The sequence below is a fragment of the Cupressus sempervirens genome, chromosome 2, assembly GCF_028749045.1.
Source record: "Cupressus sempervirens isolate cs-2001-9-10 chromosome 2, ASM2874904v1, whole genome shotgun sequence".
NCBI lineage: Eukaryota > Viridiplantae > Streptophyta > Pinopsida > Cupressales > Cupressaceae > Cupressus > Cupressus sempervirens.
In genome coordinates this window covers 672,313,632-672,601,989 of record NC_143119.1, presented here as the reverse complement: position 1 = coordinate 672,601,989, position 288,358 = coordinate 672,313,632, and the positions used below count along the sequence as shown (strand labels likewise).

Sequence of the window (288,358 nt, the reverse complement as noted above, 5' to 3'; positions counted from 1 at the left end):
TCCATAAAAGCTCTCTAAACACTCTAAATCATAGATAATGAGCTACTTGCAATAATGTGATTGTTGAAGTTGATGAAAGATCAACCCTACATCTCCCAAGAATCACTTGCATGCAAACACCTATCACAGAAAGAGAGAAGCAAAAGCTATGGAGGCTAGAATTCCCAGATCCAAAGATGAGACATTCTTGATGAGAAAAAAAGATATTGCTATTATCAAAAGTGAATGAATAATTAGAAAGACAGATTGTCCTTATAAAGGAGATCAAAACCCTAACATGTGACTAAACTAGCTTGCATGATAATAATTAATTATTATATGCCCAAAGTTTAGCTTAAGTAAACTAGAGAAATAAGTGACTTAATAATTCAATCAATATGATTTCATTAATAAGTAAAAATTTTATTATTATGATAGTGATCATCAAGATATAACACAAGTATCAAAAGATTGTCCCCATGACATTATATGTACACTGAATGATGAAATTACAATGAGTGATATGTAGAGCAAGTAGAAAGGAGCCCATCTTCTCATACCAAGATTGATGAGCCTGTTTGAGACCATCTAATGACCGCTGAAGTTTGAAAATTAGAGATGAGTCCCACATAAAATCTTGAGCTTCTTCACATAGATCTCATGTAGGTCTTCATTTAAGAAGGCACTCTTCACATTTATTTGAAACATTGTCTATCCTTGAGAAGCTACAAGGGAGAGTATATGGTAAATAAATTTCATCTTGGCTACATGAGAAAAGGTCTCAAAGTAATAAATAACCTCCATCTAAGAAAGTCCCTTCACAACAAGAAGTTCCTTATACTTGTCAATTGAACCATCTACAACATACTTGGTATGGTACACCCACTTGTACCAAGCCAACTTTCTTCCTTTTAGAAGAGAACAAAGATTCCAAGATTGATTCTTCATCTAAGAAGAATAGTCCTCATCCATGGCCCTATCCTACTTAAAGTGACCCATTTCCTTTGAAAACTTTTGTAGACAAGGGTGAGGTGGCAGGAAACTGAAAAAGTGGTCCAAAAGAACCACCTCTCAAGGAACCATGATCAAGATGCACAAAAGAGTACATATGTGTGTATTGAGGTGATCAATCTCAAACACGTCATGTGGCTAATGTCACAGAAGGAAAACTCACTGGATAAAGGAAGATGGAAACAAAAGTAAAACATCAAAGCCCCATGGTACTTTAATTAGAGTAGTGCATGTAAAATAAGGCACAAGATATGGTGAATCCCAAGAATACAATAATCTGCATGAGTGTCCTCAGATGACACTACTTGAATCAAAAGGAAAAACAAGAAAAAATAACTAAAATAAAAATACAAATATAATATGGCACTTTATCTCAGTGTATTTGAAAGAATGGATACAAATGATGTCTAACTAGACTAGAAGAGACATACGGTTGATACTGTCATGCCCAAAAATCGGGGCAAATACATAACAACATATTTTTTATAAAGTTAATAAACACTATGTTTAGCACTTACTAAATTTAATTTCTTATGGGAAGTTGAAAAGGATTGAAGTGATTTTTGAGTTCATTTCATAATGATGCAGAGTCAGCATCTCAAACATATTGCACCATTATGAAAATTTAGTTTCCAGTGTTATACAAACACCTAGTTTGGGTTACAGAATTCAGTTTGATAAAACTCTAGTTAAAGTATGACATCATATTTGAGAAAAAATTAGGGTTCCCTAGCTATTAGATTAAAGTTTAATTAATTATGTTTAATTGAGTAAGGTTAGATTCATATAAGTTTTTTTTGTGACATGCACGTGGAATAACACCACAATAATGGCACATTTGGGTTTTCACCCTAATTGATAGTTTAGTCAACCTTACTTGATCATTTTGTGTTTCACATTATTATGTCCATTAAATTTCATAAGTTATATTAGGTTATTATGTCATCTTCTATTCATTTCAGTATGTCGGTTCAAACTCCTAGGTGAACTAATTTTGCATCTTCAACAGTTTATCTAATACCTTAATTCTTGATCTCGTTTAAATCATACTTTAATTTAACTTAATTTAATCATTATTATTCATCAATTAATTACTTTTGACATTCATTTCATTCTTAAAACCATATTCCTAATCACTATCAGGTTTTCTATCTAAGACTCTTTCAATAATCCTCTCATCTTATAACCTTAGAAATTCAAATTAAATGAACCTTTAAGTAAATATATAAAAACATTATAAAAAATTATTTAGACACTTTTCTAATAAAATAATATGGTTTCACATGTTATTTCAACATCTTAAAAAAAACCAAACCTTAACCCTAGTCAACTAGCATAACTTCATACTTCAAGCACTATCTCCATTTAACCCTAATATTACATCTAAGACTAAAACCTTAAAATCATTGCGCATCTTGTTTTAAAAAAAATATTATATTCTAAACATAAATCTCAACTTTCAAATGTCCCATGAATAAGAAATATTTAAAAATCAATAAACAAACTATAACATGAATCTCTCAACTATCTAACTAACCCTTCTAACAAGACTTACTTTATATCCCAACACTTCCATTTTAGTAAAATTTAATATGTAAATAGGAACACAATTATTTTTAATTAAAAAAACTATTTATTACACTAAATACACCTATTATACTTGTTACCGAAATGGCAGAGCACTGGAGATATGGTTCTCAGAGAGGGTTTATAGAGAATAGCAGGAATAGTGAGAGGTTTGAGAGGTTTGGAAAGGGCTCGAAGCCTTTTAGAAGACATGAAGGAATTTTTTACTGGGGGAATAGGAATGGAAGATGGAAAAATAGGAACAAAAACTTCCAAGAAAGATTTCAATGGAAAAAGTGGAATAGAACAATGGGGAAAATGGTAAAATGGAAGAGAGAGGCAGAATGAAAATGGCTGGAGAAGACATTTGATGCAAAGATTCACATCAGTGAATCTTGGTGAGAATGTGGTTTTTGAAAATATAGGAAAAAAATGAGAAAACCATAGGGAGTGGAAAACCAGGAGAAGCAAATGATTGAGGATCAACAGTTGACTCGATGTATAGTTGAGAAAGTAGTGTTGGCAAGTAATTTGATAAAGGAGAGGAGTGACTTTTTTGAGAAAAATGCATTGTTTCTAAAGTGGGGAGGTCTAACACCAGTAATAGGTAAGATTAAAACATGGTGTGATGAGAAATGTGGTGCAGTGAAAGACTTTAAAACATTGGAAAATGGTTTTTTTATGATTATAGTGGATATAGTGGTGAAGATTAGGAGAGGAAGTTGGTGAGTGAGACTATTGAAATAAGGATGGAACAGAGGCCAAGGCAAGTTTGTGAGGATAGGGATGAATATAGAACTCAAGAAGGAAGTGAAAAAAAGGGGTTGTAAGGAAGTAGATGGACCTCAAATACCTCAGGAGGAAGGATGCCAGGTGGCAGTGTTGTTAGAAAGGTCAGAAGAATCACAAATAGAGTGGGAGAAAAATGAAGGGTATATGACTGGGTTGGAAGGAGAAATGAAGGGGGGATTCGAGAGTTTTAAGGATATTGAGATTTCTCCAATAATAAACTTGAAAGGAAGATCAGGGGAATCAAACTCGAAAGAAAGTTTGAATGAGGATGATGAGGAAAAGGATGCTGATGGAGAAGAAGATTTTTTTGGGTGGAGGAAAATATGATCCTTAAATAAAAATGAACTATAGAGAAAATAGAAAGTAAAAAACATAAAGAAAATATGAGGAGAGCCAAAAAAGGGAAAGAAGAACCATTAATGCATTGATCCAAATAGCAGGAAGTGCCAGAGGTCAAAGTAAACTAAAAATGGGAAGGGGAAAGAACCCCTCCTAGAAGGGATGAAGATCCTATCATGGAATGTCAGGGGCTGTAATGCCCTTGACAAAATGCACTTGATTAGGAGAGGCCTTGATCAAGCAAAAATGGATGCGGTGTTAATGCAAGAAACAAAGATAAACTTAGATGATCTAAAGGGGATAAGGAAACAGTTTATTAGATGGAAAAGTGAGTGGGTGGCTGCAGAGGGAGCCTTAGGGGGAATGTGTGTTTTATAGAATAAGGAGATAGTGAATGGAACTGTAATGCAGATGGGCAAAAATTGGCATTGGATAAAAGTTTCTTAAAAACAATTAGGATATGAATTTAATGTTATTAATGTTTATGGCCCAATTCAAAGTAGAGAGAAGAGAGGACTTTGGAAAAAACTAACAGAGGCTTTGGAAATCTTACAAGATGAAATCACTATTTTAGGGGGTGATTTCAATGCTATCCTCTACCCAAAAGAAAAAAAAGAGGAGGTAAAGGTTGGAGGTCAACTACACTAGAGGACTTCTCAACCTTTGTTATGGAAAATGGCCTAATCAATATTCCCTTTAAACAAGGGGATTTTACATGGAACAATAGATGGCAAGGGTTTGTGAATGTTGCTGAAAATTTGGATAGGTTCCTTTTAGGGGGGGATTGGACAAGAGTTGATTGGTATGTTGAAGCTGAAATTCTGCCTATTCGTGGCTCAAATCACTTCCCTATTAGTCTAAGAATTTAGGAAGAACATACTACTTATTGATGCCCTTTCAAATTTGAAGCTATGTGGATGAGAGCAGATGGATTTAAGGAGATGGTAGAAAAATGGTGGATGTAGGTTCCTGAGTGGGAAGGAAACAAGGCTTTTAAATTTTTTAAGAAGCTTCAGTACATAAAGGGAAAGTTGAAAGTGTGGAATAGAGAATCTTTTTAAAACATATTTAAAAGAAAAGGGGTACTAGAAGCAACACTTAAAACTCTGAATGAAAAAAATAATTTAGGAGGGGATGAATGAAGAAGATTACATAGAAGAAAAGAGGCTAAAAAAAGAGTATGATGAAATCTTGTTAAGAGAAGAAGTATTTTGGAGACAGAAATCAAGAGAAACGTGGTTCAAAGAAGGGGATAGAAACACAAAGTTCTTCCATAATTCAGTTAAAATAAGAAGAGCCCATAATTTTAAAAAATTTGTTAAGAATGGAGAGGGTGAGGTGATAAGTGATCCAAAATTGATAAAGAAAGAAGCAATAGATTTTTTCAAAGACAAAGGAAGAGTTGAGAATGGGGTGGAGGCTTTAGATGAGGATGTTTTGGATTGCATTCAAGGATGCATTACAGATGGGCAAAATGCAATGTTAAATGTTGAAGTCTCCAAAGAAGAGGTAAAAAAGGCTTTATGGGGTTTTAGAAAAGATAAGAGTCTAGGGCCAAATGGCTTTACAGGTAGTTTTTTTAGACTCATTTGGAAGTGTATAGAAGAGGAAATTTGGGGGATGGTGGAGGAATCCAAAAGAGAGGGTTTGTTCTAAAAGATTTGAATAATATTGTTATTGCATTAGTTCCAAAAAGGGATGAATGTAAATCTTTTGATGATTTTAGACCAATTTCTCTATGTAATACTGTGTATAAAATCATTTCAAAGGTAGTTTTCAATAGGCTTAAAGGGGTGTTGAAAGATGTAATATCTGAGGAACAAAGTGGATTTGCTCCAGGAAGATCTATCTTTGAAGGGATGATTATTGCCCATGAAATGATCCACTCCACTAGAACAAACAAGCTCAACAAAATGATGGTAAAGTTGGATATTAAACAAGCTTATGATGAGGTAAATAGATATTTTTTGTTCAAAGTTATGAAAAAAATTTGTTTTTAATGAGGGATAGATTAGTTGAGTAAAGGGTTGTTTAACCTTTGTAAGGTTCTCTGTGTTGGTTAATGGCAGTCCCCAAGGTTTTTTTGAGCTAGAAAAAGGGATTAGGCAAGGGGACCCTTTATCTCCTTTCCTATTTATAATCTTGGTTGAAGTATTAGGGAGGCTGATTAAAGAAAAAAGGGTTAGAGGTCTATGGAAAGGGGTAAAGGTGGATTTGCAATTTGTGGATGACACTTTCCTAACGGGTGAAGCTTCGGAACAGGAAGCTAGACTGATGAAAAAAACTCTAGAAATCTATGGAAAAGTGTTAGGACAAAAGATAAATTGGGCAAAGTCTGATATTTTCTTTTTTAACATCCCTCTTTATAGGAGAAGAGCTATTGGAAGAATTATGAATATAAAGCAAGGAAATCTTCCAAGTAGGTATTTGGGTATTCCTTTATTCCAAGGGAAAAATAAAAGTGAAGTATGGAAGGGATTGGCAGGAAAATGTCTGAGGAAGATGGAAGGATGGAAAGGTAAGTGGTTGACTTTTGTAGGAAGGATATTGATGCTAAAATCAATGGTTTCAGCAGTGCCTATCTTCTCAATGATGTATTTAAAATACCGAAGAAGGTGATTAACTTAGTGGAAAGACATATGAGGAAATTCTTTTGGAGTGGGGCGAGGGAGGATAAAAAATGGTCATTACTTAAATCAAAAAAAAATTGCAGACCTAAGAAGTTTGGAGGTGCAAGAATTAGAGACTAGAAGAAAATGAGCATTTCTTTAGGGGCAAAGTTTGTGTGGTATATGGAAAATGATGCAAAGAAAATGTGGATTAGGATTCTCAAAGCCAAATATTTGGATTCTAATGAGAATATAAGGATTTTAACTATTCAAAATCCAATTAGAGGTTCAACAATATGGAACTTTATTCTTTCATGCAAACATGTCATAACATACCATATTTCATAGGTTATTGGTAATGGTAATGAGGGAAAAGTTTTGGGAGGACTCATGGAATGGAAAAAAAATCTTTAGATGAGGAAACAAGGGATCAAGAAATTAAATAAATATTATGTGATTTGTGGGGTAGGAATGTGAGAAATTATATGGTGGAAGTTGAGGGAGTATTTGGGAAAAAATGGATGTGGAAAGATTGGAGAGTGGGAGGCCTATCTAAAGGACAACAACAATCCCTAAGGGAGATCTTTAATAGAAGAAAGGTCTACATAATTAATAGGGAAGATGGAATTAGTTGGTGTGTAACAGCTTCAGGTAAGCTTTCAATCAAGCTTGGATATGAAATCTTAGAAAACAAGGAGGAAGAATGTTTTGAAGTGGGGGATTTGTGTTGGAGTAAAGAAATTCTTCCAAAGGCGGGAACTTTCGCATGACTAGCAATACAAGGAAAAATCCTAACAGGGGATAGGAGAAGTAAATAAGGTTTCTAGGGCCCTAGAAAATATGTTATGTGTAAAAAGGAAGAGGAGAGTGCTTATCACTTATTGTTAAATTGTGACATTACAACACAATGTTGGAGATGTCTTCAAGGGAAACTGGGTTGGTCTGGACCTTGGAGCCCCTCTCTTGAGGCCTTCTTTATTTCATGGCCAAAAGTAGGAAGAAGAAACTTATTTGAATGCATATGGAAAGTGAGTCCCTCAATTGTTATATGGGAGGTCTGGAAGGAAAGGAATAGGAGGATTTTTCAGGATCTATCAGAGACAATTGATCATCTTTTAGAAATGATTGATCATTCTAATTAAGAAATGGTTAAAGTTGTAATCTTTAGGAAAAATATGTCAAAATGTGTGTTTATTAATTATGACAAGGCTATTCAGAAAATGTGGCTAGGGATTAAAATAGGAAAGGTAGGAGCAAAGGAAAAATCAAATTCTAAAACCAATAAAAGGGCAGAATTGAAGTGGGAAGCTCTCGAAGAAGGTTGGTTAAAAGTAAATTTTGATGGGGCATCTAAAGGAAACCCTAGGAAATCAGGACCAGGATGCATTATCAAGGACTATTTAGGGGAGACTATGGCCTATGGAGCGTTAAGGTTACAAGATGGAACAAATAATGAAGCAGGGTTCCAAGTAGCATTGCTAGCATTAAAATGTGCAAAAAGATGGGGGGGTAAAAGCCCAAACCTGTGTCAACTTTTATAAAGGAAACAGATATTAGAACTTAAACTGTTCAAATTTAATGACATAAAAGTGACATTTGTGTTTAGAATTTGAAGATGATGTAAACTAATGAAACGTGTAAAATTGGATGAAGTTTTAGTTTTTAATTTTTTTTTAAAAAATTAAGATTTTTTTTTGCATTTTTTTAATTTTTTAACTCCATTTAAAAAAAAATTTAAAATGCTAAAAATATAGAGTTTTGTTCCCGCCAAACAAATATATGCAAATGATCATATTTTTCTTTGATTTCATAATATGTTATATTTGACATATATATCTAGTGGAAAAAAAAAAAAAATTTGATTTTTGATGTATATTTTTGAAGTTATAAGTGGTCAAAGTCAAACTTATCAGAAATTGATAGTTTTTTTTTTTCCTACCAAACTTTTCTTATCAAATCTACATATTTTTGTAAACAAGATACATATTCTTGAAGAGAACTCTCTCCTCTAGAGGTACATATAATTTTTTAATTTTTTAACATGATTTACTATTTTTTTTTTCTTTTTTGAAGTGACAGCTTCTCGAATCTTAAAATACCTTCTTGTAATATTTTAAAAGTATAACATATTATAACTACTCAAAACACTATAAAATTTATATAAACATAATCTTGACTCCGCGATCTACAAAAAGGTATTTTTGGTTTTTGAATAAACTTAATTTTTAATGGAGAAATTAGCCTTCGGAGTGAATTTTTTTATAAAATCTATTTTTTTCTTATGTGGCTGCCACATAGGATGACACATAGACAATTTCGGCCCAAAGGGTTTCAGCCAAAAGCCATGGTTACTTTTTATACCCACTTACATGACCTCATATAAGAGAAATGTTTTTCTTCATTAATTTTCAAATGATGATTTCGGGTTGAAAGTGTTACGGCTGAAATTGTTTCAGCCATAACCAATTTGCCACATCAACACCACTTGGCACCACATGGGTTCAAACCTAACGCTTTCGGCAGTAACACTTTCGATCGTAACCATTTCAACCATAACCCTCCAAGATATCTCCAAATGGTGACACAAGTTTGTGCTTTTACCTGAGAAGGAAATAAAATTATTTTAGAAGGTGGTTTGATGGTGGTTGTGCAGGTCATAAGCAATAATTCAATCTCTACATGACACTTTGGAAATTTGTTAGTGTCTATTATTGAAGAGTTAAATGAATTTGAGGAATTTCAAATTCATCATGTTTTTAAAGAAGCAAACAAAGATGTGGATGCTCTTTCAAAATGGGCAGTGGGCTTAACGGAGGATGGAAGGCCAATTTTTGAAAATTGTAGTCGTTGGGAAGAAATGGAAGAAGATGTTTCATGCATTTATTAGTTGGTGTTCTTTTTAAGATTGGTTGAGTATTTTCTAGAGATGATGGAAAGATGACTGATGTCATAAAGGACTGTTAGAAAAGTTGATGGGCAGATTTGGAAAATAAAAAATAAAGGGGTTCATCAAGACAAGATGCGATAACAGGGATAGCATGATCTTTAAGGAAGGTTGATGTGACGCTTCCTTTAATGTGGAAGCTATCTAAAGGCATTATATAGTAAAGGTGGAAAGACTATTCTAACAATCAGAATGATGAATTTATAGAAGTGATAGTGAGTAAATTGAAAAGCAAAATGGAAGCGACATCTACCTTTAAAACAAGCAGACAACAAAAGGCTTTGTTTAGACCGGTGTAGGACAAGAGGTTGAAACTGCTGCTCAAATGCCCAACGCCAAGTGCGATAGAAGTTGTTAAGTAGATAGTTGGGGACCTCCCATCATTGGAAGATAAATGTGGATATAGCGGTGATAATAATGGCATAGGGGCTGGAGATAACATGCCTGGTGGAAGAAGTGGAATGGGTTATGAAAAAATTGTTTCCAAATGATTTAATTGTGGGAATGGAATCCTTGTTAAAGTGGGCATGGTTGAGGAAAGGCTTTGATTATAGTGAATATTATGAGAACTATGAAGAGAGCATGAGACTTAGAAGGGTGGGTTTTCTGTGATGGCCAACACGAGTAGACAAGGAAGGTTATAAAGCCAAGATAAAGTTGGCTTGGGCCAAGCTGGTGGCAGAAATAGGAGTTTTCTGGAGAGGAGCAGATGAAAGGTTATGGGCTTTTCCATTGTCCATCCAAGGAAGTAGAGAAGTGGGGAGGGAAGGAGGATTAGGAGGGTGGTCAAGGTCAAATTCCTAATTAGGGTGGAGGAGTGAGGAAGGATGAGGAAAGCAAAATGAGCCATTTTTGTTCGGATTAAGATGGGCGTCGAAGAATGAAATTACTTAAGGAAATTTTGAGGAAGGATAGTTGAAACTATAACAACACCAGCTCAATGCAGTGATAAGAAAAAGTAGTTTTTTGGCAGTTTTTGGAGGGTCCAAGAGGAAGGAGCAAATAGGTACGAGGTTGAAAAGAGGTCGAGTAGGAGCCAAGGCTAAGCGATGGAGTTGAAAATGAAAGATGAGGAAAGAGGACAGTAGGATAGGTGGAGAACACTCTATTCATTTTTTATGTTTTTTTGTTGATGGCCAGTTAAGAAATGCCAAGATGTATATGTGTTTTTTTATTAAGGTTTAGGACTTAGGAGGAAGAAATAATTTTAAAAATGTATAGAAAGATTATTTTTTGAGATGAAACATGTATATGTAAAGGAAAGAGTATAATTTAAAATCCTAGATGTAATATTGTAGTAATGATGTTGTAATAATAATAAAAACTATTACTAAACAAAAAAAAAAACACTAAATACACCTATTACTAAATTCATAAAACAATTACCACAAAAAAAAAAACATTAACTATAACTAACTTAACACTTAACTACTAAACCCTAATACCTTACACCTAACCCTACCCCTTACCCCTCCCATTACCCAAGGCTTGGGTGGTCTCAAAGGTCTTCCTATGCTGCCCAAGGTTGCAGTTCACTGCACAAGACAACCAGTCTTATCTCCCTGTGACTTGAACACATGATCCCATGTAAAAAAAGGATATGGAAGATTTTAAATGTGAGTTTTGAGTTTATAAGTTTATCATTAAATGTTTTTAAAAGTACCTTGCTTCATTTCTCATATGTTGTGTCCAACTTTGGAGAGAGGGAAGGTGAGGTGGAGGGCAAGTGGAGGGTGATGTCATTGCTCTACACACTTGGTCAAGGAGGATTTCTGTTGTAAAGTTTTATAGGTGAGAGTTTAAAAAGGTGATTGAGTATGATAGCTTTTGTTTTTAATTTCTTTCTTTTGCATTTTTTTTGAATAAAGTTTACATGGATTTATGAGGGGATCTAAGGAATATTCCCTATCTTTTTTTTTTTGAATTTAAATGGTTCCCATGTATTTTACAACATCAAGTAGATGCTCATTTAGGATTTTTTTTTTTCAAACTTAGTTTATTTTTGTGAGAACTTTTAAAAGATGGTTTAATGGGTTATGTGGATTCTTAATTTTTTTTAGAGTATATCATTGGAAAAGTCTTTCAGAGTTCTTTCCAATGATGTTGGTTGTTTTTTCTAGATTCTTGCACATTCTATTCAGTCTTTTATATTTTTTCATTCGGGTGGATGTCTTGGTTGTTTCAGGTCCAAGGATCAATTTTTTTGCTTCAAATGATTTGTCATGGGTTGTACTAATTATTGTATCAGCTTTATGTCTCTTCTGGTCTATCTAGACTTCATTTGTATGCATTCTTGCAAATGCACTGAGATAAAGTATCATATTCCATTTGTATTTTCATTTTAGTAGTTTTGCCTTATTTTGCCTTCTGATTCAAGCAGTGTCATCTAAGGACACTCATACAAATTATTGTATTCTTGAGATTCACCATATGCTGTGTCTTATTGCACATGCATTACTTTGATTAAAGTGCCATTTGGTTGATGTTTTGCTTTTGTTTATCATCTTCCTTTATCCTATAAGTTTCCCTTTTGGGACATTAGCCTCATGACATGTCTGAGATTGATCACCTCAGTACACACATATGGATTTTTTTTGTATCTTGATTGTGGTTTCTTGACATGTAATTTTTTTAGCCCACTTTTATAGTTTCCTGTCACCTCACCCTTATCTGCAGGGGGGGGGAGAAGGGGGGGGGAGGTTGTTCTGTTATTTGTCATACTTTTTTAGTTTGATGGAGTGAGTTATGTATTCATTATTTGTTCATATGTATTAGACAGATGCAATGACTGGGTAACTATGCATTTTGATGAGATAAATCATTTACCATATAGACACTCTTCTTTTCATTCCCACTTTGGATGAAGCCTTCCATGTTTGATTGATCAACTCTTCAGGATTTTGTGTTTCATGCCATTTATTTCTTCGAGTTTAGTTGTTTTCCTTTGTGTGCCTCTTGATTTGATGCAAATTATAGTCTTCTCTACCTGGTCAGGTTCTATTTTTGTGGAGGTTCTTCATATCATTAGTTACTTTTGATAAAGCTTTGTAGCTTCTACATGCTTCAGTGGTGTTCTTCATGATCATCTTTTGTTCTTATCTTCTGGGGCATTCCCTTGTTTGGATGCTTCTTTAGTCCTTGATTAGTTCTTTCACCATTTTTTCCATCTCTTTTTGGAGTAGGGTTTTTGGTTTTCTCTATTTTTCCATTTTTCAAAGATTTGGTTGTGTGGGTACCTCATCGTGTTGGGTTCTTCTGTTATTTGTCATGCTTCCTTAGTTCAATGGAGTGAGTTATGTATTCATTATTTTTTCGTATGTATTAGACAAATGCAATGACTGGGTACCTATGCATTTCGATGAGATAAATCATTTACCATATAGACACTCTTCTTTTCATTCCCAGTTTGGATGAAGCCTTCCATGTTTGATTGATCAACTCTTCAGGATTTTGTGTTTCATGCCATCTATATCTTCGAGTTTAGTTGTTTTCCTTTGTATGCCTCCTGATTTGATGCAGATTATAGTCTTCTCTACCTAGTTAGGTTCTATTTTTGTGGAGGTTCTTCATATCATTAGTTACTTTTGATAAAGCTTTGTAGCTTCTACATGCTTCAATGGTGTTCTTCATGATCATCTTTTGTTCTTATCTTCTGGGGCATTCCCTAGTTTGGATGCTTCTTTAGTCCTTGATTAGTTCTTTCACGATTTTTTCCATCTCTTTTTGGAGTAGGGTTTTTCCCATGTGGTTTTCTATATTTTTCTATTTTTCAAAGATTTGGTTGTGTTGGGTACCTCATCGTGCCATGTTGTTTGGACACATTTTTGCTTTTAACATTACAGTTTCCTTGCTTTTTTTTCTTTCTTTGTAGCTGCATTGTTGCTCATTTTAGGGGTTGTTAGCGAAAATGATTAATTTACTTTAATTTATTCTATTACCTTTACTCCCTACTTAAGATTTTACTTTATGCACATGCATTTCTATTTAATAATTAAATATTAATTATTAAATGTTCTTTACCTCTTAGGGTTTCCCTTTTACGATTTTACGATCTCCTTTTTTAGGATTGATCTATTGTATTTTCATTCTTTCTTTCAATCTAATAATATATTTTTGTATATTTTCAGAACCAAACTCTTGTCTTCTCTTGTATTTTTCTTCTCTATGACAGGTTCTTGCATGCATATGTTCTACTAGATCTAAGTTTATCTTGGGGTGGGGGGGGGGGGAGGGGGGGGGGAGGAAGGGTGGGTTGGTGGTGTTAGAGTAATAAAGTGTTTTCTTGTTAATTAAATCATATTTGATTTAATTATTAAGTCACTTATTATCTCTAGTTTACTTAAGCTAAACTTTGGGCATATAATAATTAATTATTATCATGCAACCTAGGTTAATTACCTTTTTAGGGTTTTGATCTCCTTCATAAAGATTGATCACTCTTTGTAATTGATTCACTTTTAATTATAGCAATTTCTCTTTTTGCTCATCAAAAATTCTAGCCTCCATAGCTTTTTCTTCTCTCTTTCCGTGACAGGTGTTTGCATGCAGGTGATTCTTCGAAGTTGTGGGGTTGAACTTTCATCAACTTTAAGATATATTAATTATTAAATGCTTACTTTTTAGGGTTTCTTTTTTTAGGTTGCTAGGTATCCTTTATAAGGATTTATCCATTGTATATTTTATTAATTCATTTGATCTGATAACATAATCGATCATATTTTCAAAGCCCAAACCCTTACTTTATTACTCTATTCTTCCCTATGATTGGTTATCTTTACATGCAGGCGATCTTAGCTCCATGAATTATATATATATAAAGAATGATCTAGCATTACATGAATTTAAAGGTTTCTTCTTCACTAAAAATGGGATGGTTGATTAATGTAATTTAAAATGAAGGAAATAGGATGAACTACAATATAATGAGGGTAATTGTATGTGTATACAAATAACAAACTAATAAACAAAATTTGGGACCAAGTCTAAAGTATTTTAATGGGGTGATTAGGATTATAGGAAACAACTAGACACACTATTAATGATGTGAGGTTTCCTTGATTTTCCAAACTATAATGAAGAGGCAGGGGATGTGTAGCAAACTATTAGACCTTCTTATAGATGAAGTCTTAATTTTATGATCTATCACTTATTACCTACACACAAATTGGAAAAATATTGGGATAAAGGAGTTTGCCACACTTAATCCCTTGTTTAAGAATTAACCTTGAAAATAAATCAGAATTGTATAAAGGAAAAAGTACATTGTTAGTAGTTGAGGTAAGACAAGATGTTATCTCTCCATAATCTTCCATATTTAATGTTTAAATGAATTTGAAATTGACTTCTCCTCGAATTCTTGAGTGCATAAATTGAATTATAATATAATGCATTAGATTTTATATCTCATAGATGGATTGATCTGAAAATGAGGGATGCAATCTATACTTAATTCTCGTTGTAGGGCTCAAAGGTCAAAGGAGGCTAACATAGAATCAAAATCCCTTGTAAAATCAAAATACCACCCTCTAATTCAAATTTGTGTTCCATTTCTTGTGTAAGGGATGAATCCCAATGTAGGGAAAACCTAGATCCACACTCCAAGCCACCCTTTACAAGAAAAAAAGGTTTGATCTAGGCTAAGATTCAATTTTGAGATATTCTAAGAATTCAAAAAAATGTGCACAAAATTGAGGCATGATCAAATATAATGGGTGTTATCCCTAGTTTTTAAGTTGCCATAGTTTTTCATTATCTTATTCTTCTCCCTCCAATTGTTTTTGCCTTTGAATTCATACGTAATTCTCCCTCCAAAGATCTTATTTTACCTTAGTCTTGAAAGTCAAACCTTGTTGTGAGGACATTGTGTAAATTCTACTGAACCACTTTGAGCATTTTTGAACCCTGGTTCAAAGTAGTTCAACCAAAGGTTTAAGACTAACTTTTGGTCTTGCAGTTGGAGCCTATCTAGTGTGTCATTGGTTTTCTTTTGAACCACTTTGAACCTCTTTGAACCCCAGTTCGAAGTAGTTCAAAGTACTTCCAATACTAAAGATCTACATTCAAGAGTGTTGTGGACATTTGAAAATATAGTTATTTCGAAGGTGTCAGAGGTGACGTCTGAATGATGATATAAACATCTTGTCTGAATTATTATCAGCATATGTGAGTGATGAGTTGGTAGCAAGAGTGGAAAGGGGAAAATATTTCATTTGGGAGCTAAATTGTATTGTCAATATAATAGCAATGATTGCAAGGACATTTTCCTTAAAATGAGCATTTAATGTATAAGTATCATGATTCTTTGAAGTGTGTATTGGCCCGCAGTAATTTTTCCATTTAAATACCTTATTATTTGATGGTACTTTCTTTGGCATGGTAGCTTACCTTTTTAATCCCAAGTTTAAAATTCATTTTCCTTATCCTACTCTAAGGTAAGTCGAAGGTCGAGCAACAGGAGAAGAAGGGAAGTGTTCTAGGTTTCAGCAGCTTACAGGTGAGAATGAGAAATTTTTCTCTTTTGTCCTTCTATTTTGTCATTTTTCTTTTGGGAGAAAGATTTGGGAAGTCTATTATTTTTTGTTAAAACGAAGTTCATCGTGCATTTCTTCGAAAATGTTTCCAATCTTGAGTGCAAAAGGCTTGTGATTTCTTATACCAATTTGATGGGAGTTGGGGTTGAGAAATTCCAAGAGAATTTCCTAGACCAAGCTGAAGTTAAGGGGTGTCTAGAGGTCTTGACAAGTGTTATCCTTGAAGTAGTCGCCTTTCCCCCTACATTGTTAAGTCCAAAATTACTTATGCTTTGTACTGATCACTATGACATAAAAAACCAAAGAGTATACTAAATAGTAATGGGGAAATGGTTATGTCTATCACTAGAGAAACTATTTCATCTATTTTCAAATTACTTGAGTGTGCCTTCACTTGTTTCGGTCCCACCCAGTCCTTGGTTAAATACCAGGAGAACCCTTCAAAATATAGCAACCAAATAACTAGAAAGTTGATGGAAATGTTTTACCATGGAGGTTCAAGGTTACCTAAAATAATCACTAAAGATCATATGCAACCCCACATACATGAATTAATGGTTTTATTACATTGAGCTAAGGGTTCAGTAGATGTTTTTCTTTTTGAAGATTGGATGCTTCATTACATAGATATGGTTTTGACTCGGAAACAATTTCTAGACTGGGCAAAATTAATAGCCAGTTCATTAAGGAATCAGCTCAAACACACTTAAGTTTCTATGCTGGAGTTTTATATATCCTCTTGACTTATTGTCTTGCATGTTCTAGTAACCTTACTTCTATTCCCCATGAGCCCTGGAATGAGGATATAACAATATATTAGTATTTCCCCTTGTTAAAAAGAGTCAAAGTGTCAGAAGAATTTAGGAAAGTGCATGATGTTTTTATGGGGAATATACACCTTAGTCTCATAAAAGCTCCTATGTAGAGGATATCTATTGAAGCTCAAAGATTGATTAAAACTTATCAGACTTTTAACATCCAGTTCCTGAGGTTCACTTATTCGAGAGTAGGAGGATTCGAAGAAGAACCTATTAGGTTGCCTCGATATGCCTTGGATTGTCTTGTCATAGCCAATATATGTAGTTAGATGTTTTATGTAATGAAAGATAACATTCTTGAAGAGAGGTGGGAATTTTTTTTCCCTATTAAGCTCAACTCTTTAGCTTGTAATACAATGATCAATGGTGTTGCAATCAGAAGTGATTTGTTGAACTTTAATCTTGGTTTCTATCAAGGGAGAAGAGAATTTGATAATAAAAGGTTTAAGACATTCAAGCGCGACATTAAAGATCATTTTCAATAAGTACCTTTTCTTGAAGATTTGTGGGAAGATTGCAATAGTGAATGTGAGATCATTAAAAGAGACTAGTCAAGGTTAATGATTCCCAATATCACCTCATCGAAACTCAAATTCAAACTAGAAGGAATAACTAAAGATGGTTCAGATGTTGTTGAGCTAGGTTGGGAAGAAGTGAATGAACAAGTTCAACTTGAGATTGATTGGAACCGGGATGAAGAGGATGATATAAAGCTTGAGACTAGGTCTATACTAGCCTACAAAGATAATTGGTTAAGAAGGAGAAATATAAAATTAGTCAGTGAAGAACTAGTTTCAAACATACAAAGGCAGTTTCTTTCTCTAAACCTTTAACCTCTAACATTCCAATTTCATCCAATGTTACAGGTAGTACTTCAACAACTAAGAAGAAGAAAGACGCAGTGTCCCCAAATTGACTGACGACTCCTAGAACTAGGTCTAAAACCAAGTCTGCAACACCTTCTTAGGAGACAATCTGTTGGCTTGATTTTTAGTTTACCAAAAATTGCTAAATATTTGTCAAAATCAAGAAGCATTTGTCTAGAATTGTCTAGGGTTTTAAATTTCTTGCCATTCACATTCAAACTCTAGGGTTGTCCTTGCCTTTTCCCTCATAAAGGGTTTTGATTTTGAATTTTAAATGGGATACATTAAAGATCAAAACTTATATCTTATATCCTATGTTTTTACCCTTTCACTTTTCATGTTTATCCTCATATGTTTTAAGTTGCTACACTACAACAAGCCCTTTGGCACAACTTCACTACCTTTGAACTGTTAACAGTTTATCATGATGTGAAGGTGCGATGGAAAATTATTTTAGTGGTGTGTGGCTTTGCAATAGTTATGGCTTTTTATGTGGTCAATGGCGTGATTGGGCAATCAATGCCTTTATGATGGTCACAGCTTCACAGGTTAAAAGATGAAGTTACATTTTCTACTATGACTCGATGACAATGTTAAATGGTTAAAATTTTAATGTGTCTGCACCGTCACAAGTGATTTAGCTTAACTGTGGTTTGCAGTCACGATAGAGCGAAAGTTTTGTTTGCATGGTCATTGGGGTGAAGAGCTAACCACGGGTTAAGGTTCTAAAGGTGTGAATGGCTACAATGTGGAAGAAAAGGATGATACGGTAGTGTAGTGTCAAAATGATGTGGCATATAGGTAGCTCCTAATTTGTTGAAAGGTAGACAAGGGACATAGGTTTGCAGTTTTGCCTGGGTCATAGATCAAGATTGAGATCAACAAACATTGTTATGTCGCTATCTAAAGTTGCTCGTTCTTTATTCTTAGTGACATAACGACATGAAGGCACGTGTCGATGTGGGTCATTCTTCTTTGTGGCTAGTGGGTTTGTCAAAATGAGTTGACAACTATTTGAGTTCTATTCATGCTTGATGAAGGTTGGCCAATTTCTTAATGTATTTTTATTCGTCGTGGATTTTGAGATGATCAAAGGTTGTTGCTATGTCATTATGTAAAATTGCTCAATCTTTATCCATAGCAAGATAATGACAGCTTGCCACATGGCAGGTGGAGCCATTTTCAGTGGGACTTTTTGTTCGCATGATTGCACAGTATGGTTAAGTATTTAGTTCTTTGACTGTGACCATGCGATGTAGTTAAACTCAAGGTGAAATGTGGTGATTGCCAAGTCACAAAGCAAAGGCTTAAAATGCATAAAAATGTGCAAGGCAGCGAGTTCATGAAGTAAGGGTGATCGTGGGGTTGCTAGTGCTATGTGTAAATGTTAACATGAGGCGACGACTATGCAATTGAAGTTAAATAAATGATTAGAACTTGTAAGCATTGGGTCACATGGTTAGTTGTCAAAAATGAAGGATAGACTGCGAAGTAACAAAAAGAAAGAAATACTATAGTCAACTAAGTTTGACCTCAGGGTGGTGAACGAAATATTGAAATATAATGCAAAAACAAAGCATGGTACAGGTAAGTACCAAATAAATAAATGGGTTGGTGGCTCAAGTAGAACATTCATGATTAGAATCATATTTTTTAGTTGAGTAAAGCTATGGTGAAGATCAAATAAAATAAGGTTTATGGAACAACTACCAAGAGAAGTAAATATTTTGAAGGCAATTGTTGAAGATAAGACTATGCCGACGGAAGCAGTTGAAGTTTTCATGATTGAAGGTAGTAAAGGACAAATTTCATCAAGTTGAGGGCTCTTATTGGGAGTATCACCATGTCGATTGTCTGGATCTAAGTACAAAGAATGGTGAAATACAAATATCTCTGCATGCATTTTCCAATTAGATTTTTGACATGTGCCCTCTCATTTGTAGCTTTTTGCAATCCTTTATAAGGATTTCCAGGATGAGGAGCCAGTTTTATCACTGTGAAAGGGGTTCCAGTCTTTACTAATGTGATCATAAGGATGACTCTAGTTCTATTGTTGTGATACCACCCATTTTCATTATTTCTTTGTTATGAACTGCAATGTTGTAGTTTCCTTGAAGGAAATGGTTTATACAGTCATCTATTGTATCTTATATAAGTGTTGTATACACTTGATGTATTAGTTTCAATGAAATGAATACAAAGAACAACCAATTTCTTAGTTTCATTCTTATTCTTGTCTCCTCTCTCTATAATTTGCAATTTTTATGGTTTAGGGACAAAAAACTTAAACCCTTTTGCATCCCCTTAAGGTTGTATATCTTGTATGTTTTTCTATTGGAACAAAGAGCCAAATTAATGCTTCATATATTTGACAAGGTTGTTGGTTATTTGGGAAGGATATTTCATAAGTATGAGGTCTTTATGAACATGGATGTCTATTTGCAAGGTAGATAGAAAGATCAAATATCTGAGTATATGATTGTATTTGGGTATTCAAGTGTATGTTATCACTTAGTTATTGCCTAATGGATAAGGGATCAATCAGCTTGGGGAATGCATGTTTGTGTTGTTCATACTTTAGTCTTATTTATATTCAACATCATTAATCGAAATATTTTCCCTTTCATGTCAAAGAGCTGAAAAGTGTTGCCCTCACTTAGCTTACCTAGTTCATATGTCATGATTTTATCGATTACATGCCTATGTTGTCTATATAAGCATTAGAAGATTAAGGATATTATCTACTTTGTTATATTTAAGTGTATCCTTAAACACTATTACCATGTAAATATATCTGAGGTACACCCACCTAGGTTTTGCAGAGCTTGAAGTAGAAGAAGGGTCTAACCTTATAGTTGGCCCGGTGTCTGAAAGGGTATGTTGTAGATGGGAAGTAGCTACCCCTAGATGTATTATGTTCTCATTGGGATATTTAAAACATAACATTTTAAAACACCAACAAGTTCAAAGGATTGACACCATGGACCAAGGACAACATAAAGGTGAAGAGCTTACTCTTCACACACTTGAGAGATGCGCACTAAGGTGATAGGCACTCTGAATGTAATTCAGTCCAGCTTTATGACTCCTCCTAGAACTAATCCAGGAGTAACAATGGCTAATGTTATTCCACCCTAGTTGTCTAATTATGTGAGTAAGAAACACAATCTTTAACCAGTATCTACGTTGATTAAAAACATAGTCGTTAAATATGTTTCTCGTGCTCCAAAGAACAAAAAGATAAGGAATGACGTATATCTGACTAAGGACCCTATTACAAGGAAGGTGAAAATGAAAGTAGCCACATATAGACAGAAGGAAGATTCAGGGGAAGTGGAAGGTGAAGACTTTAAAGTCACCACTGTAGACTTGGGAGTTCTTACTAGGGACACTGACAACCATATTTTCAAGTTCTTAGTTGATCATATGTTAACTTAGTCAGAGAAGGTCAACAAGGAAAAGAGGGAACTAAAAAAGTTGATTATCACCATGGTAGAATATATAGTTTCTTTAATGAATGTTGGCACCCTCCCTTTGATATAGGAACCTCAGTCTTTGGACCCCAATTCCTCTGATAGTTAGCAATTAGTTAAGCAGATGCAGAGGGGGAGACTACTTTCAGAGGCAATGAATGAATGGGTACGATTTGTTGTGAAGGAAGGAAGCAAGTTTATTTTGGACTTCACTACCATGTATACAAAAGGGGAAGTGTTATTGGGGGAGGTTCAAACTTTTGTTCCTACATGGGAAATAGACCAAATTCAATGTCAAGCGGTCATTTTCTAGTTGCATGAAGTGGAAAAGTATGATGTAATAAAGTTCCTGAGTGAAAATCCTATAAAGTTCATAGATCCTTGCATGCTCTTCATTTTGAAGAGAATATGAATTGGGAAGAGAACCTTTATAAGGTTTCCATAGAGGAGATGTCGTTGAACGCAAAGTCACTAAGATGCACAAAGAGATACTAAATGACATGCAAATAATAAACCCTACTGGAATATTGTAGTTTGACGACAGAAGCACAGATTTAGAGACTTTAACAAAAAGCTTCCAAGACACCATGTTTAAAATCAGAGATAGTGAGAGCCCTACTTCCCAAGATTTTACAACAGTGGCTAATATTGAATCAATGTTATATCTAAATAGGGAGCTCATGCCTCGCCAAAGTAGAAGGGTCAACGAATTGAGGTGGCAGAAGGATGCATACAACTTGAAGCTTCTCAGATTTAAAAAATCACATTCTCATGCAGTTCAAGAATTTACGAGCACCTTCCAAAGCTAGAAGTTGGTGAAACAAACCATAGCAAATGATGAGAAGAGAAACGATGAAATTTAGTTATGGATAGTTATTTTGTTTCTTGTTTCAAAACTATTTTTAACTATTATGTTCAATAACTGTTTGTAGCCAAAATGATTGGGTTTTGATAGACCTTTTGGGGTTTGAAAAAACTATATATGTTGGGGCATAGAACTTAGGAAGGGTTAGCTTTTAGTGATATAGAAAAAACAATTTTAATAGTATTTTTTTTTTTTGAAAGGCTTTTTAAATAACAATCGATAAAAGTATAGATATATGCAATATTGTTCTTTTCAAGACTTTATGCTTAAAGATTTTACATCAATATATCTGTTATTATCTATCTTGGTTCAAGAATTGGAGTTTGGACTAAGTCACCCATAGTTACTTTGAGAACTATTATGGTGATTATCAATAACATTGATTGTTGTGTCAATAACATTGATTGTTGTCTTAAATTGTTGTCCTAGATCTTTTAGTCTCTTTTCAGTTTCATACTGTTGAAATTTGAACCTTTCTTTAAGTGTTGTTCATCTTTAAGAAGACTATGTGCTTTTTATTTTATTTCATTTCTAAGAATCTTTGTATTACACCTCCATACCCAAGATTACGTGAGAGATCCTTAAGTATTTCCAGGTAAAAGTGTGTCCATACGTTTATTGTTTTGATAAATTAAATTCATTGATGATCTATTAAAAGGGAGTCATACCTTTAAGAATTCAAAGGGAAACGGTTAACAAAAATGTTTACCCAACTATTGTGAGCATAATTGATCTCCTACCTTAGGCATAGACCAAATTATTCATTTTCTAAGGGAAGACAATTTGTTCACCAACTGATTTTTGGCAACTCTACTGGGGGAATCTTGGATAAAGAAGACTAAGCCCTTTAAAATTTGTAATGAACTATCATGGTTCTACCACATAATGATGTTTTTCCTATTTTGCAACCAAATTTAGGTTTCTAGGATACACAAGAAGACATTATCTCTGATTTGATCTTCGTTGCCTGGAGATCGCGACACAACAATCAATAATTCTAGCAAGTCCTTATTGTTCTAGAGAGAGAAGACAAGTATGGTGAAGCTTTAAGAGGTGTGCCAGTAATTCAAGAGGCAATAGTGGTGGATAGACTTGCGTAGGCCCTAGCAAGACCTGAGTTTTCTTTGAAAGAATCAAGTCTGGCTGAGAAAAGGTATACTAGGGGAGAGAGGGATAAAGGGATACTTGATGAAAACTTTGAACCTCTAAAAAACTTAAAATTTCTCCCTAATTTTAATACCCCAGGTAAGAGGAGGACCAAATCTTGTAATAGACCTAGTTCCCCTCCCAAAATTTCTCCTATCTCGCCTCTTGTACAATCCCTACTTCTACCAAGAACTCTAATGTTGTCTTATATTAATATCTAACCATTGCATTTTAGGCTTCCTAACATGGTTGTCAATCAACCTTGGGGACAAAATATAGGGCCCCTGAACCTCATGGTGAACCTTGCTGCGTTGCAGAAAGGTACAACTAATATTTTTCCTAAGTTCAGTTGTGATGGCAAAGTTTCTACGAATGATCACCTAAGTGCTTTTCATACAATATGTGGCGTTATAAGTGTACCTACCCAGGAGATAGCGGTGAGGCTTTTTGTTTAGACACTCACCAACACAGTGTCTGATTAGTTCAATCATCTACCTCAACATTCCATAGAGAATTGGGATGATATGAAAATGGCTTTCAAAACTAGGTTCAAAACTCCTAACAATGCATGCTCCTTACTACTTCAATCAAGTAGTTAAAGAAAGAAATTCATGAACCTATGAGAGGATTTGTAGCCAAATTCAATAGATTGTTATAGAGAATCCCTATTGCCTCAAGACGAAATAGTGAGAATCAAATCTTGATCTTCTTTATGAATGTTGTTTTGCTTGATGTAAGTTTTTATTTGCTGAAAGATGCAATAGCTGATCTAGTTGCTGTTGAGACAAGTCATTTAGCTAGAAGATGCCCTGATCACAACAGGAAAATGAAAAAGAGAAGTACAATCATCTGAGCCTGCCTCTACGTCTTCCCCTATTGATCCTTTCATGCAAAGATTGATGAACAATATGACAATGCTCAAAAGATAGCAAAATAAGATAAGCACTCCTTACTGGTCACCGCATTAGGAGTTTGGTAAGAGACAACATAATCTAGGCCATGAAAAGACTCCTTTCCTTACCACACCTCAAAAAAGACTACAAATTGAGGAGGTTCACAAGGAAACCATGTGTTCCTTTCACTTAACCATGGATCATGATGGAAGGACATGTCTTGATTGGTTGAGATGCATCCAGATTAATGCAATAAGAGATATCATTGTTGGAGAACAATTAGTGGAGAGTGAAGGAGCTGAAGCTGAAAGTTTAGGTTCTTATTTTCTAGAGTATGAGTTTGACATAGAGAGAGGAGGAGATATTTTAGTAACATTACAATACCCTGCATGTAACATTCTCACTTGCAATCAGAGAAATTAGAAATTTAATAAGGATACTAACACTACTAGTGCGAATGATATAGGAAAAGATCTGTTGCATAATGACCCCACCGAAATTTCTAAAGTTGTAAATTTCAAAATTCTATCTAAAATAGAATCAACTAGCAATTTCTCTACCTTTGATATCATTGAATTTGTAAATCCTCCACAATTTCTATTTCTGTAGCTAAATACTTGAGAATGAATCCCAAAGAACTAGATAAATTAGTTCAATATGTCAAAAGTAAACCCCTCTCAAATGCACAATTCATTGAATCTCATACGATTGAAATCTTGATGGCCCTCGGAGAACTCACTTTCATATTAGAAGGCACTCCACAAGAACCCAATTGTGAACCTTGTACACATGCAGTGGAAAGTGAAATAGAATAAAGAAAACCTAATCCTTTTTACATCTCCCTATTGTTGAATGGGTAGAAGCTCAACAATTGTATTATTGATTCAGGAGCGTCTGATAACATTATGCCATCTCTTGTTGCAAAAAAAATTGGACTTCCTCTCACAAAAACTTTTGGGCATTGCTATCCATGGATGGAAAACAAGTACCTCTCATGGGACAAGTTAGAGATGTACAAGTCATTCTTGCTACCTACCCAGACAAGAGGTCTAAATTAACAATTTTAGTGGCAAACATCCCTGCGAGCTATGGAATGTTGTCGATCAAAACATTTTGCAAAGAAATAGGAGGAGAAATTAAAATGGGTTGTTAGAAACATTAATTCTTGTGGGTAAGAAGAAGATAAAACTAGAACTTGAACCAAAAAATAAGCATGTCATGGTACCATCAAATAAACCCAAAGCTCAAATATTTTATAAAGAGTGCCAATTTGGGAACTATGTTATTCATCTTGACATTCCACTTGAGACAAATGCAAGCAATTCTGAGGTAATGGAGCTGTTGACAATGGAATTTGATGGCAGTTGTTCCAATTCAGGATCTAGAGTAGGGGTAGTCCTGGTATCCCCTTCAGGAAAACTTATCCCTTTTTCTCTCAAATTTGACTTCAAAAACACAAATAATACAATATAATATGAAGCCCTTCTACTAGGATTGCAAGAGGCCAAAGCCAAAGGAATATAGAGGCTGATAGCAAAGGGTGATGCTGAGTTGACTGTGAAACATGTAAGAAATCAATTCTCTATTAAAAATGATAGATTGAAGCATTATAGGAACTTGGTTTGGGATGAGTTAGAGTTTTTTGATGCTTTCACAATCGAGTTTGTCCCTTGATCTCAAAATTCTAGAGTTAATTCTTTGGTAGTCTCTACCTCATTGCTTTTGCCACATCCTGATTTTAAAATGGATGCATATATGATATAAATGATTTATAGGCCAAGTGTACCAGATAATGCGAATCAATGAAAAGTCTTTTATAATGACTCACAACTGAAGATTTTATTGGATGTGTTCAAAACTTTGCTAACATGTTTTTTGAAGGTTCAGAGAAAGATGGCAAAATGATTGGTGAAGAACTAAGTGAATCTGGCGAAGTGATTCAATTGAAAGGAAACAAAATCCCAAAGGGATTAGTTTCACTTGAACATATTTTTCAGTGGAAGGATGATTGTACTGTATCACCTAGTTTAGTAGCGCAAATTGAAAACTAACTATTAAATGAAAGCTTTAAAACAACTAAATATGGAAAACACTTGTTATAGGACCAAAGAGAAACATATGGAGGAAAGTAGACCAAGAATAGTAAACTCCTCAAATGCTTCTCATGATGACGAAGCTATGTCCCTGATGGGAGGGGATGTATGCTCACTTTGTGCTCAAGATTCCAATGGATGGGGGTTTTTACCAAAAGTGTATATGGATGAGGGTTTTAACAATGGAGCCATGGAGGTATTTCAGCATTATAATGATATTTTGGTAGTTTATGAGCTCTCAAAATAGCATTATAACTTTGCATGGAAGGTGGATGATCTTGTGAAGGGAGGAGCTTCAATTTATAGGCCAAGGGTTGGAGAAATGGACGGCCAAGATGTCAAGATGATGAGATGGTGAGGGAGGGTCAAGATGCACTCAAAAGGGAGCACAAGGATTGTGCTAGTTTAGCACCAATAGGGAGGTAACACTTGTCACAAGGAGGATGAGTGTGAGAGGATAGGATAAGGGTTGGTCAAAGGCTTGATGAGGGTGGTTGAGTATGTAAGAGTCATGTAAGAGATGTAAATGAGGATGGGAGAGGTGTAAGACATGTTTAAGGGTCATTTCTGTTGGAAGGTGAGGGAGAAGATATTTGTTGACTTTGGTTTGGGTTAGCAAGTCTTAACCCATGTATATGATTGTGCACATGATTAGAAGAGGATTTAGGATTAGCTTAGAAGGGGGGTTAAGGGTGAGTGATTTAGCTTTGATGGGATGGGTTAGTTAGGTGGCTAAGTGAGGTTAGTATGGGTGAATGGGTTGGATTAGGGGTTAGGATAGGGTTTTAGGATTTTAGATATTTTATTAAATTTTGTATTCAATAAAATGGGAGTATGGAATTAAATTGAATAGATTTGATGATTTATCCAATTTAATAGAGGAATAGAGATTTAATTGATAAATTGATTTTGGGTTATCATTTGATTTTATCAATTGGACTATAGTTAATTTAATTAATTAATTAACTAGGGGATGACGATTAATTAATTAAATAGTAAATATTCAATCAATAATGTCTTAGGAAATGACTAAATATGATCACTTATTGATGTAATCAGATTTAGGTGTCTACAATGATTGTACCATTAAAAGGGATGCATCCAGTACTGAAGTTTTGAAAGAATATGATAATATCAACATTGGTGATGAGGGTGATCCTAGATGGATCTCAATTGGGAAAACCTGCTCACAAAAAGAGAAGGAGAGTATGTTGAAGCCATTGATAAAATATAAAGATGTATTTGCTTTGGGGTATGAAATTTAAAAAAAATTAGGAACAAAGAGTTCAGACACCATATACCGTTGAAATTTGAGGCAACTCCTTATCGACAAAAACTCATAAATTACAATCCCAAAGTATCAGAAGTAATATTGAAAGAAATGGAAAATATGCTAAAGGCCAGGATCATCTACTCGATCCATCATTAGACTTGGGTAGTGAAAATTGTTCCTATAATGAAGAATAATGGTGAAATAAGGATTTGTGTGGATTTTAGGAATCTCAATCAGGCTAGCCTAAAGAACAATTACACACTCCCTATAATGGATCATGTTCTGTAGTTCATTGTTCGATTTGAAGTCATGTCCATGCTTGACGGCTACTCGAGGTATAATCAAATTAGTGTATCTCAAGAGGACCAACACAAAACAACCTTTAATACCCTGTGGGGTACCTATGCTTACAACATAATGCCTTTCGGTTTGATCAATGCAGGGGTGACATTTTATAGAGTGATGAACTCTAATTTCAAAGACCTGCAAGATAAAATTATTGTGATATATTTGGATGACTTGACCATCTACTCTAAGAGGAGGAAGCACCATTTGAGAGACCTTGAAGTAGTGTTAAGCAGGTGTAGGCAACATGAGATATCATTAAATCCTAAGAAGTCATTGTTCTTTGTAGAAGAAGGTAAGCTCTTGGGACACAATATTTTGAAGAAGGGTATAAGAATTTATCCTAAAAAGATTAAGGCAATTCAACAATTATCCCTCCCTACTAATAGAAGAGTTTTGAAATCCTTCTTTGGTCAAATAAATTTCTTGAGAAGCTTTGTTCCTAAGTTCTTAGAGAAAGTGAGATACATGCTAAACATGATGAGTGAGAAATGCCCATTCAAGTGGTTAGAGGAAGGAAGAAAGGCCTTTAGGGACATCAAGACAACCATTTCAAATGTTCCTATGTTGGTAAGCCCAGATTTCAAAAAGGATTTTATAATATACTATTATGCCTTGGAACATACTCTATTTGGTATTCTAACTCACAAAAATGATCGGGACAAAGAAGCTTTGATTACCTTCATGAGCACACCTTTGAAAAAGCATAAGTTGAATTACTTCCGAGTGGAGAAACATGCATTTACTATGGTAAAAGAACTAAAACAATTCAAGTATTTTATTTTGCATTCGCATTTGACTATATATGTATTAGAAACTGCAATAAAAAGTGTGTTGATTCAACAAGAGATCACAACGAATAAGAGAGTTGTATGGGTGGTCAGGATCCAAGAATATGATCTCACTATCAAACCCACTAGCTTGGTTAGGGGACAGGGATTGTGCAAATTAATAATAGAAAATAGAGAACCTTTGCAAGAAGACATGCCCATTGAACCCGAAGTCCTACTAGTCAGTTCAATTGATCCTTGGTTCTCTAATGTGGTATACTATTTGACCTACGGTGAATGCCCAAAAAATTTTGAATTACAAAGAAAAATGCAATCTTAGGTTGAAGGCAACCAAGTATGTAGTTTCATAGGGTATATTATACAAGAGAGGTGTTGATGGGACCTTCCTAAGGTGTGTGGATAGTGAGCAACATGAGAAACTATTAAAGTTGTATCATTCAGATGTGTGTGGTGGGCATTTCTCCTCTATGGTAACTGCCTTCAAGATTCTTAGGAATTGGTTTTACTGGCTAGGTATGTTCAAAGATGCATACCTTTGTGTAAATAATTGTGAGAAGTGTAGACTCTTCACAAGCCACCCTCACATCACAACATTACCACTTAAGACTATGGTGGTAGATGAGCCCTTTTGCCACCGATTATTTCACCAAATAGGTGGAGGCAATCCCTATGAAGAAAGCAAATTCTTAAGTGGTGTGCGATTTCCTAATGGATTTTATCTTTGTCCGATTTGGGATTCCTCAGAAGATGGTAGCAGATAACGCCACCTATTTTTCATCTGAAGAAATTTTGATGTTCTGCTACGAACATAATATATCTCTCACTCATTCTTCAGATTATTTCCCCCAAGGTAATGGGAAAGCATAATCTAGCAACAAAAACTTGGTCATAATAATGAAAAAAATGGTGAGTGATAATGCTCGAAACTGACACAAGAAGCTATATGAGGCATTGTGGGCTAACAAAATCACACCAAAGAGAGCCATTGGCATGATCCCTTTTGAATTTCTTTATGGAGTGGGAGCCCAAGTATCCCTACCACTGGAATTATCTACTACAAAGTTGCAATTAGTGATTGAGGATCCATTTTTTTAGGATTCTTTGGAGAAGAGGGTGATGTACTTGAATAAACTTGAAGAGGAAAGAGACAAATAGGTGGATCATATTATTGAACACCAAATGAAGGTCAAGCAAATCTTTGACATGAAGGCTAGAGCTCGCAACTTGATGAGAGATGACAAAGTTCTGTTGTGGGATAAAAGAAGAGAGCCAAAGGACACAGATGGAAAATTTGATTCCTTGTGGAAGGGCCCATTTTTTATTACAGAAGTCATTAGTTCAAATGCATTTCACCTAAGCTAAATTGATGGTACTGATTTTCCCTTACTTATAATGGGCAAGATCTAAAATTACTCAAGTTATAGTTCCTTTGTCTGTCTTTCCCTTGTATATATTCCATTGTTTTCTTGTTTTTGTTTTTTTTTTGCCTTTTTGTTTCCTATTCTTTCCTTTTTAGTCAGTTTTGTTCCCAGTATTCTAAGTTCTCTGTGCACTCCATGTACACAATCCCCAGTCAAAGCCCTTTTTAGCCTAGTTTTTGAGTTGCCATAGCTTTTCATTATCTTGTTCTTCTCCCTCCAATTTTTTTTGCCTTCGAAGTCATACATAATTCTCTCTCCAAATATCTCATTTAATCATAGTCTTGAAAGTCGAACCTTGTTGTGAGAACCTTGTGTAAATTCTTCTGAACCATTTTCAACCTTTTCAAACCCCAATTTGAAGTAGTTCAACCAAAGGTTTAAGACTAACTTTTGATCTTGCAGGTGGAACCTATCTTGTGTGTCATTGATTTTCTTTTGAAGCACTTTGAACCCCTTTGAACCCTAGTTCGAAGTAGTTCAAATTAGTTTCAATACTAAAGATCTACATTCAAGAGTGTTGTGGACATTTGAAAAGATAGTTATTTCGAAGGTGTCAGAGGTGACGTCCAGATAATGATGTAAATGTCTTATCTAAGTTATTATCAACATATGTGAGTAATGAGCTGGCAACACGAGTGGAAAGGGGCAAATCTTTTGTTTGGGAGCTAGATCATATAGACAAGAAAATAGTGATGATCGCAAGGACATTTTCCTTAAAATGAACATTTAGTGTATAAGTATCATGATTCTTTGAAGTGTGCATACTGGGATGTAGTAATTTTCTCACAAATGCCTCATTATTTGACGATAATTTATTCAACATGCTAGCTTCCCCTTTTAACCCCAAGTTTAAAATTCATTTGTTTTATCCTACTCTGAGGTAAGTTGAAGGCCGAGCAATAGGAGAAGGGAAGTGTTCTGGTGTTTCAATGGCTTACAAGTGAGAATGTGAAATTTTTCTCTTTCCTTCTTCTGTGCTATCATTTTTCTCTTGGGAGAAAGATTTGGTAAGTTTGTTGTTTTTTGTTAAAATTAAGTCCAACATGCATTTCTTTGGAAATGTTTCTAGTCTTGAATGTAAAATGCCTGTGATTTATTATACCAATTTGATGGGAGTTGGGGTTGAGAAATTCCAAGAAAATTTCCTATACCAAGATAAAGTTAAGGGGTGTCTAGAGGTCTTGACAAGTGGTATCCTTGAAGCAACTGCCTCCCCCCCTGCATTGTTAAGTCCATAATTACTTTGGCTTTGTATTGATCACAATGGCATAAAAACCAAGAGTGTACTGGATAGTAATGGGGAAACGGTAATGTCTATCACTAGAGAAAGTATTTCATATATTTTCAAACTACCTGAGTGTGCCTTTGCTGGTTTTGGTCCCACACAGTCTTTGGTAAATACCAGGAGAACCCTTCAAAATATCGCAACCAAATGGCTAGAAAGTGGATGGAATTTTTTTATTGTAGAGGTTCAAGGTTACCTAAAATAATCACTAAAGATCATATGCAACCACATACATGACCTGATGGTTTTATTACATGGAGCCAAGGTTTCAGTAGATGTTTTGCTTTTTGAAGAGTAGATGTTTCATTACATAGATATGGTCCTGACTGGAAAATAATTTCTAGACTAGGCAGAATTAATAGCCAGCTCTTTAAGGAATAAGCTCAAACATTGTTAAGTTCTAGGCAAGAGTTTTATATGTCCCCTTACTTGACTTATTGTCTTTTCTAGACATGAGTTTTATATGTCCTCTTACTTGACTTATTGTCTTGCATGTGCCGATGACCTTCCTTCTATTCCCCATGAGCCCTGCATTGAGGATATAACAATATATCAGTATTGACCCTTGTTAAAAAGAGATAGAGTGTTAGAAGAATTTAGAAAAGTGCATGATGTTTTTATGGGGAATGCACACCTTAGTCTTGTAAAAGCTCCTATGTAGAGGATATTTGTTGAAGCTCAAAGATTGATTAAAACTTAAGGGATTTATTACATCCAGTGCCTAAGGTTCACTTATTTGAGAGTAGGAGGATTCGAAGAAGAGCCTGTTAAGTTGCCCCGGTATTCCTTTGATTGTTTTGTCATAGACGAGATATGCAAATAGATGTTTTATGTAATGAAAGAGAACCTTCCTAAAGAGAGGTTGGAATCTGTTTTTCCTATTAAGCTTGACTCTTTAGCCTATAATACAATGACTAATGCTGCTACAATCAGAAGTGATTTGTTGAACTTTAATCTTGGTTTCTATCAAGGGAGAAGAGACTTTGATAATAAAAAGGTTTAAGACATTCAAGCTCGAAAATAAAGATCATTTTCAATCAATACCTTTCCTTGAAGATTTGTGGAAAGATTGTAGCATCGAATGTGAGATCATTAAAAGAGACCACTCAAGGTTAACGATTCCCCATATCACCTCATTGAAACACAAATTCAAACTAGAAGGAATAACTGAAGATGGTTCAGATGTTGTTGAACCAAGTTGGGAAGAAGTGAATGAATAGGTTCAACTTGAGATTGATTGGATCCGGGATGAAGGCGATAATATAAACCTCAGGACTAGGTCTATATTGGCCTGCACAGATAACTGGTTAAGAAGGAGAATATAAAATTAGTCAATGAAGAACAAGTTGCCAAACATACAAAGATAATTTCTTTCTCTAAACCTTTAACCTCTGACATTCCAATTTCATCCAATGTTGTAGGTAGTACTTCAACAACTAAGAAGAAGAAAGAAGCAGTGTCCCCAAATTGACCAACAACTCCCAGAACCAAGTCTAAAACCAAGTTTCCAACGCTTGCTTAGGACATAGTTCAAAGGATTGACACCATGGACCAAGGACAACATAAAGGTGAAGAGCTTATTCTATTAGGCACTTAAGAGATGGACATTATGGTGATAGGCACTTCGAATGTAGTTCAATCTAGCTTATGACTCCTCCTAGAACTAATCCAAGAGTAATGGTGGCTAATGTTATTCTGTCCTGGTTGTCTAATTCCATGAGTATGAGACATAGTCTTCAGCCAGTATCTATGCCAGTTAAAGACATAGTCACCAAATATGTTGCCTTTACTCCAAAGAACAAAAAGATAAGGAATAGTGCACGTTTGACTAAGGACCCTATCACAAGGAAGGTGACAACAGAAGTAGCCACATACAGATAGAAGGAAGATTTAGGAGAAGTGGAAGCTGAAGACTTTAAAGTCACCATTATAGACTTGGGAGTTCTTACTAGGGACATTGAAAACCATTATTTCAAGTTCTCAGCTAATCATATGTTAATGCAATTAGAGGAGGACGACAAGGAAAAGAGGGAACTCAAAAAGTTGATTGTCACCATGACAAAATATATATTCTTTAATGAATGTTGGCACCCTCCCTTTGATACAGGCACCTCAATCTTTCAACCCTAGTTCCTCCAACAAGTACCAATTAGTTAAGTAGATGTAGAGGGGAAGACTACTTTAAGAGGCAATGAATTAATGGGTAGGATCCATTGTGAAGGAAGGAAGGAAGTTTATTTTGGATTTCACTGCCACGTATGCAGGAGGGGAAGTGTTATTGTGGGAGGTTTAGACTCTTGTTTCTGCATGGGAAGCAAACCAAAGTCGATGTCAAGTGGTTGTTTTCTAGGTGCATGAAGTGGAAAAATATGATGTAATAAAGTTCCTTAGTGAAAATCCTATGAAGTCCATAGATCCTTGATTGCCCTTCATTTTGAAGAGAAATATGAGTTGGAAAGAGTCCCTTTATAATGTTGCCATAGAGGAGATGTGTGTAGTTGAACGTGAAGTCATTGAGATGCACACAGAGATACTAAAGGACATGCAAATAATAAACCCTACTAGCATCTTGCAGTTTTATGACAGGAGCACAAGTTTAGAGACTTTAACAAAAAGCTCCCAAGGCACCATGTTTAAAACCAAAGATAGTGGGAGCCCTACTTCCCAAGATTTTACAATGGTGGCTAATATCGAATCAATGCTATATCTAAACAGGGAATTCATGCCTCGCCAAAATGGAAGGATCAAGGAACTAAGGTGGTAGAAGGATGCATGTAGGTCAAAGTTGCTTAGATTAAAGAACCCACATTCTCATGTAAATCAAGAATTCAAGAGCACCTTCCGAAGCTAGTAGTTGATGAAACAAACCATGATGGATGATGAGAAGACCGATGATGAAATTTAGTTATAGATAGTTGTTTTGTTTCTTGTTTCAAAACTTTTCTTTAACTATTATGTTCGAAAACTGTTTGTAACCAAGATGGTTGGGTTTTGATGGAGGCCTTTCGGGTTTTGAAAAAAAACTATATATGTTGGGACATAGAACTTAGGAAGTGTTAGCTTTTAGTGATATAGAAAAACAATCTTAGTAGTAGTTTTTATTTTTGAAAGGCTTTTTAAATAACAGTCAATAAAAGTATAGATATATGCAATGTTGTTCTTTTCAAGACTTTGTGCTTAAATATTTTACATCAATATATCTGTTATTATCTATTTTGGTTCAAGACTTAGAGTTTGGACTAAGTCTCCCATAGTTACTCTGAGAACTATTATGGTGATTGTCAATAACATTGATTGTTGTCTTAAATTGTCATCCTAGATCTTTTAGTCTCTTTTCAGTTTCATATTGTTGAAATTTGAGGCTATTCGGCTTTGAGAAGACTGTGTGCTTTTCATTTTATTTCATTTCTAAGAATCTTCGTATTACACATCTGTACCCAAGAGTACATGAGAGATCCTTAAGCATTTTCAAGTAAATGTGTGTCCATACGTTTACTATTTTGTTAAATTAAATTCATTGATGATCTATTAAAAGGGAGTTGTACCTTTAAGAATTCAAAGGGAAATGATTAACAAAAATGTTTACCCAATTGTTGTGAGCATAATTGATCTCCTACCTTGGGCATAGATCAAATTATTCATTTTTTAAGAGAAGACAATCTATTCACCAACAATGGGCATGGATGCCTTGGACACCAAAATATGACCTAGCTAAGGACCAACATTATAAGTGCTTATAGTTTAAATGTTGTATTATTTTATCAGAATCGAGATCATAATATCTTTTTGAGACTAGTATTGCATAACCTAAGCATCTTTTGATCTTCTTGCATAGTTTCACATAGTTAATTATAAGCCCACAACAATTCCATTTCACCTTGGAGCCAAGTCTAAGTCCAAGTATTCCACTTTATTAGTTAATGCCATTTTATATTATCAAATTATTTGTCAACATTTTCTATTAATTCACAATTGTCGGCGTATTACATATGTTGATAAGTAGGAGATAATTTCCATAGTAAGTCAAATTGTGATATCGCTATCAGGATTTAACTGTGTGATTTTTGAGTAAAACTCATTGACCTCCCGGGAAGTCCTGGTGCTTCACCCCTGTGAGCATCACCTAGATCCAATGAGTGCTAAGTGTTCCATTTATTCTCATGAGAGATGGATTCATGTTAAATCACTACTCATGAAACATGGGTCAATGAGTTTGACTCAAAAATCATATAGTTAAATCCTGATAGCGATATCATAAGTATTACATATGTGTCTAGCTTGGCCTATAAATAATTGTAGGAATCATGTGAACTTCATTAGACATAGATCAAATGGAAAATAATATGATTTAAGAATTATCAAGGAACATAGTAAGGTTTTGTTAATAATAAAACATGAAGACACTTTAATTGAACATTTATTAGAGAAATACTCTAAGCACATTATATTAGATCAATTACATGCTTACTGTCTCCAAATCTTTTTATTTATTTATTGAAAAGATGCGAATTACAAAGTTGTAGTTAGAGACCGCAAGAAAATCAGCTAGATACACAAAATAGAGTATATGACATTGTTGTAGGAAAAGAAATAGCAACAATAGTAAAAAATAGAGAAAATGTCATAGCTGGAGCAATACAAATAGCAACTGTATAACAAATTATAGAAAGCTGCCATATAAATCTTGTAGAAATGCAGCTATGTGACGCCCTATATTGATCTCTTTCTTGCCAAGTAGTTGATTAATCTAAGCCTTAATTCGTTGAATCTAAAAATCTCATCTTAAAATCTTTTTCAGTAGCAACCTATAGCTGAGAGAAAAGAGATATCAGACAATAGAAAATGTCTAAATAAAGCCTTAAAAGTACAAATTCCAAATGATGACTATTGTGATTACTAAAGACCAATGTACATCTTGTTCTCCATATATGGAATAATATAACCTACCGCACGCCATCAACAATAATATATTTATGTTGACCCATCCCCAGAAGAGCCTCTTTCCAACTTAGCCTGTGATAAAAAATAACACTCAAATCATTGAAAACATAATTCCATTGCTTCTTCACAAATATGCAGTCCCAAAAAATATGTCTCATGCTCTTTGATTTATAGCAGAATGGGCAACTGACCAACTGGACCATTATACATTTCAACCTATCCTCAATGGGAAGCTTGCAATGTGAAATCTTCCAAGCGAGCAATTGAGTATCTCCATTGATTTTTGTCTTCCAAATTTGAGTTAACAATTTTAGCCAAAAAGATTCATTAAATCTACATTCCATTTAACATTCAATCGATCTTTCACATGCACCACAGGAAGCAGATGTAAGTAAACCTTCTTTAAAGATAAATGAAAAAAAGGATATGATGATGGAGACACAACCCAAGCACAAAATGGACACAACAGGAAAGGGAAAATTTTACTAGCTATAAGAAAATGCTAATACATTCAGTACAGAGAAAATAGATTTCAAAACTTGCCCTAAGGGCTTACAATAGTATAAATCTGGAGATAATTTCTCCTTTCAGTACCTCCTCTCAAACTCCACCTCGAACTGCTTTTTACAATGCCAAAAATGTTCTTAAATAGACCCCAGAGGGTTAAGGATTAGGAATACATTCTAGAAAGTGCTAGTAGGCATCCACCGACCAAATAGAAGGCTCTAGAAGTCGCATTAGAAGTCAGCACAAAATTAGAAGAATCCAGAAACGGTAACCGAACTTTCAGGAGGCATAACTTTTGAACCGTAGCTCCGATTGACAAACCGTTTACATTTTCAGAAAGCTCTCGAAGTGCTCTATAGCCCTATGGACCAGCTTTGCTCATCCCCCATTTTTTGGCCCTTTTTGAGGTCATTTAATACTCCTAAACTGACTTTGAAGCATTCTTAGGATGTCTCCAGAAATTGAAAAACTGCGATAACTTTCAAACCATAGGGCCTTTTGACCTAATTCTTTTTTTGGAATGCTCTAAATTACAATTACATTCATCTAGCCAATTTACACCTTCTTGTTCACCAAAATAATGGCTCAATTACATACTCCTATTTTTTTGACATTTACACGTATCCCAAGGTGTTCAAGTACTATATCCTAGAACACTGATAGTGGAACTGTAAGAGTTGGAACCTTTATTTGACCCAAATGGGTATCCAAAAATGAAAACACATGAAACAAAAACTAAGTCTAAGTACTTTTTTTGGTTGACACAGGATTACCCTTATACCTCTGGATGCTCCCACATCAAACACCCAGGGTAGATTGAAAAGTGACCCTGTCACTTTATGAATGGTAGAGGAAATCCCAAATGGGAATCCTCAGCTTTTGATATCCAAGTTGAGTCCTCGATCAGCCGTCCTTTCCACTTGACCAAATACTCTTCATACTACCTATGTCTGGTACTCCTACCCACACGATGATCTAAAATGTCTTCTATCTCCTCCTTTTTAGAAGTAGGAATTGGACATGGCTCTAACATCAACTCCTTATCTGCACCATCATCATGATACTTTGTTAAGTCTGCAATGTTGAAAATAGGAGAAATGTGAATTCCATCTAGCAACTCCACCTCATATGCATTTTCTAAGTCATGTTTCTTTAGAATTTTGCAGGGACCAAATTTCTTCATTTTCAGCTTATTGTAAGTACCAGATGGAAATCTTTCTTTCCGTAAGTGTACTATGACTAGATCCCCTACTTGGAATTCCTTATGTCTTCTCCTTTGATCAGCCCTAGTTTTATACTCTTGATTCATCTTGGTAATGTGTGCCTGAACCTCCTCATGTAGATGCTTGATATGTTTAGCAAATTCTTTAGCTTCAGCACTTGTCCTCTCCCCTTGCTCTATCTTCCTCAACTCTAGTGCAGTCCTTGGGCTACTTCCATAGACAATTTCGAATGGTGATCTACCATTACTCCTGTTTATAGAGTTATTGTAAGCAAACTCTGGTTATGGTAGAATCAAATCCCACCCCTTGGGCTTATCCCCAACTAAACATCTCAGCAAATTGCCTAGACTTCTATTTACTACTTCTGTTTGGTCGTTAGTCTACGGGTGATGTGTAGAACTGAATATCAAGTCTGTTCTCAACTTCTTCCACAATGTTCTCCAGAAATACCCTACAAATTTAGTATCTCTGTCAGAAACTATACTCCTTGGAGGACCATGTAGTCTTACCACCTCTCTGAAAAACAAGTCTGCAATATGGACAACATCATGAGTTTTGTGGCATGGAATGAAATGTGCCATTTTGGAGAACCTATCAACCACCACAAATACTGAGTCATTACCCCTTTGTGTCCTTGGCAATCCAAGAACAAAATCCATACTTATGTCCTCCCATGGATTTGATGGAATAGGCAATGGCTGATATAGTCTAGTATTGTGACTAAATCCCTTGGCAACTTGACAAATCTGACAACTTTGTACAAACTTCTTCACATCTTGTGAGATCTGAGGCCAAAAATAATGTTCTCTAAGAATGGCAATGGTCTTATCTCGACCAAAATGTCCTGCCATCCCTCCACCGTGTTTCTCCTTTATCAGATTTTCCCTCATGGAACTCCTTGGAATGCATAATTGACTGCCCTTGAATAACATACCATCCTGAATTAGATAGTCTAACCACTTAGTTCTGTCTACAGCAACAGGCTCCTTACAAGCTTTCCATGCTTCAGCAAAATCAGGATCCTCAGGGTACAAATTCTTGAGTTCATCAAACCCAACTACTTCAACCTGCATTACTGTAAGCAACAACTATCTCCTACTTAGTGCATCTGCAACCCTGTTAGATTTTCCACTTCTATGTTTCAACACAAATGTATAGCTCTGCAAGAACTCTACCCACTTCATATGCCTCTGATTCAATTTACCTTGGCTATTTAGGTACTGTAATGCCTGATGATCAGTATACAAAACAAATTCCTTTGGCAACAAATAATGCCTCCATTTTTTTAAGGCCTAAACTATTGCATAGAACTCTTGATCATAAACAGAATACTTCTTTTTTCGCATCATTCAAATTTTCACTAAAATATGCAATAGGCTTACCTTCTTAGCTTAATACAGCCCCAATAGCGTTGCCACTAGCATCACAATCCACCTGGAACACTTTTCTAAAATCTGGAAGTGCTAACACAGGTTGTTCTATCACCTTCTTCTTCAGCACTTCAAAACTTCTCATAGCTGCTGCAGTCCATTTGAACTCTTTTCTATCCCCTCTTATTGTGTCAGTGAGGGGTGCACATATGCCACTGAAATTCTTAATGAACTTCCTGTAAAAACTAACCAGACCATGAAATGATCTTACCTCAGTAGCAGACCTTGGAGTAGGCCATTCCAAGATGGCTTTTACCTTCTCTGGATCCATTTTGAAACCTTCAGGTGATATAACAAACCCCAAGTAGACTAACTCCCTTTTTGCAAAGATACACTTCTTCAAATTAATTAACAGTTTCTCTTCCCTTAACCTTTCAAGGACACTACGAATATGCAATAAATGTTCTTCCAAAGTCTTGCTGAAAATTAAAATATCATCCAAATAGACAATAACAAATTTTCCCAAGAACTTCTTAAGTACCTCATTCATAAGCCGCATGAAGGTGCTTGGGGCATTCATTAATCCAAAGGGCATGACTAACCACTCATAAAGACCCTCCTTGATCTTGAAGGCTATTTTCCACTCATCTCCTCGAATCTGTATATGGTGATAACCACTCTTGAGATCTATCTTTGTGAAGTACTGAGCTCCACTCAAGCAATCTATAAGATCATCCATTCTTGGCAAAGGAAACCAATACTTGATGGTTATCCTATTTATAGCTCGAGAGTCTATACACATCCTCCACTCTCCATCCTTCTTTGGTGCTAGTACTGCAGGTACTGCACATGGACTCAGGCTCTCCTAAATCAAGCCCTTCCTCAATAGCTCCTGAACCTGTCTATTTAGCTCCTCAGTTTCAGTAGGAGTCATCCTGTGAGAAACCTTGTCAAGCAAACTAGCTCCTGGGATTAAATCTATCTGATGACTGATTTGCCTTACTAGTGGCAATCCTTCTAGAACATTATTAGAGATGATATCTCCAAACTCACCTAGTAAATCTGAAACTTCAAGTGGTATTTCACTACTACCTTCTTTATCTTTCCTAGGAATCAAAGCATAGCACATACACTAATGTTTCATGCCATCTAAAAAATTCCTTCCATCAACAAGACAAATCCTAGCACTGCTACATACTTTTTCACCTTCCTTTTTCATGGGCTTCAGTTTGTGGCGAACTCCATCCTTTGTTAGAGAGTATGTGTTTGCATGACTATCATGTACTGCATGCCTATCAAACTACCACGACCTTTCCAACAATAGATGACAAACATCCATTGGAATAACATCACAGAGAACTTCATCATGGTAACTCCCAATTTTGATTTTCACTAAACATTGTTCACTTACCAGGACCTTATGATCATCCTTCACCCAAGCAATCCGATAGGGCTGGGGGTGTTTCTCCCTCTTGAGCTTCAGCTTAGAGACCATCTCCTCTGATACCAAGTTATCAATGCTACCACCATCAATGATCACATCACAATATTTATCCTCACACTTTCACCTAGTACGAAATAAACTCCTACTTTGTCCAAGTTCAATCTCACCACTTAGTAGGACCCTTTCATTTACCAAAGTCTCTCCTCTTTCTACCTCTTCTGAATGTGATGATTATGCATCCTCATCCACATGAGCAACCCTAGCTTGACCCTCAGCTCTCTTATCTGTCCTTCCTTGTCATTGAGGGCATTCAAAGGCACCATGACCTTCTTCATTGCAATGGAAACATGTAACCACAGAAACCTCCTCTTCCTTGTCCACATCCTCTACCTCTTCCTCTCTAATTTCCCAAGTCTTGATCTCAAGAGCGTTTGAAACCCTCATTCCTCTGGTTCCTGCTAGTACCCACATCTTCATTCTTCTTTTGGGTTTCATTTCAGCCTCAAGATGACCTACCACTACCTCTTCCTCCTTGACCATGCCCTCTTTGTCTTCCTTCAAACCTCTTATTTAGCTTCTCTTCAACTCGTAGGGCAAACTGGTATGCCTCTTCAACGCTGGTCATTCTTACCAGACTTAATTCTTCCTGGATGGTAAGTCACAACCCACTGATATAATGAGGAACCTTCTCCTTATTTGCTTCTGCATGCCCCGTTCTAATAAGAAGTCAATAAAACTCCTCTGCATATTCCTAGACTGATTTTCCTGCTTGCTTTAACCCATGCATCTTCTTAAACAAATCAATCTCATAATCAACAGGAATGAACTGCTTCTTCAATTTGTCCACCATACAATCCCACATTGTGATCTTCTCCTTTCCTCTTTTGTTTCTTTCCAATTGAACCTCTTGCCACCAGATTTTGGCATGTCCTTTCAGTTTGGCCTTTGCAAACTTAACCCTATCTAGGTCCCTGATATCCTCATACTCAAAGTATTCTTCCAGTTCATTGATCCAATCGATCAACTCATCTGGTTTCAAATTTCCTGAAAATACACCCACATCAATTGTAGGTCTTTTTCCAAACTTAGTAATGGGCCTAAAAAGCCTTTCCTTTGCCTGATTCAGAACTTCCCCGTCGAATTCCCCTTCTAGTCCAATTTCTTCTTCTTCATTGTCATCCTCACTTTCGTCACCTGCGACAACATTTGTTCCTCTACGGAGCTCCTCCTGCAATGCTTGTACCTGCCTTTGGAGGGCTCTAACCTCCTCAATATTAATAGCTTCGGCCCTTCCACCATGTTCTCTTCATGGAGGCATCTTCCTAACTCAAATTCACAACCACACAGTCTTGGTGCAAACTGCCTCACAGTCGGCGCTCTATCTACACACTCAGGAAAACTAGCTCTGATACCACTTGATGGAGACACAACCCAAGCACAGAATGGACACAACAGGAAAGGGAAAATTTTATTAGCTATAAGAAAATGCTAATACATTTAGTACAGAGAAAATAGACTTCAAAACCTACCCTAAGGGCTTACAATAGTATAAATCTAGAGATAATTTCTCCTTTCAGTACCTCCTCTCAAACTCCACTTCGAACTGCCTTTTACAATGCCAGAAATGTTCTTAAATAGACCCCGAAGGGTTAAGGATTAGGAATACATTCTAGAAAGTGCTAGTAGGCATCCACTGACCAAATAGAAGGCTCTAGAAGTCGCATTAGAAGTCGGCACAAAATTAGAAGAATCCAGAAACGGTAACCGAACTTTCGGGAGGCATAACTTTTGAATCGTAGCTCCGATTGACAAACCGTTTACATTTTCAGAAAGCTCTCGAAGAGCTCTATAGCCCTATGGGCCAGCTTCACTCATCCCCCATTTTTTTTAATGCTCCTAAACTGACTTTGAAGCATTCTTAGGATGTCTCCAAAAATTGAAAAACTGCGATAACTTTCAAACCGTGGGGCCTTTTGACCTGATTCTTTTTTTGGAATGCTCTAAATTACAATTACATTCATCTGGCCAAGTCACACCTTCTTGTTCACCAAAATGATGGCTCAATTACATACTCCTATTTTTTTGGCATTTACACGTATCCCAAGGTGTTTAAATACTGTATCCTAGAACACTGATAGTGGAATTGTAAGAGTTGGAACCTTTATTTGACCCAAATGGGTATCCAAAAATGAAAACACATGAAATAGAAACTAAGTCTAAGTACATTTTTTTTGGTTGACATAGGATTGCCCTTATACGTTTGGATGCTCCTGCATCATATGAAGACAACCATTGCTAGTCCTTGAAAAAATTATATTGCATTGTAGTGCATAATTTCATAGACAATTCCAAAGGGATAAGAGATTGGAGAAAAATTAGGAATGGTTTATAACCTATCATTTGTTTAAAGGTCTCCAAATCTTTCACTTAGAGTGATTAAGTTTGTTTGCTAGGGGTCATGCCAAAGAGAACATGACCCCTGCACTCTAACACATTTGTTTAAAGTGTATGTGATCACTGTTTATTCTTTACTAAGTAGAAATATCAATTAGGATAAATAAATCACGACAGGGCACATTCCACCAAATCATTCTCACAAGCATCTATTTAGGTCCATACATGTGGATATTCAGTTTTCATATTCACAAGAGAGCCTAAAGGAAGGTCAATCACTTTACGAAATCAACTTTACTAGACCTTAAAAATACACAATGATACTTACTAATAATTTCTAAAAATTTGATGTATCTATTTTCTATCATAATTTTTTGAGTTGACACATTTTCCCTAAAGTGAATCTTACAAGTTTTAAATATTCAACATGTCTCTTTTCTATCATTAATTATCGAGTTATGCATCACATTTAATTTATTCAATTATGGAATGGATTGTAGCAATCTCAATTCTAATCCTATAGTTTAAGTTAATTATTTCTTAACTAAATGCATTTATTATGTTGTGAGATATTTTGTGATGGTAGTAATTTAGGTGTAGTGTAATTGGATAAACATATCAACAAAATCTCTTAGATTTTGCTTTAAATTTTGTAGTCATTTATCAAACTAAATTAATATTTACTAACAAAGAAAAATATATAATACCCACATTTTTTTTTTTTTTTTTCTTGTGTCTTTGTCTTTATAGGGGAAAAGGCCCACTTTTCATTCACATTCTAATATCCATTCTTAGATTTCATTCATTTAAAGCCTATTAAAAAATAATCTAGTAGACCATTCTCTGCTCAGTGGTAATAGTAATTTTTTATAGGAATTGTGCAATTTTACCGATTATAATTATGAAGGACTAATGAGGCTTTTATGTAAAAACGTTGGATCCGTTGTACAAATTTTATGTAGTCAAAGTGAATGGTTAAAGGGTTAATAGAGAATATGTATCTGACATTAGATCAAAATGACCACTTTTTGACCCTTGCATGCATAATGAATATCACTGAATTTGTCGCAGGAACCTAGAAGTTAAAACAATGGGTATACACACTTAAGTTGCATATGAAGAAAAACAAAATGACAAAATAAGAAGCAAATATACTTTTCAAAAAAATTAGGATGCACAAAGTTAACTATTCCACACTCTCAATATAAAGACTAATTAAGCAATTAAATTCAAAATTTCCATATTATGTCTTTTTTGTTAGAGGTTCATTCCACCAAAATCCGTCATGGGTACGATTCCAATGTCATCCCTTATGATGTCAGAGCCTTTCCACTCAACAAAACTTCATCCACGAAACTTCACCAAAACACTAAGGACCCATTGACCTACACTCTGTTTTTATTATTAGCATAAAATAAAAAGTTGAATAAATATATTTAGCTTGGTTTTATATTTAAAAAAGTGCTATAAAATAGAAATAAGATTTGAAATTATTGTATAATAACACTATAGTTAAACTTGATTTATTTATTGTATTTGCTGTAGGCAATATACTATTCCATTCACTTCTCCACAATTAGTATAAAAAGTGCACCATTTTGCACCAATCAACAGTAAGTATTTTTCATAAATTAAATATTTGTAAAGTTTTGATATTTGTTTATTAATTTTTTATAGGAGCCGTTTTCTCAAGGCTCCTCCATATTCATTTTTTCAACCAAATTTTTGGTAAGAATTGTTAATATTAATATGTTTTTAGGATTAAAACTATAAAAACATGTATTATATATATATATATATATATATAGGCAAAAGTGGCAAGCCATTGTAATATTTTATTAATTTGATTCAACGAGGTCAACTGCGAAAGAATCTGTGAAGAAAACCCTGCATCATCCCTAATGTATACATAGTTTTAGATATTTTGAACAAATAATTACAAAGGGTGAATCAAGTACCACCCATCAGTATATCTAGAACTGAATATCACCTTCCTTCAAACTGGTATACGTGAGCACGATCCAACAAACTTATCTTCTTGAATTAATTTTTTGAGGGCAACATGTTTCTCAATTATGGATAAAAGGTGAAGTGATGAAACCAACAACCCATCACAACCCAAATTCGAAAGAAAATCTGCAACATGGTTTCCTTCCCTATAGGTGTGAAATACAAACATCCAAGCACTCATCTAGGAGCCTCCAAATTTGAATAAGAATATATTTTAACTTCCAAGAGAAGATAGTCCTATGAATACATGCATTAATAATGATAGAGGAGTCCCCTTCAATATGTAGCAACTGAAAATTACCTTGTTTTGCTAAAATAAGACCAGCTAACAGAGCTTGTGCCTCTGCCATGTTATTTGTATTATTAGGTAAAGGGGATACTGTAATTGCCACAACATCTCCATTTGAATTTTTGATACATGCACCAAAACTAGAAGGGCCAGGATTACCTCTTGATGCGCCATCAAAATTTAATTTCCAATATCCCTCATCTGGTGGCCTCCATCCTGTTTGTTTATGGGGTAATGAAGAAGTGGAAGAATTACCAATTTTCCAACCATCTGGAATGAATAAATGTTTCCATCTTTGAATAATTTGAGAGTCCCAAGAAGTAACAACAGGATTAAATTTTGTCTTTTTCAAACTTGAATTTGTCACCTCTGAGATAGATCTTTCAATTCCCTCCAAAACAATTTCTAAGGTATGACTCTTTTTTCTAAAAATGCATTTGTTACGTTCCCACCAAATAGCCCAAACAACCAATGTCGGGATACATTTCCAAAGGTTTGCAAATAATGATTTGGGATAAAGGACTGGCCAAGCTTGAAAAAGATCCCACAAATTATTTTGGAGAGAAGTAATATAGTGTAGCTTATTCAAGACAAAACTCCAGCATTGATAAGAAAATGAGCATGAGACAAAGAGATGATCCACTGATTCTTCACACTCATCACAAAAAACACAGTTAAAAGAGGAGGCAATGTGCAATCTAGTCAATCTGTCACTGGTCAAAATCCTATGTTTTAGTGCAAGCCAAGTGAAACAACCTGCCTTTGGAAGTACAATATGATTCCAACAAAATGAAAATGCCCTACAGGTAAATTTATGTGAAACATTTTGCTGCAAAATTTTATAACCCTCTTTTACTGAATAATTGCCATCCTTAGCTAAAGCCCATAAAATCCTATCTTGAGATACAGAAAAGAAGACTTGCCTGGAAGACAAAATATCTTTGAATTGTCTAATTTCCTGAGATGAAAGTGGTAAAATCATTGGATCCTTCCAAAACACTTTCCCTGAAAGTTCACAAACATATGCCACATATTGATAAAGTTAAGTATCCTAGTGTAGTTCTGACACTTTAATAATATTCAGAGAAATCAAATTATTGGAAAGTGGAATTTGACCATTCCAAGAATCTCTCCAAAAGTTAACTTTAGTACCATCATTAACTTCCCAAGAAACATAATTAACCACAATATTACGAGAAGCTGTCATGAAATCCCATATAACTGAACCTTTAGGAGGATCCAAAATAGAGAGAATTCCTGAAGGATCATTATTATCTAGATACTTTTGTTGCATAATTTTGCACCAAGTGGATTGAGGTTTAGTGTACATTTGCCAAACCAATTTCCCACCAAATGCTTCATTTCTTTTAGTAAGGTCATGCACACCTGCCCCTCCTACTGCTGGAATATGTGACATGTCCTGTAATGAGATAAATGGGATCTTACGAGAATCATCCATACTACCTGTCCATAAGAAGCCCTTAATCATTTTCTGAATTTGAACTAGAATTTTGGGGGGAGCTTTAGGAACAACAAAAAAGTAATTTGAAATTGCAACTAATATTGATTTAATCAGTAAGACTTTCCCAGCCAAGGATAACCATCTAACTTTCCAAGCAGTGATTCTACTCTGGATATGTTGAATGACAAAGTCCCAGTACGAAGATTTATTTGAACCCATAAAGAAAGGGATGCCCAAATAAATAGAAGGTAATAAATCTTTTGAGAAACCCAATATTTGTTTAATTTTATCAAAAATCACTTTGTTTGTGTTAAAAAAATAGATTTTTGATTTTTGAGCATTAATGGCTTGACCTGACACTGCTGAATATAGATTGAGAACATGAAGAATATGCCTAGCTTCTTGAACATGTGACAATCCAAATAAAAGTATATCATCTGCAAATAGAGAATGTGTTATAGCAATATTTGTACCCGAAATAAGCGCGCCATGCCAATTACTGAGCTTATGTTGATGTGAAATGGTCCTGCTAAAAGCTTCAACCATAATGATGAAAAGAACTAGGGATAGGGGGTCTCCTTGCCTAATCCTTTGAGTAGAAGAGAAGAAGCCCGCTAGTTTACCATTTATTAATACTGAAAACCAAGCACCCGAAATACATGCCTTAATCCATTTGCACCAATTCTTTGAAAAACCCATTTTGGAAAGCACTTGCAGCAAAAATTTCCAACAAACCCTGTCATAAGCTTTCATCATATCAAGTTTTATTACAAATTTGAGGAATGATTTGAATTTATAGAATGTAGAACCTCATGCGCCACTATAGCCCCTTCCATAGTTTCTCTTCCCAGAACAAATCCACCTTGTTTAGGAGAAATAATGTGTGGGATAAGATGTTGCATTCGAAGATATATGGCTTTAGTTATAATCTTGTATGCCAGATTACATAGTGAAATTGGCCTAAAATATGCAAATGTTTGAGGATCCTTGATCTTTGGAATAATTGAGATATTTGTTGTATTAAAATATTTAATCATGGTTTTGCACCTTCTTGATTCTTCAACAACTGCCAAAAATGAATATGGAGGAACTTCCGAGAAAAGGACTCCTATTACGCAAAACTGTTAGAGCCAATAATATTTGAGATAAATACATTTTATAATATAAAAAATTAATATCAAAACTTTATAAATATTCAATTTATGGAAAATACTTATTGTTGATTGCAAAACAATAGAATTATTACACTAATTAATTTTATTTTAAAACATTAAATTATATTACTATATTGTATTAAAAATCCCATTGCACCTTCTTAAAAATATAAATATATTTTTAATAATTCATATATCACAAAAAAGAAGAAGTAATTATTCATAAATATATTTTTAATACAATATAGTAATATAATTTAATATTTTAAAATAAAATTAATTAGTGTAATAATTCTATTGTTTTGCAATCAACAATAAGTATTTTCCATAAATTGAATATTTATAAAGTTTTGATATTAATTTATTAATTTTTTATATTATAAAATATATTTCTCTCAAATACTATTGGCTCTAACAGTTTTGCGTAATAGGAATTCTTTTCTCGGAAGTTCCTCCATATTCATAGTTCCTCCATATTCATTTTTTTCATCTAAATTTTCGCTAACAAATATTAATTTTGATATATTTCTAAGATGAAACTACAAAATATAATTGTATTAAAGAAACCTATATAGTTATATAAATAAATCTATTACAAATATATCACATGTTACATAAATTTTTATAATATATTATTATATAAATAATTATTATAATTTAAATTATATAAGATATATTACTATATAATCTATATAGAATATAATAATATAATTTAATATTTTGTAATACAATCTTATCATTAATATTTTAAAATATGTCATAGGTATATAATTTTTTTTTTCAAATGTCATGTAATCTTTAAGAAAAAGTATTCTTTATTTAGGATTCTAATTAAAGTTAAATTAAAGTTAAGAATTTTACTTAATAGATTCACACCATTACATTCTATTAATACAATATTTCACCCAAACATTACACAATATTCATTTTCTTTTATTAGTAATTAATTTTTACTAATTATATATATATATATATATATATATATATATATACATACATAAGATTAAAACTAATCCATTATCATCTTTGAATTCAATTGCTTCTACAATATTAATATAGATAAATGAAAAATAATAATTGTAACTAATGTTAAAACATTTTTTGGAACTTTAGTAAAATTAGACGAGCAACCAAATTTTTTCTATTATTATTATTAAAGTTTAACTAATCTATTTTGTTTTCAAAAGATTGACTCTTATAATTTTTTTTTCTAAATTTACTATTTAAATTTTCAATTAAAGTTAGTATAAAATTTATAAGAACAAATACAAGCCACTACGTGACACTTGTTAATTTATTTAATTGAAAATAAATATTTTTGTTTTTTTGGAGGTCTAGAATGGGAAACATATGACTAAAATGACTAAGAAATCCAAGAATACAAGTGTGATAGTCGAGTCGTTGATAGTATGTAGGGAATGGACCAAGGATTGGATAATTTTGACATGCAACTACCTATTTACAAAACGAACATTACCATTTATCATTTACACAAACATGCAATGGTTTAAAAAAAAAAATGAAAAAAAAAAAAAATAAAAAAATTAACATCCAATGGTTTAAAACAGTTTGCAACAAAAAACCACCCACGTCTCTTTAACTATTTGATCGTCTTGGAAAGGAATTATGATTATGATTGTTATAGTAATCTTGAGTTCCAATGGTATTTTAGATCGGAAGTATGCGACTGACTGGTAGAACCGGTGAGTCATAACCCGGGCGCCGGTCAAAACCCCTGTTTCAATTTACAAAGCCAAAAAATTCGAGCTACAGAGCTTCTTCCTGTAGATACTGAACTGCGCGCGGAATAAGATGCCCAGGGATTGAACACGGTGCCCTGACAATTTAAATCGATGTAAGCCTCTATTTTGAGCTCTTGTACTTATTTTCCCATTAATTCATTTTGAATTTGTGTTTGTGCGTCCCGGGCGATCTGCTTTTGGATGAACTCAAATTGCAATGTTCTGATCTGCGAATGTTTCAATTTCAATTCAAATCAGCGTTTATTTCGTTCCCGTTGTTGATAACAGAATGTTTAGCTGTCGTCCTAAATTATGATTACCCTTCTCCCTCGGCGTGTCAATGCCTTTTTCAAATGCATATTTCCTTCCCTACAAATCAGCTTTTTGTGGCATATAATGGCGGGTGTTGTCGTCTGTTCCTTTGTTTAAAGTAATGTGGCCCTGAATTTCTCCAATTCCAATGCCTTATTCTTCGTACTTTGGTTTCTTTGACTGTTAGTGTCATTAACCTAAATTTAAGAGAATGTAAGACGTCCTAGTTGTTTTGGAAGTACAAGTTTGTAGTCCAGCTCAGTTCTGTTCGATAGGTGAGCTTTCAGAAACCATTTTGGACACTGTCTAGTTCTTGATATATCATTTCTGATTTTTGTTTATGTCCAATCTCAAACTTTTTGAAAACTAGCAATAATTCTATCTAATATTCAATCTTTCATATTTAAATGTATTAGCTATCCAATACCAAGCCATTTAGATTTGAACTCACTTTTTGTTTAATTCTATTGCTCGTTGAATGCAAATGCCCGCTCTGCTCAAGTTACATTTCTTCCTTAAAAAATGGCAATTATTTATAAAATTTGCAAAATTTTACCGACGTCCATAAACAAATAAGCATTTAACATATCTGGATAAGTTTAAGGGAATATAATGTCGATAATTTCTTCCCTATTGTTATTCCTTATACTCATTTTGTTTTCTCAGCAACTTCTGATTACGGTTGCCTCAATGTAATTCAAACTTGGTGTTTTGTTCCTTTCAGTTCAAGAGACACACTTATTCAGCTTGGTATGTTTTAACAAGATAAATCATTTTGCAAACAACATTATATTTAATAATTTAATAAATTTAAATACAATCTAAACATCAGTGATTCTTTTCTTTGTGGTTTCCTATAAGAATCCTGCTAGTATTAGTAGTTAGCTACAGAAGTGTTGATCTTTGACTAGAATGACTAAAATTACAGCACAATGCAAAATGGTGAATTCAGCTAGCCTTGATTGGCATAATGCTTTTTGGGTTATTATGATATAATCTTGTCCATTATAATCTGGTCCATCATGGTATGCTTAATCTATATATATTATATATATATATATATATATATTTTCCATGTTTGAAATTTCTTTTAGTGCATAGGCCTTGTTTTCTTTTCAAGTTTTCTGCAGCTGAATTTGGAATTAAATCAGTGGCATGGTTTTGTCAGAAATTCTTGTAGAGTTGTTTTCACAGAGGGAAATACAAGATATTGCCTTTAACAGAAATGTTTCATCATGTGTTTGATTGAGGAGTGACTGCTGTATCGATGGACTTGTTGTTTGTTCAGTGAATTATGATCCTGAAAAGAGGGAACTGTTGAACACAATGGAGAACAAATTGGAATCAGATGATGTCTTGTAAGATTTAATCAGTAATTATCAAGAAATTCCTTGTGAAAGTAGAGGATCATTATCACGGCAGATTCACGCAGTTGACCTTTATGTGGCTTCCATTTCAGGTTAGCTGTCACTGACTGAGAAATATATGCATCTTGACTGAATTGTATGGGCGATGGTTTTTGGTTGTTTGCTCTCTTTTTCTAGAGACTCCAGACCAGGTTTGTAATAACATGATTTCTCATTGTTTATTATTAATGGATGAAAAGATTCGTTGCTATTTTATTAGATTAAGTGCAAGGGAATCATTTGCAGTCTGAATGCTTCTTGTGATATCCAACATCAAACAAGATCTTTTAACATGTATTTCTAATGCCAGGTCATATTCGGAGTCTGAAGAATGATGTTCATTGGGTTTCTTTAGATTTAAATAAGTCTCCTAGTTCTAGAAATCATGGCACAGAATATGGGGAAGAAATTTCCATTAAGTGCATCTGATTACAAAATTTATGAGGAAGTGGGACAAGGTGTCAGTGCAATAGTACATCGAGCACTTTGTATTCCTTTCAATGAGATTGTTGCCATCAAGGTCCTTGACTTGGAGAAATGCAATAGTAATTTGGTATGCTCTCTCTGCCTCTGCCTCTGTCTCTCTCATTTTTAGTATGTTAAAATGGTTACAAAAATTAAGGTAGAGCTCAGATGCAGCTTTTGTATATGCAAAGCTGTTATAATATTAGTTCATATGTAGAAGAATTGACTATCAGGATGCAACCCTACTGTCTTCATATCATATATATAATTCGCAGGTTTAGATTTAAAACTTAGAAAGGACAAGAACTTGGCAGCCAGAATTTTGACTTGGACAATTGGACTTGAGACTCAGCTAAAACCTGGCAAAATTTTGTCAAAAATCTGCAAGTTACAAAAATAGATAAACTTATAAAATAAATATAAAAGATCATGCAAATTATTTTTGAGAAACATAAGAAATTATTAATTCAATAGAAAGGGAAACTGTAATGAAAACTCTGGAAAGAGGAATCCTAAAAATATTGGAAATGGAAATTACTTTTTTTCTTTGGTGCTTGTTCACCATATTCTCAGGGAAAAATGTTAGTGCACAGGACAAACCTGCTTTTAAAATTTGTGGCGAGGTGCTTATTGAGCACTTTTGGCTTACAAGTTGGGCAAATTGCTCACTATGTTTTAAAACTAGCATATAAATTATTTCTGAATGGCAAACATAAAGGGGATAATAAATTATCAATGTTTTATTTTATGTTGGGAACAGGGATGGTAAGAAATTCAAGGATGTGATTTGGGGATAGCAGTGCTAGGAGGCCAATTTTTGGGGATCGCTATATGAAAAATTTAAAACTAAGTAGATTAATTTGTACATAAAAAAATTTGAAATATAGGAATGAATCTGCAGGCTTATAAATGTGCATTGATAGAAATACAATATTACATTATGAATGTGCTAATGAAGATAAATTCCATTCTTTCAGCTGTAACTCTTTGTATTCAACTGATGTAGCTTGTACTTACTGGCATTCCATTTCGACAATTTTGCTTGTTCTGCATCACCATGCACAGATTACAATTTTGTGTCTATTCAACCCCAAAGAATTCCAACTAAGTTACAAATCACATAATGAGTTTTGCACATTTTTATTCATGACCTCATGGGAATAACCAGTATTGATCACGAAATATACAGTTTTTTTCGGAAGCGTACTACATTTTTTTGAAGGACAGTGAAAAGAATCATATTTGACCATGTTTGAACAATCTCTGAAAATCGGTTCTTATGCTCTATTTTTCTTAGTTGTGGGCTGTATCCTTTACGGATAAATTGTTTGTAACTCTTGTTGAGAAGATTTTCACTCCTTTTTTGATATTGAATATCTTGGTAATCATTCTCTATGTCATTACTTTCCTTAATATAAACTTGATCTTCTTAGGGACTTTCACTCTGTAACCTCTTCCTCATGACAAAGCTTTAGGAGCATATAATGCTTTGTAAGTTACCCTTGGCACACAATTCTCATCAAGGTCAGACTAACCCAGTTACCCAAGCACAACCTAAATGATAGGTATGATTTGGCACTTTCAATAATACCATTATAGAGATTTTCAGCAGAGCTATCTGAATTTTTCTGCCTTAGCAGATAATGCACTTCTACTGTTTCTGTGGAAAGACATCTAGATATTAGGACATAAACATTATTCATTGCTCATATACGAATAGAGATATCACAGCGGGATGTTATAGATCTTTATGTTGACCTTTGCCCTTTTTTTATGACATGCCTGTGCAATTGTAGTATAGGATGCTTAGTTCTTTTATTGAGTGGAATGGATATGAAAATTAATATCGTGAAATCACAAGAGTAAATAGTATGCAGTCAGAATGTTAACAACTTTGAATTGTCTGTTTTCTGTTGACAACGTCATTACCAATTTATTTGCTACAATATCATGTGTATTATGGTGACTTTCAAGATACTTTTTTCTGTATTATTGTTCTTCTCTATGATTATTTCCCATCATTGCATGGAGTAAGGATGGTTGCATGTTTTTGAAACTGGAAAGCTGTGATGTTTGTTGATAGGAGACGATATTATATTTTATAGTTCAACTGACAAGGAATGACCCATTTTTTGGTGTCCGTACAGGATGAAATACGTCGTGAAGCACAAACAATGAGCTTGATTAACCACCCCAATGTTTTACGAGCACATTGCTCATTCGTGGCAGATAAAAAGCTTTGGGTTGTAATGCCGTATATGTCTGGGGGTTCTTGTCTCCATATAATGAAATCTGTTTATCCAGATGGATTTGATGAGGCAGTTATTGCAACTATCTTGAAGGAGGTTCTTAAGGCCCTAGAATATCTACATAGCCATGGGCACATACATCGCGATGTCAAGGTATTATTCTAATGACCATGACTAGAAGGCAGTAAGTTTTTATTTATTTAGTGTTACAATTTATTTATAAATTTCTAATTGATTGCTACCTTAAATTCTAATAATCGAAAAATTTCAATCAGCATTTTTTTTTTGCGATTTCTCAGAATTTTAGATTCTTCTCGATCATAATCAGTGTGTTTTAACAACAAGTGATCTGCAGTATCCAGATTCCATTTAGTATTATTGATTGGTCACATTCAAAGATCAAATGATTGCTAGTTTATTGCGAGTTTTATGGTAGAGCAATGTTAAAATCAGTGAATTGCTGAAATGGAGATGTCAGGCCCCTTTATATTTTTCACTTTGGCACTTATGATCTCATTTCAGCAATATCGATGGATGTCATTGGTTTGGGAAAGTCTAAAGTAACTGCTTCAAGAATCACTCCTGGGCTTCTTCAGATCAATGGTTCTAGTTAATTGACAAATTACAAATGTGGAACCTGTTTAAAATGCCTAAATTAACAGTATCATGCAAAATAGCTTAATAAATTAAATGCTGAAATATTGATGGTGACATCATACTTACTCAGACAAGATATTTTCTGGGCTCAAGAGTGGGACAGTATTCCATGGACGTAAACATCATTTTTTTCCTTTGTCAAGGGCAGAAAGGCAGAATGGCTTAGTCAGAGACATGGGAGGGAACGTCATGTACATATCAGATGTCATGATAATAATTTACATCTTCTTTAATAACATTACAAATGATTTGATAATAATCCCATATCAGGAGATATTCTTAATACTTTATGCACAGAAACAAGTTATTCTAAGTTATCTTCATGTATTCAGGAGGAAAATTAACTTCGATTTGACACTAAGACCTTATTAAGATCAAGATAAACCAAATCGTGTTCCTAGGCAAGCATTTTGAGGCTAATGGGGGTGAATATTTAACTTCATCAGTATGTAAAAATAATAAAACAAATTACAATAGGTAATTTGGACTTAAATTGTACATTCAATTGTAATAGAGAAATGTCAGCCAAAAAATACACTAGGTTATGAAGAATATCTAATTAATAAGCTCCAAAAAATTGTAAAATAAATAAATAGTTAAAACAGCTTACATCTAGATGATAAGCACCCTTCTTGTTCATGGATGACTTTTCTGTGTGATCAAGCAGCTGGCGCCTAGGCTACTTGTCCTCTCTTGTAAGCTCTTTACAGCCTTTTAACAGTAATTCCTTGGGTTGCTCCGATTTGGATTCCCTTGAGAAATAATTCCTTTCCTTCACTTTTGAATTTCGAATCTGTTGATGTTGTAGCTTCAGTCGGATTGATTTGATCTAGACTCAATCCCCTATGGTTATTATTTAAACATTATTGCATTTGATTAATCGTCAAATTAGACACACACACACACGCACTCACAAACACACACACACATATAGTTGTTAATTATGTCTAATGACAATTCACTTGAAATAACAAATATTGATTAATGCAGAGACATGTCTCTTCTATTCTTATTTATATACACTTTGATCTGCATTTGAAAAATACATACCACAAAACGGCAGTGCTATCACATTTGCAGTGATCCTAGAAAATCAACATGGTATAAGAGCAAGGTTCCTTCTATAGAGCCTAAACAACTTGAAAGGTCTTGGTTTGAGACAACAAGTGGATGTAATGCGAGGTTCTTTGATAGCTGCCCCAACAAGACTGCTCTCGTTATATATATGCCCCAGGCAATACCCAATATAGAAGTCCTGATGGAAATACCAATGCCCACGACAGAATACATGTAAGGAGATATATGCCCCAACACGTGTGCCCACGAACTTGATTTCTCCATCCGCTTCTAGTCAATTTTACTAAATCGGCTTCAATTTTGGAGCAAATTCGACAAGGGGGTTTGTTGGACACATAGATTGATGTAGAGACCTCTGTATTTACTTTCAAGGAATCTTAGTTCAACTCAAGGGATTCACAATAGGCTGGTACACCCTCAAGGAACCAAGAACATCTCAAAGATTTCAACAAAGAACCTTGACATTATACACCAATAAAGACGACATCTTCATTCACACAATCAGATTTCTATGTCTGATTACATTATTTATAACTTTTAATCCTGAACTTTTTTTGCCAAACCCTTTGATAAAAGTTTTCTAAATTAGGAATACTAAAACATATCCGAAGCTGAGATAAAAATAATAAATCCATTACAAGTTATAGTCTCTGCATGTAGACCCATTTTCTCTGTCATAAATCAGAAGTAAAATCAGTAACCCTGCCTAGGGCATCTAATAACTTCCTCAAAATGACTCCAAATGAAACCAAACCAATTTTAACTCAACCTTATATGAGTCTAGTTTCTGAATCTATAAGCCATTAATTTTTCCAATTTATAAATCGTTCTACAAGCACAAATTTTTTCCCACAACACCATTGAAAGCATTTAAAAACCAGTTTTCATTCAAATCTTCATAACTTTCACAAATCTGCATAAAAATGTCCCAAACAAAAAATGAAATGAAAGGTAATTCAAATATCTTTCCAATGAATACATTTAGACTTCCTGAACCATCCATATGTGTTCATAACAAATGCTGCAACATGACTGTTTGCAAGAGTTTTCAAATCTGAAATAGTAACTTTCACCAAAATGATCATAACTTCCTAAATACTGAATGAAATTACTCCAAACCAAAGAGAGAAGAAAGATAACTCATACCACTATCCAAATATACAGATTATACAGGGCTTCCTGGCCTTACATGGCCATACAAGGCATGGAACCAACATGAGTCTAGAAAAACCAATCAAAATAGCAATAGTAGAAGACACCAAAATTGCTCCAAAATGATTCCTTCTTCTCCTTATTCTCCTTAATTGATTTGGAATGACCATTACAATTCTTTTATAGGATTTTTGATAGTTGAGAACTTCGCGACCAACTTTTGAACCAACTTATTACACTCTTTAACCCTTTTTGCACTTTTTGCAAAGTTTTAAAGTTGCAACATTTAAGCAACTTTTACATTTTAGAAATTTTGACCTCACAACTTTGTTCCAACCTTACAAACATGTCATGATGGAATATTAATCACCATTTATAATATTTTTACTCTTCCTTGGGTTTACAAACACATTTTGACCTCTTGACCAATTCATGACCTTACTAGGACAATTAGGGTAAATTGACAACTTTTACAATTTATGACAAAATGGCTTCATAGCCTTTACATCTTGACTCAAATACAACATAAATGACTCAAATGGATTTAAATATCTCATATAAGGAATATTAACCTTCTCATGTTCTTGTACTTTAGATGCTCCTGCACCATAGATCTAAACACAAATCTCGTGAAGTTTGTTCTCTAAACGACGTTATTAGTAGACGTGAATTTGATTGTAATTTAAAGGTTGAAGAAACTTTTGTGTGAACATCGGCTAAGGAAATAATAGTTATAGATACCAATAAAATACATCGTGATTTGTGATAGAATGGGAACGAATAGAAAAGCGGCGGACATTGAGACACAACAATCTCGATATACAAGGTAGGAAAAGGGAAATAAACAAATCATAATTAGAGAGGGTGATATTTTATTGGTTAGGCTCATAATACATATTATATGCGAATAAAGTCCTCTTATGGTTAAACATATTCCTTTGAATTTCACCACCGAACGGGCTAAGCATAAGTAAAGAGGGACGATGATAAAAAATAGAAGGATTACAATGTATGCCAATAACATAGACAAGATAAATACATCCATAGAGTAATTCCTTGGATTTGACCAACGATTAGAAGACAGTTTGGACGTGCATATTCCTATGTTAAAATAGCCAGTATTTTATGTGGCCTTGACAGATGTAAACAACCCACCTTACCGTATAACTGATCCCTTTTGGAATGCCATCAAATGCAATGTCCTCAGACTAAGTGACACGGTGGAAAATCAACTGCGTCATAAACCTCTAATGTGGAGATGCTCATACCATGGCAATGAATTATGCAGTGTGGAACGTTATGAGCACAAATTGTGCATGACGTAAGGCCTAAGGGCTTAAACGCCACCGACCCAAAGTACCCAAATATTTGTTAAGAATATTAACCAAGATAAACCTACAGGTCTGATAATACAGACCGTACTTCCTCTTAATAGTAATATATCTCTAATGTTGGCACACATATATATATATATAGGTGCCAAGTTAGGAAGGGTTATGTCCCTTGAGGGACATACCCTTTAGAATGGGTATATAAGTAGGTTGTAAATGCAGATTATAGGACACATAGTTACAACAGTTTGCTCCTATAAGCATTTTATATCCTGCAATTTATATCTGAGATTCTCTATCACAATAAAAGGTTAAATATTCAGTATTGTATCTACATTATAATAAGCATTAATTTCATCAATATTCATACTACTTAGAAAATCATTCTCAGTATATAAGACTAGATTAAAAGTCTGATTAAGAGATAAGGATTTAGTAGAAACTTTAAATGGTATCAGAGCTCTGGTAATCAAACCTAGGCTCTGCTAAATTTCAGTAATCAGACTTTGTACACATTAAGCAACAATCTTCTATCTTCCATGGCTTACACAATCAGACCCGAGGACAGGTTTGATGGGAAAGAGCACTTTGAATCCTAGAAGTTCAGAATCATGATGATTCTTGAAGAGAATAATGTAAAACAATTCATTGATAGAGCATCCAAACAACCCCCAGTTGAACTTCACAAATCTATCCGGAGTAGAGGAAATAGAAAAGCTATTCAAATCATCTTGGATGGAGTTAAAAATGATATTGTACGTATGCTTACAAGACATCAAACTGCCTTTGATATGATGAATGCATTACGAAATGCCTATGAAGTAAACAATGTAACCAGGGTTCTTGCACTAAAAAGGCAACTGAATCACATTCAGATAAAGAAAGGAGAATTGATAAGTTCTTACTTAAGAGATGCCGGCATTAGAGATGAACTATCAAGCATAGGAACCATCATCAGTGACACAGAATTAACACTTATGGCTGTAGATGGATTGCCAGAGTCATGGGAGACATTCGCACAAGGAATAAGTGCCAGAGATCAGCTCCCGGACTTTAATAGACTCAAGAATGATTGTCTTCAAGAGGAATCTAGAAAACTAAAGAAAGGAGGGAAACCGAAAGTAGAAGATGAAGAACTTTACGTTCTTAATACAAACTCCTATAAAGGCAAGAAGAAGCATTTCAAGAAGAAAAAGGGAAATCAAAAGAATGGAAAGCCCAAGAAAGATCTATCTAAAATAAAGTGTTTCAAATGTGAAAAATTTGGACACTATAGATCTAATTGTCCTGAAAATTCCAAACAACAGGTAAATTGTACAAATGTCATTAGAGAAGAAGATACTTATGATCTTGAGAATCGTGTTTTGTATTCCTTTCTATCAAATGAAATTTCAAATAAAGCATGGGAAATTGATAGTGGATCTTCTAGACATATAATAGGATACAAAGAAACTCTAGATTCTTTATCAGAGAAGGTTAACGGTGAAGTTACCATTGGTGATAACTCAGCACACTCCGTTGAAGGAATCGGAAATTGTACTTTGAAACTAAAATCAAGAAATACTCTTCTTCTTAAATGTGTACTCTATGTACTAGGCATTAAAAGAAACCTAATCTCAATTACAACACTTGAAGATGATGGACACAATGTTGCATTCGTGGATGGCAAAGTATTAACTTAGGTTAAGAACTCTTCTATCAAGAAAGCAAAGTTAATTGGTCAAAGAAAGGGATATTTGTATGAATTGAATACAGAATCTAGTGGATCCATTCAAGCCCTGGTCCACGAAGCTGAAGATTCAAATGAAATATGGCACAGAAGATTAGGGCATCTAAATTTTAAAACTTTATCAACGATGAAAAAGATGGTTACTGGATTACCCAAATTAAATAAAGACCACCCTACTTTTTGCAAAGGGTGTGCTCTGGGTAAAAGCACCAAAAGTCCCTTTCATGATAGTACTAGGAAAACAAATAATGTACTAGAATTAATTCCTTCAGATTTATGTGGACCTATGTCTGTTCCTTCTCTTGGAGGATTTTGGTATTATATCTTGTTCATAGATGACTTCTCTAGGAAAATATGGATTTACTTTTTAAAATGCAAGGAATCAGAAGAAATCCTACAAAGATTTAAAGAATTCAAAGTATTAAATGAAAACTTTTTAGCACATAAAATTAAAGCCCTTAGAACTGATAACGGAGGAGAATATACCTCAGACTTGTTTAAAAGGTTTTGTAAAGAATCAGGAATTAAGAGGGAGTACACTGTTCCTTATAACCCAGAGCAAAATGGGGTAGCAGAAAGAAAGAATAGGACAATTATAGAAGCTGCTAGGGCTATGATTTTTGACCAAAACTTAGAATATTATCTTTGGGCAGAAGCCTCTTGTACTGTTGTATATATTCAAAATAGAAGTCCTCCCTCCTATCTTAAAGATAAAACACTTGAAGAAGTATTTACTAAAGTAAAACCCAATATAAGTCATCTTAGAATTTTTGGATATCCTGTATATATCCATGTTCCAAAAGAAAAGAGAACCAAGTTAGAACCCTCTGGGAGGAAAGGTATTTTTGTAGGGTATAGTGAAACTTCTAAAGCATATAGGATTTTCATACCTGGATAGAAAACTATTGAACTTAGCAGAGATGTAATCTTTGAAGAAGATCTTGCATTCAAAAGAGCCATAAGTTCTGATGAACCTTCTCCTTTATCTAGTTCTGAAAGAAATAGTGAATCTGGGTCCCAGAAAGAGAAATTAGAAGAAATCGAAGATGAAATTCAAAATATAAACTTGAAGAAAATTCAAAGAAAAGACCACTTTGGGCCATTAAAACAGTTGAAGTAGCTCAAGACTTTGCTGCACCTTCCAGAACAGTCAGAGAAAGCAAAAGACCTAACAGATTCTATGGTTATACAACTAACATAAGTGATTTATCCAAAACAGAGCCAACCAATCCCTCTAATGCTATTAAACATACAACTTGGAAAGAAGCTATGACAGAAGAATACCAATCTATCATGAAAAATGATGTTTGGGAAATTGTTCCAAGACCTAAAGGAAAATCTGTCGTTTCTTCCAAGTGAAATAAAGCATGCTGCTGACTATAGTATTGAGAAGTATAAAGCCATATTTGTAGCTAGAGGATTTTCTCAGAAAGAAGGGATTGATTATGAAGAAACCTTTGCACTTGTTGCCAGATATACCTCCGTAAGAGCAGTCTTAGCAATTGCCGCATCAAAGGGATGGAAGGTACATCAAATGGATGTGAAAACAACATTCCTAAATGGAAATATTTCAGAGGAAGTATATCTGGAGCAACCTGAAGAATTTTTGAAACTCATGATCCTAACGCTTTTGTTTGCAGGCTCAAGAAAGCTCTCTATGGGCTTAAATAGGCTCTTAGGGCTTGGTACGAAAGAGTTGATAAGTATCTCACTAGCTTAGGATTCTCCAAGAATGAAGCTGATCCAAATTTATATTATAAAAGAGATAAAGATGATATGGTAACTCTGATACTGTATGTTGATGATCTACTAATAATAGGTGATGATCATCTCATAGATCAGTGCAAGAAAGATCTAACTAGAGAATTTGAGATGAAAGATTTGGGACTCCTTCATTACTTCCTGGGACTGGAAGTACGGCAAAATTCTGACAGTATCATACTAAATCAAGGGAAGTATACATCAGATATTTTAAAGAAATTTGGAATGTGGAATTGCAAACCTATGTCTTCTCCAATGGAGACTAATCTACATAAACTTAAGGAAGTAGCTGTAGAATCACCATCCATAGATTCTACTCTCTACAAACAAATGATTGAGTCTCTTATGTACTTAGTAAATACAAGACCAGATATTTGCTATGCAGTTAATGCCTTAAGTTAGTTTATGTGTGAACTGAAGAGATTCACCTAGTCGCAGTTAAACACATTATGAGATACTTACAAGGCACTCTTAATCTCGGACTCAAATATGAGAAAGTTGCTTTAGACTTCCATGGATTCACTGATTCAAATTGGGGTGGAAGTGTTAAAGACAAGAAAAGTACTTTAGGATGCTGTTTCAGTTTGGGATCAACAATGATATCTTGGATATGTAGAAAGTAGTCTTCAGTAGCACAGAGTTCCACAAAAGCCGAATAAATTGCAGCAACGATGGCCTCCCGAGAAGCAGTATGGTTGAGGAAGTTACTTGTGGGATTATTTGGGCAAGCTATGAATCCCATGATTATTTATTGTGATAATCAGAGTTCCATCAAGCTCTCAGTGAATCCAGTTTTCCATGACAGGTCCAAGCATATTGAAATTCCTTACCATTATGTAAGAGATATGGTAGACAGGAATTCTGTAAAATTGGAATACATTTGCATTGCAGATTAGATAGCAGACATACTCACCAAACCTTTATCTAGAGTGAAGATAGAACACTTCAAGAGGAGACTTGGTATGGTTGAGTTGTAATCCATTTGTACTCTCTTGATTATTAATAAAATAATTTTATTGTGTTAGGCTATTGACTGTTATGGGCTCCACCATTTGTATTCATTATTTTAAGAGGTGACGATCTCTAAAATAATGAACACTTCTATAAAACATTATGAGAGGTGACGATCTCTTATATAATGTGCTAAACAATAGAGTTCCATTGTCTTGTATAAAACATTATGAGAGGTGACGATCTTTTAGATAATGTGCTAAATAGTATAGTTCTACTGTGAGATCTAGATGAGTTCAAGATCATATTGTGATGTTGACATTGCTATGTTCATTGGTCACAAATTGGATAAAGAAAGAATCTTAGTATTATTCGGGTTTATCTTGTATTCTGGTAGACCTTAAAACTTAGGATCATGTTGTGATATGGAAATACCGGTTTGTATGAAATTATAACTTGGATAAATGAAGAGATTACTCTTCAAATTTATCCTGTATAATATCACTAGTGGCAATGATTTGTCATATCACAGGTTTAGTAATATGACTTTGTATCATGTGTTCTATGATACCACATGCTAAGAAGAGACAAATAGATAGAGTATTAATTCTTGCTTATTCACCTGTATTGGTGTTCTTAGATATAATATCTCTTTGTAGGATTATCAGGTTAAGAGGGAGTGTTAAGAATATTAACCAAGATAAACCTACACGTCTGACAGTACGGACCGTACTTCCTCTTAATAGTAATATATCTCTAATGTTGGCATTTAATGATATATCTCTCTCTCTCCTATAGGTGCCAAGTTAGGAAGGGTTATGTCCCTTGAGGGACATACCCTTTAGAAAGGATACATAAGTAGGTTGTAAATGCAAATTATAGGACACACAGTTACAACAGTCTGCTCCTATAAGCATTTTATATTGTGCAATTTATATTTGAAATTCTCTATCACAATAAAAGGTTAAATATTCAGTATTGTATTTGGATTATAATAAGCACTAATTTCATCAATATTCATACTACTTAGAAGATCATTCTCAGCATATAACACTAGATTAAAAGTGTGATTAAGAGATAAGGATTTAGCAGAAACTTTACAATATTGATTTGCTAAATAACAAGGAACAAGAAAACAAATAAATACAACACCATCGAGCAAGACATGTGCCCCATTATGGTAAAGTGTGCAAGTATATCTTATCATTCTTACTTTTATAAATGTTGTTCTTCATTTAAATGTTATTATTCTTATATATGAATTTACAATAATTCAATAAGAATGACATTTATAAAAATGATTGATACGATGAAGTAGCATAATTTGTTATTGAATAAAATGAAATAAGAAATAAAATTAGTAATGAATAACGAAGTCATGTGGAGAGCATTATACTTTGACTACATGAGATAATTTTTTTTTTGAGTAAAGTTTCCTAGTATATTATTTATATAGTAAATCTCTCTTTTTTGTATTCCAATACGTACTATAAGGGTTATTTGCCTTTATATTTTCCTCCGAGTATGTTCTTGTAGGAAAAGGGAGATTGATATTAGATTCAGAGGGAGTTTGAAAGTTCTTCAAAGGAAACTTTGGACGAGGAGCTTTGAAGATTTATATTTAGAGGAGTCTGGAAGTCCATGTGTGTGAATGCTTGATTTTGATGGGCCTACCCTTGTGTACATCATGAGGAAATGACGACTTCCAAATGATTATCACGTGTATTTGTCGAAGTTATTGAAAGGTGACAATCTTTCAATAACTTAACCTTCTACTGTGATAGACATTCTTTTGATGTCTAAGCAGCTCATGATAGATCATATCTTGCATGGTGGATTAAGTTCCTTAAATAGACCATGGCCTTCTATTGTGATGGACATCTTATGATGTCTAGGCAGATCACAATAGAAGATTACTTGCATGGTGGATTAAGTTCTTTAAATAAACCATGGCCTTCTATTGTGATGGACATGTTATGATGTCTAGGCAAATCAGAATAGGGGCTTACTTGCATGGTGGATTAAGTTCCTTAATCAAACCATGATTGTTCATATGGTAACCATTATGAGAATGCATGTGCACATACCTTATGAACATTTTTGATATGTTATGCAAATTGATATTCTGGAGGCCAATTCTCATGATATCAAATGTGATATCAAAATGTTGAATATATTATGATCAAAGATATTCATATATTACATTGAGGTAATATATGGTCATGTATTTATCCTCCATAGCTAAGAGGGAGTGTTGATGTTGTAGCTTCAGTCGGATTGATTTGATCTAGACTCGATCCCCTATGGTTATTACTTAAACATTATTGCATTTGATTACTCGTCAAATTAGACACACACACACACACACATATTTATATATATAGTTATTAATCATGTCTAATGACAATTAACTTACAATTACAAATATTGATTAACATAGAGACATGTCTCTTCCACCCCTATTTATATACACTTGGATCTGCATTTGAAAAATTCATACCACAAAACGGCAGTGCCATTACATTTGCAGTGATCTCAGGAAATTAACAGAATCCATTGATTGGTAGTTCTGTGAGAACTCTTCCGAAGATTGCAGTCATTATATTCCATGCATTATGTCGGTGTCTCCCAATCCCATGACATAGAAATTCACACATATCTATTGATCTCTGTGAGTAATTTTCAACTGCTGAATTCTTTGTACACACTTAAGCTACAGCTGCATTGAATCACTTGAAATTCTTAGTTGCCGAGGGCCTGAGGCCCTTCTTGCTATTAGTGTCTTGTCTTTAAACTTGCAGTCCGCTACACTGTTGATCAAGCTAGTGATCCTTTGGCCTGCTAGCACTCTGTGAATCTTGAACGGATTGTACCTTTGAGTTCTAGAGAGAGCCACCAAAGTTCCTTCACCTAGGTATTTTTCTTCTTTATTAGATTCTTATTTTGCTTTCCAGTTTCAATATAGTGCACCTCACCTTTGCCAAGGCACTTGCATCCTTACTCCTAGTATTCTTTGCAATTGAAGCATAGTTGCTTCCTCTTGAGTTCGTTTTTATTGCTTTCTTTTATTTTTTAATGGTGGCAGAATTTTATGTGCCTGACTCTCCCTTTTGGAATGTCTATTTTATATGGCGAATTTAGAATCAGATTTACATAGATTCAAATGTACAGGAACTAAAACACACACAAGATGAAAGCAACACAAAATTTTATCCTGGGATACCCTTCAACCTGAGATGAAAAACCCAGCTACACCAAAGTAGTTCCTTTATTGAATAATCAAAACATTTGATACACTGCTTCCAAGTCGAATTAGAGGAATGGCCTTTCTCATGAGGCCGTTATCACATAACAGACATTTACAAGATATGAACTGCTCTACAAACAAATCACACAATGGTCATAGAGAGAGAGATGTGAGCCGCTGAGCCAATCATCCGAGGCTATCACAATAAATTAACACATGATGATTGTACACTTGTTCATTAATCAGAATGTCTGAAGTAAAATCATCAATTAACAGATACAGTGAAGTCCAAGCTAAAATGGTGATTGCAGTTCCAGGGATGATATTGTCTCACAGACTTGTGCTTTTAATCATTGTCACAGGCATATACTTGATCCACTATCTGTAACAGCCCTTTCTAGAGTCAATGTCAAACCTGCGACAGTAGCTCCAACATAGTTTCCAAGGTTTTTCATGTTAGTATTTCATAGGAATGTAATTGCATATACAGGTACTAATGTGCAAAAAAATATCTTCGAAAGCAATTTTAATGCTATGCACCTTCATTCCTAGAACACATACCAAATGTCTATCTGAAAGGTAGACCAAAAGCCAACAAGATAAATAGATAACAGCAGTTACACAATACCGTTTCAAATTTCTGCCATCACGAGTAACCACATGGTCACTATACCGTCAATGCTTTTGGTAAGACCGACAAGATGCATGATAAACTCCTGAGAGATGAAGACCATTCAACTTGAGCGATTCCAGCTAGCTTAGGATACCAAAGAAACTCCGATGATGCTTACTCTTCAAACTTCATTACATGAGAGGCGACGGTTATGAAAGATAGCTGATTTACCTTCAAAATATTCAATGTCATAATTCTGATGACCATGAGATGAACATGAAGGCATATGTGCTGGCAGCGATGGGACAGCTAGGCTCCACACACACACACACGAAGGACATGGTGGGATAATAGTGGCCATAGCATGCCAAGGGATTTGTGTGATGGTATGCCAATGTCACATTATACTGAAGAAATGTAGATCCTCGATCAGCATGTGCTGGGTATCACTTCCTGACATCGTTGGATGCTTATTGGAGCATACATACAAGAGAAATAAACATGTTTCAAATTCAATGAATTTCTCACAAACCCAATGCTGGTGTCTGTCACAGAGAATATAGGAAACATATAACAAAACTTCTGCAGCCATGGAAATAATGAAAGCATGTTTCAGCATAAGAATATCAGATAACATGGAATTGAGAAGCAGTTCATCAAAATGGTCCTGGAAATCACAAACAGAAGAGCATGTATGAAAGATAGTGTTGGAGTTTGCAGCTGCAATAGAAATCTTTATCTTTGGACGTCAATACTGTTATAGTCATCTGCAGCTGAAAAGGACATTTGTGATAATTGTAATGCTAAATATAATGACATGTGTCATTCATCATGCGTTAATGCATGGAAATATGAAGAGTTGTGTTTGTAGTAAAGAGTTATATTGGGAATTTCAAGAAACCTTTTGTTGTAAAGTGAAGAGTCTCTCTTGTGTTATATATATCGCTTCAAGTGAAAGACATTGTACACTTGAATTTTATTATGAATAAAATGATCTTTTGTTGTGTGTGGCTGGGTTTTTCCCTTCATTCTCGAAGGTTTTTTCCAGGATATTTTTGTGTCTCTTGCATCTTTTCTGGTTATTTCTTACTGCAATTCATCTGATTTCTGGGTTAAAACTCAACATGGTATCAAAACCTGGTTGGAAAACAGCAATTAGAGGAGTCTCTCCTTGTTAATTAGTAATCCATCAAATATATATTATTTATTTAGTTTGGAGCTATATGTGACTTCAGTTCTATTCTGAACTTGTCAATTGACATCTGTTGGTTTTAATCCTGTGTGTGCAAGAACGTTGGCTTTGGAGAGAATTGTTTGGGTACAAGTTTCATGACAGTAGTTTTGATTGTGATGAACAAACAGTATGAAGGGTCTAGTCCTTAAAGATTGAGTGGAAGGTTTGGAATTGTGAAAAGGTGTTTGCTATTCCTTTGGAGTCCGATGTTAGCGCAAATCCATCTTGAACTCCTCAGCTGCAAATGGAACTTTGGTGAGAACGTTTTTGAGAGAGTAGCGCTCAAAGTCTATGGCTTTTGATGCCTTCATTTTGACCATTCATGGCAATCTTCCTTTGAAATCAAGAATATTTCAGATACGTGTTTTTCTTTCTTTATCTTTTGATTTTTCTTTTCTTTTCATACTTTAATTGTTTTCTAATTTGATGTTTGGAGTAGAAGTGAGTATGAAGCATTTTGTGTTATCGCGCTTTCTCAAAACCACGCTAAGTTTGAATATCTGCATGTCTTGCTTCTCCTAGGAAGAGACCATGTCTTGTAACTTGTAGAGCTTCATATCTTACAATTGCAGAAGAAAACATCGTAGAATCTATAACCAATGACTTTGATGATATGCCTGTGTATCTAAGTATATTGGAGGGCTGGAATTGTTATTCGTATTTCTCAAGCAATTCCAAATTTTTATCTTTGATAAAAGTTCAAATGATATTCAATGGAGGTGTTGGTGTCACTGTTGTTGACTCTCTTGTAATGCCTGTGCTGGCGTGGCATCCAAGATTTTTGTCTCACCTTGCTAGCATGGCCTTTCATCTCTCCATGTTTATAAGCCTTGTTGATTGCTCTTGTGTTAGGTCAGGATAACTTATGGTCTTTATTATACTGCCATCGACAAGTTATCGTGATTTTTTCCGTGCATGGTCGGGCGATACATACTCAAGACTGTGCATGCTTAGAATTCCTCATCATTGTCCGTGCTTGATTGGGAGTTGAATAATGTCTCTCGAGAAGGAAAATTGGAGCGTGTTCTTGTAGTCACACCATCTATCAACAGAGTTTGATAAAAGGTTCTCATTCATTTATATTGGAGATGTCGTGCATAGTTTCTATTATTCTATCTGTTCATTGATTGTTGTTGAATTAAGCTCATATTTTTTCAGAGTTGTATTTGATCATGGTCGATCAGGCTCTTCGATGAATTTGTTAGTTATTCAGTGTTTCCAGTAAGCATATTGATTAATAAGAGGAATGATACATTGATCACATGAATTTGTATTCGAACACTTCTCTTTTGATAACAAATTTAATGGTATCTACGGCTGCTTGTTTCGGCGTTCATGTGCTCCTGGGACTATAATGGGTTGTGAAATTGGAAATTCCTGATAGTATTGGTAAGTATGTATCTACATCGTTGCCATTTCTTCTCCTCATTTCTGAACCGTGGCATGACTTCTCAATCCCTGCTAGCTGGAGTTGATAACTTTGATGGATATTAGGGGCATAACGATTTCATCCTTTGTTCATTTCATGCTCTTTTATGCTCTTTTATCAATAGTATATGCATTAGTCTCCTTGAAGTAATTTTTGAGGCTCCTAGGTATATCACTGCACAACACATTAGGGAGGATATATTTATTAGCGGTTCAAAGGCGACTTGTATTTATGAAGCATTTCAGCTATGGATGGATTGGGTTAATTATTTTCCTTGTCAAGTGTTGTTTATGGATACTAATTAATCTTGCATATTTTTTGTATATGCAGAAAAGGATTACATTCTAGGACATTTCTTGTGTAAGTCCTAGTTATAGTTCTTGATTATGCAGTATGCTATTGTATTGGTATCTATGACTGATTATCTCTCATCGTTGGAGGATGCATCAAGAAAGGCAATAGGTTGCTTTAATTTAGAGGGAGATATCGAGCTTTAGAGGGAGATTTTAGCTTCAAAGGGAGGCTTCGTAATTAAGAGGGAGTACTTATGGAATCCCCTTCATTCTCATATATGCTTGTAATACTTATGGTATTTGTAAAATTTGAGATTTAAATGGAACTAAGTCTTATTTTTCTTTTGTTTTGCCTATTTCTATTCTTGTGTGAATAAATAAGATTGTAAGAATGAGCTATGATAATTGTTTCGCTCTGGGAGTGATCATCATGAGGAGAGAATCCGTAATGACATCATGTGGAGAAAATCCATGATGGGAGTTGGATGTCATGTTGAGTAATTCCATGACAGTTCACGTGGAGAGAATCTGTGATTAAAGGCTTAGCTGGGATTCTTACAAATCTATCATGTTGAGTGATTCCATGAGTAAATTGTTCTCTTAGTGTCATAAGAGAATCTAGTTTCTTTTCTTGCAAGATTTTCATGTTGAGTGATTCCATGAAATTTAATAGGATCTATGTGATTAGATTTTATCATTGACATTTTGGTTGCAGCCTTGTGTGACTGTTTAGCTAAACATATCTCTCTCACTAAGAGGGAGTGTTGGAGTTTGTAGCTGCGATAGAAATCTTGATATCTGGATGTTAATTCTGTTATAGTTATCTGCAGCTGAAAAGGATGTTTATGATAATTGTAATATGAAATATAATGACATGTGTCATTCATCATGTGTTAAAGCGTGAAAATATGAAGAGTTGTGTTTGTAATAAAGAGTTGTATTGGGAATTTCAAGAGACCTTTAGTTGTAAAGTGAAGATTCTCTCTTGTGTTATATATATCGCTTAAAGCAAAAGACATTGTACACTTGAATTTTATTATCAATAAAATGATCTTTTGGTGTGTGTGGCTGGGTTTTTCTTTTCATTCTCGTAGGGTTTTCTCAGCATATTTCTGCGTCTCTTGCATCTTTTTTGGCTATTTCTTATTGCTGTTCATTTGATTTCTGGGTTAAAACCCAATAGATAGCTCCTGATGCCACCAAAACAGTAACATTATAGGTGGAAACTTAGCATATGATTTACTCTGAGGGAAGGATGGCTCATAGCGAGGATCCTTTTGATTGCCATGTGAAGAGTGGAAGGCTTTAATCCCTTGACCAATCCCTTCAATGGCTCTGCCAATCCTTATATAAACAAAACCATGATCCTTTTCTTAGGTACAACAGGAATTTGTAGAGTTTTGGTTGTGCCAATTATTGAAAGTGAATTTCTGGAACCCTATCATATCTTTCTATTAAGTTATTAACTTTTGGCTGATCTCCTCAACAATAGTGATGAGACTATGCCATTGTGTCACTATGCTTGTAAAACCATTCATTGGCCACTCCTTTTAGATGGAGGAAGGCAAATTTGATGGCTTCTTCTTTCCACATTGGATTTAGAGAATAGTTTCCTGTTGATTTTTGGAATCCAAACACAGGCTGACCACTTTTAAGTTCAGCGAGAATATATACAAGAACATTGCCTAGATGTTGTTGCAATTCCTTATATACTTGATTTTGAACATGTTTCTTTTTGTTTGAGACCATTTCAGAATTTGATGTTGTAAAACGAAGAAAATGATAGATCATTCTGAATTTATTGTTCCAGGACTTTGTCTTTACTGTGCAAGGCTGAGAAGTCAACGATCAACTTAGTTGCTTCTTCTTCCTACTAACCTTCTTTTCTTCGTATGAATTTTATTTGGAAGGGCTTGGGTGAAGAACTGACAGTTTGGTTAACCCTCGATGTACTTACCCTTATGTTTTTGTGATTCTAAAATTCTTAGAGCTTTTTGAGCTTGCATAAATTGCACCAACATTGCCATCGTGTCTTTCAGTGTTTGGGTCATTTCTCTTTGCCTTGCATTCAAAATGTTCATTGCACCAAACATGGCTTGATCCTTTTCCACCTCTATCAAATTGTGTCTATATTTATTTGCCATCTTGTGTAATCGCTTTTTACTAAATTGGGCTGGTCTTGGATTCATATCAACAATCAGGGATATTATTATGGTAAAATAATGAATGTGTTAGTAAACGAAGATCATGAACGATCTATATATGCAAGATACAAGAGAATGTTTCTATAACGAATAGGAGAGAGGAAATATAAACATTCTTGTAGAGTGAAAAAGAAAGTTATACTAACAAACAAAAGTTGTTTATGGAAACATTACAAAAGAGTGACCTTTAGAAAAAGATAGAGGATAGAATAAATAAAAACTATCAAATATCGTAATACCCTCCCTTAATAGCCAATCAATCTTTGAAAGATAGAAATTTGCATGTCCTCAAAAAAGGTAAAAGGCAGCCTCGGGTTGATTAGAGAGCTCTGCATGTTCTTGAATGTTGGCCTATGGCTGGGATCCACCTTGCTTCTGTTGATCAAAAGCAATGCGAATCCAACATTCTTGGATCACATGACCAAATTTGTGGCAATAGTTGCACCGAATTTGCTTCTTCTTGGAGCTATTTTGAAACTGAGCAGATGACTAAGATGAGCCTTTATCCTTGTGAAAGGATTGGGCTGAAAACGGTTGTTCAAGGAGGACGAAGGAGCATTGCTACCAAACTGTTGTTTCCAACGGTCGTGCTGCAGAAGTTTGGTGCACAAATTTGAAAATTTCAGGTCAATATTAGTTGCAGTAATGTTGAGCGTCTCAATAAAGTGCTCATAGGGTGATGGTAGACTTTTTAGAGTAATGACCACCATATCCTCTTCATCCATTGTACGACCAATGGCCTCAAGCTAATCATTGATGTTCTTAATCTTTAGAAGATGTTCTTGTAAGGACATGTGCTAATCCATAATAATAGAGAATAGCAGATTCTTCAAAAAGAAAGCTCTACTTTTGTCTGATGTCTCGTAGAGATCCTTTAGTATTTTCCAGATCTTCGCAGCTATCTTGTCGGGAGGCACTTGAGGTAGCTGATCATCAGTAATTGAAAGCTTAATAAGCATGTTCGCTTCGTGATTATGCTCATCAAACTTCTTTTGAGTAGCACCGACTGTGGTAGGACGAGCCTATTACGAAGTAATTGGTAAAATACTTGCTTGTTATTAATAGAGACCGAAAGGTCATTATATACAAAAGAATAAAATGATGTTTCCTTAGGAAATGATCGTAAAGATTAGAAACATTTTATTCTAACTGAGAAAACTAAAAAAACTAAAGCTAACTAGATATTTAGAATAGATTACCATTAACTAATAATAGACGATTATCTATTATCGTAATACCCTCCCTTAATGGTTACTCTATCTAGAACACCAAGCTATCCTTTGAATTTAACAAACTTGTCAGGAGGAAGAGGCTTGGAGAGAATGTCTACAGTCTGATCTGTGGTAGGAACATACTGCAAGTCTATCGTCCCGTCCTCAACCAGCTGGCATATGTAGTGACAGTGAACATCCACATGCTTGATTCGTTCATGAAAGATTGGATTTCGGGTTAACTTGATAATGCTTTCGTTATCAACAAACAGAGTAGTCAGTCCTGTTGGTGATATCTGCATATCCCCAAGCATCCAATGAAGCCAAACAACTTCACATCCTGCCTTGGCAGTCCCTCTGTATTCAGCCACTGTAGAGGGGAGAGAAATTGCCTGCTACTTCTTATTGGTCCATGTGATTGCACCGGATCTCAAATTGAACACATCCAAAAGTTGACTTTTTATCATCAATAAGGCCAACCCAATCTAAATTTGTGAACCCATTGAGTTTAGGATTAGAACTTAGAGAGTACAAAAGTCCATAATCTGAAGTGCCCTTCACATAGCGAAACACATGCTTTGCTGCCATCCAATGATCAGCCTTAGGAGCCGTCATAAAGCGTGAGATATAGCTGATTGCGAAGTTGATATTAGGCCTAGTAGCAGAGAGGTAGATGAGGCTGTCTACTAGTTGCTTGTATGTAGTATCATCAACGGAAGGAGAATCGAACTTTGTGGATAACTTGAGACCTTTCTCCATAGGTGCGGATGCAGGCTTGCAATCCTGCATATGGAATTTGTCCAACAGAGCCCTGGCATATTTGAACTGAGAGATGAATATACTAGAAGACTGTTGCCAAACCTCAACACCTAGGCAATAATGCATGAGCCTGAGGTCAGTCATATCAAAAGATTGACATAAATTCTGTGTGATTTTCTGAATCAAAGATGCCGAACTGCCAGTGATGATCAAATCATCCACATAAATAACCAGAAGGATGATGTCACGGTCAATAGTCTTGATGTACAGATTTGAGTCTGAAGAACTCCTCTTGAAGCCTTGATCATTGAGGTACTTATCAAATTTTCTGTACCATGCCTGAGGAGCCTGCTTCAAGCCATAGAGAGCTTTTACTAATCTAAGAACCTGATGGTCTTTACCAACAACTTTGAAACCAGGAGGTTGCATCATGTAGACCTCTTCATGGAGATCACCATTCAAAAAAGCACTCTTGACGTGCATCTAATGGTGCTGCCATGGCTACGACTAATCTAATGGTGCTCAGCTTTGCAGTAGGAGCAAAGGTCTTCACATAATCAATGCCCTGACGTTGAGAGAAGCCCTTCGCAACTAAATGAGCTTTGTACTTATCCAAAGTACCATCTGATTTGTATTTGATTTTGTAAACCCATTTGCAGCCAATGGGTTTCTTCCCTGGTGGAAGATCAAAAAGGACCTAGGTGTTGTTCTTCAGCAGGCTCTAGTGTTCAGATGTCATGGCCTATTCCCACTCTAGAATTCCTTTAGCCGCAGAATATGTTTGAGGTTCAAACACACTGTGAATGTTGGCCATGAGAGTAAAGTTAACAGACTCTGTAGGTTTGCTCTTTTTCCAAGCAGTTCTCCCATCAATGAGATCATTGTCACGAAGATCAACAAGTGTCTTAGCCCACCACTTAGGCTAGAGAGGAGAATGACCGACATTAGTATTAGGAGATGCTTGGTGATTAGGTTCCTCATCAGAAGAATTTGGATCAAACTCAGGAGAAGCATCTACAAAGTGAGGTGATCCTACAGGAGAAGCTGGAGGTGTTTGTATAGGGATCACTGGTATAATTGGAGCTTCAGGAGCTATTGTAGCCCTCCCATCAGGTGGACCTAATGGAAGCCTAACTCCCAAATCATGAGCCTTCATAGGCTGGTCTGTTGGTTCAGGAACAAGATAAATAGGCATGAATGGTCCTCGCTGCTCATCAAAGACTACATCACGACTGTAGATGAGGCGAGATGTCTCAACATCGATTAGGCAGTAGGCTTTGTGAAGATTGCTGTATGCAACAATCACGAGTTTCCGAATCTTGGCATCCAACTTGGTACATGATGCATCAGGGATCCAAACAAAAGCAAGGGAGCCAAAAACCTTTAGGTGACTGATTCTGGTCTGGTGACCTGACCAGGCCGTTTTCGGAGTTTTACCTTTGATTGCCACTATGGGTGACCGGTTCAACAGATAAACTGCAGTGTTAACTACTTTTGCCCAAAACTTCTTCGGAACATGTCTTTGTTCGAGCATGGATCGAGCCATCTTGGTGATTGTTCGGTTTTGACGTTCAACTGCATTGTTTTGTTGTGGCGTGTGGGGTGTGGTTAACTAGCATTTTATGCCATGTGTATCTAAGAAGCTAGAAAAAACATTAGAAAAAATTCATTTTCTGATCTAAGAGTAATAATAGATTTCCTAGACTCTTTTTCAACTAAAGGTTTAAACTTCTGAAATACAGGAAATGCATCTAATTTCTTTTTAAGGAAATACATCTACATTTTTCTACTGAAATCATCAACAAACAACAGAAAATACCTGGACCCAAGAACAAAAGGAGTGGCCATAGATATCGGCATGAACAAGCTGAAGTACTTGAGAAGCTCGCCATGAATCGCCACTGGTGAAAGGTGTGCGATGTTGCTTCCTAGCTTGGCATGTATCACAAACTCCAAGATGTTGAGTTTGTATCTTTAGCAATCCAAGAACAAGCTCATCCCAAGCAAGTTGTGAGAGATAATGCACATTTAAGTGCCCATATTGCTGATGCCAAAGTGTGCTAACAGAAGACCGCTGAGCAGCCATGGCTAAATCTCGAGAATCACCAGAATTAGTAAGTTGGAAAAGACCATGATCCTCAAGACCCACTACAACTATAGACCGAGTCGCCCAATCAGTGATGGTGTACTAATGTGAACTGAAGGTGACAACCAAGTGTGGAGAATGTTGCAGCAACTGACTGACTGAGAGTAGATTTAGTTCCATCCCTGGAACGTAGTACACATCGAAGAAAATGAGATTCTTCCCAGCAGATTGAATCTGAATGTTGCCTTTGCCGACAACCGTGTACTCTTCTCCGCCACCAAAAATAACAAAGTTTGAATAAGGCTGGTAGTTAGTAAACCAATCTCTGCGGTGAGTGAAATGACGAGAGGCACCTGAATCAATGTACCAGGCAGACGACTTCACATGATCTGCAGGTCTTTTGCCATGAAGGCGTAAAAGACAGACTCCATCTGCTTAGTGTGCTCTGCACTGTTCGCTTTGGGCTACGAATCTAATTGCTTAGATTGTGTAGCTAAGCGTTTCCGACATTTAATCTTCATGTGTCCAAACTTGTGGCAGTAGTTGCATTGAATGTTCTTCTTTCGGGAACCATTTGATGTTAGAGCAGAAGACTTCTGTTGAGATGGCTGCTGAAACTTGCCTTTGTCCTTTTGAAAGGATTTAGCAACAAAGGCTTGCTTTATGAAAGTGGAGGTGGAGTTGCTATTGAACTGTTGTTTCCACCGATCTTGTTGAAGCAAAAATGTGCAGAGATTAGTGAACTTCAAATCAACACCGAAAGATGTGATGTTGAGAGTCTCGATAAATTGCTCATAGGACTTGGGTAAATTTCGAACAGTGATAACCACAATATCCTCTTCCTCCATCTTGCGACCAATGGTAAGCAATTGATCATAGATTTCCTGAATCCTATTCATGTGTCCTTGGAGTGAGGTTCACTCGTCAATGGCAATAGAAAACAATGTCTTTTAGAAAGAAAGCTCTGCTTTTGTCATAAGTCTCATGAAGACCTTTGAGATGTGTCCATATCTCGACAACTATCTTGTCGGATGGAATATGAGAAACCTGATCATGAGCCACAGATAATTTGAGAAGCATCATCGCCTCTCGATTATTTAGATCCCATGTATCTTGATTAGGACTAGGAGTAGTCGGACACTTCGTAACACCTAGAACAAGTTGATCGGTGTTTTGATATTAAAAAATTGCGATGATCTGCTACTTCCAAGTGCCATAATTTCGACCATTGAATTTGGAGTTGTGTTTGAGCAGAATGTTTGTCACAGATGCCATGGCACATTTTCCAATGAAAAAATGTGAAAATTTGTGAAGACATTCTTCGAGGCAAAAAATGGAAGACCCAAAAAATTTGGAGAGTGACTCAGAAGAGAGCTTGAAAAACCTAGAAGTAATATGTTGCCATTTTCTGGATCCACTGGCTCAAAAATTGAGGCACCCAGAAAAATTTGACAACCTTGTTGAGCTCTTGAAAAACTCACCAAGGTTTTGAAATCAAAATAATTTTTCGAGCCCAAAAATTAGGCTTTCGAAGAAAACCTGGTCGGTAGCAATGGAAGAAGAAAATTGTAGAAAAAATGGCGATTTCTTGGAAAAAATTGCTGATTTTTGTCACAGATTGCGGCTGTAGGCGGAGGTGGCGTGGAAGATCATTGCGTTGACTCCAAACAATGGGGGAATTGTGTAGTCATGGGCGTTTTAAAAAGGGTAGAACCGTCTAAAGAAAAAACGCAAGTTATGCACATAAAACCATGAGTTTGAGGTCACTATTTTGCTAGAAAATATCATCAATGGCAAGCATTTCCAGGTCGAAGCGTTTATGGAAGAAACCCTAGTTTTCAGACTAGACACGACCAAAATGATTTGTGCAGAGGCGATTTGGAGCCATGATTTGCAGTTATGCCTAGCTTGCGATTTGTCTCTTGCTTGGAGAAAGTTGCGCCTTGCAGATCCTCAAACCCTAGACAGTATATAATAAACTCAGAAATAATTTTGAAAATTTTGTAGAAGATAATTTCGAAAGAAATTATAAAATTTTCAATTTTTTTTTAAAGTATTGGCTCTTCTACCATATTACGAAGTAATTGGTAAACTACTTGCTTGTTATTAACAAAGGCCAAAAGGTTATTATATACAAAAGAATAAAATGATGTTTCCTTAGGAAATGATTGTAAAGAATAGAAACATTCTATTCTAACCAAGAAAGTTAAAAAAGCTAAAGCCAATGAGATATTTACAATAGATCACCATTAACTAATAATAGACGATTATCTGTTATCGTAATAGAGCCTCGATACCTAGACCAAGTGCCACAAGGTGATGGTACTTGAAGATCGTCATCATTCTTTGCTTCTAGGTGTTGTAGCTCTTTCCGTTGAAACGCTGATTGCATTCCAACATAAGATTGGTGAGAGATGCCATTGCATGTTTTTCACCGAAAAAGCGTGAAAAAACTAAGATGGCACAAACTTTGAGGTTGATTGACGGAAGACCTAGAAAATTTGAAGAGATACTCAGATAAGAGCTCAAAAACTCTAGATAGATTCTGCTGTCAAATTTTGATTCCTTTGGCTCAAAAATCGAGGCATAGAAAATGATGCACCCAAAGAAAAGCGAGACTAACCCAGTTGAGATTTGCAAAAACCCACCAGGAATATGCAAAAAAATTGTTAATCCAACACAAGAATTAAGTCAGATTAAAAAACTTAAGAAAATTGCAAAACTAATAAAATTGAATGATGAATTCCTAGTCAGGTTTGAAGGGAAAAAAAAGATACAAATTTTTAATGCATTTGGGCAAATATTTCAAAAAAATTTGAACTAATAATTTCAAAAAAGAAATTAAAATTTTTCGAAGATGCCAGGAATTTGCTCTGATACCATATTATGGTAAAATAATGAATGTGTTATCAAACAAAGATCATGAATGATCTATATACACAAGATACAAGAGAATGTTTCTATAACGAACAAGAGAGAGGAAATAGAAACATTCTTGTAGAGTGAAAAAGAAAGTTTTCATAACGAACAAAAGTTGTTTATGGAAACATTACAAAAAGAGCGACCATTAGAAAAAGATGGAAGAGAGTTAAATAGAAACTATCTAATACCTTAATAGATATTGCATGTTTTAAATTGGTTTAACTACGTGGGTTGAAATGTTAAATCTTAATTTGAATTGGATATATTGATTCACATAATATAATTAATAAAATATGCATAAATGAATTCTAAATTCTTGTGAAATAAACAGTCAGCACAACAACTTGCAATAAGTAGTTATTCCTTTTATTGCAATAGAAATTGCACTTAAAGTCAATTCAGTTCATTGGAATTTCGGAAATAACAGAAATGGTATTATTATTAGAGAGCATGATGAGTCTACAACCAATAGTATTATTATTAGAGAGCATGATGAATCTACAACCAATGGTATTATAGAAGCCAAGTTAGAATTAACAATCTCAGGGTTAAGAGAGCCACCTAAAACTTGGACAATCATGTGTTGCAAGAGAAACTTGAACAATAATTCGTTTAAGCTTAATTACAAACTTTTCGTGGAATTGCTAACAACTAGTTCAAGGATTTCCATCCGCTAACAACTACAATGGAATTCAAGTGGTTTCCATCTTCCAACCTCCCACTAAATATGAAAAGGGTGTTCAATCCATTCAAATAAGCACTTACACTTCCATAGGTTACTTCCCATAAGTCCACAGTAAACGAGAAATGGGCTTAAGGGACAATTCAAAACCTTATGGAAAAATGGGACATGACATGATCAACCTTCTAGTTTGTTGGGACTTTTAGGGCACGCCCCCTAGTGGGGTTGAGGTGTGGTGCCCCTAGCGAGGTCTTGATGCATAGCCCTTTTGGTGCCTTTCCTATAGGGAGATAAAGTGAGTTCAAGGGTTAGAGCCCTTGCCACCAAGCCTATTAAAATTGTACAGATCTTCATGATGCACATTATTTTCATATTTTTTGTACATATAAGATGGGTATTTCACAAACTAGACTGATATGGAAAGGTATGTTTAAAAGACTAATTAAAATATCCTTGGATGTTAGGAGATGGTTAGTAATCCTTGGGACAGATGGGGTTGAGGGGTGGCGCCCCTTGTGAGGTCTTGGTGCATAGCTCTTGGTGCCTTTCCTATTGGGAGACAAAATGAGTTTTGAGGGGTGGAGTCCTTGCCGCCAAGCCAATTAGAGCTACACAGATCTAAATGGTGCACATTATTTTCATATTTTTTGTACATATCAGATGGGTATCTCATCAATCAAACTGACATTGAAAGGTAAGTGTTAAAAAACTAATTAAAAATGTCCTTGGATGTTAGGACATGGATAGTATTTCTTGGGAGATGGGGATGTTTGGATGTCCTTTGGCTGTCCCCTAATGGACTCTGCAAATTTTTGATGTCCCAAGGGCATTTATGACATTTTGCCAAAAAGGGGGATAGGGTGGTGATGTTTCTTATATGTCCTTTTGTCCCTAAATTGTCCCCTATAGGAGTGATGTTATTTTGGGCAAGGGATATCTCTTCGGGGAGCATGGATTTCAAGCTATTTACTTTAAGAGTTGTTTTATTATACTTTGAAATATTTTATTTAGTACATTCATGGACTAAAAAATTTAATTGTATATTCTATATAATATCTAGTGATTGACTCATATATTAATAGGTGTAAACTATATAGTCAACAAAACCAAAAATAAAATAACTTTTAGGTATATAAAAATTAATTATAAAGTAGTTCTACTATAAAAGAAAATAATTCCTGAGTAAATAAAATAGAAAAACTCTTATGTAAATAGAATAATTCAAGTCTGATATCTCTTACCAATTTGAATTTTTAAATAGCTGTATTTAAGATATTTATTTTAGTATTTTTGCTCCGTAGGTTCAACAGGCACAGACATGGTGGCGAGATTTATTATGACAGCTTGGATTTTTTAAGAATTTTGTGCTTTCTTTTTTAAAATTCATCTTTTATACATTTACTCACATAAAAATTCTAATGCCCACTTTTACATTTCAATTCACACTTTGCAAAGATTAAGGATCTGGAAGCGAAATCCTTTCACTATTTGTTATATCCATTGCATGAGCATTTGTCCCAATGTTATTGTGAATGTGGAATGGTCCATTGAATTGGGTTACAGTTTGGAGTTTCTGCCAACTTATATCAGCACATTTTGTTTTACGGTTAGACACATGGAAGTCCAATCATGTAAGAAATCGAGCTAAATGAAAACTAATAAAACAATCCAAGAGAGCTTAATGTGAAGAATATTACTATAAACCAAATGAGCTTCACAATAGATCAACAAGAATGGAGTCAAGAGGTTTTGAAAGGGGAAAGCAAAGAAAACCCCTTGTGTAATATTATGAATGGTAGACAAAAACCCTAAGAAAGGAGAGAGAAAGAAGGTGGAGCAAATAGCTCATTACAATAACATCAAGATGATTTGTAGAAGTAATAGTTATAGAAGAATGAGAGAGGCATCTCTTTTATAGAGATGAGAAAGAAGTTGCATGTGTAACTCCCATTTCTATGAATGCCACCATTCATAATAAGTGTGTCCAAAGTGTCAATATCCTCTTAAGGAGGAATAAACTACTTTCCTTAATAAAGAAATTACAAAAAAGAGTTATCCTCACATGTGGACTAGAGGACAAGAAATAATATGTCCTTCACATGTGTATTAAAAGATAAAATACATAAGGGATACCTTGGTTTATCCCATTTAATAAATAAATACAACCAAGGAAAGATTACTACTTCTAACACCCCCCCTTTAATCTTTACTTGGGGAGATTACGTCAAAGGGTATCAAACCCAAGTTCTTACAATGAAATTCAAATTTCTCTCTAGAAAGAGGTTTTGTCAAAATATCAGCAACTTGATCTTCACCCTTGTGATAGATGAGGAACACTTTCTTTTCTTCAATGTGTTCTCTAATGAAGTGGTGGTGGAGAGAAATATGCTTTGACTTTGCATGGTAGATAAAGATTCTTCGAACTGATAATGGTACTGAATATGTTAATAATGCTTTTCATTCTTACTTAAGATCCTTTGGTATTAAACATCAGTTTGCTATTCCTACTTTGTCTACTCAATTAACTTATAGTATTTTTCAAAATTTGTTACGTCAAGAGAAAGCTAAGTTATTGCAATTTGGTACTCTTAGATCTAATGAACATGCATTTGTGTCTAAAAATCAAAATCAAAATCTTAGATCGTCTAATCATGCTCCCAATAATAATCAAAATCAAAATTTTAATACTCACAATTTCAATAATAATCATAACAATCATAACTTTAATAATCGTTACAATAACAACAACCTATTTAATTCTAGACCTTCTTTTAACAACAATAATAATCAAAATACAAATCGTAATAATAACCATCCTAATCAATATAATAGTCCTAATAAGAAACCTCATTGTACTTATTGTGGGAAAGATGGTCATTTGACTAACAATTGTTTTAAAAAGAAAAATGATAAGCAACCTATCAATAACAATAATAAAAAATCTCATGGTAATCAATCTCGTCATGCTTTTACTGTTAGTTACAATGCCTCTAAACAATTAGAATGGATAGTTGATAGTGATGCTTCTCAACATGTTACATCTCATAAAGAAGTGTTTGATTCTTTGCAACCCGATCCTTCGAATACTCCAATTCAATTAGTTGATATCATAGTTGCAAAGTTGAAGGATTTGGTGATGTTAATGTTCCAAATGGAAAGTTACATGATTGTTCCAAGGTTCAAGATGATGAATTTAGTGGAAGTAAGATTGTAGTAGTGGAGGACCAACCTCCTTCTCTAAACCCTGCTCCTCTAAACCCTACTCCTCAAGTATCTTCTTTTATTACTCCTATTTCTTCTAATTCTAGTAATGATGTTGATACTAATGATGCATTTATAGATCATGACTCTTCTTCTAGTGATGAATCCATTACTACTAAGAGAAGACCTAAATGGGTTCAAGGTTTACTTAATGAAAGTGATGATTATCTTACTAGATTTGGTGGACTTAAACCTAGGAGAATTAATTATTGTAATTATAGTTTGATGACTTCTCTCATGAACTCTAATGATCCTCAAACTTTTGAACAAGCTAAGATTCAACCTCATTGGCAAAAAGCTATGCAAGAGGAATATGATACTTTAATCTCTAATGAAACTTGGGATTTAGTCTCTTTGCCTCATGGTAAGAATTTAGTTTCATGCAAGTAGTTATATAAAACCAAACTCAATACAAATAATGAAATTAGTAAGTCTAAAGCTAGACTAGTAGCTAGGGGATTTTCCCAAATTGAAGATTTAGATTACAATGAAACTTTTGCACCAGTTGCTAAAATGCCTACTATAAAAATTGTGCTTTCTTTAGTTTCAAAAATGAATTGGCCTATTCATCAAATGGATGTTAAAAGTGCCTTTTTAAATGGTGATATACATGAAGAAATTTATATGGCTCAACCACCAGGTTTTATCAAAGAAGGAGGTAATGAGCATTTAGTATGTAAACTAAAGAAATCTATTTATGGTTTAAAGCAATCTCCAAGAGAGTGGTATTCCAAAATTAATGCTTTTTTTATTTCTCAAGGTTTTGATAGAAGTAAAAATGATCCTAACTTATACATTAAACATATTCAAGATAATATTATCATTATTATTCTATATGTTGATGATTTAATTCTTACTTCAAGTTCTAACACCTTGATTTCTGATATTAAGTTTCAACTCAATCAAAAATTTCAAATGACTGATTTAGGAATTTTACGTTACTTCTTAGGAATGCAAATATGGCAAACACCTAAGGGCATTTTTCTTTCTCAAAGAAAGTATGCTCAAGATCTTTTGGACAGGTTTCAAATGAACAATTCTAACCATGTTTCTATTCCATGTGAATTAGGAACTAAGTTAATGGTTGATACAAACACTCCTTTTGTTGATGCTACCTCTTATAGACAACTTGTAGGAAGTTAATTTCTGATACCATGTAAGAAATCGAGCAAAATGAAAACTAATAAAACAATCCAAGAGAGCTTAATGTGAAGAATATTACCATAAACCAAATGAGCTTCACAATGTATCAACAAGAATGGAGTCAAGAGGTTTTGAAAGGGGAAAGCAAAGAAAACCCCTTGTATAATATTATGAATGGAAGATGAAAACCCTAAGAAAAGAGAGAGAAAGAAGGTGGAGCAAATAACTCATTACAATAACATCAAGATGATGTGTAGAAGAAGTAGTTATAGAAGAATGAGAGAGGCATCTCTTTTATAGAGATGAGAAAGGAGTTGCATGAGTAACTCTCATTTCGATGAATGCCACCATTCATAATAAGTGTGTGCAAAGTGTCAATATCCTCTTAAGGAGGAATAAACTACTTTCCTTAATAAAGGAATTACAAAAAAGAGTTATCCTCACATGTGGACTAGAGGACAAGAAATAATATGTCCTTCACATGTGTACTAAAGGATACCTTGGTTTATCCCATTTAATAAATAAATACAACCAAGAAAAGATTACTACTTCTAACAAATCACATTCTCAAATTCATAATCCTTTCTAAGTTGATCTGTTTATTTCTTCATGCAATTGCAAGTGAATTTGAATTATTTTTTTCAATGAAGCACACCATAAAATTAACTACATGCCAATGCCGATCACTCATGAGTTTTTCAAACTTCAACTTGTGAGACTGCAAAAACAAGTTTCTGGTGAGGACTTGCAATGTGCAAGCAGGTAAACATTGAAAATATGCAGTTTGGACATCACAAACGTATCATTTTTGTCCTTTTTAATCTTTACATGTCCAAGAGGAATGATCACATCAGCATTTGAGCAAATTGGGGTGAGTTTATAGCAGATTCAAAGAGCAAATTAATGATAATAATTAAATTACATTACTTAGAAATTCATATCAGTAAAAAACTTGGGGTTGTATTTACATGATCATTTAATTTTCTACTCATTTTAAGTTCAAATCTATTAGGAAACACTTTCCCAATGCTGAATGGTAATTTGTAGCTATATTATGCAGTTCTTTTTTTTTGAAATGCAGGTATTTTTTAAAGTTGCTGAGTTGGAAAATTTATGCAAGCTACAATGATACTATCATCTGACACTTTGCAATATAGTTTTCACTACTCTGCACATGGACTATCAGTTCCATTTATAAAAGCGAAAACATTACAAAGAATAAAAATATACTTCTAGGCTCTTGTTTTTGTTGAAACAAGCCACAACAGGACTGAAGATTTGCTGGTCTAGAGGGATCAGTAGCTTGGTAGAGCATTCCAGAAGCAAATGAAAGGTCCTAGGTTCGAGTCCCACCTAGTCCAAAATTAGCAGCAGCTCTAACAGGTGGTAGTAGAGCCATGCTGGGAACCCCAAACACCTGTAGTGTGGCTTAAGATGGTGGGGGTGTTGGAAATATCAAATAAGTCTGCTCTGCACATGAACTATCAGTTACATTTATAAGAGTGAAAACATTATGATGAATAAAATCATACTCTTAGACACTTGGTTTTGTTGGAAACAAGCCACACCAGGACTGAAGATTCGCTGGCCTGGAGGGACCAGTAGCTCGGCAGAGCACTCTAGCAGCAAATGGAAAGACCTCAGTAGTCCAAAATGAGTAGCAGCTCTAACAAGTGGCAATAGAGCCAGGCTAGGAGCCCCAAGCACTTGTATTGTGGTTTAAGGGTGGGGGGTGTTGGAAATATCGAATGACCCCCCGAGTGAAGAAGGGCTGGCCAAGAGGGTCCAGTAGCTCAGTTGGTAGAGTACTCCAGGAGCAAATGAAAAGTTCTTGGTTCATGTCCTAGCTAGTCCAAAATGAGCAGCAACTCTTAACACGAGTGTTTGAGCAGCTTCTGATCATATAGTTGCTGATGGTACAAGGAGCTCATAGTGAAATTTATCCAAAATTTTCTTCAAAATAACTTGTGAAAATTGGTAGGAAAATAGGGCCATGATCAGAAACAATTGCTTTGCAAACCTATATACTTGGAAAATGTAATGCATTGTAGTCTCCACTATGTTTGACATGCAACAATGCCTCTTCATTGTCATAAAATGAGTGCATTGCAAAACAATCACGATGACATAAATTCTATTTTCCCCTTCAAAATAGTATTGGATTAGAAAAATATTAGGAAATCTTTCTCCATTGGGTAGTTATTGACAACTGCAACAATGCTGGATAGAATGTTGATTTTGATTATGTTCATTTACATATACCACATTTTGTGATATACTTATCAATAGTAGTAGGTGTCATGGCATGCATAGATGTGGTGTCACATTGTACAAGGTTATGCAAGAAGTTGACATGGCCTTAAGGATGTTTATCACAATTCTTTTAACACTTGTGTTTGGAATCTTGAGGCTGGGCCCAAGTATGTGTATGTCTTTGAATGCAAATGCATCATTTGTCCAGAACAATTTAGGATTCTTCTCTAGTTCATCAATGTTCTCTTACAACCATTGTTTTTGACAAAATCCTTCCAGATTTTTGCAACACATTTTGAAATAATAAATAAAGTTCAACACACAATAGTTTTTGCCTATGCGAAATGATTCGTAGTCAAATCTTTGGATTTTCTCTATTTGTTTTTGTTGTTTTGTGAAGTTATTATGTTGGCACATATAGTTGAGGCTATAAAGCTTTGTTTTGAAATTTACTACGTAATGATTTCTGCTCCCAGATAGCCAAAGAAAGCGCAATGACAATCATTTCATTATTAGATGTGAACGACAAATTTTCTTTTAGGATGAGTTTTTAGTATTTAAAATGTTGAAGTATTTAATGTTTCTATAATTGTCAATCAGTTGGGATCTTTCCTTTTTGTAGTTAGTTCTTATTTAGAATGTTTCTTTTCTATCTTTCATTTTTGTTTTAGAAACTCTGCATGTAATCTCTATTTAAGGAGTATTCCTCTCCTTTGTTTAATATTGAATATCAATCAATTACCATTTCATGGTTACTGGAGCAGAGATTGGTTTTTGTTGAATTTTTCCAATAAACTTCGTGGTTTCATTACCTAGAAATATAGAGGAAATTTCTAGATTTTTTTGTTTGAAATTTTTGAAACAAAAAATCATGATGTTTTTTTGGTGCAATTTTTATAGAATAAATTTTGTGGCTTTTCCTAAACATTTCATGACAAAGTTTTAGAAGATTTTTTGCCTGCTTTTTAAAAATAAAGCTGAGGGTTTTTATTTTTGGTGATTTTAAAAAATAAGAAATTGTGGTTTCTGCAGATTGCTTTATTGCTTTTCACCAGAAATATGAAGTTCTTTTTTTTGTTCTTTGTGACTGAAAGTGCTGTTTTTTTTTGATCTTGGAGGTTCTTGCACTTTTTCCCCAAAAAATTACGATTTCTCTGATATAAAAAGGGTCTTGTGGGTTTGCTGGTTATAACAAATATCTTTCAAGTGGGGCTTTTTTTTACCCTTTTCCTCAAAATGACAGTTTTTGCAATTACTTTTACAAAGCCATGCCTTTCCCTCTTTGACAAAATGTTTTGACAATTTTTTATAAAATTGTGGTTTCAACAGAGTTTTTGGGTCGCACCTAGGATATCCAGGGTGAATGTTGTTTTTGCAAATGTACTAGAGTTTTTGATGATTTTTTCTCAGAATCTTACGTGACCACAATGTTGCATCGAGGGTTTGATAATTTTTTTCATAAAATCATGGTGTTGTTTTCCAATATTTCCTTTTGCCATTTTTTGGAAAAATCGTGGTTGTTTGCCTTAGTCTCACACCAGAACTCGGTTGTGCATTTGCACCGGCACACTGTGAATTGCCATGCCGATTTTTTAATCAGCAAAAATTGATGATTTTAAGAACCTGATTTCAGTCTTTTGGATAATGACAGTGATGGCTTCATGACCCAACACTATATTGTATGGAAACCAATCCATGCTCATCATTTTTGAGTCTTAGGGTCTTGCATTGGCTGCAAAGTGTTCATTACACAATAATTATTGGCACAAGTTCGTAAATTTCAGGACAAAATTGGTGTAGTTAGTAAAATGACCATTAAGGGAGAGTATTAATTAATTATGTAATGTTTATATAATGTTCATTTAATTAAGATCTTCCCTTTTTGTAGTTAGTTCTTATTTAGAATGTTTCTGTTTGAGAAACTTTACATGTAATCTCTATTTAAGGAGTGTTCCTCTCCTTTGTTTTTGGTGAATTTCTCCAATAAAATTTGCTGTTTAATTGCCTAGAAAATTTCAAGATGTTTTTGCCCGATTTTTTAAAAACAAAAATCTTGACCTTTTTTCGGTGTTTTTTTTATAGAATAATTTTTAGAAGATTTTTTTGCTGAATTTACTTATTTAAATTGAGAGTTTTCAATTTTTGGTGATTTGTTTTTAACAATTGTGTTACCTGCAGATTTCTTGATTGTTTTTTACTAGAAATTAGCATTTCTTTAAAGATCTGCAAGGGTTCTCTTTTCTTGTTACTGAGGGCTACTGATTTATTTATCTCAAAGGGATTTGCAACTTTTTCCCCCGAAATCATGATTTTTCTAATTAAAGTCGTGGTTTTCATTGTCACAGGTTTGCTAGTTATTTGAAGTTTTTTTAAAAGTAGGTTTTTACAATTTTACCTCAAAATAAATGTTTTGTCGATTTTTGTCACAAAATTTGTGTCTTCCCCTCTTCGACAAAATGCTTTGATATTTTTTATGAAATTGTGGTTTCTTGTAGAGTGTTTTGGGCCGCTCCTTGGATTTCTAGGGCGAATGGTGTTCTTGCAAATCTACTACATTTTTTGATGATCTTTTCACAAAATTTTGTGAGTCCTCATCATTGCATCGAGGCTTTGATGATTTTTCCACAAAATCATGATGTTATTTTGGAGTTTCTTTTGACGATTTATGGCAAAATCGCGACTTCAAGGTTTTTGTGCTGATTTTTAATCAACGAAAATTGATGTTTTTTAAGGAGCTGTTCATGGCATTTGGATAATGGGAGGGAATCTTCATTACCCAGCATTATGTTTGAAGGCAACCAACACATGCTTACAATTTTCAAGTCGCAGGATCTTGTATTGTCTGCAAAGAGTTCATAACACAATACTTTTTGGCACAACTCTGTAAAAATTTAGGACAATTGGTGTCATTAGTAGTATGATCATTAAGGGAGGGTGTTAAAATAGTTATGTAATGTTTCTATAATGGTCATTTATTTAGTATCTTTCTGTTTGATAATGAGTTCTTATTTAGAATTTTTCTTTTCCATCTTCCATCTTTATCTTAGAAACTATGCATGTAATCTCTACTTAAGGAGCATTCCTCCTCCTTTGATTTATATTGAATATTAATCGATTATCATTTCATAAAAACTATTAAGTGTATTTTTGTCCTTGTATCTCCAAACTTTGAGTTTGATGAATCTCATCTGATGAAGACCCATCTGAAACAATAGGGTGTGTGGCTCACATACAAGTGGAACATAAGGCGATAGTTTTTGCGATCAAGGATGATCGATTGACATGTGTGGTATAGTGTGATCAATTATTTTGGTTCACATTGAGATTTACTTTGAGTTCTAGTTGACTGATTGTACAGGTTTGATTATTTTGTTAAATGTTCTTGAAGCCGACTTGCAAGCAATATAATCCCTTGTTGCAGATAAATAAGATCAAGAGGTTTGGTCATTTTGAGATGGAACACAAAGGTCAAGATTTTAATGTGAAGGATATATTAAATTCACAGATGGAATGCACAAGATTAAGTTACACAATATAAGTTCATTATAAAAAAATATTTCATCTTATGGACATAGGTTCTGAAAAGGAACTTTCTATTTCACCCCCCTCGGGGTTACATTTATTTGCTGTGATCTTTTCTTATTTATTGAATGACTGTTCTTGTATTTCACATTATTATATATATGATATGGTCAATACATATTTTGGGTGTGTAAGGCATATTGCATGCCAATTTTGACATGAGTTCATTTTTCGTTATATAGATATTGGAACTGAGACCTAATTTCAGGATTAGAAAATATTTTATGTTGTTAAGCTTTTAACTTGTCCTTTCTTAATCCTTCAGGCTGGAAATATTTTGGTTGACAATAGTGGTGCAGTTAAGTTGGGGGATTTTGGTGTCTCTGCTTGCATGTTTGACACTGGTGATAGACAAAGATCCAGGAATACTTTTGTGGGGACCCCTTGCTGGTGCATGTTTCTAAATCTAAACTTTCTGTACTGAAATTCTCAATTATGAGTTTTGTTTTTGTGCGTAGTGTTAAACTTCTAATGTGGAAACTACTAAATATGTTTTATTATTGGATTTATTATTAATACATTATACAGGATGGCACCTGAGATTATGGAGCAAATCCATGGTTATGATTTCAAGTGAACATCTCACTCCTTTTTCTATTTTGTTTCTTCTTAGTGCCTCATTATGATGGTGAATCCTATAATATAACTTTTGTAACTATCCTACCTTGAATTGATTTCATGTAGAGCCGATATATGGTCATTTGGAATCACAGCTTTGGAGCTTGCCCATGGTCATGCTCCATTTTCCAAGTTCCCTCCAATGAAGGTAGAAACTACTTCCATTTTCAAATTTATCAGATTTCGACAATACATTTGAATTTCTAATAAGAGTGAGTAGATTTATACAATCCATAATTATGATCTGAAATGCTGTTTCTGTATTTGATTGTGTATGTATTTTGTCATCAACATTTTGGATCACACTCCGTGATCCATCATCAGGATGTGATTATTGGAGTTATTACTTGTGATTAACGCTATTGTTTGTGCTGTAGGTTCTCCTTATGACATTGCAGAATGCTCCTCCAGGCCTGGACTATGAAAGGGATAAAAGATTTTCAAAAGTATGATGTTAAGTTGGAGTGTTATTCGTGATTTTGTCTATCATACCCAATGTTCATAACTCATGATTTTCTGTGGCCAGCCTTTCAAGCTAGTAATACCTCTTATATTATTGTTGTTCCAGGCTTTCAAGGAAATGATAGCTTCCTGCTTAGTAAAGGATCCAACAAAGCGGCCATCTGCTGAAAAGCTTTCGAAACTCTCTTTCTTCAAACATGCACGATCTAGTGAGTACTTGGCCCGTACTGTACTGGATGGTCTACCTCCACTAGGTGATCGCATTAGGGCATTAAAGGTTAGCTTTAAGCACATATAACTTTGTACATACGGTAATGGTTTTCTGAGTTCATTTCCTCGCTTTTGTTTTATGCATGTTTCCTTGTCAGCTATGGAACATCCCAAATTATTGAAATTGATGCTTTTGCTTCAGGAAAAAGAATTAGATAGACTTGCACAAAAGAAAATGCCTTATGAAGAGAAAGAAGAGATATCACAGGTATGTTTGTGCATAATGGTCCTTTTTGAGTCATTAATTAACCTTCAATTATGCACTTTAGTCACCTAATGTGTTTTCAATATATTGTTTTGGAAAATAGAATGGCTTACTCAACCATTTCTTTCTTCATACTGTTTTTTTCTTATATCTAACATGTTTCATATCTTGGTAGTTTGTCTAATGATTGTAATGCAATACAATGACCAAACTAGTTAATTTTTTTTTAAGTCCCATTTAAATTGACTCATGTCCACTTTAAACTGTTGCACCTAGTATTTCTATAATAGTAATATTCAATTTAGACTTTAGGAATGGTGTCAACCCTTTGGCACAACCTTACATTCTTGCACTAAGCTCTGTAAACTCTCTATATCATGACAAATACCTAGACCCCAACCTATCCCTAGGAGAACCAATTTTATGGCCTTGTCAAACTACCTTATAAAAGAATCAAAGGCTTTATAATTTGTGGCACACTTCAGTATAAGGAATTTATTGTAACGATTTGAAATGGGATTCCCAAACTTGTTCCTCTCAAAATCATGCACTAGTACAAAATTTAAAAAAATAACATCCATCTCTTTTATCTCTTCTCCCTGAAAAAAAAGATGGATTCCATCTTATATTGTACAATACACGAAAGTATCAATTGCCATCATCCAGGCATTATCTATGGCAACGACCATAAACAATGGATTGATCTTTTAACATTAGAGTTCTAACTAAGAGTTAAACCTATGTAAGAATAAATCAGGGTTTAACTTTTATTTGTTTTACTAGTTTCTTCTGCACTCTTTGCCTCTATTTTGAATTGAATATCAATAACAAATTTCTTACTCATACAAATATCGAAATTAGACTAATACAAGTTCTTTATGAGCAAACGAATCATGAATGGACAACAAAGAGTCACTACTTTTAAATCAACTTTTATTTAGAAAACCACCTCTATGTTAGAAGCCAACCGTGGAAAACCAGTAACAACTTAGAATCCCACTTTCTGTCACTACTTTGAAATCCACTTTTATTTAGAAAACCACCTCCATGTTAGAAGCCAACTGTGGAAACCAAGAGTAACAACTTAAAATCCCACTTTAGATGTCACTACGGGGAACTGAACTGAGGTCTGCATAATGAAACCCAATATTCTAACCATTTAATCTAAAAACCTCAGACATTTCTTTGTTATTGTTTTATAGGATCTATATTCTTCGTCTAAAATCATGTAATGCCATTCTAATTTTAGAGATCTTATTCCTGTTAGCTCTATCCTATTATCAAATGATTACTCAATTCTTATCCATTCTTTACAAATTAATTATAAAATCAATTTAGATCATTAAACTTCGTCATAAAATTATTATTTTGAAAATCCAATGGTTAAAAGTACTTAGATATTCTAACTCAAATATCACAGCCAATCCCAATTAATGATTTTCTGGGTCATTCTTTAATAACTTTGGTACTAGCCTTAGTCAAAATCATTTACATGCATAAATCATATATTTTAAGACTCCAATATCCCGATGAGAATATTCTTTTTAAATAGTCTGTATAAAAGAATTGCACTCCCAAGATATAATAAAAAGGTTTCCAATTTCCTTAATACACTTATTGTCTATTTTTTGTTGAAAATATCCACAAAATCGTGTATGTAATTTTTATCTACTTGTCCATTTACATTGATAACCGATAAGTATTACATTATATTAAGTGGATTGTTCTTATTTTACCATAACATAATGAATCTATTTGTAAGCTATTCTTAGTTGATCTTTGTTAGAAATGGAAAAAGAAATATGTAAATAAGCAAGACCAGGAAAGAATCTAAGAGAGTTAATGCATGAAAAGATGTTACCATAAAATAGGAGAGAGAAAGCTTCAAGCTCCAACACCATGAGACAAGATATTTGGAAAGGGGAAAGCAAAGAAAACCCCTTGTGACATTATGAATGAGGCATGAAAAGCCTAAGAAGAAAAAGAGAGAGAGCAAGAGAGCAATGGCTCATACAATAATTGAGAAGAGGAAGAAACCTCATTGTTAAATGAGAGAAGAGGGTCATCTCTTAAATAGAGATGAGAGAGAGGAGTTAGAATGTAACTCCCATGTCTATGAATGCCACCATTCATAAGTGTGTGAGGCCAAGTGTGAGATTCCTCTTAAGGAGGAATAATCTAAAATTAGAAATTACAATATATATTTGTCCTCACATATTCCACTAGATGACAAAATAAGATGTAGTGGAAAAAGGACAAAAAAGAAATATATTAGGATACCTTGGCTTATATCCTAATATATTACAACAATAAAGAAAGGAGTTCTAACCTTGGTTTATAAACACACCAAGGAAAGATTACAACTTCTAACACCCCCCTTTAATCTTTACTTGGGGTAATTACATCAAAGGGTATTAAACCCATAATTTACAAAAATCTGCAACTTAATCTTCAATATGAAGTAATTTGATTGTCTTCAAGCCATATGGTACATTTGCAGATCCAAGAGAAGTACATGAGTCCTTTGAAAGTGGAAGCATAGACACCTCTTCATATGTGGAAAACCAAGAAGGTTCTTTGATGGACCACCTGAAAAACAGAAGAACAACAAGACAAATATCCACAAGTAGAATTTCCTCTTATATTCAAATTAGAAATCCTTTTGAATGAGGATAAGAAAATTTTCATAGAGACATAGAGGAAAATAAAACATGTGACCACAAAACAATGGAGATAACCTGATATCAAGATAAATTATATGCTCAAAAAATTGTCAACAAGGACAAATTGAGTAAAAAGCTTGATCAATGCTCTCATGAAAAGAATATTATACTAATGCACAAATGACCACAGACAAGGCCAACTAATGAAACGTGCATCAACATTGCATCAATCATGTGGATATAGACAGTCCACTTAATGAATCATCCCACTGCAAGTTAATGGGGGCATCCCTCTATAACGTGCATGACTCATGATTTAAGCAATAATGTATGCAGATCATTATCACATTAATATAGGAAAATAACATAAAGGAGAGACATGCTGATCAAATTAGAATTATCATGATATGATAGGATAATCAAAAGAATGGATTATGAGGATATAACAACAGATTGCCTTCAAATTGGATCAAATCATCTGAATTTGGAGAGAAAACTCCAATAATAACATCCTCTTCATTGAGGAACAAAAATGGAACAAGATGGAGGGAAACTCCATAAAAATATTATCCTATCAAAATGGAACAGATAGGATCAAATGGAGGGAAACTCCATATAAAATGAGTGCATACCAATATAGGATGGAGGAATACTCCATGGGCCAGATAAGGAAACTATGTATCAGTTATATTGAGGGGACCTACATAGTTAACCTTGAAAAAATATTAAGCTCCCTATGCAACTCAAAAAAAATATCATATAAATCGTGTATATCAATGGTATAATACCATAAAGTGCCAACATGGGCATAGAACAATGCTATAAAAGCATAAAAGTGCAGCTATGGGCACATCAAAATATCAAAATGAAGGCAAATGTGTAAGATTACTCATAATCCAATCAGAATTAAGTAAAATGATTTAAGGAAGATCAACTAAATATAGATATCAGGTATAAAACGCCATTGAGGGTAAACATGAGTACTCAATTCATTTTGTGAAGGTATAAATGATGGACCCACCATTAAAACAAGAATCCTCCTGAATTATTATAAATGAGGATATTTAAAAAAAACTTAACTTTTTATGTTAAAAATAAAAATAACTTTGATTAGTTTTAATTTTTAATTCTAAGATAACTTCTCAAAAAGAAAAATCCTCCTTAAACTTCTCCCTATTCTTACTTAAAACCATGTATAATAGTAAGAGAGATTTAAAATAAAATATGGCACTGGTGTTTGAGCTGTCTGACTATGAATGATTATATGCCAAAAATAGGTTGACAAAAGGCAATGATAAAAGCAAATGATACCTCTGTCAAGAGCTCAAAAAAGAAAAAGAATCTTGCATGCTAAAAAAAGGTTTTGACAGCTATAACGATATGGACGAGTTTGAAGAAATGATGGCAAAGCGCAATCTTCCTCCTCGTCCACTACAAAGCCTCCAAATTAAAGTATTCGCTTTTTGTGAGTATGCAAAAGCAAAAGCGAGCAAAGTGTAACAGCGGCAAAGAATGAGCATATCACTACAATAACCCCAACTATCTTCAACCGTGATTTTCTATCTTTGCAGAAAATCAAAAAAGATCAGGGTGTATATGATCTCTATGCCGAGACCTATGCCATTTATCGTAGCCACAAGTATACTATTCGGTTTTACAATAGGCAATCCGTACAAGACCCACAGTGCACAATTCAGAATCGTCATAGCATATGGAATCCCTGAAAACCCTCGCGTGTTTTTCCATTTGATTATCTTGTAAAAGGTCGAATCTGGCCGAGAGGAAGAGGAAATGAGAGTTGGATCAGGGGCAGAGTAATAGAGGCGCACTTCTTCCCTGAAACCCAAACTAATACTGCCATTGTCTCCCTCGTTGGCCTCAACGATTGCCTTTGCCACCGCAATGCCTCTCCCGGAGGCAAAAGTGAGCACAGTAGGAAACCCTGAGATGAAGTGCAGGGGACGCATATCGAGTCTCGACGTCTCATCAAAGGGGCCAAGTTGCAGTTGATCTCCCGGGCAGAGGCGCACCTATGTTGGCGAGGGCGGCTCCGGGAACATTGTTAAGATGGTCCACAATGGTATTGAGTATGGGGATATGCAGCTGATTTCCGAGGCTTATGATGTGCTCAAGCATGTTGGGGGTTTGACGAATTAGGAACTTGCAGAGGCTTTTGCAGAGTGGAATCACGGCGAGCTGGAGAGTTTTCTGATTGAGATTATAGCAGATATTTTTACTGTCAAAGATGAGCACGGCATCGGGGAGCTCGTCGATAAGATTTTGGACAAGACTGGCATGAAGGGGACCGGAAAATGGACGGTGCAGCAGGCCGCTGAGTTGTCGATTGCCGCGCCAACTATTGCGGCTTCGCTGGACAGTAGGTATCTGAGCGGGCTCAAGGAGGAGCGCGTGGCTGCAGCTAAAATATTCGAAGAAGCAGGGTTAGGGATACGGCCTTTGAGCTTGATTTCTGGTGTGAACAAGAAGCAATTGGTGGACGATGTGCGTAAAGCTCTGTATGCCTCCAAGATCTGTAGTTACGCCCAGGGAATGAATCTTCTGAGGGTTAAGAGCATCGATGGGGTGGGAAAATCAATTTGTTAGCCCGATGAACGGGCAAATGCAGAAATTTTGTATGTGATTCACACAATTGTAACACTAAAAAATGGCAGCCAAAGAACCTCGGCAAACAGCAATGCAACTCAATAACAAGTCAGCACGAAAAATCTTCAATATACCATTAAAGAGGCTGTCCGATAAGACTGAATCATACTTAAGAAATTTTTAAAAAAAAAATTAATCACAATTTTTAACAAACATTGATATCAAGATAGGAAAACCCTTTGGCGGCAAGCCTTCCAAAGGGGGTTAGATGAAAAATAATAGAAAATAAGAAGTAACCTGCACAAATTAGAGCAAACAGAAGTTAATCGGGTTTGGCGGTAAACCAGCCAAACTCAAAAAAAAATTCAATTTCTTCCATCTTAAGAAGATTAAAGAAGAAATTAGTGAAATCTCTCTCAAGAGTCTCCTTCGAATTGTACCTTCATGCAAACACTCAAAACAAAGATTAAACTGCTCTGATACCATGTTAGAAATGAAAAAAGAAATATGTAAATAAGCAAGACCAGGAAAGAATCTAAGAGAGTTAATGCATGAAAAGATATTACCATAAAATAGGAGAGAGAAAGCTTCAAGCTCCAACACCATGAGACAAGATATTTGGAAAGGGAAAAGCAAAGAAAACCCCTTGTGACATTATGAATGAGGCATGAAAAGCCTAAGAAGAAAAAGAGAGAGAGCAAGAGAGCAATGGCTCATACAATATTTGAGAAGAGGAAGAAACCTCATTGTTAAATGAGAGAAGAGGGTCATCTCTTAAATAGAGATGAGAGAGAGGAGTTAGAATGTAACTCCCATGTCTATGAATGCCACCATTCATAAGTGTGTGAGGCCAAGTGTGAGATTCCTCTTAAGGAGGAATAATCTAAAATTAGAAATTACAATATATATTTGTCCTCACATATTCCACTAGATGACAAAATAAGATGTAGTGGAAAAAGGACAAAAAAGAAATATATTAGGATACTTTGGCTTATATCCTAATATATTACAACAATAAAGAAAGGAGTTCTAACCTTGGTTTATAAACACACCAAGGAAAGATTGTTTCTAACACCCCCCTTTAATCTTTACTTGGGGTAATTACATCAAAGGGTATTAAACCCATAATTTACAAAAATCTGCAACTCAATCTTCAATATGAAGTAATTTGATTGTCTTCAAGCCATATGGTACATTTGCAGATCCAAGAGAAGTACATGAGTCATTTGAATGTGATCAAGTGGAAGCATAGACACATCTTCATATGTGAAAAATGAGAAGGTTCCTTGATGGATCACCTGAAAAAAAAACAACAAGACAACTATCCACAAGTAGAATTACATTGAATGGTGCAGTTAGTAAAAAAAATGAAGTTATAATAATTTAATCAAGGAGGAACTAAGAGAGATGAGAATAAATGAATTAGTTCACCAACATGCAATGGAGTTAACATGATATCTAAAATAAGTCATAGGCTCAAAAATGATCATAATATGGGTCAAAATGACCATTCTTTATGCAATAAATCTCTCATGAAAGAAACATACTAATGCACAAATGACCACAGACAAGGCCAACTAATGAAACCTGCATCAATATTGCGTCAATCACATGGATATAGACAGTCCATTAATGAGTCATCCCACTACAGGTGAATGGGTCATGACTCCAGCACCTATATGACCCACGATCTAGGCAATAAAGTATGCAGGACATTATCACATTGTATATTTATCAAAAAAAGATATAAGAGAGACAATAATAAATAAGTAGAACGTGTGCCTCAAGCACCAAATAATTCAAGTTATAGTTTTTCCAAGAATAATTGCTGAAGTGGACCAAAGGAAGGGTTTATGAGGAGTAACAACATATTGCCTTCAAATAAGAAATCCATCATGGACAAGCAACATCATTGCCATGAGGAAAAACATCAACATGGGTCAAAACAACTTTCTCAAATAGAGTCTCCAGCATAGGAGTGCTCCAAGATATGGTAGCCTTGTCACCTATACACTAAAAAATGAGCAAAGTGTAGGAAGTCATACCATGATTAAATCAAAACTAGGAGCATACACCAAGGAGATAAAGAGATTGAAATGGGAAATCCCCATAAAATATCATCCTCGCATTGAGGAACAACATGGAGAGAAACTCCATAAATATCAACCTTTCAAAGTAGAGCATATAGAATCAAATGGAGGGAAACTCCATGTAAATATTAATCTTTCAAAGTGGAATCAATAGAACCAAATGGAGGGAAACTCCATATAAAATGAGTGCACACCAATATAGGATGAAGGTATACTCCATGGGCCAGATAAGGAAAACTATGTATCAGTTATCCTACATAGTTATCCTTGAAAAGAATGGTTCCCTATGCAACTCAAAATATCATATAAATCAATGGTATAAAACCATAAAGTGCCAACATGGGCATGGAACGATGCTATAAAAGCATAAAACTGCAACCATGTGCAGATAGATCAATTAACTCAAATCATTAAATAATGAAGGCAATAGTGTAAAATTACTCATAAACTTGAATAATTGAAATAAAAAGAAGTATTTGGAAGAGCAATAGCATAAATTATTAGTTAAAATCTCCATGCAAGGTGAACACAAGTGAGAAGAGAAAAAGCATGGGCCCACCATCAAAGACAAGAATCCTCAAAAAGGAATTATAAATGAGGATATTTAAAAAAAACTTAACTTTTTATGTTAAAAATAAAAATAAAACTTTGATTAGTTTTAATTTTTAATTCTAAAAAAAACTTCTCAAAAAAAATCCTTAACTTCTCCTTTTTTACATAAAATCACTTAAAGGAGTAAGAGAGATTTAAAATAGAATATTGCACTTGTCTGACAATGAATGATTTCATGCCAAAAATAGGTTGACAAGAGGCAATAATAAAAATAAATGATACTTCTGTCAAGAGCTAAAAAAAGGAAAAGAATCTTGCATGAACAGACAAGAAAATGTTACAACAGACACTGCAACATCTAAATAAAGGAAGAAGAAAACTGATACCAATTAAAACTGCTCTTGTTCATCATTATTGTTTGTATCACCATGTATTATGTAAACATGGCTTTTCAAACGCAGTCCGGGCCAGCGGGCTCTGAAATCTTTGTTGGCAAAGTGGAAAGAGGGATCCGTATGAGCGATTGCTCTTGTTGCTCAAGCTTACGATGAGACTCTCCATGATCTTCTACAATGCACCTTTGCTGGTCTTTCTAGTTAATTATGCTAGCAAATTTTTGGCATAAGTGTGATCATTTGCCATAAAACCATTGTCCCCTATTTTTTTGTTCGAGTTTTAGCCATTATAGTATGGGGAACCGTTCAAAGCAGAGATCGGGTGGGGGAAAAGGAGATATAGAAAGGTCAAAAGAAGAACCTCATTTGTCTGGTGCATATATACGGAGCCTGGTGAAGCAGCTTTCCTCCCACAGAAACCATACATCAGAAGAAGGTGGTAGTATATGCAGAGCTAAAAAGGGTAGTGATTATCTAATGCAAAAACCCAATGAAGGAGCTAGATCTCTTGTAGTGAATGACAAAGAAGGGTCATCTAAGATTATCAGATTTGAGACACATTTGGAGAGTGGTCAGCAGGATTTTAAGTCTTCCAATGTGCATGAGGAGCAAGACAAAAATACTAAGGGAGCAAAGAAAGCACCTTCCTCCTCCTGTGAGGATGGTAAAGTGAAGAAGAAAGTTAGAAGGAGGCTACACAGTAGCAGACCTTATCAGGAACAACTTCTGGATATGGCAGAAGCAAGGAGAGAAATAGTTACAGCCCTCAAATATCATAGAGCTTCCATGGGTACTGCAATCTCCAAACAAAGCACAAGCAGCCCCTCCAAACAAACAAACACCAAGTACAGAAGGAATACAAAAGGTCATCAAGGAAACAACAGATGCGACGCTTGAATTCTCAAGTCAGATATTTACAAGCCCAACGAGGCCGTAGCCATGGCAGTGTGTAAGCATCAGTTCTCTTGGGTCCTCAAATATCATAGAGCTTCCATGGGTACTGCAATCTCCAAACAAAGCACAAGCAGCCCCTCCAAACAAACAAACACCAAGTACAGAAGGAATACAAAAGGTCATCAAGGAAACAACAGATGCGACGCTTGCATTCTCAAGTCAGATATTTACAAGCCCAACAGAACTGATGCTTACACACTGCCATGGCTACGGCCTCGTTGGTCTTGTAAATATCTGACTTGAGAATGCAAGCGTCGCATCTGTTGTTTCCTTGATGACCTTTTGTATTCCTTCTGTACTTGGTGTTTGTTTGTTTGGAGGGGCTGCTTGTGCTTTGTTTGGAGATTGCAGTACCCATGGAAGCTCTATGATATTTGAGGGCTGTAACTATTTCTCTCCTTGCTTCTGCCATATCCAGAAGTTGTTCCTGATAAGGTCTGCTACTGTGTAGCCTCTTTCTAACTTTCTTCTTCACTTTACCATCCTCACAGGAGGAGGAAGGTGCTTTCTTTGCTCCCTTAGTATTTCTGTCTTGCTCCTCATGCACATTGGAAGACTTAAAATCCTGCTGACCACTCTCCAAATGTGTCTCAAATCTGATAATCTTAGATGACCCTTCTTTGTCATTCACTACAAGAGATCTAGCTCCTTCATTGGGTTTTTGCATTAGATAATCACTACCCTTTTTAGCTCTGCATATACTACCACCTTCTTCTGATGTATGGTTTCTGTGGGAGGAAAGCTGCTTCACCAGGCTCCGTATATATGCACCAGACAAATGAGGTTCTTCTTTTGACCTTTCTATATCTCCTTTTCCCCCACCCGATCTCTGCTTTGAACGGTTCCTCATACTATAATGGCTAAAACTCGAACAAAAAAATAGGGGACAATGGTTTTATGGCAAATGATCACACTTATGCCAAAAATTTGCTAGCATAATTAACTAGAAAGACCAGCAAAGGTGCATTGTAGAAGATCATGGAGAGTCTCATCGTAAGCTTGAGCAACAAGAGCAATCGCTCATACGGATCCCTCTTTCCACTTTGCCAACAAAGATTTCAGAGCCCGCTGGCCCGGACTGCGTTTGAAAAGCCATGTTTACATAATACATGGTGATACAAACAATAATGATGAACAAGAGCAGTTTTAATCGGTATCAGTTTTTTTCTTCCTTTATTTAGATGTTGCAGTGTCTGTTGTAACATTTTCTTGTCTGTTCATGCAAGATTCTTTTCCTTTTTTTAGCTCTTGACAGAAGTATCATTTATTTTTATTATTGCCTCTTGTCAACCTATTTTTGGCATGAAATCATTCATTGTCAGACAAGTGCAATATTCTATTTTAAATCTCTCTTACTCCTTTACGTGATTTTAAGTAAAAAAGGAGAAGTTAAGGATTTTTTTTGAGAAGTTTTTTTTAGAATTAAAAATTAAAACTAATCAAAGTTTTATTTTTATTTTTAACATAAAAAGTTAAGTTTTTTTTAAATATCCTCATTTATAATTCCTTTTTGAGGATTCTTGTCTTTGATGGTGGGCCCATGCTTTTTCTCTTCTCACTTGTGTTCACCTTGCATGGAGATTTTAACTAATAATTTATGCTTATTGCTCTTCCAAATACTTCTTTTTATTTCAATTATTCAAGTTTATGAGTAATTTTACACTATTGCCTTCATTATTTAATGATTTGAGTTAATTGATCTATCTGCACATGGTTGCAGTTTTATGCTTTTATAGCATCGTTCCATGCCCATGTTGGCACTTTATGGTTTTATACCATTGATTTATATGATATTTTGAGTTGCATAGGGAACCATTCTTTTCAAGGATAACTATGTAGGATAACTGATACATAGTTTTCCTTATCTGGCCCATGGAGTATACCTTCATCCTATATTGGTGTGCACTCATTTTATATGGAGTTTCCCTCCATTTGGTTCTATTGATTCCACTTTGAAAGATTAATATTTACATGGAGTTTCCCTCCATTTGATTCTATATGCTCTACTTTGAAAGGTTGATATTTATGGAGTTTCTCTCCATGTTGTTCCTCAATGCGAGGATGATATTTTATGGGGATTTCCCATTTCAATCTCTTTATCTCCTTGGTGTATGCTCCTAGTTTTGATTTAATCATGGTATGACTTCCTACACTTTGCTCATTTTTTAGTGTATAGGTGACAAGGCTACCATATCTTGGAGCACTCCTATGCTGGAGACTCTATTTGAGAAAGTTGTTTTGACCCATGTTGATGTTTTTCCTCATGGCAATGATGTTGCTTGTCCATGATGGATTTCTTATTTGAAGGCAATATGTTGTTACTCCTCATAAACCCTTCCTTTGGTCCACTTCAGCAATTATTCTTGGAAAAACTATAACTTGAATTATTTGGTGCTTGAGGCACACGTTCTACTTATTTATTATTGTCTCTCTTATATCTTTTTTTGATAAATATACAATGTGATAATGTCCTGCATACTTTATTGCCTAGATCGTGGGTCATATAGGTGCTGGAGTCATGACCCATTCACCTGTAGTGGGATGACTCATTAATGGACTGTCTATATCCATGTGATTGACGCAATATTGATGCAGGTTTCATTAGTTGGCCTTGTCTGTGGTCATTTGTGCATTAGTATGTTTCTTTCATGAGAGATTTATTGCATAAAGAATGGTCATTTTGACCCATATTATGATCATTTTTGAGCCTATGACTTATTTTAGATATCATGTTAACTCCATTGCATGTTGGTGAACTAATTCATTTATTCTCATCTCTCTTAGTTCCTCCTTGATTAAATTATTATAACTTCATTTTTTTTACTAACTGCACCATTCAATGTAATTCTACTTGTGGATAGTTGTCTTGTTTTTTTTTTTTCAGGTGATCCATCAAGGAACCTTCTCATTTTTCACATATGAAGATGTGTCTATGCTTCCACTTGATCACGTTCAAATGACTCATGTACTTCTCTTGGATCTGCAAATGTACCATATGGCTTGAAGACAATCAAATTACTTCATATTGAAGATTGAGTTGCAGATTTTTGTAAATTATGGGTTTAATACCCTTTGATGTAATTACCCCAAGTAAAGATTAAAGGGGGGTGTTAGAAACAATCTTTCCTTGGTGTGTTTATAAACCAAGGTTAGAACTCCTTTCTTTATTGTTGTAATATATTAGGATATAAGCCAAGGTATCCTAATATATTTCTTTTTTGTCCTTTTTCCACTACATCTTATTTTGTCATCTAGTGGAATATGTGAGGACAAATATATATTGTAATTTCTAATTTTAGATTATTCCTCCTTAAGAGGAATCTCACACTTGGCCTCACACACTTATGAATGGTGGCATTCATAGACATGGGAGTTACATTCTAACTCCTCTCTCTCATCTCTATTTAAGAGATGACCCTCTTCTCTCATTTAACAATGAGGTTTCTTCCTCTTCTCAAATATTGTATGAGCCATTGCTCTCTTGCTCTCTCTCTTTTTCTTCTTAGGCTTTTCATGCCTCATTCATAATGTCACAAGGGGTTTTCTTTGCTTTCCCCTTTCCAAATATCTTGTCTCATGGTGTTGGAGCTTGAAGCTTTCTCTCTCCTATTTTATGGTAATATCTTTTCATGCATTAACTCTCTTAGATTCTTTCCTGGTCTTGCTTATTTACATATTTCTTTTTTCATTTCTAACATGGTATCAGAGCAGTTTAATCTTTGTTTTGAGTGTTTGCATGAAGGTACAATTCGAAGGAGACTCTTGAGAGAGATTTCACTAATTTCTTCTTTAATCTTCTTAAGATGGAAGAAATTGAATTTTTTTTTGAGTTTGGCTGGTTTACCGCCAAACCCGATTAACTTCTGTTTGCTCTAATTTGTGCAGGTTACTTCTTATTTTCTATTATTTTTCATCTAACCCCCTTTGGAAGGCTTGCCGCCAAAGGGTTTTCCTATCTTGATATCAATGTTTGTTAAAAATTGTGATTAATTTTTTAAAATTTTTTTTCTTAAGTATGATTCAGTCTTATCGGACAACCTCTTTAATGGTATATTGAAGATTTTTTGTGCTGTCTTGTTATTGAGTTGCGTTGCTGTTTGCCGAGGTTCTTTGGCTGCCATTTTTTAGTGTTACAATTGTGTGAATCACATACAAAATTTCTGCATTTGCCCGTTCATCGGGCTAACAAATTGATTTTCCCACCCCATCGATGCTCTTAACCCTCAGAAGATTCATTCCCTGGGCGTAACTACAGATCTTGGAGGCATATAGAGCTTTACGCACATCGTCCACCAATTGCTTCTTGTTCACACCAGAAATCAAGCTCAAAGGCCGTATCCCTAACCCTGCTTCTTCGAATATTTTAGCTGCAGCCACGCGCTCCTCCTTGAGCCCGCTCAGATACCTACTGTCCAGCGAAGCCGCAATAGTTGGCGCGGCAATCGACAACTCAGCGGCCTGCTGCACCGTCCATTTTCCGGTCCCCTTCATGCCAGTCTTGTCCAAAATCTTATCGACGAGCTCCCCGGTGCCGTGCTCATCTTTGACAGTAAAAATATCCGCTATAATCTCAATCAGAAAACTCTCCAGCTCGCCGCGATTCCACTCTGCAAAAGCCTCTGCAAGTTCCTGATTCGTCAAACCCCCAACATGCTTGAGCACATCATAAGCCTCGGAAATCAGCTGCATATCCCCATACTCAATACCATTGTGGACCATCTTAACAATGTTCCCGGAGCTGCCCTCACCAACATAGGTGCGCCTCTGCCCGGGAGATCAACTGCAACTTGGCCCCTTTGATGAGACGTTGGGACTCGATATGCGTCCCCTGCACTTCATCTCAGGGTTTCCTACTGTGCTCACTTTTGCCTCCGGGAGAGGCATTGCGGTGGCAAAGGCAATCGTTGAGGCCAACGAGGGAGACAATGGCAGTATTAGTTTGGGTTTCAGGGAAGAAGTGCGCCTCTATTAGTCTACCCCTGATCCAACCTTCATTTCCTCTTCCTCTCGGCCAGATTCGACCTTTGACAAGATAATCAAATGGAAAAACACGCGAGGGTTTTCAGGTATTCCATATGCTATGACGATTCTGAATTGTGCACTGTGGGTCTTGTACGGATTGCCTATTGTAAAACCGAATAGTATACTTGTGGCTACGATAAATGGCATAGGTCTCGGCATAGAGATCATATACACCCTGATCTTTTTTGATTTTCTGCAAAGATAGAAAATCACGGTTGAAGATAGTTGGGGTTATTGTAGTGATATGCTCATTCTTTGCCGCTGTTACACTTTGCTCGCTTTTTCTTTTGCATACTCACAAAAAGCGAATACTTTAATTTGGAGGCTTTGTAGTGGACGAGGAGGAAGATTGTGCTTTGCCATCATTTCTTCAAACTCGTCCATATCGTTATAGCTGTCAAAACCTTTTTTTAGCATGCAAGATTCTTTTTCTTTTTTGAGCTCTTGACAGAGGTATCATTTGCTTTTATCATTGCCTTTTGTCAACCTATTTTTGGCATGTAATCATTCATAGTCAGACAGCTCAAACACCAGTGCCATATTTTATTTTAAATCTCTCTTACTATTATACATGGTTTTAAGTAAGAATAGGGAGAAGTTTAAGGAGGATTTTTCTTTTTGAGAAGTTATCTTAGAATTAAAAATTAAAACTAATCAAAGTTTTATTTTTATTTTTAACATAAAAAGTTAAGTTTTTTTTAAATATCCTCATTTATAATAATTCAGGAAGATTCTTGTTTTAATGGTGGGTCCATCCTTTATACCTTCACAAAATGAATTGAGTACTCATGTTTACCCTCAATGGCGTTTTATACCTGATATCTATATTTAGTTGATCTTCCTTAAATCATTTTACTTAATTCTGATTGGATTATGAGTAATCTTACACATTTGCCTTCATTTTGATATTTTGATGTGCCCATAGCTGCACTTTTATGCTTTTATAGCATTGTTCTATGCCCATGTTGGCACTTTATGGTATTATACCATTGATATACACGATTTATATGATATTTTTTTTGAGTTGCATAGGGAGCTTAATATTTTTTCAAGGTTAACTATGTAGGTCACCTCAGTATAACTGATACAGAGTTTCCTTATCTGGCCCATGGAGTATTCCTCCATCCTATATTGGTATGCACTCATTTTATATGGAGTTTCCCTCCATTTGATCCTATCTGTTCCATTTTGATAGGATAATATTTTTATGGAGTTTCCCTCCATCTTGTTCCATTTTTGTTCCTCAATGAAGAGGATGTTATTATTGGAGTTTTCTCTCCAAATTCAGATGATTTGATCCAATTTGAAGGCAATCTGTTGTTATATCCTCATAATCCATTCTTTTGATTATCCTATCATATCATGATAATTCTAATTTGATCAGCATGTCTCTCCTTTATGTTATTTTCCTATATTAATGTGATAATGATCTGCATACATTATTGCTTAAATCATGAGTCATGCACGTTATAGAGGGACACCCCCATTAACTTGCAGTGGGATGATTCATTAAGTGGACTGTCTATATCCACATGATTGATGCAATGTTGATGCACGTTTCATTAGTTGGCCTTGTCTGTGGTAATTTGTGCATTAGTATAATATTCTTTTCATGAGAGCATTGATCAAGCTTTTTACTCAATTTGTCCTTGTTGACAATTTTTTGAGCATATAATTTATCTTGATATCAGGTTATCTCCATTGTTTTGTGGTCACATGTTTTATTTTCCTCTATGTCTCTATGAAAATTTTCTTATCCTCATTCAAAAGGATTTCTAATTTGAATATAAGAGGAAATTCTACTTGTGGATATTTGTCTTGTTGTTCTTCTGTTTTTCAGGTGGTCCATCAAAGAACCTTCTTGGTTTTCCACATATGAAGAGGTGTCTATGCTTCCACTTTCAAAGGACTCATGTACTTCTCTTGGATCTGCAAATGTACCATATGGCTTGAAGACAATCAAATTACTTCATATTGAAGATTAAGTTGCAGATTTTTGTAAATTATGGGTTTAATACCCTTTGATGTAATTACCCCAACATCAACGGGTTGTAAACCCAAATTTTTACAATGGAACTGAAATCTCTCTTTAGAAAGTGGTTTGGTTAAAATATCAGCCACTTGATCTTCTCCTTTACAATAAAGAAAAATAATTTTCTTGTCTTCAACTTGTTCTCGAATGAAGTGATGTTGAAGTGAAATATGTTTGGTTCGTGCATGATAAAATGGATTCTTTGCCAAGGCAATAGCACTTTGATTGGCACAATGTATAGGTGTAGATGATTGTTGAGGTAGACCCAAATCATTAAGAAGTCTTCTAATCCACAAAGCTTCCTTAGCTGCATTGGTACAACCTTTGTATTCAGCTTCAGTTGAGCAAAGGGAAATAGAGTGTTCTTTTTTGCTTTTCCAAGAAATTGCACCTGAGCCAACAAAGAAACAATAACCACAAGTGGATTTCCCATCATTGGGATCTCCACCTAGATCGGAATCAGAATAGCCATGTAAAATAAATTCAGAATTTGCATCATAAAATAATCCTATATTAATAGTTTCTTTAATGTACCTTAAGATGTGTTTAGCAACTTTAAAATGAGTTTGTTGAGGTTTAGACATAAATCGAGAAACTAAACCAACACTATAAGCAATATCAGGTCTAGTAAGAGTTAAATAATTTAAACTTCCTACCAACTGTCTATACAAAGTTTCATCAACAAAAGGAGTATTCATATCAGTGATTAATTTAGTTCCTAATGATACCTCCGGGAACATTGTTAAGATGATCCACAATGGTATTGAGTATGGGGATATGCAGCTGATTTCCGAGGCTTATGATGTGCTCAAGCATGTTGGGGGTTTGACGAATTAGGAACTGACAGAGGCTTTTGCAGAGTGGAATCGCGGCGAGTTGGAGAGTTTTCTGATTGAGATTACAGCGGATATTTTCTGACTGAGAGTTTTGAGTTTTCTTTATTGCCTAGATCGTGGGTCATGTATGTGATTCACACAAATGTAACGCTAAAAAATGGCAGCCAAAGAACCTCGGCAAACAACAACGCAACTCAATAACAAGACAACACGAAAAATCTTCAATATACCATTAAAGAGGCTGTCCGATAAGACTGAATCATACTTAAGAAATTAAAAAAAAAAAAATTAATCACAATTTTTAACAAACATTGATATCAAGATAGGAAAACCCTTTGGCGGCAAGCCTTCCAAAGGGGGTTAGATGAAAAATAATAGAAAATAAGAAGTAACCTGCACAAATTAGAGCAAATAGAAGTTAATCGGGTTTGGCGGTAAACTAGCCAAACTCAAAAAAAATTCAATTTCTTCCATTTTAAGAAGATTAAAGAAGAAATTAGTGAAATCTCTCTCAAGAGTCTCCTTCGAATCGTACCTTCATGCAAACACTCAAAACAAAGATTAAACTGCTCTGATACCATGTTAGAAATGGAAAAAGAAATATGTAAATAAGCAAGACCAGGAAAGAATCTAAGAGAGTTAATGCATGAAAAGATATTACCATAAAATAGGAGAGAGAAAGCTTCAAGCTCCAACACCATGAGACAAGATATTTGGAAAGGGGAAAGCAAAGAAAACCCCTTGTGACATTATGAATGAGGCATGAAAAGCCTAAGAAGAAAAAGAGAGAGAGCAAGAGAGCAATGGCTCATACAATATTTGAGAAGAGGAAGAAACCTCATTGTTAAATGAGAGAAGAGGGTCATCTCTTAAATAGAGATGAGAGAGAGGAGTTAGAATGTAACTCCCATGTCTATGAATGCCACCATTCATAAGTGTGTGGGGCCAAGTGTGAGATTCCTCTTAAGGAGGAATAATCTAAAATTAGAAATTACAATATATATTTGTCCTCACATATTCCACTAGATGACAAAATAAGATGTAGTGGAAAAAGGACAAAAAAGAAATATATTAGGATACCTTGGCTTATATCCTAATATATTACAACAATAAAGAAAGGAGTTCTAACCTTGGTTTATAAACACACCAAGGAAAGATTACAACTTCTAACAATCTTTAACACATAAATGCAAATAATATCAGTTTCTTTATCACGAAGCAACTTATTTTGACTAATATCAAAACTATAGGTGTTTAGAAAAACCTATCAAATTTCAACACAGCACATGAGCTAAATTCATGCATATGTCCCTTGGTGGAATCTATAGAAATTCCCTCCTGAATCTAAGTTTTACTCGAAGTACACACCCACTATTGTCGATTGGCCATAAACCCTCCATAGTTGTTGTTGAACCATTGTTTTACACCCTTATGAATGGCAATCTTGGCCTTGAGGGTGAAATTGGGTTCTAGGATTATGAAGCTAGATATTGGGGATTGAACTAAATCCATCATTGTCAGTGACTTAAATTTCATTGGCATACATTGGGAGCTTGCCGAAAAAAAGAAATACCTTCCCACATATAGGACCAATTAGACCTATTTTGATGCCTAGAACTTGAATTGATTTAGTTTATTATTTTGTTATTATTTATCATCTGTATTATATATTTAGTTATTTTTGTTTTTAATCATTAAAATTTATATAATATAATATAATTAAATTGCTAGTGTTTAAGTATACTATTTTTAATTAATAGGGTTTGAGTCATGTCAGGAGAAAAGGGTCATGACAAGAGATAATCCAAATATTATTTGTTGGCTTTAAAGCCCTCCATATTCTGGTGATGAACCTTTGTTACTCTTATGATTGGTGAATCCTTGATTTACTCTTATGAATGAGAACTACAATCCCTGGCCTTGAGGCTTAGTTCTAGGACTATGGAGCAGTGATTTTTGTACCCAACATGTTCTTCACTACCATTTCATTATACCTTGCTCCTTTCTTCTATTTTAATAAATTTGAGCTTCATCTTTATTTGAGTCCTATTATATTGTTTAAGGGTTAATATGTTTTATATATAAGTGGAGTTCAAAAAAAATAGTTCATCTATGGTACTTGTTTCTATGCCTGTTCTTCCAACCCTCATGCATCTGGATCACGGATTTTTTTTTAAGTGTCTCTGATAGTACTTAGTGGTAAATTAGCATTTTAATCAGTTATTCTTGTGGAGATCATTCATTCCTCTTTCACTCTATTCCATTGACAGTTTATCTGCACTCTTCAAGTTTTGTCATGTTCTATCACTATGTTGTAATTGGTTTCATGTGTATTTTACTAATTTTGTCGTGCTTTATAAGCATTCCATCATAGTATATGCATGTTATATATCTATATATATGTGTTTAAGTTTCATATTATCTAATCCAGAGAGTGCATTCCAAAGGATTGCAAATGAGAATTCTGCAGAAAATGGTTTTACTCATTGTACGCTATGTATAAGGATGTTTATTCATTCACAAATGCAAAAATGAGCTTGAAGAGCAACTGGATTAGAGTTAGCATAAAGATATAATAAAACTATGGTTTGCTAAATTGTCATCTCATTTTATGAATTTAGAATGAGTACAAGCGAGGGATCAGTGCCTGGAACTTTGATCTAGAAGACTTAAAAGCTCAAGCTGCTTTGGTATGGAATATATGGTCCTCCTGACAAATAAGTGGAAGTCTGTTGAAATAATTCATGTTTGCATTCATTGTTTGCTTATTACATTTTGTGCCTTTATTATTAATGCCCTTATCTTGGCCTGATTCTATTGTCTTTTACATAGATTAAAGATGATGATGAAATTTCTTCCATAAAATATGAGGCGGATACTCAAATGCCAACAAAGGGAAATAAGGACCAAATTGATAAACCATCATATATTCAATCTCCCGCGTCCCCTCTCACACATAAAGAAGAGACTTCTGAAAAGGTAAGTGGGCTTGTTTACTAAAACAAAAAGGTAATAGTTTTGATATAGAAGGCTACAAGAGAATTTTTACAGGAGTGTTTTTTCTCGATGACATGTGATAATTAGGTAATGAATGTGTAAAGACTATCATTTTTGTTTTACTGAAAATGATTATTGGAGGCCACAAAACATTTTTATAACACAACTGACTTTCCAGGATGGAGACAATCTGATCCAATTTCCGCCAGAGTCTCTGACATCTAGTTTGCCACTTCGCTGTCTAAATGGTCTCAAGTATGGATTATTTTGTTCAAGCTATTGATTTGTCTTTTTATTTTGATAAAGTTATGTGGAAGGCAAACAAGGTAGTAATCTGTATTAATGGTGGGGATTTTAGTTTCTTCTGGGCAAATAGTACGTATATAAGGTTTGATAGTTGATGTCATTACTATTATTATTTATACAATATTCTTTATATTAATTTCTAATTAGCCATTATTTAAAGGCTACATTTTGGATCAGAGGTTATAAGTGAAATTGGATTCAAAATCAGAAATTATAATGTTTCTGAGCTCAAATATAGTAATGACTAGTTTACAAAATACAACTGAAATTGGTTTTTCAATATAAATTTTGCAGAGGGCAATTTGATATCTTTGATGACGATCAGTGTGACAGCCCAACATGGAAAGAATGCCGATATATGAAGCCTGAATCTACTAGAACTCAGGATATGCAAATCCAGAAAGGTAATGCTGAGAAGATTAAGAATGATGATAAGAAGTTGAAGCTTCTTGAGGATGGAAATTCTGCCTCAACACAAGGCCGCAAAGTATTGAGTGGTCCGCTTGTACCAGAGCATGTGCATGCATCTTACAGATTACGAGTTGGAGATGTTAACAGGCAAGATTCAATAATTGCTTTTTTGGAGCAGCTTTTCACTAAAATAGTAATATGTTCTTGGTACTGAAGTGTAGGGGAATGGATCTAAAATTCAAATATTGACTTTCCAGTTTCCACTAACCCATTGAGTGAATTCCTGGTATTTATCAGGCTTTAGAAAGTACTTTTCATTTCTCTTTTTATCAAATTTTTTGTTTATGTCATCCCAATCTCATCAGATCCATTTCATTAAACAGATTTAGGACATTGAATGTAAGAAGAATTGTACAGTATGGATTGTGTTGTGAGGTGCATACAAATTTATAATAAGATATGTTCTATGGACATAGAATACGTGGATTAAATCTTCAAATCAAGGAGATTGATTGCAGCTGTAAAGTTCATTGAACCACTTTTTACTTTGGTGATGTGTGGCTATTAATCTGATTTGTTTTCGCTGTTGTTTTGGGCAACTATGGGGGATTTACAAAGTAGTATAACAAAAAATTTGTCATGGCTAGGAAAAAGAGTGTGTTACATGGGGATGAGTCTCCCGAGTCTGCCCAAATGTGTACTTGGTGATGTTTATGGCACACAGACAGTGTGCGATGTCCTTACCTGGTCATGGAATTTTTGATGCATTGCAATCACTGGACACCTGGCTGTATCTAGGATGACCTGAGACATCCACGATGTTTCTTGACTGTCACAGGGTTGACCTCATGTCTCATTCCTGCCATGCTTCTTTGATTCGAAGAAAACAAATAAACATAGACTTTAGATTAGAGTTAGTGTGGTGTGGTGGGGGGGAGGTAGTGGTGGTGCCCAAGCAACAGGTGGGGATTTCAGTTAGGAAACTTGAAAAGTGGAATAAGAAACTGGATTGGTCTCAAATTTGTCACGTAACTTGCCATGAATTTGAGGAACTGATTTGTTGGTTGTTTGCCATGAATGAGGGAGCCATTGATCAGTTAATTGTCACCAATTCAAGAATTGATTATAGATCACACTAGGTAGTGGCTTATAAGAGGTATGAACACAAACAGGAAACACATGGTTTGGAACTTAAAAATAAACTTTCAATTTAACACTGAAACAGCAGCCTTGGTGCTTAGGAAATCCATCATCACAAAATTAATAATGAAATAATGTAAAATAAGTGCACTTTGTTTCAATAAGCATTAAAATAAGTCTATTGTTGTCTTTCAATCCACCCAGTGAATTGTATGTTATTTCTGTGGGGAAGTGTTCCACAAGAACTTATACCTTTGCAGTTGGTGCCTCAAAGGCCCAATGCCTATACATAGGGCATCAATGCTCCTATTCCACTGTAGAAAGTTAATCTTTGTTATGCCAAAGCTTGAGAAGGATTCTCAAGTTTGGCCAGCAAGAGTATTATATCCATCTAATGACCCTCCTGGCTTTCTACCTCTCTATGTCTGGTAGACAAGCTTCTTCCATATTGGAAAGGATCTGTGTGGAAGCATAAGCATGCACCGCACAAAAAATGTTTGGCAGTTCCTGTTATGTTCTGATTATCCTATTCAACATTCTTTTTCAAGGGTCGGGTTTTTCCATAGACACTGTCTTTGTTGGTTCCTTGTAATGTTTTTCTTTTTGTTTATTGTGAATAGTGATAAAAAATCCTTGTTTTCCATCTGGGCTTTGCTATGGACACGATTTTTCGGGTATGTAGTAAATAGGACACAAAGTATATTCAGACTTTCAGGTATTTTTAAAATCCAAGTAAATTGCAGAAAAGAATCTGAGCAGTATGTGCTGGAGCTGATCGTTTTCACATATTGATCATGTTCATATTTTATGCCGTTCTTTCGTTTTTGCTATTTACAGGAACAAACACCAAAGCCGACCTTGCCGTGAGCGAAATTTGAGTGGGCCATTGGTTTCTAGCACGGCTGGTGATGTGTGTTCCACAGACAGTTCATTAGGACCTAAATCATCAGGCATGTGTAAATGTCCCTATAATTTCATCTGATTTTTGTCTCAGTTCTTTTATGCATATTATGTTTACTAGCATGTGTTTACGATTTTTGGGCTGTATGTTGCATTTGTCATTTGTTTGTGACAGATAACTTGGAAGAAAAGTCAAAAGTACCAATTGTACAACAAAAAGGACGCTTCAAAGTTACGTCTGCAGATGTAGATCTGGAAGTGGTGCGATTCTAAAAGATACATATATGTTCAAGTTTGTTTGACAGTTCTAGTTTGTATATATTACTATATATTACCAACATAGTGCACCATTTGCAGGTTCTCCCATCTTCGAGCCCACAACGAACTCAAAGCTCACAGGTATCTGCTAAGAGTACATCTGGATTCTGTAACATATTTTCTTTGGAATCATGAATATTTTCCACTTCATGTGGATGGCTGTCTAGATATGATGTTTTCAAAACTTGTGCATTTTTACTTGGCTGAGTTGAACTATACATAGATACACAATGTTAAAAGATAGCATCTTTCATGGGCAGAGCTAAACCATGCATGGGTATACAATAAGAAATAGCTGGTCACCAGAAACTGTATATCATTTGAGTTCTATATAAAAGTTATTAAGTGAAATAGGAAATAGAAACTAGCTAAAGTAATTGAAGTATACTAAGTGACCATTCAATAAGAAATATACTAATATTACTCCAATACCCTCCCTTGATGTTCATTCTATCAACTATATCAAGTTGCCCCCTAAATTTTAGAGACTTAGCAAGGATATCTACTGTCTGGTCCTCAAGTGGAACATATTGCCACATCATAGTTCCATCTTCAACAAGCTTTTTGATGAAATGACAATGAAGCTTTCCATGTTTGGTTTGCATGTGGAAGCCTGGATTCTTGTTAAGTTTAGCACCCTTTGATTGTCACATAACAAGTTTGAAGGCTCTCGTTGAGACAATTTCATGTCAGAAAGCATTTTTCGTTGCCATACTGTCTCACATGGTACTTTAGCAATTCCCTAATATTCTGCTTTTGTCAAGGAAGGAGCTAAAATCTGATGCTTCTAACTCGTCCATGTAACTGCACCTGTACTGGGATTGAAGACATACTCAAAAGTAGGCTTCCTGTCATCAACAGAAATTTCCCAATATGAGATTGTAAAACCAATCAGTTAAGGATCTTTGCTTCTATTATAGAAAATGGCCAAAGTTTGGTGTTCCTTTCACATATCATAGTACACACTTTGTGGGAACCCAATCTTCTGCCTTAGAGGCTGTCATGAAATGAGATATAGAGTTCACAACATAACTTAGATCAGGTCTAGTGGCTGTAAGATAGTTTAGGCTGCATGCAGGTTGCCGAAAAGCTGACTCATTCACCACAGGTGAATCTGATTTGGCTGATAGCTTCAGCCTTTTTCCACAGGTGTACATGAAGGCTTGCAATCAGCCATCTGTTCAATGCCATTCCTGAGAATTTACATATGTGGATTAATAATACAAATGGTAGTGCGTATCAGATATAGGAGTAAAATATATCTTTATTAGCTCATGATTCATTAAAGAGAAGAATACCAGGGATGGTTGGCCAAGGATAACAATTTACCTGACAATGCCATACCTTCCAAGGGGACAAAATCGTCAACCAACCAACCTGAGAGTGATACTAAACTTAATATGGACAATTAATACATAGACAGATAACCAATATTATCCAACATAAGAATAGGCACTTTATGCCAACTACATCATCCCCCCAAAAAGAAAAAGTTGTTTTCTAGATGACAAGTATACATTAATTAATAACCAGGAAGACTAATGACAAGAGTTTTGATGATAATTGCCATTATGCAAACTCAAAGTTTTAGTGTACTTCAAAAATAAAATGGGGTTGGGGCCGCAGCCTGCCACCAAGACCAGATTCGCATGTTCAGGACCACACAAAACTCCATGACATGCATCATTTTCCTGACTTTTCAAGATGCCAAGAATAATGTTCAAAGAGCTCCAAATTAGAGATTTTATGTGAAAACTATGTTGTAGAAGTTGCAGAAGCCAAACAAACTTATGATTCTGCAATTGCCACACCCACTTGCCCCTTTTGTCAAGGTGCTGCCTCATTGCCAAGTTACTTCCACAATGTGCCACATGGTTCACCCGTACAGACTTCCTGATGCTATGTTGCCAACTGTACATTAAACTTAGAATGGCTCTTTGCACCTCGTACAACAGAATACATGGACAATGCAGTAATGAATTTATTACACTGTATGACAGGCTTAAGGAGTGGCATGTGAATGGTGTTGGCCATATTTGTGCATTGGATAGAGATTTAACACTGAGCCGTACTCCCTATGGTAGGGGCAGCTTGAAGACCTGTACAGACAGATAATGTGCAGAGGGTTATATTTACAAAAGCACTAAATATCATCATGTTTTCCCTATATGGAAAAATGATTCTGGAATAACTCTGTGGAGTACGACTAATTGGATGATTCATACAACGTATGAAATGAAGATATATAGCTGTTTTGAGGGTCCGTATGGATTGCAAAAATGACCCTGTAATGCTTGAGATATGTGTTGGTCCTACATTATGAGATGGTTGTTCATGATGAACTGTATATTTGTTGTGCCTATATGTGGAGTTGTCCCATCCACACGTGATGGAATTTTATATGTACATGGTAAAATTGTCATACGTTAATGGCTTAGACAAATTATCATAGGGATTGATGTACCCACACGATGGAATTGTTTTCAGTAACATGGAGATGAAAATGTCTTATGGAACACAAAGGCCGTACATGAAGACTCACAAGCTGCCCAACAAAACATAGAACGCCATCATATGTGGGACTAAGAATTACTGTGTATGGTGTTGTACTGTCGTGAGAAAGAAAAGTTGTGGTGTGGGTGCCATTTGGAATGTGGCATATGGCATGTAATTGGCTAAAACCTACTTCAAAGGGAGGAAATTGTTGCCATGGGATCCTCACAAGATGTTTTCTCCAACCTGGGAGTGATGCCAAATCAGTTTTCTTCTTTTCACTCCTCACTAGTGCCAAGTGCTTGCCAAGATAAAAACAACCATACTTAGATCAGGAGTGGGATTTATAAATTTGTGCAAAGTATGAATTAAACAATGGCCTTTGCATAGTCCTCATTTTGTGCTTTCTATTTTCCATCTCTGCACTATCAAGTTTTTTTTCTTTCCATCTTTTGTTTTTGTACTGTTAGATGTATCGTCCATAAATTTACGCACTTTCATTGGTTTCTCTTTACCAAGAGTTGCAGCTTCAAGAAAATTACACGTTGGCGCAAATATCCCATAGTGCTCCATTTGCCAATGGAATAGTCCATTGAGAGGGTTTGTCTCATCCTCCAAGCAACTTCCAAATTCCAACACCCCTTCATCATTGATTCCATTATCCTTCATCCAACCCGAACTCTCCGCCCTCAGACTTCGAGTCTGATGCCAACTGCTGCCTCACTGCTTGAAACCTCAAGTCGGTGGCGTACTTCCTACCATCACTCTCAATAGAGTGTGTTTTTTGAATCGTTGTTTGTATATGCCTTGATCAGTCAACCCTTTTCAAGAAGAGAATTATACACCTTTGCCAATGGAATGACCACAAAATCTAGAAAGAAATGTTGAGTTTGATGTTGTGCTGGTCAACACCTACCAAGTGGAAGGTCGGCAGCCAAACTGTTGGCTTACCCAGGCACTTTTAAGTTTCCTTTGGCAGCACATTGATTCCTAAGCTTTCGTTGACAATGGTATTTGTCAACTTCTGTCTGATTATATCCATCTTGACAACAAAAGGATTCTTGCCAACACTTATAGTCAATAGCAATGGGTTAGTGGCTAGACCCTCTATTTGCTTCTTCATTGATTTGTCATGCTCTTGGCGAATGGCTTGTTAGAATGATTTAGAATAATTGAGAGGGGGGGGGGGGGGGGCGCGGGGGTGAATCAATAATCCTTAGGTCCAAATGTACCAAATTAACTTTTAACAACTTCAAACAATCTCACCAAACAACTCGGTCCATATAGCTATATATCAGCAGTATAACATTCTTTAACTCTCTATTCTATATATATGTGCCAACTAACAATAAAATAAACTATTGTAAAACTAACATGCATAAAGTAACATTCACACAAGTAAATGACTTTTTTGATACTAGGATTTAACGTGGAAACCCAATTTGGGAAAAACCACCATGTAACATGCTACCACTTTTTCACTCTTCTGAAGTGAGCTCAGTTAAGAGCCAACCCTGTTAAAGGGTACAAAACACACTGTTGAATTTGACCATGTTAAAGGATTTAATCATCCTATTAGGAGCGGTCTTGTTAGAGGACTTTGGGTCATTCCATTAGAATGTCATCTTGATTAAAGGATTTACAAAATGATTGTTAGGTCAACCTTGATTAAAGGATTTTGATTGCACAATGGTTAGAATGTAATAGCAGGTTTATCTGTAAAACACAACTCACTTTGCAAATTTAGATCTTCATTCGCTCATCTGCTGGTTCATTGACTGACCTCCATTATCATCTCCATCACTGATCTACTTGGCATCCCTTTAAGCAATCACACTTCACTAATCTCCTCACTTCTTTGCTACTCTGTTCTTCTCCTTAAGATCGCCAATCAACAATGAACCAACCTTAGGATATTATGGATCAAAAAAGAATTTCGAGCCCAAAAATTAGGGTTTGAAACAGTAAAGTCCTGGGCTGAAAAAATCTTGAAATCAATGGTGAATTTGCAGCAAAAAACACAGTTTTTGGGTTTGAATCTGTTACTAAGGGTTTTAAGAAACCCTTGGCATCGCTCCAAACCCTAGATGTGTAGAAAAAATGGATGAAAATGCCCAAAAAAAGTCACGTTTTTTCAAAAACGGCCAGAAAAATAACCATGAATATTGATTGTCAATATTCTCAGACAAACCCTATTTTGAAGCAAATATTTTAGAAAAATAATTTCGAAAATAGGGTCTGATAATTTTAGAAAAGAAATTATGATTTAGGAAAAAATCTAAGGAGTGGCTTTGATACCATATTACGGAAGTAATTGATAAAATACTTGCTTGTTATTAATAGAGACTGAGAGGTCTATATATACAAAATAATAAAGCGATGTTTCCTTAGGAAACGATCGTAAAGAATAGAAATATTCTATTCTAGCTAAAAGAAAAAAGAAAGCTAACATATAACTACAACTAACTAAATATTAGAAACATTCTAATATTTACTATAGATTACAAACAAATAACCATTAATTAATAATAGAAGCTTTTCTATTATCGTAATATAGAAAACATCTCTTATGCCTCCTTAAATAGGTAATTTTGATCTTTTGTCACTTAAACATCACTATAGATCTTAGGGTTAGGTCAGATTCATCGAATCCTTCCATCATTTTTTTCTCCTTCTCCTTTCTTGATACTCCTAGAAACTTCTGATGAAATCCTTGCCTTTGATTGCATAACAAGCTCTCTTTGTGCATTAAATACGCCATCTTATTAATTGTTATCATCCACGCATTTTGACTAATCCAAAAAATCAACTGTGTTGGCCTCAAACTCGATTCTTTCATGAATTGTAACTTTTGTTGTCGCTCGGCAATCGCCAAGTTCTTATGCTCGGTCTTCATTGTGTAGCTTGACATACATTGTTCTGTCTCACTCGACATCTATTGACTTGCTCAACCATTACTACGCTTGATTGATACTACAACTTGGTCGGCCATTACTAGCACTCGGCTAGTATTGTTTGTTTGGCTTCTTCTTAAGTTCCTTAATCTTCTGTTCCAGCTCCTTCATTGACCAACTAATACTGATACTCAATCAAGCTTAGAGTTTAACTCAACTCTTGTCATTTCACTTATACATCAATTCACTTGTCTTCTTTACTTCATGTAATGATTATAGAACACATTATCTTGTCAGTGACTAACTTATCAAGTGCCCATTGTAATTCCATGATACTTAACTTCTCTCTTCGCAACAACTTGACTAGCTCATCTTGCTGTCTCGTTTTTTCAAATCCTCTTCATCAATCAACAGATATGACACTCGACACTGTTAGTAAATGTCTCTACAATAGGTTTGACATCAATGACAACATAACAATTGTTGCAATTCTATTTCCAACATGGGCATGTTACCAACTACGTTGGTTATGACCATCTTTAGTTGTGGCATATTTTGTAGAAGTTTGGATACCTATACTAGTATGGTGGCTTGCAACAAGTGTCTCATGATAGTTCTCTCAAACTTTGACCATAGTGAGTACTAGAACACCATTTAAGGCTCTTCGCTCCTTTGCCATTTCCCATTCAATGTCACCCTTGGCTTCTCAAAGTCTTTTCTTCTCTGTATAGGGGTTGGGATATACTGCCTTCTTAGGTTGGAGTCTAGTGATTACCTATACTTCATCGTACAACTTCTTCATTCAGCATCCTTGTGGTTCCCCAGACCACACTATTTGCACAACAAACTCCTGTTACATGTTCAACACTACATAATAGAGCATCCTTTGGAGTTGTACTGTATTTGATTCTAACGTTGATTTGCATGACAACTTAGCAATACATTTTGGGGTTTTGATGAAGTGAACCTCCATGTGTGAAGAGTACTTGTGTGCTTCTAGTTTACTATATGGACACTCCTTTATTAAATGACCCATCACTTGGAAAATCTCACAAAACATCATTTTAGACAATTACCTTTTGTATGCCATTCATTTTAGACAATTACCTTTTGTAGGGCCTGTGCAATTGCTGATTCATCATCTCTACAACTATCAGTGCTATCATCATCATGCATCTTCCTCTTGCCTCAAGAGGATGTCTTGTTTTCACTTTGAATGTCCATCGCTCCATTGGGGGCATCAACTTACGAGGGTGGAGGCATCACTTTAATTAGTAATTCATATTTTATGAGGGTGGAGGCATCACTTTGGAGAGAAAAGACAGAATTTGACAAATTATCATGAATCGAATTCCAATATTTTTAATTCATAATGAAACCTGATTTTTCTTCCGTAGCATGACCCTTTATGCTGCTAGTTGAGAGGAGACTTTAGAATATATAAGGCGGCTTTAGCACTCACCAATTCCTTCCTCAACGCACCAGTTTGGAAATGATTAATATTGCTCCCAATGCTAATCGCAGGCAATCAGCAAATTGAAACAATATCACCACATCTTAACAGTGGCGTCTATTGCAGATGCTCGACGTGGTAATGATAGCCATAACAGTGAGGAGACTTGGCAGTAATAGCATTAGAACTCTTATGCAAGGATCGTCCAGCTATAATGAATTAATCATGCCCCCGATAGGGTTTAAAATGCTGCCCAATATGTGTTAAAAACAGTAGTAAAATTGCCCTAGTGAAACCACTATACATCAGTTGTGACTTCAAACAATCTTCAGAGACTTAGAGACCCTTATACTTCAAGAAGGGCTCACAATTCAGAATTCAGGAAAAAGCCACAAAGGCAATAAAAACAAATATATATTCAAGTGTGCTTTTCCCAATGAAATGAGCTCTTATTTATAAACTATCGTTGGCAAAAGTTTCCATAAAACTCCACTTCAGAAATCGTGGAAGTTTCTCAAAAGAACTCAACACTAGAAACTTTCCAACTTGTTTTTTTAGAAATATCACGTAAAGTCATTATTATAATAATATAAACATTATTATAATAATGCAACTCAATGAAAAATAACTAAATAAGAGCTCAAACAATTATTAACCCGATCAATTGCAAGTGACGACCAACTGCCAAAGCCACCCACTGCACTACCAAAAATAGCAACTGGCAAAATTAGACTTACTAAAATAGTAAGTTCACAACCGGGACCCCCAAAACACCCTGTCAGCTCACGAGGGTCGCTATGATGAGATAACTCCATCAATTGCATCGACTTGCCAAAAACGGGGACATTACAACTGATGATGTTTCAATAACTTAATCTTCTATTATGAATTATGATGTCTAAGCAGATCATGATAGATTATAACTTGCATGGTGGATTAAGTTCCTTAAACAAACCATGGCCTTCTATTGTGATGGACATCTTATGATGTCTAAGCAGATCATGATAGATGATCACTTGCATGGTGGATTAAGTTACTTAAACAGACCATGGCCTTCTATTGTGATGGACATCTTATGATGTCTGAGATAGAACATGATAGATTATATCTTGCATGGTAAATTCAGTTCCTTAAATAGACCATGAATATTTTTATGGTAAGTATTATTAAGGATACATTATCTATGGACATTTTTTTTGAGCAGTTGGTGAATATTATGTGACTTGATATTCTGAAGCCATTACTCTTGATATCATGAGATGATATCTAAATGGTGGATATCTTTTGATCAAAGATATCCTTAAACTTGTCTTTCCTGATTTTACATTGAGGTAACCTTGAGTTTATCCCTCCTAGCTAAGAGGGAGTGTTGAGATTTGGTAGCTCTAGTTAGATAAACCTATGAGTCAAAACTAGTGAAGATGTGTATATATATTTAGTATATATGAGATTTATATATATACTTAAATATGTATGTATATATTATTGTTATGTAAATATTAGAGAAATTAATATAATAATGACTCAAGAGTATTATGCATTTATATACACATAATTATATCTGTCATTTATGTTAATCACATAATAATGAATAGACATGTCCCTCCATGGGAAATGTCTCTTCTTGACTTATTTTCAATATAAATACAAGAGATTGCTGCCTTTGGAAAACACATACCGTTAAAGAGATTACTTTCTTTGGCATCTCAATGTATAGGTCTAGGTTAAATCATCCTAGGACTTCATAGTGGCTATTTTATTTCCCCTAATAGGTTAAAAGAGGAATGAAAAAAGTTCTATCATTAAGAGCCCAATGCTTACTCAGGAAACTCGGTTGTAATCCTTAAGAGTAATTATGCAGTTCAAGGATCCTGACATGGGCAGGTCATAAGAAAATTCAGATGAAGACTTTGACCTCACAAGTTCATTTATAACAAAGACATGGATACAATCTCAACATATGCTCCAATTCATTAAGGGTCTCACATACTTTGCTTTAAGAAAATGATTACTATTTCTTTGATATGTAAGTGTTACATGAGTTGACACATATGATATGCATGATGAAAAAACAGAAACTCATGTCGTCGTACCGGGACAACATGAGTTTCCGGTATGAGGGAAAAACATGCCTCATTTTTGGGATGACGAGGGGATGGCTAGGGGATGGCGGCCAGGGGAGGATAGAGCGAGGAGGGGTTTTGTATAGTATACATATAGAACATGAAATGCTAGTTATGAAATGATGTTTCATTAGAACATACCAAATAAAAATACTTGAACATAGCAAAATTGCAACATGAACTAGAACCATTGAACATTCAACATAGTAACATATTACATACCCAATAGTAACATTCAAAAATCAAAACTCAAATAGAAATTCAAGCACGCATCCTAGTGGTGGCATGGTTGCAGAATGACGGAGGTGGGGGTACTTGGGTACTCAAGTATCCGATGCGGGAACATCTTGGGGACAAGTACTTCGAGGTGTGGGAGGGGGTGCGAGTCCCCATGTTAGACTGAAATTTCCCCAACTCCACTGCTCACTACAATCAACAATCATAATGATCTCCTCTCTTGCCAACTCCAAGCTTCTTAGCTTGCTCCAGAGCAAGAGTAATTCCTTGACGAGGTGACAAGAGGAGTTACTCTTGCCACTCCCGACAAGAGTAGCCCCTGACACATTGAAAACATACACAAATACCATGCATCGGGTTACAATAAGATTGAAATTAGTTTCCCAATGAATGGAATATGCGGACATAAATATTTAATCATATTATATATACACACATACGTAGACATCAAGATAATAATCGCCAAAAAATGCATAATACATGATCAATTAAAAATGTTTAAATAATATACACACGCACACATATTTGTACATCAAATCAAATAATATCTGTGCATAAATTTAAAATGCTTGAATAATCAAATCAATATGAAATACTTCAGATGAGATTAAGATGCAAAACGTACAAAGTTAAATTAAATTGATTACCAAGGTTGTTTATCAAAATTGAAGAGGGACCTCTATGCCTAGACAGACCAACTAGGCATAAAATTACCCCATCCCCAACCTAAGTAATTGACAACAGTTGAGGTTCTAGCTCAGATGGCATTCCTGACTTTCACCATTTGTTTGTGCGCTCCTATGCTGATGATACACTTTCTCTTCTTGCAGATGTTTTCTCCTCCTGCATCCACTAACATAGAAGGACTAGGTATCCTTGTCATCGTAATAATCTCATGTTATGAAAATCAATATAATTATGCATCAATATTTCAAAGAGTTCCTATTGCAATTCATTTCCAATTTTTCCACATATGAAATATATAATTCCTCCTAGTATTATTTCCATTAACAGAATGAGATATACATATCTGTTCTCAATAGTAAATCTACTTAACCAAAATTAACTAGAAATGATTAAACTGTCATCACACTTCACAGGAAACAGTTATTACAGTTATAAAATCAAACAATCACAAGTAAGGGGTGTAACATGGATGCTGATCGAGGTTATCCTGTGGGAAATCTAGGGGTACAATGTCATGCCTAGGAGATTCCACTTCAAGTGAACCAAATGGAAGCCTAACACTCGAATTTCTTTCTTTCACAGGGCAATCTTTAAGACTTTGGATAGGAGAAGGTGACATAAAGGGCCAACCTTCTTCATCGAGAACCACATCTATACTGAACTTTAGACGATCAGTGTCCACATCAATCAATTTATAGGCTTTATGATTATCACCATTCTCTCCTGTAAGCATCAACTTTTGACTTTTGGAATCTAGTGTGGTCCTCTTTGCATTTGGAATCAAAGCATATGCTGTTGAACCAAAAACCTTTAGCTGACTGATATTTGGCTTCCTCCTACACTGATTGGGGTCTTCTAGATGGCCTGTGTGGGAGACTGATTCAGAAGATACATTGCAGTATATACTGCCTTTGCCTAAAACTTCGTAAGAAAATGTCTGTGCACCAACATAGAACAGGCCATTTTGGTAATAGCATGTTTTCTCCTATCAACAATAGCATTCTTCTAAGGGGTGTAGGGTATTGTCAGTTGACGCTTAATACTGTTTTGAGCACAAAATTCAATAATTCATTGGAACAAAATTCTCCTCCATTATCTGACCTAAGAGTAATGATCTCACATCCATACTGTTTTTCAACTGAAGCTTTAAACTTCTCGAATTCATTAAAGACACCTGATTTTGCTTTTAGGGAAAATACCCACAGTTTCCTACTAAAATCATCTAAACGAAAGAAAATACCTAGCATTGATGATCGTTCCAGTATAAGACTTTGGATGCTCTCCAAGAGTCTTCATCTAAGAAGGGAGTGTGATGCTGCTTCCTTGCCTGGCAAGCTCCACAAGTGCCATGTCTCTGTGACTGAATCTTAGGTAAGCCATTCACTAGATTCTCCTCAGTATCATTAAAAAGAAACAATCCATAATCTTCGAGGCCAAGAACAATTGTAGTTTTTGACACTTTATGTATTGAAGACGATATCCAACTTCAGACATTTGCCCATAATCTGACTCACTTAGAGCATATTGAGCTCCATCCCTGGAACATAATATACTATGAGAAATATGAGATTCGATTAGATGTAATTCGAATGTTGCCCTTGCCTACAATTGTATATTCTTCACCTTCGGCAAAGATTGCAAAATCGGAGCAAGCATTGTACTCCGTGAACCTATCTCGTGTGTGAAAAGTGTTGAGAAGCTCTGGAATCGATGCACCGGGCAGATGTTTTGACACGAGCTATTAGTCTTTTGGCCACAAATGCATAAAAGGCAGACTCCTTTTGCTCAGTTGCTCTGCAACATGCGCCTTCTGCTGAGACCATCACTGGTTGGATTTTCATCAACTAACTGTTTATGACCAAATCTACCATAGTAAAAACATTTGATTACATTCTTGGAACTCTCTTCAGGTTTTCTTTTGTCCTTTATACTGAACATACTTGCCTTTGCCTTTGTCATTGGCTTTGGCAGTAAATGCTTGTTCCACACCAGGTGTCTGGCTGCTCCCAAACTGTTGTTTCCACTTTTCCTACTGTAGGAGCTTATTTCACAATTCATCAAACTTCAGATCAACATTGGTGGACATAATGTTGAGAGTCTCGATGAAGCACTCATAGGATTGTAGTAGGCTTTTCAACATGATAACTAGCATTTCCTCTTCTTCCATCATCCATAAGTTGCTCCTGCAAAGACACTTTATCGTCTATCATAATGGAAAACTGCATGTTCTTGAAAATGAACATTCTGCCCTTGTTTGACTATTCATAGAGATTCTTCAAATAAATCCAAATCTTGCAGCTGTCTTGTCAAACGACACTTTTAGAAACATGTCGTTAGTGACTGACAACTTGGTCTTCATGACCGCTTCTTGATTGCACTCATCATACTTATTCTAATCTTTTCCTATTAACATTGGCCGAGCAGCTTTACCAAGTACAATTTGATACAGGCACTTGTACTCGAATAACATGAGCATGCACATTTTCCATGTATTGAAGCACTATCTGCTTTCCAAAATGATGTTGGTCAACAACACCAACCCTCTTGTTTCCCAATGCACAATGCACAAAAGTACAAGGTAACATAGAAGCACAAACGATGATACCAGAAAAATCTGAATTTTCTGATTAAAATTAGACAAAAAACAGGCAGCACATATCCCAAAGTAACAGAAAATTGAAAAAGTATCTCTGATTCTTTTTTCAAACAAATAATTTTTTTTTGAAGAAAAAATACTTTAGAGTTTTCGAAAGAAACCTTAGCTGTTTTTTGCAAAGCAATATTTTGTTGATAAAAAACTGCGATCTGCATGAAATAACCTAGGAAGTGCTGCAATTCTGAAAAAATGGCACAGAAGAATCATAGAATATCCAAAACGCTAGGCCACAGATCACAGATGTTTTGATAATCACGACAAAGGAAAAAACGCGGTGTTTTTATTCATTGTGCTGAAGATATGATCCATTAAACTGTTCTATAACTTGTAATAGCACTTGTGGATATTTTGTGTTTTTCAAGTTACCATATGAAAGGATATATATATATATGAGAAATAAAGAGGCATGTCTCTTGAAGATACATGTCTCTTTAACATATTAACTTACATTAGTTAATATAGTTATAACACAAGTAATATATCCTTTATATATATATATATATATCACTCTTAATATATGTTAATTATCCCATATATAATATAATATATCTCATATATATAATACAATTTATCCGACAGAATTATAACATTAACACTCCCTCTTAATGAAGAAGGATAAAACACATAGATATTGCACCATAGGTAAAATTTCAAAAATAATACATATAGGAAATCTTTGATCAGAAGATTTCTAGAATATGATATCATGTAAGTATTGGCCTATCAGACTACTAACATATGATATTCACCAATTACTATTTGATATCATATTTGGTAACATGAGCATTGGCCTATTAGAATATCAATCAAATGATATTCAGCAAATACTCTGAGTAATGGCCTATCAGAACATCAACTAAATGATATCCACCAAATACTCAATGTGGTAATGGCCTATCAAAATATCAAGGCAAGATATACACCAAGTACCGAAAATATATCTATACAAGCAACTTGTAAATAATCAAATTAATGATATCAACTGCCTACTTGTTGATTTATAAGATAAAGCCTTTACATGAAACAATTTCGCAAAAATGAATCATGTTACAAGTTATTGTAAGGAGGTCACTTTACAACAACTTCTCCTAATACAAGTGATAATCATTTAGAAGTCGTCACTTCTTTATGATGTACACAAGGGGTAAGCTTGTACACATATGACAAGAAAAGTTAACTTGAAGTCACCACAGATATGTCATGTGGTGTTATAACATCCATCATGAAACATATCAAAGAATAAGGTTTTCACCTCAAACTTATCTCTCATAGATAAGAATGTATTACAAAGAATTGCACTCATGACCTTTGATATCAACTTTTCTTCTCCCTCTCTTTGTCCAAGGCTGCCTTTGAATGAAACATCTCCCCTCTAAAGTAGGTCCAGGTGGGAATAGAACATTTGTTATTATACCCGCCACAATGTAAAATTCCCACTCTTTTATCGGTTGAATAATTTTGCATCTCATCATATATGATAGACTTAATCTTTGACATCGTTAGTATTAGATGGCCATAACATACCACAAGTTATATGAATCATAATCCCCTTGACTTCTACAATTTATTTATCACTGGAGAATCCATCCCAACATGGTTTACTCCTTCTAAATCGATAAGACCGAGATCACTGAAGCTTGACTAAATCGTCTCCTCTATCTGCTCCCTCTCTTTCAAGATTGCTTCTAATGAAATGCTAGGCTCTCTCTAAATCTCAATCTCTCTCTTTTTCCTTTGATACTTGCACTAACCATAGGAAAACTTGAAGTCTTACTCCACCCCTTTGTATTAGTGATGAACATACTATTCTTCATGGGATGAGCATATTTGAAAGATATTCCACATATTTACATTTTGTTCGTTGCCTTTGGTGGTCATGTGATTTGCAATTTCCTCAATGTCCATCTATCTTCCCGCTGTTTGTCCTCTTTCCATTTTGATATGTATTTTATTGTTTTGGTATTTTCCTGTTGGTGGGGTTCGAAATGTTTACATGTTGCAATGGAAAGGAAGTTGTCACCTTGCGTTAGTTATTATAAAATTTCATCTTCCACCTTATTGATGTATGATGCTATCAGTGGATTCGGATGCATATTCTCTCATTAACAAGGGGTCCACCTTCTATTTTATAGATGATGGTAATAAATCCCGATTTCTTCTATGTTAGTTTGTATCGTGGGCCCAATCACCCTTTATAGATATATCTCTGATTTTATCAATCAATCTTCTATAGGCTTTAAGATTACCTCTTAGTATAGAAATCAATCCCAACATTTGCAATATCCCCACTTTGTTCCTCACATAATGTGCTTCCAAATGGCTAATATTTCTACCAGTGATCAACATGCCAAGTTATTATACTAATGGAATAATATGCTTGTCTCAGACTTGCTATTAATTTGAACATCCGACCATACGCTTAAATTGTAATATTGACCTGTTTTAGGGTTTGGGGCTGAAAATAGTAAATGAAATCAGCACCTATTCGAACAGGGGTGATGCTCGAGGTACTGGCCGCTTCTATATCAGAAGTGAAGTTAGGGTCAAAAGAACGTCAAAACAGGTCCTGTGCCCGCCATTGCGATTTGATAACCACAACTGAAGAAGACGAGGAAGTCAAAGCCCCGCTTGCGTTTGAATTCAAATTTCATTCGCAATTGGAAGCGAATTTGCATTTGGATGAATTGAATTGGGACACCATATTATATCGATCTGAAGATGAGAACTTAGGTCGAGTTGAATGTAGTGCATCATTGGTAATAACATTGAGCTCCAATGTAAAACTTGTAGTCTTCCAATTAACGTCTTTGACCAAACCATCTTCATGGTGTTCTCCTTTGAAGGAAGCGATAGAATCCCAAGTAGCAACCATTGCGCTTTATTAAAAATTATTTTGGTTATTGTTATTGTCTCACTACATTGCACTTAATTTACCCGAGAAGAAGGAATGCAAGAACCACCACTATTTTCTTGTGAGTAGAGGATGCAAGAGCCACCATTGCATCAAAAGCATGTGCAATTACAAGAGAAGACATAATCACCAAAGTCGATACCACCTGAGTTAGTGTCCTTGAATGAATAGTCTCTGCCAGCAAGGTGAGGACTAGGGGAAGAGGTGCCATGGCTCCCCGAAGATGTGAAAGCTCTAGCTGTTGTGAGAGAAGGAAGCAAAGCTGCAGTAGACATCACAAATTAGTTTAGTATGTTGATATACATAAACCAAGAAATATGGTGCACAATGGGTTGATCTTAATCTATTTTTAATCAAAGATATTTCTATTTCAATTCATTGAGAGCAACATTGCATGCTCATATTTTGTGAATCACTCTATCTCCACTCTTGCTGTTGGCACCCATGAGTTTGTGAAAATCCAGAAACATTAATGTATCTTTTGAGCCCTTCTGCACAATGATGCTCTGCATGGCAGATGTCTCGGTTACAACCAAAAATACCCAAATGTATCTTGCAAATATAAAAAGCCACGCCTAAAAATGATTCTCCTAGGGGTTCGTTGCTGCTCTGATACCATGTTGAAGATATGATCCATTAAACTATTCTGTAACTTGTAATAGCACTTGTGGATATTTTGTGTTTTTCAAGTTGCTATATGAAAGGATATATATATATATATATGAGAAATAAAGAGGCATGTCTCTTGAAGAGACATGTCTCTTTAACATATTAACTTACATTAGTTATTATAGTTATAACACAAGTAATATATCCTTTATATAGATATATTTCACTCTTAATATATGTTAATTATCCCATATATAATATTATATATCTCATATATATAATACAATTTATCCGACAGAATTATAACATTAACAATTGACACTGAATGGAGAAAAAAATGGGCTGTAGGCTGTAAAAATTTGACCAACCTGAAATTAAATCCTCCCTTCAGATGGAAGAACATATGAAAAAAGGATGTGTTTTTTAGAAAACAAATGGCACTGGATTTGCAGAACCAGCACGAGCTTTAGATGATTTATACAAAAACTTTGAGCTTTGGATGTAGAAGACACAATTGACGAGGTTTACTAGTTTCAGAAACATTTCAAAATTTTTCAGTCACAGAAAAACCGTCTTCCCTACTAAAAACAAAGGCCCACAAGAAATTGCAGATAAGCAGCGATTTCTTTATTAATTGATAAATGAAAATTCAATTTTTTTTGGGAAAAAACATGAGTTTTAATTTAGAAAATTTATGCCTTATGTCTACCATATACCATATCATATGTCTTCCAACATATCATATGTCTTGTCTACGTTTACCCAAAGGTATAAAAAGAAAGAAAGATTCTAAACTGAAGAATATCTTTTGGCAAGGGACTGAAGAAAAGAAAAAATTAGCCTTGATTAAATGGGATATTATCTGTAAACCTAAGGAATTCGGAGGTCTAGGTATAACAAATTTTAGTTGGCAAAATGAAGCTCTAGGGGCTAGATTAATTTGGAGAATGTATAAGAAAAATAATAGCAAATGGGCCAAAATACTTTACCATAAATGTTTAAATAGTGACAATTCAATATCTTTGTTTAGAACAGTCAATCCTCCTAGAGGCTCTAGAATTTGGAACTTTATGTTGCTTCGTCATCCCCTAATTTCCAAATTCTAACCTGGGATATAGGTTTAGGACAAGATGCCTTATTTTGGGAAGATTCATGGGATGGGCAACCCTCTCCAGATAGCACCAATCTTCCAGTAAACATAAAAAATACACTAACAAGAATTTGGGGTAAACATGTTAGTGATTATAAAACTAAAACTAACAATAATCATTTTGGGGAATGGCAATGGAAATCTCTAGACAACATTCCACTATCAAATGTAGAAAAACAAACGTTTTTTTTAATTTCTTAGTAACAGGCAAACTGATCATAAGGATAGGAAGGATAAACTTATATGGGGAGCCTCCAAGGATGGAAACTATAAGGTTAAGTTAGGATATGAGGAAATTATTAATTTGAAACAATGGGACAAAATTGATATACCTCTTAATCTTTGTTGGGATCCAGTCTGTTTACCAAAAGCATGAATCTTCTTATGGGCCGCTATGCAAAATAAAATACTAACATCAAATAAATTCACTAATATGGGTTATGAAGGTCCTTCGAGATGTCCACTATGCGAAAAAGAGTTAGAAATGTTAGAACACTTACTCTTTACATGTTCATTTGCAAAATCTTGTTGGTATTGGTTAAGCAATAAACTAAAATGGTACTCAACTTTCCCTAATAATTCGTCAAAATTCTTAAAAATTTGGCCAAAACATGAGAGCTCAAAAAAGTATACTAATTTATGGAAAATCTCACCATCAATTCTTCTCTGGAGATATGGAAAGGAAGAAATAGATGAATTTTTTGTAACAAAAAATTGGATCTAGGCTCCCTTTTTAACAAAATAGAAGCAAGTATAACTAAAGTTGCCAATACTAATCTTAGAAATACTATTAAAGAGGAAGGATCACTCTCAAAATGGGATGCAAAAATGCGTAAAAATTGGACTAACCTAATCAATCCTCCTTTACTATATTTCAAAGCCAGTAAACTAAAAAGACTACAATGTAAGTGGGAACCTCCACCAACAGGTTGGTATAAGTTAAATTTGATGGGGCCTCTAGAGGTAATCCAGGATTAGTAGGATTAGGTTGTATTATTCATTCAAATCAAGGTAAATGTTTAATAAAAAGAGCCAAAGCATTGGGCATTCTGTCAAACAATTTCGCAAAGCTAGAAGACTTAATTGAGGGATTAGTTTTATGCCAAAACTTAGATATCAAAAAACTAATTATCGAAGGTACTCCCAAATTATCCTTAATGCTTTAAGAAAAAAGGAAACTCCTAATTGGATTTTAAACTCAAAAATTAGAATATGCTTTGTCCTTAGTTGACTCGTTTAGGACATTGCAATTAAACACATCTACAGGGAAGGTAACAAAGTGGCAAACGCTTTAGCTAATTTAGGGGTTGACAGTCTTAACATCTGTGAAGTCTTATATCCAAATTGTTCTAGTCTTAGACCTTAAACCCTCTTTTCCTTTTAGACTTTTAGTCCTAGGTTCTATTTCTCAATTTTCTTCTAGTTTTTGATCCATTACTTCCCTTTTGACTCTAATATTTATTTAGCCTTAGGTTTTAGGAATTATAGTAATCAAGAAATATATTATATCAAATATGAAATGTATTGTTTATAATTCTCAACTTGTAAAGGGATAAAGGATCCTCAACATCTTTTATTGACGTCTCCTAATTATTATTATTAATAGTATTATTATTTAAGATCTATCCATCTTTAGTAGCTTTCCTCTTTATTTTCCTAAATCATCCAAGTCCAAATCTATAAAGTATAATCGCATTTAAACACATTAAGATTCTTTCCTTAAAGGACTTTTCTAACTCATAAATCATTAATCTTACCTCGATGTGATAGAATTTAGTTTCTTACTAACTTTTAATCTTTCATCTATGATCACCCTTTCATTTAACTCTTAAGCCTAAAGTCTTGAAATTAAAAATAGTAACATATAAAAATTAATATAATTAGTTATGATCATTATCGAATCATTGAGAATACCCGTTTCCCTCGGAAATTATTATCGCTTTTTTAGTGGATATCATCTACGCTATTTAATATTAATGTTTGTGTCTTCGATATTCAATCCTGCCATTATTATGTGTGATGGAGTACATTTGCCATCATTATTTGGTAGGCACGTAATTAAGTTCGATTTTTGGTGATTTCAAGGCTCTTAATCTATGACTTTTCTTGTTTTCTGAGTCGTATTCATCTTGCTTCTTGCCTTGAATTATTGGGGTCCTGGGTTTAGTTGTAGATTTTCTCTCGTCTCCCCTAACTTGTAGTTGTTCTCATCCTTTAGTTCTTCTGCAATTATCATGGATACCGGCATTGTTTTGTTTCACAGCCATGAGAATAGAACAATGGCGTTTGTAGGCTCTGTCAAGCCAAAGAGGTGGAATAATATTTTACTCAATAAGGATGACTTGGTATGGTTTGCTATTGGGAGAGCTCTTGGAGAAAAACATTTAATTATAGTAATTCATGGTGAACAAGTAGTGATATTGTGGGATGTTTTATAGCTGTCACTTTGAAAGCTGGTATTACTCAGTCAGATACGGTTAAACTCTGTGAGGCCATATTTCCTCCAACCTGGCTAAAAAGTTTGCATCAAGCGGTTTTCAATGTTAATCACAAAATGGAAATCCCATTCTCGGAAATGTACATGGACTGGCCTATAGGTAGCCTTAAGTAGGCTAAGGTCCCAAAGCGCTTGGTTTTAACTATTAGAGATCAAGTGGCTTTTGATAAAATTTGTACTGAGATGGAGATCAATGTCCTCTTTCTCATCCGTTGGTGCAATATCATTAGAGAAAGGAATAATTTTTGGCTACTTCCCCTCTTCAAGAAAGCTAAATTGGATCCTCCTCCACTATCAATTGATGAGGATCACCCAAAGAAAATCAAGGACTTCATTTCCACTGCTCAAGGTACCGTGGAGGAAGATGGAGACACTGATGAGGAGCTGATAGTTCTCAGACGATATGAGAAGTAAAATAGGATCTTGGTCTGTAGTTTTGGTTTAGTTTTTAATATCTCTGTATATTTTAATGTTTAAGGCTTTAAGTTTAGATCTTCTGTATTATCCTGTATAACGTCTTATTCGCTCGGTTAGATTTTTCGAACAACTCTCTTAAACTCTAAATATTGTAAACAGTATAAATACAATCTTCAAACATATCTATGGAAATTTTAGTTAATAATCTTTGTTTTTCGTATTTTCAGTCTGAGTTGTAATCATACTATATTCATTCAATCTTTAGATCTTGGTATTCTTAAAATCTTACATAGCTCTTTCAAGAAAGTAGATGATGCCAAGTATGTTCTTTTCGTTCTTGGATTTAGATCCTTTTATGGGTATCTTTCCCATGATATCTAGATTCTTTATCTGAACTATTGAATTTGGTTTGCAGCATAGAATTATTTCCTTAAAAGTATCATTTTATCAATAGTTGGAGATTTTATGATCTTAAGCTTATCAAGCTCATACAGAGTCTTAATCTGCATGTTATGAATCTCAAATATCATCAATCGATTAACTTTTAAATTAGCATTCTGTTTAATCAATATTCATCAGTAGTAATAATTTTATAGGATTTGCTTTTTTCCTTGATAATCTTACATATATTTCATTGAACTCATTTAGAAAGAAGACTAGTGTTGTTTTAGTTCCTTTCTATTTAGCCCTAGTTTTTGTTCTTTTTATTTTAAATTTAGAATCATTATAGTTTATTAGATAGTAGTCCAGTTAGTTTCTTTTTCTTATTGGGCTCTAGGTTTAGTCTCTTGTATAACTCTTCTCTTGAGTTTTTGTTGGCTTTTAGCCTTCCCTCTCCTTCGGTTTCCTTAACCTTTTCTTGGTTTTTTGCCTTTTCTATGAGCTTTTGTTTCCTTCCTTTTCCCTGATTTCCTTTATTCTATTCTGTTTCCGTTCTTTGTCAGTCATTTCTGATCTCTTTGATATGATTGGCTTTTAACCTTTTGTTTGTTGTTTTATTCCTAATTTTGCTTTTTGGGTTATTATTCGCTTCCTAATTTATCTCTGACGGTTGTTTTCTTTGCCTTTATGTGTCTCTACGCTTTGCCAGTCTTATTATTTCCTTCTTTTGTCTGTCAGTCTGTAGATTCTCCCCATTGTGCTCTTTCTTCTCTTCCTTATCAGTTAAATTTTTAAGTTTTTATCTTTGTTTTTTTCCTGTTCTCTTGATTGTTTTAGTATAGAACATCTCTGGAGATATAGTATGTTCAAGACACTTTCAAATTACAAGAAAGCAATCCCGAACATTACTATGTTTTCAGTAATGTTCTCTCCTTTTTCCCAGATGTCTTTTGATCTTCTTTTCCGTTTATCTTCTCCTTCCTATTCGGGTTTCTTGGCTTCCTTTCTCTTTATTATCTCCTTTTCTTGTTTTCTTTTCCCTTTATTTTTAAGTCCTTGGTTTGGCTATCTGAATAAGTCTTCCCTAAATATTTACTTAGGTGATTGTTGGAGTCCATATTTTTAAAGTTGGGCGAAAGACCTTTCAGCTTCTATAGATATTAGCCTCGCTTTGGGTCCCTATTTCTCCATCCTATATAAAGGACTAGCTCTTAGTTTCAAACAGGCCCGTTAAGATAACAAATTAAGTATGGAAACTAAGAGGGCCTTCGAATCAAATAGCCTTTGATGGACCAGTTCTGGGTACCATTGTCAAGGACATGTTACTATCTACTCATTTCTTAGTAATGAGTTTAGACTATCGCATTCTTGGAAAAGAATTTATCTTTAATACAGATAGATATAGAGTACCTTCACATATAACATCTATGTTTGTAGCCATGGTGTATACAATGGAAGCAGAAAAATTTGGCATCGATCTTCTTTGTAGAAGACTATTTAAAAGTATGTACTTAGGAGATCTAGCAAAAGTTTTAATCAACATAAATGAAGAACATTTGATACCAAGACCTTGCAATTATGATATAAATATACTGAGAAGAAATAATGTTCCATTATTCCCTATAGTATTCACAGAAGATTGAAGGAGGCTGAATAAATGGAAATCGGTTATCAGAAGAAATGTCGATTTTCTTATGTATTTTCTCCACGTAAGATTTCTACCAGAAGTCGATTGGATAGAAAAGTTTATGCAATAAGATCAAGTAAGCTTATGGGAAGATATTGAGAATATTAGCCTAGAACATATCAAGCCTACTCACCCCTTCGACAAGCTATCCAAATCAGATTCTTCCTCATTAAACTTTATTTTTTAGTGTTCTTGACAGTTGTAAAAAAGGCCTAACAATTTGTTGGGTTCTCCAATATCAATACAAATGCCAAATTTCTATCAACATCAGCTAAAAATAGCCATAATTAATTTAGATATTACTTAAAAAGTAAAAATGAGATATTAATTTAATTACTTTTATTAATTTATCGTTCTAACAAATGATCTTAGTCAAATTAAATTGCAGGTATCACAGAAACTCCAAAATCAAGCTAAATAAAGAAATTGATATTGCCTAGTTAATAAATCAGATTGGTCGAAGCTCATAAATCCTTTATCAAAATTGGGCCTTAAGGCCTTTTATCTATCAAAAAAAAATTAGAAAAAATTAGAATTTTTTTTTAGACAGTTTTGTTATCATGAAATGGTAATTGCTTGATATATTTACTATGGAGAAGAAAATCCCATTTAAAGCAATTACAAAGATGATGTTTCTAAATGAAATAAGTCTGAACTGAAATAGGAAATAGAAGCTAGCTAAAGTAACTTAAGTACACTAAGTGACCATCAAAGAAGAAATATACTAATATTACTCTAATAGGCTCTCAAATAACTTCCCACACTCAAAAAATGGAATATCAAATGCCAACTAGAGAATTTGGAATGCTTAAACCCTTCATAAGTGACATGCTACTGTGACATTTACATTTTCATTACAAATTTACATGTGAAAAATGCAAGCTGGCTATTATAAATTTTCTGGGTCATTTCAATTTTATTAGACTTTTAAAGATATCCCCGACACCCTCCGAACATCATCAGAGGCCCTACTAAAAAAAAACCACTGAAAAGTAAAAAACTTTATGAAGTTAATGTGTCAGATTCTCGAAATACTGATAACAGAAAACAAGACACTGATAGTCCTACATCTTTCTCTAGTTCATAACCAATAATCATGGAATCAGAAAGGAAGTTGTGTCTTGTTGTAAAAGGCTATTGTCAGAAGAGGAGTACAGAAATGGTAGGCATAGTTTGATCTACTTACATGCCAATATTTATAACTATTGTGATAAAATTATAAAAACCTTGTGAATACAGCAGGGGAAGAGTAATTGAGGAAGGCAGTTTTCAATCCCAGCTCAGACAAGGCCTCTTGACTGGATGGTTTACAGGCTGTTTATTTCCACAAAAAATGGCCTATTGTGGCAAATGAAATTGTTGGAACATTGATTATTAAATAGATTGTCTTCAAAAAGTGTAATGCTAGTATTTTTTCATGCTCCAAAAAAGGAGAAGCGAAGTGCTATGTTAGCATCAGTAAATGAATATTTCAGTTTCTCACCAAGGTTGTGGTAGTGAATCAAAAACTTGTTTGGATGATATTACCTCATGTCTAGGTGGTTTCGGGACCGGAAGATAGACTGTAGATTATATTCTAACTACTCATGAGGGTCTGCATTTGAACCATAGGATCATGGAGGCAGGACTGGTGCTGGTACAGAATATGAAAAGTTTATGATTGGGTTAACTGGAGCTTTCTGGATGAAGTTATAGATGGATTTGGCTTTCATGATGGCTACGGAGAAATGACCAGCCTAAACCTTTTATCCTAATCAATGAGACTCTTGTTGAATTCTTCAAATCTTTAAGAGAACCATGGCAGGGTGAGCCCATCTCCTCTCAAACATGACTATAATCATGACTGATATGCTTGAAGAGATGGTGGAAGCTGATATCTCTGTTGCTGAAGGGAATCCATATCACTACAAAGGCAAATCGATTCAAGCATGCAGTTTGTTGATGAGAGGCTTGGGAAGCAACCGGAAATAAATAAACAGAACTAAGGAAGAGACCAAAATAATATATAAAAAACACAAAAGGATATAACTCTTTATTAGGGAGGTAAGTCTTCTTAGCTAATATAATGGCCATCTTCTGTAATTTCTTATTAAATTCAAACATTAAGAATTTAGGAAAACTTAATATAAGTTATTTAAAAAAACTTTAAATATGAAGGTCCTTGTAGTCATCAAACAGTAACCAAGTATGATGTGGCCAAGTCCTCTATGTCAAAATTCAATGGAGGAGATCTAAATGATGTAGTTATTGGGAAAATCAAATACAAGTATACTTTGAACACAATCAGTGTCCCTAAAATAAAAGTTGTAGCATATATTTGAAAACTCGAATGTAAATGTTCTAAATGGTAAAACTGGCTGTGTTTAAAAAAGAGATTGTTTTACTACATCCTAGGATGGAGTAGCATTTTTTGTTGAAAAGGGCCCCGTCTAATGCTATAAATTTGAATTTCAAGCAATTTGTGCCATAAGAAACTCATGAATTCAGAGACTTTGCAGCATCATATAAAAGTTAGCACTTAGATAAACACAATTAAATTCTTGTAATTTGATTTCCATACTAAGGATTTAAAACAAGAAAAAGGTCAAATGATCGATTTTTTTGTTTAAGCAATTCCAATTCTGAAGTTAACTATGAATGTTCAAGTGAATATGCTACCTGTTGGTTCCAAAAACCGCAGATTGGAATTCTATGAGTCTTGCCAACTCGATGCTGGGATATCCAACCGGTTATGACCAACTTGAAGGGACTGATCAATGTGATCCAAATCCCCTGCGCTTCTGGCTCTGCAAAACCAAGGCGGGTGTACCTAATCCTAAACAAAACACTTGAGCCCAGGATGCTTATAGCAGATTTGTTAGAATACAACTGCGTCAAAAGTTTTCCAAATGGAAAGGATTACAGAAAACTTTAAAAACTTGCAAATTATGAACTGAGAATAATAAATGAATGTTTTTAAAATAGGAATAAGTATAGATTAGTGCAACAAATGAATATATTAATTTTTCAAAGGAAAGATATGAAATAATTGCCAGCATATGGATTATGAATCAAGAGTAAAACAAAGACCAGTGCTTAATTAAATGGGCAAATAGAGTCAATATTATAAGTTCAAATGTACAACTTTATAAAGTTCAATGTACTTAAACTATAAACAAATTAATAATCTAGACGCGACGGATCAATTATACGAATGCAATTTTAAACTAGTCTAGGATGCACTTTAACTCCTGTGATATGGAGACAAACTAGACATAAATACAGAAATAATTAAATATTTTACAATATTTATATTTATCAAGTTTAAAATGCAATAATGACTCAGTCCACTTGTCCTAACATTAAAATATTTATAGATTTTAAAAAATAATTATAAAGGACACAACTTAATAATATTTCAACTCCAAAATTTAAAAATAAATAATTATGCTAGAAATAAAATCGCAATAAAGACACTCCTTACAGATGATCCATCTATTGCGAATCTATCCGGACCGCACAAAATTCACCCAATAATTCAAATCCACGAGCTTTGTTCAATCGCTCATTCCTTTACCAATGAAAGAATATATTATATCAAAGTGTGCATAGTATATGCAATTTTTTTAATATGAATATGAATTGTATATATTGTATCCTCGGTTTGTTCTACATCTTATATTTATGAATGAATAAGTAGTTATATGGTTGTCCCCCAACCATCAGAACTCTTCAAACCAAGGAATTGATTCTCTAATTGGTTCCATTACATAATTGTTACTATAATCACAAGTTTTAATTTCCAACGGCCTTAGGAGAGGAGTATGCTATATTTATTATTGAATTTCTAAGTCGTCTCCAATTTTGCAATTATATAGAAGGCATCCACGCGCATTTGGTCGGGGCTATCGATCACTGTTATTGATGAATTTTGATTACACGGTTCCTTGAAGATTGGTAATCACTCAAACACATCCTTCATGGTGATTATTCACTCAAGATGGCTTTAATATGATGTCTTTGCTAACAGGCTCTTTGAATTCTTTAGTCCCTTGTAGTAGAGAACCGGTACGATGATTATGTTCATCTGCAAACGAAGAAAAACCATGATGCTTAAAACACAAATATATGTCGTTATTAGAGAAAAATACAAGATGACAGTAGTTATTGGCATCTTCATATGCGCCTGCAAACAAAGACAAAAGAGGAGTTAGACGTTTTAATAAACAAAGTTAAATGATGTGAACTCAATATGAATGCTTCAGATGTCTTTCGAATTTGACTTGGACATAATAGGGACTTAGCCACTATAATTTCATTAACGGCAATAATAATAATTTCCTCAAAACTGCCCCCTCTGTTTTATCTTATGTTGCCATATAGAGTTATATTTTCATTGCCGGGAGTGTAGAAGCTGATAGACGCAATGTTTAATTAATTGTGCCATCGATAGCATTTGTGATAACCTAGTTAATGCCATAGTGTAATACGTTTGGTGTTCTGGGTATTCCAGACGCACCTCTCTGTCGCTGCCGGCTTGGTATATACAAAATGGCATCGTTTCTTTCCAGGAGTTTATATGAATGAGTGATGTGGAATCATTAATCACCGAAGACTCACAATTACTTGGCAGATAACAAACACATGGCTTCCATTTTTAATCGATATGGTAGGACAACATTATCTTCATATATTCTAAGTGCTTCATCTCGTGCATGGCTGCATATAGAACTTGCAAATTATGTGTGGTCTGATGCTCAATCAGTGTTACGCAGAACAAATAGTCTGATGTTTTTCCCATAAATACGCCAGAAAATATGTTGGTCAGTTCCAGATTTCACATGCTTCACCAAGGCTCATTCCAATTTTTAAAACTGTCCGGTCTTCAAGTCGGGTAAAGGGATGCTGATACTTCCTGCACCAAGTGTAGTATCCCTGTACCAGGAGGATCATATTAAAAATGAGGTTTCTAGAGTTTCCACACTTTCCTATAAAAAAGATTATCATTGCTCTGGATATTTTCATTGCTCCTTTTAAGTATTTGCTCTCTTATCTCTGAATAGGCTCAAGCTATAGTCAATTTGTGGCCTGAATATGCTTCAAGGTTCAACACATTTTCTGAGTAATTATTGAATCTGAATAACTATATGTATGGCAGGAGCATCCTTGATAAACTGAATACACTGCTCATTCATTCCTCACAAATCTGGCATGTATATTGATGAAATAGTTATCAGTGAATTTCCATATATCACCCTGCGGTAATTGCCTGTATGTTTCTGATTGAATCCTTTGTTGTTCATTATACATAGTTGTGATACAAGAACTGCATCTTTTCTAGTTCTTCTTTTCACAGTGATGCTGACATTTGTGATCTCACCCATTAATAGCATTATATAATCACAAGTCTCCAATATTCTCTTGATTAGTATTTTGTTTTCACATAAGTAATGGGTAAGATCTAAAAATTCTCCCTTTGGCATGATATCTGGAACTCTAAAATTTTGCCAAAATTTAGAGTTCCATCACTACCTTTACAAAGTTTAAGAGTACTATATACAATCTTCAGAAAATTTGATATTTAATTAGCCTCAGCTTGGGTATTGGTATCTTTTCCAGTCTATTCCATAGACAAATGGGACTGACAGTTTACATATCTAAAAGAATTGCAAACAGCAGAGAGTGGTTGTTGAAGTTGAATATTAAATTGTAATTGGTGCAATGAATGGGGGATCAGCCTAAGCCTAGTTTCATCTAGAACTAAGATAAGATAATTGTACCTCTTTTTTCATAATTTTCCAATGAATACCTTGTTAGAAAGTAAAGTCCACCTAGATAACTGGGAGGTGAAGGGTGAATCATTTATGCAATTAAAACAACTCTCAATATCCTTATTAATTCTGAAACATGTAAACAGTAGATGTAACAACCATAGAAAAATAACCATATGCAATAACACCATATATGTTAACTAGGGAAACCCTTGATCAAAGGGAAAACCCTGCTGGAGATGGTACCTACAAGATGATGTACTGATATAAATGTTCCATGTGAAAGGATTGCCCTTGTTAGGAGTCAATGAAATACATTCAGTACATATAAGTCCTTGTTAGGAGACTTTGAATCCTTATTAGGAGAATCCAACCCTATTAGGAGTTGAAAGGAAGACAAAAGGACTCATTGTCCAAATATCTTCAGTACTATCCTCACTGAATAATACAAGTGTACATCAACAACTGTCCAACAACAACTTCTCTTGCCAAATACAATTCCTTGTAAGCTCATCATGCCTCATCTGCACCAATCACTTCTCTGATCCAAAAAATACTCACATGTCAGCTCGCACAATACATCAAATAGATATGACTGCATATCACACTAAAATGATCTCATTGATGATTACAACCAAGGAAACATCTTTCCTTTATACCAAGTCTCTTTCCTTTAACTAAAATATTTTATTGAGTTGGCCTTGAGGCTTTCTCAATTTATCATAATAATATAGGACCAATCAAATATAACATTACACATTACAATAAAACATTACATCTTTTTCACAATTACAAGTAGTCTATCAGCTCACAGTTTTCATAACTTCATACTCGCTGAACATCTAAATTTGCGTGATTAACCACAACATCTTCAACATGTCTTCAACCTCTGTTTGAATTTGCTCACCCAAATTACATCTTTGTTAGGAGATACAATCCAAACAACACTTTCCGTTTTCTAGAAACACTGTTTGAGAGCTGCTTTCACTAAATCCATCATAACTCTGTCTAGTCTTCACATTTCCGTACGCGCTCTCAACTGTAGCATCTAGACATACTCTAGAACATCATCCCATGTGTCATATTCAATCCTCAAACCGTGCAAAGCCAAACTCTATCTGTTGCTCTTCGAGTCTTCACAGAATAACCAATATGTTGACATCAATGACAAACTCTGTCATGAATGCAATGCATAACCTTTGAATCATGTCTCCAACACTGCTAAGATACTGCCCCATAGGAATAGCATCGACATTCATGCTAACAATCTCCCCCTTTGGCATTGATGGCAACATACATGAAAAACATCTAAGTTCCATAATACCAAATGTGTCTCTGTTGCAACTGTGCCCCCATTTATGCTGTCCATGGATGCCATCTATACTATAACCATTAAGCATAAGGAAGGTGTTAATCTCCCCCATACATCAACATCTTTTCAAATCATCTTTGTCAATCTTTTCAAATCCTCTTCATTGATCAATCGCTCCTTCAGGAACATCTGTCCCCCAAAGGATAAGCTCCTTTGAATATTCTTCCATCGACATCAATCAATATACAAGGATGTTTTTCATGTGCTACTCTCTCCCTCATTGACATCAATGATAAAAATATTATAATGTCAATTTTCTTAGTATGATCTGCAATAAGCTGAAGTGTCCAAAGACACTGTTAAATACCAGTTACCAAGAGTCATTCATGACTCAACCCAAACACAGATACTCCCCCATAGAGGAAGCATCAAACATCCAGTCCAGAAAAAAGAAATAGTGCTCTGCTACCATTGGATTGGTGCAATCTCTGCATCAACTACTCAAAAGTAGGTTGGGGCATAACCCCAAGCATACCTCTCAAGTACTCAAATGTGTCCTTCGCCAAAGGTTTTGTAAATATGTCTACTATCTGCTCCTTTGTGCTGACATACTCAAATCTGATCTCTTTCTTTGCAACTTTTTTTCTCAAAAAGTGTTAATAGATATATGCTTTGTCTTTGAATGTAACATTGGATTCTTTGACATACTCATTGACTTGTGTTATCTCTGTAAATTCAATTCTAATATCTTTCAGCATTTGTTTCATCCAAATAATTTGATTACAACTTTTTGCTGTTGCTACATATTTTGCTTCTTTTGTACTTTGTGAAATACAGTCCTGTTTCTTGCTTAGCCAAGAAACCAATCTTCCTCCCAATAAGAATGCTCCACCACGGGTGCTTTTTCTATCATCTACACTTCTTGCCCAATCCGCATCAGTGTATGCACATAAAGTAAAATCATTTGATATGTCGTACCATAATCCATAATCAGGTGTGCCTTTCAAATAGCTAAAAATTCTTTTTATTGCTGCATAATGTGTCTCTTTAGGATTTGCCTAAAATCTTGCCGTAAATTCCAACTACGCTAGCTATATCAAGTCTAGTTTGTGTCAAGTATTGCTCCACCAATCATAGATTTGTACTTTTTCTTAACAGTAGTGGATTCATCTTTGCTAGACAATTTGCATCTAGTTATCAATGGTGTTCCAACAAGTTTACAACTTTCCAAACCAAATCTCTTCGATAAGTCTTTAAGATACTTAGCTTGTGATATGAAAATGCCATCTTTGTTTTGTACAATCTGCAATCTCAAGAAGTATTTCAGCTCACCAATCATAGTCATCTCAAATCCTCTCTTCATATCTTCTGAAAATGCCTTGCTTCATCATTACCTCCAAAATAATGCCATCCACAAATACCTCAACAATCAATAAGCCATTGTCATTCTTTCTTAAAAATAAATTACTATCAGTATTACCTAGTACAAATCCCAAACTTGTCAAGTACTTATCCAATCTCTCATACTAGGCTCTAGTGCTTGTTTCAGTCCATAAAATGCCTTTGTCAATCTGCAAACCATATCCTCGTTATTTGCCAAAGGAAAACCATCAGGCTGTTCAATGTATAGCTTTTCTTCTAGTTCGCCATTTAGAAAAGCTGATTTGACATCCATTTGATAAATTAAGAAATTCTTGTTAGTTGCGTATGCCAAAAACATTCTCATTGCTTCTAATCTAGCAACATGTGCAAAAGTTTCTCAAAAGTCAATTCCTTCTTGTTGTGAATAACCTTTACATACCAATCTTGTTTGTTTCTTACAACTTCACCTTGTTCATTCATCTTGTTTCTAAATACTGATTTAGTTTCAACAACATTCTTATTCTTAGGTCTATGAATCAATTCCCATGTTTTGTTCTTCTCAATCTGCTCTAGTTATTCTTTCATAGCTTTCATCTAATGATCATCTTTACAGTCTTCATAGCATTTTCAGGTTCAATTTGAGAAATTAAACATAGTTCTTCTTGTACCTTGTTTCTTGTCATAACTCCTTTGTCTTTGCTTCCAATGATTTGTTCAATAGGGTGATTCTTTATCAAGCTTTTGTTAGGTGTCATCACTTCAACATTGATTTTAGTTCTAGGTTCAGATCTAGATTCTTCTTTCTGTACTTCTCTTTGAATTTCATTATGCAAATCAGTGTCAGTGTCAAAATAATTCATGTTCAACATTTTCTCTATTAAGCTTTGGATTAGTCTCTTCATCCAAATTATAATCAAGTATCCTTTTTTGAATTCTAAACTTTTCATCAACTCTCACATTTGTGCTCTGAACAATAGTCGTATTTCTTTGATTAAAATGTCTGTATACCTTGCTTTTCATTGAATAGCTAAGAAACATACCTTCATTATTCCTTGAATCAAACTTTCCAATATCGTCATCTCTTTTAATGTAACATTCACTTCCAAAGATTCTAAAATACTTCATAGAAGTGTATGTCCAAACCAAAGTTCATAGGATGTCTTACCAGTGACTTGTTTGATTTGTACTCTGTTTATAGTGTATACTGTTGTATTTACTGCTTCTCTTCCAAAGATATTAGATACATTGTTCTCAAACATCATTGCTCTTGTTGCTTCTGTCACTATTTTGTTCCTCCTTTTTGCTATCCCATTCTGTTCAGGTGTTTTAGGGGCTGAAAACTGTCTCTTTAGATGCTTATCTTCACAAAAATTGTTAAACTCATTTGAAGCAAACTCTCCTCCTCCATTAGATTTCAAACATCTAATATTCAAACCAGATTCATTCTCAACTCTACTCTTAAATATCTGGAATTTCTCAAAAGCTTCAGATTTTTCTCTAAGAAATGCTACCCACATCATTCTAGTGAAATCATTAACAAGAATCATAAAATACCTTTCACCCTAGAATGCTCTTGTCTTTGTAGGATCACTCAAATCTGTGTGTACAATCTCCAACTTTGTTAAAGTAGTAAATTTCTTGCTTGGAAATGAACTTTTCTTCTGTTTTGCCATTACACATTCCTTACAGACCATGTTAGTAGGTTTCACAATCTTAGACAAATCTCTAACTGCAAATGTAGTATTGATCTTCACAATGTTATCAAAGTTGATATGACACAACCTCTTATGCCATGACCAAGTGTCATCCACCTTAGCAACTAAACATGTTATCTCAGTAGGATTTAGTTGAAATACATTACCACTTGTCCTTGTACCAGTACCGATCAATGTGTCATCTTTATCTTTGATAATGCAAGTCTTCTATGTAAACTGCAACTGATATCCCTTGTCCACTAGATGTCCAACACTCAAAATTTTATGTTTCAAACTATCCACAAAATAAACATCGTTAGTGTTAGTCTTTCCATCAAGTGTAATAAATCCTTTTCCTTTTATATTGATGTAGGAGCATCCTAGGGAAGTCAACAATCCTGTATGTAGGGGCTTCGAGCTCGGATTTGTGCAGTTATGGTTTGTGCGTTTGGGGTTGTGTTTGGAACATATTGGGCAATCTTGTCCTAAGTGTGCATAGAGTTTGGAGTTAGAGCCATTTTGGTGACTACTGGTTGCGTGTTCCTGATTTACAGGCAAACTTTGAAGATTGTATTGGTGAGCTTCGAGCCGAAGGAGTTAGTGTGTGCACTCTTGTATTTGGATTGTTGGATGGCACATAAACCTATGTCTAAGTGCATAGACACTTATGTGGTCTTTTGAGTCAGTTATGCATTGTAAACTTGGGGCATGTCCTAAGTATTTAATTTATTTCATGTATTTATTAATGTTTGTTGCTTAATGTGCGTATATTTAATTAATGTAACTTGCTAGGCCAACCTGTGGCTTGGTTTAGTATAAGTTGAGGGTCTTGTGGAGCCTAGAGTCATTATCAATCATCATGGATAAGATGAGTAGCTAAGAGGAGTGAAGTTTGAGTAGAACTAGTAGCTAAGTGTGGGCTTGGGAAACAAGGAGGCTGCTTGGTGGTTTGCAAGCATGAGTTTAGATTCTTCTTGGAGTTCTCTACTAGATTACGGATATGGGCTAGGTAGTGATTGAATCTTGCGAAGTCTTGTAGAATTACTATTGTAATTGCTTATGTATTTGGTTGTAACTCGGAAGGCCTTACGATTGGGCATGTTGGATGTAAATCGTATGATTCTATTATGAGAATTGACATTGTTGTGGATCTAAATATCTGTGTTATTGTTTATATTCGACTATGTGGTTATTTGCTGGGAGCTAGGACATCTCCTTTGGGGATTCTCCTGCCTTGCACTGCATCAGGTGGTATTAGAGCGATCTGGTTGATTCATTGGCTAGGGTTTACGAAGATCTTGGAAGTTGCCTTCGAGAAGATTGGGCCCTAGGGCGATTGATGATCTCTGTGATGCTGTGGAGACCAAGATTTTAGAGAAGGTTAGATCAGATTTCATATCTGAGCTAGAGATGATCAAGAATGAGATCATAAGAGCTATTGTTGGTGTACCTAGGAATGTGGGTACTGAAGATGGTTATGAGGAAGCTCTTGAAGACTTTGAAGTTGCTAGATCTAGTGGTGAAGACAGAATTGATCGCATGGAGAAACCTATGGAAAGATAGGGGTGGTCAATTGGGTAGACCTAGAACTTAGTTGAAGTTGAAGCATAAGATGAATGTTTCTAATTTCTCAGGTACTTTGAATCCTGAAGATTTGATTGATTGGATTGGCAAGTTGGGAGACTACTTTGAGCTAGAGGATATTGGTGATCCACTCAGAGTAAGGTTGGCACAAGCTAAGGTGAAAGGGCATGCTTCTTTATGGTGGAAATAATTGCAAAAGGATAGAGAAGAAGGTGAAATGAAGATCACTAGATGGAGAATGATGGATACAAAATTAAAGGCTAAGTTCATTCTTGCTGATTATGAACTTGAATTGTTTAAGAGATTACAAAATCTGAAGCAAAAGGATTTGTTTGTGAAAGATTATACTGAGAAGTTCTATAAGTTGACTATTCGGTCTAGACATAGAGAACTTTCTAAGGAAGAGGTGGCTAGATATATTAATGACTTGATATTCAATATTTAGGATGAGATTGGTATGCTGAATATTGCTTCGGTTGAGGATGCTTATTAATATGCTAAGGGCAGAAGAGAAGTTGAAGAGAAGACATCAAGGTAATTCCCAAGGAAAAGAGAAGAAGGAATATTTTGAGAAGAATAAATAGATTGCTGAAGATGAACCGAAACCTGTTGAATAGAGGAAGAGAATAGACAGAGTTGCACTTAAAGGTACTTGTTACAGAGATGGTGAAGGACATAGATCTTTTGAATGTCCTAAGGCTAGTGACAAAAGAACTGTTGTGGTGCAAGAGGCTGAATACTTGGTGAATGAACCTGAGTAGGATGGGGATAACTTGTTGATTCAGAGAGTGTTGCTTGGTAAGAGGGTACTAGAACCTTGTCAAAGGAGGAATTGGTTCAAGGCTCGTTGAAAGTCTGGAGGTAAGATTTGCAATGTGATTGCGGATGGTGATAGTACTGATAACTTTGTTGCTGAAGAGATGGTTAAGAAACTTGGTTTGAAGAGAATGAGTCATGCTTGTCCTTATAAGGTCAGTTGGTTGCAAGATGAACATGCTTTGGAGGTGAGGAAGCAATGTCTTGTTAATTTTCAGATTGGATAGTATGTTGATCAAGTGTTGTGTGATATTGTGGATATGAGTTCTCGTCACATATTACTTGGTAGACCTTGGCAATATGATTGCAGAGCTGTGCATGATTGTGTCAAGAATGTGTTTACTATTTAGAAGGGTGTTAGGAAGCATTCCTTGATTCCTTTGCAGGATGCAAAGCTCGGTAGAAGGCACCTAAGGTTTGGTAGCCGAGTTGAATTGAGGGATTCCGAAAGGGTTAGAGATTAGTGTGGAAAGCATATCTGTTGCACACCAAAGACAGTTGCAAGAAAATATTTGCAAGTGGAACAAAGGAAAGAGTGTACAAGTTGGTGTGGTGGAGGACATCTATGTGAAGAACCAGTTTGGGGTTTATAACTGAACCTTGAAATATGTTCTTCCAGTTGTTAAGAACATCTTTCTTCGCACCTGGGGTGTTTGATGTAGGAGCATCCTAGGGAAGTCAACAATCTTATATGGAGGGGCTTCGAGCTCAAATTTGTTGAATTATGGTTTGTGCGGTTGGGGTTGTGTTTGGAACATATTGGGCAACCTTGTCCTAAGTGTGCATAGAGTTTGGAGTTATCGTCTTGGAGTTAGAGCCATTTTGGTGATTGCTGGTTGTGTATTTCTGTTTTACTGGTAGACTTTGAAGATTGTATTCGTGAGCTTCGAGCAAAGGGAGTTGGCGTGTGCGCTCTTGGATTTGGATCATTGGATGGCACGTGGACCTATGTCTAAGTGCGCAAACTCTTATGTGGTCTTCTGAGTCAACTATGCATTATAAACTTGGGGCCTATCTTAAGTATTTAATTTATTTTATGTATTTAATGTTTATTTCCAAGCCGACTTTTGGCTTAAGGGCGTATTTAAAATGGATATATTTAATTAATGTATCTTGCTAGGCTGACCTGTGGCTTGGTTTAGTATAAGTTGAGGGTCTTGTGGAGCCTAGAGTCATTATCAACCATCATGGAGAAGATGAGTAGCTGAGAGGAGTGAAGTTTGAGCAGAGCTAGTAGCTAAGTGTGGGTTTGGGAAACAAGGAGGTCGCTTGGTGGCTCTCGAGCACGAGTTTAGATTCTTCTTGGAGTTCTCTACCAGATTATGGATCTGGGCTAGCTAGTGGTTGGATCTTGCGAGGTCTTGCTTAATTACTATTGTAATTGCTTATGTATTTGGCCATAACCTAGAAGGTCTTACAGTCGAGCATGTTGGATGTAAATCTTATGATTCTATTATGAGAATTGACATTGTTGTGGATCTATCTCTGTGTTATTGTTTATATTCCATTGTGTGGTTATTTGCTGGGGGCTAGGACATCTCCTTTGGGGATTCTCCTGCCGTGCATTGCATCATATATGACAGGCTGCATTATTTCCAACTTTAACTATTCCTCTATCATAGCTATTGAATTCAACAAACCTATTCATATCTCCAATCATGTGATGGGAAGAACCACTATCTATAATCCAATCAGATTTCTTCTTTTCAACTTGTGATACTAATGCTTTTTCTTTTCTAACTTCTTCTTTTTCATGGATTTCTTCCTTAATAGGAACAAATCTTATTTCATCATCACTTTCACTCAAGATTTCTTCCACTTTAGCATTTAATTCATCCTCATCAGCAAAAAGACAATCCTTAGGCGTTCTTGATTTATAGGGCTTTCTAGTCTTTCTTACTCTCTTAGGACATTTAGAATGATAATGACCATATCCATTACAAGTGCAACATTTAAAGATTTTGTTACCTTTAAGTTCTATTTTCATAAGCAAGGCAAGTCCTTTCTCATTCTTCTTTTCTTCTTCAACTTTTTTTCGGCTACTACTAGCATAATCTCCACTTACACTAGCACTCTTTGTCAACATAGGTTGAACACTTAATGCGCTGAAAGCAATTTCAAGTCTAGGCAATTCTCCACTCCGTCTCATCCACATCTTTGCTGACTGTAATCTCCCAAGAAGAGTCTCTCTTGTACAATTAGATGTTAAGAGAATAACTTGTTCAATCATTTGTGTTGTTTGTCTATATATACATGCGTCAAAGTCTTCAATATCTTCCATACAACTTTATCTTCAGATTTCTCTCCTCCATAAGTCTTAATTCCTATAACAATCTCTGCCATTATACCAAAGTAACTTATCACAGATTCATCTTCCATCATTTTAGCATCTTGAAATAAGCATATCCAATTTTGTAATCTAACCTTTTGAGTGTAATTACTTCAAATGTACTTTGCTAAGCTTTCCAAATTTCATGAGCAAGTCTTAAAGATTTTACCCGAGCATATTGAACATGAATGTGTTTTTGGGTTTCGTCACAACCTTCAAGCTTGTCTTCTTCAATCACATCCTTTAGATTTTTAGTAATCAACATGTAACCCAGACCCATGCATAGTAGATATGTCTTCATCTTTTCCTTTCAATTGTGATAGTTAGCTCCATTGAACTTCAGACTTTCTTTCCAAAACTGTGCCATTGATCTCCTTAAGTTGTTAAATATGCAATTAAAACAATTCTTAATATCCTTATTAATTTTGAAACATGTAAACAATAGATGCAACAACCATAGCAAGATAACCATACCCAATAACACCAGATATGTTAACTAGGGAAACCCTTGATCAGAGGGAAAACCCTGCTAGGGATGGTAGCCACAAGATGTACTAATATAAATGTTCCTTGTGAAAGGATGGACCCTATTAGGAGTCAATGAAATACATTTAGTACATATGAGTCCCTATTAGGAGACTTTGAATCCTTGTTAGGAGATTCCAACCTTGTTAGGAGTTGAAAGGAAGACAGAAGGACCCACTGTCCAAACAACTTCGGAACTATCCTCACTGAAATATACAGGTGTACATCAACAACTGTCCAACATCGACTTCTCTTGCAAAATACATTCCTTGTAAGCTCATTGTGCCTCAATTGCACCAATCACTTCTTTGATCTAAAAGATGTTCGCATGTAAGCTCGCACAATACATCAAATAGATATGACCGCATATCACACTAAAATGATCTCACTGATGATTACAACCAAGGAAAAGATCTTTCCTTTATACCAAGTCCTAAAACAAATTATTGAGTCGGCTTTGAGGCTTTCCCAATTTACAATAATAATATAGGACCAACTTTAAGATATTATATTACACATTAAATACAACATTATATCTTTTTCGCAATTACAAGTAATATGTTGGCTCACAGCCTTCATAACTTCACAACCGCTAATCATTTGAATGTGTGTGATTAAACACAACATTTTCAGCATGTCTTCAACCTTTGCTTGAGTTCGCTCAGCCAGATTCCATCTCTGTTAGGACATACAATCCACACAACAGTACCCATTTTCCAGAAACACTGTCTGAAAGCTGCCTTCACTAAATCCATCATAACTTTGTCTAGTCTTCATATTTCCGTACACGCTCTCAATTGTAGCATCTAGACATACTCTAGAACATCATCCCACGTGCCAATAAGCTGATCTTCAATCCTTGAATCGCACTAAGTGAAACTCTGTCTACTGCTTTGCTAATCTTCACAGAATAGCTAGTATGTTGATATCAATGACAAACTCTATCATGAATGCATCACATAAGCTTTGAATCATGTCTCCAACACTGTTAGGATACTCCCCCATAGGAATTGTAGGAAACTACAATTCGAACAATTGTTATGTTGTCATTGATGTCAAACCTAATTGGTAAGACAGTTTGCTAACTGATTAGAGTGCCGTATTTAGATGATTGATGAAGAGGATTTGAGAAGGACATAACAAAAACACCTAGAGGAAAGGTTGAGTTATGAGAGAAATTACAATGGGCACTTGATTAGTTAGACTTCGACTAGATAAAGTGATTTATTTAATCATGCTATAAGGTAAGAAGACAGTTGTACTGAAGCCTAGAAGTGATCAAAGAATGACTAAATACATAGGCTTGACCAATCAAGAGAGTAGAAGATTATGAAACTTGAAGTTTATGCTGAGTGATGCTAGTCTTGACCGAGCGCTAGTATAGGCCGAGCAAATATAGTGTCGATCGAGCATCAGTATTGATCGAGCGTTAGTATATGTGCCGAACAGAAAAGTTAGTAGCGACCAAGTAATTCAGTGATGACCGAGTGTCAAAACACAGTGTTGGCCGAGGGACATTTGATAAATTATGAGAAAATTGTAATTTCTAGCCGAAACAGTTGATTTTTTGGAATATGTAAAATGTGTGGAAGATAGGGATGGATGACCTAGAGTATTTAATTCAAGAGAAACCGTGTTTGAGCATTTCTATGCGAGAATTCAAGGTGAAGTTTGGTGAAGTTTTTAGAAGAGAAAAGAGGAGACCAAATGTTGGAAGGATTCGATGAATTTGACCAAACCCTAAGATCTACGTTGATGTTTAAGCGGCAAGAGATCATAATTACCTATTTAAGGAGGTACAAGGGATGAGCCAAAGAGAGGTTGGAGCAGTTGTTGATGCTATTGATTGGCGAACTTAAGCTAGATGCTGAGAAAAATTGTGAATAGTTGAAGTGTGATTGCTTGAAGGAGTGCCAAGCAGATCAGAGACAAAGATGACAATGAAGGCCAGTTAGTGGATCAACATGTGAACCAAACTGTGATTTGTATTTGCAAAGTGAGTTGTATTTGTAAGATCAAACTTTCCATTACTTTCTAACCATTGTATCAGTATTGACATCCTTTAATCAAGGTTGACCTAATAGTCATATGTAAATCCTTTAATCAAGGTGGCATTTTAATGGAATTCTCTTAAGTCCTCTAACAAGGCCACTCTTAACAGGGCGATTAAATCCTTTACCAAGGTCACATTTAACAGTGTGTTTTGTAACTTTTAACAGGGTTGGCTCCTAACAGAGCTCACTTTAGAAGAGTGAAAGATTGGTGACATGTTACTAGTGGTTTTTCCTAAATTGGGTTTCTACGTTAAATCCTAGTGTCATACTTGTGTGGATGTCATTTGAGATGTTTAACTATTAATGTTTTACATTCTGCAAGTTTGATAAATATTAGGACAGTGGATTGCTAGTTGATGTTACTGATAATCTACTGTAGAGGCCGAGTCATTGAATGATTAGATTTGAAGTATTTGAAGTGATTAAAAGTTCAATTGGTGCATTTAGACTTTGGATAACTGATTCACCCCCCCCTCTTAGTTATTCTAAATCATTCTAACAATGAATACCATCAGCATTCATGTTAACATGGCTCTTCCTTGACAATTGCTTTACCAACACAAGACTAGTATCTTATGATAAATAAAAAATATGAATTGGTATGGCCTAACTTGATGAAGAAAATGCAATTATAGAGGTCCTTTACTTATAATTATGAATCCCCCCTTCTTGATGCGTATAATAGTAGTTGCCATTGATTTTTCGCTCAAGTTTTAAGGGTCAAGGATCCCTTATTCTAGCTATCTTTAACCTTCCTCCTCCCTCACTACTTAAAAAAAAAAGATATTAAATGCTTAGTCTTTTGTATTAATGTTTAGGGATGTTGAACTTCTGTTTTATCTATATGATATATCCTTCATTTGTGTAGTAGGGTTCACCAAATTTAGTGCTTCGACTTTGAAACTTGGTGTAGTAATTAAATTTATAAAAATGTTGAAATTGTGTGTAAATTCATATGGGAAGAGCCAATTATGGTTTTTCTAAAATATATTTTTGAAAAGCATATTAGCGTTGATAGGGTTTTCTTGAATTGATAAACCCCTTGTTGGGTTGAAACACAATAGCAGTTTGCAAATGATTTTGTGACAAGGTTGTGGTTGAGCATGGAATTTTCCCAGGCAAATTTTTTTTTTTTACTAGGCTACTTATGGATTTCTTCCAATACGGAATTTTTGTTAGTGAGTGAGGGTGGAGAGAGGCAAGATGACATCAAGTTCGAGTATTTTGATTACATTTTCCTTTTGAATCTGGAATTTTCTTTTTAGCTCTCCACCAAGTATTGGCTTATAGGGCTAAAAACTACATGACTTTGATTGGAAACTCATAACTTGAATTTCATTTTTATTTATTTTTCTTTGATTTGGGTTTTTGTTTTATTAGGATTCTATCTTTTATTTAAATTTTTATAATGTACATTTATAAAGATTATATATATTATTTTTTTCAATTCCAGAAATTAAATTCAATAATATTTTGTTTTGTATTTATTAACATTAACATTAATAATAGTTTTAATTTCATTTTCCTTGGTAAGAAGATTAATTTATTGATAAAGGGAGAGAATTACATAAAGGGAGTCTAGGCTGGAGTCATTTGTAGAATCCTTCAGGAAAACCCCTAATCTCTAATCATCATTGGAGTCTCAATTACATAGAGCTGCCATTGTCATTACTGAGGTTTACCAAATTTACAAAACTTACAGCAAGACCAAAAGAAGTGTTGCAAGAAGCCTTAACACGTCAAGACACTAACAACAGTAAAAACATGAAAGGAGTTTTCCAAAAGCTATTCTTTAACATAATCATAACCTAAACTGGCGACCATTGGTTGGCATCATTTCTGCATTTTCCTTCTTATAATCTCTTCGCCATTACACCTTGCCAAAAAGAGGGGGACCCTAGCTGTTTCTGGGTAGATCTGTTTGACATTCTGTTACCCCTTTATCCATCTGCAAACAAAATTTGGCAGTTGAACACACTGCCCTGAAGAGTGAGTTCAAAAATAACTCAACCAATCTTTACATCCCAATGCTAGAGAAAGTGACAATTTGTGTAAAAGATAGCAAAAACAACAAAGAACTTGAGAAACAAACACCAGCCCACATAAAAATCACCAGAGCACCAATGGAAAGGGGAAGCACAACCTTGCTTCATCTGAGGGCACGTGAGACAAACCCCTGGATTCTTGCTTTGAGCATAGCATTGGTTTTGGCTTCTGGCCAGTCTTCTTCACCATTGTTTGCCTCTTCCCTAGCTTTCCTTAGCTCTTCCAGACATTACTCATGTTTTGCAGTCCACCCTAACCAAGCTTTCATCTGAGCAATGTCCCTGTCAATTATGTTGCATAACCAGAAGTTTTAGGGCACACCAGGCTTTTCTTGCCTCCTTGAACCATTTGTGTTTCAGGTTCTCATCAGATCTCCATATAAATGGAGTGCATTTTGTGCCTCGAATTTTTTCAATGCCAATTTGTTTCTTGGCCAAATTTACACCAATGCCAAGAATTGCATCTAAAATCTCATCTAAACCTAACAAAGCATCCCAAGGAACTAATTGAATCATCATGTACCTAACAACGTAATTACATTCACCTAGTTGTAAAGCTCATGCTGTAATCATTGAGTAAATGTTTGTGCTAGTGCAATCTACTATATTATATATTTTTTAATTAAAATTCACAAATTTAGATATATAAATTCAAATTTTGGAGTAATTAATTTGTTTATTTTAAACATTAATTATTATTTTTTTATTGATAATATGCTATTGCCAATATTTTATTAATTTTGAAAATAAATCACAATCTTGTTTTTCCCCATTTAGAGTGTAGGCATTGAGAGAAAAAGAACTGGGAAGAAAACCCCCAATGTAGCTTGAGACACAAGCATCCTCTTTACTAATGATTACAATTACCTCTTATTGATATATGAGGACTTTGAGAAGGCATTCCTTCCCTTACAAAATCAATCTTATTACATTGATCTTATAACTTTGCCTCTAAATTTTGAGGTCTTTTGAGTTTCTTTTCGTTATTTATATTGAATTTCTAGTTCCTTCTCTGTTATAACCAATGCCCCAGCCTTGTAAAGGATTTGTGAGGGCACTACAACTTTCATTGTAATATCAGCTATGTTCTATAGCATGATATGACTACATCTTTCTGCTTTGATGTTGCCTATTCCTCCCTGCACTCTCCCTTAAGGCTAAGATCATTGTTAAATCATGACATTGATAAGGCAAATAGACAATAATGAATTGTTAGAGAATTATAAGACTTTAATGAAAAGAATTACATATATGTTACATTAGTTTTCTTGACCCTATTTTATGCTTTGAAAGAATTGCTAATTTCCTAAGTTGCACGGGTACCTCCTCTCCCCCTTTGCACTAGGAAAATTTCGAACTGGTTTGTAATTCTGGTCCGGTTCAGACTTGGTTCGACCAAGGTATTGTTTTTGCCTTGCAGGTTCGATCGGGTTCGAACTGGGATCGAACTTGAGTGAACCAACACCAAAGTGTTCGAACACGCAGCAAATTGGGCTCTGCAGACAACTAGAAAGTGTTTGTTAGGCAAAAATTAAATGTTTTTTGGCGTCCACAATCCTAAAAGTTGTTACGAATTTCTTTTGGTGGCCTCTCATTGTCATTTTTTTTTTTAAGATTGAAGATTGAAGAACTTAGAATATTAATAGATTTTCATTCCATTACTTAAACAATGAACGTGAAACAATGATACTTGAACTTGATATTTTAAATGTTTTGAATCTTTGATGTTGAAGTTGATTGAACTATGTAACTATATGATTGTATGACCACTATGATTACAAGTTTAACTGTTTATGGTGTTTTAAAGTTTTTGTTGTTTAAATGTGTTTACACTACTATGCTACATTCTAATTTTAACTCATGCTTCATATATATATATATATATACAATTTTTACATGTTTTTGTACTAACAAACCCAAACCCCTTTCCAAAAATTTGACAAACTTGCAAACCGGTTCTCGAACTTCAAACTTGGAACCGAACCTGAACCGGCAACTTAGCGAATTTCCGTATTCATTCTATCCTGGTAATATTTTTAGTAGGGCTTCATTTTGAATTAAATAAATAGTTTTATAAATTCAATTAGTGGTAGACTGTAAAAATGCCAACATGACCACATAGATGAGTGAGAATCAGTTGGATATCTAATTACCCATGACAGTCATTTATTAAAGCTTTGTCAACGATCCACTCTGCTTGTTTAAGATGATATTTCTAGAGCAGTTGTCCTGTGAATAACCCATTATTGAATCAAATATAAATCAAAACATAATATTACTTTAATATTTGAAAATGATGTATTTTTAAATAAATTCTAGTCTGATATATTACTTGTATTGAAAAATTAAATTGATGAAGGTAAATTTAATCTTGATTTTTTTAGAATTTTTTCCCTTTGTCAAACATCTTTTAATTTTTATTGTTGCCAAACACAAATATGAACTCAAACCTTGTGATTGTTTCTTTTATCATTCAACGCTGGGTAATACTTGTCATTTATAAGCTAAATGCAGCTGAATTCTTATCCCACAGAGTGGATTGGGAGGTTCTTGTGCTTTATGCTTTTGTTTTGTGGAAACATATTAAGTTTAGATTATGATGTTCTCCATATGTATATTTATACCTTTAGATTCCTAAATTTGCTTGTATTTTTATCATTTCATGCAGAATCTATCTCAGACAATGTACACATCTCAACAGTTTACTGTAGCTTCATGTAATGGTACAAGTATACCTGTTTCTTCTGTTCTTCCACAGTTGCAAAGTATTTTGCAACAAAATACCATGCAGAGGGTAATCTATTAATGTAATCCTATGGTCTTGAATTAAGAGATGTACATTTATATGTGACTCTGCTGCTTGATGTATTTTCTCTTTTGCATGTATAGGATCAAATTGCTGCCGTGATGAAGTATATGAGTCAAGTTGAAACAACTGCAGGTACTTTTTCACGTTTTACTTATTGATTCTTTATAAAAACTATTAGTGACAGTTATTATTTTTAGCATGCTAATTTGCAATCAAATCCTCATTTTGTTTTATTTCACAGCACATCGGTCGAGTAATCTTACATCAAAATCTACTACTCACATTGGTGCAGAAAATCTAATGGTAAACTCTTCTTTCAAATGGCATGCACTTGTCTTTTTCGTAACTGTGCATATTACATCATGAAATGTAATGTAGAGATATATGGGGAGATTCAATGTGGAGTAAGGCAAACTTTTAACTGGCCTATCTCTCAACAGCAAGGAGGGTAACTTATGAATTTGGATGCCAACTTTCAAATAAAATGTATGTTTATGGCTACAGTTTGTCTTCTTTCCACATCATGGAAGTTTTTGAGGGCGATTTTGAAGGATAGCCCAAAAAGGCTTCTTTGCATTTACATCATTCCAGAAAAATAGATATCTACTAGACAAATTTATTTCCAAATTTATTTCTCAACATTGATATATCTAGCATAATTATTTCTTTCCTGCAAATGTTTTCCAGTAAAGATAGTCTTCAGTAATGCTAGTTTCAAAATGATATAGATGCCAAACAATATTGGAAAACAGCTCGCCCTTCGTAAAATAGGCATTATTTGGAGTCGACTATCTCAAAATAGCTCATCAGGAATTTGTTATCCTTGCTTTTGAATTTGAAATTTTGCTTAACTTCCATGTTCATTAAATTGACATATGTTGTCAAGTTTATTTATTGAATACTGTGTCAAGTTTCCTGAGTCACATGAGAGAGCTGCTTTCTCATTTTGGCTTAGTCAAATAAAAAACATTAATATTTATGCCAATTAATCCTGGTTGCATGTCTTCAATCATTTTGAAGTGTTGGATTCTTTATCAAGTCAAAATCATCTATTGTGGTTGTAGTCAGAAGTGGTTTCAATTGCACTGATGTGTTGCAACTTTTCTGCCAGCCTGATTTGTGAAGACAATTAAATGGTTGATTAAATTTGAGTGACAGCAATACAGGTGATCTGTTCAGTTTAACAGGTATATTTTTAGCAGTAAAAATTGTTTGCGGAAAAAAAGGGCAAACCAAAAGTATAATATTTGTTGAAAAATTTGGACTTAAAAATAGTTAAAAAGATGAAGAGACAAAGACTACTTGTAAAAAAACTTAAGAGCATTTTCATAGCATAGAGATGTAGAGAGCAAATAAATTAGAGTTTAAGTTTTAACCAATGAATTGTAGAAAATAAAAATTTTCTGTTTATATTCGTATTATTGATTAAACAGGCAAGTATTAAGTGAACTTTCTAAAAGGGCAATCACCAAATACACCAAGTAGTTGTCTAAGTCTGAGATCAAATATTAGCTTAAGTCTATGGGGTAACTGATCAAAATTTATTGGACAGCAATCCAGCTACTGTTATTAATTAACAGTGAAAGCCATTTTTAACTAATTGTTCAAGTAATATTAGATTTCTAGCTCCCCCAATTTGTCTGCAAGGCTTGCCTCTTGTTTCAAGCTTCCATGAAACTATAGTTTAATATTAAGAATCCTATTGGTTAGGGTTTCAATTCAATTAAAATCTCCCAAAAGTATTGAACCCTAACCTTAGTACATATTAAAATTTAAAAAAATTCTAGCCCAAGACTTAAAAAGTTACTTGAATACAAAAGTAATAAATAAACCCTAACCCTAATAAAAATTCTTAAAAGTAGGCTTAAAATAAAAAAATGAAAAAAATCCTTAACCTTGCCTGTTAAGGTAAGATTTTAGAATTTGTAGAAATTGAAAATAAGATAAGTTTAAATGTATCTCTAGATAAAAATAATTTATTATGAGGATTGAGGGCTTGAATTTATGGTACCATTTAAGTTTAATGTTATGTTTTAAAATTTAAATAAGAACAAAAAAAAACCTATGGGCCAACCTTTTCATTGATGAAACTCAGTAAACTGTTGGAGTAGGAAAGTTTGTACGTATTTACTTGCTCAAGCCTGCTTAGGCAATAAATAATTAATGTTTAATTAGATAGTTCTAGTTTTTTAGTTTGGGTAGTTATCTACCTGCTTCTCCATCTTGCCTATATTAGCAAGATCCATTTACATTGTAATATATCAATTCATTATCAATTGAAACAGTCGTACAATCTGTTGTGTGCAAATTCTTGCTCGAGCATTCTCTGGTTGTTCTTCTTCTCCCAGTTTGATCCCTGAAGTTGGCAGTTTCATGATGGCTGCTTGTTCATCCCTACATAAACCGCTAAAGAATAACTTACAAGGTGTGCCATAATTTTTGTTCTCAAGTAATGTTGTTTTATTTGATTTGAAATGCTCTAGAAAAATTGAAATTTGGATGTTCAAATTGAGCCAGTTAATGAATAATGTAATTTAGTTTACAAGGCAGATGGGTGTAAGTTTTTTTGGCACTTATTTGCTACCTCGAAAAATGTGTCCAATTTTAGACACAATCAGCAATCCAATCTGAATCAGATCAGTGAAATCTGCAAGTAATTGCAGTTATTGCTGCTATTGTTCGTGGCACGCACCTGCAAGGGTTCCAATAGATATATTTGTAGTTGGAGTCATCTAATTTAGTAGTTGGTCTGCACATATACACTACATTGCAAGGGTCGGTCTTCTTGATGGCATCTTTTAAAATAGTTATTTTAAAAAAGCTGGAAGGCACTTTTCTTTATAATTTTTGTTAATGTTTGTAGCATATTGCCAAGGTTGCACGGGGATGGGGGTACTTGGGTACTTAGGGTATGGGTATGGGTACCGCTATTTTTCAGAATAGGGGATGGGGGTACGTCAAACTTTTTTTAATTATAATTTAATGTTTGTAGAATATCTGAAATTATGAGTCATGACAATGGCTTTTCAAAACAAGTAAATTGATAAGGTTAGCACATTTGATGTATTCTTTTCAGCTTCAGATTTGCTATATGTTTGTAATAATAATATATGATAAATGTTTAGATGTATAAGAGAGAAGACATACTTTAAACATGAACCAAAAGATCATAAATCATATAACAGTGACATGTTGTAAATGATAAACTTCTGACTCGAACAGGGATAAAGTTTACTATTAATTAACACTGTATCAAAGTTTCAAACTGATTACGTATTGAAATAAGCTTGATAAACAACAAGCTGATACGTAAACAGAAATCTGAAAAAAAAATTCAGAAATCATAATCAAAGTCCTTAGTTATGGTGCTCTCCACTGAGTACCCGGTACCAGGGGTGTGGGCAAGCAACCTGGCATATTGCAAGTTTGAAAATTAATAGTGCTTCTTTTTCATTTTAGGCATGGTAAATGCAAACCAAAATTTAGCCAACTTCTTAGATAATCTAGCACATTTGAAGAGCGAAAAAATGAATGTCTGTAAAACATATTTAGGCAGCGTGTTTAGTTTTAAGAAAGACATTGTAAGCCATTGCAGAAGAATTTATTTGAACTTAACTTCAAGATAGATAATTATAATCACATCTCACAAGGAAGTAGTGAAGCACTCAGTCAAATGAAGTGAAGCAAGGCTTGGATTAAATGAACGCCTTGGCATTTATGCTATGGTATGTCAGAAGACATCACAAAATACTAAAATAGCAACACACTGTAACCCAACAAGCAAAATATTTGGCTTCCTAACACTAAGTGAACCTGGAGCTTTATCTCATCTCTGAAGGATTCAATTGGTTTTGAGGATCGAGTTCTATATATTTAACATTCTGGCTGATACCTATCTTGCTTGTAATATTTGTCATTATTCTTTTTTATTTCTCAGCCTACACATTCTTGAAGGTTTGGTTGAAATAGTAATTACTTATCATGCTTGTGATATGTGATACTATCCGTTGAGGAGAACAAATTCTAAAAGGTTTTACTTATTTATGAGATATTCAGGCTTAAATTGGTGCTTGTAATAGCCTGCTTGTTTCTTCCAATAACTACAATGAATGAGATAAGTTGTAAAAGCTACTGAAATTCACAAAACTTCAATAAAATTGTTCCAATGTTGGGATTAAATCTGACATTGTCATTTTAATTCATTCTTGGTACACAGGCTGAGAGTTCTTCTGACAATGAGCGAGAACACTTACAGCAGATATCAGAGTTGCAAAGCAGGTAGAGGAATCTACTTGTAATAGGAGAACAATATTGCAAGAAAATGATCTTCAAATTCTAGAATCCCAGTGATGATTACTGACAGATTCATTCTTTGTTTTTCAGGGTGGCAAATCTTGTCATCGAGTTACAAAGAGAAAAGCTTAGGAATGCTAAGGTTAATATCTCAGATGCAATTGACTTAGTAGGAGAATATTTAGCTTGATATATTACACATTAGAATCTAATGATTGTCGTTGATGCTGGTTAAACAATTTGCCATTGATGTTGTTTAACAGTTGGAACAGCAATTGAATGCAATCTTCAACAGAGAAGAGGAGGAGAGAATCAGAAGAGAGGAGGTAGTTCGTGACATTGGGTGATGTTCCATATTGCCTGTGCTTGTATTGTATCATCAAATTGAATGAAGTATTTCCCTTTTTGGGGGAGAATATGGCAGAGCCCATTGATTCAATCATAGCTGATTAGTTGAAGTTTGCTCGGAAGTATGGCCAGTCTATATATAAATCAGTCCATTATTCTTTTATTCTGCTTGGTTTTGCAGAATGTACTGTCAGTGTAAGCTATGTACATGGATAGAGATTATAGGGAGTTTTGGTGCCTATTGTTGTAACATTTGTTCCTTGCATTTGTTCAAGGATCATTTTTTTGACAGTTTCTACTGTGTAAAATGGCGAACACCTCTTGTGGTTAAGAATATCTATGTATTCCTTACTCTTTACATCCTTGCCACCTGATACGTGAGAAAATCTATGATTCGACATGCATCAATGGAGTGTCAGTAGGGTTTTCATTCAGAGCCCATTTTTTGAAGGGAACAAGTTGATGTTAGGGCAGGTCCATAAGGCATATTGCTTTATGCCTGTCATTTAATTTTAGTAAGAAATGCTTCCTTTGTGAGGAAGTTAAAGTTGTGTTTAAATTTGGCCGGTTTTGTATGTTTCTCCCTCATTTAGTTTGTCTTATAAGTTACAGCGAAGTATGTATTTGAAACATAAAATAAGGTGCTCTATGCATCTACTATTGTGGAGCAGTTTAATGGATTTTTATTAAACTATGTTCTAGTTTCTTTTGTTTTTTTTTTTAATCATTTGAATCATGTTTTTCCCAATTACAAATGCACAATAGCAGAACCTGCGCCAGAGAGAGTGTCTTAAATTCATGAAGAACTAATATTTATGATATTGATCCATCTCATGATTTAGTTCATCTGTTTTGACAATTTGATATGCTATGTTATGAATTGAGTTTTATAATTCTCCACAGTGCCCTTGCTATTACATATATAGGAAACTTTTTGAGTTTTTTTTTGGTGAAAGGGTTTGAAAACAAGGGGCGCATGCGCCAAAGTTCCTGCATTCATGTTTTTATGGTTGACTAAAGTAGTTTTTGCAATGATCTCTATCTTGTCAACGCCTCTGTTTTACTGATAGAAACTTGTGGCTCAAGATTAGTTTTTTGTGTTTGGTGAGGAACTAATGAAAAATGTTGAAGTGTCTTTTAAAATGGAAACGTTCATAACATTTTTTTATATATATACAACTAAGTTGGTGTTGATATCAAAGATGCCTATGGCCCTTGGGATATAATGTTATACGAATAGAGAGCTAAAAGAGAGAATGATATGTTATTATAAAGACAAGTTAAGGTGGAATAATAGAGAGAATTGAAAAGAATTTGAAAAATATTAATAATTTTATTATTTTAAGAAATATATAAATAACAATCAAAATTATATTATATGAATGAACTACTCATTTTTACCAATTCAATTATAAGTTTAAATATTTAATTTTTTAAAAAATGTTGATTACTTAAATCAAAGTACCAAAATATTTAGTAAGTTTGAGACGTAGTATTAATGGTATTAAAAAAATGAGCAAAATTGTAAAATAGTAGAAAATAATAAATGTGTTTAAAATAAAAAATATATTTAACTCTATATTTGTTTAAAATATTTATATTTGAATAACATTTTATAAATTACAAAAATAAACATTAATGTAAAACTAGTAATAAATATATTTAAAATAAAAAATATAAAACATTGAAGTCTATATTTGAACTTGGTAAGGAAAACAGATAGGAATAATTAATATTGATTAGACATATTTGTGAGGTGGAAAATAAAAATGATTGTTTTTAAAAAAAAATTATCCACTTGTCACAAATGTGGAAAAGATAAAGATGCAATTAATGCATTATTAATAGAGGTGTTAGAAAAATGATTTAAAAAAAAAAGGTTTATCCACTTCTCACAATTGTAGAAAAAATCAAGTTGCAATTAATGCATTCATTAATAGAGGTGTTGGAAAACATACTTGTATTTTTATTGAAGAAAATTGAATTTTTTCATTGCCTTTTTCATCATGAGTCAATACAATTTTAAAAAAATTGTATTTTTCAATTCCAAGAAAACATGTAAATTAATATAGCTTTTGCAAACATTAGTGTATCTTGAGATTTTTAGATTATGTAACTAATATGGAACTTTATGATTCCATCAGTTTCCTGCCTTTGACAGGAACTAACTAGAGGGAGCTGTCGAAGTAGCCTTAGAGTATTTCGGATGTGATTTCAAACTAAACTATTGAGTGATTTTATTCATGAAGAATGTGTATTATCTATATTTGTACTGCATATGGCATCTCAGATTCTCAATTCCATGGATTTTGACTCATTTCAAGAATACCTCTACGCTTACGGGTTGGAAAATTTGACGAGCAATTGTAGATATGTTTGCTCTATGCTCTTAGCACAATGGCATGATAAAAAGTGCTGAATCGAAAGCTGCTTTGTATGCATCTGCATCACTTTTGGAAGTAGATCTTGTGAGGTTTTAAGAATTTCTACCACGTATAATTTTAAGTACTAAATATTATTGCTTTGTATGCATCTGCATGACTTTTGGAAGTAGATCTTGTGAGGTTTTAAGGATGTCTACCACGTATAATTTTAAGTACTAAATATTACGATCTTGGTAATTTGTGTAATTTTTGATGAGTCGATCTTGTGAGGGTTTAACTGTACCACTATGTATGACTTTAAAAAATTTCTATCAACTATGTTGAAAGACATCAATCTAATAAGTTGATTTATCATATTAACTGTCACACTGATTGACATGTGGGATCTACATTGGCACCCACAAAAGAGGATCAAATTGCGACCTCATAAACTTGGTCAATTTTCTCATCCACTATTTGCACTTCGCTTATTTTGGTACTTAAGACTCCGTGTTTTTGAGTCGCTCCCGGTTGCCGATATTTTTTCTACAATGTCATGATGTAAACTTAAATTTATTAAGAAAATAAAACAACAGATTTAAAATAGAGAAAGAAGGAACTTTCAGCTTCATTTTATTGAATATTAGATGCAATAGCTTGATCCACCAACATTCCTAAATAATTATTAATTAGATTGACAGAAAACTAGTTTGTGATTACAACACATAAACTTGACAGCTAATTGAAACTTATGGACACTTAACTCAAACACATTTACAACCAGATATTGGTTCAAACTAAAACTCTGACTTACACCTAAACTGAACTTATGTTGCCAGCAACTCAGACAAAGTTTGTCACATGGGCAACAATTATTTATTTACTACTGTTGGAACATTAACTACAACAAATGGGAGGGGAAAAGTCAGGAGCAAATAATTGATTAAAAGTTTGTTATGTGACACATAAATTTGGAGTTTCCAAATAGTCATGAAAGCTTTTAATAGTAGAATAGATGGTTCCCTCGATTTCTATCGACATTAAATTAATGGTGGAGACTAATGTTTTCAATTCACTTTAGGATATTGTTAGTTTCACTATAGTCCTCTTCAACATTTCTATGATTTTTAATTGGTAGTCTCTTTTTTTTTCCTTCTGAGAAAATTTAGCTAAAAAATTAGGTGTGTGTTTGTGGAAGCCTACAACAATTTGGGATATAAATGCTCCACACATTTGCATCCGAAGACAGATGACATCAACATTCATGCCTCCTAATATTTTGGAATGTAATTAGGGTTTGTTAAAGTTTGTTGACATTTAAACGCTTGGTATTGTGAAAGGGTGAACAAATCGTAGAGGAAAGCGTGTTAAAGGAAGGAGGTGAAAGGACAAGGGCACAGCCCAGAATAAGGTGGGCCTCTTGCAACTGCAGACTACAGCGAAGGTGCATCGTCGCCTCCAAAAATTACATCATCATTTGCAATTATATTTGCAAGAGTCTTCAAGTGCAATCGCCTCATGTGTAACCAATATTGATATCCTCGTATGTGTGTTGGTCTGACATGTCCAACTGGAATCACAGCGTTTGGTATATGGAACATTCATTTCTAAAGGATTACTCCAAGTAAAAATATGATCAGGCCAATTGCTTCTATGTTAATTAGAGTAAAACATGGGGAATAGAAAGATAAAAGACTTGCTATGTTGCTTCTTTAGATCTGTATCATTAACCTTCTCCTCCAATTTCTCTGACTTGTTTGTGCATTGTTGCAGTTATGGCATTCGAGTGGTTTTCTAGTGCAGGTCTTGTAAACAAAGAATGCGAACGTCAGTTTTAGTATTTTTTATTTCAACATTATCAATTTTTCAAATGAAAAATATAATTTTTAATATATAATTGTATTGATAGACTTTAATATCAAAAATATATTGATTATTGTTTACAAATCTGCTAAAGTGTTTTTGAGAGATTAATTATAATACCTATGCTATTATATTTCGTGATAGAAGACTTATGAATATACAAATGACAATAGAGCAATTACAATTGCATAAATACAATCAAGAATATAAATTTATGGAATGTGCCAAGAAATTAAAATATTGATGAAATTGAAGAGGAAGAAACAAGAACAATCATAGTAGATAGATTAATTCTTTAATTTTTGTTCTTTTACAATCACAAGGTAAATTCACAATCAGAAGAAGCTACTTCCACCATCTTAATTCATTCCCAATTTCTATTTCTATCCTACTAATTACTTGAATCCAATCATCACTACTATCTAGTAGAAAATTCCTCATTCATCTATGCCTTATAATAACTCTATTTCTTTACACATGCCAAAACCTGTCAATCTTCCTTTGATAGCATATCCACATAGCCACAATCTACCATACTTTGTTTTAGCAGTCTAACAAGCTTCTATCCCAACTAGTACTAAATATTGTGATAGTGATCATTTTTATTGATTGAGTTCAATACTATTATGATATGAATATATCATATAATGTAACTATCTATCTATATCTAGAGAAGCCTAATACAAATGTAATATTCATAACATTTAATATAATTTGATATTAATAATTTGATAATAATAAGCAATCAATTTTTTCAAATGTGCTAAGATCACTTTATTTATATATCATTCAATTGATTCAATTTGAAATAATTTAAAAAATTTCAAGAATAAAAATTATCGTTAGAATTCATTATTAAAATGCTCTTCAACATATCCATGCTTAATTTCATTTTCAAATTGTTTGCATGAAATTGGAGACTTAGAATTGGCAAAATTGTTATCTCTTATCTTTGCAAATGCAGAGATTATGTTCATAAGTTATTATTGCACATCTTCTGCGCAATTATATGTCGCACACCATCATACCTAACAATAGAATGATTAATGGATTCTCTTTGTTTCTTTTTCTACACTGACTTTAAGATCCAAGTCAAGATGGTTTTTTTGGAGCTCGTAGATCGAGATTTGATATCTAGGAAAACTTAGGCTATAGCTCTATGCTTAGTTAACCTAGAGCAAGAATAGATTCAAAAACAATTTAATTTATTTTTATTTTTGTTTTTCAACTTTATTAATGATTGTTGGAATATATATTACGACAGCGTACGTTTCTCCCTGGAGCCAAACGCTCACCTACCTTCCTGCCGTCCAGAACAGATAGAAACATTATTATGGGTAGGTGAGATTTTTCAAATCATAAAAGAGGGGGAAGATGGAATGTGACAAAAGGAATGTTTATTCATTCATTTGTAGAGTTCAAGCAGATAAGAAATTGCAGAGGAGAGCAAAGCAGAGGAAGGAAGAAGAAAAGAAGTTTGTGCCTGCAGTTGCACGTGTTTCCCTGTTCTCTCTGTAAGTTGTTGTTTGGATTTGTCCTATTGAAGCAGTGATTGCTCCAAGCACCATTGTATGCAGCCATTAGAGTTGCAGGTTTAAAAGTTTATTGAAGTTTGAAGTATTATCAGTTTAGGGTTATTTTAGGGTTTTTCTGGTTGAAGCCGAATGCTCCCAGATTTTGTAATAGTTTAATGAAAGATTGAATAGAAAACAAGCAGGCATACTTGAATCTATCTTCTTCTTCTATTCATTGCATTTGACAAGTTTGTTTGAAAAGTTAAAGCTTTGGCCTTTCTGATTTTTTTAATGGTGAAAGCATTCACGTTGAATTTCTCTAAGTTATAATATTTTAGTTGAAATAGAACACTCAGCACCTACTGCATTTTTTGTGCCGAGCATTTTCTTTGTGAGCCGAGCTCACTCGACATCCATTGGTGTTGAGCTTTCTCCTTTGTGTGCTGAGTTTACTCGACACCTGTTGTCTGTCACTCGGCACATCAAGTGCCGAGCAATCTATCACTCAACACCTTCTTGTGCCAAGCAAGTGCCGAGCAAAACTGGCACTCGGCACCTTCATGTGCCGAGCACTTTTCAAGTGCCGAGTAAAGATTTCAGATTTAGGGTTGTGAGTATTAAGTTTGATTTTTATAATATTTCTCACAATGATAACTTAAGGCAACCTTCTTTGAATAGTAAATTGTACATGCTAATAGGTCCTCTCATGGGCTCTGCAATACTTCCCAACTGTTGCAATCTATGCATGGGTAGAAATTCTAGTCCAAGTGATTACATTTTTTCATTCATTCCTTCAAGATCATTTTCATGATTTCCTCTATAAAAAAGGTTAACTAATTTTCAACTTACGTAATGTTGTAAAGGCTCTTCAATGTATAGAATCAAATCTGGTGTTTCTTATTGCATATCTAGAAATGATTAGGGCCTTGTTTTATTTTTTAATTTGTTATGTCAATTGTAATGTTATTGTTTTCATGAGTTTGGAATGCCCACAAGGAGCCTCCAGCAACGAGGAAACTATGGAAACCATATTTTTAATATCTTGTGTAGAAGTCTACAAAATTTGCATCCCCCTTCTTGAGAAATATATAGTTTTTTTAAAGCACTACTAATGGTATTTATCTAGATAAAATTTCATTAGGCCTTGGGGTTTTGAAAGGGAAACCTTTTGTATCAAACATAGTGAATTTTTAAATTATGGTTAGAAGTATTTAAGTTTTTAATACTTACATTTTGACATTGTTGTTTGTATTGTGGATTTAGTATTTTGATTTAAAATTGTCTATTAAGTCCAACCAAACTAAGAAGAATGAGTATCTAGTGCAAGTGCAAGGATTTATTCATACTAGTTTCTATTGAGTGGAATTGTTGTTTCACAGCTAGATTTTTCTAGGTAACTATAGTATATTTGTGATGATTTGCATTTTGGATGAAATTGAATAAGAAACAACCTTGTCATTTTGGCATTTTCAAGCAATTTTGCTCTTATTTCCTATTCTTTTTGTACGTGGAGCTTATAACTACCTTAGTGAAAAGCTAGAACGGTGATTTTTTGTGCTTCATGTAAGGTTTACTTTTTATTCAAAGTGAGAATAGTTAGCAATGCCATTCTAGGTTGGATGCTTTATTATTTATTTGATTTTTTGGCTATTAATACCCTTAACTATTTTTCTTAAATACAATAGAAATTGAAAATACTTTTGGAGTTTTAGTAATATTTTGCAATTTCCCAATATCAATTTGGATACAATTTTTTTTTAACTCTTTAGTAGGTGTCTCCTAGATTAATTTATAATGGATCCCTCATACATATAGGTAAAGTGCAAGCAAAGCTTAAGCATAATGCTACTAGTAAATATATATTTTGAAACATTATTACTTTCAACACTTTCTATGTGGAAAAAAAAATTTGAGTTATTTTATCAAAATTAATTGATGAATTAAACTAGGGATCTATGCTAGCTAATTAGTAATATGACTAGGCAACATGACCTTGAGAAGAAGGGTAATAGTGTGTGTATATTCATTTGATTAAAGTGAAAGCATCTTACAAATTCAAAACAATATTAAGGAAATAATTTCTAGATCAATGAGTTTCTTAGAATGTGAAAGTGCAAAAAATTATTATAAATAATGAGCAGACTCTGAAGAGAAAACAACCCTTGGGGAAGAATGTGTACAAATAAATGATGTAATGTGATCATGTAAATCCATTTTTGATTTCATTGACAAAATACAAGAAAAAAACTATTATCGTAAGAAATTACAATTTCATAGGTAGAGTTAGTTGACCTTAAATCTAGATTAGACCATATTGATAATGCCATATTATTCTATTTACAAGAAAATCTTGAAATTGAGGTGTCCAAATAGGACACCCAATCTTTCTATAGAAGTATCATATTTTTCATCAACCTTGACAATTTTGTAACTCTTACCATTAAAATATCCAAATACGAATTCTTTAATTAAAGATGGAAGTTAGGTTTGCATTTACACTACATGCTTCAACCATGGCAATAGATCTCCATCAATAGATGACTTTCTATTAGCGTCTAAAGATCTTGCCTCCTACTTTCTTGTTGTTTCTGAAAGAATCTCTGCAAGTAGTCCTTTAAATTGTTTCACACAATACTAAACCTAATGAATACATCCTAATACTTCCCCATCCTTCCTAACACAGGGACTTCAACTATGTGCAACTCTTGTTTCTTAAAGGTTGATATCATAGGATGGAACACATAGCCCTCACACTTAAATGCTCGAGTCAAATATGGCCATTACCATTTGAGTCTTATTTTTGTATCTTATTAAACCCATTGAATCTCCCTAACATATGATGGGTTATATTTACTAGTAGGAGATCAATGGCCCATGGTTGAATTATCTAGACAAAGTGGAATGGTGGTTTCCATTGATCGATTCGAAGGTCAAAGTTACTTTCTAGTTTATATTTGTTGTGAGATATAAGGGAGAGAGAATGGACAAGTTGAAATGACTCTCTATTGACTATTGATAGTTGCACCTCAATTGAGTGGTCTGGCAACAATTATTCTAAGTTAGTGATCACATATCTTCTATTTAATTTTTTAGCACTCATGAGCCTATTTAGAGATTAACTACCAATATTTTCACAAGATTTCAAATTGGTCCTTTTACTTTTCTCTAAGTATACCTTTAGCTATTGGAAGACATTGCTAGCTTATAATAGAAGGACTTGTTAGATGAGTTGCATCGAAAGGTTAATCACTAGATTCATTAATGATAATCTATTATTGCTAGGGTTAACTCTTCTTCAATCAAGGATCTAGGATCTTCCTATTTATCATAGTGGTAATTATCACACTTTTAAGTGGAGCTTAATTAAACTCACTATTTATCAGAGTGGTAACTTGTGCACTTTTAAGTGAAGCTTAGTTAAGTGGGAGTTTACATATAGGCCTAAAATGATGGGGGAGGGGGTCGGTCTATGCTCTATAATTTTGAATGTGCAAGTTCTTATAGCCAAATTATATTGGTATGGTGCACCAATCAAAATTAGGTTTAAGCTCACATCTTCACCCATAAGATTTTGAGAGGAGTTAATTGTTGGGATATTTTAAAATGTCGTTTGGAGGATATAGGCTCTATGATATGGTACAATCTAAAAACTAGGGCTCGTCTTATCTAAGGTGAGTTATTTTAGATCTATAATGTGTGCTTGAAGACTCTTATTTGGAATGAGTCATTGTGATGCAAGAAAGTATGATGGGAAACCAAACTTGTATGGATTTATAAGGGAAAAATAAGAATTAACAAATAGGCCTAATGACACCTAAATGACTTCAAGAGGTTAAAAACCAAACAATGACTTACCCAATGTCCCAATAGACTTATATCACTTGTAAATACCTTAAATGAAGTGTTCCAATATATCTTACACTCACAAACAATGGGTTTGCTTCCAAACTCCAAGTTACTCCTATTAGGCCTAGTTTTGCTCAAATTAGGACAACCCATAATTGTTTATTTATGTTTCTCCAAAGTTTTCTAAATAAACTTGAAACAAAATTACATATTCTAATACCCTTTTGGAATTTCTATAACATATTGAAAAATTAGGTATAGTTGTTTTGAATCAAATGCATACAAATTTGCCAATTTCACTAAATTTAGGCCAAATTAGGCCACTTTTACAAATGAACCTATAGAAAAACTTGTTACCGAATTCTCCCACTTCTCTTAAAGTTGTATTTTGGTCCGAATAAAATGATTTAATGACCCATTTTAACCCAACACTTCATTTCATATGAAAAGTGTAAAACCCTCACCAAAATAGGCCTAAATCTAGGGCCTCTTGGCAATCCAACCTCCCAACACTTTTGAGACCAAATCAATGATCCAAAACCATCTCTAGGACATCATGTAATAACCCCGTTTGGCATAAAATAATCACCTCCATAGGGTAGATCTCTTGTTGCATGCTATAGCCTAGCCTCCATTTCCATGCACCTTTCTCCTTCAACCTCATGGACCTCCAAACCACTTCTCTTGCAAGTTAAAGTGTTATTAACATCAAATATATGTTACATAGGATCCATACCATGAGAAACAACAACTACAAATTCATGGGATGGATCCTCATTCTCCAAAAACCCTCAAATCAATAAAATTAAGAGCCTTGTTTCACACTAGTAAGAAATAAAATGAAAAATCAGATTGGTCAAACCCTAAAAATCCTTTATCATATCACAAAACATGTATTGATAAGTTTTTACTTCATTAATAATGATTGAATAACCAAAATTATGCAAGAATCATTCAAAAATCTCAAGGAAATTGCAAGAAACTAAGCTTTTTATTGAAATTATTGGAGTAGGCCGTACAATTCCATACACTACCATATAATGATTCAAAATGATGTGCCAAGGCTTTTTAAAACTAATTTCCCACCTTCCCAAACTGTTTCCCATTGGTTTTGATGGGATTAAAGTCCTAGTCAACTCAAAATCCAAGTTTTCCTCCTAAAACCAACTAACTGTTACATTTTCAATTTCCAAATTTAAAACCTTGAAAAATGGTACAAATGGACTAAAAAAAATTTATGAAGTCCACAAATTGATTCAATTATATTATTTATTTATTTGTAAAAACTGACTAACCCCTTGTTACCTATAGACCCATTACATCTCATATATTGGTCCTATAGCTCCTTTAGGACCATAAGGATATTTTGACCCTATATTTGTTTTATTATAGTCAAATTCCATAATAGGCTTTAAGAAATCATAGTTGACCTTTATTGATTTTCCAAATCCATTCATAGCCTTGTTGTCTTCATGTCTTCCCCTCTTCTAGGTGCTCCTGCACCATACTCCCCAAGAATGAAATAATTCTTGCCCCAAGAATTGTCCAACATTGTTCCATCACTTTGGCTCTTACTCCTGTATGGTTGTATCTTCAGATAATTGTTTGTATAGTCTCCTAAAGTTATCTTCTTCCTCTTGTACCAACCTGCATTCTCATTACACAAAGTGTTAGAAACATAACATGATTTACTTTGTCCTCTCCTAGGACATAGCTACCGCCTTTGAACTACTGCTTGTACTTGATCTTTGACATCAAATTTATGATCACTTTTTCTTTGGAACAACATAGGACCTCCTTTATTCCTAACAATAATAGGAAATTCAATGCTACCAACTTTTATGTTATCCAAATCCCAAAAACTCTATTTTTTAGGATTGCATTCCTTCTTGTTCTTTGCAACTTATTATTCTCCTTCCAACTAGTATTATGCTAATCCAAACCTTGCACATTTTGTTTATGTATAACATCCGTTGAAGTAATATTAAGTACTTGAAATCATGATTTATATGAGCTCTATTTTACTGGTGAAAATACACACACACACATTGTATATATATATATATATATATATATATATATATATATATATATAAAATTGTTCACAAAATTAACTTCATCAATACCGGGCTCATGTCTTGAAAAGACTATTGTTATCAGGGCTTTGTATTGATCAATTGTGTATAATCATGTAATTCCTCAATTCCTCTTTGGTGGAGTCACTCCAACACTTTCTATGTCCTTACATAATGCTAATCATCATTAGATGTTCTAGCTAGGACCAACCTTGAAATTATGCATATTTTTTTTGAGAATATTTAATGTTAACAAGAATGGTGGAGATGTGACCATGCTGAGTAAAATTTAGGATTTGTATTATTTGTGTCAGCCTGGTGAGCTTCCTTATTAAATTATCTCCTGAACAAACTACTTTGCTCCTTATATTTTAAACATGCTAGCTCACTTATGGAAATAATTTCTTTAATTATCTTCATACCTAGTACAAATTGCAATCTATTTATATAGCCCTTTTAAAGTATATCTAGTATGTAATAAAGAAACATGAGTATGCACATTGAGAACGGGGTTAGTAGACCTAGTTTTCCATGTAGAATGTCAAGTGGTGAAAAAAAAGGTTTTTACTTATTGTGGAAGTATAATGATCATGTTCCAAGGCCAAAGGATACTTGTGAAACAACCATGATCACATGCAAGCTTTGTCGAATGTCATGGTAAAGTACTTACATGAGGGTGAGGACCGATTACATAGGAAACATATTACATTTGTTCTGGTAACTAGTGATTAGTTATGACCACATAAAGGCATGACCCTATGTGGCCTTTGGCCATGTAGAGTCATGTCTCTACCAGGACATGACTCTCCATTCTAATATATATATATATATATATATATATATATATATATATATATATATATGATGCCAAGAAGTTGTTGGGAAATATATCAATAACAAGGCATATATAGTCCCAACGATTGCTCTCCCTATAGGTTAATAAAGTCAAGTTCATCGATCGTCCATTGGTGTTCAAGGTTGAAGATTATATCACACAGATTGCTATTCAAAGTGGAACATCTGCATCATTCAAACACCACCATCAACCTGAGATACGAGCAAGGTAATCTATATTTGTACAATATGCTATAATAGTTTATCTCTATTAGAGATCCTTACATTTAACATGGTATCAGAGCCTTTTTGATAGGAAATTCTAATATTCAGAATTAAAACTAAAACTTTAGATTTATTAATATTAGAATTTTGTCCTCAAATTCAAAATGGTTAATCACGTAAGATTAGAGGATAGACTTAAGGGAGTATCAAACTTTTCATCATGGAAAATTTGAGTCATGATAATACTAAGAGAAATGGAATTAGAAGAGTACATAGAATCAAACAAATCTATTCCTAAAAATGATCTCGATAAAACGACATGGAAAAGACACAACAACAAGGCCATGAAAATTATTATAGACTTCGTGAAGGATCATATTCTCCCTTCTATATCCAATCTTAAAACTGCATTTGAGATGTTCTCTACTATTAAAAACATTTATGAAATCAATAATACTAGTAGATTGCTAACTTTAAAGAAAGATCTTCTATACATAAAAATGAATAATGGGGAGTCAATTATGTCCTATTTTCTAAGAATCTCTAAGTTAAAAGATCAACTTGCAAGAACTGGGAAGTCAAGTTATTGACAAAGAACTCAACATGATAGCCTTAAGAGGACTTCCACTATCTTGGAAAACCTTCATTTGAGCTCTAAGCTCCCGAGCCGAGCTTCCTAAATTTGAATTAATAAAAAATGAATGCACCCAAGAAGAATGAAGATTAGTTTCAACAGGATTAAGCATAAATCGAGAGGGAGACATTCAAGCTCTTGATGCAAATTCAAACAAGAAAGGAAAATTCAAACATAATAAAAAGGAATTTAACAAAACTTATAAGAAATGAGATTGGTCAAAAGTAAAATGCTTCAAATGTGACAAAATTGGTCCCTCTCACAACTTCTTCCTTGAACGAAAAAGAATTCAAGCAACACAAGTAGAAGTTAAAGAAGAGAGAGGAAAAAGAAGAAAACCTTGCATTTTATCTAGCCCTCTCAAGTGAATTAAAATCAAACAAAAATACTTGGATTATAGACAACGGAGCATCTTGGCATATAACATGTTTTAGAGACAAATTTGAAAGCTTCTCAGAATACTCCTCAGAAGAAGTAACCATTAGAGATAATTCTACTCATCCGATTCAAGGTATCGAGTCCTGCTCAATTCATCCAAATTCAGGTATTACACTCCAACTTAAAAAGATTTTATATGCACCTGGTATAAAAATAAATTTGATTTTTATTTCTACTCTTGCTAATCAAGGATTCAAAATCACCTTTCAAGAGGACAAAGTTCTATCTTGGCCAAAGAACTCTAACATCAAGAAAGCTATATCTATTGGATTTAGAGACATAAGTTTATGTAAACTTTGTAATCAACAAAATTTATCCCCAAGTCATGAAACTTCAAATTCTATTGAAATTTGGCATAGGAGACTAGGCCACCTTCATTTTCGTGCATTTTCATCAATAGGGAAAATTGTAAAAGGATCACCTAGTCTCAAAACTAATCACTCATGCATTTGCAAAGGATGTGCCCTAGGAAAAAATACCAAGAAATCCTTTCCTAAAAGCATTCACAAATCAAAATCTGTACTTGAACTTATTCATACTGACCTATGTGGTCCTATGTTTATACCTTCCCTAAATGGGTGCCTCTATTATGTAATTTTTATTGATGACTATTCTAGAGGAACTTGGATCTACTTCCTCAAACAAAATGAATTAATTGAAGTATGATCAAAATTGAAAGAATTCAAAGCTCTAGTTGAAAACCGATCAAGACAAAAAATAAAAATTCTAAGATTAGAAATGGAGTTAAATACATCTATGAAATTTTCAAAGTTTTTTGCATTACTGTTGGGATTAAGAGGGAGTTTTTTGTGCCTTGTAATCCTCAACAGAATGGTGTTGCAGAGGGTAAAAATAGATCAATTATTGAATTAGCCAGAGCAATAATGCATGACCAAAATCTTCATACTTCTTTTTGGGCTGAAGCATCTAATACTACAGTTTACATTCAAAATAGATGTCCTCACTCAGTATTAGAAAAAATCACTCCTGAAGAAGTATTTATGGGTATCAAACTAGATCTAAGTCACCTAAGAATATTTGGGCGTCTTGTTTATATTCATATTCCTAAAGAGAAAAGAAGAAAACTAGAACCATCTAGAAAGAAGGGAATACTCATTGGATACAGTGAAACAACCAAAGGCTATATGATCTATGTTCCAGGTCAAAGAACAATTGAGATAAGTAGAGATGTTAAATTCAAAGAAGATGTTGCCTTCAATCTTTCTAAGAACAATGATGAGTTATATATAAAACCTATCATTGAAATAGATGAAGATCATCCAGTAGAAAATGAGAGGGAGAATGATATTGAACCTCCTTCACCTACTATTTCAAATCCCAAGAATATTGAAAATGCTAACAATAAAAAGATGCCACTTTGGGCTAGGAAAATGATAGAAGAAAATCATGTTGAACCTGATGAAGTAATTAGAGAAAGAAAGAGAACAAGAAATTAGTCATGTTATGTGGCACTTTTAATTGAACTTATCAAAACAAAACCTTCAAATGTTGAAGAAGCCTTATCAAGCAAACCTTGGAAAGAAGAAATGATTGAAGAATATATTTCCATACTAAAAAGTGATATATGGGTTGTTGTACATAGACCTAAAAACAAATCAGTTGTTTCTTCTAAGTGGTTTTACAAAATCAAGCATGCACCTAGCGACAACATTGAAAAATGTAAAGCCAGATTTGTAGCACACGGTTTCTCATAGAAAGAAGGTATCGATTATGAAGAAACATTTGCCCCAATTTCTAGATACACCTCTGTTAGGACTATCTTGGCTATTGCGACATCCAAAGGATGGAAAGTTCATCAAATAGATGTTAAAAAAATGTTCTTAAATGGTGAAATTGAAGAAGTTTATATTGAGCAATAAAATTGGTTCATCACTCATGACAAAAATTCTCACATGTGTAAGTTAAAGAAAGCACTATATGGTCTTAAACAAGCTTCCAAAGCATGGTATGAAAGGATAGACAAGTATCTAACAAAGTTAGGGTATTCTAAGAATGAAGCTAATCCTATCTTATGCTCCAAAATGGATGGTGATGATATGATTATTCTTCTATTATATGTTGATGATTTGTTGATAATAGATGAAGTGTAATGCCTACCCCTACTTGAATTTCCTTGTCGTATTGTCGAATTCTTTTAGGCCAAATTTTTGATTGTGTTTTATGATTAGCAGTACCTGGTTATCGGATTTGATTAAATGTATTTCATATTCAGTTGATTTATGCGAAGAGTTATTTAGTTATTTCAGTTATTTCAAGATTATTTCTATGATGATATATGTATGTTTATACATTGATTTCAATTATTGCATGAAGTTAGTTAGATTAATGATTTATATGCAATTTTATGAATACTTACCCCATACTTGCATGTGTATGGTGTACTTGTCTATTTTACTTTATGTTTGATGTTTATGATGTGGTTGAGGGAGGGAGTAGTAGTCACCTACTAGTTGAGATCTACACAATATACCACTTCCTACCATTGCTTGTTTAGTTTACATGATATGTATATGTACATGCTCAGATTTTATGTAGATTGCAGGTACCGGGTATCAACTTCCCTGAATTACCAGGATGAGCATACCCTATCACAATATTTCAATGGTATAAGTGGGGAGATAATTCTTGAGTCTAAATCCTAACCTAAGTCAATTGTCCTAGAAAGTAGGACAAGTATCTGAGTTGGTTACCCATCCAAATTCATCAAGTGACGTGAATTCATGATTCTAACCCTTAAGTTTGATTTTGTTCTTTGTCTTCAGTTGAGTTGTCGTATTTGGTTTTGTGGGTGTGTTGTGATTTTTTGTTATAATTAAATCAAATTAAAGATAATTTAATGGAAATTTTATAAAGAAAATTCAATGTTTAATTAATTGAGAAATTAATTAAATTTAAAAGATTAATTAAAGTTCTATTTTAGGCATATTTATATTTATTTAATTTAATAATAACTATTTGAGTTTTATTTTAATAATAAACTCTAAATAATATTATTAGTTGAATTAATAAATATATTATCAAAATGTCTCGTAATTAACTAGAGAGAGAAAACATAAATTTAATAAAGTTTATTTTAAATAAAATTGCATAAAGCTTATGCATGAAATTAAAATATAATAAATTAATTAAAGAGAGAAAATTAATTTAATAAAGATATTTTAAATTGCCAAAAAGTGTGTAGGAAATTAAAAGATATTAAAATACAACAACAATTAAATATCAACCAGTCTTCTGACGTGATTGCACAATCGAAGCCCCAAATTTAGGGGAGAACTCTTTATCAGAGATCTAGAGCTTATTTTGCAATGACCGAGGAATTTGGATGAGCAATTTCCAAAAAGAGGATTTTGAAAGGAAAGGGAATTGTTTGCAATTTTTGTACATTCATTAATTTAGCATCAGATTCAAGTAGGCTCTTGTGGGTTTATGCAGTAGATGCTCGTTCTTGCTTTTCTCTCTCTTCTCCGTGTTTGTGAATCTATTTTTAGAATTGAATTGAATTTGAAATTCTTGTATGTGATTTTATCGTTCTTCATTTGAGAAACCTATGTTTATGAATTGAATATGAAACCTTTGTTCGTGATATTATTGTTCTTTGTTTTGAGATCATCTATATGTAAATTGGAAATTTGAAACCCTCATGTTGAAATTATTGCTCTTCGGTTATTGAAAATATATGTGAATGAATTTTGTCTTGAAACCCTTGTTTGATGAATTGAGGATTCATATATGGATTTGTTAAAATTGGGATATGGGTTTTGAAAAGAAAATCAATTTTTTTTTATAGATTTTGACTGTTTGGTCCGAATTTTTATATTGGGTTTATATTAGAAGATTACAATTTTTTTAGAAAAATAATTACCATAGTAATTTTTTCTATTAGATATAAGAGTTTCAGAACCAAAAAAAACACCAGAGTATCAATACGAATATAGACAAGGAGGCCAAGCCTCACCCCGAAGAGAAAGTATCAGCTATACATACAAGCAACAAAAGGAGAAAAAAAACAAGACTATCTAGCTGAGAAGATCATAGTGATTGTCAACCTAGGCAGTCCAGCCTAAGGGATCTTCCATCCAAACTATACTTTTATGCCCTTGAACTTGCACCAACACAATAACTCTTCTTTTCTGGCATTCCCTTTTTCTCTGATTTCTTTGTTCATTTTATTGCAGGCTTGCTCAAAAACATGCATATCATCCAAAGTACTACACCACTAGTACCCACGCTTAAGCTCAAAGTAGTAAAGAGTAGCATGCCCATCATGAAGGAACCTCGTCATTTTGTCCTATTCAATCACCATAGTAGCCTGCACCTGCAAGAAGATTTTAAAGTAAACGAGTTTTCGAAAAAACTCAGTTAGATCCCTATGCTTACCTTGATACCTTTCCTCATTCCTGCACTTCCAGATCTGCCAGAGAATGTTAGACGATAATATATTCCAAAATAAATTGGTATCTTTAGGAAGACCATTAATATGACCAGAAATAATATAAAAAATATTAACATTAATAGGATAAACAATGCCAAACATGTTCCATATCTCTTTAGCAAAAATACAATCAAGAAAGATATGTCTACTAGTTTCAAGAACTCTACACAAATTATAAATATTGGAATTAACAAAATCTCTCGTTATAGGTAGCTTGTCCAACAAAACTAAACATTTGAAACATCTAATCTTGGGTTCCACAAGATTCTTCCACAAGATATCAAAATACTTTTTCAAAGCATCAACATCATAAGAAGAGTACCAAACAACATTAATATGATCGATAATATTAGTATTACAATCAATGATTTTATAAATATTCTTAGCTTTGAGCAGAGTAGTAATGATACCACCAAGCCATTTTCACTTCAGGAACCTGAGAGAATCAGTGTGACAAACAGTGGGAAGACCAACAGATGCTTGCACAATCATGTTATAAGTTCTTCTATGAGAATCTGGGATAGCATATTTATCCTTAAGCACATCCCAAGGCATAATTTGATCATACTCAAAGAAATCCATAAATTGTTTAATAACTTTCTTAGCCCACTGTCTGGCAGAACACCCTTGGGTAAGGGCCAAAGGTTTACCATTTAGGTGGAGATTCTACCAAATGGATCTTTCACCATGGAGTTGAATATTGGAATGAAACTCCTTGTTAGAGATGAATTTCCTAACATGATCCCAAGCCTTCCAAATAGACTTGAAAACCGCAGAGCCTTGAACCATGATAGTAAAATTACCAAGAATGAGGTCACAAAAGGGGAGGCTAGTCCAAGACTTAGCTTTTCTAGGAACACCTCTCTCAATATTGCTCCTAACCAGCACTTTCCAAGGAGAATCACCCTCCATGGACTAAAAAATCTATTTGGTAGACAAGGTTATACCCTAAGTTCTTAAATCCTTTAGCCCAAGTCCCCCAAGGGTCTTGTCAGTGTGGCACCAAGCCTACTTAACAGAATGGATCTTTCTATTTCTTTTGCCATCATACCAAAGGAATTGTCTCATGGACTTTTGGATTTCAGCAATCTGATAGTTATTAAAACACCAGGTAGAAGAATAATATATGGTGTATGAGGACAATATCTTCTGGAAAACTTGAATTCTGCCTGCCAATGATAATGCCCTGTTATGCCATTTGTTCAGCTCTTTATCAATCTTCTCTTTCACCCAAGACCACATGTCTTTGAGGTCAGGCTCCACTGAGAAAGGGATGCCAAGATATCTAGTGATCCTATTAGGACTACCCCATTGAAAATTGTAATGGAGAAACCAGTCCAGGGGTTGCTCATCCCAACCTAAACAAATTGATTTAGCTTGAGATATCTTAGCCCCAGAAATAGAACAAAAAAGATTGAGTTTAACTTGCATGTTCCTGAAATTATTATTTGAAAGTTCAAAGAATAAAGCGGTATCATCCGCAAATTGACAATTGATGAGCTCTTCATTATTAGGCAGATAAATACCTCTAACCTCTGGAGATAAGGAATTATCTTTGAGGATATAATAAAGAGCTTCTGAAGCTATGACAAAGAGGGCAGGTGCCAGAGGGCACCCTTGCCTAATGGATCTCCCAAGAGAAAAAGGAGCAGAAAGAATACCATTGACCTCAACCTGAGTAGAAGCATCATTAAGAAGTACAACCACAGTGTTACAAAAGAAAAGAGGAAAACCAAAAGCATCCAACATCATAAGAATAAATCTCCATTAAATCCTATCATAGGCCTTCTCAAAATCCAAAAGGAGCATGATAGAGTTTTGATGAGAGCATCTAGACCAATCCATGGCTTCCTAGCTAGTTATGAGATTCTCAAGAATATATCTACCCTTTATGAAACCAATTTGGGTAGAATTAACAAATTTAGGAAGAATATTAACCAGCTTAAGAGCCATAATTTTTGCCAAAATCTTGTAGGAAACATTAAGAAGGGTAATAGGCCTCCAATTCTTAATAAAGGTTTTATCCACTTCTTTTGGGAGAAGTTTAATAATCCCTCTATTGATATCCTGACCCAAGGTACTTTATTCAAGGCTTCAGAATAAAGATCAAAGAGATCCTTACATATCCATCTGATGTTGGACTTATAGAATTTAACCGGGAGACCATCAGGGGCCGGGGCTCTATCATTATTAAGAGCCTTAATAGAACCTTCAATCTCCTCAACAGAAATATTATTAGCAAGAATAGCAATATCATCAGGATCAAGCTTTTTAGGAATAAGGTTCTTACAATTAACTCTAATCGACTTAGCCTCAGGAGAGTCTTTTGAAGCAAAAAGAGTCTCATAATAATTAGCAAAGGCTTGAATAATGGAATCAAGGTCAGAGATGTCCTGGTTATCAATCGAAATTCTATCAACAGACTCTTTAATATGTTTATGCTTAAGAAGGTTGAAAAAGAATTTCGATCCCCTATCCCCAAATTGGAGCCAGTGGGATCTAGACCTGATCCTAGCTCCCTGAATTCTAACTTGCTGATGCTTCCTAAGAGCATCTTTGGTAGCCATAACCCTGGAAAGAAGATTCATATTGGAAGAGTCATTTTGAATGTTCTCCTCGGCAACTTGCAGATCAGAAGATAATTGTTTTTCAACAAACCTATAGTCCTTAGCTTTTTTCTGCCCAATGGTTTGTAAAAAGATCCTCCAGGAGGAGAGGTTAGTATTCCATCTATCAATATGGGATAGGTGGTAAAGATTAATTTTATTTAATCCTCTAATAATTTGCACAGCAGCAAGGACATCCTCATCCTGTTAGATTGTGGTGACTGATCAGGAAAGTACTGTACATACTTATAGCTGGGTCTAACATGGATCATATTAAGGGGCTGAAACGCCAATTAGCACATGCATTTGCTATGAAGGATTTGGGGGCAGCAAAACAAATCCTTGGTATGAATATTTGCAGAGATAGGAAGAACATAACATTGACGCTATCTCAAGCTGATTATGTTGAGAAAGTGTTGCAACGTTTCTCTATGGAGAATGCTAAAGCTGTCAGCACACCTTTACCTGGACATTTGAAATTGACTAAGGATATGTGTCCCAAGACACAGGAAGAGGAGGATAAGATGTCCAAGGTACCCTATGCTTCAGCTGTAGGAAGTTTGATGTATGCTATGGTATGCACTAGGCCAGATATTGCACATGCAGTGGGAGTCGTTAGCAGGTATATGATTCATCCAGGATTTGAGCATTGGAATGCTGTCAAGTGGATTCTCAGATATTTGAGAGGAACAACCAATAAGTGTTTACACTTTGGGGGCTCTACTATTGATTTACAGGGCTATGTTGACTCAGATTTGGCTGGGGATATTGATACCAGGCGGAGTACTACAGGTTATGTCTTTACTGTTGGTGGGGCAGCCGTGAGCTGGGTTTCTAGGCTACAAAAGATTAATGCTCTCTCAACTACAGAGGCAGAGTATGTTGCTGCTACAGAGGCAGCCAAAGAGATGATATGGCTTCAGTTCTTCTTGGAAGAATTGGGACATCCTCAAAAGGATAATTATTTGTTCACAGATAGTCAGAGTGCCATTCATCTTGCTAAGAATTCAACTCTGCATTCTAAGACCAAACACATACAGTTGCGGTACCATTTCATTCGGTCAGTTTTGGAGGATGGACAATTAAAGCTGGAGAAGATACATACCAATGAAAATCCAGCAGATATGTTGACAAAGGTTGTAACAAGGGAGAAGCTGAACTCCTCTTCAGCTTTAGTTGGTCTTTTAGACTAAATGTGAATCAAAGAACAGCAGAGTCCAGGGTGGTTTGATCCAGTGGGAGCCCCATGTGGTAGTTGTATTGCTACAGGATTAGTCTCCAAGTGGGAGATTGTTGTTTAGTGTGGAGCCTGATCAGTCCCCAAGTGGGAGATTGTTAGATTGTGGTGACTGATCAGGAAAGTACTGTACATACTTCATAAATAGTGGGGTTCGGGGCATCGCCTCGAAATTTTTTTTTTTGGGAAGTAGCCGACATGGTAGCTGACATATTATGGCTGACATATGGCCGACATGTTATAACCCTAAAGCGGTTTAATACTTGTATAAAAAGAGCTTAGGGTTGGGTATTTTTTATGTGTGGTGATACGAAATTGGTTCTTGCGGCGGTATTGAGCTGTAAGGGATTACGGATTGTAATCAGGTTGTAATCACTGGATTGTAATAAGATCGGACTTGCTGTTTGGTGGACGTAGCCCAAGGATTGGGTGAACCACGTTAAATCTTGGTGCCTTGTGTTCATTTCTGTTTGTTCTATTATTTTCTGTTATTGGTTATATTTGCATGTAGTTTTTATTTCTATCTGTGGTTTATCCTAACAAGTGGTATCAGAGCCTGGTTTTGGCCTGGTCATGGGTTCAAATCTCCCCGGTGCCTTCCCGACCCGCGTAAGCACCTGGTATGTGCGTTGAGGGGAGATTGTTGGGTGATGCAACGCGCTCCCTTGCCCACAGGTGGTTAATTATGTGGTGTTCCATGTTCACTAACAGTCATGGGGAGTCTCACAGTTGAGTGGGAGCAATGGCAGATGAGGGTAAGTTGAGGGTTGACAGGTTTAATGGGCAGAACTTCCAGTTATGGAAGATGCAAATGGAAGACTATTTATATCAGAAGGATTTATGGAAGCCATTGGAAGGAAAAGCCAAGAATCAGGGAACTATGTCAGAGGCTGAATGGGATCTTTTGGACAGAAAGGCACTCGGAAGCATTCGGTTATGCTTGGCACCATCGGTGGCATTTAATATTACAAAAGCAAAGACGACAGAAGATTTGATGAAAACCCTAGCGAAACTGTATGAAAAGCCCTCCGCTTCAAATAAGGTATTTCTCATGAAGCATTTATTTAATATGAAAATGGCAGAAGGTGGATCTGTTGCAGATCATTTAAATGAGTTTAATACTATTACTAGTCAATTATCTTCTGTGGGTATCAATTTTGATGAAGAAATTAGGGCTCTCTTGATTTTGTGTTCTTTGCCTGAAAGCTAGAATGGCTTGGTAATGGCGGTGAGTAATTCTGTTCCTGGATCTAGTACCCTAAAATATGATGATGTGATCAGTGTTATTTTAAGTGAGGAAACTCGTAGAAAATCCTCAGGTGGATCTACATCAGGAAGTGCTTTAAATGCACAAAGCAAGGGCAGAACGACTGAAAGAGGAAGTAACTCTGGAAATTATGGGAAATCAAGAGGAAAGTCAAAGGGGAGGAGGTCTCAATCGAGAGGACCAAATGATTGCTGGTACTGTGGGAAACTAGGGCACAAAAAGAAAGATTGCTGGACTCGAAAGAAAAATGAAGGAGATAAATCAGATGGAGACAAAGAGGCAAATGTGGTAAGTAACAAATTCGAAGAGGATGCTTTGCTTCTGTCTTTAGAGAGTGTTGATGATTCATGGGTTTTAGATTCTGGTGCTTCTTTTCATGCTAGACCTCATAGAGGTTATTTCATTGATTATGTCCAAGGGGATTTTGGGCTTGTTTATTTGGGGGATAATGAACCCTGTCAGATTGTTGGAAAGGGAAAAATTAAGATTAAGTTGCAGAATGGGAATCATTGGCTACTACATGAGGTAAGACATGTTCCAAAACTAAGTAGATATTTAATTTCAGCAGGGCAACTCGGTGATGAGGGTTGTGTAGTTACTTTTAATGATAAAAATTGGAAGGTTTCAAAAGGTTCCCTTGTAGTAGCAAAAGGTGTGAAAGTAGGCACCTTATATCTTTGTACAGGTCATATTGTTCCTTCTACTTTGATTGTTTCAGAGAAAAATGAATATTCAGGAACAATTACTGCAGTTGAGCAGGGAGAACAAATAGCTGCTGTAGATTCTGATATAGCGCTGTGGCACAATAGACTTAGGCACATGAGTGAGAAAGGTATGAAAGTACTTCATTCAAGGAAAGTTTTACTAGGTCTAAAATGTGTGAATATGGATTTCTGTGAAAGTTGTGTGTATGGAAAACAAAAGAGAGTGAGTTTTGTAAAGACTGGGAAGGAAAACAAAAAGGAGAAATTAGAGCTTGTGCATACAGATGTATGGGGATCGGCTTAGGTATCTTCCCTTGGTGGCTCTCATTATTATGTTACATTTATTGATGATGCAACTAGAAAAGTATGGGTTTATTTCCTTAGACAAAAATTTGATGTATTTCACACTTTTAAGAAATGGAAATGCTTGGTTGAAAATGAGACTGGTAAGAAATTAAAATGTCTCAAATCTGATAATGGTGGTGAGTATTGCAGTCATGAATTTGAAAATTATTGCTCCACTAATGGTATTCATAGACAAAAAATTGTTCCAAGGACTCCACAGGAAAATGGAGTGGCTGAACGCATGAACATGACTATAATGGAGCGCACAAGGAGCATGAGGTTGCATGCTGGGTTGCCCTTACACATGTGGGTAGAGGCTATCAATACTGCAGTATATTTGATTAATAGAGGTCTCTCTACTCCTTTGGGCTGTGGTATTCCAGAGGAAGCATGGACTGGTAAGAAGGTGAGTTATTCTTTTCTCAAGACCTTCGGTTGTGAAGCTTTTGCTCATATAGACTCTAAAAATAGAACCAAGCTAGAAGCTAAATCAAAGAAATGTGTCTTTGTTGGATATGGCATTAATGAATTTGGCTATAGGCTTTGGGATTTTGAAAATCATAAAATTATAAGAAGCCAGGATGTCATATTCAATGAAAAAGTGTTGTACAAAGATCTGTTGCAGCAACATGAGAAGAAAGAAGATGATTATGTAGTGCTGGATGATACTCCAAAAGCTGATGTTCCAACCATTCCTCATGATGTGCAACAACTGCAACAACAAATACCACACACACCAGTGAATGTTAGACAGTCAACAAGGCCAATTAGACCTCCACAAAGGTTTTCTCCCTCTTTGTATTCTATTTTACTTACTGATGCTGGTGAACCTGAAAGTTATGATGAAGCTGTGCAGGTGGATACTAAGATTCAGTGGGAGTCTGCAATGAAAGATGAAATGGACTCTTTGCTGAAAAATAAGACATGGGATTTGTGCAAGTTGCCTGCAGGTAAAAAGGCTTTACAAAATAAATGGGTTTACAGGTTGAAAGAAGAGGAAGGAAGTAAGAAAAGATTTAAGGCTAGGTTAGTTGTAAAAGGATTTGCACAGAAAAAGGGAATTGATTTTGATGAGATATTTTCTCCTGTTGTTAAAATGACTTCTATTCGTACTGTTTTAAGTCTTGTGGCTACTGAAGATTTGCATTTAGAGCAGATGGATGTTAAAATAGCCTTTCTTCATGGTGATTTGGATGAAGAAATATATATGGCTCAGCCACAGGGTTTTGAGGTCAAAGGTAAGGAGAACTTAGTGTGCAAATTGAAGAAAAGTTTATATGGCTTGAAGCAAGCACCTCGGCAATGGTATCTGAAATTTGACAGTTTTATGCATGAGCATGGATATAATAGGTGTCATTCAGATTACTGTGTTTATTTTAAGAGGTTGGATGATGATAGCTACATTATTTTATGTTTATATGTTGATGATATGCTTATAGCTAGGTCTAACATGGATCATATTAAGGGGTTGAAACGCCAATTAGCACATGCATTTGCTATGAAGGATTTGGGGGCAGCAAAACAAATCCTTGGTATGAATATTTGCAGAGATAGGAAGAACAAAACATTGACGCTATCTCAAGCTGATTATGTTGAGAAGGTTTTGCAACGTTTCTCTATGGAGAATGCTAAAGCTGTCAGCACACCTTTACCTGGACATTTGAAATTGACTAAGGATATGTGTCCCAAGACACAGGAAGAGGAGGATAAGATGTCCAAGGTACCCTATGCTTCAGCTGTAGGAAGTTTGATGTATGCTATGGTATGCACTAGGCCAGATATTGCACATGCAGTGGGAGTCGTTAGCAGGTATATGAGTCATCCAAGATTTGAGCATTGGAATGCTGTCAAGTGGATTCTCAGATATTTGAGAGGAACAACCAATAAGTGTTTACACTTTGGGGGCTCTACTATTGATTTACAGGACTATGTTGACTCAGATTTGGCTGGGGATATTGATACCAGGCGGAGTACTATAGGTTATGTCTTTACTATTGGTGGGGCAGCCGTGAACTGGGTTTCTAGGCTACAAACGATTAATGCTCTCTCAACTACAGAGGCAGAGTATGTTGCTGCTACAGAGGCAGCCAAAGAGATGATATGGCTTTAGTTCTTCTTGGAAGAATTAGGACATCCTCAGAAGGATAATTATTTGTTCACAGATAGTCAGAGTGCCATTCATCTTGCTAAGAATTCAGCTCTGAATTCTAAGACCAAACACATATAGTTGCGGTACCATTTCATTCGGTCAGTTTTGGAGGATGGACAGTTAAAGCTAGAGAAGATACATACCAATGAAAATCCAGCAGATATGTTGACAAAGGTTGTAACAAGGGAGAAGCTGAACTCCTCTTCAGTTTTAGTTGGTCTTTTAGACTAAATGTGAATCAAAGAACAACAGAGTCCAGGGTGGTTTGATCCAGTGGGAGCCCCATGTGGTAGTTGTATTGCTACAGGATCAGTCTCCAAGTGGGAGATTGTTGTTTAGTGTGGAGCTTGATCAGTCCCCAAGTTGGAGATTGTTAGATTGTGGTGACTGATAAGGAAAGTACTGTACATACTTCATAAATAGTGGGGTTCGGGGCATCGCCTCGAATTTTTTTTTTTTGGGAAGTAGCCGACATGGTAGCCGACATATGGCCGACATGTTATAACCCTAAAGCAGTTTAATACTTGTATAAAAAGAGCTTAGGGTTGGGTATTTTTTATGTGTGGTGATACGAAATTGGTTCTTGCGGCGGTATTGAGCTATAAGGGATTATGGATTGTAATCAGGTTGTAATCACTGGATTGTAATAAGATCGGACTTGCTGTTTGGTGGACGTAGCCCAGGGATTGGGTGAACCACGTTAAATCTTGGTGCCTTGTGTTCATTTCTGTGTGTTCTATTATTTTCTGTTATTGGTTATATTTGCATGTAGTTTTTATTTCTGTCCGTGGTTTATCCTAACACATCCATGAGGAGGCTGGTGTTTAAGATGAATTTACTACTTCTAGACTTGTGTTGAAGGGGACTACTATTAAAATTAACCTTAGTCAAAATAGGGTGATGGTCAGATAGAGTGGTGGCAATAACTTGAACAATAAATCTAGAGATGTCAGGAGGAAAAGAGAGAAAATACTTATTGGCAAAAAATCTGTCAAGCCTAGAATAAATCCTATCATTGCCCTGCTGAAAGTTGCATCAGGTGTGCCATAATCCAGGGTTGGTTTCCATGTTACCAGCAATAGGATCAAAAAGATAGTTAGAGTTTAAAAATATATTCCAATAAAAAATTTCATTATCCTTCCAATGAAAGGGAATGCCCCCCGACTTGTCATCTTGAGATTCAATCATGTTGAAATCTCCACCGAAGAGCCAAAGAAAATCTGGGAGATCTATAAGCCATTTCCATAGCTCAATTCTTTCCTTAGGGTCATTTGAAGCATAAATAGCACAGACCTCGAAGATCTTGTCATCAAATTGCAAAGTAACCCATATTTCTCTCTAACAGGGAGAACATCCATTATTAGTAATATGCTTTTCCCATTTATTACTAATACGTAGGGAAATTCCTCCTTTACCTCTTTCATGGCTAGTGAAACTTAATAGCATCTTTCCAAATAAAATTGAGATTAGAATCCAAAATGAATCCCATAGACTTAACTTCCTACATCATAAAGAAATCTATAGAATGCAGAGAATTTAACAATCGCTTGATAACAAATTTTCTATCTGGGGACTCTAAACCCCTCACATTCCAAGATAGGTAATTCATTGAGACAAAATGTTAGAGGTGGAGCATGCAATACCCTCTTGATCAGAAAGGGCCAAAAAATTATTTGATGACTCCCTTGGTTTAGGCACAGATGGCTTATTTTTTGAACCAGGTGGTCTTCCTCTTCACCTGGCAGTAGAAGAGTAGGTGTTAACATCATCTTCGATATCCGCTAGAGAATCCACATCCATGCACTGCCCATTGTTAGACTTCGGGGGAATGGGGGCAGCCAGAATAATTTCAAATTCATAATCCTCCCCAATATCTCGAAAGATTTTTTGGGGGAATTTTTGAGAGGGCTCACTAGTTTGGGGCTTACAATTGATATCAACATGTTGACTGATAGTATTCGCGTTAGTCAAAGCAGGACTAGTTAACAATTTAACATGATGATTATTAGAGTTATTGGGGCAAGAATTTTTAGGCATGAAGACAATATTTCCCCTTCTTCTTTTTTTTTAATCCCTAACAATAGTAAAACCATCATCTATGTTAAGATCAATAGCTAAATCAAGACTGGGGAGCATCTGAAGACCTCCAGAAGTAGGAGTGGTATCACACAAAATGTTCTTAGGCTGAACAGTAATAGTAGAGAGAGGGTTAGGCACAATTTTAGTCAGAACATTCTCAGGCCGAACAATGCTAGGAACAACATTAGTTGAAACATTAGAGGGGTTAGGGTTTTCAGTGGGAGGTGATGGGGATGAAGAAGAAGTAGGGGTTGAACGAAAAAGAGCATCCTCAAGGGGAGGATTACTAGTGATAGGAGGATTAACCATATTATTAGCTGAATCATTGGAGGGATTAGGCTTTTTCCTAATAACCAGACAATCCTTACGGAGGTGGCCTTCTTTGTGGCAGAAAAAATAGGCATTCAGCCCCCCCAAAACCTCTATAGGACAGATATACACATCATTAATGATGTTAATTGAAATATTGGTAGGAAGGTCCTTACCAGGCAAGAGAGAGATAAGAATTCTAGCGTCCATATGCGAGACGAGTCTCACAGTTTCATCCATTCGAATAATTTTACCAATAGGCTCAAGCAAATGAGGCAAAAAGTGCCACAAAAAAGGGGGAATGTTTTTGACCAGAATCCATCTTGGAGCTGAAAGTGCGAGAACCTCCTCATGGACAGCCTCTAGTGACCAAGCAATAGCCCTAAAAGATGTTGAACCCACATTCTAATATTGTTTTTTAAGAACCTCTGTTTGAGCATCATGATTCACAAAGAAAATCACATATAGACCCTTTTGTATTTGCCTACAGAAAGAAATATGCAACCCAAGTTTGTTATTCTAGTAATGATGGAACCAATCATCCATAAATTTCCTTGGCGAACATTTATCAATTTCAACAGCTGAGAAAAAAATTGTAGTATCTCTTAATCTATTTTTTTCCTTAACAATTTGATTCAACATTTTAGGATTAGGAACAATGGCAAAAGGAGACAGAGAAGCCGAAGGGGTCTTATCGGATTCAGAGACATCATTGTTACGTGCGCTTGCAAATTCAAACCTTTCCCTATCATTAATGATCGATGATCAACCCACAGCCTCAAAAAAATACTTAGGTCGATCGCTACTATGGGAGACTGGGTTACTAAAGCCATTACCTGGAGCAAATTTAACCGCCGTCAAAAATGTAATACGTGGTGCTTGCTAGATAGTCTTTCCATTACCATTCACCTCAGCCATATTAAAGACTTCAATGCTGGATGTAGAAAGGGATACACCATCAGTATTGGCATTGCTAGAGGTTACCACCTTGACAAAGCCCTAGGCATAAACCCAATCGAAAATCAAAAGTGGATCGAAAGGAGCAGATCCGATCAGAAAGCTTCACACAAAATAAAAACCCTAGTTTTCAATTGTGCTGTTTGATTAATTCGCAGTTCAAATCCACTCATCACCTCCAAATTCACAATGTTTGATCAAAATTGCAATGTTAGATCTGCAGAGAATCAAGAGAAAAATTTTAATTGCTGATTTGTCCAAAATGAGAGCTAAAAATAATAATATATCGCTGCTCTGCCTAAGACAAAAATAATAACGTAGCACTGCCAAGGACAATAAGGGAATTCGCTTCTCAAGTCGCCAATATTCGCTGCTCAATTTGCCTTTGCCGCTAAGTTCGCATTCCTCATCAAATAAACATATTTCACTACTCAGTTCCACAAACACTCAAACGTCGCCTGAGAGATTCGAAACCTTGCGGGGAAACCCCATGTCATTACCATAGTAATTTATAATTACTATGATATATATATATATATATATATATATATATATATATATATATATATATATATATATATATATATATATATATATATAAAATTTAAAATTGCTTTGTGAATTTTGTTTGCTGGGGGGGGGGGGTACCTTTTATTTTTTTAAACAAAAAAATGTTGGTGGGCGAGGGCCACTACCCCCCACCCACCTTTGTGCCTCACCCCCTCCCCTTTTCATTCTACCCACCGACAACAAGTTTGAAGATGTTGCGCAACAGTACTATTGCAATAGTAGCAGGTACTGCATAACAATACTTTGCTGCTGCAACAACCCTTTGAATAGGCTGGGAGGCCTTTAAACACCTTATTTTCTTAATTTATTTATTATTAATGTTTTTTTAATATATGTTAATTGATATTATTAAATGTTTTAAACATATTAAAATTTATTAATTATGAAATATTAAATGTTATTTAATATTATTATTATTGCTATTTTTTATTTTATTATTAGATTAATAATTATTTTATTAATAATTTAATATAAGTTATTTTATTAATAACTAAATAATTACTATATTCAATAATTTAATAATTTAATAATTTAATGATTAATGATTTAATTTAATAATATTTAATTGAAGTCTCTAATTAATTGATTATTAAAATATCTCTGTATAACATTGTGAATTGTGATTTGGGAATTGGGGAAAAATTGGTAAAATTAGGTTTTTCTTGATGGTACAATTTTAAAATGAAAATGATTTATGAGTATTAAGACAAATTTGAAAAGTAAATTGATAATTGAAATTTTAGGAAATAATTATTTTAAAGTAAACTCAAATTTTACTTGATGATGCCTTATGGAAATGGTTTCTATTATTTTGGGAGATTGATTATATCTTTTGATTATTAAAAAACTTTAACAAGTATAATACTTTGAAAAGATGATAACTGAAAACCTAATTGTATATCGAATCTTATGTTTTGAAAATGAATTGAACTATGAAAATGATGTTTAAACAATTTTCTTTATGATTTGTTGAGTGTTGAGACTTGCATGGACTCAAGAATGTTAGCAAATCTGTGACTTAAAATGAAATGAAAATGTAAACCTTTTATTGTAAATCAAAAACATTATCAACTATAATATTTGGAAATGGAAATGAAAATGTGAACCCTGTTTGGAATTGAAAACTCTATAAACAATAATACTTGGAAAAGGAAATTGAAACCTTGGTTGTTATTTAATCTTTATGTTTTGAAAATGAAAAAATTAAAACTTAAAAACTTATACTGAAAATTAAACTTGTGTGTTTTCCAAAACCTAATGAATTATGAAAAGTTATATTGTATGTACTTTATGTGATGTGTGATTTATTGGTGTTAGTTTTCGAGTTTGACTTAGCTCTGACCAATCAAGATGTTTACTAGAGGCTTGAGAGTTTTGTTTAGTGATGTCATGATGATGTTTTGATTATGACCTTTTATATCTGACCATGGTGATGTGTCATGTGTGTGCTATGATGAGTTTGATCAAATGTTTTGATGTGCTTTTTAGTTTCTTGTGTATAATTGAGGTGGATGATGTATTTTTCTTGATATAACCTTTGAGTCTTTAATTAGTTATCTTTGGATTGCTTTCTAGTTGCTTGTATAGGACTAAGGTGATTAAATGATTTATTTTTGGTGATGTCATGTTATGACTTGGATTTGGTTTATGTATACTTGATTTTGGATCAGTCCTACTAGGATGATCGTATTGGTGGAATCAGTGATTATGATCTGTAATATATCAGTACTTTCCAGTTGCTTGTTTAAGAATTGATGTGTGGTTTATAGTCATTTGAGATCTTTTTCTTTTTTTGAGCTTAGGGTAGGTTATCTGTATGCCATGTTGGGAAGTGGCTTGCAATGGAGGTCGAGGCCCTAAAGAGGCTAGCAGATAACCCATTATAGGTTATTTTAATAAGTGACAACATTTCATTAAATGGGTTTAAAATGAATTACTAAAATATTGGTACTAGAGAAAATCACTAGGGGTTCTGGAGTATTAAAAGACTACTAGGGTAACCTTAGAGCTGACTTGTTAGTATGCCTTGCCTATTCAAAAGGATATTGATGCCACATAGAGACATTAGGGGGTCTGGAGTCCATAGTGGCTACTAGGGTAACCTTAGAGTTGGCTCATGTTATGACACTTAGCCAATTGCATAGTAGGTTTCTTACATGTCTATGTTGCCTCTAGGATTAGTTGATACTTGTGTCTTGGTACCCTTTGAGATAGTTTTCTTTCATGTGATTCCTTGAACCTAGATGTTGGTTTTGACTTTTGAGTTTTTTATCCTATTTGGGACTTGAGTTTATCTCCTCAACATGGTGGAAGTGGGCCATTTAGATTCCACGAGGTCAAGTGATATTGCATTTTCTTATACCATTGAGATCTGACCATCAGATGCCATTGCTAGCTGTGTTTGTGCAGATGTTCATTTTTATCCGATCTTGTATTTCTATGATGGATGGTTATACTCTATTTGTATTGTATTTTATTTCATGGATCTTAAGAGATGATGTAATCTATTTTATGATGTATATTATTTCAACCTTTCATATGCTGTGACCTATACAGTGGATAACTGTGCATTTTGATTGTTGCCAAGTGGCATTTGAGATAATTGTATATTATTTAGATGGATTCATACTTTTAGTTATTCTTTAATGTGGATGTGTTATTTATTGATTTTAGTATTAATTAAACTTAAATGTGATTCAACGTTATGGGACCTTTAAGAATTGTAATTTATTTTATGGTATGTGTTTATGTGTATGTTATTGCTTCCGCTATATTATATCCATTGTTGTTAAGCTATTATCTTTCAATTTTTTTTTTGGAAAACTTAGTGAAACTTTAGGTTAATTTCTTTTGGGTTCCCTGGCGGGGCGTTACATATAGTATTAGAGCTCAAGCTTCTATATTGGGAGCTCTGGGTATATTGGAATTCCACTAGTTGATAACTAGTTGAACTAAAACAAAACTTGAACTGTTCCATGTATCCATTACAAACTTGAACCTAAACAGTTTGAATAAAAAAAAATAGAAGCAGTGGAACTTTTGAACATGAAACTTGGAAACTCATAACATTTATGTTCTTGACTTTTGATTTATGTCTATACATTATAACTTTTATGTTTTCTGATGGATTTAGAGATGTTGATCCTTTGTTTGGAGTGTTTTAGGGGATCTATTTTAGTATTTGTTAAAAAGATGAATGTTGGATCAATATGATTTTTGGTTTATTATTAAACCATAATCATATTGCTCTAAGTGACTTAAAGTATATACATAGTTAACTTATTTGTATTAGTTTCTTAAATACATTTTCTTTGTGACATTGTAGATAATACTCTTTGACTTTTAGTTACCCTAGTCATTTTAGTAGGCTTCTAGGAGTGAGCCTAAGTCTAGGGGGAGTGGATGTAATGCCTACCCCTACTTGACTTTCCTTGTAGTATTGCCAAATTCTTTTAGGCCAATTTTATGATTGTGTTTTATGATTAGCAGTACTTGTTACCAGATTTGATCAAATGTATTTCATATGTAGTTGATTTATGTGAAGAGTTATTTGGTTATTTTAGTTATTTCAAGATTATTTCTATGATGATATATGTGTGTTTATACATTGATTTCAATTATTGCATGATTTTAGTTAGATGAATGATTTATATGCATTTTTATGGATACTTACCCCATACTTGCATGTGTATGGTGTACTTTTCTATTTTACTTTATGTTTGACATTTCTGATTTAGTTAGGGAGGGAGTCAGAGTTACTTGCTAGTTGGGATCTACATGATGTACCACTTCCTACCATTGTCTGTTTAGTTTAGGTGATATGTATATGTACATGCTCAAATTTTATGCAGATTGTAGGCACTAGGTATCCATTTCCCTGAATTGCCAAAATGAGCATACCCTATCACAATATTTTAATGATATAAGTGGGGAAATAATTCTTGAGTCCAAATCCCAACCTAAGATAATTGTTCTATAAAGTAGGACAAGTATCTGAGTTGGTTGCCCATCCAAATTTGTCAAATGATGTGAAGCTGTGATTCTAACCCTTAAGTTCAATTCTATTTTTTGTCTTCAATTGAGTTGTTGTATTTGGTTTTGTGGGTCTATTGTGATTTTTTGTTATAATTAAATCAAATTAAAAGATAATTTAGTGATTTTATTTAATGGGAATTTTATAAAGACAATTCAATATTTAATTAATTAAAAAATAATTAAATAAAGAATTAAATTTAAAGGATTAATTAAAGTTCTATTTTAGGTATATTTATATTTATTTAATTTAATAATTATTATTTAGGAGTTTTATTTTAATAATAAAATGTAAATAATATTATTAGTTGAATTAATAAATATATTATTAAAATGTCTCGTAATTAACTAGGGAGAGAAAACATAAATTTAATAAAGTTTATTTTAATTAAATTGCATAAAGCTTATGCATGAAATTAAAATATAATGAATTAATTAAAGAGAGAAAGAAAATTAATTTAATAAAGATATTTTAAATTGCCAAAAAGTGTGCATGAAATTAAAAGATATTAAAATGTAATAACAATTAAAGATCAACTGGTCTTCTCATGTGATTGTACAATCGAAGCCTCAAATTTAGGGGAGAACTCTTTATTAGAAATCTAGAGCTCATTTTTGTTGGAATGTTCAAAATGAGAAGAGTACTTTTGAGAGGGGGGGTGAATCAGAAGTAACACACTTTTAACCTTTTCTAATCCTTTAAATCAAATAACTGAAAAGTAAACTGCATGCATGTAAACATATAAATGAACATAAAGTAAACACATGCAATAACACATAACACTAGATTTGGTAACCCATAAACCCTCTAAGAATAAGAAGGTAAAACCGGGGTGGGGATAATACCCACAAAAATCACTACAACAATAAATGTTTGACCACTTCTGATGGTCTGCCTTGTGAAAGGCTTGCCTTGTTAAAGGCTTTACACTGTGTCAATAGTGACCTGATTAGAGGATTTACAAACACTTTACATGAAGCATCACCTTGTTAAAATATTTACAATAGGTTGTTAAACCCATCTAATACAATAGAATTTTGAATCACCTTCTCCAAAAGTTCTCCTACCTAGCTGTTAAGCTAACCTATCAATATAGGATTTCCAACTTCTAATACAATGGCAAGAAAGTATTAGAACAATGAACATGATAGTATGCAATCTTTAATTGTTGGATTCAGACACTTGATTTGCTCTCTCTAATGTGACCCTTGCTTGATCTGATCTCTATTCTTATCCCTTGTGATTTTCTGATCAACTGGATGTATAATTGCTGCTTTGTTCCTCTAAGTCTTACTCACTTCACATTGAATTTTGCTATAATCTCCCCATACACTGTTCTCATCCACATATGCAATGGGGTTTTTTTCTTCTTTTAAAAGATTGCGAAGACTTAGGGTTAGGTATGGATCTATAATCCATATTAATCTTTAAGTTCCTACTCATTCCTTGCATTTTCCTCATTGGTTGCATGCCTTCTCCATTTTTTTGATTAGCTACATGCTAATTGCATAGGAAATGTAAAAGATTCATCCTTATCCTTTTTCTCCTTCGAAATCCTTCTATGTCAGCTCCAAAAATGGTTTACATCTATGTTTGTGAGGGTACAAACTCGTATGCTGATTTTGTGTTACTCGACACATATTGAAATACTAGTGCTCGGCACATATACTATCCCAAATTGTTCGACACCTATTACACTTTGTCTTGCTCAGCACATGTATGATTTTGGCTCATTCAGTATATGAAGCACTCTAACTTGCTCGACATCAACTATGACTCAACACCTATATATCACTCGGTACTTATATACTGCTCGACACCTGAAGTCACTTGGCACCTGTTAAAAATCTAACTCAGCACACATTGTGGCTCGACATACATAGTGTATTCGACTTCAATGTAGAAAGTGATGAAGTGTGTTGACACTCAAATGTCAAAACCATCTAAGGACCAACAATCTCCCCCTTTGACACGAGCGTCAAAAAAACTTAACTAAACATAACTAATCTGTCCTTATGAGTACCCTATCCACAAAATTTCAAAATTTATTCAAAATACCTTAACTGCTAAGCTGATTGTGCCTTGACATTCTTGCAACCAAAATTTTGTGCTGAATGTGCCTAATATGCTTTATCTTTTGCCCTATATCTATAATCTATACCAATGTTCTATTTTATCATATCTCCCCAAAAACATTATATATCTCCTCATGAAAGAATGTAATCAAAATTTATAGTATTCTCCCCCTTAGAACATTATTTCTCATTATCTCCCCCTTTTTGACACTTATGTCAAAGGGTTCTAAGGAGTAATACCATACTTCACCAAAAAATTACTATTTACTTCCATTATTGTTTTCAGAGCTACATCCCAATTCTTCAAAGCAATGTCAAGTGACTTGTGCTGGATGGTAGTCTCTGTAGCAGCAAGGTGTACAAGTCCATCAAGTGTAGAAAGATTTGGATATTTCTTTAGAACTATTTCTACATATACTTGCTCCTTGTGGACGACTTCTAAATGTGGAGTTATAGAGGATTGAATTTGCATCAATTTAGCCTTAATATTGGCTTCCTCTACTGTAAGTACAACTAATTCCATTTGAGTGTGAATCAATTGTGCAAAATGCTTCTCACTTTGAGCTGGATCCTTTGGCAGTTGCATGCTAGAAATTTTCAAGTTTCTTTCTGAGCTCATTATTGTTTGATTTATTTCTCGTGTGAAATTGGAAAAATCACACAGCTTCCTGTACAATGAGAAAATGCTCTCAAGTACAACCTTGACCTTATCTATTTTCTTGGTAAACTCTACCTGTTCAAGTGCTATTCCACTTGATATCTTTTCATTCACTTTTCCTTGAAATTTTCTTTCCAACCATTTCATGAGTTTAACATTAGTATCCTAGTCTTCATTGGTCACCTGGTCAACTATATTTGATAGTTGCTCTATTATTGGCTTTGCTTCATTTGGTGATTGTAAGCTGAAGGCATCTATAAAGATGTCCTTGATTTCATGAAGTGTTTGCTTATGTTTGAACTCTTTCCTAAGTATTTCGTGCCTCATCCTTCTATCTAATGTAGATTGCATTTCATTGATTTGTGCCATTGTGATGGTCTTGGAATCATAGGAGGGTATGATAATATCTTTATCTAATTCAGGGTCTCCATAGTGAAGTACCCTAGCTACTCTAGCTAAGCTCGAGCCTGGAGTTGAGAACTGCAAAGGAATGGCTTCAGTGCTTGGCTTATGAATGGTCTTTGTAGGATTGCTAATCTTGGGTAGTTCTACCAATGTTTGTATGATGGCCTGCTCCTTTTCTTTTGATGCATCCTCCTTCTCATCTAATTTTCCTTCCTCTGCACTTGGCTTTTGAACAATATCACTTGTTGCAGTTGGTGGAGGTGGTGGTGGAAGCATTCAAATCTTAGTGCAAGTAGCTGTATATGTGAAAGATGGTTCCTTTGGTTTCATCTTTTCTTTTTGTGGTGCTATTACTACCTTTTGTAACTCATCAAAACTCACCAATATAGGGCTTGTGCATAACGATTCCTATAGAGGGGATTGGTGAAGGATCTTGGAGAGATCCCCTGTAGTCAAGGTATTGATGTTCTTAATTGAATTGTCAGGAACATCCTTAATGATTATTTTCTCTGCAGGTGTAATGGTTACATGAGGTGGACTAGGAGGTGGCATTTGTGTGTCTTACACACTCTATTCTTCTTGTTTTTGCTGATCAGCTGTTACCATAGTTTCTTCCTTCTACATTTCTTTGTCCTCACCTTTTTCTTTATCCTCCTCAACTTTCTTATCTTCCTCTTCTTTCTTCTTTTCTTCTTTAGCTCTTGCTATTGCTTTCTTCTCCCCCTCTTGCTTCTCTTCTTATCCTTTCTTCTCCTCTATTTTCTTTTCCTCTATCTTTTCTTTGGCATTGGTTTCTACCTTATTTGTTTCCTCTACCTTATCATTAGTTATCTTATAAACTGTTTTCCACAATTGTGTGGATTTATTCACTACATCCTCAATCTTGTTTTGAAGGATGCTGAAGGCTCTATACTTTGGTGCAAATTTACCACCATGTTTCTTGTTAGCCTTTTTTATTTGAACCTTTGTCATGTTAGGCTTTACTTGAGCCAAGGTATATTCTCTAATCTCCTTTTCCATTTTTAGACAATAATGCCATTTATTCTCAATTATCTCATATAGTTCCTTGGGCATGGTATTGTCAAGTTCTAGAGGTGTGTTTTTAAATTCTACCATCATGGCATACACAGATTCTTCTACTTTATTTTTCTCTTCTCTACTGAGCTTATTAAAATCAAGAGTCTTTAATTCATTCAAATCTACACTCCTAATCTTTTCACAAATTTTGTCAATTGTAGATTTAGGAGGATGACTTACCACTTTAAATTGGTTAATGTCCTCTAATTTTGTTCTTTCTTCATCATCTGTATCTAGTTATGCCACATAACTTCTTCTCTTCTTTGGCTCTTTAGCAAGCTATTCAATGGCTTTCTTCTTCTCTTTTGATGCATCTTTATCCTTTTGAGTGGATGCTCTTGTAGTAGCCCTTGTTGCTGGAGCTGGCTTAACTTGAGTTGGCTTAGTGACCTTCTTAGGCTGAGCTGTAGGTTGAGTTTTTTCCTTTCTCTTCTTTTGCGTGATAGGTGTAGGTGCTTCCTCAGCTTCTTCTCCCTCAACAACTTCCTCCTTGTCTTCTCCTAAGCCTTGTGTCAGCACTACTGGGCCTTGCCCTTGCTCTTCTTCTTCACTATCTCCTTCTACTTCTTCTTCTTCTTCACCTACTTCTCCTTCAATGCTTGCTCCAAATTGCTTCTTTATCTTTTTCATTATTTTGTCTTTCTTCTTGATAACAGAAGCTATTTTCAATTCAATTTCAACTTTGGACTTGACAACATCATATGTTCCAAAGTGAGGAGCCTTCTTGTCTATCTCTTTTGCTAGCAATGTTGTGATGGCTGCTGAGGCTTCATCTATATCAAGCTCATATCCCAATGGCCTTAGCCATCTTACTCTTGGTATTGCTACTTGAATATAAGTGTAGTTAATGTCAACCAAGAAGCATATGTCATTGGCATGTTTCTCTACCAATGAAATTGGTATTCTCATTCTATGCTTCATGGACTTCTTAAAGTCCTCAAAATTACTAGTCATCTAAGCCTCAAAATTATCTCCCATCTGATCAATGAACTCATTGATTTTTGTGATTGCAGACTTTTTGGAATTCCAATTTACCTTCCCAATTGAAGGGAATTCTTCCATCACATAAAAGAATATGTAGACTAATACTGATCCAAATTTGCATTGTGCTCCCTTGGATCTTCTTATAGCTCCCAAATTTTCATTTATTTGCTGAAGCATTAGTTATGCTAGATCATAGGCATGATCTTTGTTTACCAACTTGTAAGCTACATCAACAACTATGAAGGGTATGTTTTTTAGTCTACTTGATTGGTAGAATTTGTGTGAAATTATTCTAATTACAAAGTCAAGTAGGGGTTCAGTTATAGTGTCTATGGTCATTCCCCTATTGTTCCATTTGCCTCCTGCATTTTTCTCAATGACCTCCTTTCTATCGCTTCTCAAGGTCTTTGGCCGATCTAGGGTTGGGAGTCCTGTAACCCTATGCACTATCCCTTTTGTAATCTTTATAGGTCCTATCTTCAACCATAGATAGCCATCATGAATTTGACTTAAAACAATGCGAATCCATTCAGTCTTAAACACCATACAAAAAACTAGGGTTTTTGTCAAACCCTTCTTCTCAAAAATCTGGAATTCATCTTTCAATATCCTGTTGTCACATAAATTGTCATAGGCATGCAAGATTTCAAGATCACTTATGGCACCAATTTTGCAGTTATAACATTTTCTCACATCTTGAACCATGACAACTTTAGGTGGAATGATGGATAATGCACCAGCTGGGTCATTTCTGTAGGCAACTTTGGGGATTGGCCTAAATTCAGGTTACTTTACCTCATTGCTAATTAACTAAATCTCATGACCCTCCTTTACTTTGGGCTTTCTTGAACTAGAGGCCATTTTAATGAACTAAGGTTTAAATGTATTAAAACTTTAACTTTTGCGTAGCTTGGCACTTGATAAATACCTTAGATCATTGGATTTGTGCTAAATTGCTGTTGAAATCCATACAAATGGCTGTTAGGTTGCTACTTGATCACTTCTTCACTCTTCTCATCTTTGCTCTTGTGTTTGAATGGCATGAAAATGAGCAAAATTTGACCTTATATGTGCCAAAACCTAGCATTAAATGCTTAGTGCATACAACTATAAACTCAAAACTTGAAGGTTTCACCATGACTCAACTCCCATTGTATTTCATTTACTCAACTTTCAATACTTCACCACCTCACTCGGCTTCTATTGTCAACTTGACATCCATTGGAGCTTTACTTTGCATTTGAGGATAGTTCGGTAGTATAAGCAAAAACTTTAAATTTTGACTTGGCATCTTTGCTCATGTAGATTTCTTCCTTGTAGTGCTTCTTTGTTTTGGAACTAATGTATGATATAACTTTGTATATCAGTCCCATACACCTATCTTTTGCTTAGTTGGATGAAGTGTGACCACTTGACCTCTTGGGTGAGGTGATCTCTCCATTTGATGTGCTGCACTCATCTTTCTTTTTCCAAGTCTTGTTCATTCATCCTCTTATTTGTTCAACATCAACCTTCTCTTTTCCTTTATTGACTTTTTTCTTGGGTGCTTTTGACTTTGTTGGGAAATTCTTGCTGATATGACTAGTTTTCAAGCAACTGAAACATGTGATTTGACATAACCATCTACTATAATTCCCTCTAAAATGTGTCCTTATGCAATTTTTAGGAATATGTCGATACTCCTGACAATAGTGACAGCTATACCTAGTATTGTAATCCCAATTGTAGTGATGACCATGGTTGTTTCCTCTTGTAGGCTGATTAGGTGTCCACATAGGCTTTGATCTGCATTCAAATGCTCTAGGTCCATATTTTTTGTAGTGGTAGCAATGTCCTTCAAATCTTGGTGTCCTCATTGTCTTGGTTCTACATTCATGTGCTTGATGTCCTTGCTTTTTGCACTTGTGACAAAAGCTTGCATTTGTAGGCTTATCATGCTGATGACTATTCTTGCTCCTGCACACATTAGAGGTATGTCCCTTTTTACCACAAAAATGACAAGTAGGTTTAGTGTTCTTACCTTTATTACTCCTTTATTCTGTAGTCTTGGATGATTCTCCTTGTTCAGTGCTAGTGTAACCAAGTCCTGAAGTATCATTGCTAGCCCTTGGTGATTTCAATAGTTGCTCAAAGTACTTGATAGCCTTGTTGGGTTTGTTGAAGCTTTTTGCTATCTCCTTTTCTCTCTTAAATTCATTTTGCAATTGTTCATTCTGCATTCTCAGAGTGGAAATCTCAATGTCCTTCATGTTTAGCTCATGATGAACATTCATCAGCTGACTTAAGGTGTCTAACTGCATGTTTGAGATCCTTTCAAACTCAATTGTCTTCTCCTCCAGTCTATTGGTAAGATTTCTCTTGTCATCTTCTATCATGGTCTTGTCTTCAATGGATCTCTTCTTTTGTTCAGTCATTTCACAAAACATTATGGCTTGCGATTCTTGTTCAAGCTTGAGTAATATGATTTCTTCAGCTTCAGCTTTATTTTTCTCCATAAGTTATGCTATGGTTGCATCAAATTCCTTGGAATCTCCATTGGAGAACACTTGTGTGGTATCAATCTCCTTGTAGTGTATGTCATTTTCAGGTATGGCTATCTCCTTCCTTCTTTTTAAGGATTTTCTCAATTCTTCTTTGGCTTCTTCCACTTTGTGTAGAGCTAGATGCACATCAATCACTTGATTGTCTATGATCTTCCCAAGTTTGAAGACTTCCATCTTCAGACCTTTTTTCTAAGCTATTAGGCTTCTCCTTGTAAGAACCTTAGCTCTGATACCAATTGTTGGAATGTTCAAAATGGAAAGAGTACTTTTGAGAGGGGGGGTGAATTAGAAGTAACACATTTTTAACCTTTTCTAATCCTTTAAATCAAATAACTAAAAAGTAAACTACATGCATGTAAACATATAAATAAACATAAAGTAAAAACGTGCAATAACACATAACACCAGATTTGGTAACCCAAAAACCCTCTAGGAATAAGAAGATAAAACTAGGGTGGGGATGATACCCACAAAAATCACCGTAGCAATAAATATTTGACCACTTCTGATGGTCTACCATGTGAAAGGCTTGCCCTGTTAAAGGCTTTACACTGTGTCAATAGTGACTTGATTAGAGGATTTACAAACACTTTACATGAAGTGTCACCCTATTAAAGGATTTACAATAGGTTGTTAAACCCACCTAATACAATAGGATTTTCAGTCACCTTCTCCAAAGGTTCTCCTACCTAGCTGTTAAGCTAACTTATCAATATAGGATTTCCAATTTCTAATACAATGGCAAGAAAGTATTAGAACAATGAACCTGACAGTATGCAATCTTTAATTGCTAGATTCAGGCACTTGATCTGCTCTCTCTGATGTGACCCTTTCTTGATTTGATCTTTGTTCTTATCCCTTGTGCTATTCTGATCAACTGGATGTATAATTGCTGCTCTATTCCTCTAAGTCTTACTCACTTCACAGTGAATTTCACTATAATGTCCCCATACACTATTCTCATCCACATATGCAATGGGGTTCTCATCTTTCTTTTAAAGATTGCGAAGACTTAGGGTTAGGTATGGATCTACGATCCATATTAAATCTTTAAGTTCATGCTCATTCATTACATTTTCCTCATTGGTTGCATGCCTTCTCCATTTTTTTGATTGGCTGCATGCTGATTGCATAGGAAATGTAAAAGATTCATCCTTATCCTTTTTCTCTTTCAACATCCTTCTATGTTGGCTCCAAAAATGGTTTACATTTTTGTTTGTGAGGCACAAACTCATATGCTGATTCTATGTTACTCAACACATACTGAACTACTGGTGCTTGGCACATATACTATCTTGAATTGCTCAGCACCTATTACACTCTATCTTACTTGGCACATGTATGATTCTAGCTCACTCGACATATGAAGCACTCTAATTTTCTCAGCATCAACTGTGACTCAACACCGACTTATCACTCGGTACTTATATACTGTTCGGCACCTGAAGTCACTCAGTACCTATTGGAAATCTGACTTGGCACACACTGTGGCTTGGCATACATAGTGTACTCGGGTTCAATGTAGAAAGTGATTAAGTGTGTTAACACTCAAATGTCAAAACCATCTAAGGACCAACACTTTTGCAATCACCAGAGAATTTGGAGGAGCAATTTTTGAAAAGAGGATTTTGAAAGGAAAGGGAATTGTTTGCGAGTTTTGTGCATTCATTATTTTGGCATCAGATCTAGGTAGGATCTTGTGGGTTTGTGCAGTAGATGCTCATTCTTGTTTTCCTCTGTCTTCTCCATATTTGTGAATCTATTTTCAGAATTGAATTGAATTTGAAACTCTTGTATGTGATTTTATCATTCTTCATTTGAGAAACCTCTATTTATGAGTTGAATCTGAAACCCTTTTTCATGATATTATTGATCTTCATTTTGAGATCATCTGTATGTAAATTAGAAATTTGAAACCCTCATGTTGAAATTATTGCTCTTCGTTTCTTTTAAACATATGTGAATGAATTTAGTCTTGAAACCCTTATTTGATGAATTAGAAATTTGTATATGAATTTGTTAAAATTGGGATGTGGGTTTTGAAAATAAAATTATTTTTGTTTTTATAGATTTTGACTGTTTGGTTTGGATTTCTATACCAAGTTTATATTGGAAGATTATAATTTAAAAAAAAAATAATTACCACAATAATTTAAAATTACTAAGATAATTATTAAAATATATATTTTCTAAAAAAATTGCATTATGATTTTTCTTTGCAGGGGGGACCTTTTGTTTATTTTAATAAATAATTTTAAAAAAAAAATGTTGGTGGGTGTGGGCCACCACCCCGCACTCACCTTTCCACCTCACCCCTCCCCTTTTCTTTCTATCCATCGACATCGAGTTCAAGGATGCTGTACAGCGGTACTGCTGTGGCAACAACAGGTACTATGTAACAATACTCTACTGTTGTGATAACCCTTTGAATAGGCCAGTGGGCCTTTAAACATGTCTTATTTTTTAAATTTATTTATTATTAATATTTTTTAATATATGTTAATTGATATTATTAAATATTATTAATTATGAAATATTAGATGTTATTTAATATTATTACTATTATTATTTGTTATTTTATTATTAGATTAATAATTATTTTATTAATAATTTAATATAAGTTATTTTATTGATAAATAGATAATTATTATCTTTAATAATAATGATTAATGATTTAATTTTAATAATATTTAGTTGAAGTCTTTAATTAATTGATTATTAAAATGTCTTTGTTAGATTTGGGAATTGGGGAAAAATTAATAAAATTGGGTTTTGCTTGATGGTATAACTTTAAAATGAAAATGATTTATGAGTATTACAACATATTTGAAAAGTAAATGGATAATCAAAATTTTGGGAAATAATTATTTTTAAGTAAACTCGAATTTTACTTGATGATGTCTTTATGGAAATGATTTTTATTATTTTGGGAGATTAATTATATCTTTTGATTTTTCAAAAACCTTAACAAGTATAATACTTTGAAAAGATAATAATTGAACACCTAATTGTATATCGAATCTTATGTTCTGAAAATGAATTGAACTATGAAAATGATGTTTAAACAATTTTCTTTATGATTTGTTGAGTGTTGGGGCTTGCATGGACTCGAGAATGTTAGCAAATCTGTGACTTAAAATGAAATGAAAATGTAAACCTTGTATTGTAAATTGAAAACATTATCAACTGTAATATTTGGAAATGAAAACAAAAACGTGAACCCTATTTGGAATTGAAAACTCTATAAACAATAATACTTGGAAAAGAAAACTAAAACCTTGGTTCTTATTTAATCTTTATGTTTTGAAAACAAAAAAAAAAGAGTGGAAACCTATAGTAAAAATTGAACTTGTGTGTTTTCCAAAACCTAATGAATTATGAAAAATTATATTGTATGTACTTTATGTGACGTGTGATTTATTGGTGTTGGTGTTTTTAGGTTTGACTTAGCTTTGACTAGTCAAGATGTTTACTAGAGGCTTGGGAGTTTTGTTCAGTGATGTCATGATGATGTTTTGATTATGATCTTTTATATCTAACTATGGTAATGTGTCATGTTTGTGCTATGATGAGTTTGATTAGATGTTCTGATGTGCTTTCCAATTTCTTGTGTAGAACTGAGGTGGATGATGTGTCTTTCTTGATATAACCTTTGAGTCTTCAACCAGTTATCTTTGGATTGCTTCCCAGTTGCTTGTATAGAATTGAGGTGATTAAATGATTTGTTTTTGGCGATGTCATGTTATGATGTGGATTTGGTTTATGTGTACTTAATTTTGGATCAGTCCTATTAGGATGATCATATTGGTGGAATTTGTGATTATGATTAGTAATATTTTAATACTTTCTAGTTTTTTGTTTAAGAAATGATGTGTGGTTTATAGTCATTTGAGATCTTTTGATTTTGTTGAGCTTAGGGTAGGTTATCTATATGTCATGTTGGGAAATGGCTTACAATGGAGGTCAAGGCCCTAAAGAGACTGGTAGGTAACCCATTGTAGGTTATTTTAATAAGTGATAACATTTCATTAAATGTGTTTAAAATGAATTAATAAGATATTGGTACCATAGAAAGTCACTAGGGGGTCCAAAGTATTAAAAGACTACCAGGGTAACTTTAGAGTTAACTTGTTAGTATGCCTTATCTGTACGAAAGGATGCTAATGCTGCATAGAGACACTAGGGGTTCTGGAGTCCATAGTGGCTACTAGGGTAACCTTAGAGTTGGCTCACATGATGACACTTACCCACTTTCATAGGATATTTTCTACATGTATGTGTTGCCTCTAGGATTAGTTGATAATTGTGTCTTGGTATCCTTTAAGATAGTTTGCTTTAGGTGATTCCTTGGACCTAGATGTTGGCTCTGACTTTTGAGTTTGTTATCCTATTTGGGACTTGATTTTGTCTCCTCAGTGAGGTGGGAGTGGGCCATTTAGGTTCCATGAGGTTAGGTGGTAGTGCATTTTCTTAAACCATTTAGATCTGACCGTGAAATGCCGTTGCTATATGTGTTTGTGCAAATGTTCCTTTTTATGTGATGTTGTATTTCTATTATGGATGGTTATACTCTAATTATATTGTATTTTATTTCATGGATCTTAAGAGATGATGTAATCCATTTGTTGGAAATAATCAAGACTAGTTAGGTTACTGAGAGGGGAGGGGTGAATCAGTAACCTCAAAATTTTTAAATTAAATTAACACTTTAACCATATAAATCATTCACTATTCATTCTTCTAATCTACTGCATGCATGAGAAAAGATATACATAACACATGAACACAATATTTTGGTGACCTAGAAACCTTCCAAATAGAAAGTAAAACTGGGGTGGGGATGATATCCACAAAACTTCACTATTGCAGTATAAAGTTGGCTTGTTAGGGCTTACATTGACTGCTTCTGATGATTTTCCCTATTAAGAGCAATTTGGACTGCTAAGTCCACCTTGTTAGAGGTTTTACAAACATACAATGAAGTATGCACTCTATTAGGAGATCTATACAAAGACTGTTAAGTCTACCCTGTTGAAAGATTTGGAAAACTAAATCACCTATTAGGATAAAACAATAGATTTGACTTACAACTTAATTTTTGAATAGATCTTGAAGTACAGATCACCTCTTGTGACTGATATGTCTTTGCTACTCCTTGTTGACCTTGTTGAATACTTTGCTCTACTACTGATTCACATTCACTCTTCTCAAAACATTACATGTCCATTCCTTAACATTCCATGATAATAGTATTGGTGATACATTGTAAATGATAAAATACACTACATATATACCATTCCAATAATAAAAATTGCAAGGTTGACTAAAATACAATAAACAAAACATTACTGAGTTGATCAAATAGTAACAAAATCAGGCTCTTCAAGCTGACTCAGTGACCTTCTGATACTCGACATCATCATGCACTCCGTAGAAGTAGAAGCATGATCCATACTAATCACACAATGTAGCTTGGAACTCGGTAACCATTGGAGACTCGATAGATATAGTGTTACTTGATGAATACTGAAACCTTTGTTTACCTTGCTGTCACTCAATAAACACTACACATCCATCGCTCGATAGAAACTGACTTCATGTCATGCAAACTGATAAATCGGTAGATACTGTGAAACTCAGTAACAATTATCTATTCGATGAACACTGTAAGCTTGGTATATACTGCTGAACTTACAAGGTAACCACTAAATTCTTGGTATAAACTGTAGACTGAGTGATGAGCTCAATAAGCATTTAGAATTGAATAAGTGTTGTCATAATGACAAATACAACATAATGCCAACAATCTCCCCCTTTGGAATTAGTGACAAAAACACTTATGAGCCAAAACTTATGTTCACTGACATTTTGATTTTGATTTTTCAAAATTGATCTTTGTAAAGTTGCTATATATACATATCTTATATCTCCCCCATACATATGGCATAATATATACATAGCTTTTATCTGTACATATATCAATGTATTTTCTTCCTTATTTCTCCACAAGTCTCTTTACTCCCCCTATTCTGTTCCCTTGTTCATCTCATACTCCCCCTTTTTGACAATAATGCCAAAGAGTATGCACAATAAATTCAAATAGAGACACCAAAATATGAGAGAAACTCAGAGTGTACCTTGAGAATAAGAGCCAATGTCTTATCCCAATTATCCTGCAAAATTTTGTAGGTGGAGAGTGCCACTTGAACATCTGTAGAAAGTTCAATCATATGATCTGCTATTGAAAAATTGTTGTCTTGGACCAATGTTTTTGAATAAGCAATATATTTCTGCATTGGGTCCATAACTAGAAGGATCATATTCTAGATGTCAATCAGAGTAGACTTGATCCTAGCTTCCTCTCTGAGTAGCTGTGCCTGCATTTCCGACAAAAATTTCACCTTCATGTGATGTGATGAGCTTGAACTAGGGTCAAGTTGTAACTTTTGAGCACTAGCCTTCATGTCCACATCAATCTTATTTAAATTTTCCTTAATATCCTTGGTATACTCGATAATGTCACAAAGCTTTCCAAAAAGTAATGTTACATTTGTAAAGGATTGTTCAAGGTTGCTCAAAATTGTGGATAATTCTACCTGCTTTATTGCAATGTGCTCAAGCACCTTATTGTGAAATTTCTTCTCTACCTTTTCAATAAGTTTCTCTTGGCTAGAAGTGTCCTCATTGAACTTATTTACAACCTCTTCTAATTGTAACAAAATGTGTTGAGATGGATCAACATCAACACCTATAGCTTTAGTAATTATGTTTTTGGCATTCTCAATTATTGTGAATTCTCTGTCCCTCTCTTCTCTTAGCTACTTCTACCTTGATAAGTAGGAGATGATTTCCACAGCTAGTCAAATTGTGATGTGAATATCAAGATTTAACTGTGTGATTTTTGAGTCAAACTCAATGACCCATGTTTCATGATTAGTGATTCAACATGAATCCATCTCTCATGAGAATAAATGGAACACTTAGCACTCATTGGATCTAGGTGATTCTCACAGGGGTGAAGCACCGGGACTTCCCGGGAGGTCACCCATCCCAGTACTACTCCAACCTAAGTGCGCTTAACTACGAAGTTTCCTCCATAGTTAAACCCAAAGCTTGCAACCCCATTTGAAAAACCTTCACCAAGTGTTGTGCCTTATGAACCATTCATTAGAAAGCCCCTTAAGCTCATCAATTGATAAGTAGGAGATGATTTCCATAGCTAGTCAAATTGTGATGTGAATATCAGGATTTAACTGTGTGATTTTTGAGTCAAACTCAATGACCCATGTTTCATGAGTAGTGATTCAACATGAACCCATACTTCTACCTTCCCTTTTGCTCTAAAAGTTGACTGACCAATCTCATTTCATTGGCTGAGGCAGTGTCCAAATCTATCTTAGGGATAATAATTTCTTTATCCAAGTCTATATCTTCATCAATTTCCTTACCAGTAAGCATAATTTTTAGAGGAGTCTTTGGTTTTACTTTAGTGCTTACTTCCTTGGATTTAGAAATAGAAACAATAGTTGATGTAGATGGACTAGCATAAAAGACTTGAATTGGTCCAACTAGAGGAAAACTAATAGAAGTATTGACTGTATCCAAAATTGATGCGCCTCCCAAAAATGATGCACCAATAGGTAATGTACAAGCTGGAATATTTACAATTGAAGAACTAACTGGAACAAAAATTGGTGCAGTTAGAGTTGTGGTAGACAAAATTGTAGAATGAACTGGCAACTTACTGTACATGGTGTAGAAGAAGTTAATACAATTGTGGAACTGACAGCTGTGCACATTGCTCGATAGGTGAAGTAATTGATACTTCCATTGAAGATACCTGGAGCTGTGAGGTGTCAGGAGTAGATGATATTTTTGATGTAGATGCAATTAATCCTGCTGAAGCTGACTCCAACCCTGATGATGTTATTGGCTTAGGTGGAGAGTGAGGAAGGGAAGCAATGAATTTTGCTACAATCTTCATTGGATCATCTTCTTCATCCACTTCCTCCTTGTCTTCCTCTTCAGCTTCTCCCTCTTTCTCTTCATCATCAACCCTTAGTGCTTGATAGTCTTCAACATCAATAGTAGCACATGGAGTGTTATTATCTTCTTCATTATCAATATCACCATCATCATCCTTGATCTCAACTAGATCATCACTGGGCTTATGAAAATGATAGATATTCTTCCACATTTTTGTTGCATCTCTTACAACAAGTTCAATATCCTTAATTAAAATCAAACATGTGTGGAATCTGATCATCATTTTACCTTCATTATTCTTCATGGTTGCCTTTACTTCTGTATCAGTAAGATTTGGCAATAGTTTCCTCAAGGATTCTTCATAGATGTCATTGGCTATTTGTGCATCTAACTCCCACCTCAATTGCAATCTTACTAACAATTCTTTTGAGATTTGAGGAGCAATTTGGTCTAGGGAATACTTCCACTTTCCCATTTTGGCAAGTACCAACTCCTCAATTTGCATCTTCTTGACATTAGTTCTGGTTTCAAACTTTAAAGCCTTGAAGTTTGTGATGCTAGTTCCCTCTTCCATCTGTTTCAGCATTTATTGGAAGGTAAGTTGGGGCTTGCTAAACATTACTTCACCTTTACCTTTGCCTTTGCCTATCCTGGTGAAAATAGTTGTGGAGGCCTTTGGAGGTTTAGTAATGAGAACCATCCCTTTCTTCTTAGCCAGCTTTGCCTCCTTTTCTAATTCTTTCTCTTCATCTTCTTTTTCTTGATCCTCTTCTTTATCCTCTCCTTTTCCCTCAGTAAGCATTAAGGGACCAGTGATAGTTTTCATCTTAGCAATCTTCCTCTTGCCTTTGCTGATTGCTTGAGGTAGCTTGATTTCCAATTCAATTTTGGCTTTTGCCTCATCATATGTGACAAATACTGGTTGCTTGGGATCTATAGGATCATTTACTAGTGCTTCAATGATGTCCCTGGTTTCATCAATATTGACCTCATAAGGGAGAGGTTTCACCCATGCAACTTGGGGCCTGACTGCTTGAATGTATACTCTATCACAATCTACCATGAAACATACATCATCTTTATAATCCTCAACAAGTTTAGGAGGAATCCTAAACTTGTTGTTCATTCTTTCTTTGAAGTCTTCAAAATAATTGTCCATTATACTATCAAAGTTTACACCCATTTCTGCAATAAACTCATTTATCTAATACAAAATGGGAACATCCTTTCTCCACATGATAGAACCTTTATATGGAAAGAATTTTTGCACATAAAAGAAAAGACACGTCAAAAAAGAATCAAATTTGTAGGGATTGTTCTTTGATGTCCTAATGCTGTCCATATTTTTATTTAGTTGCTTTAGTAGTAGCTTTGATAGGTCGACTTCCATGTTTTTCTTCACGACTTTGAATGCTAAGTCCACTACCTCACATGGCACACTGTTTAAAAGACTAGAACTATAAATTTCGTGGGCAATTACATAAATTCTGAACCTCAACTCCACATCAGTAACGGTGCTAATTTTCAAACCTCTACCATCCCACTCGGCTAGTGTTTTCTTCTGGAGTTCATCTCGACCTAGGGTTTTGGTGGATTTTGCTTTGGTCAGAATGGGAAGGTCAGTAATCTTGTGAATCATCTTTTTGGTGATCAATATGGGCTGCTCAACCCATAACTGACCATTGTGTATGTGGCTAAGAATATACCTAATCCATTTTATCTAAAAGCTTCTTGGAAGGTGTGATATGTGTGTCAACCCTTTTGTTTCTAAGTGCTGGTGCTCAAGTTTCAATGAGCCATCAAGACGCATTTCTTCTAAAGCACTATCCATTTCTAGGGTTCCTATCTCTTGAATTGAACACTTAAAATGAGTGTGGATATCATTAATTAGAAGTACCTTTGGTGGAATTTTTGATTGCACACCATTAGGGTCGAGTGCCTCCACCACTACTGGAACTATCTTGAAATTTGGTGCATTCCACTCTACACCCTTGACCAACATCTCTGAACCTCTTTTTGCCTTGCTACTGCCGATGCTTCTGGATGCCATTACTGCTCGATAAGTGAAAGAAACTTTCAAACACATTCCTTAGCTACAAATTCACTTGAAATCACTTGGAATCTCTTGAGTGCACCTAGAAATATCTTTTCTCTGAGAATACTAAAGACATGGTGAAAAATGAAGTCAAATTTTGCCATTTTTGATGAAAATTTTCCATTAATTCTAGGTACCATACTAACGTAGTGCATGACAGACTATCATCCACTCACTAGCTTGGTAGAAACTTGTGACTTGGTGATCAAACAAAATTTTCATTGCTCCCGACCTAGCTCGGTTGAGTCAGTGAGCAACCTTTCTCGATATGAGCTAAACTCATGTGATCCTTCTATATCTGAAATACTGATTTGGATCTTTTGCTTTCTTCCATTTGGAACTGTTCAAAATATAGCTTTGAAGAAGTAGTTCCCGTCCCTTCTTGAAGGATCTAATTGGAAATGGTTGAGTCACCCACTTCTTGAGTGACATTGCCATTATTAGGACTGTTCTACTCAGTAGATTTAGGAATCCACTACTATCTCATCTGCTTCCTAATGTTATCAACTTTAGCTTTCTTCTCATCTTCAACTCTTCCTATGTTCATGCAATTTTTAGCTATGTGACCAATTTCAGTGCATGTGTAACATCTTACTGTTGAATCTCTTTTTCTTAAGTGATGCCTTGTGTAGTCTATGCCAATGTGTCCATATTCTCCACAATAGTGACATCTATACCAAGTGTTTTAATCCCAACCAAATATTGCTTTGACAATTTGTTTAGCTGGATTGAATGGTTTAGATCTGCATTCAGATGCCTTGTGGCCTTATTTTTTGCATTTGTGACATTTACCTTCAAATTTTGATTTCTCCTTGCATTCATTAGCTTTGTGACCATGTTTACTACAATTATAGCATTTTTCATTCAATTTTTCCTTTCCATCATTCCAACATTTGTTTGATGTATGACCTAACTTACCATAGTGATTGAAAGTAGGTCTTTGATTCCTTTGGGCACCTTGTTTGGAAGATTCACCTTCTTCTTTGTAACCAAGTCCTAACTTACCTTTTTGTCTATGAAGATTTTGCTCACTTGTTGATTCCATTGATCCATGTCTACTTGGGATTTCATCATCCTTTCATTGAGTTTCTTTTTAGAGATTAGATCAGCTTTCAATCTTTCATTGATCTTTCTTTCAATGATTAGATCATTCCTTAACTTTTCATTTTCAAATCTCAGATTTATAATTTCTTCATTTGCATTGGAAAGCTGATTGATAAGACTTTCGTGCTGAAGGGTCTGGTTTTGATTTTCATTGTTCCTTGCCTCCAAGTCTTCACTTTCCTTATTTCTTTGTTCCAAGATTTTACACATTCTTATTGACTAAACTTCTTGTTCTCTTTTCAATTTTCTTACCTCTTCTTGTAGAGAGCCATTCTTTACTAGAGTTCTTTGATTGCCTTATTTGCTTCTTCTAAACTGCTTGATGGGAAAAAGTCTTCAATCTTTTCTTCAATATACTGATGGTCATTCATTTTTCTTGCAAGTTCCTTCCTTCTTTTTAGGGATTGGGAAAGATGCTCCTTTGCTTCCTTGAGTTGAGCTATGGCCATTTCCAGATCTAGCTTCTCATTCTCAATAGCTTTGTCAAGTTTGAATATCTCCATTGACCTTGATCTTTTCTCAAGCTATCAAACTTTATCCTGAGAACCACAATTCTCTGATACCAATTGTTGGAAATAATCAAGACTAGCTAGTTTACTGAGAGGGGAGGGGTGAATCAGTAACCTCAAAACTTTTAAATTAAATTAACACTTTAACCATATAAATCATTCACTATTCATTCTTCTAATCTACTACATGCATGAGAAAAGATAAACATACATAACACATGAACACGGTATTTTGGTGACCCAGAAACCTTCCAAATAGAAAGTAAAACTAGGGTGGGGATGATACCCACAAAAATTCACTATTGTAGTATAAAGTTGGCTGGTTAGGGCTTACATTGACCACTTCTGATGATCTACCCTGTTAAGAGCAATTTGGACTACTAAGTCCACTTTGTTAGAGGTTTTACAAACATACAGTGAAGTATGCACTCTATTAGGAGATTTATACAAAGACTGTTAAGTCTACCTTGTTAAAGGATTTGGAAAACTAAATCACTTGTGAGGATAAAATAGTAGATCTAACTTACAACTTAATTTTTGAATAGTTCTTGAAGTATAGATCACCTCTTGTGACAGATATGTCTTTGTTGCTCCTTGTTGACCTTGCTAAATACTTTGCTCTGCTACTGATTCACATTCACTCTTCTCAAAACATTACATGTCCATTCCTTAACATTCCATGATAATAGTATTGATGATACATTGCAAATGATACAATACACTACATATATACCATTCCAATAATAAAAATTACAAGGTCAACTAAAAAACAAGTAAACAAAACCTTACCGAGTTGGCCAAATAGTAGAAAACTCGAGCTCTTCAAGTTGACTCAATGACCTTTTGATACTCGACATCCACTACATTACTCGGAATCATCATGCACTTGGTAGAAGTAGAAGCACAGTCCATACTAATCACACAATGTAGCTTGGAACTCAGTAACCATTAGAGACTCGATAGATATAGTGTCACTTGGTGAATACTGAAACCTTTGTTTACCTTGCTGTCACTCGGTAAACACTACACATCCATTGCTCAATAGAAACTAACTTCATGTCATGCAAACTAATAACTCAGTAGATACTATGAATCTTGATGACCATTATCTATTCGGTGAAGACTGTAAGCTCGGTATACACTGCTGAACTTACAAGGTAACCACTGAAAGCTCGGTATAAACTATAGACTGAGTGATGAGCTCGATAAGCATTCAAAATTGAATAAGTGTTGTCACTAATGAAAAATACAACATAATGCCAACACTATTTTATGATGTATATTATTTCAGCCTTTTATACTCTATGACCTGTACAATGGATGATTGTGCATTTTGATTATTGCCAAGTGGCATTCGAGATAATTGTATATTATTTAGATGGATTCGTACTTGTAGTTATTCTTTAATGTGGATGTGTTATATATTGGTTTTAGTATTAATTAAACTTAAATTTTGATTCAACATCACGGGACCCTTAAGTATTGTAATCTATTTTATGGTATGTGTTTATGTGTATGTTATTGATTCGACTATATTATATCTGTTGTGCTTAAGTTATTATCTTTCAAAAAAAAAAGTTTGGAAAACTTAGTGAAATTTTAGGTTAATTTATTTTGGGTTCCTTGGTGGGGTGTTACAGGAAGAACATCTTATAAGCAAGTGCAAACAAGAACTGATAGTAGAGTTTGATATGAAAGATCTAGGTCTTCTTGAGTACTTTCTAGGACTAGAAGTCTAGCAAAAGAGGAATTGCATTTTCCTAAATTAGGGAAAATATAGTATTGATATTTTGACAAAATTTGGAATGATGGATTATATACCAACTATTACTCCTATGGAATTAAACCTACATAAGCTAAAGGATGATATGATTAAATCTGAAGCTACGGATCCTACTCACTATAGGCAGATCATTGGACTTAATGCATTTGGTGAATACTCATCCTGATATATGTTATGCTACTAACATTTTAAGTTAGTTCATGTGTACACCAAAGGAGATACATATAATGGAAGCTAAATATATCTTAAGATATCTAAGAGGTACTATTAGCATGGGAATCAGATATGATCAAGTCGAAATCAATCTTCATAGATATTCAGATTTTGATTGGGTAGGAAACTCTATTGAACATAAAAGTACTTTTGGATGTTGCTTCAATCTTGGATTTGGGATGATTTCTTGATTCAGTAGAAAAAAATCATTAGTTGCATTGATCTCTATTGAAGCAGAATATATAGCCTCTTCCTTGGGATCCAGAGAAGTTGTATGGTTATGGAAGTTACTAGTTGATTTGTTTAAGATGCCTTTGAAGCCCATTGCCAGTCATTGCGATAACAAGAGTTGTATAAAGCTTTCAACTAATCCAGTTATTCATAATTGATCTAAGCATATTGAAATTCCTTATCATTACATTAGAGATATGGTAGATCGAGGTGTTATCAAATTGGAGTACATCAATACTAATGAGAAAACAAGAAATGTTTTTACCAAGCCTCTTGCTAAAGTGAAGTTGGAATACTTCAGAGGAAAACTTGGTAAGATTAAATTGCAATGTTGAATCTTAAATTTAAATTTCAATTTATATGTGTTTATACTTCTATGGTTGTTTAGTTGCATTAGATATGTAATTAAAGGTGATGATCTTTCATGGACATTTATATTTAGAAGGTAATCTTTGTAACTTGATGATCTTGCAAATGATAGGCCTGTTATTATGACTATTTTGTTCTGGATATGCTAGAAGTCATTGATAACAAATGCATTATGATTACTCTAGAAATTATTTTGGACAATTAGAGATCATAATATATGTTATGATAGTGTTCATAACATGGTGATTAAAAGTCTTTGACAAGTCACTATTTTAGAACGTTAAAGTCAGATAATTTGTTATGTACAGGTATTCTATATTCTGGTACTTCTTAAAGAGCTTATTTCTTCTCCCTTGCTAAGAGGGAGTGTTGATGTATAGAATCAGTTGAAGTAATATTAAGTACTTGAAATCATGATTTATATGAATTCTATTTTACTGGTGAAAATACACACACACACACACACACACACACACACACACACACACACACACACACACACACACACACACACACACACACACATTTAATTGTTCACAAAATTAACTTCATCAATATCGGGCTTATGTCTTGAAAATACTATTGTTATTGGGGCTTTGTATTTATTTGTTCTGCCACTAATTTTATAGGAAGTAGATTACATGGAAACAAATTATATTTGTTATGGTAACTTGTTATTAGTTATTCCTACATAGAGGCATGACCCTATGTGGCCTTTGGACATGTAGAGTCATGTCTCTACAGGGACATGACTGTCCATTCTAATACACACACACACACACACACACACACACACACACACACACACACACACACACACACACACACATATATATATATACATACATACATATATACATATATATATACACATATATATACACACATATATATATACATACATATATGCATATATACATATATATATATGCATATATGTATATATGTATATATATGTGTATATATGTGTATATATGTATATATATGTGTATATATGTATGTATATCTATCTCTCTCTCTCTCTCTCTCTATATATATATATATATATATATATATATATATATGATGCCAGGAAGTTCTTGGGAAATATATCAATAACAAGGCATATAAAGTCCCAATGATTTCTCTCCCTACAGGTTAATAAAGTCAAGTTCATTGATCCCCCCTTGGTGTTCAAGGTTGAAGACTATATCACACAAACTGCTATTCAAAGTGAAACATCTGTATCATTCAAACAACACCATCAATCTGAGATACAAGTAAGGTAATATATATTTGTACAGTATTCTATAATAGTTTATCTCTATCAAAGATCCTTACATTTAACACATTCCTCCATACTTTTTCACAAAAAAAATTACTATATTATCATTTCTATTCTCACAAGGAAAAGAGATTAATTCATAACTTTGACCACCTTGATGCACTATGTATTTATTTGTGTACCCATTGTGAATGGTTCTTCTTTGATGTTGCCATGGCCTACACACTATTATGAGCCCACAAGTCATTGCAATTACATCACATAGAACTTTTTCATGATATGGTCCTATTGAGAAATAAAAAAATGCCATCTCCTAATCGCTACTTGTTGCTCTTGGCTTACCCAAGTGACATTGTAAGGATTAGGATGATCAAATGTATTCAAACCTAAATTAGATACCATATCTACTAAAACTAGATTGTCATAAGCACTTGAATCTATGATCAATTTACATAACTTTCCATGGCTTAAAAAATTGGTTTTGAAAATAGATACATGTGGTGTTTACAAGTTAGCTGCCCTTATCATGAGGTGTTACATCCATCGGTCTCAAGTTTTCTATAAGTGTCCTTGGATCTTCTTTCTTTTCCTCTTCTTGAATCAAATTAACTCTCTTATCTATGCCTTGATCTAATCCATTCTATTTGGGACACTTGAAAGGCTGATCCCCTACTTCATTGCAATGAAAGGACCTTCCTATAAACACATTACTTCCTCTTCATCCTCCAAATATTCCACCTCTATGGCCTCCTATTTGGTCTGATGTGAAGTCCTTGCACTTATCCTTGTCATTTTTGCTCTGAAAATCAAAGTTTTTCCTTCCACCTTTACCTCTCATTGATCCACCAGCAGCACCTAGAAGAGATATTGAAGACATGAAGAAAACAAGAGCTATGAATAGATTTGGTAAATCAGTAAAGTTCAACTATGATTTCTTAAATCCTATTATGGAATTTGACTGTAATAAAACAAATATAAGGTCAAAACATCCTTATCATACCAAAGGAGCCATAGGACCAATATATGAGATGTAATGAGTCTATAGGTAACAAGGGGTTAGTAATTTTTTACAAGTAAATAAATAATGTAATTGGATCAATTTGTGGACTTTAGTAATAGTTTTTAGTCCATTTGTATCAATTTGTCAAGGTTTTAATTTTGGAAATTGAAAATGTAATGGTTAGTTGGTTTTAGGAGGGAAACTTAGATTTTGAGTTGTTTAGGAGTTTAATCCCATCAAAACCAATGAGAATCAGTTTTGGAAGTTAGGAAACTAGTTTTAAAGATCCTCAACATGTCATTTTGATGCATGAGATGACACTATACGGAATTGTACATACTACTACAATAATTTCAATAAAAAGCTTAGTTTCTTGTAATTTCCTTGAGATTTTTGTATGATTCTTTTATATATTTGGTTATTCAATCACTAATTATGAAGTAAAAATGTATTAATACATGTTTTATTATCTAATAAAGGATTTTGAGGGTTTAAACAATTTGATTTTTCATTTTATTGCTGACTAGTGTGAAACATGACTCTTAATTTTATTGATTTGAGGGTTTTTGGAGAATGAGTATCCATCCCATGAATTTTTAATTTCTTTTTTATCATGGTATGGATCATATGTAACATATATTATATGTTACAAACACTTTAACTTGTAGGAGAAGTGGTTTGGAGGGTGTACACTGTGAGGTTGAATGAGAAAGGTGCATGTAAACAGAGGCTCAGCTATAGCAGCAAGAGATCTACCTTAAAGAGTTGGTTATTTTATACTAAAAAGAGTTGATACATGTCATATATATGGTGTTGGATAATTTATTTTGTTGCATTAATTTTGGGAGGTAAGATTACCAAGAGGCCCTAGATTTAAGCCTATTTTGGTGAGGGTTTTACACTTTTCATATGAAATGAAGTTTTAGGTTTAAATAGATCATTAAATCCTTTTTTTTGGACCAAAATACAACTCCAATGAAAGTGGGTGACTTTGGTAACAATTTTTTCTATAGGTTCCTTTGTAAAAGTAGCCTAATTTGGCCTAAATTTAGTGAAATCAACAAATTTACATGCATTTGGTCCAAAAAAAAAATCTTAGTTTTACATATTTTATATAAATTCCAAAAGTGTATTATAATTTCTTATTTTTTTCAATGTTATTTGGAAAATTTTGGAGAAAATGACAATAAATAGTTCCAGGTTGTCCTAATTTGAGCAAAACTAGGCCTAATAGGAGTAACTTGGAGTTTGGAAGAAATACCATTGTTTGTGAGTCTAATATCTATTGAAAAAATTCATATAAGGCATTTAAAAGTGATATAACTCAGTTGGGACATTGGGTAAGTCATTGTTTGGTTTTTAGCCTCTTGAAGCCATTTAGTTGTCATTAGGCCTATTGGGCAATTTTTGTTTTCCCTTATAAATCCATATAAGGTTGGTTTCCCATCATACTTCTCTGCATCACATTGGATGGTTATCCTCCTATTCTCTCCATGCATATGTACCATCAACCCCTTTGTGATATTTTTACAACAAATAGTTGTAAATAATAATGCTTTCTAAGTTGGTTCATTTTTTGTGTTGGCAATTGGTTATAGATGGAATAATCACTTTGAATGGCCCCTAGGTGAGCCAGAGGAGGATAGAGAAAATTTGATTTAGATCCTTACTTCTTGAGAGCACAATACTTAGAGGGGAAATATGGTTTGGCTTGAAAATAGGGATTTGTCAGACAAGCATTCTATGGTGTAGGGTACTTGGAGCTTGATAGGAATTTGTTTGGAGGTTTGTTATCTATCATCATAGTGAGGAGAGTGTTCTTTCACTGCTATTTTTCTAGGGAGATCTATCACTACTAATCGAGTCTTTGAAATCAAAATTGCTGACATGTCTCCTCTTTATTGATGTTTTGAGATTTCTAGGGTAAGCCTAGTATATATGAAGACTTATTTTCTTCAGATCACTTGAATTCTTGAACCTAGTTTTTTAATATGGCATATTTGGTTGGAAAGGAATTGTAGGATTTTTCATGATGTGAATATAGTTGATCAACACTTATGATGAAAATTATTCATTCTCTTTATGAGAGTATCTCAACATTTTGTGAATTTATTGGAGGTGTGGACTCTAGAGAGACTGATATTTGCAACTAGTTCTATTTCTATCTTCAAGGGGGCATTCCTACTCTCAAGGTGGATTGAGATAGGTAACCCATGAAGAATCATTGTAGACATGCCTTGCAATAGATAAACTAAGAGGTTCATTGTATCTCCTCATGAAGTTTTGAAAATCAACATTATTGGTTCTTCTTGGGGGAATCTTAGTCATGGTAGTAGTGGTGGGGGAGGGTGTGATACTTCAAGATGCTCAATTTATTTTTCTCAATTTATAAGGGTCTCCATATGAATAATTACACTAAGGATATTCCCTTTTAATATTTTTTAGAGTGTTCTGGTAAAAAAATATTTGTGAATTTGATTCTTTGGTGGTGGTGGTGACTTTGTTGGAGTGGTGACTAAATGATGTAAGTTGGCACTTAGATTTGGTAATTAGAAGGATTCTTTTGATATGAGAGACTCTTTGATATCTTTTACTTTAATTCGCATCCCTGGGAAGTGAATAAGTAGCATATTATTTGGCCAAATGACCTATAAATCAAATGTAGAGTTGGAATATTGTGAATAAGGATAAATTATCTTTAGATTTATCTCGCAAGTTGGATAAATAAGTGGAAGAAGACACAATTGAGTAGTGCTCTTTTCTATTCTATGTAGTTGTCTCCTCTTGCATTTTAGCTCTTTTAAAAAAATAAAATAAAATATTTACCTCTCTTTTAGTCTTTTTCAAAATGCAATCCAGTTGTATAGAGTGAAGAAAATAAGAAGATATATACATAGCTTGCTATACAATAAACATAGCATATTTTATTTATTTAGTTTTGTGATTAATGATCAATTGATAAAAAATAAATAATGGGAATTAAGAAAAATTGCCTCTCTACATGGAGGTTTTTTGAAGATTCTTGAAATCCTTTTAAATTATTATGTAGTAATTACAAACTCAAGAAAAATCAATATTTATAACAATTAGATTCAACTTATGCAAAAAAAAATTCTTTCCATGAGATTGGGATAAATTATGATTCTAACATCAAAGGACAAGGTTTATTAAAGGAGATCAACTATCTTTGAAGCCATCAAATATTATAATGGATAGTAGAGCACATCATATGGAATCCAAATCAACATTCAAATGCAAGTTCTTGGTTCCAAGGGTTGAATATGTTGAAATTGATGTCAAAGGTTGATGATCAAGGTTGTTTAAATTTTGGAGCATCACTCTAAAATATATAGAATATGTTAGAGCTTCTTGAAGTGATTGAGATGGTTAGTTGCTTGGTTGAGATGCTTTCATGTCTACTTTTACTACTGGTTAGTTGCTTTTTCATATTATTAATGTGCATTTTTTTTATTATCCAAAAGGATCAATTCTTTAAAGTTTTCAATATGGGGGACAGTGTAATATACATTCATCTCATACACCAAAGGTTGTGGGAAAATTCAAATTTATATAACTAGATAATTTTTTTAAAGTATTAGTTGATTCTTTCATTCATTTACTTGTCTTCCTTATTTTAGCCAATGGTTTAGTGGTGTAGGTTCTATACTTTCTATCTATAATTATTCAAACATAGTTTAGGTGAGGTAGCTATGTTTTTTAAAAATGGTTGGGAATTTTTGTGTGGCAATAGTTTTGTTAGTGAATTTAAAAGTATAGTGTTGTGGGAGGTGTGTTTTGAATATATGTCTAGAGTTATTGTGGGTGGAGGGTTCCAAGTTGATGCAAGGTGTTAATGTGAGTTTCATTTTTTATTTATTTTATGTTTGTGCGTATTGTAATATATAAAAATATATTAAAATGAATAAAATAAATATATTTTGTAATTAGAAAATATGAAGTTGAATTTTAACTAACTTTCATTTTTTGAAGGGTATGAAAAGAATGGCAGGTAACTTTCAATTATTATTACTAACTGCTTTCACATGAAACTAATTTACTTTATAGGAAAACAATATTCTAAGGAAATAAATAATGCTTTAATATATAACTTAAATATAACACATCCTAATCATATTGATCATATCACTTGATTGTCCTTGAAAGGTTTGTACGTCAATGGTGAATGAGTATCATTAGGGGTTTTTACCACCCAACCATGGATCTTTTTATTTTGACTAGTTATCACACACACAACTTTTAGAGTAAGTAGCCTAGCTCTTTTTAGGAGTACATGAGTATAAGATAATTCTTTCCATCTGAGAGTTGGTGTATATCTCAAAACCATCTTAGCAATCATCCTAAAGTCATTTGTGCTTAATAGGTGACCTTCATAGCTAGATGTTGTACTAGTCCCAATGACTAGCATATACTAGCTATATCATAGTACTACCTTGGGCAAGGTTTTTATGAACAAACATATCCCCTATGCAATCAATGTCACCACCAAACCCATCCCATGGACCTCCTAGTACATACTTCAAATATCTTAATCATCATAGCTTTAACCTTTACAAATGAGGCACTATAAATGCTTATTCCTCTACCCACCCTAGGGTTATAATTTTAATCACTTTAGTATGTTGTAGATTAAGGAGACCAATAATGGATCAAAATAAGACTCAAGGACTTGGATTCTTTCACCAATCTGAACAATAAAAAATTCTAAGGGAACTCAACATTTCATTTCTATTGGAATCATTTTATAAAAATCGAAACCCCAAGGGTTTTGTCAAAACAAAGACAATAATTTGACTATATTTATAGAGATAAAAAATTTTCTTTACTTAAAGATAAACATTTATTTCCTTAATGATTACAACATGCATGTAGATTTTACATGATCTATAATCAAACAACATTGCATGTATATACTTAAACAAAAAAAAAGTATTGTTAAACATGTAATGTCATCTATCCAAGATACATCCAAGCAATTCATGAAGTAGATGTATAATATGTTGATATGGGTATGCACTGCCTTGATGCATATTATGATGTCATAATGCAACTTAAAATTAAAAGCTTGTTACAAGGCATAATGTCATAATGGAACTTAATTAAGTCATGCTGGATGGAGATCCATAATGCAGCTTAATAGAAGGTTGATGTAGAGCATAATTTTATAATTTAAACTGATGAAACCTTAATCCAAATTGAAACCATAATGAAAATTAATATAAGATTGATGTAGAGAATCAAACATAATATAAAATTATAAAACCTCAATGTAGATTGAAAGAAATGAGTACATGTATATAATATCCCGTGAAGAAATATAAATCCATGAACAAATAAATAACCATGTTGCAGATATAATTCTACATGTACAAACATTTAGATACATGATTCAAGCATGATTAAAATTCAAAATCATTCTATAATGACAAACATTCCCTCTTTATGAAAAATATTTACAACTTCCAAAAATAAATAGGAAATCATCCTTCAATTCAATATAAAACCAAAATGAGTAATCTGCATGCTTATTTGATGAATGATCAATGCGGGAGGTCAAGCCTCAAGCCTCAAAAAATCACACATCACATAGTTGGAACCATTAAAAGAGAAAGATAAAATAAAGTAAGTGACACTAAGCATCTAAATTCAATTTTGAAAATCTCCCAAAAATTAAAATCAAGAACCAAGAAGAATGAGCTCCCATCATTTATCAACGAGCTCATTGCTTGAAGATGGAAAAAGTAACTCCATCTTTCCAAGGTAGAAGGAGGGAGTTACTCTTTCCACTCTTAAAAATAATTAGCCTCAATATCCATCCAAGAAAGACATAACACCTTATGTCACGAGAATGCAAGGTGCATTCATAAATATATATATGAGTGGTCAATATAAATGTTGATGTTTTGTAGCTTTAATTGGATAAATTACATCAAGATATGTGTGCATATATATATATATATATATATATATAAATATAAATTATGATAATGAAAAAAAAAGTACCGTAAAGGACATGTCTATACTCTCATTCTCTTATAAATATAAGGGGAGGTTGTAGTTGGAAAATACATATCAAATACATGGCAATGCTTAGTACATTTGCAGCGATCCCGTAAAACCAACATGATATCAGAGCCAAGTTGCAAATGAAGACTACAAAGACTATAGGGCACAAATGAGTCTTAACTCCAGATTGAGCATCTATGATTTTCCTGCTTGAAAATAAAAGAAAAGTAACCAAAGCTTGTACCTCAAGGTTTGAAGATGATGCATGGAGAAAAGAAGGGATGCATTGATTAGGAAATTGCTCAATAGTGAGATGTGTTAGAGTATTTAGAATAAATGAGCATGGGGGGGGGGAATCAGTTATCCTCAAGTCTAGATGTACCAATTCAACATTTAAATAAATTATTCAATCTCATAACTTCACTTGGCCAATATAGAAACTCATCAACAACTTATTCATTCATAACTTAGCTCTCTGTTCAATATATGCTAACTAAAAGAAATAATACAGTAGTAAATAGCATGCATCATGAAAATAATATTCACACAATTGTGACACTAGGATTTAATGTGGAAACCCAATTTGAAAAAAAACCACCAAATAACATGCTACCACTATTTCACTATTATGAAGTGATATTGAATTAAGAGCCAACCCTATTAAAGGTTACAAAATATACTATTAGGCATGATCCTACTAAAGGATTTAATCACCCTATTAGGAGTGGCCTTGTTAGAGATCTTTGGATCATTCCATAGAATGCCATCTTGATTAAAGGATTTAAAAATGAGTGTTAGGTCAACCTTGATTAAAGGATTTTGACTTCCATAATGGTTAGAAAGTAACAACTAGGTTTGATCTATTAAGATAAAACTCACTTTGCAAATTTAGATCTCCATTCAGCTCATTTCACCATCATTAAATAGACTTCATTATAATCTCCATATTTGATATGCTTGGAAACCCTTCAAGTAATCACACTCCACCAATCTTCTCATTTTCCTCCACTACTTTGATCTTCACAGGTTCTCCACAAAATTCTAACCAACAATGAACCAAACTTAGAAAATATCTCTTGTCCCTTCTTAAATAGGTAGCTATAATATTTTTCCATTTAAACATCACCATAAATCTTAGGCTTTGATCAGATTCAATGAATCTCCTTCCTTGATAGTTCTAGAAACTTCTCTTTCAATCCTTGCCTTTGATCACCTAACAAACTTAATTCTTGCATTAAATATGACATCTAATCAATCCTTATCTTTCATGCATTTTGATCAATCCAAAAATTCAACTATGTCAGCCTCAAACTCGATTCTTTCACAAACTATTATTTTGCTGACACTTGGTCATCACTGTGTTCTTTTGCTCGATCAACATTGGATTACTTGGTATCTACTATTTTGTCCATTTCTAGGGTTTAATTGACTTGCTTGGTCTTCATTGTGCTCGGTCAGTACTGTGTTTTCTTCATTATCTTTTTCAACCATAACTATCACTCGACTAATACCTTTTACTTGGCTATCTCTTAAATTCCTTAATCTTTTGCTTTATTAGTCTAGTAAAAATGATACTTGATAATGCTATGCCTCTTGGCTTGTTTCAACTCTACTCCAACTCAATTATCTTCTCCACTTAATGTAATAATTAAATAACACATTATCTTTTCATAGATTAATTGATCAAATGCCCATTGTAATTGCAACATACTTTCTCGTTTTCACTCAAAAACTTCACTAGTTCATCTAGTTATCTCTCTTTTCAAATCCTCTTCATAATCAATAGACATGATACTCTACACTATTAGTAAATGTCTTGTGAGTAAGGTTTGACATCAATGACAACATAACAATTATTTGAATTGTAGTTTCCAACAATCTCTCTCTTTGGCATTGATGGAAACACCTCAAGTTACAATGCAAATGCAAAAGACTTTCTCATGATTTATCATTATGAACTCCCTCTATGATTTGATTATAGGTCTTCATTAATATCCTTAGTTTCATTTTGATTCTCATTGGAATGAATCCCTCTTTGACATCATTTCTTGTAATTTAGCTTCTCCCTTGGTAACTTAATAACATACTTTCCCTCTTATATCTATATATATTGAATGGAAACTGCATCATATTCTCTCTATTTGACAACAATGCCAAAGATATCATCTATTTACATTCTCTTTATACCATCCTTGTCACTATCTGATTTATCTTGCAATATCACTTCCTCTATCATCTTGTCTTGACTCCTTGTAGTTTCATTTTATCATGCTTCTATCCATCTTTTTATAGCTTTAGGAATCTACCGAAGTGTGACCTCTTGCATCAATGTCTAAGATATTCTAATCATAAAATTTGATGCAATTCTACATCTCATCTTAGCTCTCTTCAAATAGGGGAATGAACCCTAACCTACCTCTTAGATTCTCAAAATCATCCTTAGATAAGGTTATTAGCATGAAGGCTGATGGTATTTCTTTAGGGGAGTGTCCTAAGAATTTCTAGAATACTTGGGGGAATTGTTAGCATGATTAACATGTTGCATTCATGACTGTGTTTGTCATTGATACCAACATAGCATTGTTTCTATGAAGACTGGCAAAGTAGTAGATAGAGAACAAGGTGATACAGACTGACTATTGATGATTGGATCAAATGAAGTTAAGGATGTGTTCTATATTTTTTCTTGATGAAGTGCTTAAGTGCACATGTAGAAAGTCAAAGACATGTAGAAGATATGCCTTATTTACAGAGGAAAATTTACAAGAGTACCTAAGAAGAAGTTTTTGATGTTTGGATTATATCTCCTAACAAAGATAGAATCATGATATGCAAAGTAAGACAATGACAGGAGATAGCCTGATGATGATTTAAGTGAGTGTACAAGGTATGAGGTCACATGTATGACATTTTTTAAAGACCATGAGCTGACAATAATTTCTAATTACAAAAAGTGTTGAATTAAAATAGGAAAGATAAACTTCTAGGGGGGGGTGAATCAGTGCTTCAAACTTTGACCCATAAAATATTCACCACACATCCATATCACATATTCAATAAGTAAACTAAAATATCATATAAAGCATGTAAACTAATAAGAATTCACACATATGACACAAAATATGATTAACCAAAAACCCTCCAATGAGAAGGTAAAATTGGGGTAGGGATGACACCCACAAATGTTCACTACTATAGTAATAAAGTATATCCAATGAAGGTTTCAATATTTCATTATGAACTATGATCTACCCTATGAAAGGTTTGCCTTGTTAAAAGCTTACAAAGATTGTTAGGTCTTACCCTGTTAAAGGATTTCAACACCCTACTAAAAGTGTGCCTTGTTAAAGGACTTCAACTCACAATTAAGTAAGCACCTTATTAGAGGATTTCAATATAGCTTGTTAGGACTACTCTATTAAGAGATTTAACTGATTCACCTATTAGAATGTCTCAACATTGATCCTACGATTATCACTCTTATGCTTGATGACATATCACCTCTATCTTGTTGTGTAATTGATCCTTCTTGATTAGATGTCTCTCTACTTTTTATTATTTCCTTCCTTTATTCTCCTTTAACTAATTTTGCAATCCAATTTAGATCATAATACATTGGTCACCATGAATGTCCTGGTTTGTGTATACAAAACTCTCCTTGATCATTCATACATTCCCATTTCATACTCTCTTAAAATTTAGAGTTTTTCTTCCTTAAGAAGACCTAGGTGACTTAGGGTTAGGTATGAATCAATGACTATGATTCACCCATATTGCCGCTTAAATCTTCCTTATACCTAATTGGGTGCATGTAATGCATATGGATTCTAACTTAAGGTTCATCCTTATCACCAAAATATTGTAATTCAATTTGTAAGTTAGCTCAAAAATGGTTTACATAATAGTTTATGCCAATACAAAAAACTATGAAAAATATGTATTACTCAGCATCTGAAGTCCCTAATGCTTGACACATATCAATTTTAATACTATCAGTCAGCACCTGAATGACTTGGCATGCACTATTTTCTTGGCTCCTAAATCACTCGACATGCACTGTTTTCTTAGCTCCTGAATCACTCAACATGCACTATTTTATTAGCTCTTGAATCACTCGGCATATACTATCTGCTTGGTACTTGAGTGACTCGGCACTTACTATTGACTTGGCATGCTCTACCTTATACATGTTGTGCTTGGCATATGCTACTTGTTCAACATGAAATAAGTAAATGACTTAAGTGTATAGACACTCACTTGTCAAAACCAATCTAAAATCAACAATCTCCCCCTTTGACATGAGTGTCAAAAACACTTGGTCAAGTATTAATAATTTTATTCTTATGAGCATAACATAACATAACTAGTTGGCTTCTTTACAAAATATCAAAATATTAAAATTTTGCAACAACTTCTACCTCAAAAATATTATAACTCCCTCTGAGGTGTTTGATCTATTCTATTTTGTAACAAGATCTCTCTAGTTGAGTATATTTTCCTCAACTACTAATACTCTTTCTCTCATTCTTACTCCCCCATACTTGCATACTTGGTCCCCCATCGCTCTTACTCCCCCTTTTTGACACTGATGTCAATGGGTTATACACTAATAGTGTGTTTTTCCAAAAAAGATTTATGGACCTGAAGAATAATCTTAAGAGTAGCATCCCAATTGTCACAAGCTACCTCCAAAGACTTGATTTGGATGGCTAGCTTGGCACCAAGGTGTACTATGCCATCTAATGTAGAAATATTGGGGTCTTTCTTCATAAGAGTTTCTGCATAACCTAAATCCTTGTGTAGAATCTCCATGTGAGGAGTCAATGTAGTCTAGATGCTTATCAATTTAGCCCTTATGTTGGCTTCATCTGCAAATAGTGTTGCTAACTAATTCTAGGTTTACAATAGGGTCCTAAAGTGTTTTTCACTTTGAGCTAGAGTCATGGGAAATTTAGCTCTAGATGACTACATTTGACTTTCCAAGCTTAGGATGCGATTCCTTATTTCTTGGGTGAAGAGTGTATGATTACATAGTTTGGTGTATAGAGAGAAAATGTTCTCTAGTACCTTCCTCACACTTTCTATCTTAGTTTCCTATGAAACTTGTGCAAGTGCTATATCACGAGATATTTTATCATTCACTTTATGTTGAAACTTCTTCTAAGACCATTCTAACAATTTTTCATTAGTATCAAGGTCTGTATCACTTACTTTTTCCACTATGTTAGTCAATTGTTCAATAAGTGGATTTATTTCATCTAGAGTAGGTAGATTGAATGCATCCAAGAAGATGTCTTTGATATCAAGCAAAGCTTTCTTTTGTCTATGCTCCCTTTTGAGTAGTTCTTGATGTTTCTTTCTTGCTAGGGCTTCTTGAAGTATATTCATTTGCTCAATTGTTATTGCTACAAGATCAAACTTGGGAAATACAATTTCTTCATCTAGGCTAACATCTCCATAGGTTATCACCTCTTCTACTTTGGATGAACTCAGACTTGGAACTAAGAATTGCAAAGGTGTTGCATCTGTGCTCTACCTCTGAAGTGTTTGACTATAAGGAGTGCCAGATTTTGGTAAAGTTACCAGTGCTTGAATTATTGCTAGCTCCTTTAGCTTGGGTGTCAAAGCAGTCTCTTTAGGTTTTTTCTTTTCTTCCTTATTAATTTGAATTGCACCTTGTTCTTGTGTTGGAGGTGCAGGTGAATCTACCTAACCTGTTTGACTCTATGTCTCATTAGTGACTTGAGTTTCCACTTTATCCTCTCCAATTTTCTCAACCTTTTTTGTTGCAACTTTTGGTACATTTTTCGAGTCTGGAGTGCCAAATGTGTGTGTATTGACAGTGCATTCTTTTGTCTCCTTCCTCTAATATTCAACCAAGGGTTGTGAAGGTTGTACACTAGTGACTTGAGGAGTGATTGTAGGTAGTTCTTGTATTTTCACCTCCTCCCTTGTAGTTATAGTCACTAATTTTTGAATTTCATCTACACTCACCAATAGAGGGTTGTCACATAATTTGGCCTGTAGTGTAGATTGGTCAAGTATCTTTTTCAAGTCTTCCTCTATCAAGGGATTGATGTTCTTCATAGTAGAATCAAAAACATCCTTTACTATAATAGTTTTGGTATTTACACTTATTACTTGTGTAGGGAAGATACTCAACATTTGTGTACCTTCTACACTCTATTCTTATTGCTGCTCTTCCTCAGCTATTCCCTGATCATCTATGTTCATATCAATGCCTCCCTCAACTGTGTCTTCTTTATTTTCAATGTCTTCATCATCTTTGACCTCAATTGGTTCTTGTTCACCTTCTTTCACTATGGCTAGTCCATATGCAATCTTCCACATTTATTTGGACTTGTGAACAACATCCTCAATGTTGTTCTATAGTATGCTAAATGCCCTATATTTAGGAATAGATCTAACATCATATTTCTTTATGGCTTTTGATATTTGTGTCTTGCTGAGTTTTGGCATAGCATGGGCAAGGGATGTCTCCCTAATTTTCCTTTCTAAGTTCAAACAATAATGCCATTTTTTCTCAACTCTTTCATATAAAATTTTAGGTATGGAGTTGGCAATTTCTAGAGGAGCCTTCTTAAAAGTAACCATCATGGCATATATTTGCTCCTCCACTTGATTCTTCTCAAATTTTCCAAGATTTTCAAAATGAATGTGAGTGAAACCTAATAAGTCAGCATTGTTTCTAACATTCTCACATAAGTTATCCATATCTAAAGATGGATTATGATTCACCACTTGGAATTGGCTAATGTCATTAGATTTAGTCATTTCCTCATCACATTCAACTGGAGCAACATATTTTCTTTGGGTCTTTTTTGTGCTCCAACTTCCTCTCTGTAGGCTTGGGTTTCTCTTTATCCTTTTGTGCAATGACACATGTACTGGCCCTTGTGGTAGGTGCTATAGGTTTGGGCTGGCTTGGTTTAGAAACCTTCTTAGGACTTGTCTCTACTTGTGGCTTGGCCATCCTCTTCTTCTGATCAATAAGAATAGGTTCTTCCTCAGCTTCTTCTTCCTTGACACCTTCTACATCTCTATTTCTTCCTCTTGTTGATCCTCACCCTATCCTTGTGTCACTGCAAGTGGTGCTTGAATTTGAGTGTCTTCTTCCTCTTCATCCTCTTCCTCTTTGGTACCTTCACCACATTTTCCTTTTAGTTTATTTACCAATTTATCCTTCTTTTTGATGAAAAAGGTAGAATTCAAATCCATAGTAATCTTTGATTTGGCCAACTCATAGTTACCAAAAGCTTGGGCATTTTTGTCCACTTCTTCTACAAGTAATGTTGCGATTGTTGCAAAGGCCTCATCAACATTAATCTCATAACCTAATGGCCTTAGCCATCTCACTCTAGGAATCGCTACCAGAAAAAATTTGTGATCAACATCAACTAGGAAAAAAACATCATCATAATGTTTTTCCACTAATGACATTGGAATCCTTAATCACTTCTTCATGGATTGTTTGAAATCCTCAAAATAACTAGCCATTACTAACTCAAAATTTTCACCTAATTATTCTTTGAACTCTCCTATTTGAACTACAACAAACCCATTTGTCTTCCATGCAATAGTACCAAATGTAGGAAATGTGTTTGGTACATAAAAGAAGATACATACCAAAATAGATTCAAATTTACACTGAGCACTCTTTGTTTTCCTTATTGCTCCTAGGTTTTTAATTAATTATTGTAGCTGTAGCTTGGCAAGATCATATGTATGATCCTTCTTCATAATCTTGTAGCTCATATCCACTGCAATGTAGGGTACACTGTTCAATCTACTTGATTGATAAAACTTATGTGCAATTACCCTTACTTCAAAAGCTATCAGAGGATCTATGATTGTGTCTATGGTCATTCCTCTCTTGTTCCACACAACCTCTGTATTCTTTTCAATAACTTCTTTGTACTCACTTCTCATAGTCTTTGGCTGATCTAGGGTTAGATACCCTATTACCCTATGAATTATCCTCTTTGTGATTTTGATTGGTCCATTATCTAACCACACTAAGCTATCATGAATTCTACTCAAAACAATATTGATCCACTCAGTTTTGAAAATGTTAGGGAAATCTAGGGCATGAGTTAACGCTTTCTTTTCTACAATTTTGAATTCTTTCCTCAACACACCATTTTCACATAGTTTTCCATATGCTTCTCTGATTTCCATGTCACCAATACTACCAATCTTACAATTATCACATTTTTTGACATCTTGAATCATTAAAACTTGCGGTGGTATCATGGATAATGCACTAGAGGGATCTTGTTTGTATGCTATTTCTAGAATGACCTTGAAAATAGGTTGTTTTATCTCATTGCTAACCAACTGAACATTTAAAACCTCTTTTCCCTCTACACTTTTTGATTTCAGATAAATAGACGCCATTCTATAAATCTAGGGTTTACAAAATTCAAAATAATGTAGCTCGACACAAAATAAATACCTTGTAAATCTTGATGAAATAATGTTGAACAAATGCTCAAATCTCCTACAGATGGTTCAAATTAAATTTTTAGATCATTGTTAGCTCATCTTGCTCTCTCTTAGATTTGAATAATGTTAAATGAGTAGAAATCAATCAAATACCCATTTAAAACACTACAATTAATGCTAAGTATTTACACAATTGTAAGCTTGACATCAACTAATTTTTGGCTCACTCAACATCCACTTGTCTTTCCATTTGCTTGACAACCATTATAAGCTCAATAGTAACATGAAAGATTGACAAAACTTAAAGATTTTTCTTTGATTCCTAATAAAACCTTGCATCTTTATTCATGCTTATGTAATCTTCTTAGAACAAAATCCTTTAGAATTAATGTATGGTATAACTTTTAAATATTAGTCCCACATACCTCTTGATTGCTTAGTTTGATGATGTGTGATAACCTAATCCATTGGGTAAAGTGATCCCTTCTCCACTTGATGTGCTACAATCCTCCTTTCTCTTCCATGTATTGTTCATTTCATTTATGAAATTTTCAATATTTTCCTTGCCTTTGCCTTTATTGAACTCACAACTTGGTGCTCTGACCTTGTTGGACAATATTGGCTGATGTGACTAGTCTTCAAACAACTAAAACATATGGTTTGACTCAATTACCTTTTGTAGTCACTCCTGAAGTGTGTTCTAATACAATTCTTAGGAATATGTCCATACTCTTGACAATAGTGACAACTATACTTTGTATCATAGTCTCAATTATAAAAGTTCCCATTATTCTTTACCTTTTTTTTCTTGTTTGATGACCATATTGGATTGGATCTGCACTCAAAAGCTCTATGTCCATACTTCTGATAGTTGTAACAATAACCTTTAAACCTTTGAATGTGCATGGTCATGGTTCTAAATTAATATGTTTGATGACTTTTTTTATTGCACATATGGCAGTGACTCATACTCTTCTGCTTATCATTCTAATTTACAATCTTTCTCTTGTACATGTTGGTAGTATGTCCTTTCTTACCACAATTATGACAAGTAGGTTTGGAATTCTTACCTTTTTTACTCCTTTCTTCAACACTTTTGGATGATTATCTTATTAAAGGCTTACAAAGACTATTAGGTCTTACCCTATTAAAGGATTTCAACACCCTATTAAAAGTGTGCCTTGTTAAAGGACTTCAACTCACAATTAAGTAAGCACCTTGTTAGAGGATTTCAATACAACCTGTTAGGACTACTCTATTAAGAGATTTAACTAATTCACTTGTTAGAATGTCTCAGCATTGATCCTATGATTAACACTCTTATACTTGATAACATATCACCTCTATCATGCTATGTACTTGATCCTTCTTGATCAGATGTCTCTCTATTGTTCACTATTTACTTCCTCTGTTCTCCTTTAACTAATTCTACAATGCAATTCAGATCATAATACATTGGTCACCATGAATGCCCTGGTTTGTACATACAAAAATCTCCTAGATTATTTATACATTCCCATTTCATACTCTCTTAAAATTTATGGTTTGTCTTCCTTAAGAAGACCTAGGTGACTTAGGGTTAGGTATAAATCAATGACTCTGATTCACCCATATTGCCACTTAAACCTTCCTTATACCTAATTGGGTGCATGTAATACATAGGGATTCCAACCTAAAATTCATCCTTATCACTAATATATCGTAATTCAATCTGTAAGTTGGGAAAAAAATGGTTTACATAGTAGTTTGCGCCAATACAAACAACTATGAAAAAACTGTGTTACTCAGCATTTGAAATCCCTAATGCTTGGCACATATTGATTTTAATACTGTCACTCAGCATTTGAATGAATCATCATGCATTGTTTTCTAGGCTCTTGAATCACTCAAAATGCACTATTTTCTCAACTATTGAATCACTCAACATGCACTATTTTCTCAGCTCTTGAATCACTCGGCATGCACTGTTTGCTTGACTTCTAAATCACTCAGCATATATTGTCTGCTTGGTACTTGAATGACTCAGTAATTATTGTTGACTCAATATTCTCTAACTTATACATATTGTGTTCAACATATGCTACTTGTTCAACATGAACTAAGTAAATGACTTAAGTGTATAGACACTCACTTGTTAAAACCAATTTGAGATCAACAAAAATATATAAAGTTTTATAATATCTTTATGAGGTCATATTATAATTGATTGGGAAAGCCTCCTCAAGGTTGACTCAAGGAGTTATTTTGAGGATATAGTATAAAGGAAGGTTATTTTCCTTTTGGTGATATATGTATTGTGTGCAATTCAAATATGATATGTGAAGTATTTGGTAAATGTGAGTAAGTGATCCAAGGGATTATTAGATGTGAAGTTGATGATCTGGCATCGAGATTAGAAGAGGATAAGTCTAATCAGAGGACAAAGAAGTAGATATACATTTATATTATTCTACAAATAATATAGAGATCATTTGGATAGTGAGTTCAATAGTCTTGCCCCTGAAGCTATTTGGACAGTGGGTCCATCTACCTTCTACAACTCCTAACATGGTTGACACAACTCCTAATAGGATTGGAATCTCCTAACAAGGATTCAAAGTCTTCTAGTTGAGATTGATATGTATTGAGTTTATTTCATTGCATCCTTACAAAGTTCATCCTCTAACAAGAAATTTTTATATTAGTACATCATTTTGTGGGTACCATCCCCATCGGGGTTTTCCCTTTGATCAAAGATTTCCCTAGTTAGCATATCTAGTGTTATTGTGTATGAGTATTTTCTTATGGTTATTGATTATATTGTTCACATATTAAGGATTAATAAGGTTGAATATTTTTTATTAGTTGAATAACCAATTCACCCCCCTTCTCAATTATCTTGGTGGTATTTACTTTCTAACAATTGGTATCAGAGCATTAGGTCCTTGAAGACAAAGCTTAACAACTTTGGGAGATTAATGACAGGTCAATTCACAAAAGAAAATTTAAAGTTTGATGGAGTTAACTATGAAAAATAGAAGGAAAAGATGAAGACGCATTTTCAATGTATGGGTCTAGGGTATAAGTGAATAACAAAGACTAAAAAGAACATTGTGGAAGAAATCAAACTTTAGGAATGTAGTGAAGCTAAAAGAGATTTGTTTATGTGTAATATGCTTGCTAGAGAAGCATTATTTTCATCTCTTCCTAGGATTGAATATAGTCATGTAAAATCCTTAGAAACATCTCATAGAATTTGGAAAGGTTTAGAATCTACTTATAAAGGTGATAGTCATGCTAAAAGAGTCAGATTACATAATTGGATATGTTTGTTTGAAGATGCTAAAATGATGGAAGATAAATCTGTGAAAAGCTATGTTGGTAGAATATCTAATATTATTGCATGAATTAAGTCTTGTCAAGGACATAAAGAATAAGATGTGATTGTTTGGAAGATTTTGAAAACATTGACATCACCATTCATATAAACAATGCAAATGATTAAGTAAGTAATACCTTGCATTGAGAAGTTTACCAGAGAAACTTTACTTGGAAGATTAGAATCAATAGGAGTAAGCCTAAATCAATCTAGATAATTTCCTAGAGTGGAGACTACTTTTAGTGCATTAAGTGTTCATCATTCTTTATCAAGAAGTGCAAGCACTAGTGGAGACTACCAGTAGTAGTAGATCTAGATCTAAAGAAGAAATTTTTTTTTAAGAAGAAATAGCCCTACTTGTGAGAAGAGAACCAGATGGTAAGAATTTTTTAAAAAAATTTTGGACTTGCAATGAATTTTTTAATTATTCTTCTAAGTGTCCTTAAAGAGAGAAAAAGTATAGAAGAAATTTCAAGTGTAGAAGACCTAGAGATTGTTTATATGCAAATGAAGATGATAAGTTTGAGAAAGAATTCAGAGTGAAAGTGATGATGAATTTGGATTTGTGACTATAAAAGAAGATAATTCTAAAAATGAAATTAGAGAAGAAAAAGCCTTAGTTTTACTAGTTACAAATAAATTTGATTGGATAGGATCTATTACTCTTGATGGAAAGACTAATATTGATGATGTTTATTTTGTTGATGGATTAAAGTATAACCTGTTGAGTGTTGGATAGTTGGTTCATGAAGGTTATAAGTTAAAATTAATAGGATAGGACATACATTATCAAAGACAAAGATGGTAATTTGATTGGAACTAATACATGATCTAGAGGTAATGTATTTCAATTGAACCCTATTGAGGTGACTTGTTTGGTTGCAAAAGTGGATAATAGTTGGTTATGGAACATAAGGTTTTGTCACATAAACTTTGACAATATTGTGAACGCTAGTAGCACATTTGCAGTAAGAGATTTACCTAGAATCATGAAGCCTACTAATGTTGTTTGCAAAGAATGTATTATTGTTAAGTAGAAAAATATTTATTTTCCCAAAAAGAAGTTTACTACCATAGAGAAATCAAAGATTATTCATACAGACTTGAGTGGTCCTACCAGAACAAGAAGATTCTATGGAGAAATGTACTTTATAATTTTTTGATGATTTCACTAGAATGACGTGGGTAACATTTCTTAAAAAAAGGTATGAGGCATTTGAAAAATTTAAAGTGGTTAAGAATAGAGTTGAGAATGAATCAGGTGTAAAAATTAAATGTTTGAGACCAGATAGAGGTGGAGAGTTTTAAAGTGGTTAAGAATAGAGTTGAGAATGAATCAGGTGTAAAGATTAAATGTTTGAGACTAGATAGAGGTGGAGAGTTTACTTCTAGAGAGTTTAACATCTTTTGTGAAGAAAATAGAATTAAGAGACAATTATCATCACCCAAGACTCTTAAGAAAAATGGGATTGTAGAAAGAAGGAACATATTTGTATCATAAGCAGAAAGAGCAATGATGTTTGAATGACACATCCAAGAAATTTTGGAGGGAAGATGACAACACAATAGTATACACCATGAACAAAGTGCATATCAAAAAAGGTACAAACAAGACTCCTTATGAATTATGGATTGGACATGCATCTTTAGTAAATTATTTTAGAATATTTGGAAGTAAGTGTTACATAAAGAGAGATGATGACATTGGTAAGTTTGATTCAAGAAGTGATAAAGGTATGTTCCTTGGTTATTCATTGAAAAGAAAAGCTTATAGATGCTTTAATCATAGAACTAAGAAAATTGTTAAGTGTGAAAATGTAAAAGTGGATGAAAAGTTTGGGGTTAAAGAGAGAATGTTGGATTATATTTCTGCTGATGAAGAAGATAATCCTAAAACCATTAAAAAAAATACTGAATTTTTCTTTGATACTAACAATTATTTTAAAATGATGTACGAATTGTTGAGAAAAGAGAAGAAAAAATGGTGCAGGGACACCAACAATGTATTTAATTTTCTCTTATTATGGTCTTGAATTAGTTATTTGATAAAATTTGCATAAAATAACCATGAAGTGGTAAAATGGTGATAAAGTGAACTATTATTCCATTCTAATATTTTTGGAATATTCTTATAAAGTTTTAAAGTCATTTGAGTCAAATATTGTAGAAGTTGTGAAAGACAACTTTTCAAAAGTTATAAAAAAAGACAAAATGGGAAGTTGAATGGTCATAAGAGAAAGTTGAGTAGTTGTAACTTCCAAATGAAGTTTTAAATGCTATTAAAATCTTGTAATGGTCATTCATAGATAGAATGTAAAGTTGGATAGGTATTGGAAAGCATTGGAAGCATTTTGGTATCAAATCTTTATTGTTTCAATCTATTGTTTTGTTGTTTTGAAAGTTTTTCCTCTTGTTTTTAGGTCTTGTATGACCATGTACATCTTGGAAATAAGTGTATTTATATAATGGTAGATTATTAAATTGAATAAGCTTTCCATTTCTCTTTGTTTGAGATGATTTCATGCACTAATGAAGAAGTTATCAAAGTTTTGGTGAAAACCATTTGTAACTGCCCAAAATTCTAATTCACAGTGACTAGTTTTGGAAAAACATTCATGACTTTTTATTGAACCATTGGATCTTGCTATAAATTGGATAAATGGTACATAATTACCATATATAAAATATGAATGGTGGTATAGGCATAATTTTCAATATTTTAAGAGTTATTGAAGACTGTTTATGACTGCAATTTGATGACCAGAATAAAGTTTATTTTAAATGTGTTAATGTTTCTATCATGTTGAAGAGATTGTGTTGATCATTGAAATCTATGGTGGATTTTGGATTTCTTGAAAAGGTTTAATATGCTTCCTTTCATCAAATTTTTATTAGAGCTCACAAGATTTCAAGTGTGTAGATGGGATCTACACTAGGTAGTATTGTGGTTTTTGTTTGTTCTTGTAATGTAGTTTGTGATTGCAAATTTGGTGTAGTTCGCTCTACTACGAGTGGGTGGACAATAAGGTCAAACAAAGGCCATAGGAGATGGTCTTGTGTGTCACCAAGAGTATTGGGGAGAGAGGCAAGAGGGGACTCCCAAGCGAGGGACAAATGTCAGTTTGGAAGCAGTAATGGAAGAGTGAACTTTGAATGAGAAAAGTACCACTGAAGGTAGCGACATAACTCCATGGATGGGAGTTAGTTGAAAGTGAAGAAGAAAAAGTAGAAGAGACATTAATCTAGTAGAAATGAAGACTTGTTCGTAGTTTCTCACTAGAAAATTTCCATGGGACATGGAAGTATTTCAAGTCTAGTGGTATGGTGCAGGGGCACCAACAAAGTATTTATTTCTCTCTTATTATGGTCTTGAATTGGTTATTTGATAATTTTTTTGTATAAAATAACCATGAAGTGTTAAAATGGTGATAAATATAATTATTATTCCATTCTAATATGTTTAGAAGGATCTTATAAAGTTGTAAAGTAATTTGAGTCAAATATTGTAGAAGTTGTGAAAGACAACTTTTCAAAAGTTGTAAAAAAAGACAAAATGGGAAGTTGAATGGTCATAAGAGGAAGTTGAGTAGTTATAACTTTCAAATAAAGTTTTAAAGGCTATTAAAACCTTGTAATGGTCATTCATAGACATAATATAAAGTTGGATAAGCATTGGAAAGCACTGGAAGCATTTTGGTATCAAATCTTTATTGTTTCAATCTACTATTTTGTTATCTTGAAAGTTTTTCCTCTTATTTTTAGGTCTTGTATGACCATGTAAAACCTAGAAAAAAGTGTATTTATATAATGGTATATTAGTACATTGAATAATATTTCCATTTCTTTTGGTTTGAGATGATTTCATGCACTAATGAAAAAGTTATCAAAGTTTTGGTGAAAACTGTTTGTAACTGCCCAAAATTCTGATTCACGATGATCAGTTTTGGAAAACCATTCTTAAATTTTTATTGAACCGTTGGATTTTTTAATAAATTGGATACATGGTATATAATTACCCTATCTAAAATATGAACTATAGGATAGGAATAATTTCTAATATTTTAAGATTTATTGATGACTGTTAATGACTTTAATTTTATGACTAGAATAAAGTTTATTTCAAATGTGTTAATGTCTCTATCATGTTGAAGAGATTGTGTTGATCATTGAAATATATGGTGGATTTGGGGGTTTCTTGAAAAGGTTTAATATGATTCCTTGCATCAAAGAATATTAGAACCAAGAGAAGAAGTAAGAGTTGAAATAACAACTACTACACCTAAAATGAATTTGGCAAACAATCACCCCACTAAAGAGATTACTGGAAGTAAAGACAAAGGAGTGATGACAAGAAACATAGTACACAAGGAATTTTGGGTGATTTCTCAAGTTGAACCTATGAGTGTAGATGAGGCATGAAAGGATGATCATTGGATTCAATAGATGAAGGGAGAACTAGATCATATTGTGAAGAATGAGACATGAGAATTGGTTCCTAAGCCTAAAGACAAGAATGTTGTAGGAACTAAATGGGTATTTAAAAATAAGATGAATGAACAAGGTGAAGATTTGAGGAATAAATAAAGGTTGGTATGCAAAGGATATTCATGGAAAGAAGGTATAGATTATGAAGATACATTTTCCTCTATTGCCAAAATGGAAGTATTAAGAATGTTCTTGGCTTATGTACCAAGTAAGAAGTTTAAAATGCATCAGATGGATGTAAAGTCAACATTTTTGAATGGAGAACTTGAAGAAGAAGTCTACATTGAGTAGCCTAAAGGATTTCCTTTAAAGAAAAATACAGGGTATGCAAATTGAAGAAATTATTGTATGGTCTAATCAAGCACCTAGAACATGGTATGCAAGGTTGGACAAATATTTGATAAAATTGGGATTTACTAAAGGTATGACAAATAGTAACTTAAATTTGAAAGAAATTGAGAATGGATTATTAGTAATTTTAATATTTTTTGTTGACAAAATCTTTGGAGGTAATGATGAAGCAAGTGATAAGTTTGTTGATGAACTAAAGAGTGAGTTTGAGATGAGTATGATTGATGAGATGAAGTTTTTATTGGGTTTACAGATTGTGAAAAATAGTGATGGTATTTCCTTTTTACAAGCTAGCTATTTGAAAGACTTGTTGAAAATATTTGGCTTTGAAAGTTGTAAGCCTATTGGTACACCTATGATAATTGGTCACAAGTTATCTAAAAAAGATGAGACACCTATAGTTGAGTAGAAGAAATATAGATCTATGATTAGAGGTTTTCTATATCTGACTCACACTAGACCAGACATAACAAATGCAATTGGGATAGTAGCAATATTTTAAGTTGATCCTAAGGAATCTCATTATGTAGCAGTAAAAAGGATACTCAAATATCTAAAGGGTACACCTAATTTTGGATTATGGTAGAATAGATCAAGTGATTTTACTTTTGTGCTTATACTGATGTGGATTAGGCATGCAGTATGGATGATAGAAAAAACACTAGTGGTGGAACTTTTTTCCTTGGAGGAAGATTGGTTTCTTGGATAAGAAAGAAACATGATTGTATTTCATAGATTACAACTGAAGCAAAGTATGTAGCAACAAAAAAAAATTGTAATCAAATCATTTGCATGAAGGAGATGCTAAAGGATATTTGCATAAAATTTTCAAATCATGTTATCATACATTGTGATAACACAAGTACAATGAGTATGTCTAAGAATATTGTGTTGCATTCTAATACTAAGCATATATCCATGAAGTAACATGTTTTGATAGAGAAAGTTGTAGAGAAAGAGACCAAATTAGAGTATGTAAGTACAAAAGCGAAAATTGCAAATATCTTTACAAAGCCTTTGATTAAAGATACATTTGAGTAGTTGTGAGGTATACTTGGGGTTATGCCCTATCCTACTTCTAAATGGATGATGTAGAGATTACATCAGTCCAGTGGTATAGAGCACTTTTTTTTGACTAGACTGAATGCTGATGCTTCCTATATGGGGGAGTATCTGAGATGAGAAGAGTCGTCAAGTACTCTTGGTAGTTGGTATAGAATAATGTCTTTGGACACTTGAGCTGATTGAAGGCTTGGAGAAAATGATTGACACAGTCAAGCCTCTTTCATTGATGCCAATGGGGAAGAAATAATACATGAAAAACAACCTCTAATGGAGGAGAGTGTGTGTACATAAAAGGCATATCTTATGAGGGAGAAGTGTCTCCTATGTATGGGGGAGAGATTGCATAGAAGACATCTAGTATGTATGAGGGAGAAGTATTGTTGATGTCAATGGGAAATATATTGAATGGGGGAGAAGTTGTGAATAATTGATTTCCATTTATGAAAGAATAAGAGTTGTTCCTGAGAGTCAGAGTGTGATTAATGAAGAGGATTTGAAAAGAAGAGAACAACAACATTAGCAACAACAAAGTTTGTTTGGATATTCTTAGAACTTAGATTTTTTCATCTATGTTTCCATTAATACCAGAGGGGAAAATTGTTAGCATGAATGTTGATGGTATTCCTTTGGGGGAGTATCCTAAAAATTGATAGAATACTTGGGGAGATTGTTGTCATGATTGACATGTTGCATTCATGACTATTTTTGTCATTGATGTCAACATAGCATTATTTCTATGAAGACTGACAGAGTAGTAGGCAAATAACGAGGCCGCAGAGACTAAATATTGATGACCAGGTCAAGCATAGTTAAGGATGTGTTCTAAATTATATCTTGATGAAGTGCTTAAGTGCTCAAGTAGAAGATATGCTTGATTTACAAAGGACATTTTGCAGACAGATTACCTGAGAAGTATTTTTCGATGTTTGGATTGTATCTCCTAATAGAGATAGAATCACAATATGCGAAGTAAGACAATGACATGAGAGGACCTAATGATGATGTCAGTGAGTGTGCAAGGTACAAGGTCACATGTATGAGAAGTTGTAAAACCTATGAGCCAACAATAATTTGTAATTGTGAAAAGATGTAAAGTTTTATAATATCTTAATGAGGTCTTATTATAATTAATTGGGAAAGCCTTAAGGCCAACTCAAGGAATTATTTTGAGGATATGGTATAAAGGAAGGTTAATTTCCTTTTGGTGATGTATATATTGTGTGCAATTTAAATGTGATATGCGAAGTATTTGGTAAATGTGAGTAAGCGATCCAAGAAATTATTAGATGCAAGTTGGTGATCTAGTATCAAGATTAGAAGATGAAAAGTCTGGTCAAAGGAAAATAAAAGAGCTATACATTTCTATTATTCTACAAGGAATAATATAGATATTAGTTGGACAGTGATTTTAGTGGACTTTCCCCTAAAGCTATTTGGATAGTGGGTCCATCTTCCTTCTAAAAATCCTAACAAGGTTGATACAACTCCTAATAGAGACTAATATGTACTAAATGTATTTCATTGGAACCTAATAGAGACCATCCTCTAATAAGGAATTTTTATATTAGTCCATCATTTTGTGGGTACCATCCCCATTGGGGTTTTCCCTCTGATCAAGGGTTACCCTAGTTAACATATCTAGTATTATTGTGTAATGCCTCACCCGGAGATCCTTGGAAACAAGGATGAAAACAAGCCAATTTTTTTTTTAAAAAAAAAAACCAAGTGTAAGCGCACATGATAGCAACCTACACAGATCATAAAGATAGCAACGGAAGACTGTCACACCATCCAACACCAACGGATCTCCAAACACCACTACTACCAAAACCACAAACATGAAATCATAAGAGATCAACCAAGCTAAAGGACCAAAGCAAACTCCTGAAAATTGGCTAAGTCTGAATTCTGAGGCCCTAAAATTTCCTAAAATCTTTACCTTAGCTCGTAGAGGTCTAAAACCCATCTCAAATGATTCATCACATATATTAAAATATATCTTAAGTATAAGGAATTATTAAATATACACCAACTTATACTTAAATGTAATATTTTAAACCTTGAAGAACAACAATGGAAGATGCAAAATTGGAAAAGAATAGAAACAACCTGGATCCAAAATGTGACACCATATAGTTGAACAACACCCAAAAGGGTATCCAAAACAACTCTCAAAAAGTTTAGATCAAGTCAAAAAGTACCCGCTACTGACCCATGTAGGTTTTTACAAAACCTATGCGATACTTCAATACAACACTAAAAAGTATTGCGCGACATTTCTTACAAAGGAGGGCGACACTTTCAGAGTTTGAGCGATACTTTTCTCAAAGGCGTGCAATACTTTTAGGGTATTGTACCACATTTCTCCAAAGGAGGTGTGATACTTTCCAATATCACATGACATTTCTTCAAGAGGTGTGCGATATTTTCCAGAATCATACGACACAGTTTCTATAGGCGTGCGATACAATTTTATGTCACACCATGTTGATAAAATATCACCGAAAGAAACACAAGAACACATAAAGAGAACACAAAAAGGGAAAAATAGAGTATAAAACCTCCACAACAGGGAGTAACAGATCCACATCTCGAGGCATGAACACTCAAACTGTAATTGAATAAGTAAAAGACAGAAAGCTGACATCTAACCATCTATCAATTAGTGAAGGGAAAGTATGAACAGGGAAAACATCACAAAGGATTGAAAGCAACATCACTATGAGAAAAATAACCACTAAGTATGTGGTTCCTCCCAACCGTCAATAGCATCATAAGACCATCATGGGCCCTAGCCATCCCCTGCGCATAACATCCCAAGCTACCGATTAGATCATCGGTGCTGTCATGATAGGGACATCACTATAAAACATGCTACAATATAAGCAAAGGAAATCTAACATGCTAGTAGTAAAGCATAAGATAATCCTATAAGTAGATAACATCACCTACCACATACTAATCATCATAATAAGGAATGCATTAAAACTAACATCATCTAAACATGATAAACAACATCCCAAAGAAAGTATAAATCACAAGAAAGCATACTCCGTAAACCAAAGTACCAAGTGACCACATCCAACAATGGTCGCACTAGGATACAAGATGGTCTTTGTACACCGGTCCCTAGCAGTGATGAAGGTAGCTATGCCTCCCAACCACATGGCACCTGCCGTGCTGATGGAGATAATGATCCAAAAACACACATACAAAACAACCATGGCTAACACACACACCAAGCAATATGATGACTGAATCCAAGACAAAGACAATGATAAACTATAGGTCCTAGTCAGACACCTCAATGGGCTACTATGTAGGGGTTGACATCATGGAGAGTCACTTGGCATTGACAAGCCCAAGCTCAGATTGTGTGTCCTCAAACTTAATTGGGTGCTCACACATTCTATCCTCAAACTTAATTGGGTGCTCACACATTCTGTCCTCAAACTTAATTGGGTGCTCACACATTTTATTATCTTAAGTTTTATTACCACCCATTATTTCATTTAGTTATCACTTATATAAAGCTTGCTTTGCCAACCCATGGCACCATGATCGTCGGGCTACAAGACAAAATCCCCCTCCATATGCTACCGTACCCTACGCATGCTCATCCAATGATGAGTGCCCGTAGGCATGCAAATTACCAACCCAACCCCAATGATCATAACTTCTAAAAGTACCATGGAAGATCAAGACTCGCAAGTCTTCTAAAAATGTATGCACACGTACTCGTGTGTGGCACACCACCATCACAAAGATCATAACAAAAGGACTGGAAGAGAACACAAAGCAACAAGTCCCTCAACCGAAAATAGAATCGAGAGGACGGATGCAACATGCATCCCAATGCAATAAAAGATGCAAAAGTGGTCTAACTGATATCCAAATGGATCATCTAGGTCCATGAACCACATAGTGCCAAGAAAACTTGAGAAAATACGGTGGCATGCAAAATGAGGTAAAAATCCCAAATTTTGAAAAAATTCCAAAATTAAAACCCATTTGGCCTTTGGGTTGAAAAACTCCCAAAATTCAAAAATAAACAAAATCAGACACCGTATGCAAAAATGACCAGTATAATGGCTCAAAATCTCAAACCTCCATCCCAAAAATGAGGAAAATGTTCATACCCGACCAACCGGGCAGAACCAACAAATAGAAATTGAGGGGAACACTAGTTCTCAACCTCCTAACATACAACTACAAGAAATAGAAGCTAAAACGAAGTAAAAACAATAAAATGGGAAGGCCCTACCTGATAACAAAAAAGGGTAGAAACCAAAACCTGCACAATAAAATAAACCACCCGTCAAATCTACTGAAAATGATGGCAAAGCATAAACTCCTCGAGCCAAATCCAACGAGACCAACCTCGTGCAGATCCCACGCTCATGGCTCCTAGAAAGAACAAAACAAGAATCCTTCAGAAGAGGATTTCCAAATTTTCTCTCCAAATTATATTTCTAAAATGTGAGAAGTGAATAATGAATTCACTTTTCCAACACTTATTCACTTTTTGAGTGAATAGTTGATTATGGAAAATAGCCAACTATTGTAGCTAAACTCTGAATCGACCCAAATGAAAATAGGCTATTATCCATAATGGAAATTCACCTAAGGGAAAGTTGCCAAAAATTAAATCCAAAAAAATTTAAAACCTGAAAACCCAAAATTATAGAAAATCACTTAACACTTTCGCGAAAAAAGTGAACTTCTAAATGCACAAACACGCTCACTGGTCTAATCACTAATGCATATGAGTTCAGATTTACTAATCACCTAAAGGTTTTAATTTAAATAATTAAATAAGGGTACATCAACCATACAGGGATGACATTGTTAATTATGAATAGCTGAATCACTAACTCCATGTGCCACTGCTAGGGATATAATTCTTGCACACTAAAATACACGATCAAGTGCAATTGCATATAATATCATAGCTGAAGCAACATGTATTAAAATACCTATTTAATCCATTTACATCACTCACATTTGCAAAAAGTGTAAAGATACAAGAATGAAGTAAATAACCATAGCATAAAATTCATCTCATGACATAATCAACAAATATGTCCAATAAGCCACATAACCAGATATCATCATAGATCTGCTGTCATCTCAAAATAGCATCAACATGCAAAATGATAAACTGAACAACATAGTAGTAAAGCATCTATTATACTGAATCTAAGATAACATCTAACCCTCAGATCAACATAAGGTACAAACTAAGAGTAACAAGTATCTCTCAAATCAAAATAGGCAAGGTACAGACTACAAACACGAGGGGTCTTGCTCATGAAACTAGACTTTGTCATTTTACCATTTGACATTATTTGCTTATCACCTTATCAGGTTTTCTTAATCTTGGTAGTTAACCCTCTTACTCTTTTCTTCTTACTAATGCTTACCAAATTATCAATGTTCACATGACATAGCCTCTTATGCCATAACAAAATATCTTCAAATTGTTGAAAACAACATGTATCTTAGGATATGTCTAGATATAATATATGACCTCTTGTTTGATCCCCACTTCAAATTAGTTCACATACAACATCATAGATCTTTGAATTCTTGTTTTGGAATTCAACTTGGTATCCTGAACTATTCAACTATGCCACACTCAACAGATCATACTTTAAACATTCAACCCAATATGCATTATCACATATGATCTTATCATTCAATATTATCATTTCCAAACTATTGACATTACAGTCATTTTTTTATTAGTGACACACACTTATTTAGATTGTAAGTATCTACCGAGAATTTTGTACAATTAAGAATGTTAACCAAGCATTTCAGTATCTACCAAGTTCTAGAGTTGCTAGTTATGTAAATCTCTTTATTGAGTGCATACTTCATTGTATGTTTGTAAATCCTTTTGAAAGGTGGACCTAGTAGTCCGTATTGCTCCTAATAGGGAAGATCATTAGAAGTAATCATTGTAAGCCTTAACATACCAACTTTATACTATAGTACTAAAGCTTCTGGGTATCATTCCCACTCCAGTTTTACTTTCTATTTGGAAGGTTTATGGGTCACCAAATTGTGTGTCAAAGTGTTATGAATACTTTAATGTTTTCAATTTCTCATGCATGCAATTAGATCAGAATACTTATAAAGGATTAATTGCTAATTAAGGATTAAATTTTATTAGTTATTGATTTACCCCTCCCATCTCAGTAACTTAGCCTATCATAATATTTCCAACAATTGGTATAAGAGCTTTGTGGTTCTCAGGAAAGAAGTTTAACAACTTGAGCAAAGATCAAAGGCTATTGAGGTATTTAGAATTGAGAAGGCTATTGACAATGAGAAGCTAGATTTGGAATTAGCTATTGGACAACTCAAGAAAGAAAAAGAGAAACTCTCTCAATCCCTGAAAATAAGAAAAGATCTTGCAATCTAGATGAATGACCAACTCTACATTGAAGAAATAATTGAAGACATCCATTCAAGCAATTCAGATGAAGCTGATGAAGTAATCAAAAAACTATTTGAAAAGAATAGTACTCTTTAAGAAGTAAGAAAAATAAGAAGAGAGCAAGAAATTTAGTCAGTAAAAATTTGTCAAGTCATGGAAAAGAAAAACAAGATAAAAGAAGAGATAGAAGAAAAGAACAATGAAATTCAACACCTATCCCTTCAACAAACAAACTTCATTGATTAGCTCACCAATGAAAATGAAGAAATTATGAATCTAAGATCAAAGAATGAAAGATTGAAAAATGATCTAAACACTGAAAGGAAAACCATTGAGAGGATGACAAAATCTCAAGTAGACATAAATCAATTGAATGAGCAAAGCCATTATAGACAAAAGGGAAAAGTAGGAATTGGATATACAGAAGAAGGTGAATCATCCAAGTAAGGAGCTCAAAAGAATCAAAGACCTACTTGTAGTCACTATTGTAAGATAGGCCATACATCAAACAAATGTCAAAGAAATGGCAGGTAAATTCAATGGAAAGTGCTACAATTGCAATTAGCATGGTCATAGGGCAAATGAATGCAAAGAGAAATCTAAGTTTGAAGGAAAATTTCATAAATGTAAGAAGCATGGGCACAAATCCTTAGAATGTAAAACTAAGATATTGAACCCAACATAATAGATTGTGAAAGCTATATTTGGTTGGGACTATAACACTTGGTGTAGATGTCATTACTGTGGAGAATTTGGACAGATTGGAATGAATTGTGTAAAACATCACATGAGGATAAGAGACACTACCAAAAGATGTTTCATTTTTATAGAACTTGGTCATCTTGCCAAGAGCTATATGAATACTAGAAGAATTGAAGATGAAAAGAAGGCAAAAGCTGATAACATCAAAAAGTAGATGACACAGCAATGGGTTCCAAAATCTTCTGAGAATACAAGTTTAAGAAATGATGATAATGTCACTCAAGAATTAGGTGACTCCACCATCTCCACTTGATCTCTTATATGAGAACTAAAACTAGGATTATGAAGATATCTCACATCAGTTCTAGTTAGTAGAATGAAAGATCCAAATCAACATTCAAGATACAAAGGGATCATTAAGTAAAAGATACAAATAATTACCGAGTATGGTTAAGTTGCAAACCTTGTCGAGCAAGGTTAGGAGCTACTATATTTGTTCTATGGTTATCGAGTCATGGAAGACTCTATAGAGCATTCAATGCAAATGAAGTGGATGGTAATTTGTTGTTTGAGAAAGAAATCGTACTAGGCATTTATGGAAAAAATTGATGAAAAAGGGAGAAATTGAAGTCATTTATGACTACACATTTTTTAGAGCTATCTGTGGAAAGGTGATCTTTAAAGCATTCAAGTGATTTGAGAAAATTGTTATTGAAGATTTTTGTATTCTCTCAAAACCTACTGAGCAAAGATGGCATCCACAAAAAAAAAATAAGAAAGGTTCAGACATGTTAGTTTGAGGTGTGGAGTGGAAGGTACTAGATTTTAAGCTGAGTCCTACTGTTGCAAAAACCCTACATTCGAATAGAGCATAGTCACAAATTCTGCCAAAGGTACTATTGATCAATGATATCTATTCACATTTTAAATGTGTTATTCAAGATATTGGAAAATTGGAGATGGATGAATCCTTGAAGGAATTATGCATTAATGGTGTGTCGAAATTGGAACATCAACATCTTGAAACTAAAGGTTTAACACACATTTCACATATGCCATGGGATTTTCAAATAAAATGGATAAGATATATTCTTAGTCATGTGCACAATGGTCAATTGTGGTTGGAACAACCTATTTTGATAACCACAAAGATGATCCATAGGATCACTGGTCTTCCTATGTTGACAAAAGTGAAAATGACCAAAACCCTAAGTCAAATTTAACTAGAAAAGAAAACCCTTACCAAGTGGGATGGAAGGGGAATGAAGATTAGATGTGTCATAGACATGGAACTCAAGTTTCGGATACATGTCATCACTCACAAGATTTACAACTCGAGTTGACTGAACATCATGTCATGCAAAGCAGTGGATTTAGCATACAAAATGTTCAAGAATAATTTGTCACTAGACCTTACCGAGTTGATGTTGAACTAGTTCAACAAGAACATGGAGAGTATAAGAACTTCCAAGAACAATCCTTGATATGTAAAAAATTTCTTCCCATCTAAAGGTACATTAGTATGGAGGAAGGATGTACCTGTTCTTTATCATATCAATGAGTATATAGCTGAAATGGGAGAGAACTATGTAAGTATTATGGAAAACTACTTTGATACATTCAAAGAGAATATGAATAATAGATTTAGGATTCCTAAGAAACTAGTTGACGATTACAAAGATTATGTTTGTTTCATGGTTGATAGTGACAAAGTATATATTCAGGTAGTTAGACCAAGGACAATATGGGTAAAACCTCTTTGTTATGAGGTAAACATAGATGAAACCAAGGACATTATTGAGGCACTAATTAATGAGCCTGTTGACCCTAAAGTTGCATACTTTGGCACTTATGATGAGGCAAGGGCTAGAATTGAACTTGAAATCAAAATCCCTCAACTAGTCAACAAAGGGAAGAAGAGAATTGCCAAACTGAAAACTGGTTCCACTCTTCTATTGATTGAAGGAAAAGGAGATGATATTGAGGATGAAGAAATAGAAGATGAAGAGAAATTAGAGGATGAAGAGCCATTGAAGAAGAAAGGTAAGGTAATTATTACCAAGCTTGCCAAGACATCTACTATTGTGTTTACAAGAAGATCATCTAGGAAGAAAGTGGATAAAGAAGGAGGAGATGTAATCTTCAAGAGGCCGCCACCTAATTTTGAGGAAAGGATGAAAGATTTAGAATAAGGATTTGGCATAAAAAATTTTAAGGCACTGAAGTATGAGACTAGGACTATAGAGGAGCAGAAGCAAATAGAGGACTTGATAATATCTAAAATGGGTAAATGGAAGTATTCTCCAAACCATCTTGCTCAATAGATTCCTAATATTCTAATGGAGAAGATCAAGCCAAGATGGGAGAATGCCATGAAAACTATAAAAGATATATATGAGTAGATCCTAAGGCAACTCATGTTGAACTTGAATGATAAGGAGGTAAAGGAATCTCTGAAGAAAAATGAAGAAAACCTTACTTTGAGATTCAACAATTGTCTTGTACTATTGAAAAGACATTGAACATTTAATAAAGAATGCTACAAACTCATGGAAGAACATTTATCTTCTTCGCAAGCTAAGTGATTTTTTGGTTAGTGTTAGTGACAAAGATGAAGATGATGATAAGCAAGAAAAAGATGAGGAAATTGATAATGAAGAAGTTACACATTTTGACAATATAGATGGTGAGGAAGAAGAATAGGGATAGGAAGCTACTGAGGAAGATTTACCAGATATTCAAGATATTGAGGAGATCGACCCAAAGAAAATTGTTGCAGTAGTCATAGCCTCACTTCCTCATTCTTCAAGCAAAACATTAAAAACATCAAGCTTAGAGAAAGCTCCAATAGGATTGATTGTGACAAACACTAAAAGCGCAAGCACTTAATCAATCTTTGTACCCGTCCAACTCAGCACCACATTGATTGAAGTGACAAGAACTTCATCTAATAAGAAACCAACACTTCCCTCTACATCAATTTTGGTAAATCTAGGTATTTCTACAATAGGTATTTTGGCAATATATTCAATATTTACAACTAGTCCTACTACTTCTACAATTTTTTCCATTCCTAGCATGCAATTAATAAGTACAAAGACAATTGAGACCAAGTCTCAACCGAGTAAAAAAATTTTGGGTAAAGGAAAAGAGAAGGAAGAAGACATAGATCTTGATGAGGAGATTTTAATTCCAAATTGGGACATCTCAAATCTCAATCCTGATCAGATGCATGTTTTTGGAGAAATTCTTCAAAAGAAAGCCAAGCAGCAGAGGCTTAGAGAAGAAAGGAACAATGAATTCCAAATAATAAAAGATTCAAAAAATATCCTTGTAGAGGCATTAAATACATAGGTTGATACTTCTCAACCAATTTTGAACCAGTTAGTAGAGGTAGTCCAAAAATTCAATGATGATTTGAATGGAAAAGAGAAAATGTTGTAGAGAGCTGAGAAAAAGTTTAGGAATAAAGTCTTGGAACTTATTGCTCAACAAATATCTATTCATCAAGTAGAATTATCTACCATTCTAGGCTCACTGGAGACCTCTTGCAACAATGTGTCTTCACTATTTGGTAAACTCTGTGATGTCTCAAATTTCACTTAGAAGATAAAAGATAAATTGTTGAAGATTGATGAAGACCTAAAGGCAAGTGCACAATAGTTGCAACTTGACCTAAGCTACAACTCTACCCATTACAACAAGATCAAATTCCTAACTGATATGCAGGCTAAATTGCTAAGAGAAGAGGAAAGAATATGATGGGGACACAATCCAAGCACAAAATGGACACAACAGGAAAGGGAAAATTATATTAACTGTAAAAAATATGCTAGTACACTTAGTGCAGAGAAAAAGACTCCAAAATAGGCCCTATGGGCTTACAATAGAATAAAACTAGAGATAATTTCTTCTCCCAGTACCTTCTCTCAAATTCCACTCCGAACTGCCTTTTACAATGCTAGAAATGTTCTTAAATAGACCTCAAAGGGTTAAGGATTAGAAATACATTCTAGAAAGTGCTAGTTGGCATCCACCGACCAAATAGAAGGCTCTAGAAGTCGCATTAGAAGTTGGCACAAAATTAGAAGAATCCATAAATGGTAACCAAACTTTTGGGAGGCATAACTTTCAAACTGTGGGGCCTTTTGACCTGATTCTTTTCTGGATGGCTCTAAATTTTAGTTACATTCATTTGGCCAATTTACACCTTCTAGTTCACCAAAATGATGGCTCAATTACATACTCCTATTTTTTTGGCATTTACATGTATCCCAAGGTGATTAAAAACTCTAACCCAAATCACTAATAGTGAAACTGTGAGAGTTGGAACCTTTATTTGACACAAATGGGTATCCAAAAATGAAAAGACATGAAATAGAAACTAAGCCTAAGTACATTTTTTGGATGACAAAGGATTGCCCTTATACCTCTAGATGCTCTTGCATCAGACACCCAGGGTAGATTGAAAAGTGACCCTGTCACTTTATGAATGGTAGAGGAAATCCCAAATGGGAAACCTTAGCTGCTGAAATCCAAGTTGAGTCCTCTATCAACCATCCTTTCCACTTGACCAAATAATCTTCATACTGCCTATTTCTGGTACTCTTGCCCACATGATGATCTAGAATGTCTTCTATCTCCTCCTACATGGCTCTAACATCGGCTCCTCATCTGCACCATCATCATGATACTTTGTTAAGTCTGCAATGTTGAAAATAGGAGAAATGTGAATACCATTTGGAAACTCCACCTCATGCATTTCTTGGGTCATGTTTCTTCAAAATTTTGCAGGGGCCAAATTTCTTCATTTTCAGCTTGTTGTGAGTACCGATTGGAAATCTTTCTTTTCGTAAGTGTACCATGACTAGATCCCCTACTTGGAATTCCTTATGTCTGCTCCTTTGATCAGACCTAGCTTTATACTCTTGATTCATCTTGGTAATTTGTGCCTGGACCTCCTCATGTAGATGCTTGATATGTTTAGCAAATTCTTCAGCTTCAGCACTTATCTCTCCCCTTTCTCTATCTTCCTCAATTTTGGTGCAGTTCTTGGGCTACTTCCATATATAATTTGAAATGGTGATCTACCAGTACTCCTGTTTATAGAGTTATTGTAAGAAAACTCTACTTGTGGTAGAATCAAATCCCACCCCTTGGGCTTATCCCCAACTAAACATCTTAGTAAATTGCCCAGACTTCTGTTTACCAATTCTGTTTGGCCATCAGTCTGTGGGTGATGTGTGGAATTGAATTTCAAGTCTGTTCTCAACTTCTTCCACAATGTTCTCCAGAAATACCCCACAAATTTAGTGTCTCTGTCAAAAACTATACTCCTTGGGAGACCATGTAGTCATACCACCTCTTTGAAAAACAAGTCTGCAATATGGACATCATCATGAGTTTTGTGGCGTGGAATGAAATGTGCCATTTTGGAGAACCTATCAACCACCACAAATACTGAGTCATTACCCTTTTGTGTCCTTGGCAATCCAAGAACAAAATCCATACTTATGTCCTCCCATGGCTTTGATGGAACAAGAAATGGCTGATATAGTCCAGTATTGTTACTAAATCCCTTGGAAACTTGACAAATCTAACAACTCTGTACAAACTTCTTCACATCCTATGAAATCTGAGGCCAAAAATAATATTCTCTAAGAATGGAAATGGTCTTATCTCGAGCAAAATTTCCTACCATCCCCCCACTATGTTTCTCCTTAATCAAGTTTTCCCTCATGGAACTCCTTGGAATGCACAATTGATTGCCCTTGAACAACATACCATCCTAAATCAGATAGTCTAACCACTTAGTTTTGTCTACAGCAATAGGCTCTTTACAAGCTTTCCACGCTCCAACAAAATTAGGATCCTCAGGGTACAGATTCTTGAGTTCATCAAATCCAACTACTTTAATTTGCATTACTGTAAGCAACAACTGTCTCCTACTTAGTGCATCTGCAACCCTGTTAGATTTTCCACTTCTATGCTTCAACACAAATGTATAGCTCTGCAAGAACTCTACCCACTTCATATGCCTCTGATTCAATTTACCTTGGCTATTTAGGTACTGTAATGCCTGGTGATCAGTATATAAAAAAAATTCCTTTAGCAACAAATAATGCCTCTATTTCTTTAAGGCCTGAACTATTGCATAGAACTCTTGATCATAAACATAATACTTCTTTTTCACATCGTTCAATTTTTCCCTAAAATATGCAATAGGCTTACCTTCTTGGCTTAATATAGCCCCAATAGCACTGCCACTTGCATCACAGTCCACCTGGAACACCTTTCTAAAATCTAGAAGTGCCAACATAGGTTGTTCTGTCACCTTCTTCTTTAGCAATTCAAAACTTCTCGCAGTTGCCGCAATCCATTTGAACTCTTTTCTATCCCCTCTTATTGTGTCAGTTAAGGGTGCACATATGCCACTAAAATTCTTAATGAACTTCATGTAAAAACTAACCAGACCATGAAACGATCTTACCTCAGTAGCAGACCTTGGAGTAGGCCATTCCAAGATGGCTTTTACCTTCTCTGGATCCATTTTGAGACCTTCAGGTGATATAACAAACCCCAAGTAGACTAACTCCCTTTTTGCAAAGATACACTTCTTCAGATTAATTAATAGTTTCTCTTCCCTTAACCTTTCAAGGACACTACGAATATGCAATAAATGTTCTTCCAAAGTCTTGCTGAAAATTAAAATATCATCCAAATAGACAATAACAAATTTTTCCAAGAACTTCTTAAGTACTTCATTCATAAGCCACATGAAGGTGCTTGGGGCGTTCGTCAATCCAAAGGGCATGACTAACCACTCATAAAGACCCTCCTTGGTCTTGAAGGCTATTTTCCACTCATCTCCTTCTTGTATCCGTATCTGATGATATCCACTCTTGAGATCTATTTTTTTGAAGTATTGAGCTCCACTCAAGCAGTCCATAAGATCATCCATTCTTGGCAAAGGAAATCGATACTTGATGGTTATCCTCTTTATAGCTCGAGAGTCTGTACACATCCTCCACTCTCCATCCTTCTTTGGTGCTAGTACTGTAGGTACTGAACATGGACTCAGGCTCTCCCGAATCAAGCCCTTCCTCAATAGCTCCTGAACCTATCTATTTAGCTCCTCAGTTTCAATAGGAGGCATCCTGTGAGTAGCCTTGTTAGGAAAAATAGCTCCTAGAATTAAATCTATCTGATGACTGATTTGCCTTACCAGTGGCAATCCTTCTGGAACATTATCAGAGATGATATCTCCAAACTCACCTAGTAAATCTAAAACTTCAAGTGGTATTTCACTACTACCTTCTTTATCTTTCCTAGGGATCAAAGCATAGCACATACACTAATGTTTCATGCCATCTAAAAAATTCCTTCCATCAACAAGACAAATCCTAGCACTGCTACATACCTTTTCACCTTCCTTTTTCATGGGTTTCGATTTGTGGTGAACTCCATCCTTTGTTAGAGAGTATGTGTTTGCATGAACATCATGTATTGCATGCCTATCAAACTACCATGGTCTACCCAACAATAGATGGAAAACATCCATTGGAATAACATCACAGAGAACTTCATCATGGTAACTCCCAATTTTGAATTTCACTAAACATTATTCACTTACCAAGACCTTATGATCATCTTTCATCCAAGCAATCCGATAGGGCTAGGGGTGTTTCTCCCTCTTGAGCTTCAGCTTAGAGACCATCTCCTCTGATACCAAATTATTAGTGCTACCACCATCAATGATCACATCACAACATTTATCCTCACACTTGCACCTAGTACAAAATAAACTCCTCCATTGTCCTGGTTCAATCTCACCACTTAGTAGGACCCTTTCATTCACTAAAGTCTCTCCTCTTTTCGCATCCTTTGAATGTGATGATTGTGCATCCTCATCCACATGAGCAACGCTAGCTTGACCCTCAGCTCTCTTATCTGTCCTTCCTTGTCGTTGAGGGAATTCAAAGGTATGATGACCTTCTTCATTGCAATGGAAATAGGTACCATAGAAGCCTCCTCTTCCTTGTCCATGTCCTCTACCTCTTTCTCTCTAATTTCCAAAGTTTTGATCATGGGAGCGGTTGAAACCCTTGTTCCTCTACTTCCTGCTAGTACCCACATCTTCATTTTTCTTTTGGGTTTCATTTTGACCTCCAAATGACCTACCACTACCCCTTCCTCCTTGAACACACCCTCTTTGTCTCCCTTCAAACCTCTTATTTAGCTTCTCTTCAACTCGTAGGGCACACTGGTATGCCTCTTCAACGCTGGTCATTCTTACCAGACTAAATTCCTCTTGGATGCTAGGTCGAAACCCACTGATATAATGAGAAACCTTCTCCTTATCTACTTCTGCATGCCCTGCTTTAATCAGAAGTTGGTAAAACTCCTCTGTATATTCTTGGACTAATTTTCCTACTTGCTTTAACCCATGCATCTTCTTAAACAAATCAAGCTCATAATCAATACGAATGAATTGCTTCTTCAATTTGTCCACCATATGATACCACCTTGTGATCTCCTTTCCTCTTTTGTTTCTTTCCAATTGAACCTCTTGCCACCAAATTTTGGCATGGCCTTTCAGTTTGGCCTTTGCAAACTTAACCCTATCTAGATCCCTGATATCCTCATACTCAAAGTACTCTTCCAGTTCATTGATCCAATCGATCAACTCATCTGGTTTTAGATTTCCTGAAAATACACCCACATCAATTGTAGGTCATTTCCCAAACTTAGTAATGGCCCTAAAAAGCCTTTCCTCTTCCTGATTTAGAACTTCCCTGTCAAATTCCCCTTCTGGTCCAATTTCTTCTTCTTCATTGTCATCCTCACTTTTGTCACCTGCGACAACATTTGTTCCTCTACAAAGCTCCTCCTGCAATGCTTGTACCTACCTTTGGAGGGCTCTAAGCTCCTTAGGATTAATAGCTTTAGCCCTTCCACCATGCTCTCTTCATGGAGGCATCTTCTTAACTCAAACCCCCAACCACACAGTCCTGGTGCAAACTGTCTCACAGTCAACGCTCTGTCTACACACTTAGGAAAACCAGCTTTGATACCACTTGATGGGGACACAACCCAAGCACAAAATGGACACAATAGGAAAGGGAAAATTTTATTAACTATAAAAAATATGCTAGTACACTTAGTGCAGAGAAACAGACTCCAAAATAGGCCCTATGGGCTTACAATAGCATAAAACTGGGGATAATTTCTTCTCCCAGTACCTTCTCTCAAACTCCACTCCGAATTGCCTTTTACAATGCCAGAAATGTTCTTAAATAGACCTCGGAGGGTTAAGGATTAGGAATAAATTCTAGAAAGTGCTAGTTGGCATCCATTAACCAAATAGAAGGCTCTAGAAGTAGCATTAGAAGTTGGCACAAAATTAGAAGAATCCAGAAATGGTAGCCGAACTTTCGGGAGGCATAACTTTCAAACTGTGGGGCATTTTGACCTGATTCTTTTTTTTGAATGCTCTAAATTTCAATTACATTCATCTGGCCAATTTACACCTTCTAGTTCACTAAAATGATGGCTCAATTACATACTCCTATTTTTTTGGCATTTATACGTACCCCAAGGTGATTAAAAACTCTAACCCAGAACACTAATCGTGGAACTATGAGAGTTGGAACTTTTATTTGACCCAAATGGGTATCCAGCAATGAAAACACATGAAATAGAAACTAAATCTAAGTACATTTTTTGGATGACACAGGATTGCCCTTATACCTCTAGATGCTCCTGCATCGGAATAAGAGCTACATTGATAGATATATAGGGCATGATTCTACCCAACATGGATGCATTGCAGAAACACATTGCACATGCTAAAACACTCATCCATGATAACAACTTCTCCATTGGTGACCACATGATATAATTGTTAGCAGAAGTGCAAATTGAATTGCACACATGCAAGGTGTTGCAAGAGAATTGGGACAAGACAATGGCATTAATTTTGAAGGTACATTCAAATTTATTGTCACATTTTTGCATTACTATATAGTATATATATCATACATCTTTGGAATTAATTTCAGAAAGGGGGAGAAGATGTATGTTGTAGAGAAAATGTATATTATGTAAATAGGAGAAGATGTATAGAAAATAGGAGAAAATGTATATATCAGATGTGAAAAGATGTATAGTATACTTTATATTATGCATGGGGGAGAATTATAATATTATTCATGTCCAAATACTCAGAGGGACATCTCTTACAAAATCAAAATTTGAAAAATATAAAAAATAGTATGCTCCACCGAGTCAAAGACATAAGGTGATGGATAAAAGATGTTCTTGAACATTTTGAATTCAGTTTTGACAAATAAGTGTTTTTGTCACTAATGCCAAAGGGGGAGATTGTTGACATTACAATCATGTTTGTTATTAGCTAAATACACTTATTTAGATTGTAAGTATCTACTAAGCAATTTGTATTGTTAATAGTGTTATCCAAGCATTTTAGTATCTACCGAGTTTTGCAATTGCTACCAAGTCCAAGGGATAGTATTCAATTTGCACTGAGTAGTTACTATCAAGTTGTTGATTAGTAGTATAAATTGAACATCTCAGTGCATGTTGAGTTTATTAGTGCAAACCAAGTTGTGTAGTGCTTACTGAGTTCACAATTGATGTGATGTGAGTCTAGTGTTAATCGAGTCACTCAATGTTAACTAAGTGACTCAATTTATATCAAGCTTGTAGTGATAGCATTGACCGAGCTATGTAGTGTGAATCGAGTGATTCAGTTTATATGTCAAGTTTCATAGTATTCACCGAGTCACCAGTGCAGACTGAGTTCAAGAATACTTGGAAGTGATCAATATGGACCAAGATTATATGTCTACTAAGTGCATGACAATGTTGAGCATTGACAATGGATGTCGAATATCAAAACCTCACCAAGCTAGTCATCAGAACCTGAGTTCTTGCAATTGGGCCGACTTTGTGATTTTTGTGTAAACTTGTATTGTGACTAACTTTGTAATTTGTAAACTGGATTGGTATATGTGTAACATATTGTATCACATCCAAAGCATCATATGGAAGTAATGTAGTAAGAAAAAAAGAGTAGAAGAGTGAATTACAAAGACTACAATAGTATAAGAAGCAGCAAAGATTTATCTATCATAGCAAAGTGATTAATACATTCTAAGGAATCTCATTCAACAAACCAAGTTGCAAATCAAAGATCAGCTACTATTTCATCCTAAGAGGTGGATCAGTCAAATCCTTTCACAAGGTAGACTTAATAATCTTATGTAAATCTCTTTACTAAGTGCATACTTCATTGTATGTTTGTAAATCCTTTTGCAAAGTGGACCTAGTAGTCCTTATTGCTCCTAATAGGGAAAATCATTAGAAGTGATCATTGTAAGCCTTAACAGGCCAACATTATATTGTAGTATTAAATCTTGTGGGTATCATCCCACCCCAATTTTACTTTCTATTTGGAAGGTTTATGGAACACCAAATTGTGTGTCAAAGTGTTATAAATTCTTTAATGTTTTTAGTTTCTCATGCATGCAATTAGATTAGAATACTCATAAAGGATTAATTGCTAATTAAGGATTATGTTTTATTGGTTACTAATTCACCCCTCCCCTCTCAATAACTTAGCCTATCATAATATTTCTAACACAAACTTAACACTATTTCCATTATAATGTTCTAGTTTTTCAAACTTACTTGTATAACCAATCATGTGATGTGAGAAATCACTATCAATTATCCATCTGCCATCCTTATTCACATGTGAAATTAAATCAATTTTCTCATCTTCCTTAGATTCATCTTTCATTACAACATAAAAAATTTCTTCATCATTTTCATTAGAACCACAATCAAAACAATATTCTTTAGCAATGTGATAAGATTTCTTACCTCCCCCTTGTATTCTCTATTACCTTGGTTGTCTCTTCTTCCTTGATATTTTCCATCTTTCCTTTTGTCCTTCTAATCTCTATTAGGACATCTTGCAACAATATGAACAACTTTGTTACATGTAAAAACAAATTGGAAAGTTTACCTTTATATTTTCCTTTTCCTCTTGGTATCCTTCTTGCCAATAATGCTTCAAGATCATCAAGATCATCAGTTGATTCATTGTCATTGACCACATGCTTATTCTTTTTGTTTCTTTTAGATCTATCAAGGGTTAGTTGAGACTTGAAAGCACATTCAACACTAGATGGTGTATAGTTATCAAAACTTGATAATTCAAATGCAATGAATCCACTAATCAGATTATCCAAGGTAAAATAATTACCAAGTGTACATCTTAGTTCTTGTATTACAGATACTGTAATCCTAAATACATTTCTTATCACACTATTATTAGACATGTCTCCTCCATCTCCTCTTATAGAATTCACAACCTCTTTTTTTAGGCACAATACTGTGCAATAATTTATCCTTCTCTCTTTCTCATGTCATCGCAATTGCCTCTCAAACTTTCTGCTTTAGCCCTCAACACATTTCTGTCACCTCCATGGATTTGTGCCAATTTATTGCACATTTTATTTATAGTAGTGCACTCCTTCACAAGATCAAATTTATCCTAACTTAGGGAAGATGTCAGATCTATCATCATTTGATTATGCTCTAGTTCTCTTTGATTTGTTCAATTATCATGGGTCTAGGCACTTAAATGTATTAATTGTCCAAGTAGTATAGTGTAGAATTTCCAACTCCAGAAAGATATAATCACATCAGTCTTTGTCATGCTGGGAAGTTCCCTTTGTTCAACTTTAGTACCTCTCTCTTATACATCTTGATCTTTATCTTTAAGTCCCTTGAAACTTCCTTACAAGCACCAAAATATTTGATACCAATTGTTAGAATATTTAAAATAAATGAGAGGAGGGGTGAATTAGTTATCCTAAGGTCTAGATGTACTAATTCAACATTTAAATAACTTTAAACAACTTATTCAATCTCATAACTTCACTTGACCAATATAGAAAGTCATCAACAACATAACATGTGTTGGAAATAATAGTCCACCAAGATAACTGGGGGTGGGGGGTGAATTAGTTAACCAGTAATTAAAATATTTATCAACCTTAAACAATCTTATCCATTCAACTAAAGTAAATAACAACCATAACAAGATGCACATAGACAATTACACTAGATATGTTAACTAGGGAAAGCCTTGATCAGAGGGAAAACCCTAGTGGGAATGATGCCCACAAGATGATGTACTAATATAAATATTCCTTATTAGAGAATGAACCCTATTAGGAGTCTGTTACAATATTTAGTGCATATGAGTCTCTATTAGGAGACTTTGAATCCTTGTTAGAAGATCCTAACCCTGTTAGGAGTTGTAGGAGACAGAAGGACCAACTATCTAGACAACTTCTGGGGCAAGACCACTAAACTCACTGTCCAACTGATCTCTCAACTATTCCAACCTTGTAGATGAGGTCACAAATCTCAGATCCAAGTATCAAACTTTAGATCACACAATAAAACCTCAGCAATGAAGTTTCCTTCACTTCCACTCTACTTTTCTTATCTTCGAATTCCACTCTTTGTGCTTCTTACAATCATTCACATTCCTCCATACATGATAAAGGAAAATTTCCTTCTTTTATACCAATTACATAAAACAATTCCCTGAGTCAGTTGTTACACCTTCTTAATTAATTATTATAGGACCACATTATGAACACGTTACACTTAGTGATAATATTAATCTTTCACTTTATAAATTGAATAAGTTTTTGTGCATGTCACATTATGATGAGTGATCTTAGCCACTTCATCACCAACATGTCTTCTTCACATATTTAACTTTGACTTCTCAGAATAACAACTTTTCTAAGATATATAACAAGTTTACCAGAATATGACTCTATAAAATCTATCTTAGAACAATCTTCACCAAATCTTGAATAACTTCTTCTAGACTTAATATCTTATGCTTTCGAGGTTAGATGCATATACTAGACACATAGTATAATCTCCCTTTAACCTTGCTACTAAAAGTACTCAACCATCTATTTATACCAACTTAATCTTTACAACTCTTCTTCTGTTAGATACCACATAAAACTGCCATGTTGACATCAACAACAAAAATAGTCATGAATGTAACATATAATCATGTTTCTAAAATACTCCCCCATAGAATATCATCAATATTCATGCTTCCAACAATCTCCCCCTTTGGCATTGATGACAACATAGATGAAAAATATCTAGTTCCAAGAATACCAACTACAAAAGACTATTAACCTTTATTTTCAAATCCTTTTCAACCATTTTTAAATCTTCTTCATCAATCATTCTCCCCCATTGATATCCCAATGTGCTTTACATCAAACTAGTTTTCCATGCTGTACTTCTCTTGTTGTACTTTTTCCCAACTGATTGTTCAAACATATTGTATTTGTTTTTATGCTTTCCAAACTATTTTTCCATGTTGTACTTGTTTTTCATGTTGTACTTCTACCCCATTGACATCAATGTCAAAGGTTTTAGCAACCATCAAACTTTGTAAAAACTATTTTTGACTAGCTCAAGTGTCCAAAGACATTGTTCAAAAATAACATCCAACAAGAGTCCTAGATGACTCTATCCATCACAGATACTCCCCCATACATAAAGCATTAGCATTCAGTCTAGACAAACAATAGTGCTCTATTACACTAAACTAATGCACTCTTGCTTCATCTACTCTAATGTAGGAAGGGGCATAACCCCTAACATACCTTTCAATTATGCAAAAGTCTCTTTGGGAAGAGGCTTAGTGAAAATATCTGCAATCTTCTCTTTAGTGCTCACATACTCCAATCTAATTTCTTTTTCTGCAACTTTCTCTCTCAACATGTGATACATATAGAAATGTGCCTGGTATTAGAATACAACACTAAATTCTTAGACATATTTTTTGTGCTTGTGTTGTCACAATGTATGAGAATAGGTTCATTGAACTCTATTCTTATATCCTTCAGTATCTACTTCATCCAAACAACTTGATTACAATATTTGTTGCTGCAACATATTCTACTTCTAGTATACTTTGTGAGGTACAATCCTACTTTTTTCTTAGCTAAGAAACCAATCTTCCTCCAAGAAGGCTCCACCATTAGTGCTCTTTCTATCATCCATATTGTTTGCAAAATCAGAATCAGTATAAGCATATAGAGTGAAATCATTAGATCTATCATACCGCAATCTAAAATTTGATGTTCCTTTTAGGTATCTAAATATCCTTTTGACTACTACAAAATGTGCTTCTTTGGGATCATCTTTGAATCTTGCAACAATTCCAACTGCATTTTCCATATCTATCCTTGTGTGAGTTAGATATTGCAATCCTCTGATCATAGATCTTTACTTCTTTTGCTTAATAGTAGGTGTCTCATTATTTGTGGATAACTTGTGTCCAGTTACTATAGGTGTTCCAACGGGTTTACATATTTCCAAACCAAATCTTTTTAGTAAATCTTTCAAATACTTAGTCTGAGAAATAAAGATTCCTTCTTTGTCCTGCATGATCTGTAATCCTAGAAAATATTTCATTTCTCCTATCATGCGCATTTCAAATTCCTTCTTCATTTCTTCTACAAACTTGTTACTTTCATCATCATTTCATCCAAATATGACATCATCAACAAATATTACCAAAATCATTAATCCATCATCAATTTCTTTCCAATAGAGATTACTATCTACCATACCTTTTCTATATCCAAGATTTGTCAAATGCTTGTCCAACCTTTCACACCAAGTTTTGGGTACTTTCTTCAAGCCATACAATGCTTTCTTAAGTCTACATACTATGTCCTTGTCATCTGTTAAATGGAAACCTTTAGGCTATTCTATGTATACCTATTTTTCAAGTTCTCCATTCAAAAATGTTGATTTGACATCCATCTGATATACTTTGACTTTTTTATATGCTGCATATGCTAAGAATAACCTCAATGCTTCTATTCTTCCATGAGAGAATAGGTTTTATTATAGTTTATTCCTTCTTACTATGAGTAACCTTTACATACCAATCTTTCGTTGTTCCTTATGACTTCACCTTGTCCATTCATCTTGTTCCTGAATACCCATTTAGTTCCTATCACATTCTTGTGTGTTGGTTTGGGGACCAATTCCCATGTCTCATTCTTTACTATTTGATCCAATTCTTCTTTCATAGATTACTTCCAATAGTCATCTTTACATGCTTCATCTGCATTATTTAGTTCAACTTGAGATATCAAACATAGTTCTTCATTGATTCTACTTCTTGTCATCACACCTTTATCTCTGCTTCCAATGATCTGCTTGGGTGGATGATTCTTTGTCATATTCTTACTCAAAGTAGGAGTTGTTATCTCAAATCTTGGCTCTGTTGAAGGTTTCAAGCTTTGTTCTTGCCTTAGCTCTCATTCATTCTACAAATCATTGTTAGTCTCAAAAAATACTTTATCATTCCTTGGTTTAGTAACAATATCATTATTTGAATTGTAATTAACTACTCTTTCTTGTATCTTGAATTTCTCATCAACTCTTACATTTGCACTTTCCATAATAGTCTTAGTTCTTAGATTATAACATATATAAGCCTTTATTTTCAATGAATAACCAATAAACATACCTTCATCACTTTTAGCATCAAACTTACCAATATCATCATCTCTTTTGACATAACACTTACTACCAAAATTTTTAAAATACTTAACTGTAGGTGAGTGACCAAACCATAGTTCATAAGGGGTCTTGTTTGTGTCTTTCTTGACTTGTACTCTATTCATAGTCTAGATTGTTGTAGTCATAGCTTCTCTTGAAAACATCTTGGATACATCATTCTTAGCTAACATAGCTCTTGTTGCTTCTGTTATTGACTTGTTTCTTCTCTCTGCTATGTCATTCTATTTAGGGGTTCTTGGAGTTGATAACTATCTTTTGATTCTATTAGCTTCACAAAAGATGTTAAAATAATTTGAAGGAAATTCTCCTCCTCTATCTAATCTTATACATTTAATCTTCATACCTGATTAATTCTCAACTCTATTCTTGAATATCTTGAACTTATCAAATGCCTTAGATTTGTCTTTGAGAAATGCAACCCACATCATTCTATTAAATTCATCAACTAAAATCATGAAATAAAATTCACCATAGAATCCTTTAGTCTTCGTAGGACTACTGAGATCTATATGTATAATCTCCAATTTTGCTATAGTAGTAAACTTCTTGCTAGGAAAAGAAGTTCTGTTATGCTTTTCCAAAACACACTCCTTGCAAATTGTGTTAGTAGGCTTTATAATTTTAGGAAAATCTTTAACTACAAACATGCTACTAGTCTTCACAGTACTATCAAAGTTTATATGAAAAAATCTCTTATGCCATAACCAACTATCATCTACCTTTGCAGCAAAACATGTCATTTCAATAGGATTCAACTAAAATACATTACCTCTAGATCTAGTTCCTATTCCAATTACCTTTCCATCTCTGTCTCTAATCATGAATGTATTTTCTATGAAATACAACTGATAACCTTTATCCACTAGTTTTCCAACACTCAAAATATTGTGCTTCAAACCATCAACAAAATATACATCCTCGATGTTAGTTTTACCGTCAAGAGTTATAGATCAATTACCTTTAACATGGCATGCTACATTGGTTCCAACTCTGACAATGCCTCCATCATGACTTTTGAAGTCAAAAAACTTGTTCATACCACTGGTCATATGATGTGAACAACCACTATCAATTATCCAATTAGATTTCTTTTCAACCTATGATACCAAAGCTATTTTCTCTAGACTTTCTTCTTTAATTGCTACAAATCTCATTTCATCATCACTTACACTTACTGCTTGTTCATCAGAATCATCTTCTTTATTTGCATACAAAAACTCTCTATCTTTTCTAGGTTTGACATTTCCTTTATACTTTTTCTCTCTTTTAGGACACTTAGATGCATAATAACCAAATTCATTGCAAGTACAACATTTAAATATTTTCTTACCATCCTTTTCTCTTCTTACCAGAAGGGCTACTCCTTCTTCTATCTTTCCAACATTTGGGTTTTCTTCCCTTCTTCACACCAAAATGATGTTTGGATGTTTATTGTTAAATTTATCTATCATCTTTGCTACTTGAGTAGCTTTCAGTAAATCTAAAGCCTCATACTTATTATTCACTACTTGCTGGTAATTATTGACTTTTATTCGAGTCTCCCAAAATCCTCAAGCTTGGTGTCCAATTCCAACAGTGCTTCTTCATTATTAAATGCTTGTTTGATGTCATCTTCTAACAAAGCTTCTTCAAACATTCCTTTAAACTATTGGAATACTGATTGCACCACAAAAATCTTGGTCTTAGACTCATCTTCAAAAATCTCAAGGCTAGCAGCGTTATAGTACCTATTCGCTTCGAAAAATTACTCTTGAGGTTTATCTTTAATTTGCAAGATTTCCTCATGCAATCCCTCCATTACTTTATTCCTTTCTGATATCTTTTCAATCCAATCATCAAGCTTATTAAGCTCCTTTGCAGCTTATTAAGGCCTTGGCTTAGATAGGTACTTCATCCATCAACCCAAAATCTTGGTTCACTATGGAAACCAACTTGTTGGAATTTGATTGGATGTTGTGGTTCAAATTATCCTATATTATTTGCACTCCTATCTCTTCAAAACTATCCTGCCATTGCTAACATGCCTCCAAAAATGAATCCAATTGTGCTCCTTCACCTTTTCTTCCTAATATGTCTCCAAGAGCAACCTCTGGATTCTCCAGGTTGATAGGTCCCACTACTTTATTCAAGTAGCCTCTAAGTAGCTCATTCTTCTTATGTAGTGTTATCAATTTAGTCTCATCCTGATCCATATGTTGGAACACCTCCTTCATGCCTGTGGTGATCATTACTTTGGCCGTGTCCACCATGGTATTTCCCAACATAACATCCTTGATTTGGTAATCTTTTGGAGTTAGTTCTTTGGTGTTAGCGTGAGGAAGAGTAGTGATATGTGTGAGAAAGTCTTGGTCTTGGTTCTTCATTATGAAGGCTAGTGTTCTAGCATCACCCTTAGGTGGCTTAGGCTTCTTTATCACTTTAATTAGTTCCTTCATTCCTTCCTCTTCTGTCAGCTCCATCTACCATGTCTATCAAAACATAACCTCTCTCTTTAGCCGTGATGGTGTGGTCTCCATAGGTGACATATACTTAGCTGAAGAGGTTGGTTGTGCATTAGGCTCCTTTCCCTTATAACTTCTCTTTGGAGTCTTCTCATGCCAAGGAAGATCTTCAAAAGGAGTTTTTGTGCTCTTTTGGGCTATGGATTTAGCCTTTGTATCTCGAGTATGCTGAGTTTCTTCCAGTATTTTATCCCTCCTTGGATACTTCATCAACATAAAGATGTTGGAGTACTCCTTCCTTGGTTTTTTGTTCTTTTTTTTTTTGCTTGAATGGCCAGAGGAGGTGGAGTTACTGACCTTTTATCCAGAATGACCATATCCTATGATGGTAGCGGTGGAATGTTTAGAGATTTTTGAGTTAGAGTAGGAAATTGATTCCAATCCTCTTTGAAAGGTTTTCTCATGGGATTATCTCTAATATTCTCTCCCACCATGCCAGTGCCCACTAGCATAAATTCAAAGTCTGAGAGGTTGAAGACATCAGTTCCTGCACCCTCCATCTCTGTTATCCACTTTTTTTGTTCATCTTCTAAAGTTGATATGTAATGCCCCACCCAAAGATCCTTGGAACATAAGGATAACACATGCATTGAATAATTTTTTTAAAGATAAGTTACTAACAATGACATAAAGTAACTAAGTGTAAGAGTGAAATAACTATAGAAGATAATAGAATAGGGAACATGGCTAAGGTCGCATTTTCACTTACACTAGTGGAAGTCTTACAAACACTTTCAAAGGTCTGCAAGCACTAAATCATAACTAACGAACCAAAAATCATACAAATCATGAGAACACACAAGGAGAGATATTATTTTTAAGCCCCAAAGAACAAGTTCCTAGCATGGTTAAACATGCAAGTCCATTTCTAACTAAACAAAACATGATCAAGAATTACAAGTAGAGACCAAAAATGACCACGCACAAGATGAGTGTAGTGCCTACCCCTAGTTTACATTTTGTTTATTGCCGAACTCTTTTAGGCTAGTTTTATGCTTGATGATTAGTAGTAGTATCTTTTAGATTATCAGATACTATTTCATATTCAGTTGATTTTATGATGAGACTACTTGGTACTATTTACTTTGTGTATGTTCGATGATGATATATATGTTCATGTATTGACTTTCAGTTATTGAATGATCTTAGTTATACAAATAATTATTTATATGTGTTTTCTTATGGATACTTACCCCATATTGCATGTGTATGTTGTGCATGCATATTTTCTTTATGTATGACATTTCTGATGTGGTTAAGGAAGGGAGTCTTAGTCACCTACTAGTCAAGATCTACACGATGCATCACTTCCTACCATTGCCTACTTAGCTTAGTATATATGTGTTTGTACATGCATGAATTTTATATAGATTATAGGTACTAGGTATCACCTTCCTTAAATTGCTAGGATGAGCGTATCTTATTGCATTATTTCAATGGTAAGAGGAGAGATAAATTATTGAGTCCAAATCCTAACCTTTAAACCCCTTTGTCCTAGAAAATTAGGACAAGTATCTGAGTTGATTACCTTCTAAATGTGTTGTATGATGTAAATTCATCATTATAACCCTTTAGTTTGATCTTGTATGTGTTTTTCTATGATGGGTTTTTGTATTTCATCTTTTAGGTTTGTGGTGATTTTTCTATTAACTAAGTCAAATTAAATGATTAAATTAATAATTTAATTTAATAGAAAATTGTTATGATATTTTTAATATTTAATTATATTTAATTAAAAGAATTAAATTTAAAAATAAAATTATAAGTTTAATTTTAGAACATGATAATATTTATTGAATTTAATAATAATATATTTAGGAGTCCATTTTTAAATAAATGCCAAATATTATTATTACTTAAGTTAATAAATATTTTATCAATTAACGTTTTGAAAATAAATTAAAGCATGGAAAAGATATTAATTTATTAAAGAATTTTAAGATTGCATAAAGTATTCATGAGAATAAAACTTAATAAATTAATTAAAAAGAGAAGTCAAGTGAATTTAATAAAAATATTTTAATTGAGTAAAGCACGCATAAAAATGTAAAAAGGAAGTTAATAAAGAGTTAAGAGTTGTGAGCAAGGAGTCCTCTTGGGTGATCGCACGATTAGTGCCCTAAATTTAGGAAAGAACTCATTATCAACATTTGAGGGTTCATTTTCAAGGGGACATAAGTTTTGGGAAGGACCACAAATTTTTGGGGAAATGAATTTTTGCAAGAGAGAAGGTTTTGAGATGAGAATTTTTTCTCACAAATCTTTTTGGGCATTGTGATTTAGCATTAGTGTCCAAGTAGATTATTGTGATTAATTCACACAATTAATTTTGCTATTTCTTTTCCTGTCTTCTTTGTGATTGTGAATTGTTTATTTGATTTTTGTTTGTGATGAATATTTCAATTTAGAATTACTAGTATGCATGTTGATTTCTTCTGCATATGTGGAGATTAAAATATCATTAGAATCCTATTTTCAATAATTTTACAAATTGGAATTTAACCCAGAAGGGTTTTTGAATTTAGAAATGGAAATTTTAGATTGGAAATTCAAATGGTTGATTGTATTTTTCTTATCAGATTAAAATTGCAAATGTTTATAAAAAAATATATATTAAAAATATATCTATACCAATTAAGGGGGGATTATTTTTAAAGATTAAATTTTATTAAAAAAAAAATTAACAAAAAATATATATAAAATTTATGGGTGGGCGGGGCCACCAATCCCCCACCCACCATCCTTTATTTATGGCAGTAGACAGTCTGCTGTGTGTAGCAACATTGTTGTACATAATAGTAGTATGAAGTACTGTTGTCTACAATAACACGACTGCTACAACAGTTGTTGTTTAATAAATGGCCAACGAGCCTTAACCGCGAGGGGGGGGGGGGGGTGTGTTTTAAACATTTTTAAAAAATTTTATTTAATTTAAATTAAATTTTATTAATGATTTTAAATATTATTTATTAATAAAAAAATTTATTAGTAGTATTTTATTAATATTATTAAATTAATTAATAGTTAATGAATATTATTTATTAAAGATTTTTTATTAAAAGTTTTAATTATTAATTAATTAATCATTATTAAATTTAGATTATTAGCGAAGCTAATTCAAATTAATGATAAATATTAATTAAAAATGTTTAATTATATTTATTGATTCGATTATTATTGGGATTGTGGGTATTTGATTTTTAATAATCAAATAATTATTTTTTAATAATTTAATAGATAATTATCCTTAAATTATTTGGATTAATTGACTTGAAATCAAATAAGGGTAACTATGCATTTTATTCGAATATAAGAACAGGTTAATTTGTAAGAGTAACTTGTGAATTTTATCTACTTGAAACATACATTAAAAAGGAAACTGAAAACCTTACTATTTAACTCAAAACTAAGTGCTTTCAAAATCAAACCTAACTACAAATTACACTATTCTGTATGTTGTCTATGCTTTGGGTTTGGGTTGACTAGAGTGTTGACCAATTTTAGGACATCTACCAGAGGCTTGGGGGTCCTGTGATTGTGATGTTATGATGAATTGATCTTGATCTTTTAAACTCAACCATGGTAATGTGTCTGGTATGCTCTATGATGAGTTTGTATTTATTGTTCGTTATTGCTTTCCAATGTCCTTATGTGAAGCTAAGTTGAATGTATGCCATATTAGACTTAACCTTTTTGAGTCTTCGATTAGTATTTTTGGGATGCTTTCTAGTTGTTCGTAGAGAACTGATGTGTTATTGTGAATTGTCTTTTGATGCTTTCCAGTCACTTGAATAAGGCTGAGGTGAAATTTGTGATTCTTTGATTTATACTTTTATGAGCCTAGGGTAGGTAATCTGTATGTTAAGTTGGGAAGTGGCTTGCAATGGAGGCTGGGGCCCAAAGTGGCTGCCAAGGTAACCCATTGTAAGTAGTTTAATAAGTAATAAAACTTCATTAAATGGGTTTAAAATGAATTAATAAGATATTGGTACCACAGAAAGTCACTAAAGGGTCAAAGGATTAAAAGACTAACCGGGTAACCTTAGAGTTGACTCATTAGTATGCCTTATCAATACGGAAGGACACTAGTGCCGCATAGATTTATTAGGTGGCCGAAGGATTAAAAGACTAGCTAGGTAACCCTAGAGTTGGTTCATGCGATGACACTTTCCCACTAGCAGTATAGATTTCCTACGTGTCTGTGTTTGCCTCTAGGTCTAGATGTCGAGTTATAAAATGAACTTTTGAGTTAGATTACTTTTAGGGTTTCCTGGACTTAGAGTTTACTTTTAATTTTTGGATTGATATCTTGTCTAGGACTTTAGACTATCTCCTTAGCATGGTGGGAGTGGGCCTTTTCTGGTTTCTGCGCAGTTGGGTGGTAGTACTTTTTATTCTCACCATTGAGATTTGTCAGTTGTTGTTGTGGCTAGAGTTCTTTGTCTGCATTTCCTTTCATTCTATTCTTGTGTATTATGATGGATGGTTTTATCTTTATCATGGATGATTTCACTTATTGTATTATACTTTGTTTCATGGATCTAAAAAGGATGAGGTAATCTATTTTTATAAATGTATATTCTTTTAGCCTTTCATACCTTGGAACATGTACAGTGGATGATTGAGCATTCTAAATTTTATTGCCAAGTGGCATTCAAAACAAATGTATATTATTTAAATGGACTTTGGACATTTAATTATTCTTTCATGTGGATGTAGTAATTTTTACACTTAATATTAATTAAATTTAAATGTGATTCAACGTCTTGGGATCCTTAATGAATGTAATATGTTATGTTTGCTTATGTTTGATGTGTATGTTATTCTTTCTTTTAAAAAACAAAATGTTTGGCAAACTTAATTAAAAATTTAGGTTAATTCTTTTGGATCTCTTGGTGGGGCACTGCAATAAGGACTCAAAGTTACCACCACTCATGTATTGGACACCATGTAGACAAATACTGACTCTAGAAATTTGGCTAAGCCCTAAAATTTCCTAGAATCTTTATCTTAATTCAAAGAGGTTTGAAACCTATCTCAAATAAATCGTCAAAAGGTGTGGAACCTAGTAGGGTGTCCAAAACCAACTTCCAAAATTTCCTTTTTCAAGTCAAAATATTCACTATTTCTCACACAAGGAAACATTGGTCTCTAGTCTCATGTGAGACTTTTCACTACTACATGTGAGGGAATCCATTAGTGTGTGTGAGGAAGTGCATTAGTGCATGCAAGGAAGTACATAAGTGTGCACAAAGAAATATAAGGATCTGCATGAGGAAGCACACATGCCATGCAAGGCTTTGTTGCTCCATGTGAGGAAGTGCATTCTTACCTAAGAAACTATCCTTCCCATGCGAGAAAAAATTTGACAACACAACCAAAAAGGTAAAGAGGAAGAATAAAAAAAAGAAACCTCTACACCAGGGGGTATTGGATCCATGTAAATTGAGGAATGGTCACTTAAGAGCACAAAATAGATCAAATAACTCTAACATCTAATTCATAACATCACATGAAAAAATGCGCAGAAAGAAAAATTACAATGTACATACATGGTTCATAAATCAAACATCATATGAAGGAAAGCATAAACAACTAAGCACCAAAAACACTAAAACCTGTGCTCATTTCCTCCCATCCATAATAGCATCATGAGACCTCAAAGGCCCTAACCATCCCCCAAGCATGAATCTTAAATTGCCAACAAGATAGTTGGAGTTGTATCATGAGACTATTCTTACCAATACTATCAATAATAACATAAGGGAAAAATACACCCAACCATGCTAATCTATAAATGGAAACACTATCCAAAGTAATGGTAAGGAATCCCATATAAACCATAAGATACAATATCATAATAAGGAATGCATTAAGTAAAAAATTCCATCATCTAAACATGATATTGAATGCATCCAAAGAAAAACATAAATAACAAGGAAACATACTCTGGATACACCAAAGTACCAAGTGAATATTCAACATCAACCTCAAACTAGAAATAGACCATCTATGTACATCAATCCCCAATAGTGGTATAGGAAGCTACACCTCCCAACCATGTGGAACCCATAGGCCCACTTCCACTGTGCTGATGGAGATAATAATCCAACCACAAACACACATAAAGCATACATCCATGGCTAACACTCACACTAGATACTAAAGAGGACTAAAACAAAGATCATGAGACAATACAACACAATAGGTTCTAGTCAAATGCTCTAGGGGTCAACTATGTAGGGACTATAGTATAGTGTAATTCACTTAGCATCAATCTCACTCAATTGACCTATTTTTAGGAGTACAGATGCAGTAGGCATCCTAATGCAAACATAAATATGCAATAGTGGTTAGATTGAAATCCTACAACTAATCAAAATCCACAACCAACACCATGCTAAGAAAATGTGATAAAATTGGGTAACACAAAAATTGAGTTGAAAACCTCAAAAACCTAATGTTGACAAAAATTGACAAAAATAAAACCCATTCTACCCTTGGGTAAATGAGCCACTAAAAACCAATTAAAATTGGGTTTGAACCCCATATGAAAAAATTACCAAAATAATGGTGCAAAACCCTAAACCCCCATCCCAAAAAATAAGGAAATACTCATACCCACTCAACTGGGTAGAGATAGTGTAATAACCCCAACCGGTTATAACTTTGTCAAACACCAAATCCTTCTCAAATTCAATTTTTTGACATTTTTTCAAATACTTTGCAAGAAAGCTCTAATACCAATGTAATATCCCTTGCCCATACTAACTGATTTTAGCTCCAAGAATATTGTCAAGCAGTTGTATGCTTCATTTCTCTTTTCTATTTTTTTTGTGTTTCAGATTGTTTGCTATAGTTTGAATGATGCTAATAAATTTAGTATGGTAGAAAATGATATTACAATACCTCTTACAATGAACTAACATGAAAGTGCAGTTCTTTTTAGTATTTTAAAAAATATACATAGAAACTAGATATAGAATGCATACCTACAACCAATGACATTTTGACAAACAATTGGCATACAACTATTATGCTGATCATATATGCTATTAGATGGACATTTTATCAAAAAAATGGTATGCAACATATATCTCCTTTATTGAATTTATTCCCATGTACAATGTTGCTATGAATTTGCCAAGACAAGTGGGCTTACAATAATGGCTACAACAATGCCAAATTTGATTATGAGTTATCACTTACAACAACAAAATTATATGCCTAAGATTACAATACTAACTACTAATAGTTGCAAGAGGAACTTGATAATAGTGATGCCCACAGATGGAGATGAAAGTTGCAATCATAATTAAGCATAAATATTGTAGTGTGGGTACTATAGTACGACACTATTCACACATATTATAGCAACTAGAAATAAATGTATTCTCCAATTTAAGCACAAATAGAACTCCAGAATGAAGCTCTTATGAATGCCAAATTCAATGGATATTTCACCACCTCAAATGGTTGCAACACTAAATAATTGATGCTCTCCAATGGATAACTAAAATCAGAAACCCTTAGTTTCTTCTCCCAAGTTTATATCAATTGTAATCGATAGTAATCAAATGCCTAATAATAAAACTCTCGCTTGTATTTATTATTTTCCTTCACCCTTCTAGAAGGAAATAAAATATTATTTAATTGCACTCTCTAGAAGCTCCCCCTTTCCAATACAATAATTAGTTGTGCTTATAGAAACTTCAATTAATTAAATATAAAGTCACCTTTAGATTTATTTATTTATTTTATTTTATTTTAATTTATTTCTCCTTATTTCTCCACTTAGCCTTTGGAGAATGAAAAGCTAAGAACTCCATTGAGGGTCTGAAAGATGGGGAACATTATAGTCTACCCTCCTTGAAATTGCTTTTCCTCAAGCAATCCAACAATACAATGAACTCCAACCTCCACCTGGATCCCAAATGAAGTAGTATGTGACATCCCTGTGGATACTAAACCAACTTCAAACCTACATCATTAGGACCAACCACATGTCCTACATCCTAGCACCCAAAACTTGTGCTAGTGATGTAGAAGTCAAAATGTCACCAAAAGGCAACTCTATAGAAGATCTATGAAACCTCTTCTTCCCTGTATCCATCGACATAATATATATTGGACTGGAATCCTGATCATCACCAACATGCATTGAAAAAGATGTAGCTATAGGTGAACCATATGCACTCATGCCAATTGTATTGACAATAGGTGTAGCCATATCAAAATATATGGATACAAGAACAACACTAACTGTCACAACAGAAAAGTAACCAAATCTACAATTGATGAAAACTCATAATCATCAACATGTGCACCATCATCAAAACACATATCAACAACTGCATGTATACTACTAAACTCCTCGTTGGATGATTCAATTGACACAGAAGTGGCTGCTGATATGATAGCATCCTCTCATGCTCCTACTCCCACTATTACTGCATCACCATCAAATACATGATCTAGGGAACTCATACTAAAAAATACATCATCTGACTTAACCGAACATGAATTCTCATCACCTTCCCCCTTAGTTATGCTCAACTCATATAGTATCTCATAAGAAATGTACTACAAATATGAATTTGGAACTGTGTCATCACATTTCACTCTTTGAAACAACGATATCATGCTCTACTCAAATCTTGGATTCAAAATTAGTCAGGTCACCCATTTGTGATTTTGATTCATCTCATTCACTAGCACATCCAATTGCTTCACAATACCCTATATCTCAAACTCTTCAACCCTTGGTGGAGAAGTATGCCCTCTATAGGTATAATGAATACCAAACCTTCTGTCACCATCTATAATGTTGAAAACCAAGTCCTCTAGCTGTGGGTCAAAAGAAAAGTGATGATCACTCCTCATAGTGTAATGTTGATAAAAACTCCCAATCTATATCTAGTGCTCATCATCATCAAACTAGGAATTAGAAGATGGCTCCAATCTCTGACTTTGAACTAATGGTCGAGTAGGATCTTAGGAAACCCTCTCAACAAACCCAACCACAAAATCTCTATTGGGAAGCATTGTAGGCAAGGTCTCTACAATCTTTCTCACCAATCATCATATAGCACAAGAGCCCTGAATGAGAGTACCCTCAGATATATAGTATGAAACCTCCTACAAATCTAAGCTCTAAAGAAAATACTCCATGAATGACTCAATATAGTAGAAACTATATGTGGAAGCATCAATCTGCTCCCCCATAATCCACAACTGATCTCTTTGAAAATATGATAATGCTAATTGTCCAATGCTACCAGCCATATGAAAAGAAGAAATAGATTCACTTCTAATAGAAGGAATCAAATTTCCATGAGAGACCATCTCCACTGATGCTCTCACCTCCTCTATACATACTACACTCATATTGTGGATGAATTTGTTCATTACATCATCACATTCATCATCCTCAACCGTAGAAGCAAACTCACTACCAACCACAATATATAACTAAATAGGGTATGGTGTTGGTATCGACTGTACCTATTCTAACTCCATGGTAACCTTATCCAACTATGATTGTGGCTTTTGAAGAACCAATTGAGTATATTGAAGAGATTCCATAGTCACCTCAAGCTCCTAATAGAGCTCAGCCACCTCCTCCTCTTTCCCTAATAACATCTCATAGTAGCTGCTAACCCACTCTAGAAGGTAATCCTTGTCAGCAACTAATTGAGAGTAACTATGCTTCAAGATACTAACAGACTCTCAAAGTGCATGAACCTTTTTCTAGAGAAAGAGTACTATCACCATTCTCATCAAACATAGGAGCACCCTAACCAGATATAGATAACATTTGACAAATAGCATCATAATGCTCAAGAGCTAAAAAAATGTTACTATCACTCACCTTCAGCTGACAAGTCACATGATGCCTCTATAATCCTTGACTCTTATGCAAGCTCTTTGTTTGACTAACTGCACTAAGATAGGAAATTGAATCAGAACTCTCCACCATAAGATTGCTCATATAGGTGCTATCTTCCTCGCATAATTCTGCATTTGACATACAACTACCATTTACCTCAATTAACTCCTCATCTGAAGAAATGGAAGCCCTTGCCATATCAATCCCTTACATGTCTCAACTTCCACCTCAATAGTAAGATCTTATAAACATCAATCTTGGGACTCATCCAAAGCCTCCTTGGAGTCATCACCCAATATCTGACAAGAGGTCTCATTCCTAGTACATCTCATAGCATCATCAAATGGATCATCAGATATGTCCATACTATCTACATCAACATCTCCTAACAAAACATCAACTATGAACTCTTGAATTTGCACACATGACTCAGCCTTAGGTTGTGAATTAGTAATACTAGAGTATAAACCTACATCCATTGACTCCGTTGAAACACCCACATCACTAACATCATAGTTGAGTGACTCTATATGTGCCTCTATCCAACCTAAGGAAGCAATTGCCTCTTGTACTATAGCAACACCATGAGATCTCACATACAAATCTCCAATAATAATCCTATCCTTGAGAGAGCCAAAAGTTTCAGTGGTAACAACTGCATCAACTATCTTTGCACTAACTGTAACAATAGCTTTAGGAGCCTTAACCTGCTGAAGCTCAGTGCTTCTAAGTCCATCGTAAACACTACATATAGGACTAGAAAATGTTGTGCTAAATATAGGTACATCTACATCAGGGACTCCTCTCAAGGAAAACTCAAGATTCCTTTCCTACAACTTCAATGTCAACCTTCTAAAGGCAAAAACCATAAACCTCACTGCCCTTTCAATTGTCTCTAGATCCAACAAGCTGTTTGCCAATCTTTGTTGATGAAGCTTAAGTCTCTCTATACTCTCTTGCAAAGCATTCATCTTCGTGCTAACCTCATCATTACTCCACTAACTTCTAGAATTACCAATCCTCCTATGTCTATCCATGGCTAGAAAATTCTAGAGTGCTGATCACTCCAAATGCATAAAAAAATCTGATAATAATATAAATTTCCTACCCCAAAGGATGGTAGGAAACCGCTCTGATACCATTGTAATAAACCCAACTAGTTATAAATTTGTGAAACACCAAATCCTTTTCAAATTCAATTGTTTGAAATTTTGTCAAACACTTTACAAGAAAAATCTAATACCAATGTAATATCCCTTGCTCAAACTGACTGATTTTAGCTCAAGGAATATTGTCAAACACTTGTATGTTGCCTTTCTCTTTTATGATACTTTTTTGTTTTAGATTGTTTGATATAGTTTGAGTGATGCTAAGAAATTTAGTATGTTCACAAATAATATTACAATACCTCTTACAATGAACTAACATGAAAGTGTAGTTCTTTTTAGTATTTTTAAAATATAAATGGAAACTAGATATGGAATGCATACCTATAGCCAACTGACAATGTGACAAACAATTGGCATACAACTATTATGCTGATCATATATGCTATTAGATGGACATTTCGTCAAAAAAATGGTATGCAACATATATCTCCTTTATTGAATTCATTCGCATGTACAATGTTGCTATGAATTTTTCAAGACAAATGGGCTTACAATAATGACTACAACAATGCCAAATCTGATTTTGTGTTATCACTTACAAGAACAAAATTATATGCCTAAGATTACACTGCTAACTACTAACATTGAAAGAGGAACTTGATAATAGTGATGCCCACAGATGGAGATGAAATTTGCAACCAATATCAAGCATAAATATTGTAGCGTAGGTACTATAGTATGACACTATTAATGTGTAATGTAGCAGCCAACAATAAATGTATTCTCCAAATTAAGCACAAATAGAACTCTAGAATGTAGCTCTTTTGAATACCAAATTTGATGGATATTTCACCACCTGAAATGGTTGCAACACTAAAGAATTGATGCTCTCCAATGGCTAACTAAAATCATAAACCCTTAGTTTCTTCTCCCAAGTTTATATCAAATGCAATTGACAATAATTGGATGCCTAAAAATGAAGCTCTTGCCTCTATTTATTCTTTTCCTTCACCCTTCTAGAAGGAAATAAAATATTATTTAATTGCACTCTCTAGAAGCTTCCCCCTTTCTAATACAATAACTAATTGTGCTTCTAGAAAATGCACTCTCTAGAAGCTTCCCTCTTTCCAATACAATAATTAGTTGTGCTTCTAGAAACTTAAATTAATTAAATATAAAGTCACCTTTAGATTTATTTATTTATTGAATTGAATTGAATTTATTTCTCCTTTATTTTCCACTTAGCCTTCAAAGAATGAAAATCTAAGAACTCCATTGAGGGTCTAAATGATGGGAAACATTACAGATAACAATTAGAAATAGAGAGGAATATTAGTTCTCAACCTCCTAACAAATGACTACCAAAAACAAAAGCAAAAACATAGCTGAAATAATAAAATAGAAGAGCCCTAACTGACATCTAAAAGGGAAAATATGGGAAGCTAAATAGTAAAATAAAATCCCTACAAAAATTGACAAAAATCATGACAATCCAAGGTCTCCTCGTGCTGTATCCAACAAGATCAACCTCACGGCGATCCTACGCCCGTAGTTCCCACAAAAAACAAAATAATATTCCCTCTTGAAGAGGATTTGGAATTTTCTCTCAAATTTCTATTTCAAAAAGTGAGAAATGAGGAATTAAATTCCTTTTTGGATATATATTAACTTTTCAAGTGAATAAAAGGATTAGGGTAATTAACTAGGTCACCTAGTTAAACCCTTAATCAACCCAAACAAAAGTAGGCTATTCCACATAATTGGAATTCAACTATAGAAAAACTATTAGGAATAAAATAAAATAAAATAAAGCCCAAAATTCCCTTTAACCAATAAATCACAATAATTAGATAACTTCCACGACTACCATGGTTTCCCAAATGCACAGACACACTCATGGTTCTAATCACATAATTCATCATGAATCTAGATTTACCAATTACCAGAGGATTAAAATATCAATAAAAGATACATCATCCATACAGGGATGATATTGGCTAAACATGAAAGGTTTGATCGCTAACTCCATATGCCACTTCTAGGGATATACGTCCTACAATATAAACAAACACAATCAAGTGTAGATGCATAATATATAATAGTCGAAGCAACGATTTAATGAAATCACATAATTAAGGCATCTAATTAATTTCATTAAAATAATCTATTTAAATCATTCATTTGGAAAATAGTAAAAGATTACTGTAAGAAAAATGTAAAACTTGTAGCATAATCACATCACAAGGAAAGATCATCAGGGTTGCATCCATCAAGATGACTTACAAGAATTCATTGGTAGTGGCACTGCATGATACTTGGATAGGCTCTCTTGGAGAAGATGGAGGTGTCTATATAAAGATTCTTCTTTCTCTTCCTCCGAAACTTTGGCTGAGTGGGTTCTTTGGTTCAAGGAGACAAACTCTATTTATTCCCCTTCTTGCTAATCCTCAGTTTTTGGGATGGTTTCTAGAACCTATAGGGATGAAGTATTTTTCTTCTTCAATCTCCTCCTCTGTGTACCCACCATAGTTTTTTCTATCGTTTCTCTTTTTGGATCCAATGGGGAGGCTTCTTCCTTTGTAGTTTTTGGTGGTAGAACCCTCTATTCCTTTGTTTGTCCTCCTCGCATGATTTTGGTTGTGCCTACTTTAGAGGTTGATCTGTTGGCTTTTCTTGAGGATCAACTTTCCCTTACCTATGTTTTTCTTGTTCCAGAGGTACTTGGGCCTCAATTGCTTATTTCTTTTCCCTAGAGGGTACCATTTTCCTTTTCTTTCCCTTATTAGCCTTGTAGTACTCAACCTCTCACTCATGTTGATGTAGCATCTCTGACCTTATTGAGGATTGAGTAGGGTAGGTTGGTATGGTGAAATTTACACCTTTACCTTTGATAGCCCTGGTTGTGGCTTATAGAGGTATGACCTAAGGAATTGGATCCATTCGAAATGGCTTCTAAATCCATTCCTTGGTTAGATCAAATACATCTCTAGCCTAATGTTTATATCATTATTTTCCTCTTGCCCGATCTTAGCATTCATGATCGACTTGTCATAGATTTTGTCTCTTCTGTATAAAGGATCCATAACTTTTGGTACATCCTTTTCCATGGCCTTGAGAGGAATTGTTATCTTTAGCACATTTTCTTATAGGTATATACTCATCCTACAATAGTCCCTTATACAAGCATCATAGTCATCTATTGCATTCATCCATTAATCTTCTAGGGTATTGACATGAGAAACTGTTTCCCTGCTAGATGTTGAACCATCCCAATGTTGATAAAGAATGGGTGAGGGGAGTTATATTCTTCCAAGGGAAGAGTCAAAGGTGGTAATGTCTTGTTTCTCCTTCACCTTGAATGAGCCAATTATAATTGGCCAGACTAATGTCTTTTTATGCCATTTTCTCACTCTATCATAAGAAAAAGTGAGTTGGCAGGCTATCTCTAGGAGTATCAACCTATCTAAAGGATATCTTGGGAGCTTCTTGGCACAAAAAATAGTACTAGCTACTTGAAGATATGTGACAGTCTTGTTGAGCTATCATTTTGCATGATGCTTAATGGCAGGAATCCTTTCAAACTCCTCTTGAAAAATTGATCTAGGACCAACTCCAAGGTTTTGGGTGATCTTGCAGCCTACTAGAATCTTCTCAGTTTGAAGATAAATGTATTTGTTCACAAAGAGGCCTTTTTTGGTTTGTACCAATTTTTGATAAAATGATAAATTTTCTTGTTGTTTAAAAATTAACCACAAAAAAAGATATATTTTTGGTATTTTCTATTTTAAATGAATGCAATCTAATAATGCAACTATATGAATTCCTAATTTAACCAAGGGTTAGCAAAGAAATTAAAAAAGATAAGGTAACAAGAGATGAAAGTAAATAGCATGAAAGGAAAATTCCTAATGGACATAAGCCACGATAACAACATGTCTATGAGTTAAATCATTGAAAAGATTGGGTAGGAAACCAATGAAAGTAGGAGCAATGCTTCCTCAAATCCATTGATGCAATCGTCAATGGAAACTTAGTAAAACTAAAAGATGTTTCACTTCTTATCAAATTGAAAGGCCATAGAAAGTGTGCTCATGCAAGATGGGAAGCTATGTAGGAACAAAAGGCATGATCTCTTCTTCAAGTTTGTACATTAACAAAATTCATGAACATGTAGCAAACACCAAAACTAAAATATTGCATAATCAAATTTAAAAAAAAACACTATTGGCTGCATTATTATCATGAACAAGAATCCACAAAAATAATACACTCTAGCAAGAATAACTACACTTAGAATGAGAGCATGAAAAGCATGTATCATTGCATCAAAATATCGATCTGGAATACATGTTACATTCTTGAATTTATAAGAAATCCTCTCCTCAATTGTGTTGAGAGTGAGAGATATCTTCATGCAAAAAAATTCTTAAAACTAATAAAATAAATCTATTTATGTACAAAATGACTCTCTAAATGGTGCTAAAATAGGACTCTACCCTTATTTATATCAATTAATGATTGCATGATCCTATACATGTCTTAAAAAAAATAAAGAAATAGTAGATAAGAAGAAGGAAGTTGTAAGAGGATCCAGAGTCACTAAAAGCTCTAAAAATGGAAGCTTGGCCTTCTCTAAATGATTCTAGGAGTTAAACTTTCATCAAAATACATTTTCAGTGCATGGAAGCTCTAAATTTAGAACTGGTAGTTAACTGTAGGTGAATCTTTGACTTATTTAAAATTCCTAGTGCACCTCTGAAATAGTGCACCTTGGAAGTAGTGCACCTGGGCAATAGGTTCAAAAAATTCAAAAATTTCCCCCAAGTGTCAAAACTAAATTTATAGCTTCTAGGTTTTCTTCCCTTTTATACCAAAGCGATGTTTGGATGTTTGCTCTTAAATTTATTTATAATTTCTATCACTTGGGAAGCTTCTGGTAAATCTAATGCCTCATATTTATGCTTGGCTATTTTATCAATACTTACTGATATCCATTCAAGTTTCCACAAAA

The 288,358-nt window shown here is 34.4% G+C and overlaps 2 protein-coding genes and 2 pseudogenes across 4 annotated transcripts; 3 read left to right on the top strand and 1 right to left on the bottom strand.

Annotated features, from left to right (window-relative positions):
* The first annotated feature begins 49,459 nt into the window (after nucleotides 1–49,459).
* Nucleotides 49,460–164,169, top strand: LOC149575143 (uncharacterized). 3 transcript variants are annotated; one of them, XM_089815007.1, is made up of 24 exons: nucleotides 49,460–49,688; nucleotides 51,176–51,245; nucleotides 51,347–51,445; nucleotides 51,604–51,846; nucleotides 53,906–54,160; nucleotides 89,850–89,974; nucleotides 90,113–90,157; nucleotides 90,269–90,350; nucleotides 90,580–90,648; nucleotides 90,771–90,941; nucleotides 91,077–91,142; nucleotides 110,909–110,977; nucleotides 111,120–111,266; nucleotides 111,463–111,539; nucleotides 111,885–112,148; nucleotides 113,979–114,091; nucleotides 114,217–114,302; nucleotides 114,399–114,440; nucleotides 158,694–158,819; nucleotides 158,915–158,966; nucleotides 159,076–159,137; nucleotides 163,051–163,112; nucleotides 163,218–163,269; nucleotides 163,391–164,169. In XM_089815007.1, the coding sequence occupies exons 4-24, from the start codon at nucleotides 51,679–51,681 to the stop codon at nucleotides 163,472–163,474; spliced, it is 2,217 nt and encodes a 738-aa protein (XP_089671133.1). In that variant the 5' UTR covers nucleotides 49,460–49,688; nucleotides 51,176–51,245; nucleotides 51,347–51,445; nucleotides 51,604–51,678; the 3' UTR covers nucleotides 163,475–164,169. The 3 variants fall into 3 exon arrangements, with proteins under 3 accessions (XP_089671133.1, XP_089671134.1, XP_089671135.1); XM_089815008.1 differs by having other exon boundaries at nucleotides 49,466–49,688; nucleotides 51,056–51,245; XM_089815009.1 differs by lacking the exon at nucleotides 51,347–51,445 and having other exon boundaries at nucleotides 49,553–49,688; nucleotides 51,176–51,346.
* Nucleotides 95,183–96,406, top strand: LOC149575146 (6-phosphogluconate dehydrogenase, decarboxylating 1, chloroplastic pseudogene; annotated as a pseudogene).
* LOC149575145 (hydroxyproline-rich glycoprotein family protein) lies at nucleotides 99,738–100,340 on the top strand. The gene has a single exon (XM_089812318.1). It carries the CDS (start codon nucleotides 99,738–99,740, stop codon nucleotides 100,338–100,340), a length of 603 nt encoding a protein of 200 aa, XP_089668444.1.
* On the bottom strand, nucleotides 104,580–105,803 carry LOC149575144 (6-phosphogluconate dehydrogenase, decarboxylating 3, chloroplastic pseudogene; annotated as a pseudogene).
* Nucleotides 164,170–288,358: the final 124,189 nt, after the last annotated feature.

Excerpts from the sequence above, each read along its gene's own strand:
- LOC149575143 (XM_089815007.1), top strand. The coding sequence starts at position 51,679 with ATGGCACAGAATATGGGGAAGAAATTTCCATTAAGTGCATCTGATTAC. Across the intron at positions 89,975-90,112 it reads TTTGTGGGGACCCCTTGCTG|GATGGCACCTGAGATTATGG; the intron begins GTGCATGTTTCT and ends TACATTATACAG. Across the intron at positions 110,978-111,119 it reads TAAAAGCTCAAGCTGCTTTG|ATTAAAGATGATGATGAAAT; the intron begins GTATGGAATATA and ends TCTTTTACATAG.
- LOC149575145 (XM_089812318.1), top strand. The coding sequence starts at position 99,738 with ATGGGGAACCGTTCAAAGCAGAGATCGGGTGGGGGAAAAGGAGATATA.